This window comes from Mustelus asterias, chromosome 2, assembly GCF_964213995.1.
Source record: "Mustelus asterias chromosome 2, sMusAst1.hap1.1, whole genome shotgun sequence".
In the NCBI taxonomy this organism is placed as follows: domain Eukaryota; kingdom Metazoa; phylum Chordata; class Chondrichthyes; order Carcharhiniformes; family Triakidae; genus Mustelus; species Mustelus asterias.
In genome coordinates this window covers 101,874,489-102,162,846 of record NC_135802.1, presented here as the reverse complement: position 1 = coordinate 102,162,846, position 288,358 = coordinate 101,874,489, and the positions used below count along the sequence as shown (strand labels likewise).

At 42.1% G+C, this 288,358-nt stretch overlaps 1 protein-coding gene across 5 annotated transcripts; it reads left to right on the top strand.

The window, feature by feature from the left end:
• The first annotated feature begins 115,568 nt into the window (after window positions 1-115,568).
• On the top strand, window positions 115,569-288,045 carry LOC144510123 (sodium bicarbonate cotransporter 3-like). Of its 5 annotated transcripts, none has more exons than XM_078239486.1 (26): window positions 115,569-115,697; window positions 175,107-175,188; window positions 182,401-182,550; window positions 195,280-195,418; window positions 205,834-205,994; window positions 206,694-206,843; window positions 209,645-209,989; window positions 216,711-216,817; window positions 222,404-222,561; window positions 224,564-224,651; window positions 225,199-225,345; window positions 227,077-227,180; window positions 232,655-232,829; window positions 235,321-235,454; window positions 243,717-243,962; window positions 252,943-253,048; window positions 255,400-255,561; window positions 261,953-262,066; window positions 263,980-264,141; window positions 264,889-265,140; window positions 265,607-265,675; window positions 265,780-265,953; window positions 273,275-273,412; window positions 280,976-281,076; window positions 283,710-283,820; window positions 285,993-288,045. In XM_078239486.1, exons 1-26 carry the CDS (start codon window positions 115,653-115,655, stop codon window positions 286,072-286,074), a joined length of 3,702 nt encoding a protein of 1,233 aa, XP_078095612.1. In that variant the 5' UTR covers window positions 115,569-115,652; the 3' UTR covers window positions 286,075-288,045. The 5 variants fall into 5 exon arrangements, with proteins under 5 accessions (XP_078095612.1, XP_078095595.1, XP_078095628.1 ...); XM_078239469.1 differs by having other exon boundaries at window positions 206,694-206,882; XM_078239478.1 differs by lacking the exon at window positions 115,569-115,697 and adding an exon at window positions 155,264-155,399 and having other exon boundaries at window positions 206,694-206,882.
• Window positions 288,046-288,358: the final 313 nt, after the last annotated feature.

The window sequence follows — 288,358 nt, the reverse complement described above, 5'->3', positions numbered from 1 at the left end:
TTGTGATTCAGAATCACAAATCCTGAGAGTTGAGCCTGACAAGCAGATCCTGTTAAGATTTCCTAAATGAATAATCCTCTTTGAATAGCCCAAAATGGTCAGGAAGCAGGAAACGCTTTAAATAAAATTTTTAGAACCAGTTTACACATCATTGGTTATGACCTTTTTTAGACTTGCTCTCTGTATGAGGTTAAAGAAAAATCACTTTTATTAGGTTGTTAATATAAGGCAATAACTCTTTTTTTCTGTATTAGGCTTGGCTCACACCAAATGATTTTGGTAGGTTCAAGTGAAAGTACGGGTGATGTGGAGAGGCTGGCGTTGTACTGGGGAGCCCACCCCCAAGTCCACCCCATCCAACGCCGACATCTCCACATCATGGCTACCACCGACACCGCAAGAAGATCGCGCATATCGACACAGACATTAAAGTTTCTACAATGATGCAAGAAAACAGACAGGAAAAAAAACACCTCAGTATAAATGGAAGTATGTAGCTCCCACCCAACTTTTATAAATCGTCCTATTGGGTTTGATAGAGTACGTGAGTAAAGAGGTAATGATAATTTTATATAAAACTCACTGGTTAAGCTACAGTTGAAATGCTGCCTGCAGTCTCTGGAATCTCATGGTAAAAAGGACAACAAAGTCACAGAAAGCAGATATCATAGATTCTCCAGGATGGGAGAGGAAACTTTATATGAGCAGATTAAAGAGGTTTTCAAAATGATGAGCTTTCTGATTGGGTAAATAGGGAAAGGATGTTTCCTCTATCGTAGGTCACAGCAGAGTGGAACACCTAGTTGCAGCGGATGACGGAATCAGAGAGTTGTCCTAGCAAAGAAGAACAGACACAATTACAGAACCCACCATCTTTTTCTTCCATTAAAGGTTCTGTTAAAAGGATACCATCTTCTCCACTAGATGTTCCTTTTGGAGTCCATTGGCACTAAAAACAAAAAATCTACCCAAATCAAATTTTCCCTCTTAAATCTTATTGCACTGAGGCTTCTCCTCAATAACGACTTCACAAGCAGACACCAGGGAACACAACTCTTTATTATGTCTACTCGTTCCACATTCCAAATGCAGACTGCCCACTCCCGACAGCTCACCCCCACACCTGAGGTCACATGACTTATTCCCTTAAAGGGGCTATGCCCCAACATACATAACACTCCCAAAGTGTTATTAATTCTTTGCTTCTATGGGCATATTTTCAGTTGCTCCTTTAAACTGGTCCAGGGAGTACATCATGATGGGAGCAGAAAATTGCATCAAACTTGGTGGAATGTGGCCAATTAGAGGTGACTGTCACAACAGGAGATAGATACTTGAAATCCCTTGAAGACTTTAAAATGCATCTGAGCCCATGAGCAGCTATTGCCAAAGGTGAAGGGACAAGGGATTAAAAATAGGCAAAATGAAAAGAAGGGAAATATTGGGTGCATACATCAATATGCAACTCATCACCTGAATCCCTTTGCCACATGAAGATGTAAGAATCATTGCTGTTTAATTGTGCCACTCCACAATCCATATAGGTCAGCACTGTAGCATGTCTGCAAGGAAGCCAAGTTTCAAGCCACATATATTTTATGACTTTTAAAATGATTTTACTATTGTCACTGCATGTGCCAGCTTTACACTGCATCTGCTGATAAAATGTTGTTCATACCTTCTGGAGAGAGGTGTTAATGGGATAGAGAGAAAACCTCTCACTTCTAGGACGGCAGAACAGTGCCAAAAGAAGTTCCATGATTTCACCAGTGCAGACATGGTAAGACACCAGACATTCCACCTCTTCTTCCTTCCCCACCCTCAGCACTAGTTTATTAATCACTCTCTTGATGCATCAAGTGGTTTAACAACTAACCCTTAACAATTTGCAAATTCTGGTCTTGCACAACGGCTACCTGACGAACCTTTAAATTATTAATATACAATCCTAAAATTTCTTTCTCTACTTTTAAAGGCTTAAACCCTCACATTTCTTACTGTCGCTCTCCCATTCACTAGGAACACACACAATTGGTAGTCTCCCCCGCAATAAGTCAAAGGTCGGGGTTCTCCCAAAAAAATTCCAAGTGCCGAATTTGCGTAAAGACTGGAGTGAATCCCGTTGGTTTCTGGTTGGTGAATCACGATAAAAATCAGTGGTTGGGGCCTATTCCCGCTGGAGAGGCCGGCAGCACAGCGCTGAGCTGGCCACTGCGCATGCGCTGATCTGTCACAGTGGAGATTGGCACATGCGCAGTAGCCCCACACTGCCGGCCTCCCGATGACTGGACAGCTCAATCGCTAGCCTTCTGGACATGTCTGGGCCAGCCCCGACTCACCCTCCCATCCCCGAAACCTGCCTCGATCTCCCCCCCACCCCCGCAGTCCCAATCTCCTGATATCCCCCCCTCACCAGCAGCCCCCCTCCCCCTCCCCCTCCCACAGCCCCAACCTCCACCCCCAATTCCGATGGCCAGCCCCGATCACCATCCACCCTCCCTCTGTCACCAGTCACGACTGCAGAGTGGCAGCGGGAACCCCCCACCCCCACCGATCTTCCCACCACAGGCCCTGCCAATAGGTCCTGCTCCCTGGCTCCACCCCCTTGGCACTGCCTGATGTCCTGTGGGCAGTGCCAATTGCCTCTGCCCCTTGGCCAGTGCCAGGGGGTCGGGCTGGTACTGTCAAGCTGACAATGCCCGGGGAGGGGGGGGGGGCACCCCTCTTACCCCCGACCTCCGGGGGGGCTTCCAAGGCCTCCCTTCACTCCAGTGGGGATGGGCCACTAGCTCCCCGCAAGTGGGGAGCTATTGTAAACCTCACTGGAGTGGAACACTCCTGGCCGGTGGGGGAGGGGGTGGGTGAGAGGCTAGCGGGCCCAGAAAATTCAAACCCGGGCTCGCTAATAAGATTTAAATGTTTATTTAAATATTTTAATCAGCTCCACGCCGATTTCTGATGCGGAGTTGATGAGATGTGAAGGCATAGGACCCTTAAAAGGTGAAGGGGGAAAAGTTTGTGCGGAACCGTTAGAAATGGCGGAGGTGCTTAATGAATACTTTACCTCGGTATTCACGGTGGAAAGGGATCTGGGTGGTTGTACTGCTGGTTTGCGGTGGACAGAAAGGATCGAGCATGTGGACATAAAGAAAGAGGATGTGTTGGAACTATTGAATGGCATCAAGGTTGGTAAGTCGCCGGGACCGGATGGGATGTACCCCAGGTTACTGTGGGAGGCGAGGGAGGAGATTGCGGAGCCTTTGGCGATGATCTTTGCATCGTCGATGGAGACGGGAGAGGTTCCGGAGGATTGGAGGATTGCAGATGTGGTCCCTATATTCAAGAAAGGGAACAGGGACAGCCCGGGAAATTACCGACCGGTGAGTCTAACCTCAGTGGTTGGTAAGTTGATGGAGAGGATCCTGAGAGACAGGATTTATGATCATCTAGAGAAGTTTAGTATGATCAAAAGTAGTCAGCACGGCTTTGTCAAGGGCAGGTCGTGCCTTACGAGCCTGGTTGAGTTCTTTGAAAATGTGACCAAACACATTGACGAAGGAAGAGCGGTGGATGTGGTCTATATGGACTTCAGCAAGGCATTCGATAAGGTCCCCCATGCAAGACTTCTTGAGAAAGTGAGAGGGCATGGGATCCAAGGGGCTGTTGCCTTGTGGATCCAGAACTGGCTTGCCTGCAGAAGGCAGAGAGTGGCTGTGGAGGGGTCTTTCTCTGAATGGAGGTCAGTGACCAGTGGAGTGCCCCAGGGATCTGTTCTGGGACCCTTGCTGTTTGTCATTTTCATAAATGACCTGGATGAGGAAGTGGAGGGATGGGTTGGTAAGTTTGCTGACGACACCAAGGTAGGTGGTGTTGTGGATAGTTTGGAGGGATGTCAGAAGTTGCAGCGAGACATAGATAGAATGCAAGACTGGGCGGAGAAGTGGCAGATGGACTTCAACCCGGATAAGTGTGTAGTGATCCATTTTGGCAGATCCAATGGGATGAAGCAGCAGTATAATATGAAGGGTACCATTCTTAGCAGTGTAGAGGATCAGAAGGACCTTGGGGTCCGGGTCCATAGGACTCTTAAATCGGCCTCGCAGGTGGAGGATGCGGTCAAGAAGGCGTACGGCGTACTAGCCTTCATTAATCGAGGGATTGAGTTTAGGAGTCGGGAGATAATGCTGCAGCTTTATAGGACCCTGGTTAGACCCCACTTGGAGTACTGCGCGCAGTTCTGGTCACCTCATTACAGGAAAGATGTTGAAGCCATTGAAAGGGTGCAGAGGAGATTTACAAGGATGTTGCCTGGATTGGGGGGCATGCCTTATGAGGATAGGTTGAGGGAGCTTGGTCTCTTCTCCCTGGAGAGACGAAGGATGAGAGGTGACCTGATAGAGGTTTACAAGATGTTGAGAGGTCTGGATAGGGTAGACTCTCAGAGGCTATTTCCAAGGGCTGAAATGGTTGCTACGAGAGGACACAGGTTTAAGGTGCTGGGGGGTAGGTACAGAGGAGATGTCAGGGGTAAGTTTTTCACTCAGAGGGTGGTGGGTGAGTGGAATCGGCTGACGTCGGTGGTGGTGGAGGCAAACTCGTTGGGGTCTTTTAAGAGACTTCTGGATGAGTACATGGGATTTAATGGGATTGAGGGCTATAGATAGGCCTAGAGGTAGGGATATGATCAGCGCAACGTGTGGGCCGAAGGGCCTGTTTGTGCTGTGGCTTTCTATGTTCTATGTTCTATGGTGGATAGTGATAGCCTTTTTCCTCTGATGGAGAAATCCAGCACGAGGGGGCATGGCTTTAAATTGAGGGGGGGTAGTTATAGAACCGATGTCAGGGGTAGGTTCTTTACCCAGAGGGTGGTGAGGGATTGGAATGCCCTGCCAGCATCAGTTGTAAATGCGCCTAGTTTGGGGGCGTTTAAGAGATCCGTAGATAGGTTCATGGACGAAAAGAAATTGGTTTAGGTTGGAGGGTCACAGTTTTTTTTTATCTGGTCGGTGCAACATCGTGGGCCGAAGGGCCTGTTCTGCGCTGTAATGTTCTATGTTCTATGTTCTATGTTCTATGCCGGAAATCCGGCGGCCGGAGATGCGTGGAGGCCGTGGCACCCAGCGGGAAGCCCGCTATACGGCCTCCGCTTACATCTCCCCAAAACCGGGCTGGGACAATCGCCCTCCTAAACTTCACAGTTGAAAATGGCACACAATATCCAACAGAGACAGGCCCATCACCATCTTTCAGTTCTTGTGCAAAGAAGACCATGGAGCTAATGAGGAGTCATCTCGTTTTGCTGAGGGAAATAGTGAGGTTGGCAGCATACTGCCCACACGGAGTTAGTGACTGAACACCCACCCCTGTTGCTTTTACAATCCTGTGAATCATCACAGTTCAGAGCTGTGGGTTCTTGCCTGAAAAAATGAATGTTCTTGAAATATTACACCAAAATGCTTGCTGAGAATATGCAGCAACTAACAGATGTGAATCTTGAACCTACAGCTCTCCTTTGTGGCAACATTTTCTTTGTTGCAGGTAACAATGAAAGCCTTATGAGAATCGATAGCAGACCCCACCTAAGAAATGGCCAGGGACCAGCTCACAGAGGCACAGACTGCAGTTCTGGGAAGAATAAAAGGGGAGAATAGTAGGCAGTCCACATGGCAGTTTCCAGCCATCTCCTCCAGCCCCACAACCCTGCACCCTAATCCTGTCCTCGTGATCATCCCATGTTTAATTGCTCCACCATTTGTGACCGTGTTTTCAGCTGCCTAGGCCATAAGCTCCAGAATTCCCTCCCTAAACCTCTCTACACCTCCATCTTTCTTTTGTCCTGCAGGACACACCTCAAAATCTACCAACCCAACTTTCAGTCATCTGCCCCAAAATTGCCTTAAGTGACCCCTGTGAAACTAGTACATTGAAGGCGCTATATGAATGCACCTTATTGTTGGTGCTGATAGCTGCCATTGGACTAGCTGTTTCTCAGGGCTGCAACATATGCCAGATTCTGTCATTCCTCCTCAGAGCACCACACTGGGAGAACATAAAGGCAAATTACTGCGGATGCTGGAATCTGAAACTAAAACCAAAAATGCTGGAAAATCTCAGCAGGTGTGGCAGCATCTGTGGAGAGAGAACAAAGCTAATGTTTCATGTCTGGATGACCCTTCGTCAGAGCCCAGAGCGTCAGCTCTGACGATGGGTCATCCAGACTCGAAACGTTTATTCTGTTCTCTCTCCACTGGTACAGCACGGTAGGTGACTGCACGCTGCCGATAAATAAGCTTCAAAGATGCAGCCTGCAGTTGCTCCCTGCCAGGAAATGAGGGCCACCTCAGGCCTGTACCTTGATGTAGAGCAAGAGCAACCAAGCAGCTGTTCTGATGCTGGCCTTCAGGCTGCACCAAATAGAAGCGCTGTAACAGCTGAAAGAAAGCCACAGAAACGTGTCCAGGTGAAGCACAATATTAGAAAAGAATAAGTGGGCATGTGTTTGTTTTGGATTCCATTGTACTGGGATACAATGTGCACCATCATTTCACCCGGTTACTGTGGAGGGTCGGAAAGGGTGCACGTATCTGCTGCTGAATTATTAACTCAAATGATGATTATTGGAAGACTTATGTAGAAAGAAAGAAAGAAAGAAACCCTACAGTACAGAAAGAGGCCATTCGGCCCATCGAGTCTGCACCGACCACAATCCCACCCAGGCCCTACCCCCACATCCCTACATATTTACCCACTAACCCCTCTAGCCTATGCATCTCAGGACACTAAGGGCAATTTTTATCATGGCCAATCAACCTAACCGGCACATCTTTGGACTGTGGGAGGAAACCGGAGCACCCGGAGGAAACCCACGCAGACACAAGGAGAATGGTGCAAACTCCACACAGACAGTGACCCAAGCCGGGAATCGAACCTAAGTCCATGGAGCTGTGAAGCAGCAGTGCTAACCACTGTGTTACTGTGCCGCCCTAAACATATACAAGGACAGAGGTAAGGTAAGGACAGAGACCCTAATCTTCCTGTTTTCAGTGATTCCTGCTACAGTAGAGATTTATATCCTGACTGATGTGGCTGTGATTTAGGTGAATCGCTATTTTACGTGCAGCTTGCATGCACGCAGTACTCCAACTTTCGGGGCCTAAAGACAGTCCATTTCGTCTGGATACTGTTGTTCACAGCATAGTGTTTCCTTATCAGGATGATAGCATAGGGGCCAATAAATCAATTTTAAAATTCATGAGTCCTGAGGGAGCAACACAAACTGGGGAAGGGAGGAAGGGGCAGACGGGAGACTTATGGCTTGGAAGGGGCTGGGGGGGTGTGGTGGGAGAGTTGGAGAAGGGAATGAAAGGGAGCGGTTGAAAGGGAGGGGAGGGCATGGAAGGTGGAGAAAGTGGGCAGGGAGGATGGAGAGAGGATGGTGAGGGATATGGAGAAGGGAGGGGTAGGGAGAGTAGACGGAGAGAAGGTTGGGACTGCAACAATTAGGGAGGGGAGAGAGGAGGTGAAGTGAGAGAGAAAAGGGGTGGGGAGGGAAGGGAAAGAGTAGGGTTGGAGGAGGGAATGTTGTTGATGGGGAGAGAAGAGGTGAGGCAGGTAGGTGAGTTAGAGCAAGAGAAGGAGAGAGACAGGAAAAGAGGGAAGAAGAAATGGGAAAAGAGGGAGAGAGGGAGAAGGAAGCAGATATACCAAAAGCTCAGAACCCAATGATTGAAGAAATTTCTCTTCATTTCTGAAATATTTGACCCCATATCCTGAGACTGTGGCTGGAATTTTACCGGCCCGCCTGCCACGGGAATTGGAGCAGGCGAGGGGCAGGCCATGGAAACCTCTGTTGACCTCAGATGCGATTTTACGATTTTGGATGAGCAAGGCAGTAAAATTCCACCCACAGTCTCTGTAGTCAAGGTTACCCAGCCAAGGGAAACAACCTCTTAGTGTACATCCTGTCAAGCTCCTGCTGAACCTTGTATGTTTCAGTTAGATCACTTCACATTCTTCTAAGCTGCAAAGAGTATGGACTCAATTTATTCAGCATCTCAGCAAGGCCAATCTTTCATCCCAGGAGTCAAGCTAGTGCACTCCAAGGCAACTAAGTATATACTTCCTTAGATATGGAAACCAAAACTGAGCGAGTGGTTAGCCTTCCTGCCCTTCGGCCAATTGGGGCCTTTAAGTAGCCAATTAAGAACCACTTAATTGCCTTTTTCCAACACCATCGTTGTTTTGCAAGGGCTGTCCCCACTGAAAGGACACTGTCTGCCCTCACAAATGTTCATGCTTGGCTGATTGGTCCCGGTAAGCCTGACCCTACTTATCACCCACTCCATCCTGCTGGTCCTACCTATTCACCTCCCAGCAGTGTCTGCAGCTCCCAGTGGTATTGACGGGACTGGGGAGCTGGCAGCCCTCTGGTTGCCTTACAGCTCCTGAGGGCTAAACCTCAGCTCTTAATGAGTCAAAAGTTCTGACTGCAGACCGTTAAATGCCTTCTGCATTAAAACTGCCATTAGGGGTCCCATGGCCAGGTGTGGTTGCCCCCTGACTTTCCAACCAGTCGACCAATAAAATTCCAGCTGGCACAGTGGCTAGCGTTGCTGCCTCACAGCGCCAGGGACCAGGGTTCGATTCCCGGCTTGGATCACTGTCGGTGTGGAGTTTGCACATTCTCCCCGTGTTTGCACATTCTCCCCGTGTTCTTCCTCTGGGTGCTCCAGTTTCCTCCTACAGTCCAATGATGTGCGGGTTAGGTGGATTGGCCATGCTAAATTTCCCCTTAGTGTCAGGGGGACTAGCTAAGGTAAGTGCATGGGGTTATGGGGATAGAGCCTGGGTGGGATTGTAGTCGGTGCAGACTCGATGGGCCGAATGGCCAGCTTCTGCAATGTAGGATTCTCTCTTCTATGAAGACCTCTGTCCTTCAACCAATGATAACATCAAACAGTATCAAGGCAGGTATTGCATGAGTGAAAAGCAATGCACAGCTCCTTGACACTGTCCCTGAACTCCAACTGAACCAATATAACATTTCCATTTGCTATATGCCTTACGTATATGGCCATTCTGAGTTCGCCCATTGAACTAGTGCCAATTAATACCAAACAGCTGTCAGAAAGTGGAGACGGCTATTCAATCTGCCTTCCCTGGATTTGCAACTTTGGTTTCAAGAAATAAATGATCAGTGGTCTAACCAATTCACACATCACAGCAAAATAACTTTCTGCAATGGCCGAATGATTATTATTCATAACTGAATAAAATAACATGCAAAGAGAAAGACAGTGGATAGAGTTCCTGCTCCTTTAATCAGTGACGCCAGTGAAATCCAGGTAGATTCAACCAAGCCAACACAGAAGATGCAGAGCTGTAAATGTGTGTACATCAAAAGCCATTCGCACTTGAGATTCTGTGATTTTATTATGCTCGTCGAAAGAACTGGCCATGACCTCAGGTCAATTACATTTGGGAAGGCTTTATAATTGCATAATTTTCTCAGGCACTAATAGGTACATTGTTAAAGTTTAACATTAAAAAATATTGAACTTACAAAGAAACTGATGAGTGTCTGCAAATGAAATAAATGGTTCGGTATAGGATTTTTAAAAACCATTTCCAGTGACTTTAAATCAGATTACTCCGAGATTATGATGGATTGGACTCACATTATAAATGCTAATTTTTTGAGATAAGCCTATTTTCTGCTAACCAGATTATCCCTCTTAAATCTTTCGATGAACATCTGTCAGGTGCTCAATTGTCCTGGTTCAGGGAAGCTTTTATCTTTGTCATCATGTTAATGGTTAGCACGTTCTCCTGTGTCTATGTGAGTTTCCTCCGGGTGCTCTGGTTTCCTCCCACAATCCGAAAGACGTGCTGGTTAGGTGAATTGGCCACGCTAACTTGCAGTGTTAATGGTTTCCTCCCACAGTCCGAAAAACATGCTGGTTAGATGGATTGGCCGTGCTAAAATCTCCCTCAGTGTACCTGAACAGGCGCCGGAGTGTAGCGACTGGGGGATTTTCACAGTATCTTAATTGCAGCCTACTTGTAACACTAATAAATGAACTTTAAACTTTATATCGAAAACTTTTAAGTGTAACCTAACCTGCACAGAATTTGAGCTCATTTTGGGTGGGTTTTCCCACACAGTTTCCCAAAGCAAAAGTTCTAACCCTATACCTTGAAATGTTAAGAGGATGAAATGTGGTACTCATAAGGAAAGTGTCAGTGTTTTAGTTGGAGGTCAATAAGTTCAGTCCCAGGACATCACTGATTAGTGTCCTAGGCCCAACCATTTTCAACTGCTTCCCTCCATCATAAAGCCAGAAGTGGAGTTGTTCACAACTCCTCAGATACTGAAGCTGTCTGTGTTTGTATGCAGCAAGACTGGACAACATTAAGGCTTAGGCTGATATGCAGCAAGTTACATTTGCGCCACACAAGTGACCATCTTCAACAAGAGAGAATTCAACCATTTCCCCCTGACATTTTGAGACTAATTACAGTGGCATATGGCTCCAGCAGCGCCTGTCCTGCCAAAAAGAATAGTAGGATCCGATACCAAGTTCAGCATTTGGAACCTCATTAATTATGCACAGACCAATTCCCCTCCAATCCTCTTGGCAGGCGGACAGCTGATTCGTCTGCCTGCCCTCAACTGGCGAGTTTGAAGGTCCCAGCACCATGTTTCAATACCAGTCCAGAGCACGCTCATATCACTCTCTCCAGCCCAGTTGTTTTCATCGGAGCCTCCAACATGTCAGGAACCCAGAGGGAAACCTCAAGACGAAGGCAGCTCTGGCTTTCAGTGCCAGAGCCATTGAGGCCCATATTTGGGGAGTGTGGGCCAACTGGTATGCCCTCTAACCCAGGGATGGCTGAAGGAAGCACACAAAGCTTACCTCTCCGGCCTGGAGGTCAGCGCAGCTGTTACCCGCCCACGAAGTGCCATCCAGTGCAGGAAGTGGGTGAATTATCTCATCCACTCCTCCAGTTTCTCAGCACCCACCCACCACAGTGGGTTGGCAGAATTCTGCCTATTATCTTTGCTAAATCCCCCAATATTAACATCCTGGAGGTTACCATTGATGAGAAACAGAACTGGATCAGCCGTATAAATACTGTGGCTACAAGAAACTGGTTAGAAACTGAGAATTCTGTGGTGAATAACTCGCCCCCAGACTCCCCAAAGCCTGTCCACCATCTACAAGGCACAAGTCAGGAGTATGATGGAATACTCTCCACTTGCCGAGATGAATGCAGCTCCAACAACACTCAAAGACTTGACAACATCCAGGACTTGATTGGCATACCATCCACCACCTTCAACATTCATTTCCTCCACCACAATCAGACAGTAGCAGCAGAGTGTATCATCTCCAAGATATGATGTGGAGTTGCTGGCATTGGACTGGGGTAGGCACAGTAAGTAGTCTCACAACACCAGGTTAAAGTCCAACAGGTTTATTTGGTAGCACGAGCTTTCGGAGCGCCGCTCCTTCATCCAATGCAGGATTTGTTTCACAAATGGCATACGTAGACACGTATGGTTGGAATGCGAGTCTGAGCAGGTAATCAAGTCTTTATAGGTGCAGACAATGTGAGTGGAGTGAGGGTTAAGCACATGTTAAAGAGGTGTGAATTGTCTCAAGCCAAGACAGTTAGTGAGATTTTGCAAGCCCAGGCTAGTCGTGCAGGTTACAGATAGTGTGACATGAACCCAAGATCCCGGTTGAGGCCATCCTCATGTGTGTGGAACTTGGTTATCAATTTCTGCTCGGCAATTCTGCATTGTTGTGTTCCTGAAGGCCGCCTTGGAGAACACTTACCCGAAGATCGGAGGCTGAATGCCCTTGACTGCTGAAGTGTTCCCCGACAGGAAGGGCATACTCCTGCCTGGTGATTGTCGAGCGGTGTCCATTCATCCATTGTCATAACATCTGCATGGTCTCGCCAATGTACCATACCATGTACCAAGATACACTGCAGCAATTCACCAAGGCTCCTTCAACAGCATCCTCCAAAACTGTGACCTCTACCCCAAGATGGACAAGTGCAGCAGATGCACGGTACATCACCACCTGCAAGTTTCCCTCCAAGTCACTCACTATCCTGACTTGGAAAAATATCACCATCCCTTCACTGTCACTGGGTCAAAATCCTGGAATTTCCTCCCTAACAGCACAGTGGGTGTACCTACACCACATGGACTGCAGCGTTTCAAGAAGACAGCTCACCACCACCTTCTCAAGGGCAATTAGGGATGGACAATAAATGCTGGCCTAGCCAGCGCTACCCACATCATGTGAATTTTTTTGTGAATTCTCAGTGACAAAATAAATACATACAAAGCAAGTCAGTGACGGAGTGGATCAAGTGAAGATACTATGATCTGAAAGGGAACAGCCGATATTTTTGTTTTAAATATTGTCAAATAAAAAGTAATATAATCTAAAGACCTTCAAATTACTTACAGAAATGTTTGATTGATAAAACCAGTTGATAGGAAATGGGAAAACTGGTAAAAGTGAGGTGGCGGAAAAGCAAAAAATGTCGGAAAGACTCAGCAAGTCTGGCAGCATCTGTGAACAGAGAAACAGAGTTAACATTTTGAGTCTAAAATGACTCCAGCTGCTGCCAAACCTGCTACATTTTTCCAGCATCTACTGTGGTATTTTGCTTATATTTTAGAGGACAAAGGTATCTCTAGATATCACTAAGCAATAACAAGAAGACATATAAGCCGGGAGTTTCCAGTTCCACCAGTGACAGGCATCAATTGACTTTTTCCCAGTTCTCTAAGATTTCCTCTCCAGCCCACGACGATTCCCATCTGCTGGTGGTACCGGAAAATCCCGGCTACAACAAACAGAATATATGTATGACTTAGTTCCAGCATAAGTGCGATGGGCCAAATGACCACCTTCTGCGCTGCAAGGGATTTATGATTCAACGAATATTGTGCGTATACCCACTGAGCCGTCAGGGAGACGTACAGCTTTTTTCATATCATGGCAATTCAGTTTGATGTAGGGAGTTATTTTCTTTGTTAAACTTAACTTTTCTTCCTGTTACTGCCAGCAAATTCCTCCCCATTCTATTACTCAAAGTTTAACATGATGCTACATCACAACCCATATGAGTGCATCTAAGTACAGGATACTCCACCTATCGAGTTATAATTATCTATATTTCCCCATTCTTTTAATTATGATGGCAGCTTCCTCTTGTGGTTCTTTCCAGCCCTGTATCATTCCAATCAGCTCTGTCCAGTGCAATTTGCATTTCCCAGTCTTCCTACAAACTGAGCTGTCACTCGCTCAATTTCACAAGAGGCCATTCTTGTGCTGTTTTCTGCTCTGTTTTTTTTCACCAATTCTAAAAGATAGTTCATTTAATAGTAACAGACCATCAGTACTCAGATCCACGGGCCTTCTATTTCCATCCAGGTCCAAGCTCAGCTCATGGGGTTGTTTTCATTCTTCAGATTTAAAATATGCCTTACATAATGCTGAGAACTATCTTAATACAACAATCCAAGGATCGGCGGCATTTCTTGTTGGTTGTTCCAATTCATAGAGGCTGAAATTCGGTATTAAGCAGCATTGCGCTATGTCAGCAAGGTCACTCATAGGAATGCTTTAGCAATAATGGTAGCATGTCTGCACTTTGAGACAGATGGGGACTGAGCAAGCATGTAACAAATGTGGGCGAATCTTTAACTCAATGTGAGAGACAATTTGTTCTCTCAAGGATGTGGTGTGCTATCAGAAAGATCATGTGAATAGTGAATCGTGCTCCAACATATGGGAGTAAATCTGCATTTTCACCACGTGGGCCGCAATCCGTTGCAGCAGGTCACCCGCACGTTATACAACCCACCTGACTTTCATCCCATTGATCTTGAGTAGGTTCCCTGCCGACAGGCAATCTGCTCTGCAAGATTAACACCCACGTGACGAAGGCAAAGAAATTACTATCCTTTGCAGTTAAAAATGTCTTAAAGTGCGACAGCCGTTTTTTGATTCTCTTAAAAGGCTATTGTCCATTTTTAATGATTTTTCATCCGAGTGTCCTGATCCCCAAGAGTTTGCAGGGTCCCTGGAGTGAAGAACAACTGTTCTTTACTGACAGCCTAGTTATCTTCTTTCAATGTTCATTTTAATTACAACCCAGGTTCTGCTAAAGAAAATTTTAAAAAGTTGCGTCTTCTGATTCTAGTTGAACTTGACTGGTTATTGTTATTTGTACACTTTCAATATTTAGCATCCTAGAGGGGTGATGTTAACTCTCAGGCAATCAGTTGCCTGGTCACCAGAATATGTACTAAATCACATTGGATTGCTTTGCATGTCATAGGAGTCTGATATGCATTCAGTAATGTGGTTCTCGCTTGATGTATGTACTTGGGTCTTCTAGCATGGCAGTAGAGCGAGAACAGACCACTCAGTCGACTGTCTCGAGTTTAATTTGATGTGGAGATGCCGGCGTTGGACTGGGGTAAACACAATAAGGAGTCTCGCAACACCAGGTTAAAGTCCAACAGGTTTATTCGGTAGCAAAAGCCACGAGCTTTCGGAGCTCCGAAAGCTCGTGGCTTTTGCTACCAAATAAATCTGTTGGACTTTAACCTGGTGTTGTGAGACTTCTTATTGAGTTTAATTTCACAGGAAGCACATTTCTGCTGGGCAGGCTAAGTTAAAAATACCCCTGGGAAAGTTAGCGTGAAGGAATCATATTCAGCACCCTCCCACACCCCTCTCCAGCTCACTCCAATAGCCGTGAAACGTGAATCAAATTTTGAGTATTCCTTCTTGCATTCATTGACGAGATATAAATGTCAACAACCTCATGTTACTGACACCTTTACTCACAGCCTGAATATATTTGACAGCTTTCATTTCCCCCTTGACATTGCCACTGAATTATTTAGAAAAAAACTTCCTCATAATTTCCCCAAAGATCTCCAGTGTTCCATACACAGTTAGAGATGGAATCTGACTATTGCAGAGCCAACCACAGGTTATGCCTGATTCCGAATGTAAGGAATGTCATGTCAAATTGTTGGTGATATCCCAGTTTATTGTGGATGATTTTGCATGCAGTGGGATTGGAGCCACCCAAAGCTGTTCGGTGTGAGAAATATCAAACTGTCAGCTTAAGTCAATCAAATGCTATTTTTAAATTGTGCATTTATAACCAACAACTATTAAATGTCATTTACACTGTTACACTGTTAGTGCGTGCAAGCAATTCCTCCGAAAAGGCAGGTTGCTATGTTGTTAATCATTCAATTGGAATGATATTGACACATGAGATTTAATTTCAACTTTAGCTCCACAGGTTTCCGGGTTACCTATGGAACTCGTCAGTGAAAGAAAGTATGGGTACATAATGTCAATTGAAGGAGCCTGAAGATGTGACGAGGTACCTGAGAGGAACATTCCTGCTGCACAACGTGCGTTAAAAGAACAATTTACCTTGGCAAACTCACAGTCTTGCCTTGGATCAGATAGCTTTCCCACAGGTCATCAGGCATATCACATTAATTATGTTCTCGCCCTGGAGGAGCTTTTGTCCACAGTCAAAGAATCATAGAATTCTGCAGTGCAGAAGGAAGCCATTTGGCCCATTGAGTCTGCACTGACCACAATCTCACCCAGACCCTATTCCCGTAACCCCTCATATTTACCCTGCTAGTCCCCTGACACTAGGGTCAATTTAACATGGCCAATCAACCTAACCCACACATCTTTGGACTGTGGGAGGAAACTGGAGGAAACCCATGGAGACACGGGGAGAATGTGCAAACTCCACAAAGTCCATTTGTGCAGTAAATGTAAATGCATCCTGATTAATCTATGGAAATCAGGCTTCACTAGTAATTTAGGAACAGAAGGAAACAGTTCAGTTCTTTAAGCCTTTCCACAATTGATCTGTAACCGCACCCCATCCAACAGTCTTGGCTCCATAATCTTTTAATATCCTTGTCTAGAAAAAAAATCTATTAATCTCCGAATTAAAATTGTGAATTGAGCTAGTATCTACTGATGAGAGATTGCCATATCCCCACCATCCCTTTTGCATGAAGAAATGGTTTCTAACTTCATGTTTTCTGGTTCTGATTTCAAGGTAATGTCTCCTGGTCCTAATCTTCCCATTTTCTACCTTCCCCCACCTAGGCCTGAATTTTTTGCCCATTAGGCAGCAAGCCCAGAAAAGGGCACAAACCACACTTCCCACTGTGATTGGCCCTGGAATGTGATTTCACCCCGGTTGGCCAAACCAGGCAGCCAGTGTGAAAAGCATGCTGGGAAAGGCTCAGCACAGGTGGGGCTCTCTGGATAATCGGTCCACCCGCCAACCATAAAAGCAGACAGGTCATCTAAAATTGTATTCAATCAGCTCCTTAATGGGCTACATTGCCCCCAAGGGCCGGCTCCAATCCCTGATGGTTGCCCCTGATCTCCAATGTTAGGACCCTACCTCCAATGGCCGGCTCCAACTCTCAATGGCTGACTCATACCCCCAATTTCAGGCCCTGACCTCTGATGGCCAGCCCCAGGCCCCGATGGCAGGCCCTTACCTTTGATGGCCAGCCCCGAGCCCTGATGGCAGGCCGGGACACCCAATGGCCAGTCCTGAACTCCAATGGCCAGCCATGACCTGTGATAGCTGGCCTCACCACTAGCCCCCATCCCCCTCCTCTCCCGATGCAGAGTGCCCCTTTCCGTTCCTACCTCCTATCTGGCCCTGCCCCTGTGAGGCCCTGCCCCTTGGTACTGCCCATGCCCTGTGGACACTGTCAGTGTGCCAGGTTAAGTGCCAGTGTGCCAGCCTGGCACTGCCTAAGAGGCACTGGCGCCCCCCCCTCAAAACCAACTTCCCGGGGGGCCTCAATGGCCTCCAGTCCCACCAGTGAGGCCATCATGCCTGGTCCCCTTTGCTGGGGACCCACTGTGATCCCCGCTGGTGTGAAACCTCAGTGAGCTTAGACAATTGCATCCTGGGCTCACTAAACAGATTTAAATCAGCCACTGAATATTAAAAATATTTCATCAATAAAAGTGGCCTGGGAAGATCACAACTGGTCGGACGTCAGGCGCGGTCCCCATTTTTTGCCTCCCGCTTACATTTCCTTTCCCACTACGCTACTCAATGAGCATAACAGGGCGGGAAAATTGCACCCATATATAAACCACAGGTACCTGGTGACCTGCATTTCATCCCTGACTTAGAGGTTTGTTTGCCTACCTTATCATGCAGCGCTTGCAGCACCTTGGACTCCATTCCAGGCCTCACACGTAGCACCGCATCATTTTCAGGGGCCTTTCAGAGGTCTGAGCATGACGTGATCCTCCTATTAAGGTGCCTTACACAAGAGCGCTTAACACTAAAGGTGAGGCATCATTGTTGTCAGAAATGATTTGAGAATGGACACACGTTGTGGTAAGATGGATGCAGACAGCATCGAGCAGTGCCACATGATAGTGCTATAAGTGGAGGGAGGGACCATTGTCTTACACTAGATTGAATACAGCACAGCATAAAGAGGAGGCATACACAAGAGGAGATATGAAATGGGTGCCTTTCTATTGCTTGTGGTGAGAATTATATACACGTGTGAATACCTGTACAACCATTATGCTCCTGATATTAATCCATTTTCCTAACCCTACTGCTACACCTTGGTCCTTCCCAACAGCAGAGGTGGAAGCAGACTGCTGACTGCTTTGTCCTGTTGCCCATGATGACTTTGGCGGATGTCCTTTGGAGGGCTGAAATCTTGAGGGCCCCGGCCTGCTTTGGGTCTCCAGGTACACCACCTGCAGCCTGAAGGTGATTGCGTCACAGGAAAAGGGGATTGGGATCAACTCGACACTCCTGATGTCATCTGGGTGTACAGCCCTGGGGTGTCCTCCTCCCTGTGGATTCCCCCCTAAGGGCCTGTGGATGACTCCTGGAGGGGAATGGACAGCTAGAGTGAGATCTCACATAGCCACTGCTCAATGCCACCAATGCCTACAGCAATGGAGTGCAACTCCTGCAGCAGCAGAGGACCAAGATCTCCTGCAGCAGCAGAGGACCATGACAGCCACCATCATACCAGCGTTGACCTTGGTGTGCTGGTATGCTGGCACTATGACTTCAGACTGAATGTGGATGGACTCCTCCAACGTACATTGCAATCTGTGCAAAGCAGCCAACAAGCCTTGCTAATACCTCTCTGTGGCTACAGATTCAGCAATTGAGTTAGGACCGAGTCCAGAGGCTTGTCATCTGACTCAGACTTAGCCGAATCCTGACATCCAGCAGTCCTCCGATGTCTCTGCCTTGGCCCACTGTGAACCAAATTCTGCACTGTTCTAATCACACTGTGACCCCCGAGGCAGCTCTAGAACCAGATCCCACTGAGGTGTGGTCTCGGCACTGGTGGAGGGTATGGGTGAGCACTGTGACAGGCGTTCCAGATGTGTTTCTACAGCAACTTCATTCGAGCTGAGTTCAGAGCTAGAGATGAGGGCCTAGCTCCTGATGTTGCTGGGGATCTTTGCAGAGGTGCCCATGAAAGAGAGCAAAGAAACTAGGTGCAACTCAAAAACAGGAAAAATTCATTGTTTGAGCATCAGCTGGTGCAAGATTCACACATGGGCCTGCGCCACTGACCTGACCATCAGCACATGAGCAATCCTGATTCTCTCTGGCCAGCTCGATAGCCCGCTCCTCAAAGGAAGTGAAGGCTTTTATCGCTGCCATGCCTCCACCAGTCTGGGACCTCTCCCTTCTATTGAGAATGAGCTTGTCCTGCATAAAGACAGATGTAGAGTTTGTGAGTACAGCGCATGCCAATGTAGATGAGGGTGTCTGCCTTATGTGGGTGAAGAGTCAAGCCGTGCACGGGATGAGGACGTGAACAACACAGTATATGATCCCAGATTGAGATGTCAGGGTGTGTGAGAGAGAGTGAATGGTGATGTTCCGTGAGATGGCAATGTGTGAGATCCTTGTGGAGTGTCATCGTGCAAATGTCTGATGGGCTCATGAATGTGTGCATTGAGTGTGATGAACTAGTTGACTTACCCTGGCAGAACGATGAGAGCATTCATCCTCTTTCAGCACCAGGTCGCCAACCACTTTTGTGCAGCATCGGCACTCACCGCTGTGGACACCGCCTCCCAGGCTGCAGCTGAAAGGTTTGTGGGTCTCCTCCAGCCATCACTGGGGCAGAGCACCTGCCAGCAGGTCTCCACAGTGTCCAGAAGGCAGCCTAGCGAGACATCACTAAACGTGGGTCTGGCAGAGTTCTTTGCTTTGGAGGCCATCTCTCTTCTGGAGCAGTCCTGGGCTGCAGACATTGCGAAATGGTGTGGTTTAAATATGGCACTTAAAGCAATGATCCACTGAGGTCATGAGGGGCGGGCAAAACAGAGGTTTCCCACCGATGTGCTGATGCATATTTACTGACGCGGGAAGTGGAGAATACGGTGCAAAAGCTTACAATTGTGGCCAGTGGGAGAAACACCTTTTTGCTGCCTGCCACTGCACTTAGCGGAAAATCCCATAACATAGTCTCCTCTTTAAAGTTCTCTGTTGCTCTGTTTTGAGGCACTGATTAATATTGGGGTATGATTCCACAGTCACTATCTTTCTTCGAGAATACTATGTAAATGGCCCTTTATACACTGTAAGACCAGGCAGTCACCGTCAATGGATACTTCTGGGTGGAATTCCCCTCACAGCTGAGTATAATTCTGGAGTTAAAGGACCTTTCCTGTAGCAAGTTTGATCACAGAGTTGGGGTCACAATTAATTGGGTGGGGGGATGGGGCCGATGGTGGGAATCTCTGAGCCTGATTGTGGGATCATTGGGAAGGGGGAGGCCTCTGAGAGGTATCCCCCAGCCCTTGCTTCTGATTCATATCCTTCTATCCCCACGACCTCAACCCCGTGATCCTCCTCCCACCATTACTCACCTGTGGACAATCCTGGGCCTCAAGTGGGTGCATTACTGGCAGCAACCACCATGCCTCCAGTGGTGCTGCCAAACAAAGAAGTGGTGCTGGCCTCTGTTCAACGGGCAGTTCTTGGTGTGTAGGACCTCTGCCCTCAGGGTCTTTGATCCTGGAGCAGGCCTGCTACTGTGCAGTTAGCACTTAATGTGACAGGCCTTCCTGAAAAGGCTGTCAGCCCACTAGCCAGTGGGAGAGATCACCATTGTCTACACTGAATTCCATTCTGTATTTGTTCAACGCCCACAATGGAATGCTTAGTATTTCCTCAGGATTTCTGCTTCGGAATGGAGATTTGATGGGAATCTGACTTACCTGAATAAACATCGCTCCCATTGAGGTTCCACAGATATTCTTCTTCTTCCTGAGTTCATTGCCTGAAGCAATTCTGACCACAATTCTCCACAATCTCTGCCAGGGTTAGGGCAAGGTGGCAGGTCCCACATCCACTCCAGCCAGAATGCGGATTGAATCTCATGCTGTTATCACCAATCTGATACACACTGGTCACCCAGCTGAGCCAACTATACCAATTTACATATATAATGTGGCCTGGAGTTATGGATAGTGAGGTTAGAGGCTCCAATTCCTTTCAATCACATGGCTGACCCGAAGTCTCTACCGCTCTTACCGCTGCCATTGACATATTGGAAGGATTTTGGAAGTTGACACTCAACCTGTTTGGCCATGTTATGAACACACCTTCCTTGGCCATCAAGTCCTGGGATGGGACTTGAACCCACAGCTTCTGGCTCAGAGACAGGGACACTTCCCATTGTGCCACAGGACCTTGACTCCATAAAAATTCCAGAAGAGAATTGGGAGAAGGTCAGAGGGAAATTCGCAGAAACTCACTTTCCAGCAGAAATCATCAGATAGTTCCTGAAAGTGAAAATGCCCATTGATTTTCCCTCCTGAGTGCCAGATGGTGAGAGATCAAACCAGGATATTGCTGGAACCAAAAGAGAAAATGCTGAAAAATCTCAGCACGTCTGGCAGCATCTGTGAGGAGAGAAAAGAGTTGATGTTTCAAGTCCAGATGATCCTTTGTCAAAGCTAAAAGGCATAGAAAGTGGAAGATATTTATACTGTAGGGTGAGAGAATGAAGCTTTTGTCCAGGATATTGCTGGTGCATATGAGTCAGTGTCAAACAGGGAAGAGCTTTCACTTGTTAAGCCATCCAGATAACTAGCACAAAATCTATCTTAGCAGAAATGGCGTTGGTTCTTTATCGCCTGAGGTGGAAATCAGCTATGTGTTTAAGTTGAGTAAGAGGAGAGGATAAGATTATGCACCCTATTAATTTGCATCACGCACTTCTTAACATGGAGGGCCTGTGATGCAGTGGGTAACATCCCTGCCTCAGAGCCAGAAGCTCTGGGTTCAAGTCCCATCTCAGGACTTGTGGTCAAGGAAGGTGTGTTTATAATGTGGGGAGGAAAAGGCCTAATGGTGAAGTAGGCCATTTTCCAAAAGCCATATTTTTATTATCTCATCAATATTCACCTCATTAAACATATTCATTTATTGGACTGATTGGCACCATTCATAACGTGCCCACAATGCAGAGGGGAACACCCGAATGGACATTCATTTAAATCCCCCTCTGCACAGCTGAGAGACCTTTAATTTCAAAGCCGACAAAAGATCCTTATTCTGCTCAGCAACAGCACGAAGCTGCATTTTAAACCGGCCTTTGGCCAGAAGATCGGGATATCTGCGAGTCAAGACCTGGAGTGGGTTATATGGCATAACCGGACTGTCAATAAAATATTACAGGAATAAAATGGCCAAGGCAGGCAAAGAAACTTAATAAACTAGGATAAAAAGAATAAAAGATTAGATTAAATCCCCCTACACACAGCAGGACAAAATGACATTAACACCTAATCTCGCAAGCATAGAATACAGACACAAAACAGTAGAGGTCGATTTAGATAAGGGGACACATCGAGAGGATAATGGGAAACACATTAAAACACCGGGACAAGAACAGGCAGTCCCATTAACACGGACACACACCATACAGATGCAAATTGACAAGTCTCTCAGGGAACTTCTTGACCAGACAGGCCACTTTATAAGTATTGTAAAAATGTATGAGCAAATGTTCCCGCTCGAATTTGGATTCCTATAAATATCCAGAGCAAATGTATAACTATTGAGATCAACGTGGCCAAGCACTGTTTCTAAGCTGGCTACAGGGGTCTCCCTGGGTTCCCAGTAATTGTACAATAAAGAAAAACACTTTGAACCTTGCCTTGCAACTCGACTTCCTTGAATGCACTGGTACAAGGGACTTTTCCCTACAACAATGGTATTACCGCTACACTATTAATCCAGAAACTCAGCTAATGTTCTGGGGACCCAAGTTCGAATTTCGCCATGGTAGATGATGGAATTTGAATTCAATAAAAATTATCTGGAATTAAGAATCTACTGACGCCATGAAACCATTATCGATTGTCAGAAAAACCCATTTGGTTCACTAATGTCCTTTAGGAAAGGAAATCTGCCATCCTTATCTGGTCTGGCCTTCATGTGACTCCAGAACCACAGCAATGTGATTGGCTTTCAACTGCCCTCCAAGGGCAACTAAGGATGGGCAATAGAGGCTGGCCATCCAGCGATGCCCATGTCCCATGAAAAAAAGAGGCTGAGTATCAATCTGCAAAATCTCTCCAGCATACGACAAGAGTGGGTGGTAAGAGGAGGAGAGACTCCTGGTCAGTGGAGTGGCGCGCCCTCAAGCTATAATCCTCTGGAGCAATCCAATCCAGGAAAATATTTGCAGGAAGAGAAATAACAACTCCTTAACATAGATGAGACCACTTTGTATGAAATTTCTTCACTGGTAACGACTTCACGTCAGAAAATCTTAGTTTATTTTGTATAAAACGCCCTGGGATTTTGCTGCCTACGAATTTGTAATGTCTGCTCTGGATAGCTACCAAAAATTATTTTTAAAAACCTGTTACACTATAGTGGTATTTATTTACCACATTGGTATGGAAGTTCAAAAATATGAAGAAAATACTTTCATTGTGTATTCATCATAGAAAGATACATAGGTGTGTGCTTATACCTGGCACGCCATCTTGCCAATGAATTCAAATCCCTGGCATAAACAATGTTCCAATGTTATTTTAGGTTTTTTTAATGCATATTATAAAAAAGTGAAAAGAGCCCTGAACCCCAGCAGGATCTAGATGTGTTCTCTTGACGTATGCAGCAGAAATTGTTTGAACTGGTTAGGCCTCATGCTCCGAATGCAACATCATTATAAAAATTCTATTTTGTCAATTTTCCAAAACTTGGGTTGCAGGAACATTTGTGCCTCCAAAATCTAAATAAAAACTTTAGATTGTCAGCTGGAGATTGATTTACCTTCCATGACTCAGCCACGCACAATGTTTTCAATTGCTTTAAAAACAACAGCAAGGCTGTGCCAAGGTCTTAGTCCATAGTTGCTCAGAAAAAAACAACATGTTCTCATTGCCAAAGGGCAAAAGACCCCACAGTTATTTATGTACATAGATGCTGGGATACACATAAATCAATCTCTTGCCAAGTGAACTGGCACCTAAATCTCTGTACCAAGGTATAAGCACTCTTTTGTTAAATTAACTAATTTAGGTTCAGTTACTGGAAGTATCATTGCTGAATGGGGTGTGCCTTGATGTTATTGAAGTACATCTTAAATAGCATCACTTTGTCAAATGCATTGTCAGGGGACATAGGTACAGGGCTGAAAATTTCCCATACTATGGGTGGAATTTATTGCCACCCCCCCAAGACAGGTTTGGAGATGGAGGGGCATTTAATTGGGCTAGAGGGTGCAGGATGGGGACCCCACTGCCTTCCTGTCTCAGTCCCGATTGAGTCCAAGGTGGGAAGCGTGGTGAGTGGTCTTCCCACTTCACTAACAATTGAGACCCTTAAGAGGCCAATTAATGCCCATTTAAGGGCCTAAAAAGTTAAAGTTTATTTGTTAGTCACAAGTAGGCTTACATTCACATTGTAATGAAGTTACTGTGTAAATCTCCTAGTCGCCACACTCCAGTGCCTGTTCAGGTATACTGAGGGAGAATTTAGCATGGACAAGTCACCTAATCTGCACATCTTTGGACTGTGGGAGGAAACTGGAGCACCCAGAGGAAACCCATGCAGATACACGGAGAACAGATGGGAAGGCAGTGGGGTATCAAACCCGGGTCCCTGGCTCTGTGAAGCAACAATACCAACCATTGTGCCACCGTGCCATGAAGCATGGTGGGTGGTCTTCCCACTTCATTAACAATTGAGACCCTTAAGAGGACAATTAATGCCCACTTACGGGCCTTAAGCTGCTGCCAGTGGTATGCACCACAGGGGGATCCTGGAAAGCAAAAGCCTATCAAGTTTGCTTGCAGGTTCCCAGGGAGATCCCTCCCTACCAGGGACTCAGTGCCTGAATGATGAAACCCGGCATCTGGAAGGCGGGGTGGGGGAAGCCCTGATAGCCAGCCCCTTGCTATTTCCTCTCAACACCCGACCAGCCAGCAACTGCTTCCACGTGACTCACCTGTGGCCTGGGTCTCTTGTTGATTCTGTGCCTCCGCTGGCATTGCCAGCAGCTACCACGGCTCCTGGTGGTGCCGCCTACAAAGGAGAGCTGCCAGCTTCTGAATGACCGGCTGTTCCCTGGTGAGGAGTGGGCACCACTTTTGCCCCTCTGCAGTCCTTGATTCTGGGGAAAGCCAACACTAACCACTTAAATGCCTGAAGACACTTAATACGGCAGGCCTTCCCCAAAGGAAGCGATGTGGGATTTTAGCCAGCTCTCCAGTCAGCAGACGATTCCCCTGTCACCGGGATTAAATTCCACTCTACGAGTTCTTAATCTTATCTGTGTTGTCAGAAGGAGTATTGAGTGAAGGCTAGATGCTTCTCAATGGGGAAACTTTTGTGGATCACACGGTCACTAGTTTCATCTATCAGCTGATGGAAACCAAAGAGAAGGTAATCTCCCCATCTCGTAAACAAACTGCGTGGGCATAAAGTGAGTGAGCCCAAAGGAGGAAGATAGAGAGAAAGGAAGACAATGGTACATTTGTCTAAAAGTATTTCAAAAACATATCCAAATATTTTTGTCTTTCAGGATATCGATTGCTTCTTCTCAGTGCCTACTTGCCCGTTTGCCTTTGGCTGGGAAGAGAGTGTGACTGGTGCCTTTGTCTTACAGTTTCCCTCAGTGTCTTCTGCATATACAGCCAGCACAAGCTGTGCCTCAAACACTTAATTACTCTCACTTCTCAAACTGAGACACAGCGTATCACTGCATAGCACTCACTCCAACAGTTCACCCAACAGCTGTGGAAATTCTCTCAGTGAGCCCAGGTTACGCTTGATGGGTTTGTGGTCCCTGGACTGGCAGTCGATAAACAGCAAAATGGTGAATTCGGTGAATGAAAAATTGCTTTTTGTATATGGTGTAAATTTCACAGCAAAGACAGCAAAGTAATGTGCAAACAGTTATAAAAGTGGGCTGCTTTGTAAGAGCTGAAATCACATAATCCTCCTTTGGCCTCATGAGCTGGAGCCAAAGTCAACTAATATATTGAAGCAACTGAAAGGAGGTCACAGCACTGCCTGCTACTTAAAGGGACAGGTTAAAGTGAAGCCCAATTAACAACTCAAAGTTTTACAATTTTAGGGGCAGAGGGGCATGATTTTTTTAAATCAGTGCCATTTTCTGATGAATTCTAATCTGTTTGTTAATTAACACACGGTGAACATTGTAATATATCTGCTCGGTAGAGGTCAGTACACCAGACGATACAGCACCCCTTTTGTCGGCAGGTTTGATGACAATTGTCCCGGCGGCTGTGTCCAATTGGAGGCAGAATGCTGGAGGCACGTGAAAGGATCTGTGGAATGGGGGGGAGGACTCTTGCCCAAAGAAGTGGGCCCAGAGACAAAGGCGACGGAAGAAGAGTTCAACATCATGTCGAGCCCAGAATTCATTGAGGTGGGACATAAGGGTACAAAGCTGAGTCCTTTGCTGAGGACAGCACGCTCAGCCTCAGAGAGGGGAAGGTCGGAGGGTATGGTGAAGACACAGCAAGGGCTGGGACTAGAAGAGATGGAGTTCGAGGGATTGGGACTGGTGGAGGGCCTGGGATGGGCAGTGGTGTTGATAAGTTGTTGAAGCTTGCATTCCTTTACATCTACAAGAAACAGGAAAAGTTTTTTATCCAGACATCAAATGATTATTTTGGTGCTGCTTCATGCTCTCGTCCAGGCCTCGAAAAATTCATCAACTTCGCTTCCAGTTTCCACCCCTCCATCGCCTTTACCTGGTCCACCTCAGACACTTCCCTTCCCTTCCTTGATCCTTCTGTCTCCATTTCTGGCAATAGACTATCTACGAATATCCATTACAAGCTCACTGACTCCCACAGCTATCTGGACTACAGCTCTTCGCACCCTACATCCTGGAAGGACTTCATCCCTTTCTCTCAGCTCCTTCACCTCCATTGCATTTGTTCTGATGATGCCACTTTCCAACGCGGTGCTTCTGATATGTGCTCCTTTTTCCTCAACCGTGGATTCCCATCTACAGTTGTCGGCAGGTCCTTCAGTAGCGTGCGGTCCATCTCCTGTGCCAGGATCCTCACCCCCTCCCCTCCCTCCCAGAACATGGATAGAGTCCCCCTTGTTCTCACATTTCACCCCACCAGCCTCCGCACACAAAGCATAATCCTCTGCCATTTTTGCCAACTCCAGCGTGATGCCACATCTTCCCTTCACTCCCTCTGTCAGCATTCCACAGAGACCGTTCCCTCTGGGATAACCTAGTCCACTCCTCCACTATACCCAACACCTCTCCCGTCATTCATGGCACCTTCCCATGCAATTGTAGAAGGGGTAACACCTGCCCTTTACCTCTTCTATGCTCACCATCCAAGATCCAAAACATTCATTCCAGGTTAAGCAAGGTTTCACTTGCACCTCTTTCAATTTGGTCTGTTGCATTCGCTGCTCCCAATATGGTCTCCTCTATATCAGAGAGACCAAGCGTAGACTGAGTGATCGCTTTGCTGAGCACCTTCGGTCTGAGCGCAATCGGGACCCTGAGCTTCCTGTTGCTTGCCATTTTAACACACAATCCTGCTCCCATGCCCACGTGTCTGTCCTTGGCTTGCTGCAATGTTCCAGTGAAGCTCAACACAAACTGGAGGAACAGCATCTCATCTTCTGGCTAGGCATGTTACAGCCTTCCGGTCTCAACACCGAATTCAATAACTTCAGATGATTTGCTCGACCCCTTTGTTTTCATTTTATTTTATTTTTTACTGCTCTCTACTTTTTATTTCTTCATTGTCTTTCTTCATTTTTCTTCCCCGCCCCCCTCCCCACTCTTTCTCCCTACTTTATTCCCCTTCCCTTCCCTTTTCTCCCCCTTTCCCCCTTTTTCTAAATTTTACCTCGCTCTGATTAATTCCCACCACCCCCCCCTCCCCCCACATCTTCATCTGTCACAGCTTAGCCTCTGATTTCAGCTTCTCTGCCGTTTGGCCATTCACACCTTCTATTCTCACTATGGACAGTCATTTGCAGCCTTTTTCCCTGGTTTTTGTGGCTATAACTCATCTTTCATTCCCTCACCCTGCAGTGTAAATATCTCCCACTTTCTATGCCTTTTAGCTTTGACAAAGGGTCATCTGGACTCGAAACGTCAGCTCTTTTCTCTCCTTACAGATGCTGCCAGACCGGCTGAGATTTTCCAGCATTTTCTCTTTTGGTTAGCAGGAAGAAGAGTGATTGTGGACAATTAGGAGAAGGGCGCTGATTTGATTTAAACTTCTTTTTTTATTTCAGACAGCACTGAGTAACTCCAATGTTAGCAGGAGAGTGGGTGGTGAGAGGCTCAGGAGATTTTTATTCTGGAAAGGAAACAGGATTTGAGTCTCAGGAGAAGTCCAGGAAAATGACCCCAGCCGTTGTCATGGAGACTTGTGGGGGTTCCTCTTGCCTGTATCTACATAATTCAGATCTCACAAAGGAGGAAGTAATACAGTGAGTTGATAGCACGCTGGCCTCTGATTTGAATGGGTTGTAATCAAATGTGGAGATGCCGGCGTTGGACTGGGGTGAACACAGTAAGAAGTTTAACAACACCAGGTTAAAGTCCAACAGGTTTATTTGGTAGCAAAAGCCACACAAGCTTTCGGAGCTCTAAGCCCCTTCTTCAGGTGAGTGGGAATTCTGTTCACAAACAGAGCTTATAAAGACACAAACTCAATTTACATGAATAATGGTTGGAATGCGAATACTTACAACTAATCAAGTCTTTAAGAAACCAAAACAATGTGAGTGGAGAGAGCATCTAGGTTTGTAATCAAATGCCAGAAATGAAGAATGGTATTTTGAGCTCCTTTTGGAAGAGGGTGGACATGGAATTTCATATCACTGGCCGACATGCTTTATTCCCCTTCCCTTACCTCAGCTCCATCCTGCCTTTGAGCCAATCTCCACATTTTGAGCCAGTTTCCCAGAGGTGGGAAGAGATGACAGTAGGGTTACACACCCCAGGTGGCAGATAGTTAACTGACACAACTGAAGAATATTAAGGCATGTTAACGGAGGTCAACTGGGATTTTTCAATTGGTCTCCAGGTTTCCCCAGACAGTATCAGAGGCCAATGTTGTGGCCCCCCAGCAGCTGACCTAGTAGGTGGCCTTAGAGGCATATACCTGTCTGGGTGCAGCAGTAGCTGCAAGCTGCCATGTAGAGTATCTCTTCCAGGAATTCTTCCTCCCCAGCAACCAACCTCCCCCCCCACACATACAATGCTCCCCCCTCTCCCCCCCACTCCAATCACTGCCCTCAAGAGTGGTGACCTGATTGCAAAGGTCATTTTTAATTTACAGTTTGAAAAAGTTGGAGAGAGGACACCTCCATTTTGGGGCATCCTCTCCCTCACTTGGTGGGGGGCAATGTTGTCAATGAGTGGAAGGATTCTCTTTGTTCTTAGCTCTGACAAAGGGTCATCTAGACTTGAAATGTAGGTTCTATTCTCTCCCCACAGATGCTGTCAGACCTGCTGAGATTTCCCAGCATTTTCTGTTTTAGTTCACTCCCTCACTTACCTGCCTTCACATCCTGCTGCTGCTTTCAAGCTCTCCAGCCCTCCAGCTTCAAAAGCCCACCCACCAACCTCTTTAATTGGATAGCGAGCCCAGTTACTAGCCATTAATTGGTTCTGGAGTTCTCCACCTAGAATGACAAAGGCAGCAGATGCATGGGATAACTGTCAGCTACGAGTTCACCTTCAATCCACACATCAACCTGACTTGGAAGTAAATCACTGTCACTGGGTCATTACCTGGAACTCCTTCCCTAACAGCACTGTGGGTGTACCTACAGCACATGAATTGCAACGGTTCAAGAAGGCGGCTCACCATCACCCTTGGTCAATTAATGATGGGGAATCATGGAAACCCCACAGTACAGAAAGAGGCCATTCGGCCCATCGAGTCTGCACCGACCACAATCCCACCCAGGCCCTACCCCCATATCCCTACATATTTTACCCACTAATCCCTCTAACCTACGCATCTCAGGATACTATGGGGCAATTTTAGCATGGCCAATCAACCTAACCCGCACATCTTTGGACTGTGGGAGGAAACTGGAGCACCCGCAGGAAACCCACGCAGACACGAGGAGAATGTGCAAATTGCACACAGACAGTGACACAAGCTGGGAATCGAACCCAGGTCCCTGGAGCTGTGAAGCAGCAGTGCTAACCACTGTGCTACCGTGCCGCCCTGGCCTAGCCACCGACCCTCACATCCCATGGATACAGTGGTTAGCACTGCTGCCTTACAGCGCCAGGGACTTGGGTTCAATTCACAGCTTGGGTCACTGTCTGTGTGGAATCTGCACATTCTCCCCATGTCTGTGTGGGTTTCCTCCAGGTGCTACTGTTTCCTCCCACAGTCCAAAGATCGTGCTGATTTAGGTGCATTGGCCATGCTAAATTGACCCTCAGTATACCGGAGTGTAGCGACAATGGGATTTTCACAGTAACTTCATTGCCGTGTTAATGTAAGCCTACTTGTGACAATAATAATAAATAAATAAAAATCACATTGACTATGTTTCCCACTCAGTACATGCTTCTGATGCCAACTTGAGCCTGAGTTAGGATTCAGGAGCGTACAAGGAAAATCCTGCCCTTGAACAGAAAATCTAGGCTGTGATCAGATGCTTCACTCTTGGTCTTACTGATGAGATGTTAAACCAAGATCTTATCTGCCGTCTCAGGTGGACATAAAAGATTCAAGATACTACTTTAAAGAAAAGCAGGGGGAAAGTGCTGTCAGGCAGCCTGGCCAATATTTATCCCTCAGTTCACATCATTGTCACAGACTATACAGTCATTACCACAGTGGCGTTTGAGAGTTTGCTGGATGCAAATCGACTGCCCCATGTTTCTGACACCACAACAGTCATTACACTTCAAAAGAATTTCATTGGCTGTGAAGCACTTTGGGATGTCCTGATGTTGTGCCTGAAAAATGTTATAAAAATGCAAGACTTTCTTTTTTTTTCATTCTTGACAGCCTTCAAAGGTTAACAGAAGTTTACAGTAAGAAGTTGCCACACCCACTCGATAGTAATTGCGTACTCTGCCTGGAATTTTGATATCTACTAAGCAGCTCGCTGGTAATGTTGAGTTGATAGATGGTATCACGGTCCATTGTGCCAAATCCTGTTAAAGAATGCGTTCTGATATTCCATAACAAGTGTCAGTGAATCGAAGTTCAGCACAGTACTTGGCAACACAAAGGCAATTGAAATGTTCTTTGGTGCATATAATTTTTCCCTTTGTTTTCAGATGTTGTGTTCAGAATAGTTGGAACTGTTCTGATTGTGCGCAGCCATAGGCCCAGATTTTTCACTCCTGAGTTGGGTGCACAGAGAAGGGAGAATTCCTGATTCCACAAACACGATCTTTAAAAATTGCTGCTCGGATTTTGGATTTTCAGTCCGGTCGTGGGGGTGTGCTGGATTAGAAATCATGGGTTGGGGGTGGCACCCAAGTGGAACTGAGGGCAATGCTGGGTGTGGAGCTGGGCTGGGCGGTTGGTCTGCCTTGGGATTCTGGCGCCATTTCCAAAGTTTGAAAATGAAGATTAAAACTGGAAACATCCCTCCAGCCCTCACTCCCCCTGCCCCCCACATTCCCCATGTCCCATCTATGCCAATCCATGCCACCTTTCTCCCCACCCATCCCCATAACCTATCACACCCTCGATGCCGACCTACACCCCCATCCTCCATTACCCCTCATACCCTCCATGCCAACCTTTGCACTTCCACCCACTCCATGCCGTTTATCTCTCCTATGGTGACTTAGTGTTAACTCAAAGCAACCCATGCACCACCCACCCCTGTGATTTTCAGTCAGATCTTGACACTTGTTTTGGTAAGATTCCACCCAGTGTGTGAGAGGGTTGAGGGTAGAGAGAGTGTGCAAGTGGTGGGGAGGAAGAGAGAGAGTGTATGTGAGGGATGAGGGTAGAGAGAGAATGCAAATGGTGGGGGCAAGCGGGAGTGTGTGCGAAGGATGGGGGGAGAGCCACCCTTTTCCCAAATACTTACCATACCAACTCATCTATTATTCACCATGGGCCAGGGGTGGCTTTACAGTCTGTGGAGCCGTGTGCTCAGCTTCATTTTAGAACAGTACTGCACAGTACAGGCCCTTTGGCCCTCGATGTTGTGCCGAGCTTTGTCCGAAACCAAGATCAAGCTATCCCACTCCCTATCATTCTAGTGTGCTCCATGTACCTATCCAATAACCGCTTGAAAGTTCCTAAAGTGTCCGACTCCACTATCACAGCAGGCAGTCCATTCCACACCCCAACCACTCTCTGAGTAAAGAACCTACCTCGGACATCCCTCCTATATCTCCCACCATGAACCTTAATATAGTTATGCCCCCTAGTAACAGCTACATCCACCTGAGGAAATAGTCTCTGAACGTCCACTCTATCTATCTCCCTCATCATCTTATAAACCTCTTATAAACCTCTTATTTTCAGCCCCCCAAACCCAACCCCCTACCCTGGGATCTGAAAGCTAAAGCCCACCCCTTGCATACACTTTCTCACCCCCCCTTCACACACTCTCGCTTTCCCCCATTCCTCGTGCACACTCTCGCCTGCCCCCACCACTTGCACACTCTCTCTACCCTCACCCCTCACACAGTCCCCCTTCCCCCCACCTCTCACACACACTGGGTGGAATCTTACCAAAGGAAAGTGTCAGGATCTGACTGAAAAGCAGCTTGCTTCTCTCCAGAGATACAGACAGGTTTTCTGTCTGGACCTTACAGCACATAGTTTAAAAAAATCAGGGGTGTGTTTCATACCACCATTTTGAGGGACGGGGCCTAGAAATGCCAGCAAAGCTGGCTCCACAGAGATCACGGCACCATTTTTAAGGGGCGTCCCGCTCAAAGCAAAAAACAACCTTTCCTCGCCCCACAACGGAGGTATCAGGGGCTCCCTCCAACTCCAAATAATCATTGCCGGCATCCCCCTCTCAACCCCCCGCCTCCCGACCCCTGATCTTCCTCAACATCTTCCTCTAACCCCACCCCCGAACATCACCAGCATTTCCTCCCTCTTTCCGTGCACGCTCTCTGCCCCCGACTACACATACATGATCCCCCATGAGGCTCCCACTAGGGTCCACCCCTGATTTTGGTCCCGGCACAGGTTGGCATTGTTCCAATCTGGCAGTGCCAAGCTGTGCCGAGGCAGTGCCAAGAGGCAATGCCGGGGCAGTGTCCGGGCATGTCCCTCTCCCTAGGGGATAATACTCACCTTTACACCCGTAGAGGGATCCCTACACCACATCTGGGTGAACCTATTGTAAACATCGATGCAAACATGATGTCACATAGGCAAGGTTTGAAAATAGGGCGAGGGGCCTGAAAATATTAAAATAAATAATTTTAATAATTAATTTGACGGGGGTGGGGGGGTGGGGGGGTGGTGGGGGGGCATGTCAAGGGTCCGCTAAGAGACTCACCGGGAGGGCCCTGCTGCCCCCATGCCGGTGACCTGTGTTGGTGTGGGGGGTTGCGAATGTCATTGATGATGATGGGGGGGGGGGGGGAGACAGTGGGTGAGGGGGAGGGGGGCAGTGGGGTGTGTTGGGAGGAGGTTTCCTGGTTTCACTAGGAGATTGGGGTGCCCTGTGCGATGGTGCCCAAGCACTCTGAGGCCGGCTTCCTCAGTGTACGTAGGCTCTGCCCCTGCCCACCAACGCAAAGCTCTCAGCTGTCAGAAAACTGACAGAGTGCCAGAAGACTGCAGTGCCAAGCTCACCCAAAAGACCGGCGTGGAGGACTCCCACTTTCACACTGTTACAACACTTAGAAACGTTTTGGGAAAATTCCACCCTCAAAAAACGATTAATCAGTTAAATTAATGGCTTACATAGAAGCTCTCTGACTTTCCACAGTAATCGAGGTTAAACGTTATCATGTCCAGCAACCTAATCAACCTTCAGTAACTCAAAACAAGCCAAGGCTATTTTTGCATTTACATTCAAGCAGTATCTAAAGAGTTTGTACCTACTGCTGTATCAACTTCAATAGTGAAAATGAATTCAAACAATGTATATTTACATTTTGGCCATTTCCCACTCCTTAATCTTATCTACCATGCTAAATCTTTCAAAGGACCTGTATGGTTTTTCTGACCACTAACAGAACTTATAAAGCTGTACCATGACAATGCCACCTGATAAGTTGTTCTTTTCCAATACAATTTTGGCTTTCAGTTGTGGCTTGTGGGGGCAGGTGGCACAGTGGTTAGCACTTCTGCCTCACAGTGCCAGGGACCCAGGTCGATTCCAGCCTTTCAGGTGACTGTGTGGAATGGAGTTTACATGTTCTCCCCGTGGCTGCATGGGTTTCCTCTGGGTGCTCTGGTTTCTTCCCACAGTCCCAAGACATGCAGATTAGGTGGGTTGACCATGCTAAATTGCCCCTTAGTATCCAAAGATGCAGATTAGGTGGATTAGCCATGGTAAATTCACGGGGGTTATAGAGATAAGGCAGGGGAGTGGGCCTGTGTAAGATGCTCTTTCAGAGAGTTGGTGCAGAGTTGATGGGCTGAATTACCTCTTTCTGCACTGTAGGCATTCTATTGTTTTGTTAATGTCAGCTGTATCTGTCACCAATAGACGCAATCGTGCCAATGTTTTATATTTTGGGAAATATTTATTTTTGAAGCTACTTTCTGACTATTTATGTAAATAATTTTATTTTTCTTTTCTATAACTTATTTTCATCAATCAGCACACTCCTATCTTCATTTTTGAAACCTGAACATTGAACCCTTTCTTACAGCAGGCACAGCAAGTTGTCTGCAGCAACAATTTTCTCAACCAAATGAAATATGATGACGCACTGAATAATAAAATGAATTCAGGATGATTCAGATAGGAAATGTTCCCACCAGAAACAATGGCAGGAATACGTTTCATATCTGATTTTTTTTTAAATCAATGGAAAAGTATGGGAAATAGAATGATGTGGATAGTTCTTGCGGAAAACTGTGTGGGGCCAAATAGCTTGCATCTGTGCTCTCAAACGTCTATGGCTCCCACATGGAAATTGGATATTACCTCAGGAGTACTGCAGCTGATTAAATCCATGACTTCCCAACATGTCAAACAAGGAAGAAATTCTTGCCTGCACCCTCAACTATCTTATACGATCGATTTGGATGAGGTAACACACCCTAATTTCTGACCAATTATTATAATTTCATAATATACATAGCTAATTTTAGATATTGTGATGATGTGGAGAAGCCGGCACAGTAAGATGGAGATGTGCAGATGGTAGGCACAGTAAGAAGTCTCAGAACACCAGGTTAAGTCTCAGAACACCAGGTTAAAGTCCAACAGGTTTATTTGGTAGCACGAGCTTTTGGAGCACTGGTCCTTCAGAGCGCTGCTCATCTGATGAAGGAGCAGCGCTCCCAAAGCTCGTGCTACCAGATAAACCAGTTGGACTTTAATCTGGTGTTGTGAGACTTCTTACTGTTGTGGTTATGCTTCAAGTAGGATAACTTAAGTGATTGACAAAACATCTGAGATCTAAAGAAAACACTATATTCTTAGAGAATTTGGTTTTACATACCCAAAGTCTTGATCCTTATGAAATAATTATTAGGTTGGGAAACCTTAAGAGATCAAAGCCCTGATGTTGACATTCCATAATAGAGGTCATTGCCTGATTCACTCTTGCCTGCGATAACACAAATAAAAAAAAACACTAAATGAAAAGCAGAGAAAATGCAAACTTAAAATGGACTGACTTGGCCTTGTCTTGGTGGGGGGGGGGATTTACCTGCAGAATGTGCTTCTCATTCCCAGTGATCTGGTGGTGCACTCCTGTACACCACATTCTACGGTGATGGCAGCTGCCCATTGTGCACTTACAGTAGCCAACAGCATCACAGTGCCAGGTGGCATCTCCCCACCTCCCCAGGTGGAAGCTTCTGTCAGGATCAGCTGGCTGTTGAAGGAGCCTTGATATAAACTGGTCTCACACACACACATGTGTGCATGCACACACACAAAAATACACTCGTTCAGCGTTTTCCTACTGGGGTATGGGAGGGTGAGGGATGGAGTTTGAAGGGGGGCTGGAGCTGTGAAGGAGGAGGATGGGATGAGGGGTGGAGGTGTGAAAGGGGAATGGGGTGAAGGCTGGGTTGAGGGATGAGGTTGAAGAAGGGGTGAGAGAAGCTCCCATCCTGGTTCCTGCCACCTGTGGCTGGGATTAACAGGTGTGCATCTCCAATTTCAGCCCCGTTACTTATCAGCCCCTTTCTCAGAATCAAAATCCCAGACGCTGAGCACCAACCGCTGCTGTGCACAGCAGATCTATAGTTCCCCTCAGGGCCCTTACGCTGGGTCTCACCTTGATTGCATACTGCTGCTCCTCACTGCAGAGCTGCACCTCATCACAAGCTGTATGGGTTATGTAGTTCTGATCGGTGATTGTGTTTGGAAAGAACTGCCTCCTCCTCTATGATTAGCTCAGCAGTGATTGTCATTGAAATTCTGGAAGGGACTTCAAAGTAGTTCTGTCCCTGATTGACTGCGAGAGACTAAGTTATCATTTCAGGGCCCCTGTTGTTTGGAGGCCCCATGTGTTGAATGCACGGTGTGTTTCATTGTAAATTCACCCCTCCCATGGGCAGACCTCAGGAACCATGCAGAGATGAGACAAAATAAAGCTCTATAAAATAAAGTTCTGAGTTCTAAGACTTCAGTATATTGAAAAAACACTTATTTATAAACTTCATTTATTACATTTACATTCCTTCAACTAAATAAAGCCCTGTAACAACAAACATTTTATTCAAGTGCACAATCTCTCATAATAACAAGCATTGGAATTCATAGTCCCGCACTAAACAGGCAGTGGCACAGTGGTATTGTCACTGGACGGGTAATCCAGAGAGCGAGAATAACTTGGGTTCAAATTCTGCCATGCATTAGGGGTGGCACAGTGGCACAATGGTTAGCACTGCTGCCTCACAGCGGTTAGCACTGCTGCCTCACAGCACCAGGGACCCGGGTTCAATTCTGGCCTCAGGTGACTGCCTGTGTGGAGTTTGCATATTTCCCCATCTGCATGGGTTTCCTCCAGTTTCCTTCTACAGTCCAAAAAACATGCTGGTAAGGTGCATTGGCCATGTTAAATTCTCCCTCAGTGTACCCAAACAGGCACTGGAGTGTGGCGACTGGGGGATTTTCACAGTAACTTCATTGCAGTGTTAATATAAGCCTACTTGTGACAATAATAAATAAACATTAAAACTTAAAACAGCGGAAGCAGCTGATGATATAAACGGCCAGTTCTCTCCATAAACCGCGCATGAGCAAAACACACCTGTCCCCATTCCCATCCCTACGAAAATGAGAAGTGGCATGTTCGGGAGCAGGACTTAAGATTTTTTAGCAAATTACACCTAAAATATCGAGAATAATGTCCCACTTCTTCCTTCCATCTGCTGCCAAATTCCTTGTGATTTGCTCTGGTGTGTAAAGTGCAGAAATAATCATTGAAGACTGTTTTGGCGAGACCATCACAGCACTGCAGCTCAGAAATGATAGCATTGTATGTTTCTGTATTGGCATAGAGTCATAGAGTCATAGAGGTTTACAGCATGGAAACAGGCTCTTCGGCCCAATTTGTCCATGCCGCCCTTTTTTTTAAAACCCCTAAGCTAACCCCAATTGCCCACATTTGGCCCATATCTCTCTATACTCATCTTACCCATGTAACTATCTAAATGCTTTTTAAAAAACAACATTGTACCCGCCTCTACTACTACCTCTGGCAGCTTGTTCCAGACACTCACCACCCTCTGTGTGAAAAAATTGCCCCTCTGGACACTTTTGTATCTCTCCCCTCTCACCTTAAACCTGAGCCCTCTAGTTTTAGACTCCCCTACTTTTGGGAAAAGGCATTGCCCTGTATCCCTGAAGATCTGATTCCAGAATCCTTAGAACATAAGAGCAAAAGAACCAGCAGCAGGAGTAGACCATGTGGAGACATATGGTCTGGGGGCACAGGTTCAAATCCCACAACGGCAGCTGTGGAATTTAAAATCGGTTAATAAATCTGGAATGTAAAGCTGGTCTCTGTAATGGTGACCATGACAACTATCATCAATCATTGTAAAAACCCATTTGGTTCACTAATGTCTATTGGTCTGGTTCACTAATGTCTGGAAGTCTGCCATTCTCACTTGGTCTTGTCTACGTGCGACTCCAGACCCACAAAAATGTGGTTGACTCTTAACTGTCCTCTGAAATGGCCTAGCAAGTCACTCAGTTCAAGGGCAGTTAGGGATGGGAAATGAATACATAGAACATAGAACAGTACAGCACAGTACAGGCCCTTCGGCCCTCGATGTTGTGCTGAGCTTTGCCAGCGATGCCCGCATCATATGAGAGAATAAGGGGGAATAAAATGTCACCTTCAGTCTGTTCTGCAATTCAATAAGACCATGGTTGATCTCCTATCTCAACTTCACTTCTCTGCTCTATCGCCACACCCCTTAATTCTCTTAAGAATCATTTGAGGATTTGCTCTTGTTCAACATTTCTGCTGAAAAGCTTCTGCTTCTCAGTTGTTGGCTATTAGTCTTTTGTCTCTGTAAATCATGTGTTAGTGCAGTCCCCCTGAGCCTATTTTTCAACTGAATCAGTCTCGTAAAGTGTTGGATATCTCTGCAGTCATACACTTCTTTAACAGTATTGCTGTTTTTGCTGCACCCACCAACACATCAGTTAACAGCTTATAAAGCTGCTTTCATTCATCAGGCGTTACTTAGTCAGCCAGATGGCCGATTCTCTCTCCCACATGTGCAACCGGGTCAGCTTTGTCCCAGCTTATTTTTCAGGGTGGTTGGAGTCTGGTAGACAACTTTGTTGTAAATACGGCTGGCATATGGTCACTCCCCACATCTTCCCTGACTTTTACGTGACCATAGCTGATTTTACAATGGCCAGGTCAAGGACATCATGGGATTCAAAGGTATAGCTTGTGATCGGTGGAGTCCAGGCTATCATGATGCTGAAACCTAGTTCCGCAGCTATGTCCAATGGGTCTTTGTCTTAAGATACCTTATCCTGTGCCTTAAGTCTTCCAGGATCAGTGTTATTTCCAAAGTGGAGAGTTGTCCTGACAGGTTCCATGGTGAAGAAATCCTTGATGGACAGTAGATAGGCACAGCACTTCATAGTACTTTTCACTGTTGCTCCTGACTAAAATGTTTTAAATTTATTTATTAGTTTCACAAGTAGGCTTACATTAACACTGCAACGAAGTTACTGTGAAAATCCCCTAGTTGCCACACTAAGGCGCCTGTTCAGCTACACTGAAGGAGAATTTACCATGGACAATGCACCTAACCAGCATGTCTTTTGGACTGTGGGAGAAAACTGGAGCACCCAGAGAAAACCCATAGACATGGGGAGACCTGCAGACCCCGCACAGTGACCCAAGTCAGGAATCAAACCCGGGTCCCTGGCGCTGTGGGGCAGCAGTGCTGACTGTGCCCGAAGGGAAGTAAATTGCATGAAAATAACTAGCAACGTCCTGTGCACTCAAATTTGCTGCTCTGGAACTGGATGTCTGTCAAGGCCACACTGCCCTCCAAAAGCCTGATGCTATTGTTTCCAGAGCTATAACTCAATTCTATCTATCTCAAATGAACAGGCTCCTCTTGTGAAGAAAATGTATTTTCAGGATCAAAAATTGTTACAGAATTCAGTGTTTTTCAGTCACTGATGGATGCCAAATGAAAGCTTTGTGTTCTTTTGCAGGGTGCCTTATTTGGAAGTTGAGGCGAAACAATAACTACAAGTCCCCTCGGCAGCTGTTGAAAATATCCTCCCGGCTCTCTGCAGAGTAACTGCTTCATTACCAAATGGCAGCAATCCTTCTTCTACTTTTCCATAAAACAGTTTCAACCTACAATCAATATAAAGAGAATTCTCCCACTCAAACTTTCACTCTGCTCCAATTCCCAAACCTTCCGTGCACAGTTGTTTTTATTGTTGATCGATGGCAAACTGACACAAATAGAGCAACGGCCAAGTTACAATAGTGATTTCTTAATATATGGTATATGGGTTTGTCTATTCTTCATTTCTACTCATTCTTTTCCAGCTGTGTTCCAGGTGAAAAGCTTCCAGTTTTGCTTTCCATGGGAGATATCACTCATATGAGACTAGGAGAGGGATCTAAACAGTATCTCTTGAACATGGTGCTAGGAACAAGAGGGTCCCTAATCTGCTTGAGCAAAGACATCCATTTGTCCCACGACACACTGTGAACATTTTACAGATGTGGAATCAGCTTGGTCCAGCCTGCCTCCTGGCTCTTGAATAGTTTTCGGTGATGGGATGAAGAGTGTGGAAGTGCTGTTATCTCAAGAGTGAGAAACATCTTCCATCCCACATCAAACCTTGGCCCAAATATCAACCTGTCTTCTAATCTGTGGCTGCATACACACAATCACTTCAATTATATCACAGAATCCTCTTTAAATTTCCCATTTTATTCATAGAAATTCATCTGTGGTTGTGTCTTGTGATGAGGAATCAGCGAAGCTCAAAATCCTAAAGTGTCATCACAGCTTCTGTGCCAGAGGGTGTCACGACATATGGCTCTGGCCACATTACCCGTCTGGTGTTGATTGTTGACTTACCTGCTGGTTCAGCAAGTCAGCTTTCAGCACCGCACTCAGGCAATTCTTTGACTCCTGTTTGATTAGTTGTTACTTGTTTGAAGATTTTGAGCAGCTGTCAATGAGGCCCACATCATGTTATGCCCAGAAAGCATTAATCTCTTAATAGTTATTCTACTGCCGTGACTGCTGGACGACCTCATTACCCCGATGTACTGCACAAATTCCCACTTCCTTTTATATGGTGATGGATTTCATGACATACAGCTACCCCACTGTGGATCATTGGGACACTTAATTAACCTATTTAAATCAGGCTTCATCAGTGCAACTGGAGGTTGAATTTACATTCACTGCTGCTATAAGGATTTCACAGGGGTCAGGAAACACTGCAGCCAGATTCAGGGCAGTTGGAGCAGGAGTATTTTATCCCCCCACCCGCCAGAAGATTTCAGCCTCCCTTCTGCCAATTTTGGCCTTTTTCTTTCCCCTGCTGATTGCCACCTCTCTCATCTCTGTTGAAATCATCATGTTTCCTCCCATCTTGATGATTGAAGACTGTCCCAAAGACTCCTTGGCTGTAGCCAGGATGCCAGTTTGGTCTTTGACTAGGCAGAGGTTTGAAATGACCTCTACATTCTCAGCCTTTCTGGATTCTTTGGCTATTCTCAGCATCCCCCACACTCTCTGGCCTCGCCATAAATACAGCAGTCATTGAGTCAGAACATAGTATGGTCAACACAGAAATCATCTGCTACTGGGGGAGAAATCAGTGACCTGCATTTTCCATGCTGCCAAGATTATGCACTTTTTCAAGCATTGCATTCATGTGGCCAATAGGTGACTCCAGTTCCACAGCAACATGGTTGACTCTTACCGTCTTGTGAAGTGGGTCAGCAAGTAATCAGTTGTTTGAAGCCACTAGAGTGGTTCACAAAGGGCCATCACCATCTTGTCAAGGCCATCTTTGGCTGGGCAATAAATTCCAGACTTAATAGATATATGCATATATCTGAGAACCACTTAAAAAAAACTGATTTCCCAATGTGAAGAATTCAGAAAAGGCGGTGCGCTGAAAATTGAAACACATTAAACAATTTTTGATGAAAGCTATGTCAAAGCTTAAAACCCTGTCCAAGAGGGAAACCCTATTGCAAACACCAGGGTGGGGAGATGATCGATAGAGTTATCTCTTCCATGATGCTGTCAAGCTAACAGCATGACAACAACATTCTGGCATGACTTGACTGCGGACTTTAGGAACCTGACATTGGGATGAAAAGCAAGTCTCAAACCCTCATTGTCAGCAGAAGGATTGACTTGGCGATTTTGGTGGTTGCTGCCTCCTAAGTGACTGCCTCCGAGCCTACCATCCAATTAAGGATGGATGGTCAGCTCCTGTTGCTTCTGCCTAATTAAATGGACGGCAGCTTAAAAGCCTCAGCAGCACTGCCGGGTAAAGTGAGGGCTGTGGAGGCAAATCAGACACTTCAAGGTAAGTAAATTAAAATTAAAACAATTTCGGAGAGTATTGCTGAATAAAAAACTTTCTGTCTTGCAACCATCAGGACAGATGCAAGAATGACAAATTTCAAAGCAAGCAAGTTTTACTGATGAGAAAAGGGGCATTGTTTGATTGGCAAGTTGTCTCTGATTGGGCAAACCGACTCAAGAACATCTTCTTCCCTGCTGCCATCAGACTTTTGGATGGACCTACTTTGCATTAAGTTGATCTTTCTCTACACCCTAGCTATGACTGTAACACTACATTCTCACCTCTCTCCTTTCCTTCTCTATGAACGGTATGCTTTGTCTGTATAGCGCGCAAGAAATAATACTCTTCACTGTATACTAATACATGTGGCAATAATAAATCAAATCAAATCACAAAGTGTCGAATTCACGTAAAAACTGGAGTAAATCACGCTGTTTCTTTCAGCGGGAGTTTCAAAATAAGTCTCCCGCACTCCGTGCACTGCAGAGTGCACTAGCATGAATCACTCCAGAACCCCATGGGTGGGGCCTATCCCCGCTGGAGAAGCTGGCAGCACAGCGCTGAGCGGGCCACTGCGCATGCGCCAATCTGTCAGTGTTGAGATCGGTGCATGCACAGTGGCTCCTATCTGCCGGCCTCCCAATTACTGGCCAGTACAATGCTGGCCAGCCCCACGAAACCCGCATCGCTGGCCCTCTGAGCCCCCCATGGCCCGATCACTGGTCTCCCAGACATGCCCGGGCCAACCTCGAGCAAGCCCCCCCACTCCTGACCTGCGTTGATCTGCACCCCCCATCCCCCAGCAGTCCCAAAACCCTCCCACCACAGTGCTGACCCCCCCTCCCCCCACAGCCTCGATCCCCCTGCAGACTGTCCCCCCCATCCGAATGGCCAGCCCAATCAGTGGTCTCCTTCACTCCCCACCAATCCTGACTGCAGAGTGGCAGCGGGACGCTCCACCCACACACATTACCCCCAGAGGCCCTGCCCCCTTGGAACTACTCCATGCCCGGTGGGCAGTGCAAGGTGCCCCTGGACATTGGCACTTTGCCCCTTGGGCAGTGCCAGGGCGCCTAGGCTGACACTGCCAGGGTGACAATGCCCAGGGGTTATCCCCCAGCACCTCAGCGGCCTCGATTGCCCCACTTTCACTTCAGCGGGGTCAGGCCACCAGTTTCCCGCAAATGGGGAGCTATAGTAAACCCCACTGGGGTGGTGGTGGGGGGGGGGGGGGGGGGGGGGTGGCAGAGAGGCTAGTGGGCCCGGAGACTTCAATCCTGGGCTCATTAATGCTATTTAAATTATATTACAATCAGCTGCTGTATATATTAGGCAGCTCCGCACCGATTTCCAATGTGGAGCTGACAGCGCTGGAAATCCGGTGCTGGCAGGCGCACGGGCGTCCGGAGACCCAGGCAAATCAGCCACCATGAGAAACTCCTGACCCACTACTAAAAAAGCAGTGCAGCGGGATTGGAGAATTGACCCCAACATTTCTCTTCAGTGATCTTTCAACATTATGGAAAATCATGAACTTGAAATGTTAACTCTGTCCCCTCCATAGATGCTGCCTGACCTGCTTAGCATTTCCATCACTTTCTGTTTTTATTTAACATACCTTTCTATTCCTTTCTCTCTCATGTGTTTGTAGCTTCCCCTTAACTGCACCTTTGCTGTTCACCTCAACTACTTCTTGTTAAAGTACATTCTCACCACACTCTGCATTATCCAGAACTCCATGTTGGATGCATAGGGGATTAATTAGTGACTTTATGTCATTTTACACAAGTTGAATATAACTTTTTTTCTGTTCCAACTCGGCCTACCTGCTTAAAGTTGGCAAAATGCCAAAGGTTGTTTACACACTGTGTTTTGTACTAACACTATTACCTAGCCACCGTGTGTTTCCATACCCTGTTTCAGGTCATGTTGGAGTTTGTCAAACCTCCATGTAACCCCAGGGCTGCACAGTCCCAGTTAAGTCAGCATCTGACATCATACATTTTTACAGCAGATTACGCCAGGAACAAATAAAGCAAAAAAATGTATGACTTGGCAGGGATGCCAGACGTTCGCGACGTGTTCAGCTGCACACTCATTTATATCCACTGTTCCTGTGGAGACAAACTGTTTCTCAAAATAGGAAGCAAATCTATTCGATTAATGGCCAGATGGTTCACGGTGGCCAATTGGCATTTAACAGTTTTGGTGGTCAAATGTACAGGAGGCTGTATTAACTGCTGAGATTATTCTTTCGTTTTTCATGATGCAGAAATTGAATCAATATGCGAGGCACAGTCAGGATTATAGATTATATAGGCTGTTTAAATGGTAGCTGTTACACTATCTAGTATGGACCTGACTAAGACAGGATAAAGTAAAATCAATGTTAAGATTGTGTTCTCCATTGCTGCAGGGGAAATGCTATGAGTTTAAACTGAACAGCTTGATGATCTCTAGAGCGTTGTAATGCACAAAATGTAACACCCTGTGTGTCGGTGGAAGAATCAAAATGCATTTCAAATTGCAGGTGAGTATAAGGTACAAAAAGATAGACAATTAGCACAGTAAATTTACTGGAATTCTTTAGAGCTTTGAGACGGATATTCAAAATGGAGAAGAATATTGACTTTCTGCAAAGTTTTAATGGATGCATCTGTCTCACAGATCAGGGCACGGGTTCCACTTAGATCTCATTGAATTTCCAGTGTTGTGCAAACTAATTCGAAATGAATTAGAATTTAGCCTGTAACTCCTTTTTCTCCGTGAGTCTACTCTGTAATTTTTGCCCTCCTGTTTCATTGTCCTATAGTCACATCCACGGTTGTCTCAGAAGCAAGGTTTCCACTGGGATCCTCCTCCATTTGAAGGATCCGAGAACTTCCACAAACAAACTGCAGAGAAACCCAAAGTATGTGGTTTGAGCTTCACCAGATCTTCCTGTCTTGGGGCTGTCCAACTGGTGTTTGGTAGCCGCTGTGCTCCTATGGACCTATATAATGGACTTGTGCTCTAAACACCTTTGTGCAAACTCTCCTAGCTCACACCTATTACTGACCTTCCACTTTGCTCCACCTGCTCCATCCCATCATACGGTATAAAATCCATCACACTTCTCCCTCTCTTTAGTTCTAAAGAAGAGTCATACAGACTTGAGACTCTGTCTCTCTCCACAGATGCTTTGATTTGATTTATTATTGTCACATGTATTAACATAGAGTAAAAAGTATTGTTTCTTGTGCGCTATACAAATGAAACATACCGTTCATAGAGAAGGAAACGAGAGAGTGCAGAATGTAGTGTTACAGTCATAGCTAGGGTGTAGAGAAAGATCAACTTAATGCAAGGTAAATCCATTCAAAAGTCTGACAGCAGCAGGGAAGAAGCTGCTCTTGAGTTGGTTGGTACGTGACCTCAGACTTTTGTATCTTTTTCCCGAAGGAAGAAGATAGAAGAGAGAATGTCCGGGGTGCATGGGGTCCTTAATTATGCTGGCTGCTTTGCTGAGGCAGTGGGAAGTGTAGACCGAGTCAATGGATGGGAGGCTGCTGAGTTTTTCCAACATTTTCTTTTTCTATACCTATGGATCTACACTGGAATCCATCCAGGCCATGCCAATAGCTTGGAACATCAAAATTGGCCTTGGCAATTGTAGGGCACATCAGGTACACTGTGGCTGGATTGTGTCCAACGTATATTAGGAGTGAGGAATAAGCCATCAGATAACAACTCAAATATAAACTAAGATATTGGAAGTAACATAGTAACCTCTAATATATATTTCAGATCAAAGATTCCTAAGAACAATCAACCAAGATAAAGGAGACAACAAAAGGAAAAAGAAAGGCTCACATTTAGATTTATATTTCAGGTGAAAAAGCGTTTCACATGCATCTCCTTCAATCTGGTCTATTGCATTCCCTGCTCCCAATATAGTCTACATCAGAGAGACCAAACACAGACTGGGTGTCCGCTTTGCTGAACACCTTTGGTCCGTCTGCAAGCAGGACCCTGACCTTCCTATTGCTTGCCACTTCAACACACCACCCTGCTCTCCTGTCCACGTGTCCGTCGTTGGCCTTTTGCAATGTTCCAACGAACCCCAACACAAACTGGAGGAACAGCACCTCATCTTTCAATTGGGCACTTTACCGCTTTCTGGACTGAACATTGAGCTCAACAACTTCAGAGCATGAACTCTCCCCTCCCCCCATTTCCATTTATTTTATTTCATTTTGTTTCTATCTCATTCATCCATTTTATCATCCTTCTTTCTCACTTCCGTTCTCCCACTTTCCATTCCAGCTCCCCTTCTTGTCCCCTTCCCGCCCTCCTTTCAGTGCAACTGCCACATTCCTCAGGCAGTTCTTTAACAATCTGTATCTCTGTTCTGCCATTCACACATTCTGATCACTTAATGGACACTCTTAGCACCTTCTCAGCCTTCTGAATCCTTATTTACATTCCCTTTGTCCAATTCCACAACCCCTTCTCTCCCCCAACTCCGATAGTATAAATCTCTACTGATTCTCTTTGCTCTCAGCTCTGACAAAGGGTCATCCAGACTCGAAACGTTGGCTCTATTCTCTCCTCACAGATGCTGTCAGACCTGCTGAGATTTTCCAGCATTTTCTGTTTTTTGTTACATTTATATAGCACCTTTCATGACTTCAGGATATAATGTGCTTTACAACCCATGAAGTATTTTTGAGGTGTTGTTCCTATTTTAATGTAGGAATGAGGCAGTTAATTTGCACATGGCAAGTTCCACAAACAGCAATGTGATAATGAATAGCTAATCTAGTTTAAGTTATGTTGAGTGATAAAGATTGACAAGGGTACAAGCTTTAACTCCCCAGCTCATCTTTGAAATAGTGTCATGGAATTTTTAACATCCATCTGAAAGATCAGCTGAGGCCCTGACTTAAGATCTCCCCGATCTCTGACCGTGCAACAACTCCCTCAGGGCTGCACTGGAGTGTTAAAAGTTTTTGTGTTCAAATCTCTGGAGGGAGGCTTGAACCCAAAATCTTCTCACTCAGATGTGAGAGTAACACGCCCTCTTTATTTTTTGTTGCATGTGGCCTATTCATTTAATTGTGCGTGATCTTTAAATATTTTGCACAGCTGCGCATTCACGATAACTTAAGGGGCTGATTTGCATTTGGACTGAATGGGAACATCTGCGTCGTGGCAGCCAAGCAACAGCATGGCTGCAGAGTTTAGAAGGAGCATTGGACAAGAATGCTACCAACTGAACCACAGCTGAAACTATACAGTGTGCAAAAGGTGACAGATGAGCAGCTGTACACACACCAACTGTTCACCAAAATCTGTGAGTGCTTTAAATAAAGTATATTTTGAACCTCTTAAAAAAAAAAGACCCGTTGTCAGTGTAGTTATCAGTTCAATCAATCTGGCCTCTTTTCCTGTAGTGAGCTGATTACAGACTCCATCGTCGAATCTGATAAAGAAAGACATCATCCACTTCAACACTAATTAATTCAAAACTGTGCTACAGTGTCTTATTCACCGTGTTTGTAATATTTAGCCGATAACTTGGACTCTGTCTTTAAGATAATCAAATAAGCAACTGCAGATAATTGTAGTCTCCGGTGCTTATGTCAAATGCCAATTAGAATTGATTATAAAATTCTAACTCTAGATCAGTGAGAGACTGGCCAGGAACCTCTTCATTGTTCCTGCTGCACATCATAGATACATTGTGAAAACCTCACATCCTCAGCCTTCAATATTCTGAACATCCAGTTTAAATATTGAAAAATTGAGGTCTGGAAGTGCACCATTTCCCAATCAGTGCAGTAGGAAACTCAAACGCTTAACGTTTTTAAAAAAATGTTTTGTATCTATAACAAGGGGTTCTGTATGCAGTGTGTTGAAATGAATAATTTTCCAGAACTTGTATGAAACCTGGTCCTGCATATTTTTGTGAAAAATAAAAGACCAAGGCCAGAATTGTTTGCTCCCAATCGCGTTGTGCAGGTTCATCGATGGAAGCGGAAAATATCACGAGAACAGGCAGTAGGGGCGGCATGGTGGCTTCACACCAGTGCCTCACAGTGCCAGGGACCGGGTTCGATTCTCGCTCTGGGTTAATGTCTGTGTGGAGTTTGCACATCCTCATGGTGTCTTCGTGTGTTTCCTCTGGGTGCTCCCACAATCCAAAGATGTTCAGGTTAGGAGGAATGGCCATGGTAAATGTGCAGGGTAAAGGGGACAGGGATGGGGGGTGGGCCTGGGAAAGATGTTCTTATGGAGAGTCGGTGCAGACTCAATGGATCAAATGACTGCCTTTGCGAGGTAGGGATTCTACGATTCTAATAGCCAAATTGTGATTTATGTTGATGTAAAGACATGGCATGATTGTCCCCTTCTCCCCATCAGTAACGGGATGGATTTCCCAACATTCAATGTCAGGAACATAATTTATATTCATTCATATATCCTTATTAGGCTCCTACGCCTGAATCATCCCTTGCCCACCTGCCCCTCACCCATCAGAAAATCCATCCATGTCAGCATGACGGCAGAACATGAAATCCAACTAGTCTCCCAAAGCGTGCATCTGGTGAGCAGACCTCCCAGGTGGGCTTAGGTGAATGTATCACTCAGAGGGGAGAGGATCATGCCCTAGTACTGGCCCCTGGCACTGCCGCTGGGGCGGTGTGGGGAAGGGTTCCGGGAGGGTTTCCAGGGTGAACTCCTTTGCATTGAGCAGCCTTTAAAAGTGGCGGCCAGATCCTCAAGAGATTAAGTTTCTGGTGGCGTGCGTGTGGGCGAATCAGAGGCTGCCCCATCAATGATACGTCGCCACTTCTAAAGGCTGTCCAGTTGATGCGCATCAATTGGACACGAGGCACAAAGCTTCGGTAAAAGAAGGCTTTTATTAACTAACAATGGAACTAACAGAACTTTAACACACTATCCCAGACTGAAGAGGTCCCGCCCGAGCAGGGGATCTTATACCTCTCCCAGGAGGCGGAGCCCGACTGGGATGTGCCACAACAGTAACAACCACAGGTGTATCAATTCCACCCTAGCCCAACAACAACATTAGAACAATCCCACAGTGGGAACCAACGATGGTTCACCACATTCACCCCTCCTTTGAGAACAAAGGCCGGCGGGGTACGAAAACAGACTAAAATGTCAACAGATTATAAGTTCAGACCATCTGGAGGACCGCACCGTTGTTGTGACCTCCTCAATACCGGCGGTGACACCGGAGTAGGTGCTTGCGGTGGCGTTCTCCCCAAAACAGCGTCCAGCTGTTCTCCCACGGACTCACAGGCCGGTTGACCCTGATGAAGCGGTAGTGCAGGGGATCCCGATACATTCTGCGATGGCGCCGATCTCCGGGGCTCAGGCAAGCTGTGCATTGGAGTAAAACTGTTAAGCACTGGTCCCGGTGCTGTCCGCGCCACGTCCAGGGGAGAAATAAGGGATAAAGGATTCATCACTGGGGGTATGGGAGCGACAGGAGTTGCTACGTCCCCTGCGGGCGCCAGGTCTCGGATCGAGACTGTGTCCTCTCGCCCGTCAGGATATGCCACATAGGCATACTGAGGGTTGGCGTGGAGGAGGTGGACCTGTTCGACCAAGGGGTCGGACTTGCGGGCCCTTACATGTCGCCGCAGAAGGACGGGTCCTGGGTACGTCAACCAGGCTGGTAAAGATATCCCCGAGGACGACTTCCGAGGGAATGAGAACATCCTCTCGTGGGGAGTAGCATTGGTTGCCGTACACAGGAGGGAGCGAATGGAGTGAAGCGCATTAGGGAGGACCTCCTGCCAACGGGAGACTGGAAGGCCTTTGGACTTCAGCGCCAATAGGACAGCCTTCCAGACTGTAGCATTCTCTCTTTCCACCTGTCCATTACCCCTAGGGTTGTAACTCGTGGTCCTACTAGAGGCAATCCCATATGAGAGCAGGAATTGCCTCAAGTCATTACTCATGAACGACGAGCCCCTGTCGCTATGGATATAGCTGGGGTACCCGAACAGGGTAAAAAGATCACGGAATGCCTTGATCACCGTGGCAGTCGACGTGTCCGCGCAGGGGACAACAAACGGGAACCGGGAGTACTCATCTATTATGTTCAGAAAGTACACGTTCCGATCTGTTGAGGGAAGGGGGCCCTTAAAATCCACACTCAGCCTCTCGAAGGGACGAGTGGCCTTGACCAAATGTGCCCGGTCAGGTCGGTAAAAGTGCGGTTTGCATTCCGCGCAAATCTGACAGCTCCTTGTCACCGACCTGACGTCCTCCACCGAGTAAGGCAGGTTGCGGGCTTTGACAAAGTGGTAGAGCCGAGTGACCCCAGGATGGCACAGGTCATTATGGAGGGCGTTCAAGTGATCCTCCTGCATGTTCCGCACGAGAGGGCATCCGAGGGCTCATTGAGTTTCCCGTTCTGAAGGGTCACAGGCCGGACTGCCATTCTTGGGCTTCGATCTGCACACCTTCGCATAATGCCCCTTTTTACCGCATAGGTTACAGACTACCGCTTTAGCGGGACACTTTTGTCGTGGATGCTTGGCTCCTCCGCAGAAGTAGCACCGCGGGCCGCATGGGGCTGCAGCCGTCGTCTGGTCCACATGGGAGCACGCCATAACACTGCACTTCGAGCCCGTGGGGCGAGGAGGGATTTGTGACTGCTCCTGCCACGTTGTCTCCACGTGGTCCTCCGGATACAGGACCAAGCTCTTCGAAGCCGCCTCAAGCATTTCAGCTAATTCCATAGCTTGGGTCAGGTTGAGATTTCCCTTTTCTAGCAGCTTGAGACGGATGTATGAAGACCCGACCCCGGCCACAAACGCATCTCGGTCATACATGTACTGCTCAGCCGACACAGCTTTGCAGTCACAGCCCCTGGCTAGCTGCAAGAGCTCATTGGCGTAATCCTCCATGGTTTCGCCCGACTGCCGACGTCGTGTAGCGAGGAGGTAACGAGCGTGGATCTCGTTGGGAGGTTTCGTATAGCACTTTTTTAAAAGCTCGAGGGCCCTCGGGTAAGTGGTGGCCGCACGGATCGCGAGGTAGACTGTGTCGCTTACCCTCGCATGGAGGACCCGGAGTCTGTCATCATCTGTGGTGACCGCTGCGGAGGCTGCCAGGTCATCTTCAAAACACTTCAGCCAGTGGTCGAAGGTGTTAGAAGCGCCCACCGCACGTGGATCTAGCGTCAGACGTTCTGGCTTTAGGATTTGCTCCATACTCTCCTTTCTTTTTTCTTCCGTCGAGAGCTTAATGTTAGTTAATAAAATTGATGCGCATCAATTGGACACGAGGCACAAAGCTTCGGTAAAAGAAGGCTTTTATTAACTAACAATGGAACTAACAGAACTTTAACACACTATCCCAGACTGAAGAGGTCCCGCCCGAGCAGGGGATCTTATACCTCTCCCAGGAGGCGGAGCCCGACTGGGATGTGCCACAACAGTAACAACCACAGGTGTATCAATCCCACCCTAGCCCAACAACAACATTAGAACAATCCCACAGTGGGAACCAACGATGGTTCACCACACCAGTTCATCCTGGAATCCCCACCAGAACCCCTCTACCCTCTGAGCAAGGGGAGGCACCAGCTTCTTGATTTTATTTCTTCCCAGATGCTGGGCTTTAGAGTGGAAAAAATACCACCTTTCCCACATACTTAGAACCTTTGCAGATTTCCGGGGAAATCTTGCCCATAATACAGGTTCGATTGAGGGCATAATATGATGGGAAGCCCAGAAATTGGTTTGACACTGCTGTGAATTTACAGGTGGATCTTCTGCTGGTGCCCGCCATTGTTAGGGGCTGGCGGGTACCTCAGTTGGATCCAGATAATGAGATGCAGATGAAGGCCTGACCCCCACGCCAGAATCTCAACAATGCTGGCGGGAAACACATTCAGAACAATATGGTGTGCAGATGTCAGGACTTACCTGACCAATGCCTAAGGCTGTCTCCAGAGTTTAGCCACATCTCTGGACCCTGGAACACCACAGTAGTGGGTTGGGGGTACATCTGCAGATGGACCTTCCAGATTAGGTGTCCTGGAGGCGGTCCATCTTCCAGCCTCAGGATGTTCCTGGAGATCCATCTTTGTTTTCAGGATGTGCATCTTCTTTCTTCAATAGTGGGTCAGTGATGTTGGCTGCCTCTTCAGTATGGCACCTGAACACAATGGCGGACTGTGCACCAGCCAGGTCTGCACCACCGCTGAAATCAGTGTGAAATACCAGGTTGCATAATAATCAGGTGGATGCCAGAAAATTTAAATGCATTTAAATGCAGTTGCATGCATTTAAATTGACTTAATGGGCTGCACGTCCAACTTTACTGGCACTTCCATCTTTACCACCACGTTCGCCCATCCTGAATTGGCGCAAAACAGATATGCTCCACAGAAGTCCGATTTGGGTGCTCCAGTTAGTGAGGAGGTAGGTGCCAAGCGTTCAATGGCTCTCTGCTGGAGATCGGTGGGGGGGAAGGCGGGGTCCGCTGCCACCCTGCTTGTGATCAGTGAGGGGGAAGGGGGGGTCCGCTGCCACCCTGCTTGTGATCAGTGAGGGGGAAGGCGGGTTCATTGCCACTCTGCCTGAGATCAGTGAGGGGGAAGGGGGGTCCGCTGCCACCCTGCCTGAGATCAGTGGTGGAGAAGGAAGGTCCGCTGCCACTCTGCCTAGAGGAAGGAGGGCAGGGGCCCTCGATTGGTTTGGGTGGCGGCGGGGATGGGGGATAAGGGAGTCAGTAATGTTTAGGGGGGGTGGGGCAATGTTTGTGGGGGCCGGGGGGGGCATTATCCGGCCCGGGAGGGATGTGGCAGGGGAGCTGCGTTCTATCATTATTTTTCTGCGCATGTGCAGTTGGAGGCGCCGATCGGAGCTGCAGGATTTTGCGTGCGTTAAGCCCCGCCCACAGGCTTCTGCAGCGCGATTCAGAATCGCTGATATTTTTCAGGCAGTGTCCGTATGGGGGCGCCTGAGAACGGGTCTAAAAGTCAGATCCAAAACACTCCCAGTTTCAAGTCCGCCCAGCACTTGGAATCCAAATGGTAAAATCGGGCCCCACATTTCCACCCTTGCAATGGCACTTCATCTCAAATTGGGAGTATTCTACTCATATTGTGGCATGATCATATTATATACACAATGAAAATCTAGACCTGCTCCAATTTTTTCCCACTCAAATCTTTCCCCAGGTATTAGTTTCCCCTTAGTTATACATAACAATTGAAGTTGCAGGAGGTCTACTAGCATTGAGTGATGATCGACCTGAACAAAGCTGGTGTATTTGCTGACCACTTTCATGCTTTTGGAGATGGTATGTTTGGCCAGTTCCACTGGCAGCATGAGGCAGATAGGCTCTGGATCTCCCTGGCTGAGATGGTTTGCCATTTACATAGAAACATAGAAGATAGGAGCAGGAGGAGGCCATTCCGCCCTTCGAGCCTGCTCCGCCACTCATCATGATCATGGCTAATCGTCCAACTCAATAGTCTAATCCTACCTTCTCCCCATAATCTTTGATCCTGTTCGCCTCAAGTGCTATATCTAGCCTCTTGAATACATTCAATGTTTTGGTATCAACTACTTCCTGTGGTAATGAATTCCACAGGCTCACCACTCTTTAGGTGAAGAAATGTCTCCTCATCTCTGCCCTAAATGGTCTACCCTGTATCCGCAGACTGTGACCCCTGGTTCTGTTGTAGTGAATGAGGTGTGATGCACTTGAAAATGTCGATGATGAAGGAGTCATTAACACTCATGGCCTTGGATGATACCCTGGTGGGAGGGTGGGCCTGGGTCAGCACCCAGTCCATGTAAGTGGGGTAGCTCTGCCAGAGAGATTTCCTCTACTTCTTGGTGGCTTTAGACGGCAACTGCTTGGATGTCCTGTCGGATGCCCCACCCTTGCCGCAACTGCCATGTCAGGCATTCTGCTCCACTTTGATGTAAGGGTGAAAATAGGAAGCAAATGTGCTAAAAGGTCACATCTGCTTAAAAGTCCAGTTTATCACACAAAGGGACCTTGGCATGTTTGTCCACACATCTCTGGAGGCGGATGGGCAGGTTAGTAGGGTGGTGAAAAAGATATATGGGACACCTGCCTTTATCAATTGAGGCATAGATTACAAAAGCAGGGAAGTCATGTTGGAGTTGTATGGAACTTTGGTGAGGCCACAGCTGAAATACTGTGTACAGTTCTGGTTGCCATATTATAGGAAGATTGTGAATGCACTGGAGTAGGTGTAGAGGAGATTCACCAGGATGCTGCTTGGGATGGAACATTAAAGTTATGAAGAGAGGCTGGATAGGCTTGGGTTGTTTTCGTTGGAGCAGAGAAGACTGAGGGGCGACCTGATTGAGATGTACAAGATTATGAGGGCCATGGATTATGAGTGGATAAGCAGCAGCTGTTCCCCTTAGTTGAAGGATCAGTCATGAGGGGACATAGGTTCAAAGTGAGGGGCAGGAGGTTTGAGGGGGATGTAAGGAAAGTCTTTTTTATCCAGAGGGTGGTGACGGTCTGGAATGCGCTGCCTGGGAGGGTGATGGAGGCTGGGTGCCTCACATCCTTTAAAAAGTACCTGGATGAACACTTGGCACATCATAACATTCAGGGCTATGGGCCAAGTGCTGGTAGGTGGGATTAGGTGGAGTTCAGGTGTTTCTAGTGTGTCGGTGCGGACTGGATGCGCTGAAGGCCCACCTATCCTCCCACACCAACCTGCCTCCCAGTGAAGACTCTGACAAACCCCAGGAACTCCATTTCAGCTGCCCCCTAGATCACTACCCCACCCTCCAGTGGCCCATGTTAAGATGGTCTACCCTAACGCTGCCCCTACCATTTCACCAACAATCATCCTTTCTAATCCATCCCCATTGACCTTCCGTGTGCTCCCTGTAATTAATCCCTCTTCCCCTCAGATTGTCTCCTCCCCACACCAGACCAATAGTCTTCAATTTTCCCCCAGGATCACTATCACGTCCCTCCCCCTGTCACACCCCACCCTTCACGACTCAACAAACCCTCCCCCTGACTGACCCATTTTTCCCTCAGGATCAAACTCTCCATTCCACTACAGAATTAACACTTGGCACAGTTTCAGGATAATGGGACAAACATTTGGGACAGAGAAGAGAAAAAACTACTTTGCTCAAAGGATTGTGAATCTTCAGACTTCTCTACCCCAGAAGGTTGTGGATGCTCCATCGCTGAATATCTATAAGGCTGAGAATAAAGAGATTTTTTTGCTTTCTTAGGGAATCAAGGGGAGCGAGCGGGGAAGTGGAGTTGAAGCCCAAGATCAGCCATGATTGTCCTGAATGGCAGAGCAGGCTCAAAGGGCTGTATGATCAATTGCTAATTGATGTCCCCACCCACCAAGATCAAACTCCCATGCTTCCCTGGTGTGACCCATCTTATCGAGCAGCTTAGGCCTAATGGCTCCCAACAGCCCCTCACCCCACCCCACCCCACCGGGAATCCAAAGCTCAGTGAGGCTGGCTTCCGAGCAGAATATTAATTGGTATTGTCGCGCACAATCCATGGATTTAAAACCCCACTGTGTGCAGAGAAGCCTGACTTCCAGAATCCCCAATCCTTACTCCTGCTGGGTCAGGTGATTAAAATCCAAACCGTGACGGGAGGAGCGGCAAAGCTGGAGGGACAATTCATTCTCCAGAACAGTAAATAAGCACAGTGTTTTGATGAACATATATACACACGGCCTCACACAAAGTTATTCAGATTGCTTAACTTGGATGAGCTCCCAAAGTTAATGATTTATATTGTCCGAATACTTTTAAACAAAAAAATGTCAACTCTGATGTTTGCCATTGCTGTACATACATGGAAGAGATAAAGTTTACAAATATGAAGTCCTGGCACTACTGCAGCCCAATTAGCGATTAAAGGGTCAGCGATTGTGGCATTACAAAATTGGGACCGAAAGCCGAGAGTAGTGGTGAACAATTGTTTTTGATACTGGAGGAAAATATATAATGGTGTCCACCAGTGCCAGCGTCAGAACCCCTGCTCCTTTTAATACATCATAATGTCCTGGACTTGGGTGTAGAGGGAATAATTTCAAAGTTTGCAAGATGACTTCAGGAGGACATAGGTATGGTGAAATGGGCAGACACTTGGCAGAGGATATTTAACAGAGAAGTGTGAAGCGATACATGTTTGGTAAGAGAAATGGGGAGAAGCAATATCAACTAAATAGTGTAATTTGCAATTTTAAAAAGGTAAAAGGAACAGCGAGAGATGTGGGTGTTGCAAATCATTGAAGACAGCAGGACAAGTTGAGAAAAATATTAAAAAAGCAAATTGGATCATTGACTTTGAAATAACTTCAGAGATGCAGTGTCCCTTCACCAAAATTTATTTATTTACAATGGTTTGCAATACTCAGGCAAGTACTTCCCAGTACAAGTTTTTCACCCCGAGTGCTGGTGACCCGGACACTCCACATTATATGTAATTGCCATGATTTTTCAATAACACCCTATCGCCTGCGTTTAGGTGTCTCTCCTGGCCGGTATTGTTGTGGCCTCAGCACTGGGCTCCTTGGTGCCTTTTGACCCTCTCTCCCAGGTTCGGGAAGCTCGGGCTCAACCTGTTGCGGAGTCATCTCCCCATGAGTAACTCGGCTGGAGCTATTCTGATAGTTGCATGGGGAGGTTGTCCTGTAATCGAAAGGGAATATGGACAATTTGGTGTTCAAGGATGGGCGGGCTAAATAGGGACAGAATCAGACTTTCACCACTCTCTGGGGAGGAGGTCTCACCCTCAGAGCTGCCAGCCAATCTGAATGTCCAGCAACTCCATCAGTCCTGGCAATGCCAAGAACACATTAGTGGACTGCAATGAGGAAGAAGAAGGCCCATGGATTCCAGGAAATGCATAAGTCTGGGATCTTGTGCAGAGGGGTTTCAGCAGGTCCGGGACATATGGGCAGGGTGCGGGGTGGTGGGTATAAGGTTACAGGTGGGTAGGAAGTAAAGGAATGTTCTATCTTAGGGGACCACCCCTACCCCCATCTGCAAAGAGAATAGAACCCCACACCCATTTTATGGTGAATGCAGTGTATTAACAGAGTCAATTGGCTTGTTAACAAGCCTAGTTGACCCTTGATTATCTATTTAAATATGGCAGGTGGACTACCAATTTAGATAGCCATCCATCCCTGTATTGTGGGGTGAGCTCAGGGTGGTTAGGGAAGGTCGTGGGGCCACACTTTATTTTTTTAAATTCTAAGATCTTCACACCATCATGGTCCCACACCTGCAGTTGCAGCATCCGCAGCAATGGGTGGCACAGTGGTTAGCACTGCTGCCTCACAGCTCCTGGGATCTGGGTTCAATTTCCCGTCTTGGGTGACTGTCTGTGTGGAATTTGTACATTCTCCTGCGTCTGCGTGGGTTTCCTCCGGGTGCTCGGGTTTCCTCCCACAGTCCAAAGGTGTGCGGGTTAGGTGCATTGGCCATGCTAAGTTCTCCCTTAGTGTCCTGGGATGCAAGGATTAGTGGGGTAAATATGTGGAGTTACGGGGACAAGGCCGAGGTGGGATTGTTTTCGGTGCAGATTCGATGGGTTGAATGGCCTCCTGGTTGCAGGGTGACCGGGACTGGGAACTGAATATACAGGGTTATCAGGCATTTAGGAAGGATAGACAGGTAGAAAAAGGAGGTGGGGTAGTTTTGTTAATAAAGGATAATATCAGGACGGTAGTGAGAGACGACATAGGCTCTAAGGAGCAAAACGTGGAATTGTTGTGGGTGGAGATAAGGAATAGTAGGGGGAGAAAGTCACTGGTAGGCATGGTCTATAGGCCCCCAAATAATAACTTAGAGGTGGGGAGGGCTATAAACAAGCAAATAATGGATGCGTGCAAAAGTGGAACGGCAATTATCATGGGGGATTTTAACCTACATATTGATTGGTCGACTCAAATTGGACGTGGAGGGCTTGAGGAAGAGCTCTTGGAATGCTGTCGGGATTGTTTCATTGAACAGTATGTTACAGAACCTACGAGAGAGCGAGCTATCTTGGATCTGGTTCTGTGCAATGAGACAGGTAGGATTAAGGATCTTCTTGTAAAGGATCCTCTTGGGATGAGTGATCATAATATGGTGGAATTTCTGATACAGATGGAGGGTGAGAAAGTAGGGTCCCAAACCAGTGTCCTCTGCTTGAACAGAGGGGAGTACGATAGGATGAGGGTGGAATTGGCTAATGTAGACTGGGCGAGCAGACTGGTAGGTAGGACAGCTGAGGAACAGTGGAGGATTTTTAAGGAGATTTTTTTAAGTACTCAGCAAAATATATTCCGGTGATAAAGAAGGACTGTAAGAAAAAGGATAACCGGACGTGGATAACGAAGGAAATAAAGGAGAGTCTTAAAATAAAATCAGATGCGTACAGAGTGGCCAAAAATAGTGGAGAATTAGTGGATTGGGAAAGCTTTAAAGAAAAACAAAGAACGACTAAGAAAGCGATTAAGAAAGGAAAGATAGATTATGAAACTAAACTAGCTCAAAATATAAAAAATGATAGTAAAAGTTTTTACAAGTATATAAAAAGGAATAGAGTGGCTAGAGTGAATGTTGGACCCTTGGAAGATGAGAGGGGGGATTTAATAGTGGAAAACGAGGAAATGGCTGAGACTTTAAATAAGTTCTTTGTGTCGGTCTTCACGGTGGAAGACACAAGTAGTTTGCCGAATATTAGAGATCGAGAGTTGGTGGGAGGGGAGGTCCTTAATACAATTACTGTTACTAAGCAGGTGGTGCTTGGTAGACTAATAGGACTGAAGGTAGACAAGTCCCCGGGCCCGGATGGAATGCATCCCAGGGTACTGAAAGAAATGGCTGAGGTAATAGCAGATGCGTTAGTAGTAATTTATCAAAATTCGCTGGACTCTGGGGTAGTGCCGGCTGACTGGAAAACAGCTACTGTTACGCCGCTGTTTAAAAAAGGAAGTAGACAAAAGGCGGGTAACTACAGGCCGGTTAGCTTAACGTCCGTAGTTGGGAAGATGCTAGAGTCCATTATTAAAGAGGAAATAACAGAGCACCTGAATAAGAATGGTTCGATCAAGCAGCATGGATTCATGAAGGGAAAGTCGTGTTTGACGAATCTACTGGACTTTTATGAAGATATCACTAGTGCGATTGACAGAGGGGAACCGGTGGATGTGGTGTTTTTAGATTTCCAGAAGGCGTTCGATAAGGTGCCTCACAAAAGGTTGCTGCAGAAGATTGGGGTACACGGAGTTAGGGGTAAGGTGTTGGCGTGGATTGGGGATTGGCTATCTAATTGGAAGCAGAGAGTTGGGATAAATGGGTGCTTTTCTGGTTGGCAGTTGGTGACCAGTGGCGTGCCGCAGGGATCGGTGCTAGGGCCTCAATTGTTTACCATTTACATAGATGATCTGGAGGAGGGGACTGAATGTAGGGTATTCAAGTTTGCTGATGACACGAAGGTGAGTGGGAAAGCGAATTGCGTGGAGGACGCGGAAAGTCTGCAGAGAGGTTTGGATAGGCTGAGGGAGTGGGCGAGGATCTGGCAGATGGAATATAACGTTAGCAAATGTGAGGTTATCCACTTTGGAAGAAATAATAGTAAATTGGAATATTATTTAAATGGAGAAAAATTACATCGTGCGACTGTGCAGAGGGACCTGGGGGTCCTTGTGCACGAATCGCAAAAACTCAGTCTGCAGGTGCAGCAGGTGATCAAGAAGGCGAATGGAATGTTGGCCTTTATCGCGAGGGGGATAGAATATAAAAGCAGGGAGGTCTTGCTGCAACTGTACAAGGCACTGGTGAGGCCGCAACTAGAGTACTGTGTGCAGTTTTGGTCCCCTTATTTGCGAAAGGATATATTGGCCTTGGAGGGAGTGCAGAGAAGGTTCACCAGGTTGGTACCGGAGATGATGGGTGTGGCTTATGAGGAGAGATTAAACAGATTGGGTCTGTACTCGTTGGAGTTTAGAAGGATGAGGGGTGATCTTATAGAGACATATAAGATAATGAAGGGGCTGGATAGGGTAGAGGTGGAGAGATTCTTTCCACTTAGAAGGGAAACCAGAACTAGAGGGCACAGCCTCAAAATAAGGGGGGGCCGGTTCAGAACAGAGTTGAGGGGGAACTTCTTCTCTCAGAGGGTAGTGAATCTCTGGAATTCTCTGCCCATTGAAGTGGTGGAGGCTTCCTCGTTGAATATGTTTAAATCACGGGTAGATAGTTTTCTGATCGATAAGGGAATTAGGGGTTATGGGGAGCAGGCGGGTAAGTGGAACTGATTCGCTTCAGATCAGCCATGATCTTGTTGAATGGCGGGGCAGGCTCGAAGGGCCAGATGGCCTACTCCTGCTCCTATTTCTTATGTTCTTATGTTCTTATGTTCTTCTGCACTGCAGGGTTTCTATTATTTCTATGATCCACCTTTCCAGAGGGTGCAGCTGGCCATCCATAGCCTTGGGAGTTTGTATTGGCTTTCCAACCTGCACAGCCCACCCCCGGCATTCTTAATAGGACAAGGCTTTCGTAGGCAGCCTTCTGAATCAATCACACAGGTGGGCCTGACACCATCAGGGGTGGAACCCATAAATGGTCTCGACAGATGAATAAAATCTGTGTCAGTAAGATTTCTCCTTATGTCACCTTTACTTCCAGTTTCCCACAGATGGTCCACCTGCATAAATAAACTTTTATAGGGACAAATTTATTCGCTTTGTAGGAATGAACTGTACCTTGTTTCCTTACAACATTTACATAAACTTGATGTTTTGGAACATGTTGTATCATTTCAGTTTCTTCCATGCAATAGACTTTCCAACAGCTGTTGGTTTCTGTACGAGACAAATTGTTCAAAGATATTTGCAGAATTCAATGGCTGTTTTATATGTGTAGCAACAATAACGTTCAATCTTTGCCGCTATAATAAACCATTCCCATGACCAGCAGATATGGATAATGTTCTGAGTTGATGTTCATTATATTGGGTTGTGTGGTTATATCTTTTTAATTACTTCCCTCTCTAAGTTTGCTTCAGTGGATTGGCATTTACAATCTCACCCTGGTGGGTTTGAAAGCAATTCAGAGGCACATAAAATCCAGCAGGTGGTCTTCCTGCTGTCTACCCGCCATGCCCAGTATGAAATTTTACAGGATGCGGAAGGTATTGGGTTGCTTAGCCACCCTTGCGCCTATTGAGGCCCTTAACAGGCCAATTCATGGCCCTTAAGGACGTCATCCAATCCCTGCCAGTATTTTATCTGTGTTGGGGGAGGCACACACCATACAGGAAACCCGGCAGCTTTATCTGCACAGAGTGGTGTGTGGCAAGGGGGTGGGCTTACTTTGTGGCTCCCTGGGCCCAAGAAACACAACCCAGAACCTACCTGGGCTCTTCAGTGTAGTGGTGCTGTCATTCCCATTGGTACTGGTGGGACTACAGAGCTACCAGCCAATCAGATTGGCTGTCAGCACTTTAAAGCAGGGCTTCCTGAAGAAAGGGGCAGAAGTCTCACCTTAAAACAAGTAACGCTAGTGCTAGTGTTTAACTACTTCAGGACTGCCACTGGGGTTGTGGGCATGTCCCACTGACTTTTTATCTGGGGCAGAGGGGACCGCGATACTATTGTACGTTAATTCTCCTGTGTCATGCTTTGGAGTGGAAGGACATGTTTCTAATTCCCCACAGGAGGAATTTCTAATCTGAGCCATTCCATTGGGACAGATGCTGAGTGGAAGACGGACACTTTGCCACAGAGAGGAAGGTTGAACCAGAGGACGAATGTTCATACACCATGCCATGATGATGAATGCAGTTGCAGAAGTCTGGGAGAAGGCCACTAATGCCTAAAGATAGCATTGAGGTGGAGGAAAGTCATATAAAATACTTACCTTGCCATAATAGGTTAACATAATCAGGCTGATCACGAATGCCATCGGACCTAGCTTCCTTTTTTCTGTGCCAGCTTCACATCTTTCTGGCTGCTATCATCCATTCAGATCTTCCCAGGTACAGTGCCCTATTTTAGTTTTAGGCTCTCCTACAGATTCAAATGGACACATTCCAAAACAGAGGATTAACTTTTCAAGGTCCGATTCTGCCAGTCAGGCCAGGCTTTGTGAGCTCAGAAATTTGTTGTGGGCCAGATTTTGCAAAGTATTATTTCTCCCATCAACAGGCATCTCCCATAAAACAGTATGAGAACAGGGACAACAACTGAAACTAAGTGCAACAATAAACAATTATTTTAGTATCACAAGAACATAAAGGAAATCTCAGTTGGAGTAAAAAATTCGTAGAGGGTCAAAACTGAGAATGAATATGAATTTGCTCCAAGCATTCATAATGAAGGTCATGAACAATTTGCCCTCCCCAAAACAAATGAAATGGATTAATTACAAATAAGATGGAAACCCCAAACAGCCTAAATGATCTAAAAACAAATAAATCCCTAAGATTCAAACAAATAAATCTTCGGGGATAGATGTTCATTATCCCCAAGTTCCAAGATAGGTGAAGGAGAAGATGTGAATTATTCTGAAGGAGAAAGTGGAAAGGAGAGGAGGTATTCGCTAGATTAAAACACATAATGTGACACATACGTTCAAAATGTCATGCTCACATCACATGCTGTGAATGTATTCGGATGATGAACATTTTTCACTTAAAAAGGTAAAATATGGCATGTGGACAATTTACCTTGACTAAAGATGGCTGCCAAGAGTCAGGTGACATTCTATAATTTCTGCTCAAATGATTAACTTTACTGTAGAAGCTTCTGATAAACTGGTCCTTCTGCAATTTTGATGAAACAAGGTAGAAACCACAGCTACACAATGGGATTTTAACTCAGTCTACCTTCAAAGCAATTATGTAGACAATTGAGGTACTGGTAACGAGGGAGTGTGGGGGGGGGGGGGGGGGGGGGGGGGGGGCGGTTGGTCACATAACTAAAATTAACTTGCGATCAGAAATTCTTTTACTTCCAGAACCAGGCAAGGACACTTTAATTGCAAACCAACAGGATAAGAGGAGCCATTCTCCCACAAGAACAGTCCAAAGATGTGCGGGTTAGGTTGATTGGCCAGGTTAAAAATTGTCCCTTAGAGTCCTGGGATGCGTAGGTTAGAGGGATTAGCAGGTAAAATATGTGGGGGTAGGGCCTGGGTGGGATTGTGGTCGGTGCAGACTCGATGGGCCGAATGGCCTCCTTCTGCACTGTAGGGTTTCTATGTTTCTTTCTATGTTTCTAACCATACTTAACAAATAACCCAGATAGTGCGCGAGCAAGACACATTTATTTTCACCTATGGAGAGTCACCTCTACAAACGTAGCTACAATTTCTTTTGGAGACCCAAAGGCTTCCAACTTCCATTCATCCAAAGAACCACGAAAGACAACCCATCCAAGCCTGCTACACGTGACACCCCACTGTCGCCACCAAGCTAACGTTTCAATTCTGGATAGCTCTGCTGAAGGGTCATCCAGACTTGAAATGTTAGCTCTGTTCTCTCTCCACAGATACTGTCAGACCTGCTGAGATTTTACAGTATTTTCTATTTTCGTACCTTTTCTGATATTGCCTCACTTGTGGATAGGTCCAGGAATAAACTAAACACCACTGACACCTTCATTGTAGCAATGCAAAGTTGACTCGTCAAATCTTTGGCCACCTAAAAAAAGACTGGACTGTTAATTAAATTGCCACAAACTCTTAATTGGCACTGTGACTCAACACGAATGTGCAATCACATGATACAACAGCTATCTTGACCCCCTGTTTACAATATAGTAGTAAATTCAAACTGCTTTTCAGAGACATCTTCAGAAAAGCAGACAGAATTCTGTCAGAGAAAGAGAGTGGGAATGGTGGAAGGGGCCCGAGATCCGGCAAAACCAGAAGTCACGAATCTCGCCAGCGAGATCACAATCTTCAATTTTTGCCGCCCCTCGCCGACGACACAATCAGATTCACGGCTGATCTTAATATATTTAAATAAATTTAAATATTATTAGACTCCCACCTCCCCCCCACCACCTCATCATATATCCTCCCCAGCGTATTTTCAAATGGATTACAACAGGTTTACTCAGACATTAACCTGTCATGGGGATCTTCCGGGGGACAATGCTCGCCTGTGCCAACCTGGCAGTGCCAACCTGTGCTAGGGTAGTGCCTGAGGTGGACGATAGTCGGTGCTTCATGGGGGATGACTCATTTATTTGTGGTGGTGGGGGGAAGCGTACATGGGAGCTGCGGTGCTGGTGTTGTTCGGGAGAAGGAGGGGGTGCCTGCATTTACTGTTTGCAGGGGTGGGATGGGGAATGCCAGCTCTGATTGGAGGGGGGATGGGGGAATGCCAACCTTGATCACGTAGGGGCGGGGGAGGGGGGGGAGAGGTGTCAGCTCTGCTTGCCACAGTGGGGTAGGGGTGGATGGAGCCCCTGATACCTCCGTGGTTGGGTGGTAGGGGGAGGCGGGGGAGGTATCTTTTCCTCTGATCGGGGCACTCATTAAACATGGTACCCCAATCTCATTGCAGTTGGCTTTACCAGTGTGTTTAGGCCCCGCCCTCCTCCCTGGCAGCGTGAAACACGCCCCCCCTGTTTTTTTTGACAAAGTGACAGAAGATCTGGAGAGAAAACTGTCAGTTCTCAGTCAGACCCTGACACATTGCCATTTTTTGGTAAGATTCCACCAAGAGTCCAAGAGGCAAAGCCACAACCAGTAAAGCAGCAAAGTAATCCTCTAAAAATGGCCGGAATTCTCTGGTCTCGCATCCCAACTGCCACTGCCAGCAAGAACAGAGTATTTAGCGCTCAGCCAAATCTCCCTTCACAGCAGCAGGACTGGAGAATCCCAGCTTTTTTAAATTCATTCACAGGATGTGGGTGTCACTAGCCGGGCCAGCATTTATTGCCCTCCCCTAATTGCCCTCCATTGCAGAGGGCATTTGAGAGTCAACCACATTGCTGTAGGTCTGGAGTCACACGTAGGCAAGATTGGACTGCAGATTTCCTTCCTGAAAGGACATTAGTGAACAGATGGGTTTTTACAATAATGGTTTCATGGTCATCATTAGACTTTTAATTCCAGATTTTCATTGAATTCAAATTTCAGCATCTGTCATAGTGCGGTTTGAATCCTGGTCCCCAGAGCATTATCCTAGGTCTCTGGATTACTAACTCAGTGACACTACCACTAGGCCACTGCCTCCCCCACTGCAGGCGATGTCATAGGATTCAGGCCAATATCTTGAAAGATTCTAAGCCTTTCTCCCTCCTCTAACCTGTTCCATCTTCAAGCGTATGAAAACAACCTTTGAGCAAATCAACTCTAGGAGTCTTCACAACTACAGTAAAATCTCTGCATTTTTAAGACCTTTATTTTAATGAAAGTAATTGCTCAACGACGGAACATCAGGACGGCACCGAAATAGAGTTAAATTCCATTTTCATAACCACTATTTTACCTTCAACTGTATCTAATTTTGTGTGTGTGAGATAGTGTAGGTGAGTCATGCGAGTGAGATGTTATGTTTTCGTTAATTTCAGGGCAACAGTATGAGAACTAAACCTTCATTTTAAAAATATACAAAATTACTGTTGGGTTATTTAAAATGACTCAATTACTCAGAGTAGGAAAATACACTCACCCACATATAAACAAATCATGAGAAATAAAAGGTAACATATTAAAATTGTCCATGACAGTTGGGGACTGTCATCCAGCATTGAAGCTATTGCAAATGAGCTAAATCTGAACTTTACAGGAATTTAAAGTTTATTTATTATTGTCATAAGTAGGCTTACACTAACACTGCAATGAAGTTACTGTGAAAGTCCCCTAGTCGCACATTCTGGCCCCTGTTTGGGTACACTGAGGGAGAATTTAGCATGGTCAATGCACCTAACCAGCACGTCTTTCCGACTGTGGGAGGAAACTGGAGCACTCGGAGGAAACTCACGCAGGCATGGGGAGAACGTGCAGATTCCACACAGGCAGTGACCCATGCCGGGAATTGAATCCAGGTCCCTGGCGCTGTGAGGCAGCAGTGCTAACCACTGTGCCGCCCCTATTAGAAATGGAATTGGACGTGAAAGGGAAAAATAATGTAAAGCTAAACTTGTTGAAACCAAATAAGAAATTGCAGCTTTGTGAGTGCTAACAATAAAAAGAAAGATGGTTGTTTTCGATGAAAATGGATTCCTACAAGAGGTGGATTTAAGTGTCGCTAAACATTGAACGGCTAAAAGCTGCAACTATCTGGCAGAGTTTAAAATAGACAATGAAGAAAGGAGTCTCTGGTCTCTGCTAAACAATGATAGGCTTTCAGCAGGTCATCATCCTCAATGATTCCAGCTTCGCTGGTCACAGCATCAGCCATGGCCATTGCAATGATAGTGATCACTGTTTTCTCCTTCAGGATATGGACATTCAGCCCTTCCGGTTCCCCTTTGGTTACATGCTGCTGCCTCTGCTTGTGTATCACCCTGACCTGCAAGGAAACGGGAAGTATGTTAGTGAATACGTTGCAATGTGCTTGGATGACGTGGCTTTCATGGTTGAAAGATTGTGTAAGCTATGACACATGTGACACCTGCAGAACTACATGAAAGACAGTTAAAGCAATGAATTTTTGGTATGAATGACAGAGATTGTTGGCAGGTGCTGATGTGGTTAGTGGTGCCGTTGGTGGGATTTAGCATTTGATGGTGCATTCACTGATCTTGACCACTTTTGTGAGGTCTTTGAATTTCTTGTAACACGTGTCCAGGTTATCAGGTTTAGATGTGGCCATTGACTGTCACAGTGTCAGCCTCCAGTTTTGTTTATTCATTCATTAAATGTTGGCATTACTGGCAAGTCAAGCATTTATTGGCATCCATAATGGCCCTTTAGTCACCACCATGAACTGTTGTATTGCATGTGGTGTAGGTGCAAGTACAGTTCTATTAGGAAGGGATTTCCAAACCTTTGGCCCAACAACAGGGAAGGAAGGCCCCCAACACCTCTGTGTGATGTTCCCCTTCCTCTTGTTGTCTCGCCACCATTAGTTGGAAGACCATTTCCAGAGACGCATTATCAGACTCAGCATCACAGAGGCCTCTTCCCCAGCACACCTCCAAATGCCAGTGAGCTCAGCTGACCCTACTTCCTCCTGCTGCAGACATGTGCTCGTGCGGTGACCACCAGAGTGCGAGGGACGTCCTCCACTAGAGCTAAGACACACCAAGGTGTCTGTCTCTGGGCTGCTGGAGGGTGCTGTGATGGCTCTACAGTTGTACTTCACTCCTCTGTAATGTCCTCACTGCTTTCCAGGTTTGGACTTGTGTTGGAGCAGGACAGGGCTTCTTGTGGCTTGAACCATGCCTTCTTTCTGGTGGCACCTGTAAGCAACAGAGGAGAAAGCGAGTGATAGCGTGAGTTGTCTCCAACATGGAGGCTCCCTTGGCCCTTAGGTTTCTATGGCATGCCTGGATGCTTACTGGTTGGAGGCCAAATGTCAATCTTGCCATCTGTAAGTGCTCCAGTCCCACACCACCCTTGCCAGCTGGACCACCTATTCCTCAAACTCTGTCACTTCCTTCATGTGTGGCCGACCTCCTCCTGTCTTCTACCTCTCTTGCAGGTTATGGCTTAACTTCTCCTGCTCAAAGAGAATAGAGAAGATGGGGTTGACAGGAATTGTACTTGCCATCCATTTTTACACAGCAATGTCATTTCTCTCATCCTTCCAGTCTTAGAGCGAACCCACTGGATTTTGTGGCATGTTATTGAGGCACTGCAGATTGAAAAAAGGATTCAGGGCCACCACCCTCAGTAGGCTTAGCCCATCCTGATATAGGGATAAAGCTCAAAGAGGCATGTCATTTGCTGCACCCCTCAACACCTGAACCTCTTACTCCCCCACCCTATCATCCTTCCAGACAGTACGTGAGTGTTTTCTGTGAGGAAGGGTAGGAAGGTACAATGTTGATGGAATGCAGTGGCACTATGAGGCATGACTTTATGACATTGCCACTGAGGACTATTTCCCCTGTATCATTCATTGTGGTTAGTGTAAGGAGCTGAGGGTACACTTACCTAGGTGGCACAGATGAGATTATTCATTCTCCCCCAGCATTGGAGGACTGGTCTGCATTGGAGGCCCCAGACACTTACTGTGGTGGTGATGTGCTCTTATGCAGAGATGGTTTCACTGCTTGGCTTCCTTCCCCAGCAGCTGGGTACAGGACGTCCATCTTGGCCTCCACCTGATTGAGGGGGATACTTGTATGAGTAACTAAATTTTGGCACCAGATGTCCCTGTCCCCTTCTTGTCATATTGATTGGCCTTGTTAGTATGTTGCTGCCTAGGCTCCTTTTAAATATGGCATACAACAGCTGAGCGCACACCATCTAGTCCGCCCAGCCACATGATACTTTGGGGAACCCCCAACTACATAATAAATAATGCTGGGATTATGTCCCGGCCTCTGTGTCAGGCAACGCTCTCTGTCTCCACCTCCACCACATGACTAAGTCCAAGAAGGGAAAATCATGCCCTCAGACCGGCAAAGTGACCCACAAGACCACAGGAAGGAAATGTTCAAGTATGAGTAGATGAGATTTGTATAGAATATTGGATATTTTGTTGCGTAAAGTTGATGAAAAATGGTTGGCTTTGTGGTGGCTTTTATTTCAGGATTTGGCCAAGTGGACATTGTGATGTTTCATAAAAGAGGGATGTTAGTGTGAGTCAATTGTCAAATGGGAATCTGGGGTTGTATGCTCAGGAACCAGCTTTGAAAGATGCACTCACAGGCAGCTCATTTGGAACATTGACTTAATGGCTGTCTCCTCTATTCCTTCTCCTCCTCTTCCCCCACCTAATCTTCCTTTCTTCCTCCTCCTGAGATTCTTGCCAAATCCTGGTATCGGGGTTGTGCCTTCATATGATAAAACAAAATACTGCAGATGCTGGAGATCTGATGTGAAAACAGAAAATGCTAGAAGAATTCAGCAGATCTGGCAGCATCTATGGAGAGAGAAACATAGATAACCTTGAGTCCAATATGACCATTCTTCAGAACTCCTCATGATGTTCCCTCATGAAGGCCAAGGAGAAAGCAATGGTCCACCATGAATTGCTCCAGGGAGTAGTGTAGGGCTCCTCTAAAGTGCCCCAATGGTCTATTTGATGATGTTCGTTGTGACAGCATCATGCTTATTTTGTGAATGTCACCTATTGGATCGCAGAGATGGATCATAAGACAGATGTTGAGTGGATAACCTTTGTCACCCAGCCACCACCCTCTGGTTTGACATGGTGGCTGAAAGATTGTCGACTGACGCAAAATGGACACATAATGACTGCTGCCAAGATAGCAGGCATTCACCAGCATGACATGTTGGGCAATGTCGCACATCAACTGCCTCTTCTGTTTGGCTTTGGTAAATCACCGTATTGACATGCAGCACCTGTAAAGCCAGTCAATGGCTCCCAACAGAATGTGGGAGATAACCATCCTGGCAAAGCCATATGCCTGGTTTATATGCTGCCTTCTGTTCAAAGACACTATAAGACCACAATATGTAGGAGCAGAAGTAGGCCATTTGGCCAATCAAGTCTGCTCTGCTATTCAATGAGATCATGAATGACCAGATAAAATAATCCTCAGCTCCACTTTCCCACCTATCCACATAACCCTTGATTCCCTTAGTGATTAAAAATCTGTCTATCTCAGCCTTGAACATACTTAATGATCTATATCCCTCTGCGGTAAAGAATTCCACAGATTCACTACCCTCTGAGAGAAGAAATTCCTCCTCATCTCTGTCTTAAATGGGCGACCCCTAACTCTGAGATTATGCTCTCTGGTCCAAGGCTCTCCCACAAGGAAAAACAACTGCTCAGTATCAACCCTGTCAAGCCTCCTGAGAATCCTATATGTCTCAATAAGGTCGCCTCTCATTCTACTAAACTTCAGTGAGCACAGGCCCAACCTATTCAATCTCTCCTCATCAGAAAATACCTCCATACCGGGATCAACCTAGTGAACCTTCTCTGGACTGCCTCCAATGCCAGTATATCTTTCCTTAAATAAGGGGACCAAGGCTATTTACAGTACTCCAAGTGTAGTCTCGATTGATAAGGTCTCCTGTGAGAAGCCCTTCTCTCTCTCTCTCCTCCTCTCCATATAAGAAATTGCCTCCTTGTTTGCTGCCTCTGCATGATTTTCCCCTCATCAGCAGCCCAAGGAGGACCGCTATTAAAGTCCCATGACTGGAGTAAATGGTATGCCCACAGCCTTTGCAGTTACAAGTAACACTTTCCCCATTTGCAACACAGCTTCCTTTTCCTGCCGACTTCACCAAGTGCAAGCATCTCCTCAAAACAAGCAGCGTTTCCACAAACTCCAACAGAGCTAATCAAAAGTAATCAGCAACTAAGCTATAATTATTGATAATCCATGAAAATAGCATTTGTGGATGGGAAGGTTGTGCTGGTCCCTCACGCTGCTGCTGCTCTTCAGGTGTGCCTGTTTATGAGAAGGCATTAACTAGAGTGACTAGTTCCAAATTTCCCTCTAAATTCTTTACTACCTAGTCCTTGATAATTGTTTGTGAATTTTTATTTGATGTTGATGTCAGATTATAGTTCCCTGGATCTTACTTTGTTTTATTTTTAACAATGAATACTGCCTTTCCTATCCTCTAGTTTGGTTCCCTTTATCTCGCAAATCCCTACAATTCTCTGCATTAGTGTTGCTAGTTGTGAGTTCTGAAAAATTATTGAGTCTACTCAATCTGACCCATTGTCATATTTACTTGATCTAATTCAGCTATGCAGGTACCAGCTTAGTAGCAATGTTAAATATATTATACACCCTGGATCAATTTTGCTTCTGCCCTTATACCATCATATTCACTGAACTGAAAAACTTGTTTCAGTTTTGCCTATGCCCATATCTTCATGAATCTTGATTCCCGTTTCTGTTACCAGTAATTTTACACTCATGTGTATTCATTTATTTTTTCTTCTAATACACTTAAACAATATTTGGCATTTGTTTTAATTTCTCCAGTAATTCAAATTTAATTTGCCTGCTTTGCCCTTTTAACGGTGCTTTTACATTCTCTGAGGCTGACCTTATGCTGATCATTCACCCCAGGCAGCTTACAAGATTAGAATCTCTTTCCTTTATCTCTCATAACTTTATTTCCCCCTTTACTATCATTTTAGATGGCCTCGTTTGTCCCCTATTACTCCGACATCATCTCATTCTGCATTTATCACTAATCTCTCAATCATATTTTCACCCATTTTTATTTAGCTCATACTCAGCCCTTCTTTAACGTTGCTCCAAATTCCACTTGTGTGCATGAATTGCTTTGATATTTGCCTTTCTAAAGGTTAATGATCTCATTGTTTTCTATTCCTTATCCCAACTGTTATAACCTTATAAAAACTGTTCCCTAGCTATTGCCTCACCTCAGCTCTTGTGATAATAATCTTGTCTACCTGTAGAGCTCCAGTGGCCTAAAGGATAAGGCACTGGCCTCTAGAAACAGGGATTGTGGATTCAAGTCCCGTGTGGGGTGATGGATTATTTGGGCTTGAAACAAACATAAAAATCATAGTTTAAATATATATCCAGTAGTATTGGGTGGCATGGTGGTTAGCACTGCTGCCTCACAGTGCCAGGGACCTGAGTTCAAATCTGGCCTCAGGTCACTGTTTATGTGGAGTTTGCACATTCTCCTCTTGTCTGTGTGGGTTTCCTCCCACAGTCCAAAGATGTGCGGGTTAGGTGGATTGGCCATGCTAAATTGACCCTAGTGTCAGGGGGATTAGCAGGGTAAATATGGGGAGTTACGCGAATAGGTTCTGGGTGGGATTGTGGTTGGTGCAGACTCGATGGGCCAAATGCCCTCCTTCGGCACTGTAAGGATTCTATTCTATTCTTATTAAAACTTGACTGATGCTTTTCTTACTTTAAAACTTTGAACATTGCCAGCGGATTGGTCTGGTGTTTCTACCAGTAGTTTGCCCTTTCTTTCTTCAACTAAAAATATCCATGTATTCAGCTTTGATGCCTTCCCTTTCCTGTACCTTTATGTTCTCCATTTATCTTCAATGTCCCTCCTTCCATCATGTGCCTTCTAGAAAGTTCCTATCTTTCACATCAAATCCCACATCTGGTCCTCCCCAGGCCAGGGCCTCGATATTCAAGGAGTTTGAAGGGATTATGCTATTTGCGACAGGGGAGAGAGAGGCTGTGTTTGACAAAGGGCAGACTTAAAGATGGAGCGATTCTTACTGGCCCACAAGGAGTGCTGTAAAAAGCATTTACCATCTTGAGCCGGTAGTTTCCTCCTCCCCTTCACTAAACAGGGTTTTCCAAAAGCTGGGAAGCCCATGTAGCAATATTAATTTTAATTCAAGCCTCCAGTGGCACTGTGGGAACTTGATTTAAATAGGTTAATGAGTTTCTGCCTATCAACAGCTGAATGTTCCCAAGACTGCTGGTAGATTTTGCACTTGCAGCAGATTCAAGATACGTTTCCCATTTCATTTTCTTTCTCCCACCCATCATAGAGGGTAAATATTGAGACCTAGGTTTCCATTTTAACTTTACAGTCAATTTTAACCTATTAGAAGTAAATCATTTCTTAATGATTAACCCTACCTGTTTTACAGAAGTTGAATATTGTGCTTGTCGGGTATGCAAATTCAGCAGGCCCAGAGGGGAATCTGCTCCTGGCGAGATTGCACTGTCAATATGATTTCACACTGGGTGGCCAATTAAAACCTGCCTAGCATGTGACATGTCCATAGGTAGGCTGGATGAAGTGGATGGGGGTGGAAACGAGCAGGGCGCCGGGTCCAATGGAAACCCGGCAAGGATTTTAAAATCTCTGCAAGCAGCATCCTGAAGGCTGCCAGGGATTGTCAGGGAAGGCTGCAGGAGCATTCTTCACAGGATCAAAGAAGAAATATCCACAGTGTTAATAGCTTCAGCACTTAGCGGGCAAGGAAGTTGGGAGGATATGTCTGGTGGGCACTGCCCCATTTCACGGATGAGTACCTTGGCATCCTCATAGAGGAGGTCAATGCCAGGGATGACAGCTTCATGCTTAGGGATGGGAAAAGGAGGCCACTAGGCTGGGAGAGGGAACACTTATGATGAAATCTGTTCTTCCCTTTCAAGAGAAGAGAAACCAAAATATGGTGGAGTGCCGAAGAACAAGTGGTGGGGAGCCCAATTGCCTGGTACTCAGCTGCAAAAAGATGTACGCCTGAGAGTTAGAATGCCACTGCAGAGTTCATTCCACCAGACACGGTGAGGCAGGTGTCCCTGAGGAAGGTAAGAATGCAGTGTGCAGATAGGGTCTTTTCAGCTGAAATGGAGGTGTCAAGCATCAGTGCCCTATGATCCTCCAATAAAGATGGCATAATGCTGCTGTTCTCCATTGTCTCATCAACCTGCCTAGCATGTACATTGACTATGTGATAACTGACATTTTCTCTTCCTCCCACAGATGCTCCATTTGCAAGAGGTTCCTGGGACCCTGGGAAACTCCTTTTACCCCAGAGGAGGACACTTACACCCGCACCTACATCACAACCTCTCTCTGAACCATGTATCAGCGCAGAGACTAGCACGTCAGTGGGCTTAAGTTTGTTGACTCCCATCGTAGTGGTTAGGGCACAGTGGGAAGGGCACAGTATACTCGCATTAGGAGCTGGCAGAGGCAGAGAGTGCCCCATGCACCAGCGGTTAGATGGCTGCTGGAAACCAGGATCATGCTGAGCCCGAGGGAGATGATGAGCCTTTGAAGTTGTCCATCAGGCGGCAGATGCTGGATGTCCAGTGGGATACACAGGGAGACCGGGTGGAGTTCTCTGAGGGTTTGTGTGCCATGATTTCTGTCAGGGGGGAGTCCATTCAGAGCTTGAACAGTGAGTTGACCCTGAGCACTGAGCAAGCAGCCGCTTCCATTGAGAGAGTGGTGACTGTCAGGGACAGGCAGTACCAGGAACAGAATCAGTCTCCCTGCCATGTGATCATTGATTAACAATGAGCAGGGTGATTCAAATGGACCTCATGCTGGCACACAAGCTGAATGTCACCTCTGAGTGCTCCTTTCAAGGCACTCTGGAGGAGGACAGCAACTGCTTCATCTCTCTGCCAGTGATGAGGCCACATTGAGGAGTGTCCAGCCATGGCATTGTCCACCCTAAGAAGTTTCACAACATCAGGTTAAAGTCCAACAGGTTTATTTGGCAGCACAAGCTTTCGGAGCGCTGCTCCTTCATCAGGTGAGTCCACCCTCCCAGGTCCAGTCCATTCAGGTCCCATTGGCCAGAGAACAATCACCCCATGGTCAACAGGACTGACATGGCAGCAGAGTCAGCAGTCTGTCTCCAATGCCACTGTCAGCAGGGAGGGAGGCCACCAAGAGGCAGCACCCGTAAGCGTACGTTTAAGACACCTTGAGCACAACAGGGGATTCTCACGGGTGACTTTATTTCTGTTCATGTTTCAAAACTCTCTTAATGGTGTGATCATCAGCACCTGAAAATGTTAATTGTGTGTCTTGTTTCTTTAAGTATTACATAAACATTGATTTAGTTGGCCTGAGTATTGTGATGGTTCTTATAGGTGGGGTGGCAGGGGCTTTGAATTTTATTGCATCAGCTGCGGTTGGTATTTGGGGTCCTGGGGTTTGTGCATCACAAATTTCTTGTATGGAGGCAGTTCTCTTGGTATAAGCAGGAACCAAAGCCATGGCAGCCCAGCTGAAGGTGCACATTGTCAAAGCCTCTCTGGTGTCACAGCTTCTCTGAATGTTCCTGACATCTGCCTCCACATTTTCACCCTGTGCCTCCCTGGGCTCCTCAGCAGACCCATCATTGGATTCATCCTCCACAGTATCTGGAGTTACCGTGAAATCAGCAGCATCCAGTGGGCTCCCATTTGCCAAAGCCAGATTGTGCAGAGCACAGCAGGCAATGACTATTATCGACCTGTGCTCTGGCAGATACTGCAGTACTCCCCCTGATCAGTCCAGCCTGTGACCTTCAGATCTACTGGCCTAGGATGGTCACCCACACAGGTGGAGGCAATCTCTGGCTGAATCATATGATATATGATGGTGACAGTGTCCCTAAAGAGGTGGAGCCTCCTTTGGCACTGGACCATGAACCCGTTGAGGCAGGCAGAGCGCTGCCAGTCCATTTTAGCTGAGATGATAGCATCTTCTGAGGATCTTCCCGCCTTCTACTCCCTGCTGGCTCTGCACCACCTGTGCCTGCACCACTCCTCCTCCTCCTTTGTTGGGTGCTGCCTGGGGTCACCTAGCCACCTCTCCCTCCTACTGCTCTCTTCCTCCTCAGAGGCGGCCCCACCAGCTGACTATACAATACCCATGATCAGAAATGCACAAGGCACTGTCACATGCACCTAAGAGTGTTATAATCTTCAAACAAAGATGATAAGAGAATGTATTCCAAAAGAAAAATATCTACACATGGAATGCAGCAGAAATGAGAGAGAAACATTTTAAACCATATAAATTTCAAAGCAAAAAATTCAAACCTGAAGAGACAGCCTTTGTTCCAGGGGTCTTTTTCCCCACTCTTGGATGAGAACTCAAGGAAAACATGTTGGCTGCCTGCCCATGTTGCCCATGCAACCACTGCAACATCGCATGGACAATGTAAAACTCCTTTCAATTGATAAATCAATGGCTTTAAAGTGTCAGCGGGTGCACTTCCAACTCCCGTATGCACCCGCTCATTGTAATATTGCTCACATATGCAATGATGTTGGGACGCTCATCTAACATCTTCTCATGCAAGTTAGGGTCAGGTGTGCACATAAAATTCTGGCCATAGTTGTGATGCCTTATGCAACAGCTAGTATGCATACACTCCCTCCCACCTGGAGTTGTTTTATCTCCTGGGGCAGGGTAACAATTTGATAAATCCCAAAGCCAATTAGGGAACAAAATCTGGAAAATTCAAAAGTACTCCAGGCAATCACACCTCCTCTAATAGGATACGTAGCAAGGCTGATAGAACAGGTTTGAAGATGTGTAAGGCAAAAGTAAGGGAAAGGAAATGCAAGCTTCAGGCAAAGATCTGTTTGATGGCTGCTGAATTGGAGATCAATCACCTGATGAAGGAGCGACGCTCCGAAAGCTCGTGCTACCAAATAAACCTGTTGGACTTTAACCTTGTGTTGTGAGACTTCTTACTGAATTGGAGAAGGTGCTTTATAGCAAGGACAATGCTAGCAAGTGGCACTAAAGTTGTATGCCAACTCCTTGAAATTTGATTCTACCTCCTTGCAGAATGCTACAAGGATGTGGAATCATGCTTCAGGCCACAGTGAGCATTCCAGTTACTCAGTGTGTGACAGCCTCCTTGATGCGCAGTCACTGAAAGCTATGTACCTGACTTTATAATGATCCTATCTCTGTCAGATTGTACCTCATAGCCATTGACATTTAGATATGCCATACTGTACCGTGTCTTGAGAATATGTTTGATAACATCTTGGACAGGTTTAGCCAGCAAGTTGGTTGTTGCTCATAGTTTACGCAGACCCACTGACAGTAAGTTATATGACGAGGAGCTTCCAAGAAAGCGGCCAACATTATGGTTCAATACTTATCTTAGTGATATTATCTGAGCTCTAATCGTTGACAAAATCAAAGCATGTTTACTTCTCATAGTGGATGTGAGTGTGCAGGTAATGCTGGGCCAACACAAAGCATCTTGTGAGCAATCAGAAATCCCTTCACTTGAGACATTTTTCTGAAACAATTCAAATAAAGAGATTCTCAGTGGGAAACCCATCAGTATAATAAACAGTGCAGAAAAGCAAACAAATAAATAAAACAAATGGCACAAAAGACGTAATCTTCCGGTTCCACCTGCAGCGGGAAGTGTGGTGAACAGCGGAACTTAATCTGGCATAAGGCCAAAAATCGGTTTTCCGATGGCAGGATGAACTTTAGCAATTAAGTGCTGGAAAATCTCAGCAGATTTTTGTCAAAGGGTCATCTGGACTTGAAACATCAGCTCTTTTCTCTCCTTACGGATGCTGCCAGACCTGCTGAGATTTTCCAGCATTTTCCCTTTTGGTTTCAGATTCCAGCATCTGCAGTAATCCGCTTTTATTTTCGCAGTTAAGTTCCTTGGTGGGTTAAAGGTGGGTCAAACTTTCCGATCAGCAATGTTGGGAAGCTCTTTTGCCTGTTTGCGCAAGTCATGAATGGATTAAAAAAACCGTCTCATCGGAATTAAGTTGCTCCTCCAAATTAAGTTCCCCACCAGTGAGAAGTTAGGAAGTTCACTTTTACAAATGCACAGAAGTGGCCTGCACCTGGTGAAAGTGATTAACAATGAGTTGCTGCTGCATTTTCCTCTTGATAAATGCCATCCTATGCTTGACACTGGGTGATGACAGTGAAAGTTATAGAAAGGATGACCAAAGAATGGAGGAAGGGTTAGCGGGGAAGGATGGAGCAGTGGCCGGAAAATGGTGGAAGTGGTTATGCAGGCTTTCCAGCTGCCCTTTAAAAATATGCCATCCGGACCTTCGACCCCCTATGGTACCGCAGGGATGGCAACTTGCTGACTTGAGAATCCATAAGCTCCTGATGGCAGTATATCTGATAAGCTGAACAGTGCAAGTTCGCAACCCCCAGCAGAAATCAATCCCACTTCAGCAGCCGAGTCCAGAAAGGAAGATCCCTGGCCATCAGTTCATGCAAAGCTAATTTTAGTAATGAAATAGAGGTCTCACTTTAGAAAGCAGCTACCTGCAACTGCCCTCTGGTCCACCAAAATAATACAATCCAACAAAACAGAAACTTACATTTATATAATAAAATGTGCCAGATCCTTCTCTGGTGCATTATTAGATGCAAATGGGATAGAAATACAGCATTAATAGTCTGTTACAACCCTGAAGTTGTGCACATGGGGCACTGCGAACTTGGATATGGGTCATGATGTCCATATCTTTGTGTGCTGTAGCCCCACTTATTCTGCCATTTTTGCTATCTGGACTTTAGGGGCTAGAGATCAGCTTATCCCAATTTTGAGACTCTGGGATATTGATTAGCGACCTGTCCATACCAGTTCCATTGAAGATGAGCAGCACATGAATTTGCCACCTCAGTACCATGATTAAAATGTGGGGCTGAAGTATCCGCTGTGCTGTTGGCTGCCACTGTGCTCTGCAGGGAGCTAAGCAGCATTATGCTGATAGCATGTGGTGCTGTCAGCCTGCTCCTCTAAAAGGCAGTTGCTCCTCTTAAAGGAAAGCTGCACTGAAAAATAATTCTGCAATTTAATGCACGAAAAATTGAACACCAGGGCAGAGAAAGGGTTCCAGGGTCACAAATGCAGGCATTAGAAATAGAATTCAGCAGGCAAAGAGGTGCTATGATTCTGTAGGGGCCAGGAGACCTTCAAGAACCACCCTGAGAACGGAATGGGAACGGTGGTCAGGGAGGTCAACTCAAGAAGTTTGAACCCAAGGACACAGTAGTAATGCCACAAGTCTAATGACCTCATGTAAGTAGTCAAGGTCAGTGAATGCATCTTCACATGGCATTTCCCAACCCACCACACCACCGTTCATTCACACTGCTCAATATATCGCACTCTCATCACTCAGCCTTAACTAATCTCTGGAACTCAGGACTCACGCTAAACATCCAGATACTGCACCTCACCCTTGCACACCCACCAATGCCACCAGCCTCACACCCAGCTTCCACATACCTCCATCTATCAACTATGGCACGCATCTTATCCAAATACAGTGCAACGCAATTACCAACATTCTTCCCTCCTTTTTCTGCGGGCAAGGTAACACACTATCGAATGGAACAGAGTCGAGCCGGTGGGGGACAAGGTTACCTCCTCCTGAGCCTATGGAGGACAGGGTTCTCAGCATCAATGGGGCTGGCTCTGGCTCAACCCTTTTCACCTGACATCACTGAGAACATTGTACATTGCTGCTTTATGCCCCTTCCCAAATCCGAGCTCACCCTTATCCTGCTATTTCTCATCATTAACAAGCTGCAGATGGTGTGATGATGAACCTCCTGCTTCCTCCTCCCCATGCCCTCCTTCCCTCACACAAAACTTCCTCTTTATGAGTTTCTGCTTTCAGATACCCAAGATCTCTTGACTGGCCTGCCACACAACCCAAGGAGGAGGAAAGAGAGAGAGAGCAATAGCATAAAACTGATTAATAGATCCCAATACTTGATCTGACACTCACAGCCACCAGTTCAGATATTGGCACTGCATGTACCCTGGAGGCTAGCCTAGAATTAGTATCAGCAAGTGATGAATTACTGGGCATGAGTGAACTGCAGCCTGGCCAGAAATAAAGGATGGTTTGTTTGTGAACTCCCAGGGAGTGAGTTTGCAGATGAGTTCTGTTGCAGAGCACTCAGAGGGTCTCAATGAGACAGCATACAGAAAGCATGAGCATACGCATCAATGGGTGCATTGGCTGACTAACCTGACAGTCTGTTATCACTGTCAAGGGACATAGAGGAGTCTGGTAACAAGTTGGCTGAGGGGAGGGCACAGCTCTTTTCTTCCCTGTAGCCACTTCTCCTCATTGTGTGGCAGACACAGAGGCACTGCCTTTGCTGCTCTCATACATGTTGCAGCCTTCAGGTCATCTAAATCTCTGCCATCCCTGTGAAACTGTACCATCACTGCATGGCAAATCCAAGAATTCCACATGACACACCACAAAATGTTCCAGAGCACTTCCAGACACCTTGCAATAGCAGAAACTATCCATAATCACCTTCCTGACAATTTGGATGCTTAGTCTTTAAAATAACACTGGTCAGGGGCCAGTTTGCTACTCAGCACTTTGGAACATTTGGAAGTTAACAAAGGTCCTGGCTTATAAGGCTGTTGTGTTGACCACCCTCCTCTACTGGACTGTTTATTGATGTCACATTAAGATCCTTAAGAGCTTCCATCGGCAGTGCTTGCATCAAATCCTGGGGATTAAATGGGAGGACTGCCAGACCAATGCTAGAATCCTCCGTGAAGCTGCATCTACCAGCAGCGAAGGAAGCCCTGCTCCTGCACAACCAACTCCGATGGATTGCATTCAGATGCCCAGAAACTGCCTCCTCTGGCAGGTTCTCTTCTCTCGGCTCTCTTTTGGCCAAAGCTCAAAGGGTAGACAAAAGAAAAGTGTAAGAATACGCTCAAAGCCACTCTAAAGCATGGAGGCATTAAGGGCATTGACTGGGAAGAGAAGACTGTGGACTGCTCGACATGACTCCACCTGGACCATCAAAATGCAAGCCACTTCAAGGCTCAGCAACTTCACAGTGAGGCAGAGAAAGGAGAGGGAATCCCCTGTGCAATAATATGCCCCCACAACGGAACAACTTGTGGATCCAGAATTGGCTCCTGAGTCATCTGAAGACTCACCAAGCCTGATGGACATCATTGTCGATTTCGAGGCTGTTTGGGGACCAAAATGGCATATGTACAATCATGCAAACTTCTGCAGCTAATCACAGTGTTTGCATCTTGGTGAGGGCTGTTAAGATTTGAATCCTATACTAAACCAGAGTAAGAAAATTCTTGTTGGGGATAATCTTATTGGCAATTTCTGTGGATCCCATGACTTCTGTGGCCTTCCCTTCTTGGTCCATAGCCTCATGACTCACAAGGTTTTGAAGATTCCACTTTAGTCAACTTAATCATAATGCACATACATCCTTTGCAGCTTTAAGAAATCAACTCCGATTTCCTAGTCTATTTCACACTAATTTGCTGAATGCTTTTTCTCTTTCTGTCTGGTTCTCTGTCTATAGCTGCTGAGTTCCGAAGGCAGATTTCACTTTCAATTTCTTCTGAAAACAACTACCTCTAGTCCTAATAATAAAATTGAATAGTAATCTAAGACTGACACCTTGGACTTTCAAACCAATAGTTATTTCTTGATTTTTACGCAATCTCTCGCCTCACTCCTGGATTCTTAATACAATCGCTAGCCTTACTAATGGATTTTCACGGTAATGCCTGGCCAAGACTCTGGGTTTCTTGCGAAAAACCCCAAATCTTATTTATCAACTAACTCTCCTAACTCTCTTATGGCAAGAGCCACCTTTAGTCTCTTCAGGCCAATGTTACCCCTTGGCAAATGCAAAGACCCCAGTGCTGCTCACCTATTTTATCCCTTTTTTAAGAAACTTTTTGCAACATTCACAGTAACTTCATTGCAGTGTTAATGTAAGCTTTACTTGTGACTAATAAATAAACTTTACTTTAAAAACATTCAGCCTAATTCTGAGCACCTGTATAAATACAATTAACAGCATTTCCCAAATATTTGTAACTTCTGACCAATGGGGAGTGAGCTTATGGCTTCCCTACAACAACCTAACTTCAACTTACACCTTATCTTTATAATTCGTGACCAATGGAAGAAGTACTTATGGCTTCCCTACAACAAACTAACCTTGACTCGGACCCTTTTCTTACAATTCTAGCCCTCAGGCCATCATTTTGGCCAATCAGTGTCAATGTTTTGGCTTCTGTTTACTGCTTATGCTGGATTCGCTGGAGCACAAATGCAACGTGTTCCAACGAGAACCTCAGTTCATTTCTGTGCTTTTTTCCTTCTTAAAGCCTCATTAAAGCGTCTGACACTTGAATGCCAAATTAGAGATTTCTTAACAACATTCCAATAATACATACAAACTTAAGACTTTTCATCACTAAACTTAGATACAGTACAATTTGATAAGTTGTGTTTTTAATTACACGTATGTGTCAATGTGATGAAGTCAACTGGGCTATTTGTGCGTGTGCAACTAACATTCATTGAAAGAATGCAGAGCAGATATATTATGATGTCAGTGAGCTGATTTGACAACAGCACTGCCATGATGGAGATTAATGCTCCAGTCTATCCCCTCTTGTACAGCTGAAAATGCATTCAGCAGCAGTGAGGATCCCTCACCAGAAATATTAAAGAGATCATCAATTACTTCTAGATTAGTGGCAGGTTGATTTTTTTCCTGCCTGTTACTATGATTCTACAGGTATTTTGATGTCTTCCAGAGTTATTTCTGGTTACAAGTGTCTACAGGGAGTGGTGTGATAAGTGCTGACATACTTTTTACTGGCTTGGAGAATGTCGATGCCACGCAGAGCAGAATAAACTGCTTGAAGATGGAGGTGGGTCTTGAGCCAGGGGTCATATCCATCCAGAGTGATCAGGGAACAATTTTCCTCCTGCACGTCTGTGAGGAACAATAGGCTGAGTTTTAGGGGGGAAATGTGGGATGGCAATTACTTGTGGAGGGTGCCCAACCAATAGCCACCCCTCAGCCTGGCCACAAGGCCATCAGGCTTCTCCAGGTGACCTGGATGCTTGATGTCAGCCTCCCGTGCCATGTGTAAAATACCAGCAGTGACAGGAGAATACCTATAAATGGTTCTTAATTGGCCCACAGATGGACGGACTACCTAACGCCTCCCCCTGCCATGGGTTTAATACCCACGGGTATGGGACAGGAATGCATGTGTCAAGCACAGGTCCACTGCAATTTTAGGCATTTGCCCACCTATCATCCCGCCCCTGAGGAGCGTAAACTTCAGCTCAATGTAAGGACATCCTCATTGAAATCTGTCATTTTCTGCACCCACAAATGCTACTTCAAAGCAGGGCAATGAACATATTACCAATAAACTTGAAGGTGATCATAGCAATGGACTTAATGCTTAATGTCTCTGGTTCCTTTCAGGTTGGAGCTGGAGATATTTGCAACATCTTGCAGTTTGCCATCAGCTGTTACATTAGGGAAGTCACTGAGAATCTCTATTTCAACAGAGGGGACGATCTTTCATTCTCTCTTCCAAAAGCCAGGCAGATTGGGCAAGCAAGCAGCTTCAAAAGGATGACATTTAGCCCATGGTGCAGGATGTTATTGACTGCATAAACATCAATTGGCAGATGCCATGTGTCAACTCTGCCATATGTTGGTGTGCAACCATAGACAGTGAATCATCCAGGTCAGTGGCTAATATCTTGGCAGGAATCGTGATGCTTTCATCTTGTGGTAATTCAGAAAGAAGTTACTGCCAGGGTTGTTGTCCTACTCAGGGCGGCCACTCTGCCCCCTCAGAGTTTCGGCTGCAATCAGGGGACGAGCAGATCAGCAGTCTCAACAGCACCAGCAGAAATAGTGATCACTACTAAGGCAGGCAAGGGCCCTGCAGCCTACACCTGATAGGCCAATTGATGTTTGTGCAGTCAGTAGCACCTAGTAGGACAACAACCCTGGCAGTAACTTCTTTCTGAATTACCACAGAATGAAAGCATTACGATTCCTGCCAAGATATTAGCCACTGACCTGGATGATTCACTGTCTATGGTTGCACACCAACATATGGCAGAGTTGACACATTGCATCTGCCAATTGATGTTTGTGCAGTCAGTAACATCCTGCACCATGGGGTAAATGTCATCCTTTTGAAGCTGCTTGCTTGCTCAATCTGCCATTTAAAACACATAAAAATGATATTGATGGAGGGAAAACCCCTGCAGGCAAAATAAATTCAAAAATATCTCCCTCCTGTCGACTGCTGTGAGATCACCTGCATTCAAGTGGTCAGTGTTCTCCTGAAGGCTGGGTAGTTTGCTGTGGACAATGGTCTGTTTGAGGTTTTGCGGCTGTTTGAAGGTGAGAAGGAGTCTTCAACATGTCATTGATGAAGATGAACATCTCGCCAAGGCCATCCCCACACCCCCACTTCTTGCCTTCAAACAACCGCACAACCTCAAACAGACCATTGTCCGCAGCAAACTACCGAGCCTTCAGGAGAACAGTGACCACGACACCACACAACCCTGCCACAGCAACCTCTGCAAGACGTGCCGGATCATCGACACAGATGCCATCATCTCACGTGAGAACATCATCCACCAGGTACACGGTACATACACTTGCAACTCGGCTAACGTTGTCTACCTGATACGCTGCAGGAAAGGATGTCCCCAGGCATGGTACATTGGGGAAACCATGCAGACGCTACGACAACGGATGAATGAACACCGCTCGACAATCACCAGGCAAGACTGTTCTCTTCCTGTTGGGGAGCACTTCAGCGGTCACGGGCATTCAGCCTCTGATCTTCGGGTAAGCGTTCTCCAAGGCGGCCTTCACGACACACGACACCGCAGGGTCGCTGAGCAGAAACTGATAGCCAAGTTCCGCACACATGAGGACGGCCTCAACCGGGATCTTGGGTTCATGTCACACTATCTGTAACCCCCACAACTTGCCTGGGCTTGCAAAATCTCACTAGCTGTCCTGTCTGGGGACAATACACATCTCTTTAACCTGTGCTTAATACTCTCTCCACTCACATTGTCTGTACCTTTAAGACTTGATTAGCTGTATTAGCATTGATTAGTTTGATTAGCATTCCAATAATTATTCTGTAAATTGAGTTTGTGTCTCTGTATGCCCTGTTTGTGAGCACATCTCCCACTCCACCTGATGAAGGAACAGCACGCTCCGAAAGCTAGTGGCATTTGCTACCAAATAAACCTGTTGGACTTTAACCTGGTGTTGTTAGACTTCTTACTGTGTTTACCCCAGTCCAACGCCGGCATCTCCACATTATGACCTCTCTACCTGTCAGAGAGTCGATCTGCTATTGGCAAAATGGTGACCACCTGGTAAAATAGCCCTTAATGGGACATGTGAATATTTAACTTTGCTTCCCCCCTGTTTGTAGTAAAGCTTGTCCAAATTTAGTCCTGCCGTTGATGAAATTCCGTGATTATAGGATATGGTTGGGATGCTGATTTGACCCGGCTCTCGATGATTTTCCACCCTTTGTTGTTGTGATCTCAACTCATGCAGATCAGTAAAATTCTCCCTCATGCTTCTGTGGTCTCAGCTGCTCAGGAGTCATTTAGTGCTTGGCAGAGTGTCAGTCAAGGATCATTGTGGTCTGCTGCATGCTTCACAACCTCACCATCATGAGGGAACAGCCCTTGTAATAGACTATTTGGTGAGCAATTAAGGAGCAAGAATGTGAGGAGGAGCAGAAAGAAAAGGAGGAGGAAGGGAGGAAGCATCTTAGACAGGCCTTTTCTTCCTGGAGCTTTCCAGGAAGGATTGATTCAAGGACAATACCAGCAACTACAACCAGAAATCTCCATTCACTAACAATTCCAAACCTTACATTTGCGTTGTCACTGACCATAAGAGTGTCCAATTGGTCACAATGCAAACATAAAAGCCACAAAAAATAAGCATTACAATCCAATTTTTTTAACAAAACCATGTCACATTGCATACAAATTTAAACTAATCACCATTCTCTTCGCTTACAAGCCTAGCTGTGAGCTGCACCATCTCAGTGTAGGTGGCAGCAATCTTCACTGGCTAAATGATGGTGATGCAGTAAGAAGGATATGGCATTTGAAGTTGCATTCACTGACTGTAATGTCCTAACTATGTTAGGGGTTGTGGGTTTTCACAGAAAAAGAAAAGATGTGGTTTGCACACATTGATTCAAACCAACACACAACAGGTTTATTGAAGAGCTGTTTTCTGCACTGCAAAGATATAAAACTAAAAGTAAAACAACAGCGTGCAACACCCTAATGACATCACACTCAAATCAGCTTTTAAAGTATTCCAAGGCTTGGGGCCAAGGCAACTTAAAGCTCCACCATCAATGGCGGAAAAATAAATTAAAATTGGGAATACTCAAAGGGGCTTATGTGTCAAACAAGGAGTGAGCTGGACACGGTGACTAGTATTTTCTACATTCCCGAAGCAGTGGCAGCAGTAACATGGTGAGTTGAACACTACCGAGAATGTTTTTATCTGGGGGTTCTGTGGTATTTTTATAGCATTGAGAGTAGAATCACCTCTTACTTTCTAAACTGCAGCAGATACAAGTCTAACCTGTCCAATTTTTCCTGATAAGACAACCCACCAAATCCAGCTATTAGTTTAGTAAACCTTCTCTGAACTGCCTCCAACGCATTTACATCCTTCCTTAAATAAGGAGACCAATACGGCATACAGTACTCCAGATGTGGTCTCACCATTGCCAGGTATAACTGAAGCTTTACTTTTGTTTTCAATCCCCCGCACAATAAACAATACAATTTTACTCGCTTTCCTAATTACTTCCGGTACCTGTATACTAGCCTTTGGCAATTCACGCTGTAGGACCCCTAGACTCCTCTGCATCTCAGAGTTCTTCAATCTCCCGCCATATAGATGATATGCTTTTATTTATTCTTCCTTCCGATAAGGACAATTTCACACTTTCTCACATTGTACTCTGTTTGCCAGGTCTTTGCCCACTCAATTAACCTACCTATATGTCTTTGTAGCCTCCTTGTGTCCGCCTCACATCTTACTATTCAATCTATCTTTGTGTCATCAGCAAATTTAGCAACCATTTCTTTGATCTTTTCATACAAGTAATTTATATAAATTGTAAGAGGTTGAGACCCCAGTACTGTGGCACACCACTCATCACATCTTGTCACCAGAAAAAGACCCATTTAATCCTACCCTGTTTCCTGTTTGCTAGCTAATCTTCTACCCACGCCAATATGTTCCTCCTCACCTGCAGCTTATTATATATACACATGATGACATAGATATGGATGGCATCATCTTGTTTGCTGGGCCAGCACCTCCATCCTTTACCTTCCCACGCACTCATTCCAACTGCATCCTGTCTCATCCTCTGCAATTTTGGCTTCTCTGCATTCTGCAAGCCATAAATGCACTTTATTACTCTTACTACAAGCATATAATTAACATGTATCATTTTGAGGTTGCCTGCCAGTAAGGAGTGAAAGAAAACAATTCTGCTCCATTCACCCCAGTTCTACATCTGGGCATTTTTGAAGATATTTATACCCTGTTTTAATTAATATTCCTAACAGTTTCCTGCACTGAGTAATTTCTCTATCAATAGAAAGTTACTTTTGATTTGTCAAATGCTACAGATTTCACGGGGGCGATTCTCCTATCTCGCTGCACTGCTTCTTTATCACAGCGGGCTGGGAGACTCTAGCGGGAGCCCATTCATGCTGGGTGTCCGGTCCTCCGCATGTCTCCCAGCGCTGGATTATCCAGTGCCTTCAGCTCCATGGCGGAAATTGGCAAGCTGCACAAATTAGGCAGCCCCTTATTTAAATACTATTTAAATCCCAGTTGCAGACCTGGGACTGAAATCTTTGGGTCCACTAGCCTCTCCCCCGCTGCCAGGAGTGTTTCACTCCAGCAGGGTTTACAATAGCTCCCCACTTGCTGGGAGCTGGCGGCCCGACCTAGCTGGAGTGAAGCGGGGGGCAACTGAGGGCCCCCAGAGGGTCGGGTGCCAGGGGTGTGGTGCCCCCTGGGCATTGCCACCTTAGCAGTGCCAGCCTGGGCCTTCCAGCACTGCCCAAGGGGCAAAGTGCCAATGCCTGGGGGCACGTTGGCACAGCCCAGGCATCAGGGCATCAGGCTGTGCCAAGGGAGTGAGGCCTAATGGCAGGTGAGGCCTGATGGGGGGGCGATTGGTGGAGGTGGGGGTTCCGCTGCCACTCTGCAATTGGGCTGAGTGACAGAGGGAGGGAGGCTGGCGGTCAGGCTGGCCATCGGGGTGGGGGGTGGGCTCGGCCTGCCAGTGCCGGTGGGAGTGGGGGGGGCATGGGGGAGGAGATCCGGACTGCGAGTGGACCGGGGCTCAGGGGGTTGATCAGGAGATCGGGGCTGTGGGAGGTGGGGAGGGGGGGGGAAATTGATTGATGCGGGCTGAGGGCGAGGGGGGGCGGCGAGGCTGGACCGGGCATTCTTGGGTGGTCAGCGATTGGGCCATGAGGGGGGGGCGGGGGAGGGTGTGTCACAGGGCCGGTGATCCGGGGGTCATGGGGCTGGCCAACGATCAAGCTGGCCAGCAATTGGGAGACCGGCAGACGGGCTACTGCCCATGTGCCAATCTCGGCGCTGACAGATCGCTGCATGCGCAGTGGCCTGTTCAGTACTATGCTGCTCATCTCTTCCACAGGGATAGGCCCTGCCCTCAGCTTTTCAACAGGATTCTGAGGCATTCTGCAGTGCACAGGGTGCGGGAGATCCTTTTTTAAACTCCCACTGAAAAACCAGCATGATTTACTCTAATTTTTACGCAAATTCGACACTTAGAATTTTTTTGGGGAGAATCAACCCCCACATATTTCACAGTTTGTATTGTTACATCATCAGAAAATGGTTATCAGCATTCATTCTGTTTCAAATCAAAACTGTCTCCCCAAATTTCAGACATACCTTCTCCTGGCCATTGGATTCACATTATCACTGATAGCCTTCTGAGCTCTGGCCGTCATTAACTGGTTTTCCAATAATGTGACCTCAATGCTGCATTGCCAAGGCTATCAATGCCTGCTGGAGTTCACCCGTTAATCACATTTGTGCATTGTTGCCTAGCTGTTGCCATTGCCAACATGTAATGCTCCCTTTGGACTTTCGGCACTTAAGCATTGAGGTTTAACAAATGCTTCAATAGATGCTTCATTTGAATACTGGCTGCAGGAAATATGAACGGATCATACAGAAAATGTTACACACAAATTTAAAGCAGGTATAAGTTTGTGACAACAATTATAATTTTATGTAATAATTGCACCAGTATTGTTTCCTTATGTTAAGGGAAAATTCAGATCTGATTGACAGCAGCAATTAATGGCAAACTAAAAGCACTTTGTGCTGTGAGCCTGCACCTATTGGGAATTAGGTAGAAACTGGCGGAACTCATTTTGCATAGGATTGTTCCAGCCAGCAGTGTGAAGAACTTTTACTCATCAGTCTAGGCTAGATGCAGATTCAAAAGCTGGAAGGATATGGTAACCCACTACAACATTCACTCACTTTTGAATTTTTTTTAATGACACTATATAAATGCAAGTATATTATTTTTATTTGGATGAAAATAAGCTCATGGATGTTGAATAGATCTGCAAACTAGTGAAATGGTTAATATACATTAGAACCTTCTGGCAGTTAATTGCCGAGTTGCTTTGTTATGGAGGGTGAATCGAGATGAATCAGATAATTATTATGTTGGCTAAATACTAGCTGGGCCAACAATTCATCCTGTTTTGTACCAATTTTCTTGGACTGCATTTATATTCGAAGATTAATGTCACTGTGAAATGATTTCCACTTCATATCAATGCTGAACTTGCAGTATAATTCCAGTCATGACACCAGCTGGCAAAATAGAATAAAACTGGCTGAAAGAGTTTAGCTATGTGACCGTGTGGGATGTGGAGCCAGCATGATGCTATACAAAGTACTCAGAGAAGTATGCTGGACTCACCAGGCATCTTCCATCTATTGCCATAAATATAGGGAGACCAGAGGAGTTTTTCCTGGTGTCCTCACCAATAACTATCCCTCAACCAACATCAATAAATGAGATGATCTGGTCATTTCTTTCATGATTATTCGTGGGAGTTACTGTGCGTAAATCGAACCATTTTCCTACATTGCAACAGTGACTACACTTCAGGAGTACTTCATTGGTGTTTTGCAGCTTTGTGAAAGGCACTATAAAAATGAAGGGCTGTATTTGTTTTAATTTAAATACTTAAGGTAAATACGCAAATGGGAATAGCCCTTCCCATTCTCTACACAGTTAAATGTTAAACAGTTAAGAGAAAGCTCTGCTCAGGCATGTATCCATATTTAAGCAGAGCTCCTGGCAGGATGATTAGTGCTTTCGTCAGGTAGGAGCCAAGCAATGAAAACAGTCCTCAGGGCAGTAGCTGCAATGCATATGAATCCCTGGAAAAGCTTAATTCTAAAAATGACAAACTAGCTGAAGGTCCCACAATAATATTTCAATCTGGTGATGTGTCCTTTGGTAGAGGTCTGGTTATAAAAGTGAATAGGGAAATGCTGAACATGTACACGACAAAAAGGCAAGCTTATCTCAAGTGATTAAAACTAAAGAGACAGAGAAAGTAAGCAATGTTAAATAAAGACAAAAAATACTGGAAATACTCAGCAGGTTATGGCAACATCTCTGGAGGAAAACGGAGTGTTTCAGGACTGTAACCTTTCATCAGAACTGGGAAAAGTTAGAACTGTAAAAGGTTTTGAGCAAGGAGTGGGTGGAGCAAGGGCAAAAAGAAGGATTGTGGTGGGGGTGAAAGGTCACAGACCTGAAACGTTGGGTAGAATGTTCTGGTCATGCCAGCAGCGAGAAGCTTGGCCAGTGGGGAAATTTAATTTGGCGAGAAGTGAAAAATCAGTTTTCTGACATTGGGTGAACTTCAGGATTTCTGTCCCAGGGGCTTTAATGGCGGGTTGAGCTACCTGCCAAACAATGTTGGGAAGCCCTTTTCCATGAATTAGCATGTCATCCACACTCATTAAAAGGCCACCTCACTGGAATTACATTCAAATTAACTTGCCTGCCAGCAAGAGATTAGAACATTCTCTCTAATGACTGTATAGAAATGGCATGCACCTGACTTTGAGGTGAATGGCTATTGCTTTGGCCTTCCTGGGGACTGCTGACAACTTGACTCATATTGGGTGCTGGTAGGGCAAGCTGCATGAAGGACCAGGCCGAATCACCTGCCCCAAATTTTAAAACTTGTTCAAAAATACACCTTTGACCACAAGGCGATCAAGCAGTGGTCTGCACGTAATGCCCTCGAGACCCTGAGGGAAAAGAAGATAGTGGAATAGTGGATATTGTCGGATGGTTCCCTGAGTAGACTGTCAGTGACATTTGATAGAACACCTTGTGGTGAACCATAGTTGGTTACCACTATGAGTACTGAACCATAGATGTTCAGCACTATGGGTACTTGTAGATATGTTACTGTTGTCACTGTTGGGGTTAGGGTTGGGGCTGTTCTACCTGTTGATATTGTTCTGTGGTACACTCCAGTTGGCTCCGCCTACCTGGAGGAGTATAAAGGTCACTGCACTGCCTGGTGACCCTTTAGTCTGGGATTGTATTGTATATAGTGTGCTCCATTCTTGTTAGTAATAAAAGCCTTTATTTCCCGGGTACAATCCAGCCTCCCGAGTGATTTAATCGCGCATCACACCTCATCACCAGAAATTTCAAACAATCACCAAGATCTAGCTTGGCTGGTGGCGAGAAGGGCACTCTCTGTCAGACCCCTTATGCATGCCCAAGTTGTCTGCACCACCACATGCTGCCTTCGAAGTGGCTGCGTGGGGGAAGAGACGGTTGCACACCTCCTTGTGGAATGGAGCTTTGAAAGAAGGTCTAGAGAGAGATGCCGTGGTGTTTGGCAAGGTTCATGCCAAGCAGCTCTGTGATGAGGACTCTGTGCTCGAAGGGCTGTTCCCAGGGATGGACACCGAGACAAACATTAATTGTTGTTGGAGGATCATCAACTCAGTGAAAGACATTCTTTGGTCTGCCATAAACTTGTTAATTTTCAATTGCAAAGAATTGTCCTTGACTGAGTGTTGCAGACTGGCACATTCCAAGGTCCTATGTGCTGAGGGAAACACAAACCCAAGCAGCCGCCGCCGCCAAAGGCAAAATGGAGAAAAGCCACTGTTTAAGGCCTTTCAGCCAAAGTACACCGAAGGGCTGGTAACCGGGTAAAACCCCTTGGATTGTGTGTTTAATTCTAACTGCACGTAATGCTATTGAAGCGCCAGAATGCAACATGGCCGATGTGAAAAGAATTGTACTCCCTGTAATGAAAATACTGAAATATATGTAATGTTCTCATTACTGAACTAAAGCACCTCAGAGTGCATCTTGATCTTTGGAGAAAATGTAAAGTATCATTGCACTTTAGTGTTATAACAAATTGAAATATTTTGTCATGTGTTCTTCAGATTTTATATGAATAAAGCATATTTTTGCAAATACAAAGGTAAGACATGCATCTTGGGCTTTTGGCTGAGATGAAAAGTAGGATCAAGCCCAGGATCAGGTGCAATACCTGTTCTTGTTAGCTTGGATCTTGTGTGGATCTTGGATCTTGTGTGTCTCTCTTGTGGGGACCAGGAATTAGATTCAATTTGAAATTAGATTGATTTTTGGAGCAGGCAAGGAGATAGATATGCTCTCTCTGCTGTGCCTATGTAACTTTGAGAAAGGAATAATATTTTTTATAAAAGGTTGGATACAAAAGGCAAAAATATATTTTATTTGTTAAATATCTGAAGAACATTACAAAAATTTCAAAGTGGCAATCACACAAAGTACAATAATATTCAGGTTCTCTGCATACATCATGTTGCACTCTGAGGTGCTTCAATACATTCAAAGAAACATTACTGACATTTCAAAATGGTCATTACAAATGGTACAAAGGTATTTAAGTTGTTTGTGTAGATAAGTTGCATGTGTGTCATCTGCTGGTGGGTACTGCAGTCCAAATTCCTATCTGATATCCCTGTGCACTCACATACTTAGTTTGCCTGATGCCCTTATGAGTGTCACTTTGCAGGGAGTAGATTTTGCAATTTAGCTTGGAGGAACACAGATCATTTATCCTCTTGTGACACTGCTGGACATTTTTCTGCTGGGCCACACAGGCACTAAACTCCACTGTCACCTCCAATCAGGCTGCTGTGGTCAGACAGGAAGGTCTGCTTTTATCATCCTGGGGAAAGAGCACCTCCTGACTTTCCTGGACAGCACGAGGGGCTTTGCTCAACCTTGGGGCTGCAAAATGTTTACTTCTCTGCGACATTAAAGGCTTGCCATGAGTGAACGGTTGTCTGGGTGCACTGTGAATGTGGCAGCTGGACCTTCAAACCCACAAGGTAATGGTGGAAACTTGCTGCCCGTCCCTGCATGAGATTTGCTATGCTCTGCATGAATGCATAGGTAATGAGCTGACCAGCATAAGATCAGGCATGGTCAACCATCCTATCCTTCCGTTGGAATCACTCCAAATTATGATGTGGAGATGCCGGCGTTGGACTGGGGTAAACACAGTAAGAAGTTTAACAACACCAGGTTAAAGTCCAACAGGTTTATTTGGTAGCAAAAGCCACACAAGCTTTCGAAGCTCTAAGCCCCTTCTTCAGGTGAGTGGGAATTCTGTTTGTGAACAGAATTCCCACTCACCTGAAGAAGGGGCTTAGAGCTTCGAAAGCTTGTGTGGCTTTTGCTACCAAATAAACCTGTTGGACTTTAACCTGGTGTTGTTAAACTTCTTACTGTATTCCAAATTATGAACCAGGTACCAAACGTAAATATGGAAGATTTGGCCCGTCAACTCCGTTTCTCTCCATAGATGATGCCAAAACCTGTTGACTATTTCCAGCATTTTCTGCATCTATTTCAGATTCCAGCATCTGTGGTATTCTGCTTTTTGACTAAGTGGTGTTGTTTTGTGTCATGATATATATTTAAGTCGTGACATTTTTGTAACAGGAACACACAAGTATATTTTGTTTGTTAATATGGTCAACAATAGTAAATTATAATTTCAGGTTACATGCCACTAACAACCACATTGTTCAAAATAAATGTCAAAAGAAACTAAAGTTGGGAGTTTAATAATATCTTATCCGAGTATACCTAATCTAGGGGAACTAGGGCAACATAGCATTATCTTTGCAGCAGTGAACAATCTTGAGGAGGTAACTATCTGTTGAATCACTGCCTGGTTACTGATTTTGGCAGATATATTGTGCAGATTTGTGACTCAATGCTCATAGATGATGGTAATGTAAAATGTAGCTGAGCCACATCTCTCATTGAAATACAAAAACAAGATGCTGCAGATGCAGAGAATCTGAATCCAAAGGAGAAAATGCTGGAAATACACAGTAGATCTGACAGTATCTATGTAGCGAGAAACAAAGGGCTCGATTTTGCCATCTCAACACAGGGGCTGAATTGCATTGGACAGGCTTTAAAAAAAGTAGTCCTGACCCAATATTGATCTTTTTCTCCCATTTCCTTTCCAGAAATTTTCAGTGGCATAGGAAAGAGCATGGGTTATGAGCTTGCACCCAATTGTCCCTGGGTCCTTTGTAAAAGTAGACATTTCCCAATTTTCAAGGAGTTGAGCCAGTTGTGGAAGGAGATGTGGTTCACACTAACTTAGAGGTGTAGTGAAACATGCAGAGCCATTGTTTGGAGTTGGGAACTGTATGAAAGGTATGCACAAAATGTGTTGCCAACTTATGAAATGCTGTATCATAGGTTATAAATGTTTTGAATATAGGAGTTTATGACAGGGCTTTATTTTGAAATGGTAAGTGACCATTAAATTGAACAGCATTGTGAAAGTGGAAATGTCTTCCAATTCATTCGATTATCCACTCGATAAAGTATTATTTTGCATTGCACAATAGTGAAAATCAGGTTTGATTGTGTGAGATATCCCTTTGCATTCATGTGCTCCTTGAATTTCAGCTCAGCCTTCCGTTTGACTGTTTCATTTGGCCTGTTGTATCGGCAGTTGTCTTGACAGTTGTATTATATTGGCATCTGTTGGCTCTCTGCAAGAGCAACTTTTTCTAATCAGATAATAATCAATTTTAATTTTGGAAGCCACCATTAAATCTACCTCCACCACATTGTCAAGCAGCTCATTCCAGATGCAAACCACATTGATGGAATTTTCTTTTCCTCATGCTCTGGAATTTTCCCATCCTGCCTGCTGTGGGAATTATAGTGGGCGAGGAGTGGGCCATGCAAAGGTCCGATGACTACGGGTGAGATTTTCTAGTTTTGGGGCGAGTGCGGCCGGAAGATCTTGCCCATGGTGTCTCTGGTTCTTTTGCCAATCACCTTAAATCAGTACTCCCTGATTCTCCACTCTTCCAACAATGGGAACATTTTCCCCCTACCTACTTTGTCCAAATTTCATGATTTGAAACACCTACATCAAATCTCCGCTAAACCTTCTTTAAGGAAGACATCGTGGTGTTGTACAGTATTGTGTTATCTGTAAAGTGCTGGAAACTAATTAGCTAGGAACTAGTTGTTATGTGTAAGTGTTCTAGGGGACCACCTTTCACAGCCACACTAGCGTGCCATGTGTATGTAATAAAACCAGTTCAAAACAGTCCTTTTTTACAAGGCAGTTGGATAGTTTTGAACATTAAAGTTCTAATCTTTCCAAACTTAAACTGTGATTATTATAATATCTGGGAAACAAAAGACAATAAGAATATATAGTACGGTGTCAATGAATGGCTGTGACTAAACTTAAAGCATTAAATTAATTTAGTGCTCATTTAGAAAATGGACTGACATTAATGCCAGAAAAAAAATCTGAGTGAATCATATGGAAATGAAATGTTGACCTGTATAACAATGAATGCACAACTATAGCCCATAACGAGCTGGGAAGTTTATGATGGCGCAGAGGCATTTGTGAAGTTTAAACAAAAGAGCAGCCTGACATTCAGTAGTTTCCTAAAAGGCACTAGCAATGAAGAGAGAGTCGGCTACACACTTCTGTTGGCAGGGGATATAGGATTAAATTTATTTAACAGCTGGGGGTTTACTTAAGAGGACAGCAAAATACAGATCATGAAAAATTCAGCATCCACCTCCAGCTAAAAGCAAATCATTGGATCTACCAGTATGAATTTCAAGGCCTCAGACAGGAATTAGGCGAGTCTATTGATAACTGTAACAAGATTTTAAAAATGCAGCCAGAAAATGTAAGTTTAAGAACCCAGATAGAAGACTGATATGTCAATCAATTAGGGATTCTGCACACTCTGAAGTACAAAAAGTGCTAATGGGGAAAGCTGAACTCACAGTATCATGGGCCAGGGCACACAAAACCATGAGCTGGCAGATGAAGACACTAACTACCCAAATGGTTAACCTTCAGTTAAGCTAAAAGAATGGCTGATGCTATACAGCAGCAACAAAATAATGTACAACAGAGAGAAAGACATGCAGGAGCTGTGGACAACCACATGAATTTACAGACAGAAGGAAATGTTCCACATGTACATCCATCTGCAGAACTTGTGAAAAGGCCAAGCATTGGCAAAAGATGTGCAGAACCAAGGTGAAGATGATAGACGAGGCAATAGAGCCAGAGCAATAGGGCGAATGGACAGGAAAATAAATCAAAATATCCATACCCTAGAAGATGACGATGAATTTGAGAACACAATTGTCATAGAACCACATTACTGCATGAAATGGCTGGATGCCACAAATTTCAGAGCAAAGAAAATCACACTATTCAGATCAGGAAGAGAGTGAGGAAAAAGCCCACAACAATAAATCTGAAAGTGAAGATTAAAGATGAAGAGTAACATCTTCCCACTCAGATTATACCAGAAGATCTTTCCTGAAAATTTGGAAGCAAATGGTTATCCAAAGAATCTGTTCTAAAACTGCACACAGGAGAACTGTGAAACAACAGCTTGGAACAATTCAAATCAGAGGGGTATACAAAGACAAGGATGCGAACTCTATGTTCACTGAAATAGGTCATCCTGCTATCCTGGATTGAGCAGTTGTGAAGAGCTGCAGGTTATCTCAGTAAACCATGAGATGAAGGAAGTGACATTGAGGACTGAAGAGACTTCCCCATTGAAAGTGCTCTCCTATCTGATGCAAAGATCTGGCAAAAATGTACCAGAATATTTCAATGAGCTGGTTGGATGCTTTGAGTATCATATCATCATTGATCCAGTGATGAAACCAGTGATTTTTTCCCCCCACATAAAGTACTAACAAAACTAAAAAGAAAGCTTGAAAGAGAGCGCCAAGAAATGGAAGAAAAGGTGATCACCAGAGTCATATTCCATCGTGTGAGAGGAGATAAATAAATGGCTAAGAGTTTGCCTGGATCCTAAAAATCTTAATCAAGCTATCAGTAGGAATCATTACTGCATTCCAACATTAGAAGAGATCACATCAACAATGGCTGGAGCTAAAGTTTTCTGCAAGCTCGATGCCAGAAACAGCTACTGAAATGTGAAACTAGACATGGAAACTTCACTCATGATAACATTCAACACACGCTTTGGATGGTACAAATTCCTGTGTCTACCTTTTGGCCTTAACATGAACCAGCAGAATGTAGACAAGACCTACAGGGGATACAAAGGAGCAATCGGCATAGCAGATGAAATGCAGATACATGGTGTAGACGGAAAACATCATAACTACAATCTACATGAAGCCATGAAGAGAACTAGGAATGCTGGAATCAAATTAAACACAAATGCATTTTTAGTGCAAGGCAGCATGCTCAGTATTAAACATAACAAGCTCTCATCTTTCCAGGTTTAAAATGTGATTATTACAAACTTCTGTGATAAGCTCACATAGCATCCAGTTTTGCCAATCTATGTAACTGATGTCTTGGATCCTCAGAACTGAAGTCTCACATCCCCAGTGCTTTCACATCCTTCCCTTAGTGCTGGGCCTCATGCCACTATCATGGAAATAAGTAGGCAGTACAAAGTTTCCAGGCTGCCTCCAATATTGCAATGGGCATATGTTGATGATCACACATGCAATCGCTTTGCCCATTATAGGGTTTTCCAAATTTTTAACCTCTGTATATAATAATTTTAGCTGATAGTTTTTAGTTCAAATTATTGATAAATTAAATATTTACCCATAAGACAAACTACACATATATGAGACAAAAAAGCAGTACTTCTTTCTTCTCCACACCTCTTTTTTCGACTGCACTGAATCCCGACTCATTAAAGGTCCAACTTTTACACTTAGCATTGTTTGTGATCCCCATGCCAGTTTCCAGGAACTATCTAATTTAGCTACCAACGTTTAATCAGTTGTTTATGTATTTGCTTTTGCTGAAATTGAAACTGTTTAATGTACAAGGCTGCAATAAAATTGTCGGCTGTTAAAATCTAAATCCAGTATACGAAAGGTTAAAATAGTGTACTATATATTATCTTTGTTTAAATTACAGAAATGTCAGAACAATACAGCTGATTACAATGTGCACCAAGTAAACAGATGCATACAGAAAAAAAACTATTTGATCCTTGACTTTTTATTGAAAGCACATATTACACAATATTAAATGGCGCTATTTGTGTTTTAGTGCATTTAAAGCACAATGCTTTCTCCTCAGGAAAGGTTTCATTTGCACAGATTTAATTAATAGTAACAGCAAGTTTAAGTTGACTGAGAGCACCAGGGTACCAAATTTGAATTTTAACCAGCAGTTCATAAGTATAGAGACATTACAAAATTAAAATTCATGAACACCTTTTGTGTATTACTGTTTCAAGCTGTGACTGAAAAAGGATGTGAGTTCACATAATTTCCTCCCTTGCCACATGATGAAACAATAGAAAACTTGCAACGAGTGTTAACATTGTGAGTATGTGAGTAAGAATATTTTGAAGTATCTGTTTTTATATACTTAACAGGGCAGAGCTACTGTGAACCACATCTTGGGATGTCAGTATTAGAATATTTCATTACAAATTCAGTAAAATTAATTTGGCAGATTTCCCTGCATCAAATTAATGGGCAATCATCTCCTTTGTAGTAATGCATTAACAAAATCCTTTCTGTTAATGGATTGGAAGATCACCTTGTCTTTGCCTAAAGAGAGCTGCAAAGATGGTAATTTTAAATACATTTTCTGAGAGTGTCTAAGTTTTGTTTAAATTCTGATTTGCTTTTCTTTATTAAAATAAATTCTCAGACTAATCGAGTGAGCTGGCAGTCTTTGTGCTTTTCCAGCGCTGTTCTGATTAAATAACCTTTAGCAAAGTTAGTATCTGTGCAGGGTCCATCTAATGCAAAACACTTTTAAAAACTGGAGTAAGGCTTGTAAACAACTTTCAATAAGAAATATTGCTGCTTGGACCCCACTTATGAAACAGCTGCCAATTCATAAGAGGCCTGCTCTGATTCTTCTTCTTCAGGACTTTGACACTAAACAGAGAAATAACTTTATTTTCCATTTTATAAATCATTAAAAGGATATCGCTGGAAACAATAGTGCTGCAAAGTAAAATGTCAAGGCCTTTCAAGAAATTCAAACCAACCTATTTAAGGGGATATTACCCGTAGATTTATAATAGCCTGTGCTCAAGTGGAGAGGCCCGAGGGCCACAGAATGTAGATGAAGCTGTGGAAAGAATCTGCTGGTTAGTGTAGTGTAAGGGTTAATAGAATGGATATGCTAGTATATGATGTAGATGATGATGTTTCACTGATATCAGTCAGTCATGTGTTAGACTTTTGAGAGAAAAATGTTGAAACGCACCATGCCCTGGAGTAGCATGTCTATGAGGTAACCTGTTTAGATGTAGTAAGATTCAGCAAGTATCAGATACAATTACAATCTGTCTAAGGGGAGATACGTCACACGTACCAATAACCATGCAAAGAGTTCACAGATCAGAGACACCATCCAAAACATGATGGCAGCACTGGAGACAATGTAAAAAATACACTGGTGCCATTGATGGAATCATAGCCAAGTGAAGAAAAACCTTATAGCAAGCAGCTCATACTTACAATTCGACAGAAGGAAGAGGCAAACTGGAGAGAGGTAATGATAATTGTACCCAGTGAGCAATCTCTGTCCCTATCCGGCCCGTTTGCCTGTCTCAAGGGTAAAAAAGGGCGGTCAAAAGTAGGAGAAGTGGAAACAGCATTTCCTTTGATGTCAATCAACATCAGATCTTCATGCAAAAGAGCAAAGGCTAGTTCCTTTCATTATGCTGCAGGTCCAATACCAGATAACGTTCTCCTGAGGCAGTGGGTGGAGTAGTTCACCATGGACTTCGGGATTGTTCTCAAGGCCTCCCACATCAATTTTAGCTCTAAGTGAAACTTTGTAATAGAGCAAGCACGTTTTAACCAAACATCCCACCGATCTAGGGAAGCAGTTGAACTATTTCTCGCCAACCTATGTGCCTAGCTAGTTCTTGTGGAGACGGGGCACTGAAGGGTGAGCTAGTCACGGGTGTCCAAGATGAAAAACTGTCTTTGTGCAAACCAAAGACAACTTTACTCCGAGTGGTCCAGTATGCGAGGAAGCAAGCTGAACTGATAGAAATAAAGCAAGTTATAATTTGGCACAACTCAAAGACTAACATGACCTCATTGACTAGGTAGTTCCATGAGCTTTCCATAAGAAAGCTTGCCAAGTCAGGTGACAGGGCAAAAAACTTCACAGCAGCAGCTGGTTGTAGTATGAAAAACCAACATAAATCCCAGGACTGCCCAACTGGGGACGTGGATTTCTTTCAGTCAGGGAAGACTGGACATTTCAAATGCTTCTGCAAATCCAACAATTTCAATCAAGGAAGAAAACAAGAAAATATTTATGAAATGCACTCTATCCGAACAATTGGAAATTAAGAAAAATATGTCCTTACAGAGTTTCTAGTGGAAGTTATTAGTCTTATTCAAGACTTTTGGTCAGTTACAGTGCAAACTTTGATACCACTGTTCAAATTGATACTGGAGATGGCGTTAACCTCAGAGCAGATGATCTAAACTGGCTTCAATCAATACCCCTTCATCGATCAGACATCAAATTGCAAGGTCGAGGGAGCAAAAACCTTCCAAACAAAGGCAAAATATCTGCTCCTCTTTGTTACAAGGGGTGCAGATCATTGATTCTCTTTATGTTGTCCACAATCAACACAATCCTTATTGAGTGGCATTCTTCTAGAAATTTTGGAAAAATCAAATGATGATCAGGACTTAAGTGTGTTTCCCAAAATAATCTTCAATCATTTACTTAGAACAAGTAGAACTTCAATCTTAAGCAGCTAAGGAATGTTAATTCAAATCAGGAGTACGTTCCTTTCCATCAGAGATGCCATCTGCTAGACCCCGGGCTGAGACTGAAACTATGAATCTCTGTGCTCTTTATGAAGCTAGACCAGAGATGGTGGGGACAAAAGGCACTACAGCAGATGGTGGCCATTCACATAAAGACCTGCTGAACCTGGTAGGTTCAGCAGGTCTTTCCAGAAGGAAATAATGGGATAGGGTCAGTCCAGCACCGAGGAAGATGAGGTCCTTGAAGTTGGTCCACCTTTCCTATTGATAGATGCATTCTATGAAATCTCTGATGCTTTTTTTGAAGAGACAGCTGTGTTTCTGGAGACTGAGCAGCATTCATCTTCATTCTACTGATTCTACCAATGTAATACCTATTCTTTCATGGTTGCCCTTGAAGAGTCTTCCAGAGAGAATGCCTTGCTTCATTCCATGTAGCAACCTATGGAGGATTACACTATGAAAGAGATGGTAGTACCTATTTTGAGCTTTGAAAGGCAACTGAGGCCCATATTTTGGTCCCAGCTGAAAATCTTTTCTTTAGAGCTACCTCAGAAGCTGAGGCAGAATCTTCAGAACTTCTAAAGCTTTACAATCCTGTACAGCAAACTTGTCTCTTGAGTTATTCATCTACAGGAATTATCATTTTGTTGTTTTCATTTGTTCCACTGTAGAAAATGGTGCTGTACTGCCTCTATGTTTTCATAAATTCTTCCCATTATCCAACATGGAGCAGCTTCATAGCTCTGTTACCACTCTCTATATAAAGTAGACATTCCTTCCGAAATACCATTGGGAAATAATTTATTCTTCTTTTCCTGAAAGGGTTATTGGAATTTTGTTGTTTTTTTCCTTTGTCATCCAGATTCATTGTAATCTCAGATCATCAGAATCTTTTCTGTCTTTGATGCAGTAGTGAATGATACCCTGTGAGAATCTTTATTTGAGTTGAAGATCATCCATCTTCTGAAGGTTGTTCAAGTGATCCTGAAACCTGCACTCTGCTGCCAAGCAACGCTGAAAGGTTGTTGTCCTATTGTGCCAACATTGATGCCCTCCATGGGAAAGAAGAAAGATCGCATATCTCCAAACCAACTTCCTTAACGTGAAAAAATACTGTGGGAGACAGTATCTCCCGGGACCGGGACTTGTGGAGAGAGGAGATTGGGAGTTGGAATTGAGTAGAATGTGTAGTTTTAAAAAGAGAGTTACAGAAATGCAATGTAAATAGTTAAAGACTTACACCGATCTTTCCTGCCCCATTGTGGTGGGTTTTCCCGCGGGGTTGCAGTGATCCATTTAAATCCCTGTTGGACTCTGGTGCGACCTGAAGGTCCTGCCAGTGGGAGGGGCCAGAAAATCCCACACATTGTTTTATATTGTGTTAAAAAGCAGATAGCACTTTGGAGAGGAGGTATAGTGTCAGAGTTATCAGGATGCATATGCTAATACATAACGTGGATAATGATGTATCACTGACATAAGTCAGTCACGTGTTTGACTTGAGAGAGAGCGAGAGAGAGAGGTTGGAACACACCATGATCAGGAGCAACTTGCCTACTTTGTAACCTGATGTAGTACTAATAAACAAGTGTTAAGCAAGTACCAGAGTGTGACTACAGTCTGTCTAAAGGAAGATGTGTCACACCTACCAATAGCTAAGAACTATGTCAAGAGTCCACAGATCATAGAGACCATTCAAAACAGTTGGTGCTCCAAGTTACAAGTAATTGGTTTGGATCATGAGGTCTGGAGGACCAACAGGTGAGCCTCCGACTCCTAGCTTAGTGTTAGTTGGGCTTTTATCAGAAAGACCATTAAGGAGTCTGTGGCCAGCGTTGAGGGAAGATCAAGAAGAAAGTGATGATGAAGACACACCAGCAATGGTTTTCACACTCATGGCCACCAGTTCGGATACTAACATTGTGCATTCTACAAAACTAGGATAAAGGTGAGACCTTAACATGGTGAGACAGCAGGTACAAATATGCCGCATCTGGGGCAGGGAGAAAGGATTTGATTTATTGTCACATGTATTAGTATACAGTGAAAAATATTGTTTCTTGTGCCTATACAGACAAAGCATACCATACATAGGGAAGGAAAGGAATGCCGAATATATTGTTACAGTCATAGCTAGGGTGTAGAGAAAGATCAACTTAATGCGAGGTACATCCATTCAAACGTCTGATGGAAACTATAGGTACTAGCTTTCAGAGGATGAGGTAGCACATTAATTCTGTTGCAGTGTACTCAGAAGAGAACTCTGAAGGGCCAGGTGACTGAAGAAGGCTGATAGATGTGCAAATGTATGGTGTGGTACCAGCTTGGCACAGGGCTTTGCATGAACCTTGGAGCCCATCCATTCTTGCTTGGAAGTTGTGGTCCACTCCATCGGCACACATATGGGCACAACCATGATGCAGCGTCCAATGCCTCAGCTTCCATTGCAGCATAAGCAACTTCCACCAAAGCTCTGAGGGCTGTCATGGAAGCTTGGACTGAAGTCCTGCAAACTTAGCTTGCTGCCTTCATGGCTGATATAAGTGTTCAAAGGGGCATGCAGAGTGTCACAGCAGTCCACCCATTTGGCCTCCAACAGATTACTAGGATTACTGAGGCACTGCCCCAGAGGAGTGACAGTGGCACCATAAAGTACAACATGCTGCTCTCTATCACGATGACAGCATTCATCTTTCCACCATTGCTGTTCCACAAATGCACTTGCTGTTGCCTTTCAGCCAACCAGCCCTGACAGTTGCTGCTCGTGCCAAGATAGTGAAGTCTGAATCCAGGACTTCTTAGCCCAGAGCTGCTTGAGGTCATCCTCCAAGACCATTTGCAGTCTTCTCCACTGCAAGTCAGTAGATTTCTACCAACTATGGTGCTGCTTTTAAGTTCATTCAATATGGCATTATTTTGTTTTAGAATGTTTATTTGGTGGCCAAGAGGATGATGTGATTGATGGTCAGTGGTAAGGGGAAGGTAAGTATTGTGAAAGTATTGTAAAATGTTTTGCACTTGATTAAGTTTTTCATGGACATCCCAGGGAAAATAGGGTTAAGGTTTTGCCTCTCTTCCTCTTTCACATCTTTCCCTTCTCCTCCTCTTGCTCCTGCTCCTTAGCTTCTTGTCAGGTAGGTGATGCAAGGGTTATTTTCACATAATGGCCAGGTTGTGCAGCACATAGAAGGTCAACACAAATCATGAGACTCAAATATTGCAGGACATCTCCAGTGCAGTATCATTGTTTCAGTACACTCATAATTTGCCTTAAAATTTCTTGTGGCAACATTGCTTTCATTGCGTGCAATATTTGTTCATAGGTTGTGAACTGCAGTCATGAACCATGTCATTGGTGGGTAGCCATTGTTACCCAGTAGCCACCCTTTGGTTTGCTGTAGTGGCTGAAAGACTGCTCGAAGAGTGAACTGCTGCAGAATGAAGGCATTCAGACATTAATGACACACTGCCTATGGTCACACACCAAAAGGATGCTGAAGGAAATGGAATCCACTTTGGTTTCACACAAGAACACAAGGATTAGGAACAAGATTGTACTATTTGGCCTTCAAGCCTGCTTTGCATTCAATATGATCATGGTTGATCTGATTCTGGCCTCAACCCCATCTCTCTGTCTGCCCCCCATAACCTTTGATTCCCTAATCATCAAAAATCTACCCAGCTCAGTTTACTTAGATCTTAATAACAACTTTGTGTATGAAATGTTTGTTATATCATACAATATTTTTGACAAAACAGAGTTAAATAAAACCACTTTGAAAAATGGTGTGCAAGTGCAGCATTTCAAATCACTCAATTTAGATGTCTGCTATTCATTTGAAATGAGATTCTCACTTACAGTTTTATGTTTTATCTTAATAAGTGTTTAGAACTACAGAAATAATGAAGAATTGATATGTTTTATAGAATACCATATTCAGCTGAGTCTGAAGATGGGATCTGCTTTTTGCCAGTGCACTCTGCTGTATATTACCAGGGCCTTGGTGATAGTTTCCAATAAGGCATTAGGCAAAAGTCAATTCACTGCAGTAAGCTTCATCACACAAATGAAACCTCATTGGCTGGTTACCTTGAAAGGAGGTACATTGCGCACAAGCTACTGGATATAACACAAAGATAAAATCATCAACTTTGTAGGAATTTTACTGCAGTAGATCACACAGACTGTGATGGAGAAATCTATAGTGATTTTGGTCACTATTAAAAAATATTCAATGAGAATAGAGACAATTGTCTAAATAGTCTGTAAGATACAAACCAATTTACTTTGAACAGAGTTAATGCAGTAAAAAATCAGAATTTTGATGCAGTTCAACTGTCTCAATTGGAATGGACTTGTACAATTCATAACAAAAAAATAAAAAAAAGCAAATGAATGTAATTGCATAATTGCATTGATTAGGTTGTACTGTTGTGTAGTTACCATGTGGCCAGACACCGACAGATTCTGATTACTCCATAAACCTATTAGTTTTTCTCTCATGGGTTATGTTGTCATCTGATCCCAATATTTGTTATTTTAAACTAGAAACATAGAACACAGGAAAAGGAGTAGCTCCTCAAGTGTGTGTTGTCATTCAATAAGATCACGGCTGATATGAGACTTAACTCTCTATGCACATCTCAGTATCGAGCAGAGTTGATATGCAGTGTCCGCAAAGTATGCAGTCAATAATACCCTGCATCATGAGAAATTCTGCTGTCCTAAATGAAGCCACAAGCTTGCTCCTCCTGCTAGTCTTTGGCAAAAGTCAATGGAATGTAGTTATCTTGGAATAGACAGCATGTTGGCAACATGCACAGCAGGATGTCCCCCTTGATTTTATAGGCAGCAGCTCATGATTAAGTTGCTGGAGGGGTTGCTGCCCCGATTGACAGTGAAGGAATAGTGATTTGCTTACAAGTCAGGATGGTGTGTGACTTTGAGGTGAGTACATCTGTTATTGTTGAGATTCCAGGTGGTAGGGGTCGGGGGGTTTGCAAATGCTGTCAGAGAAGGCTTGGCAAGTTTCTACAGAATATCTTGTAGATACTACACACACTGCTGCCATTCTGCGTTGGTGGTGGAGGGAATGTATGTTTAAGGCGGTGAAAGGGGTGCCGATCAAGTGAGCCACTTTGTCTTGGGTGGTGCTGAGCTTCGAGTGTTTTTGGAGCTGCACTCATTCCAGCAATTGGAGCGTATTACATCAGACTCCTGACTTGTTTCTTCTAGATGTTGGACAGACTTTGGGGAAACAGAAGGTGAGTTACAAGCTGCAGAATTCCAAGTCTTTGACCTGCCCTTGTAGCCATAGTATTTAGATGACTAGTCCAGCTCAGTTTAACAAAAGTAGAGATGTAAATAAATGGATGAGAAAATCAGTGGAAAGCACTAACAGTGTTCTCCATTTCACCTCTTTGGTCTTGGTCCAAAGCTAAAATGTGTTTGTGAAAGTGAGTCCACAAATAAAAATGATGCGTGTTTATGCCAGTTAAGATGTTAGGAAAGGAGTACAGTATTAATATAAATTTGTTCATTTTTGCTCAGGATAGGTAAAATGGAAAACAGAATCAATTTCTTAAACTTGACTTTGTCAGATTGGATATCTAGCAGAACTAAAATTTCGATGAGCTTGTTTAAACCATTAAAATGTTGTTCATATAACAAAATTCCTTTTTGCTGTATAACCAAAACATTTCTGAGAAGTTAAAAATTCAAAATTTAAACAGAGTAGATGGAGGTATCAAATGGATAGTTAATAAATCAGGCCTCTTGTCATCTGATTTACTGGATAGTTATTTCCAGTTGACTTCAAGACCATTTTGGTGGGGAAGCTGGTAGAGAAGATGCTGATGTGGTCCAGCCATTAATACCAATTGAGGTTGTCTCCTGCCACTCCGAGACTGGCATACAGTTCAGATTGTTGTGTTGCCACCCAGGGGTTAAAAATCAATGCTACTTAATACAAACAGTTTAACCTTCCTTAATGTATGGATAACTTGCAGATTCTTTTGTACCTTCAAACTATTTCATAAATACAAGAAAATGATATGGAAACTTCCCTCATCATTATAGCTCAGGTCAGTCATGGATGCCAATCAACTCATCAATCTGACCTTAACTAATGTAATATAATGACACAAAATAATGCAGACATCACAATTCCAAATGACCTAGGAACAATTTGCTTGGTTTTAGAAAAACAACATAACTCCTATTTTATGCATTGCTACCTTGTCACAGCCTTTGCTGTGTTTGGCAGTCTTTGGTATTTCATTTAAAAAACTTGAATGAATACCTTCATCTCTATCTTGGTGATTTTATTTCCCTCTGCACACAGTCAAATGAGGCAATAACTTGCAAACATAACAGATGTGAAGTGTTTATCTATTATTCAGGCAGGTTATAAATTACAGTCTATGACACAATAGGATCAAAGTTTGACTCATTGGCATATTCACCATCTATCATTCTAGTTATACCCTTTCTTAATAACTTGCATGGGTATATTGTGCTTTAAAACATATCTAAAGATAACCTTTTACCAAATTTTGTAGATAAATAATGGCATGTACTGTTAAAGAAAATTTTGTTCCTGGGATATGAGAAACACTGACAATAATCAATCACATAGTACATGATTGGAGTCACAAGACTGAATAGGGGTGTCAGATTTACTTCTCTGAAGGATGTTAGTGAACCATTTAGGCTTCTATGATAATCTGGCAGGTTTTATAGTAATTTTCTGGTGCTAACCAGTTACTGGACTTTAGGTTGCTGGCCTGGTATCGTAACCATTAGCTTTCTGTATCTCTTAGGTGCCCTTTTGAAGCCTTGTTGATGTAATAAAAGCACATAATATTAAAAGAAAGTGACCATAAGGACAGCAAATTAGTTCAAGGTCAGGTTCATGAATGTTTTTCAGACTGGGGGTTTTAACAGCAGAATCCCCAGGGATTGATTCTCCAGGGAGGAACTATTGTTCCTCTCAATACATACACATACAAGAGTTGGACAAGGGGATTGGTGGCACAATATGTTGCCACATATTAATCAATTGATTCAGCCGGAAGCGAGTGTGTCACCCAATCAGAGGGCTCGGGACTGGCGAGGAGGTGGAAGGAGTCTTCTGACTGCAATGATGAAAGGCAGATGAATCTTGCAGAATAGAACAGAAAGGCAGCGGCATCATGGAGCTAATGTATGGTCAAACAACCAATAAGGAGGCAGATGAAGAGCTCTGTTTCAATCACTCTATTTTTCTATTACTTTGAATCATTATTCACCCAAAACAATGTCCAACTGCATTGTTCCCATCAGTTAATCACTAAGCTCCGGCTCGTTTGGACCTCAAGATGTCTTGCTTGGAAAATTCCCTTCTCACCCTCCCTGGACGGTTAACAAGCTGCTCGAGGAGCTTAATGGGCAGTTAGCTGGAGGCAAGAGAGCTCCTGGCTCCTTTGCACCCTCCACTTTGGAAATAGCGTCAGAGAGCATAGTTTTCAATGTGTGCCAACACTCATTCTCGCCCCAGGGAAATTAAATATTTAGCCCAAAATTTCTAGAAGGGGACCTTGTACAAAAGAAAATAAGTAATGCTAAATCTATATTAATCATTGATTATGTCATATTTAGAAGATTGAGTCCTGTTTTTGGTGCTTTACTTAGAAAGGATATCAATGCCATGAAGAGAGGCAGAGAGATTGATACAAAGTTAATTATACCAAACATGACAAGCATTAGCTTATGAGTAGAGGTTAGAGATGTTGCTTGTTTCACTGATGTTCACATAGTTGAGGAATTTTACTAGAGGGCATAAATTTGAGACTATTACCAGATAAAATGAAGGAATAATTTTTATTAAATGAATCTCAAAGCAGCACATGGGTACAGCAAGCAGTTAGGAAGGCAAATAGAATAAATACAGAAAATGCTGGAAAAACTCAGCAGATCTGGCAGCACGAAGTGGAAAGTGAAACTGAATTAATGCTTACTCCAATATGACACTTCTTCAGAACTTGAGAGGTAGAACATGATGGGTTTCATGCTGCTGAAAAAGGAGGAAGGATCAGGTGGAACATGAATGTCAGGGATGGGTTTGAGAGCAGGGTGGGGCACATTAAATACCAAAGATGTAATGAAATAAAAGGCAAACGGAGTGGTAACGGTTATAGTAAAGAAACAAAGCAAAAATCCAAAGTAGGAGTTAATAGCAGAATAAAGGTCAACTTTAGCTGAAGGCAAAAACACGATACAAACTGACAATTAGCAAAATAAAAATAAAAATGGAGGACAGGGTTAATGATCTGAAGTTGTTGAACTCAATGATGAGTCCAGAAAGTGGTAAAGTTCCCACTCAGAAATTTGAGGTGCTGACCCTCTAGCTCGCTTTGGGCTTCACTGGAAAGTTGTAGCAGGCAGACAACAGAAATGTGAGCATAAAAGCAAAATGGTGAATTGAGGTGGGAAGTGACTGGAAGGTTGGGGTCATGCTTGTGGACTGAGCATAAGTGTTCCACAAAATGGTCAACTAGTCTACGTTTGGTCTCCCCAGTGTGGAGGAGAATGCATAGAGAGCAGTGAATGCAGGAGACTAAATTGAAAGAAGTAGAATTAAATCATCTGAAAGGAGCATTTAGGTCCTTGGACAGGGAGGAGAGTGGAGTTAAAGGGACAGTGTTACATTTTCTGTGATTGTATTGCAAAGTACCATGGGAAGGGAATGAAGCATTCGGGGTGATAGAGGAGTGTGCCATGGAGGGAATGGACCCTTCAGAATTGTGATAGGGAGGGTGAGGAAGATGTGTTTGGTGGTGGCATCATACCGGTGATGGAAATGAAGGAGGCTGATTTTGAATACAGAGGCTGGTGCACACTTTCTCACATCCTGTTTCCTCTAAGGACTCCATCCCATTCTCCTGTTGCATCTGGTCTGATGATACTACTTTCCATAATGGCGCTTCTGACACGCCTTCCTCTTTCCTTAACTGAGGATTCCCCCACTGTGGTTGACAGGGCCCTCAACCATGTCTGACCCATTTCCCACAGTTCTGCCCTCACCCTTTCCCCTTCCTCCCAGAATCAAAAAAGGACTCCCACTCCTGATATTGATTGGGAGTGGCACAGTGGTTAGCACTGCTGCCTCACAGTACCAGGGACCCGAGTTCAATTCTGGCCTCGGGTCACTGTGTGGAGTTTGCACATTTTCCCTGTGTCTGTGTGGGTTTCCTCCCACAGTCCAAAGATGTGCTGGTTAGGTTGATTGGCCGTGCTAAATTGACCCTAGTGTCTGAGGGATTAGGAGGGTAAATGTGTGGGGTTACGGGAATAGAGCCTGGGTGGGATTGTAGTCAGTGCAGACTTGATGGGCCGAATGACCTCCTTCTGCACTGTAGGGATTCTATGACTCTGTGCACCATTGCCAAGGTATGGTATTCCCCAACAATACCACTGATAGCGTCCTTTGGACTGAAGGAAGCATTAAGTTATCATCAAATGCAATTGCATAAGCAAGAACACAACTGCATGAAGGCTGGAACTCTGTTAATAGAGTATGTACCATAGATAGAAAGCTTTAATTAATTCACTTAATGAATAAAGTAACATCCACCCTGAATTGCCTAGATAACCATGAGGCATCAAGGAGATTGGAGACTGGGCAGAATTCTTAAAAAGGTAAAACTTTTGGGAAATTTTGGAAACAAGAGATGGAATTTAATGTAGCCAATGAGGCGCTGGACAGTCAATGAGAGTCCTCGGCTCTTTTTGGGAAAGCTTGCCACATTAAGTGCCAATCAGACATTTAACTGGCCAGTGGTCAGCTCTCCTGGAATCAGGGACCCTGTGGCAGGTCCCACTCACTGACAGCCACCAGACAATCGTAGGCCATCAGCTTTTCACTGCCCTGCAGTACCACTGGAGAGGTGGTGCCCACTGACAGCAATACATCTACCCAAGGCTCAGGATCACCAAGGGCCCCAGGCCGTATGTAAGTGATGGCAGGTTGGGGGGTGCATGGTGGGGGTTGCGAGCATGAGGGGACTTGACAATAAGAGTGGAGGAAGGGGGGTTGGCTCTCAGCAGGCCCCACCTCTTCATGACAGGTCCCTCAATAACAATTGGATGACGGACCACTGCCCTAGAAGCCAACAGACTACACCAACAAGATTTTCTTTTTGAGCTTCCCACATGACGAGTCCCTGCCCACTGTGGGATAAATATCAGTGATGGTGGGATGAGGCCTTAAGTGGGTCCTCAATTGGTGGCATGGCAGAGGTGAGAAGATGGTGGGGCTCTTATGTGCTTAAATGCACCTGTCACCAAACCTACCATGGAGAATGGCAATAAATTGCGCTCAAGGAATCAAGGAAATTTAATGAAACTGTCCTGCCAGGAAACCTTTGAGACTGGGGTGAGACAATTGAATTTACTGTTAAGGATACAGATACTTGGATCCATGTCAGAAATCGAAGGAAAGGGAGGACTTCAAGGGTAGATGATTTCTGAGGCCTGCAGCAGGCAGGAATCCAAATCTCAGGAAGATGAATGCCAGCTGACCTGTCAGTCCACAACACTTTCAAAATTGTGAAAATTAATTTGCAGCTTCCTAAAAGCAGTTGATCACTTTTCCTATTTCATCTGTGTAATGCAGTCACACTTACACAGTGTAAAATATGGTGTGCGGTCTTCTCAGATTAAGAATAACTACTTAGATATTATAAGTAGCAGCAATGATTAACTCCTCATCCAAATATCCTGCAACATATGTAGTAAACAAAAAACTATGGTCAAATCTCAAATGAATTACTATATAGATATGCATGAGAGAAAACCAATCCTTATTATTCAACCATGGTTGGTATTATTTCTTAGTAGTAATGCTGTTATCAGACTCTGCTTCTGCCCAAAGTCAGTAGACTGCTCATTGGACCAAAGTCAACTCCTAAATTGAGAGCACTTTGTATTAAGCCATAATTAAGACTTGTTTCTTGTTGTTTGGATTTGTGGGAAATGAGAGATTTGAGCTTTTGAAACTGGACATAGTATTGTAAGTATAGTATAGTAAGACTTGGTTTTCCCAAATGTTGTTAGTACAAAGTTGATTTTAGCAGATCAGGAGAAATTTGGGAGTGGATGTTAGGGAGTTGGCGGTCACGAACATAACTCCTTGTGAGCCCTCAGACCAAGGCAATCCTTACTTTACATACTTGAAAAATAAGGGATGTACAAATGTCATTCTCTGCAGAACACAGAAGAAGCTATAAAATTGAAGTGCTGGAGATTAAATGAGAGGCGATAGCTTCTGGGATTATAAACGCTAAAAGGATTGCAGCAGTTCTTGTTTCCATGCATCCAGCTCACATTCTTTTTGTGCTCAGAAGTATAGTTGATGATGGGTGGGAGAAGACAGGAAAGAAGCATAAGAATGAGAACAGGATTAAAGGAGAAACTAAAACAACCTCAGCAGAGGAGACTCTCTTATCACATTCACAAAGATACCATTTGGGGGAAGCAATGTAAACACTTTCCCCAGGATAAAGGAGGTCTTTAAGGCTCTATGTGAAAAAGACTGAATGTGTTTCATTCTTTCTTTCCAGACAGAAACAGGCAGAGTAAACACACAACTTTGTCTGGACTATAGTCTTTCCCATGACAGCATACAGATAGTTTCGCATGTCATCTTTTGAGATGTACTGAAACTGGAAGAGGTTCTGTTCCCTCAATATACAGCACATCTTGCTGGTCAATGACCAATATCCTGGAAGCAGTTATGATGCCTTCCTTCTGTGGCAGAACGTGCCATCTGCATTTGAACAATCACTACAAACTAGGGGTTAACTACAGGGCAACAAGGTCTATCTGCTGCCCACTTGACTCATGACTAGGGTGTGCAACAAAAGCCGTGCTACCAAACTAACTGTAATTGAGGAGACCATAGGGGTGCATAAGCAACACTTCCATTGCCTGGGCAGCTCCGGAGGAGCCCTGCAGTCCCCGCCAGGTCAATTTACTGTGATCTGCTGCACATTAAAACCAGTAGGTATAAAGATATTAAATATATAGGAACAATGAGCATATACAATGTTGAAATTTGAGCTTAACAGCAACAAGAGGAGGAAGTTCAGGTAGACCGAACCTATGTGTAATTGGTTAAATGGAAAAAGGCGAGAAAAAGTGAAGTTGGCAGTTCAAAGAGGGACAACTCCCATTGACTGAGAAGTTTTTCCTTGTAGTGAGATATATGTCTGGAATGTGTTTTTTTGTTTCCTTGTATCATTAATAACGTCAGTAGATTCAAACAATTATGAAAGAGGCTATGAAGACACAAGGTGGAAAAACGGAACAATTTTTTTACATGAAACAACAAGAAATGCAGATCAGACAGTATCCGTGTTGAGAGTAGACAAGTTAGTGCTTCAAATGTGAGAGCTTCATCAGAACTGGACGATAGGCAGGTAGAAAGGGAAGCATCAAAAACTAGCAAAATGGAGGAGGTTTGAAAAAAAATTAATCCATTCTTAAAGTCACAAAGCCAATGCTCAGAGTGGACTGGGCAGACCCAAATCCATCTATCCCCCTGCTTGCTTTAAAAATCAGATTCAAATGTCAACTGAATCCAATTCAGGATCTCCACAAGAGACACGCAAGGTCCAAGCTGACAAGATAAGGCATTGCACCCGACCTTGGGCTTGATCTAATGCTTGATCTTAGCCAAAAGGCCAAGAAGCAGATTACAGTGGTCCTCGTAGAAGGAAATATCAGGTTAATATCAAAGCTGCAGCTCACCTTGCCAGCATAGTGTTCTGACAAAAACTGCCCACCTTAAGCACCATATCCATCCATCTTATTGCCCTAATAATTGTCAACAAACCCACCCCACATTGCCAGTATTTACTGCTAGAAACAAAATGGGAACTACAGTTAAGATCTCAAGTTATTAAAATCAATATTACAGCCAGAAAGCTACAAGGTGGAGAAAATATTGTGCCGTATTCCCTTGAGTTTTAATAGATTGTTGTGGAAGACCAAAGATGCAGGGACTGAGGTGGGATGGAGAACTTAGCTGGCAAATCACAGGGAGCTTGGAGTCACTTTTGTAGACAAAATGAAGATATACAGCAAAGCTGTCATCTAGTCTGTTTGATCTTGCAGATAAGTGCATACCATGAGCAATGAATACTGATATATAAGATTGCAGGAAGTACATTGAACATTCTTTACTTATGAATCTTTAATGTCTAAACTATATCAGGAAGTGTGGTGATAAACAACTGAACCCAAATATTTAGATTATGAAGTGGGATAAAGTTAGTGCCTAGTTTGTATTTGAATACTTGAGTGCAATTGTGGTCAAATAAGGTTGAATCATAATATGATTTGACCTTTTGTTCTGTGTAATGCAGTGTGAGAATAAATATATATTTTTTGTCTATGATGGATGATGTTATTGATTTACCTTACTGATCACGGTACACACAGTCTTGTAATTACAATAAATGACCCAGATAGGTTATAACATACATCAGAACTTGGCAGAGATGCAATATAGTTCAAAAAGTCCTTGATATGTGAATACTTAATAGTCTCTTTGTTTTTGCAGAGTACACATTTGACGTGCTCTCTGAAATGTTCTGGAGTAATCTGTTCCTGAAATGGGGCTAAAGCCATTTAATTTCTTTTATGATATCCATGGGGGATCATCAATAGATCTCCTCATGGGCCTTATTAGGCGAGTGGAGGCGCATCCAATAATGAAGGAGCAGCGGGGCATTTAAAACCAGCCAGTTCTACTCAGGCCAGTGTCGAAAGACTTTGAGGCTGAACTGTACACTGTAGGCCCTGAGCACATTGTAAATAAAGGGTGATGGAAGACTGGCTGTGGTAAGAGTTGGGGACATTACAGGATCAAACAAATTGGCACTACAAGGGTTATGATTATTTTCATTTTTAGAGTGATAAGGAGACATCTCCATCACTGATATAATAATTTACACATGTCTAATTAAGAGAAAGTTATAATCTTACATCATGTTATCCATGTAAATTAAACAATTTGACCAGGGTGCCAGAACATCCTGCTGATAATCATTACAACAACTGTGGGAAAAATGAGTTAACGTTGCAAAATCAGAGCAGTCAGACAGCGCACGAGGCGGCCATTCGGCCCATCGAGTCTGCACTGACTCGCCAAGAGCATCCCACCCTAGTCCCGTAACCCCACGTATTTACCCCACAAATCCCCCTAACCTACACATCATGGCCAATCCACCTAACCGGCACATCTTTGAATTTTGGGAACAAATCGAAGCACCCCCGTAGGAAACCCACGCCGACACTGGAGGCCGGAATTGAACCCGGGTCCCTGGCGCTGAGAGGCAGCAGTGCTAAACCACTGTGCCACCATGGTCAGAATCCATGGGATCACTGAGTCAGTGATTTCCAGAAATTGTACAAAAATTACAGATTTCACAAACTTTTAAAGTAAGAATAAAGGGAACTGAGTTCAAAGATGTTCACGTGGAACTGACTGGACATCTGACAGACAGTAAGAAGCACTCAGTTTGAGCGGTCGCCTCCAATCATCACCAACTCCCGCCCTACCTGCCTGCCATGACATCACCAAACCAAAGCCCGCCTTCCTGAAGATTAGAAACATGATAGGTCGATTCCACTGTCAATCAGGGAGCTCCGTATGTGATTGGTGATTTAGTACGTCACTCACAACGCTGCTGCTCATGATTGGTGAATCCGCACCGTCAATCACAGCGCGGAATGGGCGGTCTAAGGCGGTACCCGCCTGAAGGGGATGGTGTCTGATTTGCTGTCTCAGCCGTCAATTAGAGCAGCACGCGGTTGATTGGACAGTCGGCCTGTCAATCAGGGTGACGGCCTGTGCCGGTGACGGTGGAGCGGAGTGACATCAGTGGCTCGGTCTAACCGACCGGAGGAGCGCGAGGCGATCATGGAGGAGGATCGGGGAGAGCAGATGAGACCTTTGCTGACCATGGTGAGGCCGCCGGGCGAGGGCGAGTGTGGGCAGTGACTGTGGCAGCGGGGAGTGAGTGAGGATGGCCGTTTCCATGGTGCCGGCGGTAGCTGGGTTTGGAGCCCGAGGACCGGCTCCATCCCTGCCGCTTTCCCGGTATCCGCTCGGCAACGGCCGTTGTGATTGAAGCGGGTCGGGGGCTCGCATCGATGGCGGCTCCCCGCTCCTTTGTCTGTTACACGGGGAGTGGTTGCAGCCGACCGGCGCCTTTCCTCTCTCAGTTCCGTTTTCAGTTCGACTCGGGTCGATGGCGACCCTGCGGTCCGGGGCCCTTCTCCACTCAGCTTCGCTTGTCTCTCACTCCTGCTGCCGATCTGTTTGAATATAAACACAGCGTGTTCCCCGAAACGGAACAACGAGGTTGGCTCTGAGGGTTGGATGGAACTCCCCCGCCCCGCCTTACCCATCTCGCTGAGGGTCTCTTCTCCCCTCGTGTGTGTGTGTGTGTGTGTGTGGGGCGCCGCTCCCCAGACACCTCCATCCATCCTGTCAAAGTGATGGGGAGTCCGACAGCCACCTCCCGGAGTCAACTCACAAGTTTATTCTATACATGTAGTGGTTTTCAACCCGTTATTTTTGTCACCGCTTGAGAAGACAGTTCAGCTGGTGAATTGCCCTTATCGCTTGCAGTTCTGATGTGTAGGCCAGATGGTAAAATTCCTGCCTGTCTGTGCCCAGGGTCAGGTGGGCTGGATTCATTTCCTATTGGAGGTGATGCTGTGTTGGTCCTTGTTTATACAACTGAGCTGGAAGTGCACAAGAGGTCACTGAACCAGTGCACAACATGTGCCTAATGTCCAAGTTTCTCTGTTTTTAAGTCGTATTTCTCAAATCAGTTACAGTAATGAATTCCTATAAAAGTCTGATTTGTATGAATTTCTAGACTTTGGAGATAGCCAATAAATACCTTTCTAATATTTGTGCTGTACTTAAGTTATCAGCATGAGTTGTGACATTGAACTTTCAGCATTTGGTTCCTTTAGGACTGCTGAACCTGCGGAGTAGTTATTTTCTTATTTTCAGACTTTTAAATTTACAGTTTACCCAAAATTCTATCCCATCATGTTCTGTTTTATCCATGACTAATTCTATTCATATACTTGCACTTAAGTACTCATTACTCAAAAGTTTTAGTGGATTGGCTGAAGCATTAAAATTTGATCTATTCCATAAGAGATTTTCATTTTCAAAATCAGCTTTTTGTTCCTGTGACATCTGATCAGCAGCTATAATCTCTTTCATGCCTTGCTCTAAGCTCTAGTTTCTCCCTTCCAACACCAAGCGGAAATCCCACATTGTTGCTTTTGAGGATGTTGACAAGGAACTTGAGTTTTTTTTAATGCCTTTACTTTTTCTCATGGTAATTTTCAATTTCTTTTAAAGCAAGTTATTGCAAGTCCTTGATTTACAACTGGCAAGTTCTGCTACCTGTTGTGTACTCCTGATAGGATACAAGAAAACGTTTCAGATGAATTTACTGCCTCCGTGCACTTGCCTCCATTAATTTCTTCTCGAGCATTTTTGCTGCTATTACCGTACACTTTTCAGAAAGCTTTTAAGTTGCTTTAGCCCAAGTTTTGGAAATCCCTCCCTCTGTCTCTGCCTCGCTTTCCTCTTTCAAGGCATTCCTTAAAATTGACCTCTTTGATCAAGCTTTTGTTTAAAGTTTATTTACTAGTTTCACAAGGAGGCTTACATTAACAACGCAATTAAGTTACTGTGAAATTCCCCTAGTTGCTACACTCTGGCGCCTGTTCAGGTACACTGAGGGAGAATTGAGCATGGCCAATGCACCCAGAGGAGACCCACGCAGACACGGGGAGAACATGCAGACTCCGCACAGCCACTCAAGCTGGGAAGCAAACCCAGGTCCCTGGCACTGAGGCAGCAGTGCTGCCCTGTCACCTTCTCTAATATCTCCTTGCATTCCTTTGTGTCATACTTTGTTTTATAAATCTCCTGTGAAGTACATTGAGATGTTTAATTACCTTAAAGGTGCTTTATAAATACAAGTTGTTCCTTCTGATCTCAGAAAAAATTGTCTTGTGTGCTCTTCCGACAGTCTTGTTTTATTGAAAATGCAACCTCAGAGTCTTGAGGTTCTTAGAAAAAAATAAAATTTTGGACTTCCCTTCAGTCATAATTACCACTTGTGAGATTTACTTAATTTTGTTTCTCTCATAAGGATTGAACTAGGTTAGTACTTCTAGGTCTTTTTCAGCACTGTAAATAGTCTCACAATACCAGGTTAAAGTCCGACAGTTTTATTTGTAGCATGAGCTTTCGGAGTGCTGCTCCTTCATCAGGTGAGTGCAGGATTCGTTTCACAAACGGCTATATAAACACAAACTCAATTACAAGATAATGGTTGGAATGCGAGTCTTTACAGGTAATCAAGTCTTTACAGACGCAGACAATGTGAGTGGAGAGAGGGTTAAGCACAGGTTAAAGAGGGTGTGAATTGTCTCAAGCCAGGACTGTTAGTGAGATTTTGCAAGCTCAGGCAAGTCGTGGGGGTTACAGATAGTGTGACATGAACCCAAGATCCTGGTTGAGGCTGTCCTTGTGTGCGGAACTTGGCTATCAGTTTCTGTTTGGCGATTCAGCGTTGCCGTGTGTCTTGAAGGCCACCTTGGAGAACACTTGCCCAAAGATCAGAGGCTAAATGCCCTTGACTGCTGAAGTGTTCCCTGATAGGAAGGGAACACTCCTGCCTGATGATTGTCGAGCGGTGTCCATTCATCCGTTATTGTAGCGTTTGCATGGTCTCGCCAATGTACCATACCTCGGGACATCCTTTCCTGTAGCATATCAGGTAGACCATGTTGGCCGAGTCGCAAGATATGTACCGTGTACCTGGTGGATGGTGTTCTCACGTGAGATGGTGGTGTTGATAATCCGGCACGTCTTGCAGAGGTTGCTGTGGCAGGGTTGTGTGATGTCGTGGTCACTGTTCTCCTGAAGGCTGGATAGTTTGCTGCGGACAATGGTCTGTTTGAGGTTGTGCGGTTGTTTGAAGGCAAGTGGTGGGGGTGTGGGGATGGCCTTGGCGAGATGTTCTTCTCCATCGATGACATATTGAAGGCTCCGGAGAAGATGTCGTAGCTTCTCCGTTCTGGGGAAGTACTGGATGACGAAGGGTACTCTGTTCGCTGTGTTCCATGTTTGTCTCCTGAGGAGGTCTGTGCGGTTTTTCACTGTGGCGTATCGGAACTGTCGATCGATGAGTTGAGCGCCATGTCCTGTTCTTACGAGGTTGGCTGGTGAGTGCTAGTCTTGGAAAAGAAGGAAATTTTTGTGTGTGTATCTGCAACTCCAAATTTAGGTGGTTCTCTAATCTCTCAGATGCATCCAAAACTATGCTTGTGTGGAATGCTAGTGGTGCATTTTGCGATTTCTTTTTTTGCCGGCTAAGTCTTTTCACTTGGAGAAAGTAAATGAACGAAAAGGCCAAGTGCCTGAAATGTGACAGACTTCCATAGGGAATATTTTTGCTGGCAGGATTTCAAAAACAACTGTAGAAATGAACGTAATGATTGTTGTAGTGAATGAATTGTTTATTGTGTTAGAAGCTTGATCGCTTTTACTGCATCCACAAGTTAATGACAAAACAAGCTGAGGCTTTTTTGAAGTTATTTGCTGTTTGAAGTGCAGTAAACTTGTATATTGAAATGATGAGAGATCCTGTATGAACGAATTAAGAACCTGTATGCCCAAATCAGAATAAATATTCTATTTTAATAGGCCTAGTTTTTTAATGTATAGTCTTTCCCAACCCAGCATTTAATCAAAGATTTGCTTGTTACCGTCAGCCCCAGTCTTTGAAAACAGATTAAACCTGTGTGTTGTGAACAGTATCTGTGAATAGCACTGAGTCTGTCACTTACAGTTTAATTGTTCTTTGATTTTTATTTTGGATACAGTTTTAGATGGTTTGAGGCATGGATATTTGACCAGCAATTACTGGGCAGTGGTGAGGTGGTAACTGGCATAATTATTATCTCTGCAGTGTTTGGTAGAGCACAGCTAATTGAGCTTGATCAGATCTGACATTAATATGACATTATGGCTTGCTTGGTGACAAGTTAGGTCAGTTTCTTTGGTTTCACCAATTTGTGGCTCTGTGGGCATCATGCATCTTTGGAGAATTTTTTCTACTGTTGGTATACTGTTCCAATGTTCCAGTAGCTTAGAATGGCTTTAGAGTTGCGTGACAATCTTTAGAATCCAGTCGAGTATGGATGTACACAATATTAATGCAACTGTTGATGTAGTGAATTCAGTCATGCAATGTTTTTAAAACCTTTTTGCTGTATGGCCATTTGGAATCAACTGAAGGTAAATAAAGCTTTCATTTCAGCTCTAATTTTGTTACAGTGCCTGATGTTTTACAGTTATCGTAATAGCTGCATGTTGCCCTTCTGTAATTAAGTCTAGTTTGAGGAGAAAATAAAAAAAACAGGCATCTATTTCTAGTGTGTTCAGTTCATGGGTGTCTTTGTTTTTTGTAAATAGTTTAATTGGCAACACACTTGCCTCTGAGCAGAAGGTTGTGGGTTCAATTTCCACTTCAAGACTTGAACACAAACTCTCAGTTGATGCTGCAGTGCAGTACTGAGGGACTGCTACACTTGGGTGCTTTCTTTCAAGTATTTAAACCAAGGTCCTGTATGTCCCCTCCGGTGGACGTAAAAGATCTTATGGCACTCTTTCAGTGAAAAGTTAGGAAGTTATCCCAGGTGTTCAGGTCAGTATTTATCTTCCAATCAGCATCACATAAGCAGATTATCTGATCATTATCTTCTTGTTGTTTCTGGAAGTTTGCTGTACTCAAATTGGCTGACCCATTTTCAATGCTAGGACAGTGACTATGTTTCCGAGAAGTACTTCATTGGCTGTTTTGCGCTTGGATATAAGGTGGTCATGAAAGACGATATGTAATTGCAACCAAAAGAGAAAATGCTGGAAAATCGAAGCAGGCCTGGCAGCATCTGTAAGGAGAGAAAAGAGCTGATGTTTCGAGTCCAGATGACCCTTTGTCAAAGCTTTGTCAGACCTGCTGAGATTTTCCAGCATTTTCTCTTTTGGTTTCAGACTCCAGCATCCGCAAAAATTCGCTTTTATCCCTATGCAATTGCAAGTCTTTTTTTTTTACTTGAAGAAACCGTTCTATTCTACTTCCTTGGGTCCCTGAAAATCTCCTTTACATTGCACAATGAATTCCACAACACTGGAATATGCATGTTGTTTGGAAGACAATTTATTGTTATAGCTGTCATACCTTGCCTACCCTGCAAAGAAAGTGTGTTAGCCAAGTAAAAACACATTTTAACTTTATAGCTGATGCATGATGTATTTTCTATACGTGTTGTAATATTTTGTGTTTAAAATTGAAAGCCAAACTATTGCTCAGGATTAGAATTATTCACTTTAATATGCATATATTGACATAATTTTATGAAATGTTGCTTTTGCCCCGTCAGGTGGTGATGCATGTTTATAAATATTTACTGATGTTTTGACCTGAAGTATGGAAGCTAGGAAGAAACCAGGCCACTACCTGACTTTCAAGATAAAAGTCAGTAGAGTCAGAGTAGAGATGCATGAACTGTGTAAGCTACGATACACACAGATTTATGTTGTGGATGTTTGTTGGGTATCTTCTCCATTGAACACAACACTTCAATTCAACAGAAATTGAATCATGAATTGGCTTCTAAAATAGAAACCCGCAACAAAGTTATTTACATAAAAATAAAAACATGGTACTGACATATATTTAACATTGATACAATTATTGTTAAACTGAGAGCATCATTGAGCATTTGCAAGCATGGAGAAGAGGATCATTATGTTATTTCCCTCAATCATTCTGCCACATGAATAGTGTTGTCACCTATGTGAAATAACGTACATTTTAGTCCATTAAAAGCAAAAGAGAATTTTTAATTCCATTTGTGGTTAAACAGAAGTCATCCTGAATTACCAATTGGAACAATGTCGGGGATTTGTGGTGAGAGTGGTTAATAAAACTGTTTTAAAGATTCCTACCTGTGTGGAAAGCAGCATGTGTAGATAACCTGCCTGAGCTGACCAACTAATAGAATTACCTGGGAGATTAATCAAGACATTTAATTTTAAATGTCCTTGGGCTGTTTAGTTAGAGTTGAGATGCTTCGTTATGTAAAGTCAAATTTTGCTGCTTTTCAGGCTATATAAATTTTGAAATGTATAGGCTAATTTTGACCGATTTTGAAAATTGAGTAATAGAAGGTTGATTTGCAAATCAAACTCAATCTGTTCTGACCATTATATTCGGTACCATTCTGAATAATACCAAGTTCATTTCATGCTGTGGTGTAAAACCAGCATCGCTCTTTCATGAAGAAAGGTATCTTTTTATATATTGAATATATTTTGATGAATTCTTCTTTGGTTTGCTTTAATTTGAGCAATTTATTCCTTTTGTGCAGCAGCTTTAGATCATGGGGACAAAGTAAGTTCGTTTAAATAGCTAAAAAATTATTTTGTTCCTGGCAGAAGCTAAATATTCTATTCCCCTTGTTCTTTTCTCGAAGTATATGCAAAGTGGAAAGTTTTCAGGATGCACGTTACTTTAACATTTATTAGTGCTAAATAAAGCAACATAGAGTTAAAAGTTCTTTGCTTGTCTTGGAGGCACAGATTGTTGAATGTTGCGGCTTTTAGGTGAGCTGGTTTCTTTATAATCCCAGAGTTGAATTGAAGTCCGTATAATTGTATTTGCTGGAGACAATTTCCCGATGAGTTTCTCCTGAGGTGAAGGACTTTCTCTAGCTGGATATTTGGACTGTAGCTTTTTGGATGTGTGGAATGGGGCTTAATTTAAGAGAGAGAGATTTCTTACTGCTCTATTAGCAGCTTCTCCAAATTCCTCTGCTTCCTCTTGGCAAACTTAGTTCCTAAAGTCCATATATTCCAAAGGAATTTGACCATGCCTGCTGTATTCATTGCTGTAGGACACGTAATTATACTTAGACGTTTCATCTCAAACCTTTGACACATTTCAGGATAGTAGAAACCAGCAGGGGGATGGGGCTCTTTCGTCCCCCACACGGGTTTGACTGTTGGTTGTATATCCTAGCTGCCTAGCAGTTTCCATTGTCTGATTGCCAGGTTGTGATGAGTGGAATTCCGCAGGGGTCTGTGCTGGGGCCACAACCGTTTGCAATTTACATCAATGACAGATGAGGTAGCTAAATTTGCAGTTGACAAGTAGGAAAGTATGTTGTGAAGAGGACATGAGATTGCAGATGGATGTAGATAGCATATTTGGTCACTTCATCCAAGTCATGATATAGATTGTAAATAATAAATAGTACATGAAAATGGGTTTGATTAGAAAGTTCCAGTTAAGAAGATGCTACTAAGAGATTTAAACAAAATAAATTATTCCGGATTTGTAATCTGTCTGAAAGTTACAGCTTTTTATAAAGACCTCTAATATTTTCTGATGGAAACATTTTATATGATATTACGCAGTGCATGCAAACATCTTGTGGCCCACAGGCCAAGATGAAAAATGTGTAGTCTGCTTTAGTTGGAAAACTATTTTGTTGCTGATCTTGAGCAATTAATAAATGTAAGTAATGAACTGCAGGGGACATGGAACCTCGGTTTGAAGAATGTAAGCTGTTTGGATTGCAGCTGCATGTATTTTGTGACCAAGAAAAATGCCCATCTTTGAAGGCTGCACTGGTTACCAGCATAAGTTCACTAAAAGTTTTATTTGAATTTGTTCAGTGGTAGATTTATTAGCTTTGTTGTCACTTCTGCTCATAGCCTGTTCACCAGTTTGAAAGTGACACTGCAATCAGTGTATGACTCACATAGCACCTTCAGAGTTGGCTTTAATTACAGATTGGAAATCAGATTTTTTTGCTTTTATTTAAATGTATTATCTGCAATCATTGATAAATTTTTATTTCGCTGGCTAAAAATTTAGGCCTTCTGCATTTTACTAAAATATTACAACTAACCCAGTTTCTTAAAGCAACATTGTTTCTATTTCCAACAACAAAACTGGGTTGGATGGCAATACATTGGGATCTCAATGATGCTCTTCCATATTATAGAAGATGGATAGCAGTGTTTGAGGGGACAAGAAATGTGACTGCAGCTTAGAATGAATGGACATGACCTTGTTTCAAGGGACCATTTTTTTGGCCCAAAGAGCTGTCTTGGGCACAGAAGAAATATGGTTTTGGCGTCTCAGCATTACAAAAGAGACTGCTGCATAGCTAGCTAGGTCAACAATTTCTGGAGCTCACCTGTTGTATTAATTTACCATGTACATCTTCCCATGGGTGTAAAGCTCAAATTTCTGTGCCATATGGAACTAGCATGCGGTTTCTCCTGTGGAAAGGCAAATGCCTTGTGCCTGGTGACATTGTTTCCACAAGTGCCAACTACTGTAAATAGCACTCTATGGATTCCTGAGCCTGACTGACCTCCTAATTGACAAGGTACACTATTGTTCCCTGAGGAAAGCAGCTGACCTCATGTAGCATAGTGCGTATTTTGCCACCCATCAAACATGAGTTTAGGTTCTGTGCTGCTCCATCACATTGCACATTCAATTAATTTATTTTGGCTTGTCACTACTCTTCTCCATGTAGCATCCTAACCAAGCAATGGCTGACCATATGTATGTATGATGGTATGTACAATCTATTTGGAACGGAGACGGAAGCAATAATTGCACCGTGTGCAATGACTCTGTCCACACATTGATTCTGTCTACACTTCCCGCTACTCGGCAAAGCAGCCAGAATAATTAAGGACCCCACGCACCCCAGACATTCTCTCTTCCACCTCCTTCCGTCGGGAAAAATATACAAAAGCCTGAGGTCACCTACCACTCGAATCAAGAACAGCTTCTTCCCTGCTGCTGTCAGACTTTTGAATGGACTTGCATTAAGTTGATCTTTCTCTACACCCTAGCTATGACTGTAACACCACATTCTGCACTCTCTCGTTTTCCTTCTCTATGAACGGTATGTTTTGTTTGTACAGCGTGCAAGAAACAATACTTTTCACTGTATGTTAATACATGTGACAAGTCAAATCAAAGTGACTTACTTTTAAGAAGGTGTCCATCTTTAAATTTTAGCTGCTAGGTGGATTTTCTGTTTGCTGTGTTCAACCAGCTGCTCACACAATAGCAAAAGTATGATGGGAGATGGTGCCAATTATCTAAATGCCCTGATCCACTGAATTCCACTTAGTTAACTTACTGCATATAGACCAGAGAAGGCAAAAGTTAGATATTAATGAAGCTCTAATGTGGCAAGGATTCACAAGGAGCGTGCTAGCAGGGAAAAAGAATGAATCCAAGCTTCCAAATTGCAATGGAACTGGTGGACAAAAGGGCGACCAAACTAATGCTCGAAGCAACAGCAATGAGAGAAGACAAACGGCCTGGGATTGCTTACTCTTGAGAAGGCTTGGAAGATTTTCATGACCCTGAAGAGAATTGAAAAATTGAATCACGCTGGATTCAAGATAACTGTTGAACGATGACCATGGGATGTAGACTTAAGAGGGAAAACACATGGACAGTTAAGATATAACTGCATTATACTGATAGTAGTGGGCATGTGCGACAGATGGCTTTTACTGCTTGAAAATTGTAGCTACGAAGAGAGATTGGATAGGCAAGGGTTGTTTTCCTTAGAACGGAAAATGCTAAAGGGTGACCTAACTGAGGTGTACAAAATTGAAGGGCCTAGATGGGATAGACAGGAAAGACTTGCTTCCCTAGCAGAATGGTCAGTTACCAGGGGCATAGTTTTAAGGTGATTGGTAGAAGGTTTAGAGGAGTCATGAGAAAAAGCCTTTTCACCCAGAGGGTGGTGAGTGTCTGGAATTCACTGCCTAAGTTGGTGGTCAAGCTTGGGGGGGGGGGACTGGTGATCCAGGCTTCTCTTGAAAAGGTTCATAAATTATTCAAGTTTGCTTTCTGTTAGTGAAATGCATTCTGCATATAGTTTGGGCATGTGTACTAAAGTTCTTTTTCAAATGTATCCCCAATAACCAGAAATTTAATTAGTGTATAACAAATTAAATATGCAATTTGATTGTTGTGACTTTGATCACAAGGGGAAAAATAAAATTTGCCTTTTACCTCATTGATTTTTTTAATGTAAGTATTTTGACCTGTTTGAATTTAGCTCTCCATGCTTCCTCTTTTTCTTTTTCACTTATTTCCCTATCACCGATTAGTTTGTGCAAAACAAGGTCCCACAAACAGGAAAAACCTGTTAGTGATAAAAGTTGACCAGGCCAGTGGAAGAAATCCTCTGCTTTTTGTAATAGTGCCATGTGATCATTTACCATCACCTGAGCAGGAAGACAGGACTTTGGCTTAACATTTAATCTAAAAGACGGCTCCTCTGACCATGCAGCAGTCCCTCTGTGCCTGTTAGATTGTGTCCCCAAGGCTCTAGAGTGAAATTTGAACCAACAATTTTCTGATGCACGTGTGTTATTGCTCAGCAAAGGTTTTGATTTTTAATGTTTTTCCCTTTTTTTTCTTTTTAGCTGTTGCCTTGGCCATGACTTTAAATAGTTTTAAATCATAGAATCCCTACAGTACAGAAGGAGGCCATTTGGCCCATCGAGTCTGCACCGACCACAATCCCACCCAGGCCCTGTTCCTGTAACTCTATACATTTACCCTGCTAATCCCCCTGACACAAGGGTCAATTTCGCATGGTCAATCCACCTAACCCACACAACTTTGGACTGTAGGAGGAAACTCACGCAGACACTGGGAGAAAATGCAAACTCCACACTGTCAGTGATCCAAGGCTGGAATTGAACCTGGAACCCTGGCACTGTGAGGCAGCAGTGCTAGCCACTAAGCCACCGTGCGGCCCCATTTTTGTTTTTCCCTTCAATATTTTATCATCTCTCTCCTGGTTTATCTTGTATAACAAATGCAAATTGACATTGGAACCCCATTTGAAAGTGTCCAAATGATAAGACACTAACTATGCGAAAGCATTATTTTAAATCAAAGAAAGCTAACAGAAATGAAGAATAGAGTTCTAGATTGTGGTCGTGACAGGCTGTAAAGCAAAGATTGATTAAAGCCAAAGTGAAGAAGTAAAGCTGCAAACAAGGAGAAAAAGTTATAAGAACGGGAGACATGGATGGGAACCTAGAAGCAAACAGTAATGGAGGAATGTGAAATATTGTACATCTTGTGGATAGTTTCTTGATATATAGCTACATATTCAGTGAGGACAGAAATAAATTTTATGTCTGGAGGAGCTGAAGGTAGGTTCTATATATGTACCTATCGACTTATGAGGTAGGTGTGGTAACTCGAACACTGGGAGCTCTTTATTGTAGGTGTGCACTGTTCCACAGTTAGATCTAAGATTGCACAATCAGGTCCCACACTGGGAGGAACTAAATCCCCAGGGGGTCAGTAGACCCATACTCCAGGGGCAGTACGCACCCCAAAATGCATTTATATACATATATTGCAGTAGTAAAATGTACTTTTTTGTGGGATTATTCTGTACTTCAGTGTATAGACCTGGTTCTGTTGCTTATTTAACCTTTTTTTAAGTTGAGTTAATGTGTCACCTTAATGATTTACTATACACCATATTCAAGATGACTATCTATATAGACACTGAGTTCTGTTTAAAATGTTAAAATTGTTCACTTTGTTTGCTTCACTGTTCATTACCATATTGGACAATTGTCTGCTTAATCTGGACAGTGGTTTCCTCATACCTGCTGTTAATGTTCATTGTTTGGCTGTAGAATGGTTGAGTGCATATAGAGTAGGATGTTCCTTGCCAGTATTGGTGTCCTAACCGAATGCTCTACCATTTCATTTATATTGGTAAGCTTGTTTCAAAATTTGTTAAACTTTCCTAATGGTGTAGTCTGTTTGAGATGCTGCCTAAAGTGAGAATTAACCCTAAAATGTTTCATTCATTGCAGAGCTTCATGCTTCTAGGGCTTTGTAGGCTTTGCTTTTATTGTGTTCTGTTTCTCTGGGCAGACTTGTTTATTGTTGACTCTTCAGTTCCTATTTTGCAATTTGTGGTAAGATGATCAGTAAGTGATTGAACATAGTTTTTTGAATGAAACTTTTCTCTAATAGTGTGCAGGAGCGAATTGAATGTTTTTAGTTTATGAATATACTGCTTGTAACTTGACCGTTGACCAATTTTTTTGTTTTAAATGGCAGCTTGTGATCTAGTTGTAGTTTCATATCTATTAATATAAAAAGTGTGCGGGTACCCACGTGCATGCATAGCGCTGAAGTCTCTTTGCAGACAAAATTCAGTTCTGCTGGATCTGATGCAAGCCAAACTCATTATGTGGATCAATCAACCCAAGGCATGGTGTGATGATGAGAGGATTTTCTTTCAAATAATGTAGTTTGGTGTCTAATTCCACAATTTTCTAATGCCACTTTGTTGCCCTCAAACTCGGGTCAATTGATGCCATGGACAAAGTACAATTAAATTCTCATTATTGCACAACAACTCTCCTTTATCGTACTGTACCAAGTTACCTCAAAATTACACCAGGCATCAAACTTTGTTACACACAATGTATTTAACCTCTGACAAGTATTCAAAAGATATCAAAACTTCATAAAATATCCAAACTCAAGACTTAAACTTAGAGATACTATCCATGGTGAAGCAAACTGAGTTTTGTTCCGATGTCTGAACCTCAGACCAGGTTTGCTGCTTGTACAGTGGTTGATCCCGAATTACTGCTGCCATTGTCTCTTTTTCTCTCCTTTATAGAGGTCCTGCTGACATTGACTTGATTTGTTATTGTCACGTTTTTAAAACGTTATTCATTAGTCACAAGTAAGGCTTATATAAACACTGCAACAAAGTTACTGTGAAATTCTCCTAGTCGCCACAGTCTGGCCCCTGTTCGTGTCAATGCACCTAACCAGCACGTCTTTCAGACTGTGGGAGGAAACCAGAACACCCAGAAGAAACACGGGGAGACTGAGTGGAGTCTGCACAGATAGTGTATTGGTATACAGTGAAAAGTGTTGTTTCTTGCGCATTATACAGACAAATCATATCATTCATAGAGAAGGAAAGGAGAGAGTGCAGAATGTAGTATTACAGTCATAGCTAGGATATAGAGAAAGATCAATTAAATGCGAGGTAGGTTCATTTAAAAGTCTGGCAGCAGGGAAGAAGTTGTTCTTGAGTCGGTTGGTACGTGTCCTCAGACTTGCTTGAAACCTTAAAAACTAACTGAAAATACTGAATAAAAGCATTTTGATTTGTTACTAGTTTCCACAACCTCCTAGTACTTGTACACTCCTTGCCTGACCCACATGGCTGTACCGCTAGCCCCCTTGGATTCCTGGAATGCCATTTGCCCTGTATTTCTCAGGACAGGGTCTAAATATTTGCTGGGGATCTCCTTTTTCTGCCGCCCAAGTTTTATTGCTCATGAAAGTGCACAGTCCACTGACTCAGCCACAAGGAGTAGGAGGACAATAATCTAGATGGTTGTTTCTAATTCCAAAGTCACAGCGTATGGAAGGTGGTTGTGGGTGGATGGAGTCTTTGATTGTGGTCCGGCTGGGTTTCTGCAAGCCTGGGGGACAGGGGTGTTGGGGAATGTGGAATGCCCAAGTCTTAGGATCTGGTTGCAGCCCTGGGGATTGGGCAGAGGTCCAGCTGGTGGGGGTAGTTGGGATGAAGGCAGTTATGAGTGAGTTGCATGGAGGGGCTGGTTCAAACCCAGTTCATTCATGGGATATGGGGGTTGCTGGCTGGACCAGCGTTTATTGCTCATCACTAGTTACTCTTGAGAAGGTGATGGTGAGCTGCCTCCTTGATCTGCTGCAGTCCTTGAGGTATAGGTACATGCACAATGCTGTTATGGAGAGAGTTCTAGGATTTTGACCCAGCGACAGTGAAGAACAGCTTATATTTCCAATTCAGTGTGGTAAGCGACTCGGTGTTGGGTGGGTGGGGGGTGGGTGGGGGGTGGAGAGAGAGACTTGCTCTCTCGGGTATCTGCTGCTCTCGGGTATCTGCTGCTCTTCTTGATGGTAGTGGTTATGGCTTTGAAAGTTGCTGCCTCATAAACCTTGGTGAGTTCTTGCAATGCATCTTGTGGGTGGTACGCACTGTTGCCACTGTTTGTCGGTGGTGGAAGGATTGAATGTTTGTAGAAAGGGTAGCAGTCGAGCGAGCCTCTTTGTCCTGGATGGTGTCAAGCTTTTTGAGTGTTGTTGGAGTTGCACTTATCCAGGCATGTGGAAATATTCCATTACACTCCTGACTTGTGCCTTTGTAGGCAGACTTTGGGGATTCAGAGACTGAGTTACTCATGCAGGATTTTTTGCCTTCAACCTTCAGTCCAAAGATGTGCGGGTTGGGTTGATTGGCCATGCTAAAAAATTGCCCCCTAGTGTCCTGAGATGTGTAGATTAGAGGGATTAGCGGGTAAAATATATAGGGATATGGGGGTAGGGCCTGGGTGGGATTGTGGTCGGTGCAGACTCGATGGGCAAAATGGCCTCTTTCTGCACTGTAGGGTTTCTATGGAACCTGCTATGTTAGCCACAGTATCTATATGACCAACTGGTTCAATCCAATCCCCTCCCCAGTCAGTGTGACTCTAATTTTAATTCCTGGGGTATCCTCATTTGGCAATATAGAACTTGAGTATTGCTGAAAAAAGATAACAGGTGAGCAATAGATGAAGCCAGCTGTTTCATGCTGCTATTATGCAGTAGCAAACACAAATGGCATTTGCCACTAACAGGATGCTGCAGTCAAGCCAAAAAACATTCTGCCTCTCACATAAATGAGTAATGCAGCATATGAACTTCAGTGCCAGTATGATGCTAGTTATGTAGGCCATACATCCCTAAAATTGGCGGATCATATCAAATAGCATGATCTAACCGCTGTTCAGTGTGCAAGGTACAGATCGTACCTAACCCGCCCATGCATGCAAAACACAGCATCCAACGTTAGCTGTGATTTCACAATTGAGAATAGTCTTCAATGTGCTAAGAATTACGCCGACAACCGATTGGTTGGGCACGCAGTGTGGTGCGTTTGCATGTACTGGAAGCTATGTATATTAATACACAGCTCCCTATTCCTTTCCAGACAGAACATGTACACACCTTGTTCCTGCTTTAGCTAAACAAATAAGGGACAGCCATTTGTTGATTCATTCTCCAAGGGAATTCCTTGGCCAATGAGATCAGGCTGCCTGGCATAACTGTCATTATTTAAAATGTATCTATCAGTCACCATCAACTGGTGCATTCTGTATGGCAACACTTCTACCAATTAGAGTTGGCTTGCCAACCAATCAGCATTCTCTTCTCATAATGTATAAATTGCCATTTTCCCTTTGTATTGGTGTTGTTGTGAAGTGTCCTGATGAGTACAATACACTTCGGCATGTCTTTTATTTTCAGCAGTTCCCCAGAGTTGGTCACCCTGGTAAATCCCATGTTTTAGGTTTGGAGAGAGAGGAGAATGAAGTTGTTTTTAATCACCTGAATCAAAATGTTCAACTACACTTGGCCAGTCTGGTGTTTCTGCACCTCCCAATCAATTAATCCTTGATTTCCTTTGCGTTGGCATTCTGCTCCTTCCTATGTAATTCACCAAGGGCATGATACCATTTGCTTCCACGCATTTGGAAAATGTATTTTCTTTGCTGCTTCTCCCCAGATATTCATCAGGCACATGTGTTTTCATTTCATTTTGGTTCCGTTACTCAAATCTTCAACCCAGGCTTGACTTCGCTGTTTTTATTTCTGCCGCAGGTTCAGGCTAAACATGAAACGTTAATTTTTTTAAAAGAATATCATGAAAACTGCTTTTGGGTCACATTTTAATTGTGGAATTATTTTACATTTCTTTCAAATTTAAACTCTAGGTCTGTCTCTGGCCAGGTCAAAAGATAGCATTAGGATTGGCAGGTTGAAGTTAAATACTTTTTAAATATATGCATCTATATCTGGGTTTAGACTGGATGTAATGCAGTTTTACTCTGAAGCCAAGGTTGGAAAACCAAAGAGGAAAAGGTTGCCTTGCAAAAGATTATTAAATATTCTCCCTCTCTGTACATTTCACTCTGTTTGTAGTTACAGTATAGAGGCTGTTGCAAACTGAAGTGCTGGAATTTGAACTCCATGTAATGTAAATTTCAAATAAGGAATATTTCAAAGCCATCTTCATTTTATTTAAACAGTGACTAACTTTATGTAAAATGTGTTAACATCTTAACTCTGTTGTCTATGATCTGCATTAGAAATTCCTTTAAACCTGCCAATGAATATTCAGTCATGATTTTAAAGATAATAGATATTTAAATAATAGATTTTGAAAACTGAAACGGGACAATCCATCAAAGAAAGTTGTGTAATGTCGCCCTGAGGAATCGGATGATCTCCTAAAGGATGGCTTAGAGTCAGTAGACTGATCAGTATTTGAAAACTCTGCAACCAGCCTGAACGACTACGCCATCATAGTAACTGACTTCATTAGTAAGTGTGTAGAAGACTGTGTGCCAAAAAAGCAAATCCGTGTGTTTCCCAACCGGAAACCATGGATGAACAGGGATATCACTGCCTGCTGAAGTCCAGGGCTGAGGCGTTCAAGTCAGTCGACCCTAACCTACACAAGACAGCCAGATATGATCGTTGGAGATCCATCAAAGATGCCAAAAGACCGTACTGGACCAAGCTGGAATCCCAGGCTAGCCACATGGACTCCTGCCGACTTGGCAAGGTCTGCAACATATAAAAACAGGCAGGTAGGGTGAAGGTAACAGGCAGATGAAGGCAGGTAAAATCGCCGACTCCAATGCACCCCTCCGTGATGAGCTCAACACAATCTATGCCTGTTTTGAACAAGAGGTCAGCATGGGCACACCCTCCATCCCAAAAGCCTCGAGCAAACCTGTATCTGAGGTCACCATTGCCGACGTCAAAGCAACCTTCTCAAAAGTCAATCTACGGAAAGCAACTGGCCCAGGTGGGGTAGCAGGATGAGCACTCAGATCCTGTGCAGACCAGCTGGCGGGGGTATTCGCAGACATCTTCAACCTCTCTTTTCACCAATCTGAAATCCCTACCTGCTTCAAGAAGACGACCATCATCCCGGTACCAAAGAAAAGCCAGGCAGTGCGCCTTAATGACTATCGTCCGGTGGCTCTAACATCCATCATTATGAAGTGCTTCGAAAGTTAATCATGGTACAAATCAATTCCTGCCTATCAGACTGCCTGGACCCACTACTGTTTGCCTATCGCCACAACAAGTCCATAGCAGACGCCATCTCCCTGGCCCTGCACTCAACCCTGGAACACCGAGAAGACAAAGACTTCTGTCAGAGTCGCATTCATAGACTACAGCTCAGCCTTTAACACTATTATTCCTACAAGACTTATCTCCAAACTTCGTGGCCTGGGGTTCGGCTCCTCTCTCTGCAACTGGATCCTAGACAGACCATAGTCAGTAGGGATATGTAATAACAACAACACCTCCACGTTCATCCTCAACACTGGTGCCCCACAAGGCTGTGCCCTCAGCCCCTTACTATAAGAACATAAGAAACATAAGAAATGAGAGCAGGAGTAGGCCATCTAACCCCTCGAGCCTGCCCTGCCATTCAATAAGATCATGGCTGATCTGAAGTGAATCAGTTCCACTTACCCGCCTGCTCCCCATAACCCTTAATTCCCTTACCGATCAGAAATCCATCTATCCGTGACTTAAACATATTCAACGAGGTAGCCTCCACCACTTCAGTGGGCAGAGAATTCCAGAGATTCACCACCCTCTGAGAGAAGAAGTTCCTCCTCAACTCTGTCCTAAACTGACCCCCCTTTATTTTGAGGCTGTGCCCTCTAGTTCTGGTTTCCTTTCTAAGTGGAAAGAATCTCTCCACTTCTACCCTATCCAGCCCCTTCATTATCTTACATGCCTCTATAAGATCACCCCTCAGCCTTCTAAACTCCAACGAGTACAAACCTAATCTGCTCAATCTCTCCTCATAATCTACACCCCTCATCTCCGGTATCAACCTGGTGAACCTTCTCTGCACTCCCTCCAAGGCCAATATAGCCTTTCGCTAGTAAGGGGACCAAAGCTGCACACAGAATTCCAGCTGCGGCCTCACCAATGCCTTGTACAGATGCAGCAAGACTTCTCTGCTTTTATATTCTATCCCCCTTGCGATATAGGCCAACATCCCATTTGCCTTCTTGATCACCTGTTGTACTTGCAGACTGAGTTTTTGCGACTCATGCACAAGGACCCCCAGGTCCCTTTGCACAGTAGCATGTTGTAATTGTTTTCCATTTAAATAATAATCCAATTTGCTATTATTTCTTCCAAAGTGAATAACCTCGCATTTGCCAACGTTATACTCCATCTGCCAGATCCTCGCCCACTCAGCCTGTTCAAATCTCTCTGCAGACCTTCCGCTATACTTCTTATTCACCTATGACTGTGTGGCCAAATTCCCTTCCACCTCGATTTTCAAGTTTGCTGATGATACCACCGTTGTGGGTTGGATCTCAAACAATTATGTGACACAGTACAGGAAAGAGATAGAGAATCTGGTGAATTGGTGCAATGACAATCTTCCTCAATGTCAACAAAATGAAGAAGATAGTCATCGACTTCAGGAAGCGTAGTGGAGGACTGTCCCCGTTGATGTTGACGGGGGCATAAGTAGAAATAGCCAAGAGCTTCAAGTTTTTTAGGTGTCCAGATCATCAACAACCTGTCCTGGTTCTTCTATTGGACACTATAGTTAAGAAAGCCCACCAACGTCTCTCCTTTCTCAGGAGACTAAAGAAATTTGGCATGTCTGCTACAACTCTAACCAGCTCCTACAGATGCATTGTAGAAAGCATTTTTTCTAATTGTATCACAGTTTGGTATGGCACCTGCTCTGTCCAAGACCGCAAGAAACTACAAAGGGCCGTGAATGAAGCCCAGTCCGTCACTCAAACCAGCCTCTCATCCACTGACATTGTCTACGCTTCCCGCTGCCTCGGAAAAACAGCCAGCATAATCAAGGACACTGTGCACCCCCGACGTACTCTCTTCCATTGGGAAAAAGATACAAAAGTCTGAGATCATATACCAACCAACTCAAGAACAGCTTCTTCCCTGCTGCCATCAGACTTTTGATTGGACCTATCTCGTATTAAGTTGACCTTTCTCTACACCCTAGCTATGACTGTAACACTACATTCTGCACTCTCACCTTTCCTTCTCTATGAACGGTATGTTTTGTATAATGCGCAAGAAACAATACTTTGTCACATGTATTAGTATACAGTGAAATCAAATTTTGACTTGGCTTTGAACCACCATTTTGAGAATTTGGCATAGTGTATACAAAATCACAGATGGTTGAGACAAGTGTACAATTTTTAAAAATGGATTGAATGGACTGCCAAACTGTGTCTAAAATGCCCATGACAAGTTGCTGCAATATTGCTGTTTGCAATACTGTTACTCAAATTATTTCTTGAATTAATTTCTCAAATTAATTTTCTTGCAAAATAGGCAATTTAGTGGAAAAGTGATCTAAATATGGCTTTAAGTTATTTTATTGCAGGACAACTCTCAATATGATCTAAAGTCAAATTTACTGGCCTTTATTTGGTACCAGTGATATTTTTGTATTGTAAGTTATTTTTCCTGCGGAATAAAATTAGTCTGAAATTTATATGTAACTGTCAAAGTGCAAACAGATATACGAATACTTTGGAGGTGGGTGGAGGAAATGGACCTTGAAAGTACTTTTGATAATCTCGCTGACTGCTGTATAAACTACACCTGTTCTAGTGTATCATGCAATAGGTCAGGACACACCAAGTTCCTTGCTGTTGAACTAGAGTCTTGAGCATTTAAAGCAAGCCTGCCAATATTTTCCACTGCTAGGTACAAAGGTTTTACCATGAATTTAAGTTGACACATCTGAATTTGTGCAAGATTAGGTATTGGAGGCTGATGAGAAGGAAGTACATAGAACACTGACCCATGAATGAGTGCAGCATGCAGGTTTTGTGAAAGAAAAAGGATTACATTTTTGTATGCTTTGCTGTAAAGTTCAGTGATTGGAAGAGAAAGTGATAGAATCTATTCCAGCAGCCCTTTTCAAATTCAAATGCACAGTAGGAAGAGAAGTCAGCAGTCTCTAATTCTGACTGCAGGCCATGTGGCATGCTGCAGAGATCAACCCTGTTATAAAAAGCAACTGAATTTAGTGTTTAAGTGTAAGGACGGAAAGACGAGTGTACACCTGGATGCAAGTAGATAAAACGAATTACCCTTTGGTTTAGTGCAATTTTAGAAGTGCATCATACATGAAGGTAGGTGTAGTGCATGGACTTCCAATTTTTTTTGGTGTATTTTGGAGTATACGATTTGTGTGTATGTAAATTTTCTGTACACTCCTGTGTGGTGGGAGGGGGGCTGGGAACGAGGAAGAGATATACAATTTAAACACAAAGCCAGCCTGACAGCTATTGAGATTATCTAGTCTGTACGTGAGCCATGTAGTCACGAAAGAGTTGAAGCCCATGGCCAGTCACTAGAAGCCAAACATTGTAAGAGTAGCTCCTCGACCACCATTAAATCGGGCCAGATAGCTGGCAATCAGCTGCAACTAAGTGAAATCCAATTGGGCAGCAGTTGCCACTATTAGCCAAACAATGTGCAACATCGTCAGAAGTGGGTGGGGGCTCCAGTTCATGGTTATGGGACTGAGAGAAGTTGGATTACAGCAAGCTAAGAGTTTTCAGTAAAAGTTGGACCATGTTGTTGCGTACCTCTCCCACTTTTAATCTTGACTCTTCTTCCCCTTCCACCTCTCTGATAATAGATTCACTACTTCCCCAAGGAGAGAAAGTGAATTGTGTGAGGTGCGAGAAGCACGCACCTCCCTTCAAAGATTTAAAATAAGAATATGCCATATATTTCCACTTCTAAAACATGATCTGTTCTCTTGCAGTTTGTCATCCGATATTGCTTTCATGTATTTCTTGGATCAAAGTCCTCAGCCTCTGTGTTGACATAGAAATCATAGAAACCCTACAGTGCAGAAGGAGGCCATTCGGCCCATCGAGTCTGCACCGACCACAATCCCACTCATTGTGTAGTAATTGGAGAAATATTAAATAGTTCCACTGGTTTTTTTTGTTATTGCAAAAAAGACTAAGTTAAGAGGTACTCGTGTAGATAGACAAAAATCGACCAAGACTATTTGGAATAGCTTAATAGGATGACTCTGGTACCATTGCCATCTGACCACTAACATTGCCACTTGTGTTTTGCGTAAGAAGAAGGTGCATTAATTTCTTTTCACAAAAGACCCATTCTAACTAAATGTAAGCTTAGAATCAAATTAAGAATTTCTCTCCACACCTATGATGCAGCTTACATCCTGTGGTGCTACCAATTACGAAAAGCCTTTAGTCAGCAAAAGAACATAAGAGCTAGGAGCAGGAGTAGGAAATTCAGCACCTTGAGCCTACTCTGCCATTCACTACAATCATGGCTGATCTTGTCTTGGCCTCAACTCCACTTTTCTGCCCGTTCTCCATAACCCTTCAACCCAATACTGAATAAAAACCTGTCTACCACCTCAAATTTACTCAATGTCCTGGCATCCACTGCACTCTGGGGTAGTGAATTCCACAGATTCACCACCCTTTGAGAGAAGTAGTTTTTCCTCATCTCTGTTTTAAATCTGCTACCCCTTATCCTAAAACTCTGGCCTCTTGTTCTAGATTGCCCTGCAACTCCGCATCTACTCTATGTCTACTTTCATTACCTTTTATCATCTTGTAGATCTCATTCTTTTAAACTTTAGAGAGTATAGGCTTAAATTGCTGAATCTCTCTTTGTAAGACAAACTGGAATCAATATAGTGAACCACCTCTGAATGCTTTCTAATGCCACTACATCCTTCCTCAAATAAGGGGACCAAAACTGTACACAGTACTCCAGGTGTGGTGTCACCAATGCCTTATGCAGTTGCAGCAGCACTTCCTTACTTTTATACTCTATCCCTTTAGCTATAAATGCCAAAATTCCATTTGTTTTCCTTATTACCTGCGTACCAGTTATCTGCGACTCATGCATGATGACACCCAGACCCCTCTGTACTGAAACACCCTGAAGTCACTCTCCATTTTTATAATAAGTTGCCTTTCCATTTTTCTGACCAAAATGTATAACCTCACACTTATCCAGGTTAATCTCCATCTGCCATATTTTGCCCCACCTAACCAATCTACATTGATTTGTAAATTACTTCATCCCTGATTACTGTCCCACCTGTTTTAGTGTCATCTACAAATTTCACCTGTATATATTTCCACAGGCACCCAGGTGTGTAGAAGACTTAAGCTAAAGCAGGCACTTGGAACATCGTTACACGGATGCTCACTCACGCAGGCACACTCGTACACTTCTGGTGCTGCTGATAGATTCACTGGTGTAGCAAACCAGGGGAAAAAGATGTTCTGTGATTGGAGGAGTAGCTCCTTTCATTGAACATGCCTGTATTTTGAACACTAGCTCCACAGGCTGGAAAGAGAGGATTGGCGGAACAAATTGTATGTTTGGCAAGTCTGGTCTTAAACAATTCAAGCAATCTCCTGACCTCTGTTCCTACATCTCTCCTTTCACCAGTGGTTTAGAATTCTCTATTCAAAGGATGAAGAGGGGGAAAGCAAAATAAGTGTACAGAGACCTGGGGGGGAATAGAAAAATATGAATAGAGGATGGATGGAGAAAAGTGGGGCTTGGATGGTTTGAAGTGAAGGGAAAGGTTGGAAGCTGGGTTAGTATAAAAGTTTGGGAGTGGAAGGCTGGTGAGAGTAAGATTGAAATTTTGGGTGGGTAGAGGAGGGAAGGCAAAAGGCTGAGGCCAAAGACAACAATCCTACATTGGAGATATTGATGCTCATTGATGAGTCTGACCTGTGGAGGAAACCAGGAAGACTGAAAAGAAAAAGGACTGTGATTGTTGCTGGAATTTGCAATCAGGAAGATGGGGAGCTGAAAAAATTGAGATTCTTTGCTAGAAGTTGGCTTCAGAATAGTCAGACTTAGTTTGGAACTGAAGCTCACTTGAACCATTGACTCCAAACCAGCACTAATTAGACCAATCCAGCCTATCCCATTGGCCTGTTCTATCTCCATAGCCCTGTGCTCAAGAATACAACACAAGAAATAAAAGCAGGAGTAGGCCACTAGGCTCTTCAAGCCTGCCCTGCCATTCAAAGCAATCATAGCTGATCTATGCCGGCCTCAACTCTTTTCTGTGCCATTTTCCCATTGCCCTCTGTTCGTTGTTCTGTCAAATATTTATCCACCTCCACTTTGAATACTTCAAATGATCCAGTCTCCACCACCCTTTGGGGCAGATAATTCCAGACATCCACCACCCTCTGAGAAGAAATTTCTACATACCTCCGTTTTAATTGACCAGCCCTTTATCTTGTAGCTATGTCCCCTTGTTCGAGACTAATCAAAACATCTCGTGTCTACCCTGTCAAGCCGCCTCGGGATCGTGCATGTTTGAATAAGGCCATCTCTTGCTCTTCTAAACCGTAAGGAATATAGACTCAGACTATTTGGTCTCCCTAGGTAGACAGCCCTCTCATTGCAGGAATTAACCTGGTGAATCTCCTTTGGACTGCCTTCAATGTTACTACATCCTTTTTGATGTAAGGACCAAAACTGTACACACTGTTCCAGGTGAGGCCTCACCAACACCCTGTACAATTGCAACAAAACCTCCCTGTTTTTAAACTCCCAACCCCTTTGCAATAAAGGCCATAATGCCATTTGCCTTGATAACTACTTGTTGGACCTGCTTGCTGACTTTTTGTGATTCATGCACTAGAACACACACATCCCTCTGTACTTCATTCACCTGCAGTCTCTCTCCATTTAGATAATCTACCTTTTTGATTCTCCTACTGAAGTGCTTGACCTCACACTTGCCACATTAAACTCCATTTGCCAGGTTTTCATCCAGTCACCCAATTTATCTATATCCAGAATAATAGTATCCTCGTCACAACATGCCCTTCCGCCTATCCTTGTATCATTGGCAAATTTGGAAATCTTACATTCTATTCCTTTTTCCAAGTCATTAATGGAAATAGTGAATAGTTGTAGGCCAGGAACTGATCCTTGTGGTTACTCCACTAGTTACATCTTTCCACTCTGACCCATTTATTCCAACTCTCTCTTTTCTGTGTGCCAGCCAGTTTTCAATCCATGCTAACATACTTCCTCCAATTACATGGGTTTTTACTTGATACACTAGCCTTTTATGTGGCACCTTGTCAAATCAGTTTTGGAACTCTAAATGCACTACATCTGCAGGTTCCCCTCTATCTACTTTCCTTGTTACATCCTCAAAGAATTCGAGCAAATTCGTCAAACATTATTTACCTTTCATAAAACCATGTTGACTTGTTTTGATTGCATTCAGCTTTTTAAATGATTAGCTATTTTCTCTTTGATTAATACTCAATAGTCAATACTCCTTTGTCTTGCCAATAAAAGATGTTAAACTAACTGGCCTATAGTTCTCCGTCTTCTGCCTTTCTCCCTTTTTGAACAAGGGAGTCACATTGGCTGTTTTCCAATCTTCTGGTATCCTGGAATTTAGTGAGTTACAAAAGCTTTTAACCAATGGGTCCATTATCTCTGCAGCCACTTCCATTAAAACCCTAGTGTGCAGTTCATTGGGTCCAGGTGACTTGCCCGCTTTCAGACCCTTGAGTTTTTCGAATACTTTATCCTTTAGTTCTACCATGTTATTTGAAATCAGCCAATCTGATGTTTTAGGGACATTTGCAATGTCTTCCATGGTGAAGACTGCTGCAAAAATTTTATTTCGCATATTCACCATTTCTTTGTTTGCTGTTATAAATTCACCAGTCTCATTCAGTAGAGGTCCCACATTCACCTTAGCCACTCGCTTCCTGTTTGTATATCCATAGAAACTCTTACTGTTTGTTTGTTATGCTGATTGCAAGTTTTCTCAAAATTCATTTTCTCCCTTATGAGCTTTTTAGACTTTGTTGCTGGATTCTAAAAACTTCCCAGTTCTTTGGTAGACCACCATCCCTTGCCAATTTGTATATCCTGCTTTTCAATTTAACATTATCCTTGACTTCCTTTGTTAACCATGGATTTTCTCTCTTTCTTGTGGAAGTCCTCTCTTTGATTGGGATAAACTTCTGCTGAGCATTTTGGTTCAGCTGTTTGATGAGCTGCCACTGAATATGGGACCTCTACTGAAAAGCAATTCCTGATGCACTCCACAAATTCTATCCAGTCAATATGCAGATTAAAATCTCCCATAATAATTGCAGTTCCCTTCAAACATGCCCTTGATATTTCCCCATTTGTGCTCTGACTTCTTGAGAGATACAGTAAGAAGTTTAACAACACCAGGTTAAAGTCCAACAGGTTTATTTGGTAGCAAAAGCCACACAAGCTTTCGAGGCTCTGAGCCCCTTCTTCAGGTGAGTGGGAATTCTGTTCACAAACAGAACTTATAAGACACAGACTCAATTTACATGAATAATGGTTGGAATGCGAATACTTACAACTAATCCAGTCTTTAAGAAACAAAACAATGGGAGTGGAGAGAGCATCAAGACAGGCTAAAAAGATGTGTATTGTCTCCAGACAAGACAGCCAGTGAAACTCTGCAGGTCCACGCAACTGTGGGAGTTACAAATAGTGTGACATAAATTCTGATTCTAGGATCGCATGATAAAGACTCAGGAGGAAAAAAGCAGAAATATTTATGTGAAATAGTGTGACATAAACCCAATATCCCGGTTGAGGCCGTCCTTGTGTGTGCGGAACCTGGCTATCAGTTTCTGCTCCGCGACTCTGCGCTGTCGTGTGTCGCGAAGGCCGCCTTGGAGAACGCTTACCCGAATATCAGAGGCCGAATGCCCGTGACCGCTGAAGTGCTCCCCAACAGGAAGAGAACAGTCTTGCCTGGTGATTGTCGAGCGGTGTTCATTCATCCGTTGTCGCAGCGTCTGCATAGTTTCCCCAATGTACCATGCCTCGGGACATCCTTTCTTGCAGCGTATCAGGTAGACAACGTTGGCCGAGTTGCAAGAGTATGTACCGTGTACCTGGTGGATGGTGTTCTCACGTGAGATGATGGCATCTGTGTCGATGATCCGGCACGTCTTGCAGAGGTTGCTGTGGCAGGGTTGTGTGGTGTCTTGGTCACTGTTCTCCTGAAGGCTGGGTAGTTTGCTGCGGACAAATTGCTGAGGTGCAAATTTGAGAGATCACATTCTGAGGGCCCACCTTTATCTTCCTTCCCCTGCTATTCATAATTTCAACTCAAACTGATTCTACATCACTACGCACTGCCTTTATATCACAATTGAGCACTGCTCTGGAAGCTTCCTTGATGAACAATGCTACCCCACCTCTTTTCCCCTTTGGCCTGTTCTTTTGGAGCATTGTATACCCTGGAATGTTGAGTGGCCAGTCCTGGTCACCAAGTTTCTGTAATAGCCAATACATCATACTCGTATGTTGCAATCTGTGCTATCAACTCGGCTATCTTGTTGCAAATACTTTGTGCATTCAGATGGAGAACATTTAGTTTGATTTTTGATTTAAAAAAAAATAATTGTTTTAAACTCTGGATTTGCTCTGTGTGGCATATTTTAGTTTGTTTCCTGCCCTTGCCTGCCACACTCTGATAGCCAAGTTTCCCCCTCACTATTCTGTGCCACTGCTCCCACATATAGCCCTGATTCTTTTTTAAACCTTCCGTTCTTGGGACCCTCCCCCTCTTAGTTAGAGCTCTTGTATGACTCCTTGGTATAATATAATGCTCATTTGATCTGTCCCTACCTGTAGTTTTCTGTTGACACTCAGACTAATCACCTGCACTCCTACCTTTAACTTTGACTTCCTAGTTTACCAAGCAACTGAACCCTCGCTCTTTAGTTTAAAGCTTTCTCCACTTCCCTAGTTACATAGTCCGCAGGAACTTGAACCATGGTAGGCCATCTCAACAGTACAGCCTCACTTTCCCCATGTTGTCTAATGATTCAAAGCTTTCTTGTATCTGTCGTAACTCATTGCTAATGTAAGCATGACTTAAAAGTTAACTTCAGCTTTTATTTTCCTATTTATAATCTGCTCTTGGTTAACTTTTCTACTTCTGCAATGTGTTCACCCAAGACTATTAAACTCTTTTTTTATTTGTTGGAAAATAACTGATAATTGTACACCAGCCTTTGCATCAACCATATGTTTTTGCTGCTAAGATAGCAGAATGGTTTGAAATAGCTTGCTAAAATGAAAGACAGATTATGTTGGAGTTGGAAGACTTTATAACTGATCACAACGCAGCCATTAAAATCATCATCCGGAGTTATAATTATTTCAGCTTCAGCAGTGACAAAAATTCTCTTGCGCTTACTCTATTTTAAAATCTTATTTTTTCAGTTTCACGAAACTAGGATTGTGTGAAGGTGAACATAAAAAAAAATGCATGACTAAAACATTGTAATACATTTAGAATGGAATTTGCAGTTACTAGTGATCTTGACACAATGCCATTTATGTGAGATTTAGACATTGCTCAAATCTTTGTTTCAGCTTTGTTTTAGCATTATGACCATTCTGTGATGCTCTTTAAAAGTTTTTTTTCTATCTAACTGACTGAAATTAAGCAATCTTAATTCTCCACGAACACAAAAAATCTTTGCATAGCACGACGTTGTTTCTGAACCTGTTTCCTGCTCTGACATAAAAGTCAAAATTGAAAATTCCAAGTTGCTATTCACTCAAAATGTCATCAACTCAGTTTTGTTTGCATCCATTAATAAATACTTCCTGACAATATAAAGCGAGCTGGCTAATGTAGGAGAATCATTCCATAAGACCAGAAGATATAGGAGCAGAATTAGGGCATTCAGCCCATTGAGTTCGCTCCGATTCCAAACCAAATCTTGAATGAAACTGCTAGTAGGTAGAATTGATACTGCAGAACTGTGGGTAGGAAGGCCTTCAAACTGAAACGCTTGAGCTGAAGGATCCCCAGTTGGTTAGACTCTTGACTCTTGAACTATTCTCTTTTTTTTCTTCCCCACTGTCTCTTGTCCTTGCACTTATTCATAATGTGCAGAGAAAGGATTTAGATTTACTCTTGTTTATTCTTTAGGCATGCTGTCAAACTAAACAGTAATTTCTGATGCATGTAATTCAAGAAATCCATAAACTACCATTTTATTAGCAACAGAATTACCGTAAAATATAAGTGAAGGTATAACAGTTGGGTGTTTTTAGGATTAAACCGTACATGCATGTATAAAGAATGGGGAAAATATGCAGCTTTTATGTTCCTTTTTGATGTTCTGAAGTCGTGGTGTAAAACCTTGAAGATGTTAGTATAACTTCAACTGAATACTGTCCTGCTGCACTATCTTGCAATGTAGTGGGCTGACTGCTGTCTTAAGTGAAGTTGGTAACAAGTGGCTTCTGATAAAACAGGCTGTGCTCAATGTTCCTGAGGGTAAAGATCTGCTTGTTTCATGATCATTCAACCTGAAAATCTCCCTCTTCTTCATGAACTGTTCTGTCTACTTCTGTTTTCAATCTGTTGAGGAGCACTATGCTGAGGACCTTGGCAAGTAGTGTTATACCCTTCCAGTTGTTAAAGGTTCCCCTCCTTTGGCAGCTTGATGATTACTCCACACTTGCAGTCATCAAAGACATCCTCTGCAGTCCAGACTTTGTTGAACACTGCTGTAATCGTGTTCTTTCAATGTTTCAACAGCTCTGCTGGTATCTCATCAATCTTGGGCACCCTGTTTTTTAAGGTTTTTGATGATTCCTTGGACCTTGAAATGTGGAAATTTCTTCCAGGGTAACATCCAGCTGCTTAGGTGTGATGTTGTCATTGAACTGTAATGTAGAATTGGGGTTGGGCTGGTTCAAGATCTCTGGAAAGTGCTCCACCTACCCTCCCTTTTTCCTGTTCTGTCAGTATTGTGCTGTCCTTGCCCTTGATTGGTACTGTGGTGTTGTTTCTTGCACTAGTCAACTCCCTTACAATACTGTACAGCATCTTGCATTAATTCTGATTTGCTGCTGCTTGTGCCTCCCTGCCTTTTAATCTTATACATCCCTGTTTGTCTCTCCCACAGCTTTTCATGGCCTTCTCCAGTCTTCTCTTCATTATCTTCTCATCTTTTTGCAGTGTCCTTTTCTTGCTCCCTTGTGACCTTTGCAAACTTCCTTTCATCAGATGACTTCCATGTTGAGTCAGTAATCCATACTTCTTTGGTTGTTCTTTTCTAGTTGATGCTGACTTCTGCACTCCCCTTAATCCCTCTTGAATATTTCCCACTATTCCTCAATGTTGCTTGACCCCGAGTCGTATTTCAGATCTGTTGGAGAGGGCCGTCTAAAACTGGCTAACGGTTTCTCCATTGCAAATTACCATTGTGACTTTGTGGTTGTTGCCACCATCAGCTTCAGGTGGATCTTGCCTCTAATGCAAGATGGTGATCCTATCCTACACCAGCATTTTGATAAGTTCAGATATCTTGTAGAATTATCTTCCATCTATTGCTGTGATTTGCTTATATAGTCAGTCAACTTCAGGGTGTTACTGTGGGGGTCTCTTTGTGGATGTTCTTTTTGTTAAAAGTATTCTCAATACTGAGCCTACTGCTGTTGCAGAAGACAAGCAGATGTTTGCTGCGCCCATTGAGCATGCTTGCTATCCCATGGTGTCGCTTTGTACTGCTCAGTCCTCACCAGTTGCCATTTAGCTTATCATTGAGGTCATCAATCAATAACTTCATGTCATAGCCTCCTCCTGTGTCTGCCTCTGTGGATACATAAACTTGCTTGTCAGTGACTTTAGCATGCCTTGTGTGGCATCTGGTGGTGGTGATGATGCAACGATTTACTTGCTTCCACCCAACAAATGTCTGTGCTGAGCATTGTTGAGTATGAGACCAACTCCATGTACTGTAGTGGTGTTCTTGCTTGGAGTATTGGACCATTGTATTCTCGTTGCTGATTTGTCCTTGATCTGTCCATTATATCTCACTGATGCCTAAGAGGTCAAGTCGATGTGTTCTTACCTCACAGCACATGGGGCTTCTTCCCACATTGGAGCATTCAGCCTTTACAAGTGCTGATCCTGATGATGATTTTGACATTAATGATTGGGCTTATCAGAAAATGGACTGCCTATCGGCTTTCATCCAGTTCTATCATGTGCAAACCCTCAGATGTGCCATCCTGTCTTTACTGGGGTTTACTGGCATGATAACAACTGTAGCAATGATGGATTTTGCAGAGTGACAGCCTAGCCCCATATCTAAGCCTTCTCCTTTTTCAAACAGGTTTGGGCCGGCTATGGTAGAATTTTGAATACCGCTGATCAAATTCCCCTTAAACTGAGGAGGATGGCGGCCTGGTGGCACAGTAGGCAGACTGTTGCCTCACAGCGCCAGGGACCTGGGTTTGATTCCCAGCTTGGGTCACTGCGGAGTCTGCACATTCTCCCCATGTCTGTGTGGGTTTCCTCCGGGTGCTCCGGTTTCCTCCCGCAGTCAGAAAGACGTGCTGGTTAGATGCATTGGCATGCTAAATTCTCCCTTGGTGTACCTGAACAAGCGCCAGAATGTGGCGGCAAGGGGATTTTTATAGTAACTTCATTGCAATGTTAGTGTAAGCCTACTTGTGACACTAATAAATAAACTTAAACTTGGGAGAATTCCAGTTTTTTCAGTCTCTGCACATAGCTGCAGTCCCCCATCCTAGGTAGCATTCTAGGAATCTCTACTGCACCCTCTTCAAAGTCTTGACATCTAACAATTGAGAGGGTACAGAGGTGGTTCACCAGGATGTTGCCTGAGAGGGAGCATTTGAGCTTTAAGGAGAGACCTAGATAGGCTTGGATTGTTTTCTTTAGAACAGAGAAAGCTGAGTGGTGACATGCTTCAGGGGTATGGACAGGGTGAGTAGGGGGCAGCTGTTCTCCTTGGTTGATGGATCAATCAAGAGGGGGGATGGTTTTAGGATAAATGGCAGGAGATTCGGAAGGGATTTGAGAAAAAAAAATTTCACTCACGGTGGTGGGAATCTAGAATACACTGCCTGGGAAACCTTTTAAAAAAATATGTGGGGTTGCACAAAAAATAATGGGCTTGAACGCTAGAAGAAAACAAAAAAAAAGGACATCCTGGAACAGCTAATTTTTTAAGGCCTTGTTGTCCTTCCTGCACCCCTTTTTAAGATCATGCAATCAATCAATTCATATTGAAATATCATAGCATTTAAGGATATCGGACAAGTGCAGGAAAATGGGATTAACACTCCTTTCGTAGCTATTGTTGGTGCAGACTCGATGGGCCGAAGAGCTTTTTCTGCGCTGTATGCCTCTGTGACTCTACCTTACTTTAAATTTATTTATTAGTGTCACAAGTAGGCTTACACTGCAATGAAGTTACTGTGAAAATCCCCTAGTCGTCACACTCCAGTGGCTGTTCGGGTACACGGAGGGAGAATTTAGCATGGCCAATGCATCTAACCAGCACATCTTTGTGACTGGGAGGAAACTGGAGCACCCGGAGAGAACATGCAGACTCCACAGACAGTGACGCAAGCCAAGAATTGAATCCGGTCCCTGGTGCTGTGAGGCAGCAGTGCTAACCACAGTGCCACCGTGCCACCCCAACTTAGCGCTTTGTCCAGAACTGGACACAGTACTTTCTGGTTGAGGCATAGCCTTGTAACGATTTGGAGTAACTTCATTGCTTTTGCCCTCTGTATTTATAAAACCAAGAATTCGTATACTTTTTCTAGCAGCTTTCTCAGCTGGTGCTGCCACCTTTGAAGATTTGTGTACAGGTATCTCAAATGTCTCAATTCCTGCATTAGTGTTCCTCTTGGGCTGCAAGGATGCATGACTGTGCAGCAACCTAAAAGATAACTGTTCTGTGATAAATAACGCATATGTGGGGTTACACAAAAAATAATGGGCTTGAACGCTAGAAGAAAACAAAAAAAAAGGACAACCTGGTACAGCTAATTTTTTTAAGGCCTTGTTGTCCTTCCTGCACCCCTTTTTAAGATCATGCAATCAATTCATATTGGCTTTTTATGTTTTTCCAAATTGTATTGGTTCATACTCCTTTTCACTAAATTACATCAGCCATATGTGCCTGTTATGATCTTGATTATTGATGCCTAATAAATATTTTTAGCTCCTCTTCACAGTTGAAAGTGACTGTCTGCTCCCCCACCCCACTCCCCTTATGTATGCATAAAGTTCTCTCTCTAGCAGTATGCTAGAGATCTGCCGTGTCAATTCAAAACAATCAGAACTGGTGTGACATTAGCAACTAACCTGTTGTGATCAAATTAATCAACACTTCAGTACTGCAATGAAAACAAAATGCTGGAAATACCCAGCAGGTCTAACCCCATCTTTGGAGAGAGAAAGAGTTAATTTTCAAGCCTGGGACTTAGTCTGATTGTCCTTCTGAGGCATCAGGCATATAAAAATTCAGTGCCAGTTGGGTATTGCAGTATTTTCCATTAATGTTAGATTTTTGCATAACTGACTTCTCTGGGTTGTAATTCAACAATGAGGTTTAAGTATTTGCTTATGGGAACTTAGTCATTCTCTGGCTGGACTCCAGTAAAGCTGGTGATGAAGATGATTTTTTTCCCTTGTCTTTTAATAGACCTACAGAAGTTTGACCTGAATCTACACTTTTATCTCCTTTCCAGAAAAACTGCTTTCACATTTACATAGCTTCCACGATGGTGTTGTGAATTCTTCCTAAAATATAATTCCATTTCTGGATGAAATATTCAATAGTGATACCGAAAATGAATTTTGAGATTGCTTTAAGATTCTGTTTTCATATTAGTTCTGTTAGATACTGCACTGGCTGTAGCTTTTACTGATTTTTTAAAAATTCATTCATTGGACATGGGTGTTGCTGGCTGGCCAGCACTTACTGCCCATCTCTGGTTGCTCTTGAACTGAGTGGCTTGCTACAGTTCAAAAGGCAGTTGAGAGTCAAACACATTGCTGTGGCTCTGGAGTTACATGTAGGCCAGACCAGGTAAGGATGGCAGATTTCCTTCCCGAAAGGACATTAGTGAACTAGATGGGTTTTTCCATTTGACAATGGTTTCATGGTCATCGGTAGATTCTTAATTCCAGATATTTTTTATTGAATTCAAATTTGAACCTGTGTCCCCAGAACTTTAGCTGAGTTTCTGGATTAATAGTCTAGCAATACCACCACGAGATCATCGCCTCCCCTGCTGTAATTGTACATAGTTCATATGTTTTTTTTCAATTGTTCATAATGAAGCCTGGTAATTTGTCAAGCCTTGTTTGTGTTATCAGCCAAAATTCCTTGCAAACTAAATATTTCTTTAGCATTTCATCTGTTGGGTTTTATTTTTTGAATTTAGGCTGGAAGAAATGAGTAACCAAAATAGTTCTAACTTTTGTTGGAGTTGGTAGGGTATAAATATATAGGATAAAGGGGATGGGAAACAACATAAAATTCACTATGGTGTGCTAAAGTGTCAGCAATGAATCATTAGATTTTGGGTTTGACTTTTGCTCCAAATATTTGAGCAAGTGATCGAGTCTACTTTAATACTGCATTTTTTTGGAAGTGTTTATTTTTCCAGATGAGGCATGGAAACTAAATTCAGTCTTTCTGAATAAGTGAGTGTATAAGATCCAGTGGCACTATTTAAAGAATAGTTCTTTTAGTGCCCCAGCCCACAAAAACCTCTCAACTGACACTACCAAAACGTATAATCTAGCCATTTATCATCTTGCTGTTGTGATCTCACAGTGTGCAATTTGACCATTATTATTATTATACTTATTAATAATGGTGACTGCATATCAAAAATGTAATACTTCAAAACTATTTAATTGGTTATGGGGTGTTATAATATATCATGAGATTAAATTGTCTATACCAAATTGTGTACATTCTTTCCATATTCACATTTCAGAATTGCTTTCACAGTATAATGTACCATGAAAGCAACCGCACCAAAAAAAATGCCTTTTGGCCTTGTCTAAATGACGCTAGCAGGGTTACTTTTGAAGATGGATCAGTCCCTGGAGACATTTTGATAAATATATAGTGTGAGAGATTTGCTAAATCCAGAAGAAATAGAAGTCTTCCTGGGCTGACTGTCATGGTTTTTCATTACACTGGCTCTGATTTCTACCAAACTATCCTACATTTTGTTTATTGCATATGCAATTTTTTTTTTGTTACTTAGACTGTCTTGTTCATTCAGTGCCCTGTTTCTTTTTTATCAAATATAGTGGTTACTTTTCATGCTTCTTGAGCACCACCAAGTGGCTGAATACCAAGTGGCTTATGTCCTGCACACCTAATTCTCCCATAAAATACCAAAAAGTAATTATAGATAAAGAAGGCTTGTTCGTCGGTCCATGTTTGTTTGTTCACTCATCCAGAAAATATGCTTCCAGGGAGACGATTTCAATCATTGATCACATTGTGTGGAGTTGTAAATCCTTCCTAAACTTATCTCTTACCAGCTTAAACCCTTTCCCTTGTCCGACAAATAACATTCCGGCATTTTCCTATTCCTTTAGCTATTACAAATCAATAAGATCACATCTCTGGCTCATAGAACATACAAATTAGCAGGCTCAGGCCACTCGCTCTCTCTATTCTGCTCTGCCATTCATAGTATCATAGGATCCCTACAATGCAGATGGAGGCCATTCGGCCTATCGAGCCTACACCGATGCTAATCCCCTGACACTAAAGGTCAATTTAGCATGGCCAATCAACCTAACCCGCACATCTTTGGAGTGTGGAAGGAAACTGGAGCACATGGAGGAAACCCATGGGGACAATGTGTAAACCCAAGTCCAGAATTGAAACCGGGTCCCTGGTGCTGTGAGGCAACAGTGCTAACCACTGTGCCACCCCTAATTAAAAAAAATCATGACTGATCTAATTGTAACCTTGCTCCACATTCTCACCTACCCCTGATAACCTCTCACCTCCTTGCTTATCAAAAAACTATCTATCTCTGCATTAAAAAATTAAAAAATTCTATTTCCACTGGCTCTTGAGGAAAAGAGTTCCAAAATCTCATGGCCTGCTGAGAGAAAAAAATTCTCCCCATCTCTGACTTAAATTGGCGACCCCTTATTTTTAAAAAGTGACTCCCTAGTTCTAGATTCTCTCTCAAGAGGAAACACCCTTTCACATTCACCTTGTCAAATATGTTTCAATCAAATCGTCTCTTATTCTTAACTGCAGCAGATACAAGCTTAGCCTGGCCAGCCTTTCCTCAAGACAACCCTCCCATTCCAGGTATTAGTCTAGTAAATGCATTTATATCCTCCCTTAAATCAGGTGACCAGTAGGGGAGGCGGTGGCATCGTGGTATTGTTCCTCGACTCGTGAAGATCTGGAATTGCCCTTCTGTACTTCCGTTGTTGCTTATCCTAGCATGCGCAGAGTATATTCTGCAATGACTTCCCTTCTAGAATCTGCAACATTATCTTAAGTCATCCAAAGATTTTTTTCTTGAAATTCTCCAAGCCCTCGTCTACAAGCTACCCCTTGACAATATCATCTGCAGGTGCTCTGCTACCATATCTACACAAATAGCACCAATCACCTGTTTGAATCCTTTAGCCCCTCTTATCAGAGTTTTTGTCTTTAATGAACTGTAATTACCTCTATCTAAATATTGTGAAGACTGAAGTAACCATCTTCAGACACTGCCACAAACTCTGTTCTTTTGGCAACCTTGAATCTTGTGAGATGATAGATTGCACTTGCTGATCAAATCTGAGTTGAACATTGCCTCATGTGGCTTGGGAGTCCTGTTCTGACAGTTTGTGTCGCACTTGCTGCAGATGATGACACTGGGATGAGAAGGTGAGGATTCACTGGTCTCTGTTTTCTTTAGCTTCTCCTCTTGGCCAGGGGAGTTTTTCATTTATCCTCATCTGTCCCATTGCTGTTGCAAGCAGTCAGCCTCCAGAGATCACAGTTGCTACTGACTGTTTTCCAGTTGTCTTAGTCAATGTCTGCTGCTTTCGTTTCCCACTCTCAGGTGCCCTTCTAGTGGAGGTATGGATGTTGAGCAAGTGAACCCAGTAACCACTTCACAGTACTGAAGGTCTCTGGGTATAAAGCTGTCATTCGTCTGACGAGTGTGGCTCAGCCAATGCAGTTAGCATAGTAATAATGTATGCAGATAGAATTGGCATGCTCCAGCATTCAGGTTGGTGATCTTGTTCTGCCAAGAGAAGATATATTTGAGACATCAAAGATAGAAACTGTTCCATTTTCTTCTCCTGCCCAGCACATATCGCCCAGGTCTCACTGTAGAGGAGTACACTGAAGACGCAGACTTGGTAGACTTGCAGTTTGGTGTTGTTGGCCAGGTTGCTGCTGTTCTACAATATCTATCTAAGCTTTGTAAGAAGTCTCACAACACCAGGTTAAAGCCCAACAGGTTTATTTGGTAGCACAAGCCACTAGCTTTCGGAGCGCTGCTCCTTCATCAGGTGAGTGATGGAAGGAGTGGAATTCACCTGATGAAGGAGCAGCGCTCCGAATGCTAGTGGCTTGTGCTACCAAATAAACTTGTTGGACTTTAACCTGGTGTTGTGAGACTTCATACTGTGTTTACCCCAGTCCAACGCCGGCATCTCCACATCATATCTAAGCTTTCACATAATGATTGCAGCTTTTGCAATGCGAGCATTCACTTCAGCATCAAGTGACAAATTGGTAATTGTCGAGCTTAGATATATGAAGCTGTCAACAACCTCAAGCGTCATGTCGTCAATGCTGATTGGTGGTATGGCAATGCTCTGGACCATGACATTAGTCTTCCTGATGCTCAAACCAAACTCTTCAAGTGTGACAAGAATTTGTCAATTTTCCGCTGAAGGTAAACTCTGTACACTTGTCACAACTCCAATTTCTGATCGTGAGGATGTGATTTGAAGCTCACCTTGGGATCAAACAGAACACCAAGTGTTTGAACAGTCTGCTTCAACCTAAGGCAAAGACCACTTACTTCCACCTTTTAATATTGCTCTATCTGCCATTGTACCACTGCTGAACTGAATGGCCTTCTGTTTTTCACACTCCCATAAAATCATTTAAACCATTCCGCCTGTATTCTGTCCTGCACCAAGATTAGTTAGCCCTTCCCCACAGTTCTGGCCTCCAAATTTAATTCTCATCTTTTCCTTGTGCTTAAATCTCTTCATGACTATTCAATCCTCTCCCACTACAGCTCTACAACTCTTCAGAACCCCTCCAGCAACTCTTGCTCTTTGCAAATCCCCTATTTCATTCACTCTACTATTGGTGACTATACATTTATGTTCTGGAGCTTCTGTAACTGGTCTATCTCTAACTCTCCTTACAATTTTCATTACAATCCACTTTGACAAAACTTTTAGGTAGATGTGTATGATTTCTTTTTCAGAAGTTATTCAATAAGGTGCTCTTGAGGGCCATGTTTGAAAGGTTCAGACATTTTCTCTAGTACAGTATGCAACAGCATGAATATAAAATTGGTTAAAGCCAGGAGTTGGAATAAATAAGTGTAACTTAGACTATAGAATGGTAGCAAATGGTGCACTTCAGGAGCCAATGCAAGATCTACTTTTGCCATCTGCATTTAGATGAATATGGGTGTAGGTTTAGGGAGTACAATCTCAATGTGCAAACAATACCCAAGTAGTAGGCTTGGCAGACAGTGTGATAAGTTATAAAATACATTAAAGGTATAAGTTAGAAGAACGGCCAAACAAAGTTTGGCTTAATCCTAATTCAGAGGTGCATTCTTAGCAAATACCCTGCAGCTGTTACCTCAGTATTGTAGCCGCTCAAAAGTTTCACTTATGTCCTGGAGGTGAAAATTTGTACAATCGTCTAATTTAAGATGACCAGTAACCATAGCTGTGTTAGCCACAAATCGGGAAAAATGCCAGCCAATAGTTCCTAATGTGCAAATAGATTTGTAGTACTAGCTAATATTCTAAAAGTTTGGTTAGCCATAACTTTAAATAGTGGCCTTCACCAGAATAATGTGCTTAAAATACAAGTGATGATGGAACTCGCCAATCTCCTCATGTTTGCAACTATGAATCGGCATAAAATGGGCTGGTTACAGGAGTTTCTAGATCTAGGTTTCTGAGGCATCGCTGCTGTTGAAGTTTTTGAGAGATATTTAAAGATGCTAAATTGAATGATCATTCCATGTCTTTTCCCTAATTTCAAATTATGCTGTAAACAAAAATACTATGCACCCTGTTTGCCGTAATGACCAAAATATTTCAGTTAAAAATGGAGCAGTTAAGTTCAGTTTTAAAAAGTGATTAAAACTGTACAACAGTGCATTTCATCCTTTTTATCCCACTGACTATCTAGATCAATATTATCTGAAAAGATAATGGCCTAGATTTTGCAGTGGTATTGACAACTAAACTGTTGACATTCACCTTTATTACAACTCTGAAACTGCCAGCAAGTTCTGGAGTTTGCACACGTGCAGTTGCATGTGGAAATCCAGAAATAGCTGTCAGTGACTCTGCACCAATTCATAGGGTGCGCTGATAACTTGATTAGGAATCACTCAATTGACGTGAATTCCATTTTTCATTAGTTTCATTTTAAAACTAATTAAAAATTACAGCTTGTTGAATGTAGCGTAACTGTGTTTTAAATGGTGTACTCACCATTTAGTTCTGTATTACTGCTGAGAAATCTCTGGCCCTGAAAAACTAATTTTATATTTGTGAAATGATAAATGCCATATTTTTAAAGTTTGTTTGATATTTTAACTTCTAACTTAATCCTGTGTGTGTGCGATGTTTTTGTCCTTCATTTTGGCAGAGTGATGTAACCAATGCTTTTAACTTTCTGGTTTGCTGCCTGAGAATTCTTCAATATGCTTTGCTGCTTTTCCTGCTTGATTACTGTTCTTGGACTTTTGGAGAGCCCTGGACTTGGTATCAAATACAAATTAACATCAAGAAGGGGAAACCAATGCCACAAAGATCACTCGTCTTTGTTCAAGGCCAATGGCTTTGCTGTTGATCGTAAAATCCAGGCCAATAATGTCTGAGTCAAAACTTTCGAACTTGAATAAATCTGTTTTGATAAAGTTGCCTTGAAGACTTTTATTTTGATAGAACACTGCACTAAAGACTTGTTCCAGATCCTTATTTGGTATTCTATTCTGATGGAATTGAAAATATGTGTTGCAGTTGAAATCCCCTCTTCTGTGATCCAGCCTATGGCAGTTACTGGCTTAAGATTAAATACTCATGATGTACTGTGTTTGGCTGTTAGAAGGAACAGGTTACTGCAGTGCAGTTGATTAAACAAGGACATTGTGCATTGAGGCATTGTGCATATATTACTGGAAGGCGAATTGGCCATTGTTACCATATTATTTCTATATTGAAAGCAAGCATGGAGAATTGTGTTTCTGAGGAGAATCTTGCATCTGTATGTATTACAAAGTTTATCTTGCTTGTAACTAGTGAATATTTAGTTGTTGCTATATCCTTCAGACCTAGCATGAAGCCTTTCTCTTTGCTGTGGTGATATGTGTGCACTAACATTGTCCTGCAAAAGCTGGATTTTGTTTATAAACTTGCATTAAAATTGATTGCTAAAATGATCGCCTGCACCTCATACTTGTGCTATTTTCAGAAGGCTGAGTTGCATTGTAAATTAATCTTTTTTGTTTAGTGCGGTGTAAATTAATGTAGCATGCTGAAGAATTGTTGATTGTAAAATTGCACTGGATTACTAAGGACTCCAATTGACATCTTAGTATGTCGCCTTATGATGTCTACAAGATTTTGAGAGGCATGGACAGAGTGGATAGTCGGAAGCTTTTTCCCAGGGTGGAAGAGTCAGTAGGGGGCACAGGTTTAAGGTGTGAGGGGCAAGGTTTAAAGGAGATGTACGAGGCAGATTTTTTACAGAGTAGTGGACGCCTGGAACTCGTTGCCGGGCGAGATAGTGGAAGCGGATACGGTAGTGACTTTTAAGGGGCATCTTGACAAATACATGAATAGGATGGGAATAGAGGGATATGGTTCCCGGAAGGGTAGGGGGTTTTAGTTAAGTCGGGCAGCATGGTCGATGCAGGCTTGGAGGGCCGAAGGGCCTGTTCCTGTGTTGTAATTTTCTTTGTTCTTTGATGTAGATGCATTTTTTTCAACAATGGATATTGGTTTCAAAATGAGTTCCGAGTTGAAGGAAATTTTAGGGATTGGAAAATGCTCATATGTTTATTGATACAGAATCAGAATCATAATTTATGATCTTTTTCATTTGTGATCACGGCACAGAGCAACTTGCATAGGCAAATCTATGTATCCAATAATTCAAAATGTACTGCTTTGTGTCAGTTGTGACTCGGATATGTTGCACTCTCGGGTTGTGAATCAAGTCCTATTCTAGGATTTTAGCACAAAAATCGAGACTGACTCTCTAGTGCAGGTCTGTGGAAGTGCTGTATTGGTGGAGGTGCCATCTTTCAGATGAGATCTTAACTTTAGCACCGTCTGCCCCTCAGGTGGATGCAAACTATCTTGCAGCACAATTTCAAAGAAGAGCTATTACCAGTGTCCTGGTAATATATTTGTGTAATATATTTAAATGGTTGCATGATTGCTTTAAGAGTCAGTCCCACGAATTGATGGTTATGCCATTGGGGTGTCTTAACAACTTTAATTTCATTTTTACTCTGCACAGGCAACAGCTCCTAGAATAAATCTGTTGTTGTTATTTTGAATCTGCATGTGTAAAGCACATCCTCTTCTTTTTGTCTAAAACCCACAACCCTTTACTGAGAAATAAGTTGTAATGTTGTGTGTTAAGAACAGAAAATCAGATTATCTGGTCATTAGCTCATTACTGTTTGTTGGTCTTTACATGTTGGCATATGCATATTGTCTGTCGGATTTCCTATGTGACAAAAATGACTAAACTTAAAGGCATTTAATTAACTGTAAAGCACTTTAGGACGTTCTGTATCCATGAAAGGTTCTATATTAACACGTTCTTTTAACCTCGGAGATGAGTTTGCATGCTGAATTAATGGTTGCCCTTTTCCTTCTGGGTTTTAGAGTCATAGAGTCATAAAGCATGGAAACAGGCCCTTCAACCCAACCAGTCCATGCTGACCGACAATGGCCCCTCCTAACTAATCCCAATTTTGACTGTCAGCTCCATGCTATATCCTTGTTTTTTCTTTTGAAGGATGGAATAAAATACCATCTTACCAGACTTATTTTGTGGCTAATATATATTTCTGAAGATTGAGTAGGCATAAGTAAAATGAATATAGTAGAATAATTTTAGATTTATGCACTGTTTATTCTTTGACTTGAAAACAAAACTGTAGACTGAGATCTTTTAAATAATCTTGACAGTGTATCCTCAGATTTCTGTCTCACTGCATACGGTCTGTGCAAGTGCATGCAAACTGTCTAAAAATGATTAGCAGAGTCTCTGGTTTAAAAAAAAACCTTTGATGCCAAGAGTTAATTTTATGAGATGGATTGCCTTTCAGCCACGATGAATCATTGCAACTTCTGTTGCAGTGACAAACATTCCCTTTGATATAAAAAGTGCATCTTTGACTTCAACTAATAGTTACATTAAAACATTGTAATGCATTCAAAGCCCTTTCAACAGGTACAAAATAAAAATATTTGGTGTTTGTCTCATTTACATAGCTGTAAACTATTATTGTACAATTGAAAAATTAAAATTCAAGCCAGTGGCATTAAGATGAATGATTATAGCACTCAATCGCACTATAAGACGGTACAGGTTCAGTAGCAGAGTTTGAAAATTTTGCTTGAGTTTTTGGAGATATTTGCAGCTATACAGGCTGCTGAAGTACTAGGATAAAAATGGTATCTGGTTTGTTGTTCAAGCAGGTCCCACAGTGATCTTTATCAGGCACTGGAGTGTGGCGACTAAGGGATTTCACAGTAACTTCATTGCATTGTTAATGCGGGCTACTTGTGACACTAATAAAAACTTATCTTCTATTACTGTCCAAACTTCTGAACCCTTTCCCCTTTTGCTGGTGTGCTCCGTGGACTCCTCTTTGTAAACTTAAGCAGATTTCTTTCCAGACAGCTTCAGGAAAGACAGCTTTAACCCACCACCTAAATACATGATTCACTTGTGATTTGGGAAGTAAAATTGAATCATAAAAAATTCTTGCAGAACATGCTGAGAAGCAGAAGGCTGCAAACTAAGATGCTACAAAAGTTTAAATAAGCACAATATGACTATTGGAATTTTTTGAGCGACACCAACTGTGTCAAAAACAAATCAACAGGAAATAAGGTGTTGGGGTGTGGGAGGTGAGTTGATCACAGAAAAAGATACTTAGAGAAGACAATTGTTTTTGTAATGTCACACTAGCTCAATTAATACTTATACTGTACAAAAATTGGAGGGGCAATCCTGAAAAATGCACACCTTTACTTCCAAGATAAACATGGTGCTAAGTATCTGAAGTTACTATGCCCAGAAATTCAATGGTGCTGCACCCATCCATCTTTCAGATGCTAAATGAATGCTTGAGTATCCATAAAGGAGGTAGGGCAATCATTAATAGAAGTGCTAATGGAAATGCTATATTGCTGAAGGTAGTAAATGAGCTGCCAATGTTTGCATTTAGTCTAAAGGCTAAGGCTATGTTGATTAGCTTAGCTCTCAGTCCACAATCCATATTAGATTATTACTAAACATATGTGGGAGAAATCTTCAGAGACCGAAGGTAATTATCTGGGTATCTTCAGTAGGCAGTGAGTCAAAGCATGATGCAACTGTTGGCCATGAATGTAGAATAGACCGTCTCTTCCCTCAAGTATGGTCCCTCGCAACTGCTGCTTTCCTTTAGCTTCGATATCCAGATGTATCTGTGGAATGACTGATATCTAGTGTTTTTAGAAAATTCTTACATTCTTACATCGTTCATAGAGGTCAACAATTTCTGCTGGAGTGTCACAATTTGAAAATTCTGCAAAACTTGGAAATACACCACAACAGTAGGATAGGGGCTAAAGAAATGGAGATAAACTGTAAATTAAGCAGTACGATTTCAAGAGTGCATGAACAGAGACCTGGAGCTTACCACATACAGAAATTTTTGAAGGTGGCAGGAAAAGCTGAAGCAGAAAAATATAAATTCTACCTCTTTATTAAATAAGAGGCATAGAGTGGAAGTTATACTAAATCTTTTAAAATCATTGATTAGGACTCAGTTGGAGTACTGAGTCCAGTTCTCTCATTTCTTCATGACAATGCCCTTCCCTGATCTCTTCCAGGCCGACAACCTTTTTAGACTCTCTTGCACTCCTCCAATTCTAGCCTCTTGTGCATCCCCAATTATTACTCCACCATCGGTAGCTGTGGCTTCAACTGCTTAGACCCTAATCTATGAATTTTTTTTCCCTAACTTTTCCCACTTTTCCACTTATTTTAAGGTGCTCCTTAAAATCTACCTCTTTAACCAAATTTTTAGTCAAGTGCCCTTGTATCTCCCTAAGTGACTCAGGATCAAATTTTCATGGAATCATAGGATCATAATATCCTACAGTGCAGAAGGAGGCCATTCAGCCCATTGAGTCTGCACCGATCACCATCCCACCCAGGCCCTATCCCCATAACCTCATGCATTTAACCTAGCTAGTCCCCCTGACACTAAGGGGCAATTTAGCATGGCCAATCCACCTAATCCACACATCTTTGGACTGTGGGAGGAAACCGGAGCACCCAGAGGAAATCTACGCAGACATGGGGAGAATGTGCAAACTCCACACAGACAGTGACCCAAGCTGGAAATCTAACTCGGGTCCCTGGCGCTGTGAGGCAGCAGTGCTAACCACTGTGCCACCGTTTTGTTTGAGAACAGACCAGTGCAGTGCCTGGGAATGTTTTACTATGTTTAAGTGGGATATAAAATGCAAGTTGTTACCATGTATTTCTGCTGAGACCTTTCAAAAAGTAACTTGACTGCTTCGTATCTGACCTTTCTAGGCTGCATTCCTTCTTGGTACCAAGCTCCCTTAGGAACAAAAACAAAATTATTCAGGTTCTGCTTCAGCAGAAACTGTAACTGATGCACATCTTCCAGTACATTTACATAAAGTGATATCTAGTTAGCAGAAGTAAGAAATGCATTAATCTGTGATAGAGACTAACCACTTCTACAGCTTAATTTATTCTGCATGAATGTCGAATAAAAATGATGACCTCAAATGCTAATATATCTATCCTTAGCCCTTGCATTTCTCTCATTTAACATGCTGTCACTTGTTAAAATTCTCCTCTGAAATTGGATCAACTTTCACACGTAAACTGCTATATCTGACACATTTTATTTGTTCTTGGGATGTGAGCATCATGGGCAAGGCAAAATTTACTGCCTACCCTTAATTAGCCTTGAGAAGGTGGTGGTGAGTACCTGTTTGGTTGTGCCACCGTGCCGCCTATAGATGCAGTGATTAGCACTGCTGCCTCACAGTGCCAGGACCTGGGTTAGATTCCGGCCGTGGGTGACTTTGTGGAGTTTGCATGTTCTCCCTGTGTCTGCGTGGATTTCCTCCGGGTGCTCCGACTTCCTCCTACAGTCCAAAGATGTACAGGTCAGATGGATTGGCCAAGCTAAATTGCCCCTTAGTGTCAGTGAGATTACCAAGGTGTAAATATGTGGAGTTACAGGGATACAGCCTGGGTGCGATTGTTGTCGTGCAGGCCAAATAGCCTCCTTCTGCACTGTAGGGACTCTATGATTCTATGTGGTGTAGGTAATTCACAGTTCTGTTAGTAGGGGAGTTCCAGCATTTTAACCTAGCAGCAATGAAGGAATAGCAATGTAGTTCCAAGTCAGAGTGGTGTGAATTGGAAGGAATGTTGCAGGTTTGTAATGGTCCCATGCATCTATTGTCTTTATCCTTCTAGGTAGTAATGATCTAGGTATTGGAAAATGCTGTCAAAGGAGTTCTGTTGAGTAACTCCAGTGCAGCTTGTAGACGGTGCACACTACAGCCACTTTGTACTACTCTGGTGGCGGAGTGAGCAACTGTTGTTTCATTTGTTTGATGGGGTGCTGGTCACAGCACCAGGGACCCAGGTTCGATTCCCGGCTTGGGTCACTGTCAAAGTGGAGCTTGCGTTGCACGTTCTCTCCGTGTCTGCGTGGGTTTCCTCTTGGTGCTCCGGTTTCCTCCCATATTCTGAAAGACGTGCTGGTTAGGTGCATTGACCCGAACAGGCACCGGACTGTGATGACTAGGGGAATTTCACAGTCACTTCATTGCAGTGTTAATGTAAGCCTTACTTGTGACTAATAAAAAAAACTTTAACTTTACTTTGTCTCAAATGGTTCAGTTACTTCAGTGTTGTTGCCGTTGAATTCAGCTAGGCAAGTGGAGAGTATTCCATTGCACTTCTGACTTGTGCCTTGTAGATATTGGACAAACTTTGGAAGAGCAGGAAATGAGTTAGTCACTCCAGAATTTCCAGCCTCTGATCTGCTTGTATAATCACAATATTTATATGGCTGATTCAATTTCTGGTCAATGGTAATCCCCAGGTTGTTATTGATGGACAGTTTAGCAATGGTAATGCTGTTGGATGGCAAGGGGAGATGGTCAGATTTTCTTGTTGGAGGTGGTTATTGCCTAGAATTTAAATGGCAAGTAACATTTGTACCACCCATTATGCTGAATGTTGAACCCAAAGAGAAAATGCTGGAAAATCTCAGCAGGTCTGGCAGCATCTGTAAGGAGAGAAAAGAGCTGACGTTTCAAATCCAGATGACCCTTTGTCAAACCAGCTTTGACAAAGGGTCATCTGGACTCAACGTTAGCCTTTTTCTCTCCTTACGGATGCTGCCAAACCTCCTGAGATTTTCCAGCATTTTCTCTTTTGGTTTCAGATTCCAGCATCTGCAGTAATTTGCTTTTATTAAATTTTTTTTTACACCGGGTGGTGGGTGTCTGGAACTCGCTGCCGGGGAAGGTAGCAGATACGATAGTGACTTTTAAGGGGCGTTTGGACAAATACATGAATAGGATGGGAATAAAGGGATACGGTCCCTGGAAGGGTAGGGTTTTAGTTCGTTTGGGCAGCATGATCGCTGCAGGCTTGGAGGGCCGAAGGGCCTGTTCCTGTGCTGTAATTTTCTTTGTTCTTGAGCTGAATGTTGATGTGGTCTTGCTGCATATGGATGTGGATATCTGAATTTGGTATCTGAATTGCAAATGGTACTAAATACTGGGCAATTGTCAGTGAACATCCCACTTTAGATGGGGAGCAGGTCACTGATGAAGCAGCTGTAAATGGTTGGGCCTAGGTAATTACCCTGAAGAACTCCTGCAGTGATTTCCGTGTCAAAGATGATTGGCCTCCAACAACCACAAAGTCTTCATTTGTGTAGATTGTGATTCTAATCAATGGAATGTTTTCCTCCTCATTCCCGTTAACATCAATTTTGCTGGGATTCTGAATTTGCACTCAGTAAAATGCTGCCTTGATGTCGAGGACAATCACTCTTGGCTCACCTTTGGACCAAGGCTGTAACGAGGATCGTGGCTGATTAACCTTGACAGAACCCAAACTGAGCATCAGTGAGTTCATTGCTGAGCATGTGTTGCTTGATAGCACTGTCGACGACACCTTCCAACACTTTGCTCAAGAATAGACTGGTGGTGCAGTAATTGGCCGGATGGATTTATATTTTTTTTTGTGGACAGGCCTGTATCCGGGCACTTTTCCACATTTTTGGGTAGGTGCCAGTGTTGTAGCTGCACTGGAACAGCTTATTAAGGGAGTGACTAGTTCTAGTACACAGGACTTCATTGCTACAGTTGGGATATTGTTAGGGCATGTAGCCTTTGTTGTATGCTTTGTGTCCAATGTTTTATATCACGTGGAATTAATTCAGTTGTCTGAAGGCTGGCATTTCTGATGGTGGGAACCTCATCAGAGGCTGGAATGCATCTTCTTGGTGCCCCTGGCTGAAGATGGTTGAAAATGCTTCAGCCTTGTCTTTTACAGTGATGTGCTGGACTTTCCCATTGAGGATGGGGATGATTTCCTACAGTCTGCCTCCAGTTCGTTACTCGATGTGGCAGGGCTTCAGAGCTTTGAACTGATCCATTGATTGGAGGATTGCTTAGCTCTGCCTATCGCATGCTGCTTCTGCTATTTAGCATGCAAGTAGTCCTGCATTGTAGCTTCATCAGGTTGGCATCGAATTTTTAGGTATACCTGGTACTGTTCCTTGCATGCTCTCCTGCACTTCTCATTGACCAATAGTTGGTATCCTGACATGATGGTAATGACAGATTGAGGGATATGCCAGGGACAGATTGAGGGGTATGCCAGGTCACAAGGTTATAGATTGTGGTTGAATATAACTCTGCTGCTGATGGCCCACGGTAATTGCTACGATGCCTAGTTTTGAGCTGCTAGAGCTGTTCTGCTTCTATCTCGATTAGCACGGTGATGGTGGTGCCACACAACACTATAGAAGACATCCTTGGTATGAAGGTGGGACTTTGTCTTCACAAGGACTATGTGTTGGTTGCTCCTACCAATTCTGCCATTTACCGATATATCTGTGGCTGGTAGATTTGAGAGGGCAAAGTAGGCTTTTTCCCCTAGTTGGTTCTGTTGCCATCTACTGCAGGCCTAGTCTGGCAACTCTTCTTCTGGACTCGGCCAGCTCAAATAGTAGACGTGCTATTGTTCTACTTGTGATTAATGATGTTGAACTCTTTCCTCCAAACACCCCCCACTCCCCTGTTGAGAACTTCCTGAGTCATGCCCTCCCAGTTGTGTACCACTGTGCTGTTACCTCTAGTGTGTTTGTCCTATTGGTGGAATAGGACGTAACCAAGGATGGCGAGCAAAGAATCTGAGATGTTGGCTATTTGGCATGGTCATACTCAATAAATCATACCTAACTATTGGTTGACCAGCTTGTGGGATAGTTCTCCCAATTTTGGCATACATTCCCAGATGTTAGTGAAGAGGAATTTGCAGGGTTGATAGGGCAGGATGTGTCTTTGTTTCTCGTGCCTAGGTCGATGCCAGGTGATCCGTCCCATTTTATTATTCTTTGACATTTCTATAGCTGCTGGGTAGCACTGATAGGCTAGCTAGGCCATTTCAGAGGGCTGTCGGTCTAGAGTCGCATGTGGGCCAGACCGGAGAATTAAGGTAAATATCTCCTGAAGGATATTGATGAACCAACTGGGTTTTTAGTTTATTATAAAAAGTTTGTTTATTTATTAGTCAAAAGTAAGGCTTACATTAACATTGCAATGAAGTTGCTGTGAAATTCCCCTAGTTGCCACAGTCCGCCACTTGTTCGGGTCAATGCACCTAACCAGCACGTCTTTCAGAATGTGGGAGGAAACCGGAGCACCCGGAGGAAATCCATGCAGACACGGGGAGAACCTGCAAACCCCACACAATGACCCAAGCCGGGAATCAAACTCGGGTCCCTGGCATTGACAGGCAGCAGTGCTAACCACTGTGCCACCGTGCCGGGTTTTTAAGGTATACTGGTAGGTTTATGGTCGTCAATGAGTCACGTTTTTATCTCCCCCAGATTAATTGAATTTAAATTCCACCAGCTGTGTTAACCCAGCTACCTGAATTACATGTGCAGTAACAGTACCTGTATGCTACCATCACTTGTAATCTGCTTCTTCATCTATCATAACTCCTGCACTATTTCTCTGCTGTTATTGTCCAACATTGCCTGGATGAGCTCTAGATTTCCCATGCTAAGCATTGGGAGGGACCATCACACACTGAGTCTTTGCATTGTCTGACTGTTTATCTCTCCCTTCGACTGCTTCCATAAAGTTGCCTGCTTCATTAGTCTACCACTGAAACCTTCATCCCTATCTTTGTCACCTCTAGACTTAAATACTCTGTTGCTTTTCCAGTTGGCCTCATTGTCATTAAACTTCAACTTATCAAATTTTTGGCTGTCTTTTCTCCTGAACAAAGTTCTGCTTAAAAATTGCACCCATCCTGATTGACTTACGTTGGCTAATGGTCTCTCAACCCCTTAAACTTTATAATTCTACCCTTGTTTCTAAATCCCTCCTTGCCTTGTTTTTTCGCTTTCTCTGTATTACAAACCACCTCTTCAACTCCAAATACTCCCTTTAAAATTGTACCTCTTGTCTCGCCATTGGCGACACAGCTCGAGTTCCTCTTGCCCCTTCCTGTGCAATTCTTCCAAAAGTCACTATGTCTTCACTTCCCCGTTCTTTTTAAGAACCTTCTTAATGTTCATCTCTTTGACTAAGCTTTTGGTCACTTCCAAATTTTGGGGTGTATTGCTTATAGCTAATCTTAACATGTAAAGTACAGTTTCAATATTAAAGGGATATTCATTAGTCCTATCACGAGGATTTCATCAGCGTTTTGCAGTGCATAGAAACCTAATTGACAAGACTCAGATACTTTTATCACTGGGTGTATTCTGTGGAGTTGTCTTAAGATTGAAAAGAAGCAAATGCGGTTGGAATTTCAGATTCAGTTGCTGTGCAATATAAACCCCTGTCCTTCATCATAACCTTTATGTACTCGTTTGGAGAGCAGATTGCACGGTTGCTTGCATCTATTTCTAATCAAGACGGCATTCACTCAGCCACTGAAGAAGTCTTGTGAACATGCAGTCCACGCATTATTTCTTGCTGCCGCCAAAACGCCAAGTACTATGTTATTTTTGTTGATATGTTCAATTCTTTGTGAAGTTTTATAGTATCCATACTATGAGAAAATTTACTTTGTAATCTGCATTGGTTGGCTACTGACCAGTCAGTCCTTTCTTTGGTCAATAACTGTTAGTGTATCCTTGACTGGAACCTAGCCTATTACAGTTTATAAGTTCTAGTAGTATATCTTCAAGCTTATTTCAGATTATGTACTTTTAAGTTAATTTTGCTGTTTAATTGACAAGGTTGTTTCAGATTTTGCCAGCCATAAATATTGCAGAATTTATAAAGTAATAACTTCAAATCAATAGTATTTGGTGTGAAAATTTACATGACTATAACTTAAATATAAATTATTGTGTCGCAAAAAGTGATGCAAGATCAACAAAGTTGCCAGACATTTTCTCAAATGTTCCCAGTGCATTTGGCTATAATATTCCTATAATTTTACAATTGTCAGGTTATTTGTTAACTTTACTTTGGTTATATATACATGTTATGTGAGTTGGACTTATTTTCAGAAACAATTGCCATCTCAAATATATATTAAAATTGTGTTGGAATAATAGTGCAATCAATACATCTATCAGTGTATGGATTTTCTGAATTTCACAAAATCAGTATCGTACATGTATCGACAATTGTCTAGGTTTGGACAGATCAGTTACAGAGATGAGATTTTTCAAACATTGTTGAGCTGAAATTATTGTTGGTTCAAAAATCATAGTTCAACATGAATTTGATTGTCTGATGGCTCTATTGTTTGATATGGCATAACAATGTCCAGGTCAATTTTAGTTGGATTTAAATTTGAAAATTTTGTCTGGCAAAATTGCACCTGACCCAACCTGTTAATTCAGTCTTCAAAAATGTTGTCTTCAATTTTGAATCTGCTGATTTAACCTTGACTAGGTACTTCAGGTATGAAGACCTTAGTTTATGTTATGCCGAGAGCAAATCTTTGGTCCTAGTATTGTTTTGACAGTTTGTTTAACATGTGAAAGCTTTCCCCAATGCGTGATGTTGAACCTATTTTGGTTCCCTGTACAAAGAGAAGGCAAAATGGTAGGCAGTCGTAATTTTTTGCTGCCACTTCAACTCCAGCTAGAATTAAAACTAATGGGTGGCTGCTATTTGTATTATTCATGAATCATAGAATAGAATCCCCACAGTGCAGAAGGAGGTCATTCAGCCCATCAAGTCAAAACTGACTCTTCAACAGAGAATCCTACCCAGGCCCTATCCCCGTAGCCCCACATATTTACCCTACTCATCTCCCTAACCTAAACAACCTGGGGCCAACTTAGCATGGCTAATCCACCTCACCTGCACATCCTTGGACTGTGGAAGGAAACCTGAGCACCCAGAGGAAACCAACACAGGCATGGAGAGAACGTCCAAACTCCGCACAGACAGGACCCAAGGCCAAAAATGAACTCGGGTCTCTGACGCTGTGAGGCAGCTGTGCTAACCACTGTGCCATCAGGTGCTTTTCGATGCTTTATTGCTTGATGCTGTTCTTGTCTCAACTGCTGAATCTCTCATCATGCCTTTGATACCTCCAGGCTTGATTGTTCCAGTATCCTCTTAGTTGGGCTCCCGCCCGCTATCCTGCATAAATTTGTCATTATCTAAAACTTTGCTGTCTTTATTCTAACTTGTACCAAATCTTGTTCACCCATCAACAGCCAAATGGCCTACTTTTGCTTCTAATTTGTATGTTCTGACGTCAGTTCTGTGCTCACTAAATTCCAGATACAATGTGCCTCAATTCTGAAATTCGTTCACATAGTTCCATGGCTTGCCCTTCCTATCTCTAACTTCATCCAACCCTACAAATCTTGGAGATCTCTCTGCTTCTCCAATTCTGGCCCCTTACACTTGCCGGATATTAATTGCTCCACTGTTGATGGTTGTACTTTTAGCTACCTTGTTCCTAAACCCTAAGATGGCTCTGTGTCAAAATATTTATTGATGACATTGCTGCTAAATGCCATGAGATGTTTTGGTATGTGGTAGGTGCTATATAAATAAATGCTGATTTAAAAATAGACAAGGGTATAAGTAAGCAATTTGATATTGGGATGGTTAGGGAAGGATAAAGTAACAATCTCTGATTAAAGATTAACCTAAGTGGAGAGCATCTTTGGCATTAAAGTGCATACTAATGATGAGTGCTGCGGGAATTGAGCACTATGATAACTCAAAACCAATACCACGAAAATTCTATTTTTGGTCTGCATTTTATCACATGTTCAATATTTCCAAATCCATTAAGCATCTATCCGTGCAAGGGTATGATGAAGGTTGATTAGTTTAGTCATCATGGTATTGGACTAGCAACCCAAAGGTTTAAGTTCAGTTGCAACTATGACAAATTGTGAAATTAAGTTAAACAAATCTACTGGTTTGTGGTTATATACCATGAAAACCGATGTTTAATAGGAAAAATTCAGCCAATTCATTAATGTCTTTTGGGCAAGGAACCATCTTGTCCCTATGGGCTCTGGTTTAACTGAGTCATGATTTTAGGTTACCAACTGAACATATGGAGAAGAGAAAGCTCTTGGGTGAACATTGCCTTGAATCAAAATGCAAGGAATGTATTTCATAGAATCCTAGAGTGGCTACAGTGCAGGAAAAAGCTGTACAGTCCATGTCCATGCCAGCTCTCTGGCAGAGCAACTCATCTAGTCCAGCTTCCCTGTGAATGCTTCCTCTCCAGTTCAGTTTTGAAAGCCCTGATTGTATCTGTCTCCACCATGCTCTCTGGTAGTGCATTCCAGATCCTGACCACTCATTCAATAAAGATGCTTTTCTTCATGTTAAGAAGTTTAACAACACCAGGTTAAAGTCCAACAGGTTTATTTGGTAGCAAAAGCCACACAAGCTTTCGGAGCTGCAAGCCCCTTCTTCAGGTGAGTGGGAATTCTGTTCACAAACAGAGCATATAAAGACACAAACTCAATTTACATGAATTTACATGAATTATTCATGTAAATTGAGTTTGTGTCTTTATATGCTCTGTTTGTGAACAGAATTCCCACTCACCTGAAGAAGGGGCTTGCAGCTCCGAAAGCTTGTGTGGCTTTTGCTACCAAATAAACCTGTTGGACTTTAACCTGGTGTTGTTAAACCTCTTACTGTGTTTACCCCAGTCCAACGCCGGCATCTCCACATCATGACTTTCTTCATGTTGCCATGGGTTCTTTTGCTATCACTTTATAATCAATGTCCTCTGGTTTTTAACAATTCTATCATAGGGGGAACATTTCTCTCTCTCATCTGTCTAGATCCCTCATAATTTTAAACACTTGCATCAAATTTCTTCTCAACCTTCTCTTTTTGAGGAGATCAATGTCTACATGCCTGCACCCCTTTTAGAATAATAGGAGAAATGTTTTTCTCCGAGGGTTGGAGGCAGTGGAAGCAGAGTCATTAAATATCATTAAGGCAGAGGGAGATCGATTCTTAATCAACAAAGGGAGGAGAAGAGGGAGATGGCGGTGGTGGTGAAAATCCAATTAACCATGATCTTGTTGAATTACTGAACTGGCTTAAGGGGCTGAGTGGTCCACTCCTGCATCTAGTTTGTATGTAATTTCCTTCATTTTATATTACCTCGTCGCATGAGGAGAGGTAATATAAAATAAAGAAAATTACAAAGGAATCGCTTCACAATTCTCTGCATTAAATGTCCTTTGCCAAGTGTATGCCTGTTCCACTAACCTGTCTCTGCCCCCTTGAAGTCTAGCATTTGTCCTCGCAGTTTACAATCATTCCAAGTTTCTGTTTATTAGTAAATTTTGAATTTGTGCCCAGCACAATCACTTCTAGGTCATTAATGTACATCAAGAAAAGCTGTGGTCCTGCACTCAGTAAGAGTTTTAACAACACCAGGTTAAAGTCCAACAGGTTTATTTGGTAGCAAATACCATTAGCTTTCGGAGCACAGCTCCTTCGTCAGATGGAGTGGAAATGTGCTCTCAAACAGGGCACAGAGACACAAAAATCAAGTTACAGAATACTGATTAGAATGCGAATCCCTACAGCCAGCCAGATCTTAAAAGATGCAGTCCTGCACTCACCCATTTGAAATCCCACTGTATATCTGCCTCCAGATCAAAAAACAACCATTAACTACTACTTTAATTTCAAATCTAGTTCGTTTTTTCTTGTCTCTAAAACATTTATTTTGAGGCATTCTTTAAGCCAAAGACCACTTATCTCCAGTGTTGTGCATGTGTTAACATTGTATTTTGAAAAAAACAGAAAATGTTGGAAATGCACATTTGGACCTGGCAGCTTCTGTGAGGAGACAAGCAAAGTTCAAGTTTCTGGTCAATGACTTTTCATTTAGCTGGAAAAAGCTGCATCTCTAACAGGTTTAAAGCAAGTATAGGAGCAGAAGTTGAACAAAAGGAATGGTTTCTGATGGGGTGGAAGTCAGGAGAGATTTATTGATAATAGGAATGAAGGCATAAAGCAAAAGGCTGTGATAACGTGATGAATGTGTAATTGGGAAGTTAAATCATTGACAGTTTCCATCCAAAAGCAAACGCAAAAAATGGAAACAAGGTTATGATCTCAAATTGTTTAATTCAGTGTTGCGCCCGAAAGGCTGGAAAGTACCTAACTGAAAGATAAGGTGTTGTTCCTCAAGTTTGCATTTCACATTGCATTGCATTGTGGATAGTACAGTGGTTGGCACTGCTGCCTCACAGTGCCAGGGACCCAGGTTCGATTCCTGGCTCCGGTCACTGTGTGGAATCTGCATGTTCTCCCTGTGTCTGCGTGGGTTTCCTCTGGGTGCTCTGATTTCCTCCCACAGTCCAAAAGATGTGCTGGTTAGGTGCATAGGCCTTGCTAAATTCTCCATTAATGTACCCAAACAGGTGCTGGAATGTGGCAGCTAGGGGATTTTCACAATAACTTCATTGCAGTGTTAATGTAAGCCTATTTGTGACACTAGTAAATAAACTTAAAAAAAACGTTTTTGGCATTTTCAACTGTTCCAGAGGCCAAAGGTGGAGGGGAGAATTAAAATGCCAGCTAAGATGAGATACTATCTTTAACTTTCTTAGTTAGCTACGGATTGTATGTCCTTTCCCTAGAGTCTTTCTTTCCCACTGAAATATATATTTTGAATATTCTGAAATATCTCCTTGAATGTCTCCCACTGCATCTCTACTGACCTATCCCTTAACCTAATTTTCCACTTCACTTTAGGCTGCTCTGTCTTAATGTCCTTATAACTGCCCTTATTTAAATTTAAAACACTTGTCTTAAATCCACTTCTCTTGCCCACAAACTGAAAGAGAAATTGAGTTATATTATGGTCACTGTTGCCTCAGGCCGCCTTCACTGAGGTCATTGATCAGTCCTGTCTCATTGCACATTGTGTGGAGATGCCGGCATTGGACTGGGGTAAGCACAGTAAGAAGTCTCACAACACCAGGTTAAAGTCCAACAGGTTTATTTGGTAGCAAATACCATAAGCTTTCGGAGTGCTGTCCCCTCGTCAGATGGAGTGGATATCTGTTCTCCAACAGTGCACAGACACAGAAATCAAGTTACAGAATACTAATTAGAATGCAAATCTCTACAGCCAGCCAGGTCTTAAAGGTACCGACAATGTGGGTGGAGGGAGCATTCAACACAGGTTAAAGAGATGTGTATTGTCTCCAGACAGAACAGCTAGTGAGATTCTGCAAGATCAGGGGGAAAGCTGTGGGGGTTACTGATAATGTGACATAAATCCAACATCCCGGTTTAGGCCGTCCTCATGTGTGCGGAACTTGGCTATCAGTTTCTGCTCAGCGACTCTGCGCTGTCATGTGTCGTGAAGGCCGCCTTGGAGAATGCTTACCTGAAGATCCAAGGCTGAATGCCCGTGACTGCTGAAGTGCTCCCCCACAGGAAGAGAATAGTCTTGCCTGGTGATTGTCGAGCGGTGTTCATTCATCCGTTGTCGCAGCGTCTGCATGGTTTCCCCAATGTACCATGCCTCGGGACATCCTTTTCTGCAGCGTATCAGGTAGACAACGTTGGCCGAGTTGCAAGAGTAGGTACCGTGTACCTGGTAGATGGTGTTCTCACGTGAGATGATGGCATCCGTGTCGATGATCCGGCACGTCTTGCAGAGGTTGCTGTGGCAGGGCCGTGTGGTGTCGTGGTCACTGCTCTCCTGAAGGCTGGGTAGTTTGCTGCGGACAATGGTCTGTTTGAGGTTGCGTGGTTGTTTGAAGGCAAGATGTGGGGGTGTGGGGATGGCCCCGGCGAGATGTTCGTCCTCATCAATGACATGTTGAAGACTCCGGAGGAGATGCCGTAGCGTCTCCGCTCCGGGGAAGTACTGGACGACGAAGGGTACTCTGTCCACCGTGTCCCGTGTTTGTCCTCCGACTCACCATGGACTACTCTCCGGAATCGGTTGCATTCTTGGACACACGGATCTCCATTAAGGACGGTCACCTCAGCACCTCACTGTACCGCAAGCCCACGGATAACCTCACGATGCTCCACTTCTCCAGCTTCCACCCTAAACACGTAAAAGAAGCCATCCCCTACGGACAAGCCCTCCAAATACACAGGATCTGCTCTGATGAGGAGGATCGCAACAGACACCTCAAGACACTGAAAAATGCTCTCATAAGAACAGGATATGGCGCTCGACTCATCGATCAACAGTTCCGACGCGCCACAGCGAAAAACCGCACCGACCTCCTCGGAGGACAAACACGGGACACAGTGGACAGCGTACCCTTCGTCGTCCAGTACTTCCCCGGAGCGGAGAAGCTACGGCATCTCCCCCGGAGCCTTCAACATGTCATTGATGAGGACGAACATTTCGCCGGGGCCATCCCCATGCCCCCACTTCTTGCCTTCAAACAACCGCACAACTTCAAACAGACCATTGTCCGCAGCAAACTACCCAGCCTTCAGGAGAACAGTGACCATGACACCACACGGCCCTGCCACAGCAACCTCTGCAAGACGTGCCGGATCATCGACACGGATGCCATCATCTCACGTGAGAACACCATCTACCAGGTACACGGTACCTACTCTTGCAACTCGGCCAACGTTGTCTACCTGATACGCTGCAGGAAAGGATGTCCCGAGGCATGGTACATTGGGGAAACCATGCAGACGCTGCGACAACGGATGAATGAACACCGCTCGACAATCACCAGGCAAGACTGTTCTCTTCCTGTGGGGGAGCACTTCAGCAGTCACGGGCATTCAGCCTTGGATCTTCAGGTAAGCGTTCTCCAAGGCAGCCTTCACGACACACGACAGCGCAGAGTCGCTGAGCAGAAACTGATAGCCAAGTTCCGCACACATGAGGACGGCCTAAACCGGGATGTTGGATTTATGTCACATTATCAGTAACCCCCACAGCTTTCCCCCTGATCTTGCAGAATCTCACTAGCTGTTCTGTCTGGAGACAATACACATCTCTTTAACCTGTGTTGAATGCTCCCTCCACCCACATTGTCTGTACCTTTAAGACCTGGCTGGCTGTAGAGATTTGCATTCTAATTAGTATTCTGTAACTTGATTTCTGTGTCTGTGCACTGTTGGAGAACAGATATCCACTCCATCTGACGAAGGGGCAGCGCTCCGAAAGCTTATGGTATTTGCTACCAAATAAACCTGTTGGACTTTAACCTGGTGTTGTGAGACTTCTTACTGTCATTGCACATTGCCAGATCTAGTATAGCCTGCTCTCTGGTTGGCTCTAGAATGTACTGATCTCCCCACTCTATAAATTCATCATCCATGCTACCTTTGCCAATGGGGTTTGTCCAATCTATGTATAGATTTAAATCACCCATGATGGTCACCACACCCTTCTCATAAGCTGACTGGAAGCTTGGCATCATGCTTGTGAACTTAATGGAAATATTCTGCAAACATTTACTCAAATTAATGTTTCTGTATATGTTTATCTAGTACTTTAACTTAGATTCTTTATTAGAGTCTGTTTTCCAAACTAAATATTAAGTTAGAATATCATATAAATAATCCAGATTCAGTTTTCCCAGCGGAGAGGTGATTGCATAGGTGTTGTGAATACTGTATACTAACTGGGAAGAAGTACAAGTAAATTGTTGTTTTACTTGGAAGGAGTGGTTAGAGCCTTGGACAGGGGGAAGGAAAGAGGTAAAATGTGTTGAATATTTTATTGTTGCATGTGAATGTACAGCAGGAAAGGGGAAAGGAGTGAAGTTATAGGTAATGAGTGATGGAGTGGAGTGTTGTGGAGGAAAATGTCTAATCAGAATGCTGGGAGGGAAGGGAAGAAGGCAGGAATGGCGAAGGATGATGCATTGAATGTGGCAGCTAGAGTGGAAAATGAGGACCAGGGAGAACCTGTTGTAGTTATAGGAGGCTTGGGGAAGGGATGAGAGTACAAGTGCAGGAAATGGGGTGGACACCGTTGAGGGCTCTGTCAACCACATCTACAGTTTGAGAATTGCACAATGTTCACTGTTCCGTGGTCTCAGAGATTCCTTTCAGATGGCACCAAAATGAAATTGACATAGTAAAAGGGGAAATGAAAGCCTGCTAAATCTTATTGGATAGCTTTCCTTGAGGTCAGTGGCCGGTGGTATTCCTTCATCACTGACTGCAGTATCAGGGCTATTACTGTTGTACATTGTCCAGAAGTAAAGTTAAAGTTTATTTATTATAAGTCACAAGTAAGGCTTATATTAACACTGCAGTGAAGTTACTGTGAAATTCCCCTAGTCGCCACAGTCCAGCACCTGTTCGGGTCAATGCACCTAACCAGCACATCTTTCAGAATGTGGGAGCACCCGAAGGAAGCCCATGCAGACACGGGGAGAACGTGCAAACTCCACACAGACAGTGACCCAACCGGGTCCCTGATGCTGTGAAGCAGCAGTGCTAACCACTGTGCCATCGTGACAATCCTTTCATTCTTGACTTTTGGAATAGGTGTGTGGGTATTTTATATTGCTTTAAAAGCATGTAGCTGCAAAAAAAACACCTTTTCTCAGAACTGAACTTGCGCTTGTACTCAACAGGAATAGGCTCTGACCACTGTTTTTAAATTTGTGTTCAAATCAATTTGCAAATATCTTCAGTTTCCAATGCTAACAGCTTTGTGTTCTGATTTTTGATTTGGTGCTTAAGAATACACTTTTTTTCAAATATCCAGACTCTCAAAATTCTTGTGAAGGAAAGCGAGAAGTGCAAGTAAGATAGTTTCTGTGACTTCAAGGACTGGGTACCATGGCTTGTGAGCTGCAGCTTGGACACACTTGAAGTTGAGCAATGCATAAGAGTACTTAAAGCAATATTACATTGTATGCATCCAGTCATCAAACAATGTACTCTTTGAAGTTATTACAGATTTGTAATAGATACTGATGGATACTGATCTCTCTATTTTTTGTAGAGACACGATGAAGAAGCTATCGTGGATTTGGGTAAAACAAGCACAATTGTCAATACAAACTTTGAGAAAGAAGAACTGGAGAGTAAGTTTGCACATAATTTTATCTTTCAAAATTCTTGATGTTCTAAAGTTTACATGTTGCAATTTCAAGATGACAATATTGCAAATTGATTTTTGTTTTTAAACACGTAGCCTGTTTCAACGAAACAAAATTTCTTGGAGCGACCTTCGGATCTGAATATTAGTAATAATTCTGTGCCCACTACCTTTAGCATAATTCTATTTTTATAAAATGTCTGTCTCTCGGTGCTTTAAATCCAAGTGCCTTCCATGGAACGGTTTTTCCAAGTATCTGTCCACTGTGTCAAAACCATTTTACAGACTTTCCTACGATAAATGTTAAACATACAGGCCTGTAGTTTCACGGTATGCTACTTGACCCCTTTCTTTGACGTCTTTCCTGAATTACCAGATGTACAAAGAAAAGTCAATTAATAAGCTAATTTTAGTCCCACCACTTGAGACTCATTGGTGTAATTCTCTGGAACAGACATTTAGGTTCAAAGCATGTTGAAGTCTTTTATCATAACCATGTTTTAATTGCTAATTGTCTTAATTCTACCTTTGCCTTTGTGCAAAATAGATGTCAGATTTTTAACAATTTTCACCATTGTGGGTGGAGACAGAAATGAAGTGACTAATAATTTTGTTTTTTTTCCATGAATCCCACTTTACCACCATTCCTTTTGTCATTTCAAATATTCCCTGCAATTTGCATTCAGTGTTGTTGGCCTTTTCCTCACTTTCAGCTGAAATAATTTCGATCCGCTTGGGATTTCATGAAAATTTTAATTCTTCCTTTTTTTTTAACTCCAATCTTATTAATTTTATGACCCAATTTATCTAATTTAACCGGTGCTGTCTTTTAAAAGAAAATTTGGTCAGAAATGATGTTGGTTGCAATCTAGAAGCTTATTATTGATTTATAATTTTGAGTGCTTGCGCTACTGCCACTAACACTAGGTGTTCCCTGACTTCATGGCATTTTCTTGCTGTTCAGTGAGGGATTGTAAGAAACCGTACAAAGCCAGAATTTGTAGAGCATTAAGCACAAGTTTTGCTAAATCAGAGTTGGCAGGCCTGAAACACTAATACCTGCACTTGAGTATAGGGGCAAAATTTCAAAGTTTACAAATGATAAACCTTGGAAATGTGTTGAGCAGTGAGGAAGATATTAGCAGAATTTAGGAGGACAAAGACTAATGAAATGGGTATTCACATGCAGATGAAATTTAAATGCAGAGAAGTGTGAAATAAACATTTCAAAGATAAATTATGGGAAGCCGGATAATCAAATGGTATCATTTTAGCAGGGGTGCAAGAACATACCTTTTCATACATAGCTATCTTTGAAATTGGCAGAACATGTTAATACAGCTCTTAAAAATCTTTATAAATTGAAGCCTAGAGCATAAAAACAATGTAGTTACAGTAAATCTTTGGGTAGACCACAGCTAGATTATTATTTGCAATCTGGGCACCATAATTTTGAAAGGATTTCGAGGCCAGGAAGTTAAAAAAAAATACAAGAATGATTCCAGGCATGAGAAGTTTTAGTTACATGGATAAATGAGAAAAGCTAGGATTGTTCTTGGAGAAATAAGGTTTATGCAAGATTTAATAGGTGTTCAAAATTATGGAGTTTTTGAGTACACATGGAGAAATTACTTCTAATAGTCATGAGGTGGAGATGCCGGCGTTGGACTGGGGTGGGCACAGTAAGAAGTCTCTCAACACCATGTTAAAGTCCAACAAGCTTATTTGGAATCATGAGCTTTCAGAGTGCTGCTTCACTCACCTGATGATGGAGCAGCGCTCCGGAGGCTTGTGATTTCAAATAAACCTGTTGGACTTTAACCTGGTGTTGTGAGACTTCTTACTTCTAATAGTATAAGTAACCAATTAACCCAGTTTTAAGATGTTTGCTAAAATAACCAGAGATGAAACAATGAATTTTGTTTTATGCAACAAGTTATGATCTGAAATGCATTGTGTGACCTGGGATGGTAGAAGCAGATTCATTAATTACTTTCAAAAGGGGTTTGGATCTTTACTTGAAAATTTTGCAGCATCGTGGGGAAAGAACAAGGGGTGTGGGGACTAGAGTTTTGGCATTAATACAATGGGCTGAATACATTCTGCAATATATTTTTTATAATTCAAATTCTTGTTTGGAGTTCATGTGCATGAATTTACTCTAGAAATCCCAACATGCAACTAATATACATCAATGTGTCACTAACGTAAGTTGCTGATGGCTGTGTAAATGGGCTTGGTCTCACACACTGTTATTTTAAAATGAAGCTTTGCATTCGGCCTCTCCATGGAACATAGCAGTTACAGTCTAAATATCTTGTCCCTAGGTAATAGTTTTGTTTTACTTGGAGGAAAAAATGTTTCTGAATTATGTTCTAGAAATATCAGCATATGACTGGGGAATCTATTCCGTTATTATTGATGTAAGATGGGCCCTCGTAATACTGTAAAGAATTTTTCCTATGGCATGCTTAGTCCTATTTTTGTGGATTTTTATTTCTGCCAGTTTCAGCAATGTAAATGTGGGAAAAACAAACATGGATGTCACCCTTTGTTGACCTCCATGATTGAAGTGCCAAATGTGAAAGTGTATTTGTATCAGTACGTGCAATGTGTTGAGTAGGAAGATTGCAGTTTGTTTTCTTAGTTTTCATGTTCCTTTTGTTTTCACAGTTTTTGGTTAGTTTAGAATCGGCATACCACAAAGCTGTTCTTTTCAGGATTAGTCGCTTCCTTTGCAAGCTGCTATTGTGCTCCAAAGTTCACTGGTTCATTTTTTTTTCTAAAATGCATCACAAACATGCCCAACTTCTTTTAAAAATACTTATTCCTGCAATTGTGTAACTTTTTTGGTGAGGGATAATGGTGGGTTCATGGTCGCCTTCCTTAGTTCTTCAGTTATTTGCATTGCTGAAACGGGCAGAATCAGTAAGTGCCTCATATGCCCTTTGGATAATGCTTCGCAGTATTATGAGAACTATATCAAAGATTCCAATGAAACCCTGGTTTTGAACTGTGACTTTGAATGTTTTTAAATATTCTATTTATACAATTTGTTTTCGTACATTGCCACACCATTTGAATTCAATGTCCTTTGAAATCTAGCATGTTAGACATGTCAATAGTGTCATAAGCCAAATTCTTGTGACTGCTGTTTTAGAAGCTAAATTGTGATTTATAAATAATATCAAGATATTTTGGGGTAGAAATTGCAGAGTGCCAATCTGCTGGCATAAAGAGGGTATAGGAATGATTCATGTGGGTCCAGAACCAATAGGAAGGAAGGGAGGAAATAAATTGTATCGGCATTGGTTTTTGAGACTACATCAGGTCGTAATTTGGATCAAAAGACTTAATTTGTTTGGCCCTTGCTGTACAAATAATTTCTGACATTTTCTGTTTAGTAAGGAGCATTGCCTTGTTTTCTGTCAATTGCTGCTGAATAATAAATGAGCATCCCCATGAACAGCAAAGTTCCCCATCAACCAGAGTTTCAGCCAATACAAAAACAAAATGCTGGAAAATCTCAGCAGGTCTCAACTGGGGCTCTGACAAAGGGTCATTCCCTTTGTCCCATTCCACTCTCTCTCTTTCCTCCTCCTCCCTCCCTCCTCCTCCTCCTCCTCCTCCTCTCGCTCTCTCCCTCTCGCTCTCTCTCTCTCTCCCCCCATCACCACCACGATGGTATAAATCTCTGCTTATTCTCTCAGCTCTGACAAAGGGTGATCTAGATTTGAAATGTTGGCTCTATTCTCTCCCCACAGATGTTGTCAGACCTGCTGAGATTTGCCTGCATTTTCTGTTTTTGTCACACACCAATACAAATGGCAGAGTGAAAGGATTAGCTTATAGGATTTTTACAGTACATGTAAAATAAAATGGAGGACTGTGTGGTTAGTTGTTCCTTGGCTGGTCTTGACATGGTGATTCCACATTACAGTTTTCATTTGTCATCCTGGGTGCAGTTGCATAGTGAGGATTTCCATGCTTTATTTCAAAAGGTCTCCATTCACAGTAGATCAATCTCAGAATAGTTACTTATCAAAAACGGGGCACAATACTTCTCAGAGAGAGAGAGGCAGAGACACAGCTTCAAAACTTGTGCTCAGTACAACATTATGTTGTTCTTTCTCTCCTGCTTGGTGAGAGTCCTTAAAAGTACCTGCTTTGTTGTGTACATGTTTGCTGCAGTTATTATTTCAGGACCGATAATTGCATTTTGATGTCTTATTTCAGAACCCATTTGAAAAGTTTAAGGGTAGTGTGACGCCAACAGGGGATGGGTCTTTCATGTTCTCCAATGGCTGTGTTTTTTTTTAAGTTCGACTTGGAATGTGAGATTATGTGCATTGTGACAGTTTCGATGGGTTCACAGGGTTTTGTTTAAATCCAGCCAGAAAAAGGAAAATTAGAAACTGTACCTTTTTTAAAAGCTCATCCTCATAACAACATGCCCTTCAAGATCTTTATCATTTTGTTTAGATAGCAGGAACAACAGACTGATTAGAAAGCCTGGATTATGGGAGTACTACAGGAAATTTAGACCCCTTGTGGACAACAGTTGTCGGTTGTCAGAGTCCAGGACATCGTTTGTCAGTTAGTTAATCATTATATATGGGCTTTGCATCTTGTGCAACTTCTGATGGACCTCATGAAGTTGCCATTTGTTCCACGATACTCTGCATTGTGATGAAGCTGTCTCTGATGGCGAAGAATGGCACTGGAATCTGTGGCTTTCAGTCACATATTTTCAGTATTGTTCCAATACCTACTGATGCTCTTCAAGTCTTTTTGTGGCAGGACCCTGAAAATCAACAAATGCTCAGCAGCGAGTGTCTTGCCATCCTCTTAAACCGTTGTCCTGATATGTTGTTCCTTATTTCCAATGCTTCAACCCCTGACTTCCTTGTGAGTTGTGAATCACTCTTGATTCTAGACTATCTCCCACATCACCTCAAGTTGACACAGCTGGGTGAGTAATTGCAAATGGTAGGTTTCATGATTGAGTTTGCTAATTTCTGTTCCCAGTGCCAGTTATTGAAGATTATTTTGTTAATTCTTTCCACTTCTCCCGCTCTCTGGATAAAAAATTAATTAGGTTCAAGCAGTCCATTATTTTTCCTTCATGTTTGGCTCACGAAATGTTTGTGTATGATTCCCAAAATAGAAAGTAGTTCTGATTTTTGATTTAGCAGCAAGTAGCATTAGGTAATTGGCCCTTGAACATATCCATCCATTACAGTATTAAGTGGGGTGAGTTCTCAGGATTTCCTTCACTTTCTCCTCCTGTTCTATCTCCTATAGTCCTGCTGTTCTTAGGAATTGTGTGTAACTGTTGCTCTCATGACAGAGGCTTATTATTCTTAGTCGTTGCTGGGAATTAGATAATAATTTGAGAATTCTCAAAATTTCTCCCTATGGAATTCCCAAAGGTAGTAAGTGAGGTTTTTTAAACATACTTGCATTTCAGGATGGTTTAACCATATGTAGGTGGCGCTACAGACCATCCAGTGCATGGGCTATGCTTTTGATTAATGAATGCGCGAAAGTATAGACATAGAAAATGCTGGAAAAACTTGACCTGCTGTGTTTTTCCAACATTTTCTGTTCTTTCAGATTTCCAGCATCCATATTAATTTTGCTTTTAATTTAGCACAGAAGTATAGGTTCACTGACTGAAATGTACAAAATATGCACTAATGGTAGCTTACAGCCATTATACTTGCCTTCGCTTGTGGGGTCCTCAAACCTTGCCCTACATTTATGAGTTCCTGGGTGTCAGGGAATTGTCAGTCTGAGTACTTGTGTTACTTCCTTCCACTTGGCTCTGAATGTTGTTTTGATAGATTCCCTTGTCACCACTTCCACTATCTAGCCTCTTCCATCCATGACTATTTTAGCCAGAAACATATTGGCACTGCACAAAAATTTTGGGTGCTCTAGCAGGTATGTTTTTGTTCCATGTCTTTGTAATTGTTGTATCCTTGGGCATTTTAAGAGTAGTTCAGCTTTAAGAGCAGCACTTTCATCTTTACCAGAGATTCTTCTCTTTGGGCCCGATTTTACCATTTACATGTATTTAACTTGACTTAATGGGTTGCATGCCCAACTTTACCGGCACTTCCCCCTTTGCCACCGCATCCGCCCATCCGAATCAGCGCGAAACAGACGTGATCCATTTAAGTCTGATTTGGGCACTCCAGTTAGTGAAGAGGTAAGTGCTTAGTGTCCGACGGCTCTGCCTGAGATCGGTGGGGAGATGGGGGGTCCGCTGCCATTCTGCCTGAGATTGGTGGGGGGAAGGAGGGATGGTGGGTCAGTAATGTTGTGAGAGTGGGGTAATGTCTGTGGGGGCCAGGGGGTGATATTATCCGGCTCGGTGAGTCGCATTCTATCTATCTTTTTCTGCGCATGCGCAGTTGGAGGCACCAATCAGAGCTACAGGGTTTTGGGCACGTTAAGCCCCGCTCACAGGCTTGTGCAGTGCGATTTGGAATTGCTGATATTTTCGCAGGCAGAGTGCGTATGGGGGCGCCTGAGAACGGGTCTAAAAGTCGGATCTGAAACACTCCCAGTTTCAAGTCCGCCTAGCTCTTAGAATCAAAGTGGTAAAATAGGGCCCTTTGTCTTTTCACTTTGATAATGTTTTTAACTTTGCAATCAGTGACATCTGTTTTGCTATACTACTTGGACCATATTATGGGGGCTTGGAATTTTGGTGTCATGTTATCTTCTGGTGTATTATGGTCTGTATCTCGGTTAGAATTTTTAATAAAATTTTAAAAATACTCCCTTACCCATTGGGCAAAAATAATGACGGTGCTGTGAAATAGTTGTCAGAGTACCAGTAAAGATTACATAATGCACCTTAAGTAATTCTCTGCCATAAATGGCCTTGATATTATGGTCTACAATGAATGAGCATCCTATTATAAAGCTACATCACTATGAGCCACTTCATGGAAGATTGAATAATTATATATCTCCTGAACACTGTCAGTTCAAGGGTAGTTTTATTGCAGATGTTTGCCCACATGGAGTCCTCTTAGAAGTACATGTTCTTCTAACACTTCTGGTTTTAGGGAAAATAATATATTGTTGTTCCCTCACTTTGTAAATTCCCATTTTTTCAAAATCAGTATTGGCTTCTGTAGGTTTCATCAGAAGTTTTATGACTGTATTTGTTTTTGCTTTCCAGGTCATAGGGCTGTATACATTGGGGTTCATGTTCCTCTCGGTAGACAAAGTCGAAGGCGTCATAGGCATCGTGGTCATAAGCATCATCATAGGAAAAAGGGAAAAGAAAAGGACTCTGATAAAGATGATGGAAGAGAGTCTCCCTCATATGGTAAGAATTGATCGTAGTTCTATAGTCCTGGGTCAAAATCCTGGAACTCCCTTCCTAACCACATTGTTGGTGTTCCTACATCACATGGACTTCAAGTTCAAGGAGGAGGTTCACTACCACCACCCAAGGGCAATTAGGGATGGGCAATAAATTCTGGTCTGGCCAGTGATGCCCATATCCCATGAATGGCTATTTGGGGGAAAAAAATGCCAAATTAATGGTATTAAATGAATGGAAACTAAAATGTGTTTGACTTCTTGTTTATTTCTTGCATTCATTTCCTTCCTGTTACTTGTCTTTATATCTCCTTTCTTCTATTCGTTTTTCCTTTTTTCCAAACTCTGTCTGATTTATTTTCCCCACGTCCCTCAGATTGCACTTGTGGAGCCCCCTGACATACCCATCTTTTGTGTTGTGCTCAAGGAACTCTTCTCTGTTTGTACTCATGGGCTCCCTCCCTGGATTTTTCTTTCTCTCTTTATGTTTGTGACTTTCTTCCACGCTCTCATTTCTTGATACTTGCAGTGCACCCCCTACCTGCCATGGTCTCCTTTCTCTTTTTGTGCTTGTGGATTTCCCCGCTTTTGCTGCTTCCTAATCTTTTTCACTCTCACCTTTTTCATTCCCTTTTCATTTTTTCTATTATGTTTTTCTTAACTGCATTTATTATTTTATTTGCCCCTTTTAGCTTCTGGGGAGCTGAAAAGTGCCACCTAGTGAGCCATTGATCAGTAAAAGTTGAATTTATTAAATTGTAAATTGCCAGGGGTCATTGTAATACTGCAAAATTTGACTTCTGTGTCTCTTGGCTGAAATAAAGCTATCAGAGAAGGTATTCTCTTCGAATGGAAATCAAATCATCCCTGTTGAAAAGTTTGTTCATTGGTAGAAGATAGGATCAGACTAGCTGCAGTGTCTTGCATGATGTAATAACCTATTCATGTTTGGAACTAATCTTTAAAGGAACAATAACCATTTGAGGTTATATCAGAGCATTGGCACTTGTAGAAATGCATCAAAACATGAATTAGTGTTGGTACCTTCTGAAGAGGCTGGGCAAGGAAGACTTGTTTTTTTTCCCCTCTGACTTCAACTCTGTCGTTGGTGTTGAATGCAGTTGGATTCTATTTCAGATCCATGTCAGGAAAGTGACATGTCAATCTTCAAATGTTTTCTGACATTTTATAGATTGACTTCAAGATGTGCAAGTCACAGGTAAAGTAACTAGTTAGCAAACTAGAAAGAGATTTCCTTACAAAACTGAAGTGGAGCGGGAAGCATTAAATTTCAGATATCAATAGAAAACCAATAATTATGCTTCAAGGATTGTATTATAGCATTGTTTTATTATAAACTAACTTTTATTCTCATTCATGTACAAAAATGAAAAATTAACCTGTCTCAGCTACGACTCCTGTTGGCTGTAGACTTGCGATGCCTTACAGTGATGTTTCTATGCCGTCTCAGTCTCATTGTGCTCATCTTCCATACTATTTTAAAGGAAGTTATTATCTAATAAATTATTTCTTCCGTATGAGTGTGTTTATTTTTCAGGGACAATAATCCATTGAGGTTTTTTCAAGGGAAAATAATCCATTGAGGTTATTTAAAAAGGAAATTAGAAAGCCATGATTCGATGTGCCACAATAAGAAACCACTGTCTCCCCACTTCCATTTATTTTATTTCATTTCTTCTTTTCATCTTGTTCATCCATTTTTATCACTTTATTTTTATTTTCCACTTCTGAATTCTCGCTCTTCATCTTGTCTTACTTGCACATACGCATTACACTCGCATCCCACGCACGCACATACACCAACTGTCACATTCCTCCAGTTGCTTTTTGACAACTTAATGGACACTTAGCACCTTTCTCAGCTGTTAGCATCACCATTTACATTCCCTTTGTCCAATCACAGCACCTCCACCACATAGTACAAATCTTGTCCGATTTTCTTTGTCTTTAGCTCCAACAAAGGGTCGTCCTGTTCGAAATTTTAGCTCTATTGTCTCTCCACAGATGCTGTCAGACCTGAGTTTTTCCAGCATTTTCTATTTTGTTTCAGATTCCAAGATCCTCATTATTTTGCCTTTATTTAACTGTTTGTACTTGTGATGATGTACCATATCTTTAGTTTACATATGAACATGTGAATTAGGAGCAGGAGTAAGCCATTCATTCAATCCCTTGAGTTGCATTGCAATTTGTTACAGTGGACTGCTTTGTTATTTCTTGAATTGTGAATGGAACGGAACACTTTTCATCAGCCAACAAACTTACTTGTGGTCTTACATGGGAGGGAAGGCGGTTGATAAAGTATTGAAATTTGGGCCTAGGACATTGCTCGCGACTTTTGCTGAAATGTCCTGGGGCTGAGATAATTGACATCTTACAATTACAGCTATCTTTTTATATTAGGAATGACTCCAGGTAATAGATTATTTTCCCCCTTATGGTCATGACTTTCATTTTATTGGGGTGTCTTGAGGTCAAATCTTACCTTGATGTCAAACCTTTGATCTTATTTCTGTAATTTAACTCTTCTACCCATGTTTAGGTAAATGCTGTAGAGAGATAGGGTGCTGAGAGATCTTGGTCAATTGGATCATTTGGCAAATATTGGAAAGTGCTCTTAATAGCACTGTCAATGTCACCTTCTGTCACTTTGTTGATTCAGAATAAGCTGATGGGGTGGTGATAAAGGCAGGATAGGATTTGTACTGCTTTTTATGGACAAAACATAATCTGGTAATTTTCTACATTGTTCAACTGGAGCAGCTTGGCTACAGGCGCAGCTGGTTTTGGAGCACAAGTTTGCAATGCCACAGCTGGGATGTTGTCTGGACCTGATAGCCTTTGCAGTATCCAGTGTGTTCAGCTGGGGTGAATCAAATTGACTCCATATTGGTATCTCTGATGGGGTAAGGGCCATGGGAGGAGGCCGAAATGGATCATTCGGCACATCTAGCTAAATGCAGTTGCAAATGTTTTGCTTTTGCACGAATATGCTGGGCTCTGCTATTATTAAGGATTGGATGTTCCTGGAGTACTCTTTCCTACATGTTGTCTTGTAGCTTTACCAGGTTGGCAGTTCATTTTTAAATTTTCTGTTGAACCAGAATTGGTTGGCTAGTTTGGTAATGGTAGGGTGAGGGATACACTGAGCCATGAGGCTGCGGAATTTAGTAGAATACAATTCTGCTGTTGATGGGCAACAGTAGCTCCTCCATGTCCAGTTTTGAGCCCCTAGATCAGTCGTGAATCTATCCTGTTCAGCATGGTGGCAGTGCCATGCTGTATACTGGAGGGTGTCCTCAGAATGAAGCTGGTCCTTTGTGTAGACATAGACTGTGTAGTGGTCATTGTTAATAAATACTCACGGATGGATGCTTTTGCATTTGTAGATTGGTGAGAATTAGCTTAAATTATTTTCCCCCTCCTGTTGATGTTCTCATCTGCCAATCTGGCCAGTATGTCCTTCAGGACTTGGTCAATATTGCTCTACCAAGCCATGCTTGGTAATGATCATTTGAAGTCTCGGAGAACATTCTCACTGTTGTTGCCCTCAGTGCTTCCTCCAAGTGGAAGAACTGATTCAACTTTGAAGTACTGATTCACCAGCTGAGTGAGGGTAATAGATTCCTATCAACAGGAGGCTTCCTTGCCTAATATCTTGAGAATTTTGGAATTTAGAGTTAATGCTGAGGATTCGCAGGTTCTATTCTCAACTGACTGTATATCACTGTGCCACCAGGTCTTGTGGTCTATCCTGCCTGTGGGTCATGATGTATCCAGGGGGTGGGCTCTGGGATATTGATGAAATATATGATTCTGTCAGGCTGTTGCTTGATTATTCTGTGACAAACTCCCAGATGTTAGTGTCAAGGCTTTTGCAGGGACAGATGGGCTGCATGTGGCTTAGACCTGTTCAGATCTGGTGCATTGGTTGAAATACAAGATACAACTGTGTTGTTTTGGGCCAGTTCAGAGGACTCAGCCTGGAGTCACTTTGTAGATCAGACCAGGTAGAAATGGCAAGTTTCCATTGGAAAAGACATAAACTAAAGTAGGTAGACTTTTACAACAATCTGGTAGTTTCGTAGACCCCATTACTGACTGGTATTAACTCTTTATTCTGTGTTTATTTTGTTAACCAAGTTGAAATTTTTGCGCTTCCATGGTTGGATTTCAACTTGCGTTGTTATCATTAATCCAGACCGCTGGATTGCTCATGCTCGGTGTAGTGGAATGGGTGTTATGTAACTGGGCTAGTAATTCAGATTTTGGTGTACTATATAACTTTATCTTCCATAAGGCCATTTCAGAAATTTTCAACTTGGTGACTGATTTTTCCATTGGAACCATCTCCTTCATGTCATTTCTGAGTGGGACGAAGATTTCATTATATTTAGCTTCGAGTTCCAGATGAAGCTTGTCTTAAACTCCCAAGCATCATCTTGATTACATACCTGTTATCGTCTGCTTCATCCCATGTGCTGACCAGGGAAAAAGTAGCAAAATGTAATATTTCAGCTCCAAATGTGCCCATTGTGGTGATTGTACTCAGTTGAGGGATCAACCCTAAAGAATTTTTAGTTGAAAAGGAATATTAATTTACTATTTTCCTGTTGTATGTTCAACGACAAAAACTAAGGATGCTGGGAAACTCAGCAGGTCTAGCAGCACCTGTTAGGAGAGAAATTGAACTGTATGTTCACTCTACAGGGTGTAAATGTTATTTGGCAGAGTCGATAAGCCTAGAATAACTTTCACCCAGTTTGTTGACCCCCACCTTTTATTCATGATATTTCTTAGTAACTGATGAGGATCAAGTTTCTGATGTTTGATAATTCACCTTCAAAATCTAGAGCAGGCTAAATACAGGACAGGGTATATGTTTCCATTTGTGCACAGCTAGATGCCAGTAATATTACCTTATTTTAGAATAGATCTGTTGATATTGTCCACAGAATAAACTTCCTAGCTGATGCTTAGTATAAATTTTACTTTCCTTTGAGTGCAATTTTAATTGTTCCTGCTTTGACTTTTTTAATGAAGGTATTTTTTAAATGAAAACCTCTTACATTTGTGTTTTAGAATAAAAACTTTTTATGTCTAAATTCTGTTAAGATTGCTAATTCATTTTAGGTATCAGTCTTTGTTCAGTGTATAATTGCATCATATGTGGCTGTTGTTGGAGAAGAGCTTAAGAGGAAGTTTAATCTAAGAGGTATTCAAAATTAAGAACAGTTTTGGTGAAATGTTGCCAATGAAATGACTCCCTTGGCCTCATCCATGCATGTCTGCTTTATTTAATAACAGAAACATAGAAACTAATAGCAGGAGTAGGCCATTTGGCCCCTTCGAGCCTGCTTCGCCATTCATTTTGATCATGGCTGATCATCAAATTCAATATCCTGATCACACACCACCCCCCGCCCCTCCCCAAAACATCCCTTGATTCCTTTAGCCCCAAGAACTACATCTAATTTCTTCTTGAAATCAGACATTTTGGCCTCAACTACCTTCTATGGTAGTGAATTCCACACATTCACCATTCTTTGGGTGAAGAAATTTCTCCTCACCTCAGTTCTAAAAGGTTTACCCCTTACCCTCAAACTACTTCTGGACTCCCCAGCCATTGGGAACATTCTTTTTGAATCTACCTCGTCTAACCCTGTTAGAATTTTATAAGTTTCTATTAGATTCCTTCTCACTGTTCTAAACTCCAGTGATTATAATCCTAACCAATTTAGTCTTTCCTCATATGAGAGACCTGCCATCCCACGAATCAGCCTGGTAAACCTTCGCTGTACTCCCTCTATAGCCAAGGACATCCTTCTTTTGATAAGGGCACCAAAACTGCACATAATTCTCCAGGTGTGGCCTCACCAATGCCACAATTGCAGCAAAACATCCCTATCCCTATATTCAAATCCTCTTGCTATGAAGGCCAACATACTAGTTGCCTTCTTTACTGCCTGCTGTACCAGCATGCTTAGTTTCAGCGACTGATGCATGAGGACACGAAGCTCTCACTGATTTTACACCTGTTCAAGTAATAATCTGTCTTCCTAATATTGCTGCCAAAGTGGAAAAGCTCACATTTATCCACATGATACTGCATCTGCCGTGCATATGCCTACACGCTCAGCCAGTCCAAATCATGCTGAAGCATCTTTGCATCTTCCTTACAGCTCACCCTCACACCCAACTTTGTACCTCCTGCAAATTTGGAGATAATACATTCAGTTCCCTCTTCCAACTCATTAATATATAATGTGAACAGTTGGGTTCTAAGATCCCTGCAGAACTGCACTAGTTACTGACTGCTAATCAGAAAAAGACCCATTTATGTCAACTCTTTGCTTCCTATCTGCTAACCATCTTTCTCTCCATCTCAAGACGAGATGGTACTGGACAGACTGGATGTAGTCGGAGGATGTTGGATATCTGTCTCTGGGGAGTGGTCTAGAACAAGAGGTCACAGTCTTGGGATACAGGGTAGGCTATTTAGGGCTAAGATAAGGAGAAATTTCTTCACTCAGTGGGTGATGAACCAGTGGAACTCTGTACCACAGAAGGCTATGGAGGCCAAATCTGAATATAATTAGAAGGGAATGGATAGATTTCTGGATTCTAAAGGTGTCGAAGGGTATGGGGAGGCACTGGTGTATGTTGCTGAGATAGAGGATCAGCCATGATCTTGTTGAATGGCGGAGCAGGATTGAATGATCTGCTCCTATTTTCTATATTTCTAAGTTGACCTGTCCCTGCTGCTAAGAAATGCTGTACTTGCATTGGGAGTTGGCCTTGATGTTTCATCACAACGCGTGCATTACTCATCTTGTACGTGATTAAGCAGGTGACATGGACTGTAGTCAAGATGATGTGTGGGAGTTTAAGGTATGGTGAACAGAAATGGGTCCTCCAGCAAAAAGAATAAAGTATGAAGCTGGTTTCGAGCTAAAAGTTGTCATGTCTGCTAATTTGTCAAATAACTGTGCTGTAGCAAGTGTATTCAGTGTCACTGAAGTACTGGTGCCACTGGACTGATCTTGAGAAGCATATATCAGAATATGTCCTTAGAAATGTTCACATTCCACCAGAAATGTAATGCATATGCACTTCAGTGAGTCAAACCAAACCCTGAGTCCAGCAAAAATTCCAGAGCAACAGCTAGTTGGTGTAGCTGTTTTATTAAACAGAAACGTCTAGTGTTATGGAAGAAGATCAAGATTGCTCAGAACTCACCAAAGATACCAGTTTACAGTGATTCATCATTAGCAGCAAAAACATGAGTACCGTTTTGTTACAAGATGGATGAAAAGCCCAGGAATTTTGATATACCCAGCAGCCAAACTGTAGAGTGAAAACAGTTGTAGTTAAAACCACGGGACGTGAAAAGATGAGATTCATGGTGGAACTCGCGTGGTCAGCAGAACAAAATTAAAGTATTAAGCTAAGATGTTGAAAATCAAGTTTCCTGCAGTAATTGTTGTGCATGCCCATGATAATGGTTGGATGAAGGTGGACTGATATTGTGGATCAATAATGTGTAGAGCAGACACCTTATGCAAGGAACACAGCTTATGAGAGATGTGTTCTTCTCCCCTATAACTGATGAGATCGAGAGGTGCCTATGCAAATTGCAGTTATACCAGTTCAGCCTTTTGGATGTATGCCTCAACAAGCCATTCAAGGACCATGTTCATGCCAAATGGAAGAGGTTGTTAGGGAGAAACTCGAATGGAAATATGTATGCTGCCCCACTTGATTTTCTTTGTGGTTTTGTCATCAAATTGTGGAATACAAATAATGCACGAACTAACATCAGATTATTCGGAAAATATGGAATGTCTAATTCAGTGTATGGAGAGCAAAATATATTGTGGAGATTTGATTTTGAAATTGAAAGCACCAAATCTGATCCAGAGTGCATCCTTGCGATGAAGCCACAGCCAAAGTGACTCTGAATGAATTTATACTTTGTGGTGAATGCCGAAGACAATGAATTCCCCCGTTTTAAAAATGTTTTGATTGTGGTATGGTTGTAGAATTGATTCATTCAACAAAATATGTCACATTGATTTAATTTGAACTTGTTTTTATTTTCACATTCTAAAATGGTGGCTGCTTGTACAAACACTGGTTCATATTTTATGCTATTGTTGTATTGTGCCAGGTGGTATGTGCCCTGCCAACTCAGTCCAAAGGGAAACTTGGCAAGCTATCGCAATGATTTTCAATTCGTATTATTTTACAAAAAAGGTATGCGTGCTGAAGTAGTTTTAAAAACTCCAATAACACTTTGAGATTTTAAATATTTAAATATTAAATTAAAACAATTATTAAGAAAACTGAAACGCATACTGTTACATCTACACGGTTGCGATTAGTCTTACAAACTCTTCCCTAAAAGCTATTCACAGGCACCCCCTTTTAGGCAACAGTCTCTACATTCAATCCATTAAAATTCCAATAAATTTGTCAGAAGGCATCCATGGCTGCTCCAGTTAAGATGCTTTGTTGTGGTGCTCTTGGCACTTGCTCTCAGGCCCTTGCTTGCTGGCCATGCTCACTTGTGCTGTCGCTCACGCTCTTAAATGACAATGATGCATGGATGAAGTGAAACCAATGTAATGCGAATTATTTACAATGAAATAAAAAAAAACACACATACCATCTTTGTGCTCTTAATGTATCTTATGGTAATGGAGCTGGCCAATAAAGTTTTGACTGTGATACAGAGGGCGAGATTTCACGGCCTCGCTCAAGCAAGGTAGAATTCTGGCGAGAGCCTCCATGTTCGACCAGGAAACACTCTTGTAGCCATAGCTGCAACATTCCCAACTAACAGTGGGTTTCACCTCAGTAAAGCATCCTCTGCTGCAGAATTGCATGTGTTTTGCATGCATGCTACTGGTACTTGAAATTTTAATTACATTCCTGTAGGAAATGGGAGGGAAAAAGCAAGAGAGCTGAAATGGCATCCACCTCAGTTATACTGTTGGCATTGGCACACCGTTCACACAATTCTGCCCTCGGGGATCAAGAATGTTCTCCAGGATACATTTCAGAACTTCCCCCTCCTCTCCTTAACACCACCATTTATTGGTCTTCGATTCCCGGCTTGGGTCACTGTGTGGAGTCTGCACGTTCTCTCCATGTCTGCGGAGTTTCCTCCGGGTGCTCCGGTTTCCTCCCACAGGCCGAAAGACATGCTGATTAGGTTCATTGGCCATGCTAAATTCTGCCATGGTGTACCCAAATAGGCGCCATAGTGTGATGACTAGGGGATTTTTACAGTAACTTCATTGCAGTGTTAATGTAAACCTACTTGTGACACTAAAAAAAACTAAATATTGGCGTAGTTCAATTCTCCTATTATCACTCCTCTGCAGTTCATAACCTTCTTGTAATTTATTTCCAAATCTACAGCTCTGTCTCCTTCTGAGTATTTGGATTAGGGCCTTTATTGTTTCTCAGCTACATCCAAATAGGTTGTTGTACCTTTGAGTCCCTTTTAAAAAAAATTCTCTATTGCTGTAACTGCTTCCTTACTTAAAACGGTCTTTCTTCTCCCCTACCCCCTCCCACTCCATCTTTCCTGAATACCTTGTGCCCAGAAATTTTAAGCATCAAATCCTCCCATTTTTTGACCCAGATCTGTTATTGCCACTACATCATATTCTTATGTGACTGTTTTCACGTGTGTCTCATGGACCTTAGCCATCTCACTTCATACATTTGCACTCCAAGCCTACCTCTTTGTATTTTCTACAATACCACCTTTTATTTTGTATCATTCTAACCCTGTCTTTCCCAGTCTTTGTATTTTGTTTCAACTTGTTACGGTTACATTTTGGAGCCAACTCCTCGCTGACTTAGTACTCTGCTGGAGGGTTTAATTTAATTAACCTGCCCATAAGGATATTGATCATATTTCTGTTCACTTGCACCCTTTTCATCTTGAACAGGACCCTTCTGTTGCAGAGCTGGCCCCAGTGTCCCAGGAATCTGAAGTCCTGTCTTCTGTACCACATTTCTAATTGTACACCAGTCTGTCAGGTCTTCCAATTTCCCTTCACTGGGTGTAATCCAGAGTTTGCTATTGCTTCCTAACTGCCATTCTAGTTTCTTAAATTTGATTGGAGGAGCTTAATCCTCTTTCTCCATGCATTGATTCTCATGAAAACCAGAGCTTCTGGCTCTTCCTTTTCTCCTAAGCTCCTCCTCCATTGTGGGATATTCTACATCTCTTGATTATTTGATGGGAGGCAATGTACCATAGAAGCCTCAAGTTGACAGTAGTGGAACTGCTTATTGTACCCTGATTCTCAAATCTTCAATTATTACTGCAGTCCTACACTTCCTTGTAGCCCCTTATATGGTCCTTTGCCTCGTGATGCCAAGCACAGGGTTACACTCGTTTAGGTATATTGCCACTCTCACCGATAGTTGATGCTGAATATCAGTTTGAGAATACACCTGTAAGATTCTTGAAATACCTGCATTGTTCTGTGCTTTTAAGTGCATTCCTACTTGCTATGCAGCACTCTGTCTAGCTGTGGGGTGAGCACCACCTGGAACCAGTGATCCATGAAACATTCAGTCACCCAAATGTCCTCCAGTGAGTACAGCTGCCCCTCAAGGTTCAGAATCCCTGAACTTAAGTTTGAGCTGTATAACTCTGTCACAAATATGATGTGCTGATTGGCCGCCATATGTGCTGTATCTTCCTATGATTCCATAAATCATCATCCAATTGTGGCACAAATTATGGTAACAGCTGTATATGTTTACCACTGCTGTCCCATGATGGCATTTTCTTTTTCATTTTTTGGAAAAAAGCTGCATTATTTCAATCTATTTTTAATCTATTATTTTATATATATTATATATATTATAAAATATAGTAGATTGTGAACAGCACTTTTAAATTCAAAGTTTGAAATTTGTGATATAGCAGCTATTTACAAAAATTGTAGTTTTTTAAAAACAAAACATGCAAGGGATACACAGTAGGTCAGCCAGTTTGCATTGAGGAAATACTCCATCCACAGATGCTGCAAGAATATTCTAAATACATACCCTGGAAATGTTTATAAATAAATATATATGCTCAGGAGCTGAATGAAATGTATTGTACAATGGGTATTACCAACATTACATGTTGCCTCGATTGGATAATGGCAGGTCAACACAAACTACGCACACGCCCGCATGCAACTTGACACCAGTTGGTCATTGTTAAGGTGCTGGACCAGAGTCCCACGTTACCTTCGGACATCAGACTTGACCCCAACATTTTTTTCTATTTTGGCATAAATGTAAGGCCAGGATGCTTCGCTCCAAGAGTAATTCCACTGACAACTTGGGGATCTTTTATGGTAAAACAAACTTTATTTAATAACACAGTTTAAATATAGCTCTAACCAATGAAGCAGCTTAACAATGAAAAGTTGAACAATATTGGAAAATCAAAATGAAACAACTTTAATTTCTAACATCACTGTTTAAGTTTCAAATAAGTAACATTTCTCTTTTATGACTTAAATGCCACTTCAAATACAGTTAGTAACCATGAATATACTCACTATATTGAGTGTAGACAGTCTTGATGCTTTGAGAGAAAAATGAGTTCCAGAAGCCTGCAAAATCCTTCTAACTTAAACAGGCTTCAGTTGCAAACTAAACTGCTTTCTACAAAAGCTGTTTTCCCTCTGCTATAGACCCAAGACTATACCACCATATCATCACATGATCCTGTCAATCACTCTAATCAGAAATCCCAGGAGAACTTAAGTAAACAAAAGTCCATTAACTCTACTTAACATGACCACTTGCAAGCTAAAATGAGTAATTATCCTGCTCTCCCAGCATCTAAGTTGCATTCCCCCGACAAACCGACTGTAGTGTAATGCTGAATTTTTTTAACATTCACCATAAACACACAAAAATGTTATACCAATTGCACCACCATCACCACACCATCCACGTTTTAACATCCACAACGTTTTTATTTGCTCCAGTCTTGTTCGATATGGGAGTGTCAGAACACAGTCAGAACTCCAAATGTTTCTCCAATTATTGTGTAGAAGGGGGGGAAATGCATGTATCTCTCTTCTTCCCCCCCCCTCCCCTCCCCAAGAATATAACTTCTCCATATCATAGTAGGAAGAAAGGCAGTGTCAGCGTTGGACTGGGGTGGGTACAGTAAGAAATCTCATAACACCAGGTTGAAGTCCAACAGGTTTATTTGGAATCACGAGCTGCTCCTTCATCAGGTGAGTGGAAAGGTAGGTTAACAAACTTGGCATATATAGACAAAGGCACAATTGCAAGATAATGGTTGGAATGCGAGTCTTGCTTAGCAATGTGATCTTTAATGTATAAAGTTGATCTATCTTGTCTATTTCAATCCATGTTTGCAACAATGTTAGAGAATACAGAAAATACTGCACTGAAGAAATTAAGCTGTTCCAGGGTGTGTATTTAGAATGTTCTAGAAACTACTTTATGATGACAGCATCATTGTGTCAAGCTGCAATCTGTACATCCTAATTTTTTTCAGGAAGTTTATATCTGTGGAGCAAAATGTGAACCAGATGGGCACCACTAAAATTTAGCTGAGCATATTCAGCTTTAAAATAGTAACATACAAGTTTGTTGAATGAATGTAGTAGTTGAACCTGATTTTAATCTAATCTTTAAAAAAATGCAGATACCCCATCTCAACGTGTCCAGTTTATCCTGGGAATAGAGGATGATGATGAGGAGCACATGCCTCACGATCTATTTACAGAACTGGATGAACTTTGCTTCCGTGATGGAGAAGATTGTGAGTGGAAAGAAACAGCCCGGTAAATGCCAATATTGCAACAGCAGTGGTTTATTATTTTTATTTCATTTTAATTCCTGGTTACCTTGGAAGGAATCCCCAATCTACAGAGTAGTATTTCTTATAACCTTACATGGTATACAAAGGAAGGACTTTTATGTCACCAAAAGATGTTCATTTTGATTCTGAGAAAACTGCCACTAATAATTTTCTCCTGGTGATTGGCAGGCCTGATTTTACAATTCTTCGAACTTGGAAGTTTTATTAAATCTGCTCATATTATAACATGAAGTTTTCTTTTTGGGAAAAATAGCATTAATTTGGAAGACCTAGGAAGCAATTTTTGAAGTCTGTGTTTTCCTTTTGTCGGAAGTTAATTAGTTTAATCCTAGTAATTTTCTTGAGTAGCTTCAGCATTTTGGTTGATATAATTTAATTTTGGTGACCCATAAGCTGTTTTTCAGTTGGCATCCAAAAATATATGTTGCCTTTTGGGATGAATAGATTCACTTCACAGTTTTGCTGCTTTTTCTCCCCAAAGAACAATAAGAACTAAATGCAAGTTCTGATTTAAAGGGACTTTAAATTTAAAGATATTAATTAAGACAGAAATTAAAAGACTCCCTGCTACCCTCCAAAGACAGGCTTCTCCACTCATTAGAATTTTGGTTTGCAGGTAATCTAGAGCTCAGTGGAAAGATTCCTAGCTTCTTGCCCAATGCTGGGCATTAATCTGCATTAATGAACCAGACTAACCGATCAATCACGAGCCATGCCCTGGAATGCTATGGACTTTGGCTCAGTGCAGATTATCTAAGATGCTTCTGGATAAACTTTGTTTCAGTCTTGTATGACTAGATAGATGTCTCTTCCTGAAACGATTTTGACTTTTCTCTGCACAAGTACAAGATAAAAATATAGCAGATGCTGGAAATCAGTAATAAAAACAAAAAATGCTGGAAATATTTGTATTTAGCTGCATCTGAATAGAGAAAAAAAGAGTTGGCATTTCAGGCCTGTGGCCTTTCATCAGATCTCAGTGGAAGGGATTTTCTATTTTTGCTTTTCCCAATCTCTCTTGCACACCACCTCTCAAATCAGTGCCTACCTTTCCTGCAACTTCATGATTGAAACTCTTCAATCAGAATTCAGTCCTCCCCATGGCACTGAAATAACCCAAACTATAGTCGCAAATGGCATCCTCTGGGCACCATAATGCATTATATCTTCTCTCTCTTAGCCTTTCTGCAGCCTTTTATGTGGTCAACCATTCTCCTGTCATTTGTTCCCATTACAACCAGAGCATTTCCAGAAGTAGCTTTTCTTCCCACTTCAGTCATTATCCCTATAGCTCCCAAAGATCTATACTTCCTCCTGCCTCATCAATTTGCTGTCTTGTGGCGATAACATCCCCATATGTGGGGTCAGCTTTTACATGAATTCTGTTTGACACCCAGATCTACCTCTCCAGCACCTCTTTCAAGCCTACAGCCTTTGTTATCAGAATGCTTGCTGATATTCAAGCTTTGAAGAGCCACAGTTCCCTGCAGTTAAATATTAGGAAGTCTGAAGCTATCAACTTTCTCCTCCACCAATGGCATTTCATTATCACCTGATTCTTTCTTCTTTCCTGGCCTTTATCATTGATTAAACTAGACTATTCACAGTCTTGTTGTCCTATTCGCCCTGGTTTGAATTTCCATTTCCAAACCATGTTTTCTCCATCGTACTGTCTCTCTTTCTAACTTGGCAGTATCACTGGATCTGCCCTGCCACAGCCCATTTACTGGTGAAATGCGTATCTTTGTTTTTGTCATCTCTAGATTTGACGATTGCAGTGCTCACATAGATGCTGTCCTATTCTCCCACCCGTGATAAATTTTCAGTTCATCCAAAACTCCAAAGTTGAAAATCCTATCCCATCCTATGGCAGATCCCATTCGTTCATCATTCCCTGTCCTTGACCTACATTGGCTCTCAGACTCCAATGCCTCCAACTTATACTTATCATCCTTGTGTTGTCATTTTACCCGGCTCTATCTCTGAAACCTCCTCCAGCCTCGAACACCCCATCCTGAACACTCTTCCTCTGACTCTTATAATTTTTTATTCTATGGGTGGAATTTTACGAGCTAGCATGAAAATGGGAGAGTTTTTTGGGTAAGTTTTCATGTCCAGTCTTATGCACTCTGACTCTGAAAAAATGGACTAGTCAGTTTTTAGCCAGGGAGGTTGTGGGCAGGGCTTAAATTGCCAGCCAGCCTGCAAAGGGGAGGTATTGTGCATGTGCAGACCTCTAATGCTGCACATGCGCAGGGGCCTGACAAACAGAGAGCTGTTAGGCTCCTACTACTGCAGGCAGCTTCAACTAACCTCCCCTCCCCGGTGGTCGCAGGGGCCCATAGCCTGAGATGCAGACCGATCATGGCCCCGTTCCCTTCCCACCGATTGCAGGCAGAGTGGCGGGGGGGGGGGGGGGGGGGTTTCCCTGCCCTGGACACACCCCTATTGGCCTGACCCTGGCATTGCCTGGTGGATGGTGCAAAGGTGCCCAGTGGGTATTGCCCAGGTGCCAGGGTGGCATTGCCATTCTGGCACTGTCCAAGGGGCATCCCTGCCTTGCACTCTGCCTCCCAGGGGGCCTCAATGGCCTCCAATTCCATCGGCAAGGCCAACACGACTGTTCCCCGTTCGTGGGGAGCAGGTGTTTTCCTCCATCAGAGAGAACCTCTCCTGGCGAGGCCATAAAGGCAAGCGAGCCCGGACGATTGAGCGCTGGGATCGCTAAGCAGATGCAAAACAGTATTTGCATACATTTCGATAAATTAATCAGCCTCGCGCCCATTTCCGGCAAGATGCTGACTGCACCGGAAATCTGGGTGTCGTAAAATCACGACAGGCGCAGAAATGTGCACCATTCCTGCTAGCCGCTTTACGCCGATTTTGCAATATTTTCCCGCTGCAAAAAAGGCGCAAAGAGGTCGTAAAGTTTCATCCTATGTCTCTCTTTTCCTCCCTTCACCCAGCATTGGCTATCTGCCTTCAGTTGTCTTTCGGCCCCATGCTAACTATTCCCTGAATCTCTCCATTGTCTCCTGTAGGGTCCTCCTTAATATAACCTCATTGTCTAATTTTTTGATATTCCTTCTAAATATGCTTTGGTCTTGGCGCCAATTTGTATTTCATTACATCTCAAGTGCCTCAGGATGTATTTTTTTCTTTGAAAACAAATCAAAGAAAATTTGTGAGCATTCATAAATGTTTAGGAAACTAAGTAAGTGCATCATGGAAAATGAAACAAAATATATGGCTGGAATAAGATGGGGAGGGCTGGAAAGAAGCTTGTGCAGAGCTTAAATATTGGCACAGAATAGTTGGGCCAAATGGCCTCTACATTTTAGTATGCATGATGAATATATTTTGATCTGTGTAATTTAAGCAGTAGTAGCTGCTGTCCATTTGTAGAAACTATGAAACCTTGGATGTATAAGCACATGTCTCGACCTCCAAATGGTGCCTTCCATTGCCTGTCAATCTGAGCCCAAGTTTCTTTACCAGCTAAACAAATATCTTTCTGCTTTCAGTGCTTAATATAACCAAGGAATGTCAAGCAGTTACCACATCTGAAATCCTAATTTTTGGAAAAATAGTATTTGAAATTAGTTAATATTAGGGTAGTTGTACTCCATTATTGAAATATGTGCATCATTATTGAAATGGGCTGCATCAGTAGTAGGATTGAATATTTCAAAGTGGATTTTAACCCTGGTAGAATTAAATGTGTAACATTTTATTTGTGATGAGCAACAAAACTGTTGAATACTTTGTTTCATTAATTACCTTAAATTCTAGCTATCTTTACCTGTATTTGTTACTAATTAAATCATGGATTTCTGGCATAAAAATATTGCAAAAACTGGCATATAGAACTGTTTATAGAAATCTTATATGCTCAACATAAAGCTTAGTTTCAAATCTATTGCTATTCTTAAAGGAAAAGCAAAAAATATCTATTATCTTAGTTGGGGGCAGACTTAGCAATTAGCAGTTTTGACCTATTGAGCCTAATATATTTTTTCTTAGTTTAGACTGAAATATTTGTTAGAAAGCTTGATGTACAGTTTCCAACGTTGGCTCCTAAGTACAGCTGCAAATTTGCACCATCGGAGGTAGTACTCACAATGGAAAATTCCAAGTACATGGAATTTAAATGGAAAGAAGGGAGTTGATTATAGACAGGCAAATATATTTCAGACTGAAAAGTCTCAGAACACATTTCAACCCTTGGAAGAGAGTCGAAGCAATAACAGGCAAAAGTGAAGGAAAGGGAAATGTGAGGTGCAAACATGAGTTTGTAGGCAAGTAATGTAGCAACATAATCTCTTGTTCAGTGCTGCTGAAGTAGAGATGGTCTTGTATGTCTTGCTTGCAAATAGTGATGCAATCTGCCACTCTACGTCACGTCCTTAACTGTTTGCAGTTATGCAAAAATGTTGAGCTAAAGACAAATCTCATGAAGCAACTGAACAAGTAACTGTTGCTGGATTTTCCAAGACTATGCTGCACCTTAGTCATTTTTCAGTGCATGGCACAACTCTGCATTTGTCATGGACATTGTGAAGAGTGTATTTTCCATTCTTAGCAGATAGTTGTGCCTGTAGATAATGTTGGTTTGTTTGGTTGTAACAAATTCATATTTTGGCAAATTATTAAAGACTATTTGATGGTATCAGTGGCACTACATGAAAGATTGTGATTTTGGGATGCTTTCAAGGAAAAATACAGCACAATAGACAAACATTCACATACCTTAGTGATATTGTCAATCTGCTGCTTCTGCTTTCTTTAACAGTAGTCTCTGTATACATTAGTTGTCTGTCAGAGTGATGTAATGTTTGTGCCTCTCTGCAAATGTGGTATAGACTTCAGGTAGATAAAAATCTCTTGGCAGCCTGACCTAACCGTTATACATCTGTAGATCTTTTTATTCAAACCCTAATGGTTGTGCTAATAATTGTACTGGATCTCTGGTACACATCGGGGGAAACAATTCCCTTGCAATAATGGCCAAAATTCCATTTGCCATCCTAATTAATTGCTGCACCTGCATGCTAACGTTTTGTGATTCATGTACGAGGGCATGCTTTCCTACCTGGTTTTTGCATCATCAGCAAAATTGCCAAAATATAGTTTGTCCCTTCATCGAAGGCATTAATTTCGATAGTAAATAGACTCTTGTGGCACTCCTAGTTCCAATTTACCAAGTTGAAAATGACCCATATGTCTTGACTCTCTTGTTTCCTGTAAATTTGCCTATCCTCTATCAATGCTAATATATCACCCCAACAATGTAAACTCTTATGGGGCTGGTCTGACAGGAGCCAAGGTCATAAGAACAATGTTGTAGGACCAGACCCTTCCAATTATTTTTCCAAGTGTTTTAAAATACGTTGGGGAAACCCAGCAAGGCAGCTGGCATGCTGCTGTCTACTTTTTCTGCTTGAGACAACACTTAAGAAAAAAATTCTGCCCTCGATTTTAATCTGTCTAACATTGCCTGGCTAACTATTTAAGTAAGCACATTGGAACTGTCCAAATTCTCCAACTGTTACTCAAGAGTTACAGACGTTACATCGCGAAGGGACCTGTGGAACAGGGGAATTGCCCACCAGAACTTGAAATTTTGCAATTCCCAAGGAGACTAGCACCCTCCATAATACGGAGACTGGAATATCTGACCTATGAGACTTGCTTAATGATGGATTCTAGCATTTTTGCAATGATAGATGTTAATCCAATTGGTCTACATTTTCCTGCTTTGTCTTCCTCCTCTCTCAAAGAGCGATGTTGCATTTGCATTTTCCAATCTGCTGGAATCTTTACAGAATCTAGGGAATTTTTGTGTATTACAGCCTATGTCTCTGCAGCCACCTTTTGATGTTGGCTGTCAGGTCCACAGGACCTGTCAGTCTTTAGTCCTATTACTTTTCCCAGTACTTATTCTCTAGTGATCATGATTTTAAGTTTCTTCCTCCCTTTTGCCTCTTGATTATTCTTGGGATTTTTTGTCTCCTGATACAAAATATTTGTTCAATGTGTCTGGCATTTCCTTAAAATTATTAATTTTACAGGCTCATCCTCACAGGAAGCAATGCTTACTTTAGCTACCTCTTTTCCTTTACATCTATGAAGCTTTTACTATCTGTTTTTATATTTCTAGTGTTAGGTTCAAGAATTCGCTGACACCTCATGGTCTGGTACAAGCGTACAAGATTTTTAGGAATTCCTTCTCTGTCTTACATGTTACTCGTCTCCTATTATTTTCTCTCTTAGTCATTATTATACATTATTTCAGAGAACACCCATTCACATTCGTTGGTTAATTAAACACATTTGCAGAGGTGTCCGACACTAATTCGTTCTGACCTCTGATCATGCACTGTACACGAGTTAATGGCCTCTGCCAAGATTAGCTGATCACGAGCTGTGAATGTACATGCTGGTCTCAACATGTTGTAACATTGTAACATGTCCCAGTACATGTAAAACCTGAAACCTCAGCAGGATTTATCCCATGAGAAAATGCTTGTACAAATACTCTGTAGAAAATGTTATAAAAATTATAAAGAAAAAGTAAAAGTTAGCTTCCCACACTTGCTAGTTTTCTCTCATATTCCAGTTTCTCCCCTTACTTTTTAGTAATCCTTTGCTAGTGTTATAATCCAGGTTATAAACTCCAAGGTGTTTTATGAAGTCAGCCTAGATCATAAGCTTTGCACTTTAAATTTTTGGCACGGGTAAGCATAAGATGTTTCACTTCAGGTATGATTCAAACGACCCGCTAGGGAGCATTTATCAAACAAAGTTTAATTAAGAATGCAGTTAATGTACAATACAATTACCAATAACTTTTACCAATTACAAACAAAAAAAAAGATATTGTATGTACCTTAACAACTATGAATACTTTTCCAACACAAGCACCGCTACAAACATACACTCCCATTCTAGGCTTAGCACAGAAGTAAGTATGTTCACATGATGCTTGATCTTGCAGCTTTGCAACACCAACTGTGAATTAGTCCTTTGGATGGAGAATTGAAACTCTAACTTCCCCGTCCTAGAGCTCCCAGCACCCCTCAGTGTAAAGATGAAGCCACTATTTCCAGTCTGCAGTCCAAATGGCTTCTAACTAGCAAGCAGAATTTTCAATACTAGAGAGAGAGAGAGAGACAAACAGTTTTCAGGCTGGAGTTCAACAGCTTCTAACTAAACTGAAAGTGACTCTTGGATTTTCCCTGTGAGAAAAAAGAACTGTCCAAAGGCACCTGACCTGTCAATCAGTCACAAATCAACAATTCCCAAAGGGGTCATAAACCCCAGAACACTGCATTAGGCCCAGATTAAAAAATTATCAAAAGGCCTATTAAATGACTGTAGCAACAATAAAAGGACATCAGCTCAGACAGCTCGGGCCCATTTTTTTAAAAGTGTTGCTTACAAACTATAGAGAACATGATTAAAATACATTTCTTAAAGGCACAGTAGCATCACACTGGTTTGTATCACAAGAGATGTATGCATGCCCTTTTCAATTTGGTACCATTCGTAACTTAGTTAGCCACCAATGGTGCATACTTCCTCGAGAGTCTTTCTTAATGGCATATATCTTTCTGGAGAGTAATGAAATAGTCAGCCAACGTTTCTCTACTATATCACAATTTAACCTTTTTCTCCCTAGTCCACTTTAGCCAGCTCTTTTTCCTATCCCTGTGCAAGTACCTTTATTGAAGGCACTTTTTTTAGACCCACAAACCGAATGTGAAATTCAGCACATTATAATCATTCTTGCCTAGAGGATCCTGTCTTGTTGCGCAGGCCTAATATAGCTTGCTCCCTGTCCTAGAAAGCACTGTTGAAACTATCCCGAAGATCCTCTATGGACTTGCACTCCACACTACTTTTGCCAATTTTGTTTGTCCAGTCTATATGAAATTTAAAATAGCTCATGAGTCTTGCAGTTTCTTTCTTACAAACTGCCTTTATACCTTGACTTGTACTCTGTCCTACAGTGTAACTACTGTTAGGGGGCATGTGAGCTACTCCCATTAGTGATTTCCTTCCTTTGCTATTTCTTATCTCCGCCCAAACTGATTCCACATCTTGATCTTCTGACCAAGATCATTTCTCACTGTCATCGTGATCTCACCTTTTATTAACAGAGTTGCGACATTTCCTTTTCCTTTCTCCCTGTCCTTCTGAAATGTCAAATACTCTTGAATATTCAGATCCCCAGCCCTGGTAACCTTGTGACAATGGCAATCATATCATACTGATTTATTTCTATTATCAATTCACCCAACTGGTTGCAAATTTTATGAGCATTCAGATAGAACTTTTAATTTTGTATTTTTACCATTTTTTTCTTAACCTTGACACCGTTCTAGTGAGCTCTTTTATATTTGTATGTTCTGTCTTCTGTTTATCATTACTCCTATTGTCACCTTATTCTATTGCTATGTTCTTTCTCTAACTTTCCAAATGAGTGTGAACACTCCAATCCTTTTCTGGTTGGCAATCAGTGACTAGTGGCGTGCTGCAGGGATCGGTGCTGGGGCCTCAACTATTTACCATATACATAGACGATCTGGAGGAGGGGACCGAGTGTAGGGTAACAAAGTTTGCGGACGACACAAAGATGAGTGGGAAAGCAAATTGTGTGGAGGACACAGAGTCTGCAGAGAGATTTGGATAGGCTAAGTGAGTGGGCAAGGAACTGGCAGATGGAGTATAACGTTGGTAAGTGTGAGGTTATCCACTTTGGAAGGAATAATAGTAAAATGGACTATTATTTAAACGGTGAAAAATTACAACATGCTACTGTGCAGAGGGACCTGGGGGTCCTTGTGCATGAATCACAAAAACTCAGTTTGCAGGTGCAGCAGGTAATCAAGAAGGCAAATGGAATGTTGGCCTTTATCGCGAGGGGGATAGAATATAAAAGCAGGGAGGTCTTGCTGCAACTGTACAGGGTACTGGTGAGGCCGCGCCTAGAGTACTGTACAATTTTGGTCCCCTTATTTAAGAAAGGATATATTAGCTTTGGAGGGGGTACAGAGAAGGTTCACCAGGTTGATTCTGGAGATGAGGGGGTTAGCTTATGAGGAGAGATTGAGTAGACTGAGCCATTGGAGTTTAGAAGGTTGAGGGGAGATCTTATCGAGACATATAAGATAATGAAGGGGCTAGACAGGGTAGAAGCAGCGAGGTTATTTCCACTTACAATGGAAACAAGAACTAGGGGGCATAGCCTCAAAATACGGGGGAGTCAATTTAGAACAGAGTTGAGGAGAAACTTCTTCTCCCAGAGGGTAGTGAATCTTTGGAATTCTCTGCCCAATGAAGCAGTAGAGGCTACTTCGTTAAATGCGTTTAAGTCACAGATAGATTTTTAACCATTAAGGGACTTGAGGGTTATGGGGAGAGGGCGGGTAAGTGGAACTGAACCCACTATCAGATCAGCCATGATCTTATTGAATGGCGGAGCAGGCTTGAGGGGGCGAGATGGCCTACTCCTGCTCCTATTTCTTATGTTCTTAACCCTTGTATTTAGATTAAAATCTTCTATACAGACCTAGTTATATGATTTGCTAGTACATTGATTCCAACACATGGCTGAACACCACCTCAGTGGTATGGCTCCCTCTTTGCCCAGTACAGATGCCAGTGTCCCATGAATTGAAATGCAATTCTCCGACATCAAACTTGGAGCCATACATTCAACTTTCTGATCTTATTTACACTATACCAATTTGCTTGTGGCTCAGATAACAATGCAGAGATTTTTACTCTTGTGGCTCTGCCTTTTAATTTGGCTCCTAACTATTCATAATCCCACGGATAGAACCAAGAAAGAGGTTCTGCTATGTAATTGCATATGAACCATGACAAGCGGATCCTTCCCCTCCACGTTTGTCTACAGTCCTGAGGTGATATCTTTAACCCTGGCAAGCTGCATAGCCTTTGAGACTAATGCTCTTGGCTGCAGAGTACAGTATGTATTCTCCAAACTAACCTGCCCTCGACTGCAACAACATTCCCTTTTACTTCATTTCCCCCCCCTCCCACACACACACCCCCCAAATGCCCCCCTGCACTGCAATGTTGTGGTGAATTTGCTCATCCTCCCTGCAGTCCCTTCTCATCCACACAGGCTTCACAAACATAAAATTTATTGGGCAAGTGCAAGGATTGAGTTGCTCATTGAAATATATCTATTATACTTTGTATGACTGACAATTTTCAACCATTTTAATTATCATTTGATCTTTTAGTAAATACTCAAACCATCCAACAATTTCTTTAAGTGCCTCCTTTGTGTGGCTTATGACATCAAAGTATTTAAGTACTAAACGTTTAATCTGCTTCTCATTTCAGATGGCTGAAGTTTGAGGAGGATGTAGAAGATGGAGGGGAGCGATGGAGTAAACCATATGTGGCTACTCTCTCTTTACATAGTTTGTTTGAGTTGAGAAGCTGCATACTAAATGGAACAGTCATGTTGGATATGAGAGCTAACACCACAGAGGAAATAGCAGGTCTGTGCATAATTAGAGATGCTGTTTGATCACTTTTGCGGTTTTATAGATAGTATCACATCCTTTAGAAAACTACTTATAACTTGGTCTTTAATTTTTATAATATGAATAATAAAAATGCTATCTTGTACTATTTGTGAAAATTTGGAATTGAATATACCAGGGCTGCTAGTAAGGCTCGTATGACTGAAAGCATTATCATGAAGGAAGGTTAAACTACTTTATTATTGATGCATGTTATAGTGTATTAAATAGATTGCTTATGTTTCACCAATTTGGAACTTTCAAATTTAATAGTGTTTTTGATGTCAAAACATAATTATATTAAAGGCATTGTTATTTTATTTTCTCATTTTTCTTTATGTTCATTTCTTGATCAAACCTTTCACTCCACGTCAGGATTTCAACAATTACAAATTGCATGTGCCTGTTTAAAAAAAAAATAATGAACCATTAGAAGAATAGCAAATTTAAGTTGCTGATTTTAGAATTGTGGAGAATATTTTCCTGCCTTAAATAGGTCAAGGCAATTTTTAAAAAATAGTTTGGTAGTTGCAATTTAAAGTGAAACTTTCTCTCTTGCCTTCTTTCTTTTGCATGTTTTCTTTCTTTAATTTGTTGGTGCACCTGTGCTTACTGTTTTTTGTGCACATTTTGTCTTTCTGCTGTTCTCTGCTCACTTGCTTGATTGTATTACAGATATGGTACTGGACAACATGATAGCATCTGATCAGCTGGATAAGAGCATGCGAGACAAAGTGCGGGAAGCACTATTGAAAAAGCACCATCACCAGAGTGAGAAGAAACTGAGTAACCGCATCCCTATTGTCCGCTCCTTTGCAGATATAGGCAAGAAACATTCTGATCCTCACTTGCTTGAGCGAAATGGTGAGATGTTTTGTAGTATCCAATTTCTTATCGTATCCCGAATAATGGCATCAGAATAAACTGGTATTTTTAACTTATCATAGAGGCTGCTTTTGGCTTTGGCTCATTTTCCAGTTGCTCCTATAGTTTCCAATTTATTGTTAAATATAGCCAGAATTCCTTCTGTAGCAGCATGTTTGTCTGCTGTTCTGGGTTTAGTGCTCATTTTCCAATTATTGAGTGAACTGTGTGTCTAAATATCTTTATCCATTAACCATGTTCTTAGCCAGTTTGTCAAAAGTGACATCTGATAAAATAAGTTCCTGGCACTTGCATTTCTTCAAATATGCAGGGCGATTCTCCCAAAAATGCTGAATTGGTGGGAAAACTGTTCTAGATCACGACTGTTTTGTCAGTTCAACTTCACACTCAAATCTCCGCACTCTGTGCACTGCAGAGGTCACAATCGGGAGTCTCATTAAAAACCCAAGGGGGCGGGGCCTATTTGCACCAGAGTCTGACAGTTCTGGAACTCTGCGCATGCGCAGTGGCCCCGATCTGTCAGTCTCCCCATTTGCTGGCCAGCTCAATCGCTGGCCAGCCCGGGACCTCTGTAGCGCTGCCCCCCCGACAGCCTGATTGCGCTCCCCCCGCACCCCCCCACCCACCCACCCACCCACCCAGCCAATCACGATCGTTGGCCTCCCTCCAGCCCAGACCGGTCCCCATGCAGAGTGGCAGTGGGCCCCACTCCCTTGGCACTGCCTGATGGGCAATGCCAAGGTGCCCCTGGGCATGGACACCTTGCCCCTTGGGCAGTGCCAGGGGCACAGGCTGGCACTGCCAGGATACCCATGCCCATGGGGCCCCCCCCCACTGCCCAACCCCCTGGGGGGCCCCGATTGCCCCCCCCTTCATTCCGGCGGGGTCTCTTGCTAGTTCTCCGAATGTGGGGATCTATTCTAAACCCCGCCGGAATGAAGTACTCTTGGCGGGGTGGGAGATTCAATTAGGACTGGCAAGTTCCCGATAATGAAATGTTAAACATATTTAAACTACATTAAAAAGAAATTCAAATCACTTGCCTTTATTCCCGCTGGTTTCCAGTATGGCCTGGACTCCGACTGTTTTTGGTCTCTGGGAGATGCGCATGCGTTCCCGATGCATACGCCAATTCTGGAAAAAGGCCAACGATGCACATCTCCCAGCCCCACCCACCAGAAAAGTTGAGGGTCGTGATGGGAGAATCGCCCCATGGTTTCAGTGGTTGGAGTCTTAATACTTTATTTACTGCTGGCACTTGTTTATCTGCAAACTCTACTTATTTAGTAATTCAGAGAACTCCGTGACCAATTCATGTAAAATTCTTTTAGTTTGCATAGGCTGTATCTGTGTTACTAACTATGTACCTATACACAAACCACTGCTGAAAATACTTGATACAAATTCACAGAATAACAATAGAGTGAATTCTGTTTTCTTTTCCAGAATTTTATTTTTCAGTAGGCAATGTTACTTAACTGAAAAAATTAGGCAAATTATTTCAGAGAAAATATCTAGTGAATTGGCCTTGGTAATTTTACTGGAATTAAATGAAATTTGCTTGTCACTGTACAATTCTTTTTCTTATGCGTATAAACATTTTAAATCTAAATAGTGCACTAGCTTCATCTAATTGATATTAAGTATTTAAATTTAAAATTACTTGCAATGTCAGAATAACTGGTAACTAACATTAAAATTTAGGTAAGAGATATCAAGCACTGAGTTTGAATTTCCTATAAAAAGGATTACTTATTTCCATTTAATGGTTTCAAATGGCCAAAGGTTAAAAAAATAAATGGGTTGTATAGCACTGAGAGCATTAAGACCGATTGCAGTCATTAGATCATGTGGGGTGAGAACTACAGACCAGCCACAAGGGAGAATTTGCAAGTTAGAGGCCAGAGGGTGGGGAGAATTACACGGTGAGGCAGGGGGTGGAGGAATGTGATGTCATTCAATTTGCTTTTGGAAATCAATTAATTGTAGTGCACTATGGCAGTCAATCCTATAAAAGACCAGGGAAGGGCTGATGGAAAAGGTTGCAGGGTGAGAAAGGCTTGCCAATGAGAGAACCAAATTAATCGAGCGGGAGACTTGAGTGATCCAAAATTGTGGAAGCAAGAGGCTATTGAAAGGATCAAATAGAGGAGTGAGGGTCTATAGTGGGGGAAATCGAGAATCAGAGGTAAACATTTTTACCAAAGTGGATGACATGTTGAAAGTGAAGCAACCAGAAAACAAAATGGCCAGCCTGTGACCAGAACTTCAACAGACAAAATTGGAGCAGCCAGACTGCATTACAGATCATGTAATAACAATTGGGGAACCCTATGAAGCCAGTGTAGCTAATGGGGAAATGATTACAAAGGAATTCTCCATGGAATGTGCAGGGTGTACCAAATTCAATAATATTTATTTGTAAAAATGAAATCAAGGATTTTTAATTGCAAATTAAATGGCAACCTACAAAAACTTATTATTGATCAAACTTTGTGGGCTGGCACCTTTTCAAAAGACCAACCTAATACTTCATTCAGTGTTTTGCTTTGGTACATTTATGCATTTTATTTCATTGTTTGCTTCCTCACTTGTGCCTTTCCTCTTTTAAAAGCATAATTCAACCAGTCACAACAGATCTTCATCTGATTTAATAGATTTATTTCTACCAGCATGGATCTCTGTGGCTCCTTAAATCCTATTCATGTTATGTTTTCTGTTTTTTTTCATTTTGATGATAGGGGAAGGCCTTTCTGCCTCCCGCCTTTCACTCCGGGCTGGTCTCTCTGCTTCAAGTCTTTCGTTAAGAAGAGCTTCTCATTTTTCTCTTCCATTTGGCTCCTTTATGCCTGGTTCCAAGGGTGGATCACTAGCAGGTTCAAGGTGCGCAAGTCCCAGTCCCACCCCTCAAAATACACCACCCTGCAGTCCAAAGCTTGAGCATCACCGTCAGGGTCAAAGTCAGTTGCTGGTGTCTGGTGCTGGTGAGGATATTCCTGATGTGATAGTTCACCCCCCTGATGAAGAACTTGAGGTACAAGAAGGACAGGTGAAAGCACATGAAGAATGGGATGAACATAAAGCAGGCAAATATCAAATGGTTGTAATAAGTTTGTGCATGTGGAGCACTAGTAGTGGAGTATGATAATGCCACATAGCATGCCTTAGTAATAGTTTAAAAGCAGTTTATTGCAATCAACTGATATTCCACTGTAAAATTAAAAAAAATACTTTTGCACATATTTTCATGCCTTTTGCATGCAACAGCTACACCATTTTTCAGTATGGTAACTAAATTATGTACATTATGTGCCATTAATTACTTGAGTTAAGGTTATCAAATTTTGTATAACATTGGAAGTTGTATATGCATGTGGTGTTTTTTAAGCTGAGATATGGGCACTGTGCAGATTCCATTTTTGATATGATTATTGCAGCTTTTTTATCCAAAATAATCATCCAAAAATTATATTTTACTACATTAAGCATTTACATCGAGGCTGAATGTTTTTTGTCCATGTAGTATGATTTGTGATATTACAGTTATTTTCAGAAACCTGCTCAAGTTAGTTTAAAAGGATGTGTAAGTAAATACAATGCTCCTATAATGGAAGACCTTTGTATTGAGTGGCACGGTGGCACAGGTTCAATAATTTGGTGGACCCAGATTCAATTCCAGCCTCAGGTCACTGTCTGTGTGGAGTTTGCATGTTCTCCCCGTGTCTGCATGGGTTTCCTCTGGGTGCTCTGGTTTCCTCCCACAGTCCAAAGATGTGCAGGTTAGGTTGATTGGCCAGGCTAAATTCACCCTAGTGTCAGGGGGATTAGCAGGGTAAATGTGTAGGGTTATGGGAATAGGGCCTGGGTGGGATTGTGGTTGGTATAATCTCGGGCCGAATGGCCTCTTTCTGTACTGTATGGATTCTATACCTGCAGTGCCATTTTCTTCTCCCCTCCATCCTGCTCCTTCCCATTTCTCTTCTTCCTCTTCCTTCACTTGTTAACAGTTTTCTATTCTCAGGTACCATCTCTCTTTTCTTTCTTTCTTCAAGTCTGCAGTCACCACTCTTCAAAAATAACTCATCTTTGCAACTTATTCCCACTTCTTCAACCTTTCTTACTTCTCAGGTTGTTGAATGTATTGTTGTCTCCCAAATTATTCCAATGATTCTCAAGATTTCATGTTCAGATCCCCGCAGCCAAGTTTCCACTGCTGCCACAGTATGAAACTGATTCTCATCAAAGTCACAAATGACATCCTATATTACTTTAACTCTGGTTGTTGATCCCTCCAGGTGCTTCTCAACCTGTTTGCAATCTTTAACACAGTTGACTATACCATCTTGCCTCCACTTGTAGCCAGAAAATCACTTGCAATGGTCTCTCTTCAAATTGTTGAACACTTACCTTTGGTATCTTCAAATAATCTATCCTTGACCTTCGATTTCTCATCTGCATGCTATCCCTCAAAAGAACGATCCAAACGCAGTCAGGTTCCATGCCCAGTTCTACCTCATCATCACTTCTCTTGACTACTCCACTGTCTCTAAATTGTCAGTGCTGGATGAACAGATATTTGCTTCAACTAAATATTGAGAAGATTTAAATCATTGTCTTCTGCCCTGACACACACACACTGTTTTCCTTTGTTGCCTCTAGAGTTGTATATTCCAACACACTTGTGGTCAGCCTTCCATTTTCCACCTTCCATAAACTTGAGGTCATCCAATATTGTATGCAAGTAGCACCAAGTCCTTTAGGATTACCGCTAAGCAACAGCTTGATTTAAAATTTGCATCCTTGTTTTCAAATCTTTCCATGGCCTCTCATCCCTCCCCTATCTCTGTAACCTCCTTCAGTACTGAAACTCTTTGTATCTATGCTCCCCCAAATCAGGCCTCTTAAACATTCCCACGTCCCCAATTTTAATTACTGCATCATTGGTGGCCAAATTTTCAGCAGACTTGACTCTGACTACTGGAATTCTACCCCTTTCCTCCTCTTATGATTCTCCTTCAAACCTCTGGTAAAGCTTTTGGTCCTCCATCTTAATGTCTCTTTATGTGGCTCAGTGTCAAACAATGATAATGCTCTTGTGAAGTGCCTTGGGCATGTTAACTGCATTAAGGGTTCAGTGTATGTTAGTAGTGCTGCTGCTGCTGTTGGTCATTATAGCCTTCCTTCATCCCTACTGCCTGTCTGCCTGCCTTCCTCCCCTCCCAGTTTCCTTCAGTCCTATTCGTTCCTGCCAACATCCTTCCATTTGGAGAAAAACCTCTACTGCTGTCGTTTAAGTTTATCTTTAAATATCAATGATGGCAATGGTAAGAGTTTTCACAAGTATTGAGCCTTAACTGACCAAGCAGTTATTTAAATTGTTTTCTGCTTTTGCATGTTTTAAAATATATATTTTAGTAAAAGTTTATTTGTGTTATACTTTTCAGTCTTTAATTTTGCACAAATCACTTCATACTGACATTACACCAACACTAGGGAAGATATGCATCAGAAGGCAGACTGGACAAAAAAATAGCCCTTTTGAATAATTGAGTACTGTCAAATGAAGCAGCTTTAGTTAAAATTGTAAATGATTCACAAACATCAGAATTCTAGGGTTAGGTCACTGCCATCATTGTCAACGTTTTTTTAATAATAGAAGTCTTTATTTTTAATGAAAACTAGCAGAATTTTTTACTCAGCATGTCTTAAGAGCTATAGAAGCTGTGTTATTTAGATTAAATATTATTTATATTAAATATTAATGCAGAACTGAAATGTGTGGAATGGCACATGACATGGAAACTCGGTTATCAGTAATTGGATTATCAAAAGCCAAAGCAGTTTATAATCTTATTTTGTTCATGGAACACTTAAATCTCGTTCCTGCATCAATTACTAATTATCAAAATGGCATATTTAAGTCTGGATTCATGTTGAATGTTTCTACTTGCATGATTTCAACCTATGTTAACAATATTTTGGCAAAAAAGTGCATTGAGAACTTGCATTATGCTGATATTTGTGAATCATTTTACAATTTAAATTAGAGCTGTTTCATATTTAATTTGATTTATTATTGTCACATGATTAGTATACAGTGAAAATATTGTTTCTTGTGCGCTTATACAGACAAAGCATACCATTCAGAGAGAAGGAAATGGGACAGTGCAGAATGTAGTGTTATAGTCATAGCTAGGGTGTAGAGAAAGATCAACTTAATATAGGGTAGATCCATTCAAAAGTCTGATGGCAGCAGGGAAGAAGCTGTACAATACCCATATGGCCTTGTGAAGCTATACAGTATGGCTTTACAGTATCCAATTGTTGAAAAGGTATTTTCTTGTCCTGTTTGATTTAAGACACATATCTTTCTTCTTTATGATGTAATGTTACTATGCAGTGATTTGTTTGAAATAAATGTATGAAATTTGTGCTATAGTTTGGAAGCTGGGAAAACTCAGGACAATCAAGACTTAGTTCTCAATGTAGTAAAACCATCATGGCTTTGTTCTGAAGTAATCAGTACCAAAATAAAGAGAGCCAACTGATAGCATTGTCCTTTTCCATGTGTAATATGATGTTTCATCCATTTCTACTTGAGAGGACTGAACTCTGAGTATAATATGCAATTATTCAATGTTGCATTGCCTCCACTGCTTTGTTGCACAGTGCAGAGTGGAGTAATTCTTCTGAATTTATAAAATGTCTTTTGAACCATTGTGATGATTCCAGGCTTTTTAAAAAAACAAACTGAGCTACTTTTTTGTTGGCAGGACTGAAATAAAATCAACAAGTTCTTGGTAATGGAAATCACTATATCAATTGTCTTTTTTCCTCTTCAGCCAAGGGTACTGTTGTTTTTAACTGAAGAATGATTGATTGCTTCTTTTAAATGGAAGTACAGATGAAAAATGGAGGGAGCTTCGTGGAGATTGTTTTATGGCTGATCTGATTGTGGCCTTAACACTACTTTCTGTGTGCCTTCCATAACCTTTTACTCCCTTGACGATCGAAAATCTGCCTTAACTCAGCCTTAAATATGTTTTATGACCCATCCCCCATTGTTCTCTGGGGAACTCGGAAGGCTAAGGACCCTCTGAAGAAAAGAGCTGTGGAAGCTTTTTGTCTTCCATTCATCAGGACAAATTTGCTAGAATACGAGTTGTAAAGGGATTTGCATTGCAGGAGAAAAGAGTACTGATTGGTTGGCAAATGGACTGTGGTAGAGGCATTGCCACTGGCTGTTCGCAACAAAGTATTGACTGTATCCAACCAATCTATGCTAGCCAAACTCAAAATGTAGTGTTGTCCAACATTAGGTATGATTCTGCAATTGATAAGCACTTGCTAAACAATCCTAAATGTGCTGAGAATTACACTGACAACCAATTTAAGATTCAGTCAGGCTATATGCGCTAAAAACTATGTATGTAGCTGTCCTTTGCAGGAGCATAGAAAATAGGAGCAGGAGTAGACCACTCGGACCTTTGAGTCTGCTCAGCCATTCATTATGATCATGGCTGATCATCCAACTCAGCAACCTGTTCCCGCTTTGCCCCTATATCTTTTGTTCCCTTTAGCCACAAGAGTTAGATATAACTGCTTGAAAACATACACCATGTTTTGGCTGCAATTACTTTCCGTGGTACAGAATTCCACAGGCTCATCACTCTCTGGGTGAAGAAATTTCTCCTCATCTCAGTCTAAAATGACTCACCTGAGGAAGGGGCAGCGCTCCAAAATCTCGTGATTCCAAATAAACCTGTTGGACTTTAACTTGTGAGACTCCTTACCGTCTAAGATGATTTACCTCGTATCCTCAAGATGGTTACCCTGGTTCTGGACTCTCCCGACATCGGGAACATTATTCCTGCATCTACACTGTCTAGTCCTGTTCGAATTTTATGGGTTTCTGAGATCCCCCTCATTCTTCTAAACTTCTGCAAATATAATCTTAACCAACTTGATCTCTCTTCATACATCAGTCCTGCCATCCCAGTAATCAGTCCTGTAAACCTTCGCTACACTCCCTCCAGAACAAGAACGTCCTTCCTTAGATAAGGAGACCAAAACTGCACACACTATTCCAGGTGTGGCCTCACCAAGGCCCTGTATAACTGCAGCAAGACATCCCTGCTCCTGTACTCGAGTCCTTAACTATGGAGGCCAACACATCATTTGTCTTTCTCACCGCCTGCTGCACCTGCATGCTTATTTTCAGCAACTTGTTTATAAGAGCACTCATTTCTCATTGCACATTCTTCGCTCTCAATCTATAATCATTCAGATATGTCATCTTGTTTTTGCTACCAAAGTGGATAACCTCACATTTATCCATATTTTACTGCATCTGCCTTGCATTTGCCCACTCAACTTGTCCAAATCACACTGAAACATCTCTGCATCCTGCTCACAGATCACACTCCCAGCCTGCTTTGTGTTGGCTGCAAATTTGGAGATATTGCATTTAGTTCCCTCATCTAAATCATTAATGTGCATTGTGAATAGCTGGGATCCTAGCACTGATCCTGCAGTTCCCCCTAGTCACTGCCTGCCACTTGGAAAAAGATCTGTTTATTTGTACTCTTTGTTTCCTGTCTGCTAACCAGTTTTCTATCCATCTCAATACACTACCCCTAATTCAATGCACTTTAATTTTACACGCGAATCTCTTATGTGGAACCTTGTTGAAAGCCTTCTGAAAGTCCAAATAAATAACCTCCACTGGCTCCCCCTCATCAGCTCTACTAATTACATTCTGGAAGAATTTTAGTAGATTTGTTAAGCATTTCCCTTTTGTAAATCCATGCTAACTTTGTCTGGCCCTGCCACTGTTTTCTAAGCATGTCCACCCATTGTGCTTTTTACAACGAATCAGAAGCTTGGGGGTGGGGGACAGACATTCCCTGGTTCATTCCCCAGGGCAATGTATTGTCCAATCAGTTGACTTGCCTGGGTTAAATTTTAACAATAAGCTTGGCAATGACCTCTTCCCTAATGCATTCTCCCTGGCAATGTCTGTATCAATCAGAGCCTACTTGCCAACCAGTCAGCACTCTTCTCATGCAGAGTAAATTGTTCTTCCCTTTACAATTGGTATTCTTGTGAATCTGTTCTGATGAATATAAGGCAAAAAGCTTGGACAGCGTATCTCTCTTTCAACAATACTCAAGTTATGCCCATAATTACTGGGCAAAGTCTACCCACAGGATGTAGTATCCTTGAAATTGAAAAAAGTTCCATTTTGAGGCTTCTGAAGGTGATCAGGTCTTATGGAAATTAATTAATTAGCTGGATTGAAAACTGAGCTGGAAAAATAATGTTGAACCTCCCAATTTGGTGGTGCATTAGATGTGTGAATAGAGTATTCGCTTATTATCCAACATTTTCTCTGAACACAAATTGCCAATAACCCACTTAGTGCTTTATTCAGTTTGAACCTTGACTTGTTTTATATACAGGGCCCTGTATCTCAGCTTACTGTGTACTTTTCCTAAATTTTAAACATAATGGATGACACATAATGGAAGCAATGTTTTTGAATGGCTTAATACTTTGAGGTAATACAATACACTTGCAGCAAGCACCAAGCTTTATCTTTGTTGATTTAATATTAAGTGAACATGCCTCTTAATCACTTGTTAACATATGCTTATCTTCTACAGATTGCAACACTGTTTGCCACCATTTCTAACAATCAAATGGTTTGGTTTGTGATAGTTGCACTTCATGTATACATATGTAAATATTATATGTCTTTTTGCATACTTTGCTAAATGCTTTTTCCCATACGTCCAAAACAAACAGGACTTCTAGCATCTCCCCAGTCTGCACCAGGTATCTTGGAGACCAAAAGTATTGAAAAAACGTGTAATAGCGCAAGTAGAGAAAACAGCACAGTGGACTTCAGCAAGGTAACTATTTAGACATAGTGTCAAAATAGAGGTATTGAATGATTTTTCACATTTTTAAACATGTCCATATTATTCTATGAAGCTGTTTTAAACCAGAGTTTAATCTAATCAAAGATGATCTATTTCCTTATACGTAAGTATTTCAGTTCACTGTTGTGTTTTGAGATTTTTTCAAAAGTCTTGTAGTCATATAGGGTCAATTATCAGTTTATTGGTATTCTTGTGTATCTGTGTATCGTTCAATTCTGCCTGATTGCGTAATCACAGTAACATTATGCTTACTAACTCTCTCAACTTGCCCTTCCATTTTAAATGACTTATGCACATATGAACTCAGAGCCCTCTGCTCCTACACCCCCGTTATTTTAAATTGATTGGAATTCTACAGCAAACAGAGAATTTGGCACTCAGCCAAATCTCCGTTCCCAGCAGCAGAAAAGGAGAATCCCAGCTGGGAGCAAGGTCAGAGAATCCGGCCCATTATCTCTTTGCATTCTTTCTCTTAAAATCAATCACTTTACATTTCTCTGCATTAAAGTTCGTCTGTCACTTGTCCATACATTCCACCAACATTTCCTTTTGTCTTATATTATTCTGCTCACAGTTCACAATACTTCTAAGTTCCGTATCATCAGTAAACTTTAGAATTCTGCCCTGTGTATCAAGATCTAAGTAATCTACTGTGAAGAGCCCTGGGAACTCCATTACAAACCGTCCTCCAGTCTGAAAAACATCTATTAACTGCTGCTCTCTTTCCTGTCACTCAGCCAATTCTGTATCCATGCTTCTAATGTCCCTAGAAGGAGAGGCTCAGGATACGATGAGAAGGAAAAGAAAGGCTTTTAACAAGTACAAGGGGATCAAATCAGCAGAGGCATTATTGAAAAATAGAAAGTGCAGGGTGGAGCTTAAGAAAGCAATTGGGAAAGCAAAGAGGGGATATGAAAAAGCTCTGGCTGGTAAAAGTAGGGAAAATCCCAAGATATTCTCTAAGTATATCAGTGGGAAGAGGATAACCAGGGAAAGAGTAGGGACCAAGGGGGCAATTTGTGGGTGGAGCCAGAGGACATTGGTTGTGTGTTGAATGAATACTTCACATCCATTTTTACCCAAGAGAATGAGGATGAAAGTATGGAATTCAGGGAGAGATGCTCTGCAGCTCTGGGGTAAATTGACATAAGGAAGGACAAGGTATTGGGGGTGTGGGCAGCCTTAAATCTCCAGCTCTGGATGAATTGTGCCCTAGGCTGCTGTGGGAGGCAAGGGAGGAGATTGCGAGGGTTCTGACCCAAATTTTCAATTCTTTTCTGGCCACGGAAGAGGTGCCAGAGGACTGGAGAACAGCTAATGTTGTTCTGTTATTTAAGAAGGGTTGTTGAGATGAACCAGGGGACTACAGACCAGTGAATCTCACCTCAGTGGTAGGGAAACTATTGGAGAAACACTGAAGGAAAGCATCTATCTCCACTTGGAGAGGCAAGGCTTGATGAGGGATAGTCAGCATAGTTTTGTCAGAGGGAGGTCATGCCTCACAAATTTAAATTTTTTGAGGATATGACCAGATGAGTAGCTGAGGACAGTGCAATCGATATAGTTTATATGGATTTCAGCAAAGCCTTTGATAAGGTCCCACATGGGAGACTAAAGAAGGTAAATTCATATGGGATACAGGGTAATTTGATCAAGTGGATTCGAAATTAGCTCAGTTGTAGGAGACGGAGGGTGATGACAGAAGGCTGCTTTAGTGACTGGAAACCAGCGACCAGTGGAGTACCGCAGGGACCTGTTTTGGGTCCCCTGTAATTTGTCATTTATATAAACGACATAGATGACTATGTGGAGCGAGTAGGATTAGTAAGTTTGCGGATGACACAAAGATTGGCCGGATGGTTAACAGTGAGGCGGAATGTCTTGGGCTATCATAAGATATAGACGGAATAGTCAAATGGGCAGATAAGTGGTAGATGGAATTTTACCCTGAAGTGTGAGTTGATACACTTAGAAGGAGTAATTTGACAAGGAAGTATTCAGTGGACAGCAGGACACTAAGAAGTTTTGTGAAACAAAGGAGCCATGGCATGTTTGTCCACAGATCTCTGAAGGCGGAAGAACATGTTAGTAGGGTGGTGAAAAAGACATATGGGACACTTGCCTTCATCAATCGAGGCATAGATTACAAAAGCAGAGAAGTCAAGTTGGAGTTGTATAGAACTTTGAGGCCACAGCTAGAGTACTATGTGCAGTTCTGGTCGCCACATTATAGGAAGGATGTGATTGCACTGGAGGGGGTGCAGAGAAGATTCACCAGGATGCTGTCTAGGATGGAACATAAGTTATGAAGAGATGTTGGCTAAGCTTGGATTGTTTTTGGAGCAAAGAAGACTGAGGGGCGACCTGATCGAAGTGTACAAGATTGAGGACATGGGCAGAGTGGATAAGGAGCAGCTGTTTCCCTTAGTTGAGGGGTCAGTCACAAGGTGACATAGGTTCAAGGTGAGGGGCAGGCAGGTTAGGGGGTTTGTGAAGAAAAACATTTTTGCCCAGAGGGTGGTGACAGTCTGGAATGTGCTGCCTGGGAGAGTGGTGGAGGCGGGCTGCTTCACATCCTTTAAAAAGTATCTGGATGAGCACTTGACATATCATAACATTCAGGGCTATGGGGCAAGTGCCAGTAAATGGGATTAGATGGGAGTTCAGGTGTTTCTCGCATGTCAGTGCAGAATCGATGGAAGAGCCTCCTCAGCACTGTATGATTCGATGAAAGCCCTTTTAAGGAAAAAGAATGTGATCTAAGATGTGAAGAGGCACATAATGTGAGTGCTTGTGCATATTTTAGAAATAACAAGGCTCATCTTTGAAAACAGTTTGGAAATGTTCCTCAATTTACCTATCAAGCAAAACTAAACTGATATAATTGAACTGTAAATTTAACAAAGATAATTTAGCTTTTAATTAACCATTTGTTCTAAAGGGACTCTCAGTTACACAAAGACGCTCCACAGCAGCACAATAATACATTGTACATTACAGTGTATAATATGTGTAAATTCACAGCACCATGGGAAATATTGCTTGTGTCTTTTTTATTTCTTTGACTCCAGTTCTAGCACATTTGTTTGCAACTTGGGTCACGACCAAATAACGGCCGCAATTCTCCTATTCCGTTGCGCTAACATTTTAGCGAGCGGGCCGGGAGATTTTTGCGCCGGCTGATTCGCGGGGCTCGCAGCATCTCTTCTCTCCCCCCCCCCCCCCCCCCCCCCCCCCCATCAGAGTGGTTCACTCCAGCGAGGTTTAGAGTAGCTCCTCACTAATGGGGAACTAGCGACACCGCTAGAGTGAAGTGGCAGGGGGCATCAGAGCCCCCCTGAAGGTTGGGCGGTGGGGGGTGCCCCCTGGGCATTGACACTCTGGCAGTGCCAGCCTGTGCCTCCTGGCACTGCCCAAGGGGCAAAGTGCCAATGCCTAGGGAGTACCTTGGCATTGTCCATTGGGCATGGGACCCACTGGACAGTGCCCCATTGGGACACTTGCCTTCACCAATCGGCAAGTTGATGGCATATGGGGGGGTGGAGCCTGATGGGGGCAGAGCCTATGGGGTGATTGGTGGGGTGGGGGGCATCCCGCTGTCACTCTGCATCGGGATTGGTGGGGGAAGGAAGGAGGGTGGTTGGGGTGGGGTCAGGACTGTGGGGGGGGGGGGGGGTTAGGGCTGGCCCAGGAATAGTTGGGGGCCAGCGATGTGGGGGGAGCCAGCATTGAGCTGGCCAGCAATTGGGAGGCCATCAGTGCGGGGCCACTACACATGCGCTGATCTCGGCACTGACAGATTGCCACATGTGCAGTAGCCTGCTCAGCGCGCTGATTTCAGCCTCTCCAGCGGGGATAGCCCCCACCCCCTAATTTCCAACGATATTCACGCTGGTGGCCAGGGAGATTCTTCTCTGAACTCCCACTGAAAATACCAGCGTGAATTACTCCCATTTTCACGCAATGTTTTTGGGGAGAATTCCACCCAACAGGTGTCATAAATATTGGGAAATAAGACACGTCAGAGCACTTGGTAGTATCAAGGAACCTGCCCTCTTCTTTATTAATGATAGAAAAATTGGGAGGGTTCACTTTAACAGCATTTGCTGAGGTAAAAATGATGAAATTCTCTGTGAAATGCCATAGTTCATGTCGGTTTGGGATCATGCCAGTCAGGTTAGGATAATGCAAGTGAGATTTTAAAATTTATTCTCTCAATCACTTTGAGAGAGGGACAATTGAGAAAATTTTAGTTTCTGTCTTTCAAATGTTAACTGATTTTTGTGAGATTTTTTAAAAAGTGCATGTAAAATAACATGCAGCAACTTGTTGAGATACTTTCCATTAATTAGGTGAATAGAATTCATATAAATTTAAATGCATTCACAAAATGTAGGCTATGCAGATACTTTTTTTCTCTACTGTAGCACATTTGGAAGATTTGGACAATGTTACTTTGGGTCATTCTTAACGGTGAATAAAATTAATGGCTTAGGATTACAAGCCAAAAATATGTTGTGCCTTGAAGTAAAATTGTTAAGTTAATTGTGGGAATAATGTTTACTTCATCAGTATGTTATATTACTTTCCCCAGAGTTGGCTCAAAATTTCATATTTAATTTTAAAAACTTTTTAAAACTATAGTTAGTTCATGTGAATTATTTGGGTTGTAGTTTGAAAGCAGGTATATTTGTGCCTGCATCTCTATTATGACTTTTTTCTTGTTTCCCCCTTTTTTGCTTTTCCTCGTTGACCTCTTTTTTTAAAAATGTGCTTTCCTTGACTCCTGGTTGGACTGGAGTCTGAGTCCTGGCACTGTAGTTGTGTCACGCTTGGTATGAGACTCAAGAGGTCGACAGTAAGTTTTTAGTCCTTTTGGCTTCTGATGTACTCCTGTTGTGTACATTGTTTTATTTTGTGTGTGTGTTTTAATGGTATTGGCCAGTGTTGAATCTTCAGTTTTATGTGGTGATGGTTATACAGCAGCATGATTATATATGCCGCAGTTGTTAGTTTAACTGTGTTCAATTAACATGAATTTTATTGAAAATTGGATTTGTAGCAGTTAACAAGCAATATTTGTTGACTTGGATATTTGGAAGTTAAATGTCATGTAATACTAATTTCTTTAAATATATTTCCCCTCCATATAAAATTGTATCTTAAACTGGATTAAGGCAAATGTTAAATTTTGCCTGTTCAAATTTCAAAAACGGATTTTATCTTTAAATAATGTATCACAGTCTTGAGACCCTAACATGTCCAGTGTTAGGGTCAGACTCCCAATTTTCACACCAAGATTTTATATTGAATTAATAAATCGGCACTTTGCTCCTATATATCGTATCAATTGCAATGAAAATTCATTTCCAGAAGGCAAAGGTTTAGTATACCTGTCTGAATTGCTATGTGCACAACAAAAGCATACAAATTCAAATTAACTTAGAGTTATTACTGATCCCTTTCTCATGTTGGAGGAAGTAATTAGTTTTTCATTGTGTTGCTAAATTATTTTTGAGCTGCTTACATTCTTGTCCTATCCCATCTTCATTGTAGGTGGACATGAACTTCATGAGGAAGATTCCACCTGGTGCTGAGGCTTCCAACGTCTTAGTGGGAGAGGTGAACTTCCTTGAGAGACCCATCATAGCCTTTATTCGTCTCTCTCCTGCTATTCTTCTTACAGGACTTACCGAAGTTCCTATTCCAACCAGGTGAAACTGACATTAAAGACTATTTTTATTTATCAGAAGTATACTATAGCTGTGATTTACTCCTGGTAATATTGCATCTTTTTTGCAATATAAAATATTTCTGCAGTTGTTCACTCTCTAGAAATGAAACACTAATTGTGCATGCTTTTTTGTTATTCATGGATTGCAAGTGTTGCTGTCAAGGTAAATATTCGTTGTCCATCTCTAACGAAGAGAATGGTGGTGATGAACCTGCTTCTGGGATTATTCCATGAAATGCCTTTTTGGTACCATGACAATTATGCAGTCTGCTGAACTCAATTCTCTGTTCTTGCCAGTAGAGATGATGCCAAGGAAAATTGATAAAATTAGAAAGCTAAATATCTAGTCCAGATGGAAAACTAATTGAAGATATGGAAGGAGATTTGTACATGGCAGCTGAATTGCTTTTGAAGAACATGATTACTTCTAAATGGAATAAATTCAGTCTAGTTCTTTAAATGGGCATTTTGGAATATGCAGGCAGTATATTAATATAGGCAGTATATTAATGGTACCTTCGAGCACATGTATCTTTGAGCCTTAAACTTGCACCTTTCAGCGCAGCACTCCTGTGATGCAAATTATGTTTCCAGAAGGCCAACATCAATCAATGCCTTGAATCACGTAGATTGGGACTGTAATCCTGCCACAAATGTATTGTAATAGTCATTAACATGCTGCTGTTTGCTTAGTGTCAGCTTACACAGTACACTAATGACATCGAACTTTCTGCACCAGCTCCCTTGACCCCTCCACTGTCTCTGTTGTCTGGCAGCTTTCCCAATATTAAGCCTTAGATAAGCTGCATATTTCCATTGTTGGGAAGATTGAAGCCATTGTCTCTGGATTGTGCAATTGACCGTGTAGTCTCACCATGAATTGCAACACTCATCCAGTCCATCGGCAAAGGCTGAAATAGACTTTCTGCAGTCTCTGTGTCCTATTTAACTGCAAACTGAACTTCAACCGCAAGTCATTCATGTTGAATAACAACATGAATAACTTTGTCATAATTCTGCTTCCTGTCATCCCTGATGTTGTCTATCTCTAGCTCTGCCACAATCTGACTGCTGAAGTTCTTTTCCATGTTTTTGCCACCTCCAGATTTGACTATTGCAATGCTCTATGGCCAAGCATTCCAAGCTCCACCCTCTGTAAACTTCAGCTCATCCAAACCTTGGCCGCCAATATCTTATCCTACTCACCTATTGCAACTGTTATTAATGTAAAGTCAGTAGTTTTGTTCTAAAGTAATTGGCTGGGCTTTTATTTGCTCAAAACAGTCATTATGCACTACTTATGTGACCCAAATGTTAGCTACGACTTGTTAATCAAGGCTGGATATTATTTACGTATCCACGTAGGCTGACATGGGCTGTTTGGTTATTAGAAGAGCTGTGAATGGAGTTGAACACTGGAATTATCAGCCCCAATTTCCACTTTAAGAGGGCAAGATCATTGGAACAACTAAAGTTGGCTTGGTGGAGGACCCTTTTTTGTGAAGTTCCTGCTATAATGACTGACCTCTTAAAAATCACAACCATCTTCATTTGTGTCAGGAATGTCTCTAGAAATGATAGGAATTCCACCTTCCCAAATCCAACAACAACACTGCTTCATCATTTACATATATTTTTGGAATTTATGTTTTTCATTTGCTGCATATCAGTTGTTCTGTTCACTCAATTAGTACTTTTGCCACAGTTTGCAAAATGTGTTATGCATAAAATAGATATTGTGGGTGATTCTGAGCTCCCAGTTTTGGCCTGAAAGTGCAGTAGCAGTTCTATTGATCCAAAAAGGTACATCTTGCGACATATCTGCATTGTGGTATTAGTGTATACATGAAGAATGATTCTATTCTTGGTGTTGGATACTAATTGCCAACTGCTACAATGAGAAACAAATTATTTGATAACATTTAGGGTGATGCTTAGAAAAGTAATGTTTTATTTTCTAATGTACATTTCCTTCTGTTTAGATTTTTGTTTCTTATGTTGGGACCATCTGGTAAAGCACAGCAATACCATGAAATTGGTAGATCAATTGCTACCCTAATGACAGATGAGGTAAGTTGATTTTTTTTCTCGATGTGATCTAATAGAGAATGACATCTGAGTCCTGTGAGAAGTCTCACAACACCAGGTTAACGTCCAACAGGTTTATTTGGCAGCACTATGTTTGGCAGTATTTATTTATTTGGCAGTACTGTGCTTACCCCAGTCCAACGCCAACATCTCCACATCTGAGTCCTGTACAGGGCTGTAATTGATTTTGGGTCAAAAATTGTGAAGCTGAGTTCTCTCACTTGATTACTCTTGATCTAAATTAGCCTTCAATCTATGAAATATTTGTAGAAACTCTCACTTATTAGATCTGTTAATTTAGAGAATTTTAGTAAATTTTATTGGAAATAATCTGATTTATAGTTACTGTATATCACTATTCTAGAGCCAAGTGAAGTCTTACGAAACACAAGTTAACTTTCAAAAACTTTAATTGTTGTAAATCACTGGGACTGACTTTTAAACTGCAGTTGTTGTAAGAATGCACTTCTTTGCTGGATTCTTTCTTAAAACAGGAGTGGCTAATAAATATGTTTGTGTGTACATTAAGATTTTCCATGACGTTGCTTACAAAGCAAAAGATCGTACAGACCTGCTGGCAGGAATAGATGAATTTTTAGATCAAGTTACTGTTCTCCCACCAGGAGAGTGGGATCCTTCGATACGAATTGAACCGCCAAAAAATGTTCCTTCACAGGTAAGAATTTGCTTTGCAACCTAATAGAATTTCATTTTTAACACACTACTTTTGAAAACTTTAAATTTAAACTAAAATGTGTTCTTGTTACTTTTAAGAAGTGTGTAAATGCAATAGTCAGATGTTAGAACTTCAGTTGTGTTCTCTGTTATACAATGATTTGTTTACGAGTTAATGTAAAGATAACCCTAGGTGTTCCCTGTATGCAGGGTTGGACAACAGACTAGACAGATGCTAAGTAAAATAAAATGCAAATGCTCAATTCAGAATGAGAGCAGAGAATGCTAGAAGTACTCAGTAGGTCAGTCAGCATCTGTGAAGTGGAAAGGCCTGTTGTACTGTTTTGGATATATACGCTTTAATCAGGGTGCTGTTGTATTAGAGGTACTTAACAAAAACTTGTTAGTGCCGACAGACGTGTTATTTTCAGGAAGTTTGAAATCTTGATCAATTCTGAATTAGATGAATTTGATTAGAATGGTGTTGGTAGCACTGCAATTTGCCTCAATGTGCTCCCGAGCAAAAGGTTTAATCGGTACTCTTAGTTTCTGATAGCAATCAGTGACTCCTGCAGGAAAGGCTATCTGGCGAGTAAGAGACTGGGCTTAGTTGTGATCTCCCCGATCATAAAATGTCTTGCTATTCTTCATCTTCACACCTGAAGAACAAACATTTGGTCATGGGTGTGTAAGAAGTGAATTTAACATTTTATATATTCCAAAAGTGTGTGTATGTAAGTTTGAGGTGTGGTCCCTCTACTTTTTCCATCTAAAATGGTGCATTCTAGTTAATTTTTCCACAGTTGATAATTTATAAGAAGACAAATTAATTTAGATTCATCCATATTGAATAAGAACAACAGTTTCGAAAGTAACATAAGCAGCCTGTGTCCCCATCAAAAATACTTCTATTTTATTTTTATTGTCACTATTTTCCTTGGTCTCTCTCAACCATCTGTTGAGGGGCTATTCTTACGATATTGTTGGGGACTGTTAACATTTAAAGAAGAAATCTAAACACGTAGCAATTAACAGAACTAAACTGCAAAATTTCCCGTTTTGAAACAAAAACAAACTTTATATCAAAAAGCATTGAAGAAGGTATGCGCTGTTAACTCAACACTATAACTTAAAAAAACCGTGTGCTATAAACTCAGTTTGACTTTATGCTCCCCCCCCCCACTCCTCCATTAGCTTCTGGCTCCAATTTTCCTTTGAAGACGTCACCATTGTGGACTCTTCAGCTTCTTGTCCTGCCTTTGGACATACATAAACTGATTTTTGCCAGTCTTTTCCCACAGCTTCTGTACAACTTTTTTCCAAGCTAACTCTTCAAGCTGATTGCTTTCTGCCTCAAGGGTAATCATGTGTAATTGTTGAATACTGTCATTTAATTGTGATATTTTAATTAGTCCACTTTCTTCAGTTCATTGCATTTGGTCACTAGAAAGTACCCAATCACAGTGCAAGTTAACCTCCTTCTAGTTCATGACCCCGTGGACAGTTACAAACACTAGATTGTAGATTTTTTTCTACTAGTTCTAAGCTAGAGAAAATCATCCAGCAACTTTTCCCTCACAAAACCCAAACTGAGCTGGTTGCTTTTGTGACTGGCAAATTTATTTTAGTAAATGAATCTTGGGTTTTTAATTACCAGACTAGAAGATATTCAATGACTCTTTGAGTGAGGATTATTTGTGAAATAATCGTTTTTTTCATCTATCTGGTAAAGGAAAAACGGAAGTGTCCTCCTCTTCCAAATGGTCCAACAATTACAAATGGAACCACAAATCATGAAGAGCACCACACTGGGCCAGAACTTGAGCGCACTGGAAGGTTTGTTTTACATATTGCTACAGAGGTATTTTTTCTTGTGAAATTAATCAACATGATTGCACAATGTCTGCTGGAGGGCAGAATTGAAAATCAGTTCTTGCAACTTTGAAGCCTGTTTTATGTGCTAACGTCTTGAACATCTGTGGCACATGTAAACTTTTTTGAGTTTTGGGAAAGGAGAAAATATGGTAAGATCTTGTAAATTTAGTCTAAGAGGAAGAACAATTATATTCGTGTTTCTTGTTCCATGCGCTTCCTAGTCCAGTTACTGCTTTCCAGCTGTCCTTTCAAAAGTATTAAGTTGAAGGTTAGAAAGTGTTTGTTATACAGGCAATCCTCGGATCCACAACACAGTTGGTTCCTGGAAACTGCATCTTAAGTTGGAACACATTTCCCTACAGGAACAAAGTTAAAAATGGGGGATTGGTTCCATCAGCAGGGCAAGGAAGCATTTTTACCAACAAATTGTACCCTTATTTCCTGAGGGTTTTAGACATTCATCCTGATTAAATCAGATCTCTGCCAGCGGGCCACAGAAACCATTTTCCATGGCTGACAGAACAAAAGCTTCAGATGGTAGGTGTGAAAGTTCCCATTGTAATGAATGGGAGATCGGCCAGCAGAGCAAGGCAGAATTTTTACTGTCAAATTGCGACCTAATTTCCTTGTTCTCAAAAACAGTTTTCCAGTTTCTGGGCTCTAGCTCGGCCAGGCAGCACACTGTCAGCGGACCACACCTTCCATTCTCTATAGTGACCTTCTGCCAGGAGTAAAGACCTAGTGAGTGAAGCGTGCAGGGGGGGCCAGTGGTTTGGCAGGAGATGTCACGACTTCCTGGGCTCGTTCAAAACATCAGATTTATAAATCATATTTATAAAAATGGGCTGGCGTGGCATCGGAAAGTCAAAACTGATGTAAATTCAAAATGGTGTCAATTTTTAAATGTCGTAAGTGCCGTTTGTCGTAATTCAAATGTCGTAAAGTCAATCACTATATATAAATTAGTTTAACTGGCACTAACGTTCAACTTCTGGGCATAAAACTATTGGTATCAGATCAGCTTCTCATTATACACATGGCCTGATTTTGATGGAGGTGACTGGAAAGGAAAGTTAGGTGGGTGTATAACAGGTGGCCAATTCAACATTGCCCAATTTATGATTCACTACATATATCTTGTGTAATTGTCGAATAATGTCACTTAATTAAGATGTTTTAATTGGCTCACTTTCTTCAGTTCATTGCATTTGGTCAGTAGAACATACATAAGCATAGTGCATGATAATCTCCTTTTTCTAATTTCCAGTTTATGACCTCCTGCGCAGTTACAGACAGTAGCCTAGGTCGTTACTACTTTACAATTTGAGGCATTTTGTTACACTGGTGGGTCACCCAGATGATATTTGACTGGTGGGTCACCCAAATGATATTTGACTGGTGGGTCACCCAAATGATATTTGACTGGTGGGTCACCCAAATGATATTAGGAGGAGGAAAGAAAATACAGCAGAATGGCGAGAAAAGTGTGGCAAGAGTGAAATTGAAAATAACTCCTTGTGTAACACTTTTAGGAATACATAGAGGAAAGATGGGTTTTATGACCTGGGAGGAGTTATCCTGATCAAGGTACATTTGACTCCGTGAACCAGACAAAATTCCAAAAGGGGGTCTAAAAAATTGGCGAGTTTTATTTCACTTACCATATTCATATGACTGCTTCAACATCCACTATTTCTATTCTATTTTAACCAACTTCCTTCAAATTGAATTCCGTTAGTGCTTACAAACTCCAAGTGCTTCAGTGGCTCAATTATTGCTCTATACTTCAAGCCTTTCAGTGAGGCTTTGGCTATCTTTTTCCTTCATTAAATAATCGTAGAATTATTATGCACAGAAAGGCATTTGACCCATTGTGTCAGTGCCAGCTCTCTGCCAGAGCACTTCAGTTAGTCCCACAATCCTTTTTCTCTGTAGTCTTGAAAATCTTTCCTCTTCAGATAATTTTCCAATTCTTTTTTTGAAAATCACAATTAAATCTGCCGCTACTACACTTTCAGGCAGTGTATTCCAGATCCAAACCACACATTGCATTATAAAATATTTTACTCCTGTTGTCATTGCTTCTTTTGACAATCACTTTAAATTGTAATGGTTCTTGCCTGGTTCCTGACCTTTCTGCCAATGGAAAAGGTTTTTCCCTATCCAGTCTGCCAAGACCTGTCATGATTTTTAACACCGCTATCAAATGTCCTGACAACCTTTTCTCAGCCTCAGATTCTCCATTTTACATAACCCTTGTCTCTGGAATCATTCTCACAAATCTTCTCTGTGCTCTCTACAATGCCTTCACATCCTTCCTCCAGTGTGGTGCATAGAATTGGATAGTATTCCAGTTGAGGCCAGACTAGTGTTTTATAATGCAAGAGCAGCTTGAAGTCTGAGGGATAATCTCTTAACTTCACTCGATATCGACGTTGTCTGTTTTAACATTGAAGGTAAATAGTCTTCTAAATGCCCCTGCCTTGTTATACCTAATTCCCAAATATGCTGTCCACAATACCCTCGGTGACGGTTCATTAATTTTTCTTGAAAAGCTAAACCAGCAAACACCATTTCATTTAACCTGTGGTCTTTGTAGGATGTTCTTGGCATTGCCATTTCTTCTGATTTTTTAACTATACGCAATCTGAATCCATTCAAGCTTCAATGTTATTCCTACGTTTGTGCTGGGTCTTTCAGTACCTTTCTTGCACTTCTATACAGGATGTCAGAAAAGCTAGCGGTCTGAGAGCTAATCTGTCTCTCAACTTCACTCCATAACAACATTTCTTGTCTATTCTAAAATTAAGGTAAGGATTCTTGTAAATGTTCCTTACTTTGTCTATGATCCAAATATGCTGTCCACAAGCTCTGTTTTCCTCCACCTGTGTCGAAAATGAGAATCATTGCATGGTCTCCTTGTGCTTTTTTTCCAAATCTATGGAACTCCTTATTTCTTTCACTCCTACAAACCTAATGTGCTTGAAAGCCAAGTTTCCAGCATTTAACCATTACTTCATGATTTATTGCATGCCATCTATTTTGTTCTCTGCTGGTGGTGATATCATCTTCTAGGCACCCTGTTATCTTGGTTTGTGAATTTAAAACCAAAAGTTAGTGTTGATTTTGTGGTGTATCAGAACGCACACATTTTGTGACTTCAATTTCAAAGAAACCTTTGTGTCAGTAGTACTATGACAGAGTTTATGCAAGAAAATGCAGCTTTCTGTATGTGCGGACTTTATGATCAAAGGGGGAAAGTTTAAACACGTTTGGCAAATCATAAAATTTGCTGTTAAGTTGGCAATGCTGCTAATATGCATAGTAATGACATGATGTGGGCAATTCTCCCAAAAAAATTCTAAGTGCCGAATTTGCGTAAAAACTGGAATAAATCCCACTGTTCATTTCAAAGGGAGTTTCAAAATGAATCTCCCACACTTTGTGCACTGCAGAGTACACTGGCGTGAATTAGTCCGAAAAGCTGGGGATGGAGGGTGCTGGAGAGTGGACCACTGCGCACGCGCCAATCTGTCAGTGTTGAGACCGGCACATGCATAGTGGCCCCTGTCTGCCAGCCTCCCGATGATCAGCCCTGATCACTGGCCTCCCTCACTTTGTCATTCAGCCCAAAGTGCAGAGTGGCAATGGGACCCCCACTCCCCACAGATCACACCCCTATCAGGCCCTGCCCCCTTGGCAATGCCCGATGGGCAGTGCCAAGAAGTCCCCTGGGCATTGGCACTTTGTGTCTTGGGCAGTGCCGAGGACCCAGGCTGGCACTGCCAAGGTGGCAATGCCCAGGGGCACCTCCCACCCACCCCACGCCCAACCCTCTGGGGGGGCCTCATTTGCCCCCCCCTTCACTCCTGTGAGGTCGGGCCACCAGCTCTCCACGTGGGGAGTTGTACTAAACCCTGCTGGAGTGAAATACTCTTGGCAAGGGTGGGGGAGAGGCTAGCAGGTCCAGAGATTTCAGGCCCGGTAATGGCATTTAAATTATATTAAAATGAAGCCCTGCATACATTATGCAGCTCTGCGCTGATTTCCGGCTGCCGAAGCTGACGGCGCTGGAAATCCGGCTGCCGGAGCTGTGAGAGGCTGTGGTGTGCAGCGGGGAGCGCGCAAAACAGCCTCCGCTAGAGTGTCCCGGCCCGCTGCACTATAAAAGCAGCGCAGCGGGCTGGAGAATTGCCACCGATGTTTTTAAAGAACTACAAAGATGATAAATTTTCTACCAAAAGAAAGTAGATTTTTATGTGCCCACTTCAAAAGTTAATTTTCAATCATTTTATGTTCATCTTTGTCATCTTTGAAAAGACTGGTAGCTGATGGTTCCTTTTGCTGTGTTTGAATTTAGTGAAGAACATCAGAGGTTGGATTACTTATTCATTTTCCTTCCCTAGTTTTCTGTATTTCACCCCGCCCTACAGTGGTTAAAATACTTACCTTCAAAACATTTTTATTTTTAAAAAATCAGGTAAATTGAGCTGCAGTTCAGGATTCATTGTGCATTCATGTTTTCTAAACTAAAAATATGTAAATGTTGGTAACACTTGAGATTAACTTACAAAACAATTTGGAAATAATAGTAAAGTTTCAAATATTTGTGCAACATATAATGCTATGTGATTTAAATGTATCCTCTGATCTACTACCCAAAAATATGGCACTTTGTTCCTCTGTCTGTACGGCAGGCAGATGATTTTTTTTCTTTCATGGGATGTGGGGATCTGGCAAGGCCAGTATTTGTTGTCCATACCTAATTGCCCTTGAACTGAGATGACTTGCTAGCCATTTCAGAGGGCAGTTAAGAGTCAACCACATTGCTGTGGATCTAGAGGTCAGACCAGGTAAGGATGGCAGATTTCCTGCCCAAAAGACGAGACAGATGTTTTTTTTTTACAACAATCAACAATGGTTTCATGGTCATCTTGAGGCTATTGATTTCAAATTTTTATTGAATTCAAATTTCACCATCTGCCATGGTAGGATTTGAGCCTGGGTCCTCAGAGCATTACCTTGGGCCTCTGGACGACTAGTCCAGCGACAATACCTCTGTGTGTCACCACCTCCTTGAAGTACATGCAGCATCTCTGTTGTTCATGGTGGAAATGAAATGCTTACCAAATGAGAAAGTTGCTTATCTGTTACACCACAGCTGTCGTATGTTAACAGTGACATTTGAATTTTATTATATTTGTCTATAATTTTGGAATTTGTTATTCAGAAAGTGATTGCGTATAATCTGATTTAACCTTAAAACCAGATTATTCGCTAACTTTCCATAAAAGGAGGTATGACTGTTTATATAATCCTATAATTTTTGACCCAGCTGGGTGGAATTGAACATGTTGTACTTCTGTTTTCCGTTCACATTTAAGATAAAATGCTGGATTTCGAAGTTTTGTGAAAACTGTTAAATTACCCCACAGGATATTTGGTGGCTTAATCCGTGACATCAAAAGAAAATCACTGTTCTACTTGAGTGACTTCAAAGATGCATTTAGTCTGCAGTGCTTGGCATCCATTCTTTTCCTTTATTGTGCCTGCATGTCTCCTGTCATCACATTTGGAGGGTTATTGGGTGAAGCTACAGAAAACAATATAGTAAGTATCCAAGACATTATACTTGTGATTTTTACAATGTTTCATACAGTGTTTGCTCTGCAAAACTGAATTCCAAGAGAGGTACCATTTTCTCAATAGTTTATTCATTTATTAATGATTGCCTGGAATATAGAATACAAGGAATGATTTGATTGAGCTTTTTAGGAATTTGAAAGAAGTTAGTTAATGAGCAGCTTCTGGTGGTGGAGTCTGAGATATGAGAACATAACTAAAAGCCAGACCATTTAGCGGAGAAGTTTGGAGATACTTGTTCAGGCAAAGGCCAGTGGAAGTGTGGAATGCTCTTCCACTAAAAGCCATGGTACTAACTCAATTTTTGTTAGTCAAAGCTACTCAGAGACGTGGAGCCAATCTCTATGTCAATTCTACTCTTCTACTTTGGATTAGTAATTTCCTTCACCACAGGACCCAATAGGTGTTAGTTTCTGGGAATTATCAGAAACCAATATTAAGTTAAGTTTAAGTAAAGTTTATTTATTAGTTACAAGTAGGTTTACATTAACATTGCAATTAAGTTACTGTGAAAATCCCCTAGTCGCCACGCTCTGGCGTCTGTTCAGATACACTGAGGGAGAATTTACCATATCCAATGCACCTAACCAGCACGCCTTTGGACTGTGGGAGGAAACCGGAGCACCCGGAGGAAACCCACGCAGACACGGGGAGAATGTGCAGACTCCACACAGTGACCCAAGCCAGGAATCGAACCCAGGTCCCTGGCGCTGTGAGGCAACAGTGCTACAATCACGAAACTCTTCCACATGGCTGTATTTGAGAATGCATTTCTTGCCTGGTGTTGTCTTAGGAAAGCAAACTATGATTGTCGAACGATAGGCAGATCTTTCTTGACAAAATCTGCTCTTGAAGAATTTCGACAAAACTAAAGAGTGTTATCAACAGTGAGAATCATCCCTTGTTTCAGCATTATCGCTGGTTACATTCAGGCAGAAGGCTGCAACCTCTTAGGTACAAGACAAGATGGTTCCTGAAAGTATTGGTGCCATTCTCAATAGGAACTTTCAGTGGAAGTTTGTATTGTGTGGATGAGAGCGTGCACTTGGGAGATTCACTGACTCTGTTAATTTATTGGGATAATTTTTTATATATATTTTAATTAGAGTTGGATCTTTACGATAGCATAGTTTTCTTTCTTTTAAGGGTAATTTTCATTTTTTATTCTTGCCATTCATTTCTCTGTAATTCTTTAATGAGCATACAATATGCTGAAATGAATTCCCATATGAACAATCGTGAATTGAAAAAGAAATTGGAAATAACAGACCTTTCCTCTGAATTTCCTGTTGGATTCCTTGATAACTACTTTATATTGATAGCCTCTAATTACCCTCTCATCCACAAGTGGAAACATTCTCGTTGTATCCACTATATCACAATGTTTCATAATTTTAAAGACCTCTATTAGGGCTCTTCTCAGCTTCCTTTTTTCAGCAGAATGGAGACCTAGCTTGCCAATCCTTTCCTGATGAGTACACCCGTATCATGCTTCGAAATCTTCTATGCATCCTCCCCGGTTCCTATATATTCCTTTTATAATATGGCGGCAAGAACTATGCGTAGTAATGCATGTTTGGTCTAACGTCTCTACGTTTCAGTTATTCTTTTTTAAAAAAAATTACAAGATCTAGTGCTTTTCTTTTTAATGATCTTGGTACTTCTGGCAACTCTGTGATTGGTATATTTTTATTCCAAAATTCCTTTGTTCCTCTACCTCACCAAGACTTGGACCTTCAATGAATAAATGACCTCCCTATTATTCCTATCAAAAATATACCACTTCACATTTGGCTGTGTTGAGCTTCATTGGCTAATTATTTGCCCATTCTGCAAGCTTATTAATGACCTCCTTTAATTTGTTGCAGTCCTCCTCAGTTAACTATTGGCCCCACCACAAATTTGGTGTCACCCACAAACTTAGAAATTGTTTTCGATTCCAAAGTCCAAATTGTTAATATAAATTGTGAACAGCATGTATCCCAGCACTGATCATTGTAGAACACCACTCCCCACGTTCTGCTACTCTAGATAACTACCATATACCCCCATTTTGAGTTTCCCTGACCATAACTCCTCCCCGCTGTTTCAGACACTTGCCATGGTGAATATCAGAGCCAGTCACTCTGATCTATCTGGTTTATCATCTCGCATTGAAAATTCCATGTGCTATGGTATAGAAGAGCATCAATGTCTGTGAGTAATATTGAGGAAAATACAAATTGAAGTGAGCATCTTGATTATATGGAAGGCTTGGATTACAATATATGGTATCTTAGAATTTTAAGCGTGAAAACTCCATATTAATTTGTAATATTTTTGAAACTGGTTGCAGGTTACATCATAATTCATAAAACAATTAGGATGTTATTGAAGCAATCCTTAAAATAACTTCTCCCTTTCCAGTGCAAAGCTAGGAATGTGTAAAAAAATAACTTTCATTTGTTTTTTCCTATAGAGTGCAATAGAATCTCTCTTTGGAGCCTCAATGACAGGAATTGTCTACTCCTTATTTGCTGGACAGCCACTTACAATTTTGGGAAGTACAGGACCTGTATTGGTGTTTGAAAAAATATTATTCAAATTATGCAAGTAAGAATTTTTCCCTTTTTTTGTTGCTACTTCCGAGGAGAAAGTTGTACTATTCTGTAAAGTGCATTGCATCCTGCAACTAGGAGGATAAAATTCAACTTCAAGAAAAGCAATGTGTGCAGTAGCAGATCAGCTGTATGTCAATGGGAAGATAAAATCAACATGTAAACAATCCACCCTTGCTGGTTTGTGTAGAAACCAGCTGTCACAGTTGACAATTTCAGCTGTCACAGTTGAATTTACCCTGTAATCTATTAGCACAGTGAGGGATAAGCATGAGATATAAATGAGCTCTCTTGAAATGGGGGAAAAAGAGGACGAAGAGCTGAGATTACTCAGCCCTCCTTTGAATGTACTGTGTGAAATTGCAAATCCCAAGCTAAAACTACTTCATTAACTTGGTCTTGTCAGTGTAGTGAGTTTTAGTATTAACATTAAAAAAAAATTCATTTACCACATCCACTTTGAATGAGTTGGTGATTTTTCTCCTCTCCTCTCCTTTTTAAAAAAAAAACTGGTCCTGAAATAGGTAAAGTGCTAGTTCCCTTCAATGCATAAACAGGCATCACCTGTGTGATTTTCCCTCTTGTGTATATAGATGCCCATTCTTCTCTCTCCTTTCCCTATTGTTTGATCCAGTGACATGGAAGAATGGCAATATAGCTGCAAGTTAGGCTGATATATGACTTGAAGGGGGCTTGCAGATGTAGCTTCAAGCATGACCTATCCAGTATTGCAGCAATCACAAGCAAGAGATCTTCAAAACAGTCTTTTACCCCTCTTTTCTGCTATGAATCCTTAGGTAGTAAAAGTATTGATCCTCTTATGGGCTATACATTCCATTTTGCAGCAAGATTCTCAACATTTAAGAATGACACCAGAAAAGGGTTGGAATGCAGGCTTTAAGTGGTGGTAACTGTTTTGGAAGTTTCAGTCATTTATTATCAGAGTGAATTTTACATATGTGACTTGAAATTTTGGAGATTGGGAGAGAAAAGGGTAGACCTTGGAATTATTTTTTTCAGAAAGTTGCTTAGCAGGCCAAGATGGTCATTATGCCTTGCGTTATTCAGTCTGTTGACCCAAACTGCTAATAAACTCACTATCTTTGCTTTGGTCATGCCACAAATGTTCAGTTTTGTAGTTGTATTTTGGGACATTCCAAAGGTGCCTACAAAATGTATGACTGTTTCTGGAGCCAGTTTTCACTTACATCAATAGTGGGCAACCTGGGGTCCAGGGGCCACATGTGGCCCACAAGACATTTTGTTGACCGTTACCCATGTGCAGAGTTGCCACATTCTGCAGGTTCCTGATTGCATATTTTTTTCCTACTGGTATGACTAAAGTGATAAATATATAATTCAACAGTAAGTGAAGTGAGGTGCATGCTGATGGCAAGCAACATCGACTGTGTGAGCCGTGTGCTCTCTGTGTCCAAAGTGTAAATATTTCTTTTGTTTTTACCATTTAAATTTGATAGTTTTGTTAGGATATAAATGATTAAACATTCGCTATAACTCATTATGAAATATTCGGCATGTATTAATTGACTTTGTGAACAAGCCTGATTTCAATCTGGAATGAAGGAGGGTCACTCATGTAGTCCAATCACTAGCTTAGGTTGCCCATCACTGACACAAATGTCTATGAATTAATTTTTTGCACATTAAAGCCCTTAGTGAGAGATAGATAAAGCATTTGTTCGGATTTATCAGCAGTTCAAAGAAATGTTTATTATATTCAAAGCAGAACTGGACTTAGTTTTGTTCCTCAGATTTTTTCTGTTCAGTTATAATTGCTGCATTTCTGTGGCTGCTCAAAACATATTTCAAGCATTGTCCTGACAAAGAGCACTCTGTTTGTTGTCTCAGTTACAAGACCATACCACTAGGTCTCTTCAGTTTAACATCTTACAGAATAAAAGTCATTGAATAGTTACAGCACAGTGATGCATTTCGTGGAAATGTCTGGCTGCTTTGTTATGATGTGGAGATGTCGGTGTTAGACTGGGGTGGGCACAGTAAGAAGTCTCACAACATTAGGTTAAAGTCCAACAGATTTATTTGGTATTACAAGCTTTTGGAGTGCTGCTCCTTCATCAGGTGACTCTCAATGTCAGGGCAGTTTTTTATGCTAAGCTGTTTGAGGCTGGGTGATAGGGTGCCATGCGCACATGATGTATTCAGTTATTTTGTATAAAGTACAGTACCTCAATCCTGTAAAAGCAGGTGGTTACCTGAGATCAAACCTTCTGGCAGGCAGTGCTTGGCAAAGGTATGCTTTAGTTTCTCAACATTGTTGTTCTTATTTCGTGACTATCAAGCCACTTGGAATGGGCATCAACAAAATTGACATAGTGGCCATAAAAGGTCTGTCGAAATCCACATGTAACGGTGTTCAAGGTCAGCCAGGCCACTCCCATGGGTGCAACGAGCTGAAGGAGGCAATGTTTGTTGTGATTGGTGCTGATTACAACACCTGATCAAATTATTAATGCATGGCCACCAAATATAACATCTGGTGAGCATCTTCATTTTGGTCTGCCCTAGGTAAGCATTGTGTATTTCTTGCAGCAACATTCCTCTTGCTGGCCTGGAACCACTACTCTAGATCCCATAATAGCACTCTGTCCTCACAGCTCAGTTTGGCTTTGTGGATCCTGAGTGGCTTGAATTGGTCCAACTTGTCAAAGTTCCATCCATGTAGGATCATATACTTGACTTTGGACAGGACTGGGTCTTTCTCAGTCCAGTTCCGAATTTGCTTTGACGATACCAACAGTGTATCCAAAATGGTACTGTGGATGGTGGTATGATTCGAGGCAGTGGAAGGCAACTCGGGGCATGTTATAAGCTGGTCAAAACTCTGAAGCTTCTGGGGATGTAAATTTCTAATGAGATTATGTCTGTGATCCACATACTGTAAACAGATTGACCTTTTTGCTTGTCCTTCCTGCAATTTCATTAGCAGTGAAGAAATAGCAAAGTCGCCTCTGAGTCAAATGGAGCAATTTTCCCAGAAAGGGGCTTTTTTTAAAACTTAAGTTTGCTGCTGAGTTTTTAAAACTTTGGAGGCAAGATTCTCTTCCCCCCCCCCCCCCAACTCCAAAACACACACACACACACACACCTGGAGCCGGCAACTTTACCAAAATGATAGCCGCAAGACACAACAATTCGGCAAGTGAAAGTCAACAAAATCGTTTTGTTAGGATAAAACTATATACAGGGGAGGATGATCAATTCCACCTCACTCCTTCACTAGACTGATTGACTGAGTCACCCTCTCTCAACTGTCACTGCATGCGCTTGGACCCACACTCAACCACTGCTTCATGTGCTGTGCTGCACTGCTCTATCCCGGCACCCAAATTTGGAAATTTTGGATCAAGGCCAGTGGATCTAACAGGAACTCCATTAGTATGCAATCTGGTTTGACCTTCAAGCAGCAAGATTATTTGGGCTCAAGTTAAGGTTCCAGTTCAAATTTAATCTGCATCTTAATATATTCTCTTGACAAACAGGCTGTTGTTCGCTGCAATGTCAGCCTACAATAAATTGACATTGATGTAGCATCTTTGAATAAACATTTGACATCTCTTTTAGTATAACTTTGGCCGGAATAAATTACATGCTGACATGTTATTTAATGGTTCATTATCGGGAATAAAAGTTCTCATTAAGAGGCTTTCTGTTTGCAGATCTGTTTGCTCTGGCAGAAAATCAACAGTTCTCGGTTTTGCACAAAGACTAGGGAAGTTCTGATTGGACAGGCAGAAGTGGCAGAAGTTTCTGTGCACCTTTCTCCATTCTCATTAATTTCTGGAGTCTTCAAGATGATCCAGAAAAAAGGGCAATTATTATGATATGGCAGGATAGATATCATGATGGGGCCATAGTGATTTCATGGGGATTAATCTCCCACCTCAGTAGATCTCTAGTCTCAGATATCAGGTGAAGAACTCAATCTAGATCTCTCAGGTTTATTTCTGACAACCTGGCTATTGAAAAGTTTGTTATTGAAGCTTATGCCTGTGTCATGATGCATTAAAAAGCACTTTAATCTCTTCCCCTGTTATGTTTCTTTGATTCTGGAATTGACTCAGTATCTTGCAATTCTATCTGAAACCAGAGCAAAGGAGTGGCACGGTAGCATAGTGGTTAGCACTGCTGTTTCACAGCGCCAGGGACTTGGGTTCGATTCCCAGTTTGGGTCACTGTCTGTGTGGAGTTTGCATGTTCTCCCCGTGTCTGTGTGGGTTTCCTCGGGGTGCTCCAGCTTCCTCCCACGTTCTGAAAGACGTGCTGGTTAGGTGCATTGACCCGAACAGGTGGGCGGACTGTGGTGACTAGGGGAATTTCACAGTAACTTCATTGCAATGTTAATGTAAGCCTTACCTGTAACTAATAAATAAACTTTAATAACAAAACTTTGTTAGGATTCAACTGGCATCATACAGTTATCTCCTTCACTGAAGATGTACTTAGGTATTTTATGAATAGTATTCAGTGATTAATTTCTAGTTATTCTAGTAGTTATTTCTGGGATTAAAAGCCATCTATTGGATAGCCCGACTTAATTATTTCTCAATTTCATTTTGGAGACTTGTATGCTATTCCTCGCTGTGGTAGTTTTAGATGTAGTGATACCGGGATTCCTGAAGCCTGAACTTGCTGAATTTGGGTTGCTTGTAAGATTGTTGGCTTCCTCAGGTTTTACAGGGTAATAATGGGTGGCTCAATGTGACCACTGATTCATGGTCACCCCCACATATGGAAGGAGATTACAACAAGAAAGCTCAGAATCACAGAATACTACAGTGCAGCAGAGGCCCTTCGGGCCGTTGAGTCAGCACCGACGCATGAAAGACCCTGACCTAATCCCACCTACTCCCACTTGCCAGCACTTGGCCCAGAGCCTTGAATGTTATGGCGTGCCAAATACTCATCCAGGTACTTTTTGAAGGATGTGAGGCATCCTGCCTCCACCACTCTCCCAGGCAGTGCATTCCAGATCGTCGCCACCCTCTGGGTAAAACGATTTTTCTTCAAATCCCCCTAAACCTCCCACCCCTTACTTTTAACTTGTGTCTCTTTGTAACTGAACCTCCTGCTAAGGAGAATAGCTGCTCTCTATCCAACGTGTCCATACACCTCATAATTTTGAAAACCTCAATCAGGTCATTCCTCGGTTTCTCTGATCCAGAGAAAACAATCGAAGCCTATCCAACCTCTCTTTATAACTTAAATGTTCCATCCCAGGCAACATTCTGGTGAATCTCCTCTGCACCCCTCCCAGTGTGTTCACATCCTTCCTAAAATTTGGCGACCAGAACTGCACACACTACTCCAGCTGTGGCCTCACCAAAGTTCTATACAACTCCATCATAACCTCTCTGTTTTTGTAATTTATACCCCGATTAATAAAGGCAAGTGTGCCATATGTCTTTTTCACCACCCTATTAACCTGCCTTTCCATCTTCAGAGATCTATGGGACAAACACGCCAAGGTCCCTTTGTTCCATAGAACTTCCTAGTGTCAGACCTTTCATGGTATACTTCCTTGTCAAATTACTCCTTCCAAAATATATCATCTCACACTTTTCAGGATTAAATTCCATCTCACACTTATCCACCCATTTGACCATCTCGTCTATATCTTCCTGTAACCCAAGACACTCAACCTCACTGTTAACCACCCGGCCAGTCTTTGTGTCATCGGCAAACTTACTGATCCTACCCCCCACATAGTCAGCTATGTCATTTATATAAATGACAAACAATAGGGGGCCTGGCATGGATCCCTGTAGTACGCCACTGGTCTCTGGCCTCCAGTCACTAAAGCAGCCGTCTGTCATCACCCTCTGTCTCCTACTGCTAAGTCAACTATGCATCCACGTTATCAGATCACCCTGTGTCCCATGTGTATTTGCCTTCTTAATAAATCTCCCATGTGGCACTTTGTCAAAGGCTTTGCTAAAATCCATGTAAACTACATCAACCAGACTACTCTCATCCACACACTTGGTTACATACACAAAAAATTCAATCAAATTTGTTAGGCATGACCTCCCTCTGACAAAATCATGCTGACTCTCCCTGATCAAACCTTTCCTCTCCAAATGGAGATAGATTCTCTCCTTCAGAATCTTCTCCAATAGTTTCTCAACCACAGACATGAGACTCACCGGTCTGTAGTTCCCTGGCTTGTCTCTACAACCTTTCTGAAATAGTGGGACCACATTATCTGTTCTCCAGTCCTCTGACACCTCCCCGGTAAGAGTTTTAACTACACCAGGTTAACCTGGTGTTGTTAAAACTCTTACTGTGTTTACCTCAGTCCAACGCCGGCATCTCCACATCATGACCTCCCCGGTGGCCAGGGAGGAATTAAAAATTTGGGTCACAGCCCCTGCAATTTCCTCCCTTGCCTCCTACAACAGCCTGGGACACAATTCATTCAGGCGTGGAGATTTGTCCACTTTTAAGCCCACCGATGCTTCTAATATCTTGTCACTCCCTATGATTTTTTCTAGGCCCTCTCAGTCTCTCTGAGTTCCATAACTACCTCCTCATTCTCATGGGTAAAGACAGATGTGAAATATTTGTTTAACAGCCTACCAATGCCCTCTGCCTCCACCTGCAGATTTCCCCCTTGATTCTTAATAGGCTCTACTCTTTCCCTGATTATCCTTTTCCCATTGATATACTTATAAAATATCTTATTTTCCCTACGTTTACCAGCCAGACCTTTCTCATATCCCCTCTTTGCTCTCCTAGTTGATTTCTTAAGCTCCATCCTGCACTTTCTGTACTCCACTAATGCCTCTCCAACTTACTCTCCTTATACTTGTTAAAAGCCTCTTTTTTTCCTTCTCATTCTATCCTGAATGTCTCTGGTCATCCATGGTTCCCTGGGATTGTTACACCTTCCTATTACCCAAGAGGGAACATGTTGGGCCTGTACCCTCTCCATTTCATCTTTGAATGCCCCCCCCTCCCATTGCTCTTCTGTAGATTTCTCCACAAGTAATTCGTTCCAGTCTACCTTGGCCAGATCCTGGAGAAGGTTTGCACCAAACCAAGTCTGCCACTACGCAAGGACTTTATCAATCTTTACCACCTGCTGCTCAACTCCATCACTCCAGCACGTATGGCCAAGGCCACCATGCCAAGGAATGGCAGCAGGAATGGAACCAACAGGCCACTACTACAAACTACTTAATCACAAATCCCACAACCCGCCCACCTGGTTTCAATCTGCCGTGCCAACATTGGGTGCTCCTCAACTGTTTCCGCATTGGCCAAGGCCTTTTTGCAGCAAATCGACCCAAGTGGGACCTTCCTTGGAATCTGGACTGCAGCTGTGGTGCACCCCAATCAATGACTCTCATCATTGAAGACTGTACCCTGACAAAATTCAGTGGTGGGTTCAGAGAACTCCATTTAGCCACTGGAGAAACAGATTACTGCACACACTACAAAAGTAAGTTCACCTCACTGACATGGTTGCACATGTTTTTCACCTTCAGGTTGTCCTGTCAAGCTTTGCTTTTTATGCAAATTATTCTAAATCCCTGTGTATTTCTTGTCAACTATTTATGGCTGCCAGGTACTAGATTCAAGTTGTCCCTAACCAGAAAATTGTTAAATGAATGATAGGGTACATCCTTTATTCATGTTCAGGAAGGTCGGAAATCCTCCAGCTCTCTCGGGAAATTTAACGTCTGTACCAACCTTTTGGATATATCTCAAGCAAATCATGGTAGATGTTCTTTCGAAAGCAAAAAAATCATAATAGACTGTCGTTCTAAAATAGTTTATCTTTTATTTTATGAAACCATCTCTCCCTGGTTCATTCACCTGAGCTTGTATTATTTAATGTCTAGAGAAAAAAAATCCAAGAAATCCATCAAAAATAAACTGATTTGGATATGGACAAAACATAAGCAGAACAAACATTTTTTCCTGCACCATTTAAGCCTATGTGAACGTTTTGTAAGGGCTTCACTTCTTAGCCAGCTGAATATCAAAAAAATAGAAATCCTCAGTAATGAAGAAAACTGCTGCTATCTATTGTAGTGGTCGAGAAGCAGGTCATTGACTGCCAAGGTGGCAAGTAAATTGCAGGTGGAGGCAATCAGTCCAGTACTTTGAGCTGTATGTTCCCATGAAGGCATCTGCAATTTCATTTATTTGTTTGTAATATACAGTTTACTCTTGAAAAGGTGACTTAAATTAATATTCTTTCCATCAACAGGGAATATGAACTTTCATATCTCTCACTTCGGGCCAGCATTGGACTGTGGACTGCATTGTTATGCCTAACATTGGTTGCCACTGATGCGAGTAGCCTGGTTTGCTACATAACCCGCTTCACGGAAGAGGCTTTTGCTGCACTTATTTGCATTATTTTCATTTATGAAGCATTGGAAAAGCTCTTCGCCTTGGGAGAGAAATTTCCATTTAATATGCAGAATAATCCGGAGACACTTACCCAATACTCGTAAGCAGAAGCAGTTAACAAACATTTCTTTGGTTAATTTTGGTAATATAAATTGAATTATTTTCTATGACTCAACTATATGATATTAACCATTAAACTTTTACTGTCATTTTCATTAAACATTGCAATTAATTCTACATTAAGGATACGTTGCGTATCTAACCAAGAATGTATCACCTGATACCTGTTATTTTTATGAACCTCTTAAGTTTCACTTTTGCAATGTGACCTAATTTGTATTTCCTCCATTTACTTCCTGGTACCCTTTACATTCAATATCATTTCATTGTTGAAAATCCGTATGGATTAGTCATTAGGTAAGATTAACCATGTAAAACTTTGCATCCCAGGAACATGTAATCAGATATTGCTGTATGGATAAGGGTAATTTGGCACAATGATTACACAATGTTTTCATATTCACTGCCAAATTTAATTCCTTGTCCTGCATGATTCCCATACCCTTTGAAATATCTTTTGCAAGAATTTATGAAATAATTTATAAGACTTGTGCATTCTACCCTCTTGTGATTAGATTTTTTTGAGCTCCATTTAATTCTTGCAATCATAAATTTTTTTTTCTGTTTTGCTGGCCAATTACATTTTTTTTAAAAAGTCATAACCCTTTGTAATCTTAATGTTTTAGTTCAACCCCCATCACTCCGTCAACTCTGGCAAGATTCCCAATATCTCTCCTCTTAACTATTGTTTCTTAATGCTGCTAACATTTTAATGAATTTATTGTGCAATGCTTTTTATAATGTTTTGTTATCCAACATGGGTGTCCAAAATTTTACAGAACTCCAATTGTGGTTGTGTACAGATTCAGCATTGTCTCTTTCGTTTTGTGTCTCCAGATACAAAATTAAGGGCTCTTTATGGGTGCATTTTATGGGTTTATCTACTTAAGCTGTCACCTTTTTAACTATAGTTTTGTTTTCATAGCAATGGTTATCTGTTCCTTTACTTGATTTAAAGTGCATTTTCTTTCCTAATTTTTGTTCCAAATCATATGAATTCCCTTTTTTAATATATGGAACTGCATCTGTCACCTTCCTGCCCGACCTGCTACCCCACCTTGACATGCAATAGTATTCACTACACTTTTATGGCCTGGGAACCTCTCTTTACCTCTTCCTTTTCTGTCTTCTGCTCGCCAATCATTTATCTCTCGGTGTGATCGTGTTCATTTTAATTTCATGTCGCAGCGCCAGGGACCCGGGTTCGATTCCTGGTTTGGGTCACTGTCTGTGCGGAGTCTGCACATTTTCCCCATGTCTGCGTGGGTTTCGTCCGGGTGCTCCAGTTTCCTCCCACAGTTTGAAAGACGTGCTAGTTAGGTACATTAGCCATGCTAAATTCTCCCGCAGTGTACCCAAACAGGCGCTGGAGTGTGGCAACTAGGGGATTTTCACAGTAACTTCATTGCAGTGTTAATGTAAGCCTACTGGTGACAATAAATAAGCTCAACTGACTAAACATTATCTTTGTCTTAATCATCTTGTATGCTGTAAAATGCTTTTGTAAGTGCATAAATGCTACACTTACTGCTTTGCTTAGTTTACTTTGTTGCTTCAAACAATTCTATAATGTTCAAACACAAGCTACATTACCTTTAAATCAATGCAGATTGGTACTGATGAGTTCACATCTCTTAAAATATTTAGTCATTACATCAGGACTCCAAACTTGCCCGATTACCAATCATTAGATTTGGCTTTGTCATATTTATCTCTCAAAAGATGTCCAGCTATTTGTTCCCTGCACTACCACAGTGTCTCTTACTGTTTCTCAAGCTCGGAGATAGTTTCAATTGTGCACACACTTCCCGTTTAATTTGAGTGGGTAATTATGAATATTTATAAAACTACTTTGTCCATTACGTTAATGACTTTTAATTTTTGGAGTTTGTCTTCTTTCTCCCTGTTGTGGATATTAATGTTTATTTGTTAACACCAAGACAATGTCGATGAACAGATCGGCACACTGCATTCCCTGCTGGGGTGGTCTAGACTGATGAAAAGAAAGTGGAAAATGTTTTATCTGATGGCATAACAAGTTCTAAGTGAAATTTTGCCTCTTCAACCCAATTCATGTTAGTCATGAAATCACAGCACAGGATTGCCCATGATTTACTATTCCGATTCATTTAAAATGTAGAAAACACATGTTGGAGCAGAAATAGACTATTAATATAACACAAGGGTTTTATTTTGGGTTAGGAGTAAAATACATTTTTGACTTTAAGCAGAAGAGAATGCCTCTGTATCCCTTCTGTCAGTCATGTTCTGCTTGGTACTGATTACGTATGACAAAAGGTGGAAGCATTTCATAACATTAACTTTCCTCACTATGATTTGTACAGAATATTTACATAAAAGAGAGTGGGGAAAATCAAACTGGTTTAAATAATATAACTTGGAACTGTTACAATTGATTTAAGATACAAAGTTTGCAGTTAAAGTTGCTTGTTATTAATTCCTAATTTCCTAGTAAGTATCTGAATTCTGACAAATGGCAGAAATAATAATAGTACTAATAATTTCAGGATAGAGTGACAGGATAGAGATTTTTATTTCACTGAAAGGTTCAAGTTCTGTCTTTTGCTTTGAGACACGCTCAGGTCGTGATCCCAAATCCTGCTTGCATATTTTTGTTTTGCAGTACATTGCCTGCTGCTACTCTGGTCAGTTGGCTCATGGAGGTTAATTCATTCCACACCTGATTTCCACATGTTTACCAGCGGAAGTCACTGATTATAGATCTGCAATATTGGCTACTGTCCCTTTTTCAGGAAAAATGAGGAATTGAAACCAGTCCCTTCCCTAGTCTGTGTAGCACAAGAATGTATGTTTACTCATGGAGATAATGTATGTTTAGTGAATTTAATGCTTTTTTTAAAAAGAAACTCTTCCCTTATGTAAGAGTTAGACTGGAATGTCTGCTGTGCTTGAAATGGACAGTGCACAAAGAAAGTGTTCTTGTTGTTTTGGAGAGTTTCAAATTTGACTTCTGTTAAAGGAGTATGTGAAGCAGCGGTATAATAGTTTAACTGTATTCCCCTGAACTATCTAGGGCCTGCCTTTGTCTTAAGACATATTGGAGTTCTTTACTTAACTTTTATCGAATAAAATAATTACAAAATTGATGCTATATTCATAGTGAAGATCTTGGCATCAATCTGTGTAAACGATTTGCTTTTGTGTGTTGGGGAGGGATGACAGAATGTTGGTTTTACCAACATAAATGTGAGATTTTCAGCAATGTGTATGCATTGTGTTTGCCATGTAATTAAGTTTAAGATCAAGTTTCACTCCTTATTCCAGTGGATGTTATATATATGCTGGTACTGAAAGAGCAGAAGAACAATAGAAACAGGAGCAGGAGGAGACTTTTTGGCCCACCAAGCCTGCTCTGCTACTTAGTAAGATCATGGCTGACTGACCATGGTATCAGCTTGCCTGCCTGTCCTCCATAATTCTTGACTCCCTTGTTGATCAATCTGCCTTGGCCTTGAATATATTCCGTGACTCTGCATAGAGTGCCCTCTGGGTAGAGTTCCAAACATTAACAATCCTCAGAGAAGAACTTTTGCCTCATCTCCAGCATAAATTCAGAAGCAATGCCCCCGGTTCAACATTACTTCATGAGGGGCAACATCTTTTCAGCATTTATCCCGTCAAGCTCCCTCAGAATTTCATTGGTTTTGATAAGGTCAATGTTTTCTACTTTTATTGCCTTCTAGCATGAAGACAAATAAAAAATACTTGTTCAAAGTCTCTTTTCCTTCCTTCGCATTATTAGTCCCCCAAATCTCATCTTCTAAGGAGCCTAACATTTACTTGAGGAACATCGGAATAGGCCATTCAGCTGCTCAAGCTTGCTCTGCCATTCAGATAGAACATGGATAACCTTCTAACTCAGTGCCATCTTCCTTCACTATTCCCATACAGCTTGATAACAGTATCTAGAAATTTATTTATCTCTATATTGAACATGCTCAGTGACTGAACCTCCACATCCCAGTGGGGTAGAGAATTCCAAAGATTCACCACCTTCTCAGTGAAGAAATTTCATCTTGTCTCAGTCCTACATGACTTATTTCTTCCGAGAATAACTTCTCTTCCTTTTTATAACGGCCAAGGGAAGTAAAATGATGGACAAGATTTCACTCAGACTTTTACTGTGACAAACTAAAATTAGCACAGATCAAACATTAATTAACAGATAACTGATGCATTCAACTAAAGAAAAAATACATTTGCATCAACTAATACAGCCAAAATATGTCTCCAAAGCCTTTCAGGGTGCTCCATGCTTCAGGCAGGTATGTGACATTACAGAAACAGTCTCAAAATCGTTCACAGCTTTCTAGCGACGGTTCACTTTTCCCCACCACGCCAGATTGAAACTTCCAGTGTCTTTCAACAATTGCTCCATTCGGTTTCCTGGATATGATCAACACCAACAAGGCACACCTACGCAATTCTCCATTCTTTAAATCTTCAAGTGCTCAGTCTGTTTTATTTCCTTTTGAACAGAAACTGAACTCAAATATTCTGGTTGGTTATTAACAATAAAAGTTCACCTATCTTTCTCACAGCAGTAGCTCCTTTGTTCTCATCTCCGAACCAGCAGCTGCCTTTTTTTCTCCTGAGGTACTGTGAAAAGGTATTAAAACTGCCATCCCATGGTACTGAATTTCTATTTGTATTTCTCTCTCTCCATGGCAACCAGATCACACAGTCATGTTTCTGAGCTGTGGGTTAAAGGTATGTTCCAAAACACAACCGTTTTGTAATGTTCAGTATTGCTCTCTGTCCCATAAAAGAAGTTAACTTGGTAATTATCTATTCTATAACATTATCAAAGTACAACAGATTACAACTTTGTAAATGTTTTACAGCTGACTCATTACACACAGTATAGGTAACATTCTTTCCCGTTTATGACATTTCTTCATTAACCATTCATTGTTGATAATATAAAGCTTAACCTGTAACAGCCAACCACTTTTGACATTAGGATTTAAAGTCCAGCTTGCTTGAGTCCCAACTTTCTTGCAAAGAGGATTTTTTTTTACGACTGGTTCACTTGCTTTCAATCTGTCTATAAGATTTTCTCCTTCACATTGCATTATCCGTATGGCTTTTCCAGATCTTTGGTTAAATGATTCTATCTTGGTTTTGCATTCTTCACATTGCCGCTTAAAATTTGTTTTGGATTATGCACAGATTGGACCCTGGGGAAGTACTTGTGATGAGTCCAAGTGTTTTACGACTTGTTTGGTTGGGTTAACTTTGTCATGGGCAACATTGCTGGTGAACCATCTGGCTTCTGAGTAACAAGCAGCTGTGAACTGAAATCCAGGGAAAAATCCTCTGTCAAATCACTTCTTAATCTCTGGATTCAGCAATTTCTTTCTTTCCAATTATGTTCATACCACTCAATATTTCACACTTCTCCGTGATCGTAATATCTGAATCATCGTCCTCTTTTTGAAGACTGAGCAAAGTATTCTTAAGAAGTATGTCCATGTCTTATTCCTCCTCATACCATTACCATTTTGATCTTTAATAAACTCTATTCTTAGTAGTTCTCTTGCTATTTTTGTATTTTTTTATATTTTTGCATTTTTCTTGCTAATATTTTTTCAAAAAAAAAAGCCCTCTCTTTGCTTTCCTAATTTCCTTTTTAATTTTTGGCCTGCATTTTGTAATACTCTGGATTTTTGGCAGTATTGAGCTCTCAGTATTTGAGATAAATTTCTATTTACTGTGATATCATACTCTGTGTGCTTTTTGACATCCGTGGGGACTTGCTTGGAAGTACCGCCCTTTTTCTTTATGGAAACCACCTCACTGTCTCCCTCTTGAATAGCTCCATCTTTTCTGACACTGATTTACCTGTAAGTGGCTATTTCCAGTCTACTTTTGCCAACAACATCATAGCTTAATAAAATTGGCCTTTATCCCATTTACAACTTTTAATTTGGTCAGTTTAGGTCCATTTCTATAGCTACACTAAACCTAAATGCATTATGACCCCCAACAGCAAAATACTCTTCTGCCAATTTCATTTTCTAAAACCCAGTCCAGGACTGTCCTTTCTTTTGGTAAGCTTGCTACGTACTGACTAAAAAGATTATTGAAATACATTTTAAACATTCTGCACCCTCTACCCTTTACCCTAAGCTATTATTAGGATAGTAGAAGTGCCCTACTACTACTACCCTATTGTTTTTGCAATTCTCAGCAAATTGTCTACATTTCCTTTCATCTATTTCCCACTACTGTTGGAGATGTATAGTGTTTTCTGAAGAAAACGTTCTGGGACCAGGAATGTTTAGCTGCCATTGTTGTCCTTAAGCCAGTTTCAGCAATAGCTATGATATACTTTCAAATATCTGATCTGCTCTCACTTTTCATCTGCCTTATTTACTGATCTTGCATTTAAATACAGACTAGTAATTATTAATCAGTGCTTTTCCGGCCTTCCATAGGGGATAACTTGTTTTCTGTGTTCTATTTCCGACTTTGTTCCTCTCCCTCCTGAACCCATGCTCGGGTTCCTATCCTCCTGCCAAGCTTATTTAAACACTCCCCACCTTAATATTGGTTTCTGCCCTGTTGATTTGAGGTGAAATTTGTCTAGCTTGCACAAGCCCAGGAGTCTAAAGTTACCTCTCATGAACCAACTCTCCAGACATACCTTCATCTTCACTATCCTCCTATTTTTGTACTCACCAGAGCACAGGCAGTAATAGATTGTACACTGAGGGCCTGATTTCTAATGTCTTTTGTAAGTTCGTAAAATCTGCCTGTATGACCTCATCTCTCTTTCTACCTATGTCATTGGTTCCAATATGGACCATTACTTCTGGGTGTTCACCAACACCACTCCAATCTCCACTTGCTCAGTGATATCCTTGACCCTGACACCAAGGAGAAAACGTACCACCCAGGAGTCATGAGTGCAGCGATGATAATGCCTGTCTATTCCCCTAACTTGAATATTCTATTACTAGTCCTTGCATAAATCACCCCCTCCCCCACCAGGACCAGTGGCACAGTGGTTAGCACTGCTGCCTCATAGTGCCAGGGACCTAGGCTTGATTCCGGCCTTGGATGACTGTACAGAGTTTGCACCTTCTCCCAGTGTCTGCATGAGTGTGCTCTGGGTGCCTCGATTGCCTCCCACAATCCAAAGCTGTATAGGTTAGGCAGACTAGCTGTGGGAAAGCATGGGGTTACGGGGATAGGGCAAGGGGTGGGCCTGGGTAGACACCCTGTTGGAGGGTTGGTGCAGACTTGATAGGCCAAATAGCCTCCTCCTGCATTGTAGGGATTCTATGGTTCTATGGACAACCTGCTGTACGTCTGTGGTACTGTAGCCTTGTCTTGGGTTGTGTTCTTCAGAGGGACCATTCCCTTCATCAGTATTCAGAACTGAATTTTGGCTAGAGAGATATTCACCTGGGACTCCTGCACCCAGTGCTTGGACTTTCTTGACTGTCAGGCATTCACCTGATTCCTCTCGGATAGCTTTCTTAAAATCCATATGGAGAACAGGCATTACATTTCTTTCAACAACCTTCTCTATTACTTCATCAGAAAAATTCAATTAGTCAAGCATGGTCTGCTTTTTTAAATCCGTGCTGGCTTTTCCTTAATTAACTCAAAGGGTTAATTCATTGTTTTTCCCTGATCGTTGTTTCTAAAACCTTGCCCACTACGAATGTTAAACTGATTTGTCTGTAGTTACCAGGGATGTCCTTGTATCCTTTCTTGAACAAGGATGCCTCATTTGTTTTGGTGATATTTTGTTACTATCAGCTTTAAAAAAAGAGCAAATTCATTATGACTTGTACCCCTAGGTGAAAAATTATGTATGAGTTATATCTTTCTTTCTTGGCCTTTTGTTTATTTTTTGGAGGATGATGCTGTTCGTTGTACACATTTGCCACAAGTCCTATTTGTGGCCCTTTTAAACTCATTTAGTAGCTACAAGCTGGAAGTGTAGATTGTTGGTGCTTTGGTTGTTTCTTTTACAGTTTGCATAATGTAATAATGATGGTAATGTTAGTGAGCATTACAACTTGGAATTCACCCAGTGAACGACTCTAGTGAGTTCTGTTTATCTGCTCTCTTGTAGACCAAAAATACACGATAACCTTATTTGAAGAAAAGGGGATGTCTCCCTGTGTCCTGGCTAATATTTATCCCAAACAACATCACTAAAGCTGATTATCTGGCTGTTAAACTCATTGCTATTTTGTGAAGTCTTGCTTTGTGCAATTTGTTTGTTTTAGTGCACTGGTTGTGAAGCTTTTGAGAAGGCATGAGCTTTTGAGAGGGCTTTAAAATACCAATGTGTGTTAAGCAGACTACCTTGATTCATATTTATGCCTGTACAAGTGGAGACTACTGTCCCACACTTCTCTGAAATTTGTAATTATGTAACCCAACTAGTATCGATGAACAAATCTAAAAAGAGACACCATATCAAATTATGGTGTTATGTCCCTGTATACAGGATATAATTTTACTGTTCAAACTTAAGACATTGCACTGCAAATGGATAAATAGATGCTTTGGACAGATTGTAAACTTAAAAAAAGTTTAAAACAAAGATTAAACTTTAAAAAATCTTTTGGGTAGATTTTGGTTAATCTGTCAGTTCACTTTTAACACAATGTTCATGTATAATAGATTCTGCAAAATTATATTTGCATTGATAATGGATAACAAATCTATTGAAGTACTGAACAGGCAAAGTGGAAACATTTTTTCCTTTGCATACCCAAGACATAAATAATTGCTAATAATGGGTTTACTGAGATTTGTTTACCTTTTGCTTTACAATTATGGATACAATTAGTTCACAGTAGGAAATAAGCAATTTGTGATTTCCATTTACTTGTAGCCATGTTTACGAAAATATGTATGATGTTTTTCATTGGGTAAAACTATTTTCTTAGGTGTGCCTGTGTTGAGCCATCTAACCCTTCCAATAAAACTCTTGATATCTGGTATCGAGAAAATAAATCTGCAGATAATATTTCATGGAGGAATCTCACAGTTTCAGTGAGTATTTTGTTTCTACAAGGTAAACCTCAACGTGTACGTTATGAAATTATACTTTTGGATTTGAACTTAAGACAATGCTAGATGTTCCAATTATTCACAAATCGGTAAATAGAGCCTATTAACCATTTTGCACAAAATAAGGAAAGTTAAATCTATATTTGAATATGATTCACTAACAATCTTTATGATATAAAATATGGTGTCAGTTTTGTTAAGCACATGAAAGGAGTGAGCAGTTTGTAGTTCAATACTTTTCTGCTGTTTTTCAAGTTAATTTTAATCCTAACTGTGATACCTTTGAAATTTCAGATATGTTATTACTGTAGTTTTGCTTGTAATTTCTCGAAGTATACATTTAGATCGCAGGAAAAAAGAATTTCACTGCTGTGAGATTGTTTGCTTTTATTCTATTTTAGACATTCATCATCTGGTTATGTAATCCTTGGTGAGGTATAGAACAGGTAGAGTAAAGATCAATTTTTTTCTGCCCACATAGTGCAGGTGAATTCCTATCTCAGAGTATGATGGATGTTTCTATTTTTTTTCAACCTTCTCATAATTTGAACGTCGCTCAGTTCAATTGGAACAGGTACAAACTGTGGAAATCACCTTTGGACATTGTCCCTTTAAGAAAATATTGATCTTGGTCTGGTCCTAAATTTTAACAATGCTTAATGCTCCGGAGGGTTTGTTATGGCTCTTGGGGTAATTTATGTCATCATTTCTTGCTTTTCTTTCTATATTTGTGATTGTTATTTAATGGGGGAAAAAAACACTTAGTGCCATGGTACTGTTCTGGTTATGGCTTACAGGGGTTATTCATGGAAAGTCAATTTACCGAAGGATGTGCAGCAGTACTTAGGAGTGTTTTACCAAGTATCTCTTGATAGATGCACCCAGTTGATTCCTATTCTATAGTGGCTTGTTTAAAGGAAGGTTTGTGAGTCTGTGGAGTCAAATGACTATCTTCGGCATCCATAACAGTTCACAGTTCAGAACTGCATCTCTGGACTCGCTTCAAACAAAACTGGTAATGGAAAGGTGACTGAGGACGCCTTTACTTCATGCTGGCATAGTCCTAGACTTTGGCCAAGGCAAGTACCTTAACCAGATTCGCCAGATTAATTGCTTCATTTCATGGGTGTGCAATTTGGTGCTGGCAATAGCGTCAGGCTTTTCAATTGCGTTTACCTGAACAAAAAATACGCTAAGAAGCAATTTGTCAAATTAGGGTCGCGATGCCAGCAGTTACCAATGTTTTGTGGCACTGTGTTGCAGTAGTACACTGGTCGCATTGACAAGACAGTTGAGCCAATTTAGGCAAGGCTATCTACAATCTTACTGGTGTGTATTTCTCGCCCTCCCTCCCCTTTGTTGGCCTTGTCAGCTTGGATTAGACATTTTGTATCCAATCCTTTCTTCAGTGACATGATGTCTAGATAGTTGTTGAAGAGGCAATTCCGCATAAAATGGCTGTCCTAACCTGCATTTGATTCAGTTTCATGAGTGAGGAATGAGGAAGGCTGACATATATATACGCACTTCATGCGTATTAGGATTAAGCAGTGATTAGATGTCAGATCAAACCACTAAAATATCATCTATGCCTGTGTAAAAGTTGAATATTTGAGACCAGTTTATTCGGGAAAAATTTAAGGGTTGACTTTTGCATGGGTAATATTTGAGAAGTTGACATGGGTGCTTGTTTTGGGCCCACCAGCAAGGATTGGCTGGTTTATCTAGATGATCCACTGAATGGCCAGCTGCACCTAACCTGTCGCTATGACATGGATGGGTATACCCTGGTGAGATCTGGTCTGCAGCAATCGGGCAGTTGGTGTTATTTAGTTCTGAGTTCCGAAGCAGCAGGTTGAGATTGACAGATTGTTTATTTGTGATTGTCCTTCCTCGGGAAGGACTACGCAGCATTGTTTCAAGCAGCTCCCAGCGGACAAGCGGATTAACGCCAGGGCTTTCCTGGACAACATCTACCTGCTGTCTTTTTTAGTGTGTAAAGGAGTGCCAGGGAGGAACTGATTGCTTTAATCCCTGAAAACTAAGATCGACTTTTACATGAGGTATATGAGCAACCACGAACTTTTTAAGCCAAGAATCATAGGTCAAATTTTACATGAGGTTGAATTTTACACTGGTATATTTAGTATATCAATCTGATATTATCTGGCTTAGCTTTTATTCATTCTTAATATGTCTTTGTATGTGTTAAAGTGTACTATGTAGAAATTCCAGTGTTTTGTTTGAATGTTATGGAAATGTTTTTTCATCCATCTCTCTCAATGAATGGCATATATATTAATACATATTTAATTTGTGTGCTTTTTTTTTAGAATTGTCAAAGATATGGTGGGATCTTTGTTGGACCAGCCTGTGGACAACATGGGCCCTATGTTCCTGATGTTCTCTTCTGGTCAATCATTTTATTCTTTGCAACATTTTTTCTCTGCTCCTTCCTGAAACAATTCAAAACCAAACGTTATTTCCCAACAAAGGTAAAGTAAGAAGTAATACATTCTGTGTTTCAATGTAGAAGAAATTATCAGTTGGAATCTCTCTCTTTCAGACACTTTTGTATTTAGATATGCTGTTGCTGTTCTAATCTTTGGCCATCTTTCTTGCAGCTACACAATTCAATTTCTCCAATAAAATTTCCATCCCTGTCAAAGCATGAAATGGATCTAATGTCGCAAATGATGACCTCTGTGACTGATTGAAGCATTATCCTTCCTCACACTCTGCAAATGTTGTAGACAGCATGCCATTTTCCCCCAATTATTTGTCCTTCTTACCCATCTTAGTTTGGTTTCACTCTGACCTAACTAGTTGAAGCAAGAGCTTCTCTACCAATTGGATCTTTTCCTGGTCTTCAAGTACCTGAAGTTTTTTTTTTGGTTCCCTCCTCTTCCTTGATGATGCTTTGCTCCTTGGTTCAAGATCCACAGACATGGAGTTTGGTTCCTCATGTATGCTGATGACACACAGCTGCCCTATATAACCCTTTCATTACCTCTGTGCACTTGGGCTGCTTATCTGATATCCAGTATTTGATGAGCGACTGATATCCAATTAAACAATGGGAAGGCCTTTGTCTTCACTTCTGCTGCTTACTCTGCTGTCTCATAATTACTATCTCAGATTCAAGCAGATTGTTCGCAATCCTGATTCCTACTTGAGCACAAATTAAGTTTCCAATTCCCTATACTTTCTATGGCAAAAGCTGTCAACCTACACCCCCAGAACATTGCTGGTCTTCTCCACTGCCCAAGTCCACTGCCCCATGATTTTCTTGTTGATTTTCTTTGGTTCCTAGAGCAACAAATTTTAAAATTCTCAACCAAGTATTTAAATATCTGTGATTAATCAATGCCTATAAATTCTAATGCAGACAACTCCCAAGCTTCGTACTGCCTGTCAAATGAAATGAATAGCATGCAAGCTGAACTAAACAAACTGTTGAATAGCTGAGCAGCAGATGAAGAAAATATGAGAGACTAATATGACTTCCAGGTTAACCCATGTTACTTAAAAGGCAGGGGCACTTTGAAAGGCGTAGGTGCTTCAAGTCATTCTCACAATATGTTTCCCCTGAGTAAAAAGCAAGAATGAAACAGCCCAGCAGACATCATGTTGCAAAGTTCTCTGGAACATTTGAATGCCTTAGTTTAGGAAATGGACTATTCCCACAGGGGACCAGGAGGCCCTCCTGACAAATACTTGAAAGCATTGTGAAGAGATAGCCATTGTGGTTATGGCAGCAACTCAGTCTAAGTATCTGGATGCAGTACAACAAGATGTTCAGTCAACTCATGCAATTGGTCGTGGTGGGAGAATGCATCTTCAAATGCCATATGCTTACAAATGAACTGCTAATCTCATACACTGATTAATGCCAGATCCCCATTCACTTGACTATCAACAGTCTCTACCACAATGCTTCACACTGTCCTCGTGCACTTAGCCCTTCCATGCCTCGCACTCACATCTTGGAGTTCATACACACTGCCTACTATTCAACCGTTTCCAAAGACACTGCACCTCATTCATACTTCCTTGTCTCTCAGGGTAAGGCGGCACAAAGCTGGCAGTGGGGTAGCCATAGCTGCATTTCCTAATGCTTCTGGAAGAGATAGTTCTCATCATTATTGGGGTGACCGTGACTGAGTGTGTGGCCAGCATCAGGACGAAAAGCATCAAAGTTGAGCTTATGCCTAATCCTCTCCTCACATTCCACTTCCCCTTACCTTATTTATGAGGTGATGTAAGCATGAACCTTTTTGGTTTCTTTTTTCCTCCCTCAGTAACCATACCCTCGTGTCTTTCCCCTTTTATGTACTCTATAACTGGCACCTGATCGGGCATTGGTGGGAGAGCAGGAAGAACATGATGAAGATGAAACCCTATCATTCGCTTTCATACGTGCAGCCACCAGTTCAGATATTGACAGAGTGGACCAGATTTTTGCAGATTTGGACCAGCTCTAGAGTCCTTTTAAAATGGCGAGTGTGACCTGCATGTGGAAGTCCCATCTTAGGAAGCAAGGCATAACTCTCTCAAGCGGGAAACCCAAACTCAGCAGTGCCCAGTTCAAATAAACCCGATTTTTGCTCTTCCAAAGACCTTGATCCACAGTGTGCAAGGTCATCTGCAGTCTTCGCCATTAAAAGTTTTCTAACAGCCATGCTGCTGCCACAGGCTAGCACTACATAGGAGCATCAGGACGGACAAAACTACTGGAATGCAGACATTAAGGCAATTCACTGAATTTATTTTTGTGCAGACTGTTGGATGATTTGATATAATTATTTAGTGATAGCTTTTATTTTATGTTATGGCCAAGAGAATGCTGTGATCGTCCGTAACAGCAAAGGTAAGATGTGGAACTGTTGAATGGGAAATTGGGGTTGCGTTTGTCAGTACTGCAGTTGGATTAATTGATCATGAACAGTCTGATTTTAATACAGTTTTTTACTTCCCTTCCTACTTTGCCTCTATCTGAATATTTTGTCTCTGCTTCACTAAGGAGAGGGGTGATGCAGCTATTCTAGTTAAAGAAAAGGAGTGTGAAATATTATATACAATAGGCATAGTAAGAGAGGAAGTACTGGAGGGACTGACATCCTTGAAGGAAAATGCATTGTATCCCAGGCTGTCAAAAGGAAACCAGGGGGGAAGTAGTGGATGTTCAGAGGATCATAGGTGTAAGCGAGATACCAGAGGATTGGAGGTCTGCAGGCGTTGTACCACTATTTGAAAGGGGTGCAAGAGGTAGACTAAATAATTACAGGCCAATCAGCCTGACTTTGGTGATGGGAAAATGATCAGAATCAATTTTGAGAGATTAATCATGGATAGTTGGCATGATGTTTTGGGGGGGGGGAATGGTGGTGTCTTGCTAGTTTCCTCAAATTTTCTGAGCCAATAATGAGGGTAATGCAGTGGATGTTGTCTACATGGATTTTAGCAATGCATTTGACAAGGCCCCACAAGGCAGACTGGCCGGAAAAGCAAAAGCCCGTGGGATACAGGGGAATGTGGCAACTTGGATCCAAAATTGGCTCAGCAATGGGAAAGAAACGGCAATGATTGATGGATATTTTTATGAAAAGAAAATGGTTTCCACTGGTGTTCTACAGGGCTGTGTTGGGTCCCTTGCTGTTTGTTGTTTATATTGATGATTTAAGAACATAAGAAATAGGAGCAGGAGTAGGCCATCTAGCCCCTCGAGCCTGCCCCGCCATTCAGTAAGATCATGGCTGATCTGAAGTGGATCAGTTCCACTTACCGCCTGATCCCTATAACCCCTAATTCCCTTACCGATCAGGAATCCATCTATCCGTGATTTAAACATATTCAACGAGGTAGTCGCCACCACTTCAGTGGGCAGAGAATTCCAGAGATTCACCACCCTCTGAGAGAAGAAGTTCCTCCTCAACTCTGTCCTAAACTGACTCCCCTTTATTTTGAGGCTGTGCCCTCTAGTTCTAGTTTCCTTTCTAAGTGGAAAGAATCTCTCCACCTCTACCCTATCCAGCCCCTTCATTATCTTATAGGTCTCTATAAGATCCCCCCCCAGCCTTCTAAATTCCAATGAGTACAAACCCAATCTGCTCAGTCTCTCCTCATAATCAACACCCCTCATCTCTGGTATCAACCTGGTGAACCTCCCAAGTCAGTTTCAAATGGAAATTATTGATCTCCAATCAGATGACATGCTGAAAGACAAGTATAAATTTGGATTTGATTGGAAATTTGCAGATGACACAAGAAGTGAAAAGGATGGCTGTCCAGAATGATATCAATGGTTTGGTTGAGTAAGTGGAAAAATGGTAGATGGAATTCAATCCAAAAAATGAGGTCATGCATTTGGAGGTGGCAAACAAAGCTAGGGAATACACAATAAATGGGAAGATATTGGGAGGGTAGAGGAAATGAGAGACCTTGGAGTGCATGTCCACAGATCCCTGAAGGCTGCCAGGCAGGTGGATAAGGTAGTAAAGAAAGCTAATTGAATTATTTCCTTTACTGAATGAGGGATAGAATACAAAAGCAGGGATGCAATGATGAAACTGCATAAAATGCTGGTTAGGCCATAGCTGGAATTTTGTGTACAATGTGGTCGCCACATTACAGGACGGGCATAATTGCTGTGGAGAGAGTATAGAGGGGATTTACAAGAATGTTGCCAGGGCTTGAAAATTGCAGTTATGAGGAAAGGTTAGATCGGTTGAGGTTCTTTTCCTTGGAACTGAGGAGGCTGAGGTGTAGAGGATTACAAAGGGCCTTTCCGTTTGAGTTACATTTCTGATTTTACATGTAGTGCCCTTAAACTGATGTCATGGGGAAGTCTACTGTCCTATGATAGCAACTGCTACTCTTTGCATGCAGGGTATTCTTCATAAAGCAATGGATAGCAAATTGTGAAATGTTGGAGATGTCATCAGCATCAGAATGGAAGGAGACCAGTGTGACTCAGTTAAATGGCCTGGGTCACTTTTGCAGCCATTGACAATGGTACTTGCACCTTGCTGAGGTTTGACTGCAAACGTGGCATATTTCTGTGAACATCTCCTTCGTGAAACACTGATGGTGCTCACGTTGTTCCTCAGTGAGTTTGAGTTAATAGAAATACTCCCCTCTCTTTGAGACACCTTCTCCCTACCTCCCTCTTAGAATAGCTTTTCCTCTCCTGTGTTGCCTCTACTCATTCTCCCTCATGCTGCAGGCCAAGGGGCATAGAATCTGCAATGATGACTGGGAGCAAGTGTTATGAGCCGAATTCTTGAAGTGAGAGCTAAAGCCTTCATCAATTGCAACGTCATTTCCTGTATAGTTCACCGCCTTAGTGTTAACTACCAAACATTTCTAACTCCATCGAGGCTAGTAGAAATCAACCAGCCTGTAAGTTTTATTGACCCTTTAAATATCACTGCTGGGGTGGTCCTTCCTGTTTCTGAATGCATGTTCAGCTGTACAAGATTACAAGGGCACTAGCTGGCGTGTTGGTGTCAAAAAAGGCACCACTGATGTCAGATCATTTTGCGCTGCCATGGTTTTCATACTGATGACAATGCTCCTAACCTTTGTGCTAATGACCTGTCCAAAATGATATCTATCATAGCCAGTACCATTAATGTGTGGCATGGTTCACACTTTAGTACCAAAACAGCATCAGTAACACTGGAAAATGGGTGCTATCAAATTTTGCGGTACTTTGTATAACTTCCTCCTTCGTTCCTCAACTTATCACCATTTTCTTTTTAAAATACATAGGCAAGAATTGATTGTATTTTCTTAGTTTTCACTTTTTGAAAAGTGGCCATATAACTTCAAATGCCAAGTGGAAGCTAGGATCTTCCCTGCAGCATGGAGGGGAGGGGGAGGGAATAAACATTTCTACGTGCTATTTGAGGGACAGCAGCCAATTAAACAATTGCAAACAACTGGGATCATGCGACCTTCTTTTGGTTTTGTTCATAAATAGTTTTCTGGTTTATAATTGGCAGAGCTGATGAAAAGGACATTAGGAAGAGATGAGCTTTCTTTCTTGACTAGGACTGTGGGATAGTGGGGAATTTGCAACCAAATACATGGGCAAAGGGAATAAGGACAGATCAAGTTGCTGCTTTGTTGCAGCTGGCTTTTAAGTAAGCCCTCTTAAATGGTGACTGGGAGAAGAATCCAACTGCACAGGGATTAATAGTAGCCAGATTCATGGATGGGATGAAACCATGGTTGGGAAGGAGTGCAAGTGGTTGTGGTGCTGGGAGGAGCACCAGGGCTCAACATTTGGTGCTGGCTGCCACAGGTAAATCAATATTGTAGAAGGAATTTGGAGTAAGTGTTAGATTTTGTGCATACACAAAGCAAAAGCATTAAATATCTGGGCATTTTTTTTCATCCATCAGTATGGCAGACAGTGCACTTTTGGCTTGTAGTTATTGTTTCCTTCCTGTCCATCATATTAGATGCTTGATTTGCCATTTACCATTGGAGATCTGGTGCAGCAGCATTGAATTTGTAGGTCAGGGTTTTTTAATCTTTTGAGCATGAGGTTTTATTCAATAATGTGTCATGTTGCTGACTCTAATAAAGGAAATATACACTATAGATCTGACTTCTATTACTGCTCAGTAAGAAGTTTAACAACACCAGGTTAAAGTCCAACAGGTTTATTTGGTAGCAAAAGCCACACAAGCTTTCGGAGCTCTAAGCCCCTTCTTCAGGTGAGTGGGATAGACACTTCTATTACTGCTGCCAGTCCCCTCAGTGGGAAGTAATTAATAGTTATGCAGATATGTGCAGCTCTTATTAAGTTAGGTTGGTTAAGTAAAAATTCAATAGACTTGCAATGTATTAAATACATTTTGTTTGTTGAAATTATAGGTGAGAGCTATTATCAGTGATTTTGCTGTCTTTCTTACCATACTTATTATGGTATTGATTGATTTCCTTGTTGGAGTCCCTTCACCAAAGCTTAAAGTACCTGACACATTTGAGGTAAGAGTTTTGTGTTTCTTCACTATTAAGCAACTCTCATAATATGTTAGTTTGGTTAAACCATACTTTATTTAAGAAATTTATTATACATTGGCCGGAATTCTCCGAAGTCGTGTTCCCTGCCACCGCTACCAGCAAGAATGGAGAATTTGGCACTCAGTCAAATCACCATTCATGGCAGAGGGAACGGAGAATCCCAGCTGTGGACGAGGTCAGAGAAACCTAGCCACTGATTCGAAAAATAGATGACTTGAATTATTGAGCATTGTACTTTCAATGTCTGTATCTTAAATACTCTTAATTTCATGCAGTCAGGATCTTGTTGGGAGTAGGAAGGAAGTGCTACTTTGTTTTAAATCTCCAATAATGATTTCGATTCATGTAAGTTTCAGGGAGTAAGTGCTTAAAATGTTTGTGCAGTGTTTATTGCAAATTAGTGTGAAGAAAACAAAACTTGTAACAAATTAAAAAGTAGATATGAATAATATAAATAATTTGGACTAAGGTACTGCAGAGCAAGTTGTGTACCTGTACTGTGGTATTTTAAAGTTTGTGGACGGTGAGACTGTTTTGAACCAATAGATCTGCACTGGACGTCTCCAGCTCCAGTACTTCAGCTCAGAGTCATTGAGTAGATTGTGAGATGGAGTCAATGAGACACACAAAGGAGGGGGAACATGATCTGGGCAGTTTATTCTAGTGCTGGTGTAGAAAGAGAGCAAGTGTAAAGAGAAACCAGGTGACCTAGAGAATGAAAATCTGAGCAAATTTATCCTATCCTACAGCACAGCCTACTTGCCAGTTGTTGGGATAAACAAAAACTTGGGATAGCCAGAATGTACAGCTTTGGCACCTTAGAGCAGGAGGCTGTCCAAAAGAGTTCTGGGTGGATGTCCCTCATGTTTGCTCCACCTGTCAGCTAGATCATGGCTGATCTTCTACCTCAATGCCATTAGCCCACACGACCTACATATTCCTTGATATTTTTACTATCTAGAAATTTATCAATCTCTCTGTCTGGAATATACTCGATGATTGAGCAACCACAACCCTTTTGGGTGGAGAATTTCAAAGAATTCCACCTCCTGGGTGAAGAAACTCTGCCTCACCTCCATCCTAAATGGCCTACATCATATTCTGAGACTGTCCCCCCTGCTTCTAGACCCTCAAGGCAGGGACAATATCCTTCCTGGATCTACCCTGTAGGAATTCTATGTGCGTCAATGAGATTAACTTTCATTCTTTGGAACTAAAGAGCAAGCTTGCCCAACCTTTTGCTCAGAGGAGTGGGGGCTACATTTCCAATTTTGTCTCACTCAAGGGGCCAATTAACAAATTTTGGAAGGCTAAGGTTTGGCACAACATTAAACTGATATATTTATGCTTAATAAGTGGTTTCTTAAGACCTCAACTTTTTTTGGAAATGCAATGTTGTAGCAATGAATTAAGTTAAAGGGTAATTAATAAAAATTCACAGTTAGTGTGTATGTCAGGCTCATTCCCTGTCTCAGGACCCTCATTCCCTGTGTAAGTGGGTGCACACTGATCCTCTCCAACCTCCGCATGCATATTCTCTTTACCTTTCACTCATGTACATGCTCACCCCCACCAACACCCGCATTCTCTCTCTACTACTCCCATCGTCTCCCTTACTCCCACACATTTCTCTTACCTCTCTCTCACTCACTAAAGATGCACACTATGCTGGTTGTAAAGTTTGCTGCTTGTTTTAAACAGTCAGGAAACAAACTGTTAATGCATAGGTGCAAAAATAAATTTGTGGATTATCTGAGTCTAGTGCATTCAGAACAGTTTTGTGTGCAGCTAAATTAACTGGAGTATTTCCATGTTTTTTTGTACTTTTCTGCTATTCAAGGATTAGTAACTATTGTTTGTTTTACCCTTGCACATAGCCTACTGGAAAGCACAGAGGTTGGTTTATAGACCCACTTGGAGGTAACCCTTGGTGGACAATGCTTGCTGCTTTTGTACCAGCATTGCTGTGCACTATCCTCATTTTCATGGATCAACAAATCACAGCAGTTATTATTAATAGAAAGGAGCACAAGCTGAAGGTATTTAAATGTCTACAAAAGTCAAAATATAGCTAATGTAAATTTGGTATATTACTAGAGAACTTTGGAATCTAGTTCTCCCTTATTTGTATTTAAATTTCTACTTGGTATATTTGTGGATATTTTTCTGTAAGCTAATATAACTCTTATTGTCAATGATTTCTATAAAAAAATAAAAAGATGATTGTTTTTCTAATCCAATTACATTGGCCCATGTTGTAATAAGGAATGATGCTGTTATGAGTTGCATTGAATGTTTGACATTGAGCCATTGGTCCTGAGCTTTCTGTTACAATGCAGACTTACCTTGGGTGGAGTAGGTCTTACTGTACTGAGAGCTGTAGACACTATTGTTTTCTCTCATTTTTAAAAAAGTTTTAAAAAAAAGTTTATTTATTTGTCACAAGTAAGGACTATGAAATTACCCTAGTCGCCACATTCCGGCGCCTGTTCAGGTCAATGCACTTCTTTTAGACTGTGGGGGGAAACCGGAGCACCCGAAGGAAACCCACGTGGGGAGAATAGTTATTACTTTAATTTAGTTTTCTTCTTGAGAAACATGTGTTTTTTTTCTTAACTGAGTAGTAAATACTAATGGGCCATTTCAGGACATTTCACATTTTTGATTTTAAAAAAATAGTAGTTCTCACCTGGCCCTGTTATAAACTTAGAGGCACCATCATTATTTACTTTGGCCTGGTGTACACAAAATTGGCATGCTGACATTCTCTGATTGGTGTTTTGCAGAAAGGTTGTGGTTATCACCTTGATTTGTTAATGGTATCTATCATGCTGGGCATATGTTCAATTATGGGCCTCCCCTGGTTTGTGGCTGCCACCGTCCTCTCTATCAGCCACGTCAATAGCCTGAAGGTGGAATCAGAATGCTCAGCACCTGGTGAACAGCCGAAATTCCTGGGAATTCGAGAACAGAGAGTTACAGGCTTACTGATATTTATCCTAATGGGATTGTCTGTTTTTATGACTTCAGTTCTAAAGGTAAGATGAAAGTACTGAAAGGCGGTTGGTATCTTGTTTTCGAAGTTGTTACAACAACCTAACTGTATTACACGGATTTGGGTTTTTTAAAAAAAAGTCATGTCATGTTCCATGAGTGGAAGAATTTGAATGCCGATGATGCATAGTTATTCTATTATTTCTGGAATATTGGATGAATTTTAGCCAAATGTACTGTGCTAATCCAAAACTTGTGCAGTGTTGTTTTTCTATCTACAATAATTTCATTTCGTGGAACTTTGACAAATATAAGCAACAGCTCTTTTTGACATGCAACATGAGACTTTCACATGAGCACTGCGAGTTTGTGTAATGTGGTTCCATTGCTACAGTCAGTAAACCCATAGCTACTTGCAGCTGTTCAGGGGAGGTATACAGTATTTGCAAAATATATAACTTGGCCTGTTAAAGCAAATGTTAATTGATAACTAACCATTCTTATTTACAGTTTATCCCAATGCCAGTACTTTATGGTGTCTTTCTCTACATGGGTGCTTCTTCCTTGAAAGGAATTCAGGTATTTGTTACCATGCATAATATAGTTTCAATAATCTTTCATTTTTTTTATTCTTTCTGGTAAATGGATAATGGTCCTAACGGCCAACAATTTCTTTTCATCAGTTTTTTGATCGCATCAAGCTATTTGGAATGCCTGCTAAACACCAGCCTGACTTAATCTACCTACGCTACGTGCCACTGTGGAAAGTCCATATCTTCACGGTTATTCAGCTTAGTTGTCTTGTTATTCTTTGGGTCATCAAAACTACAGCTGCTGCAGTTGTCTTTCCCATGATGGTGAGATTATTGGTCACTCCCATTGTTATTTTTATAAAGCAGCTCTCTAGACTTAGATTTATAGATGAATGAATGGCTTTGTAGTAATTTGATGTTGCTTTATTCTGTCAAAAACAGCAATCTGTGATGTGGAAATATATGTTCACACGGTCAGCTTTTCACCTAATCTGAACGAGTTGATAATTTGAAAATGAGTTTATTAGAATAGAAACCAATAATAGTAGGTTCATTTTTACAAAATAAGGGAAATTTTGAATGCCGAGTCCTAGCCAACAATAAAAACTCAGCTATATTCAAGTCGATGGATCAGGCAGCAAAGGACCTTTCAGCCCCTCGAGTTTATTAAGCTTTTCAGTCAGATTATGGCTGCTCTGCACCTCAATTCTATTTACTCACTTTTGATATAAATCCTTGATATCATTGCCTCACAAAAATAAATTGAGTCAGCCTTATATTTTCAACAAACCCATTCTTTTGGGTGAGAGGGGAGAGTGTTTCATATTTCCAATACTGCGGGGCGGGGAGGGGGTGCTTCCTAATTTCTTAAATGGCCTAGTTTTAATAAGATTAAAGTACCTTGCTCCAAATTTTGCCCATGAATAATAGTTTCTAAGTATCTAGTCTACCAACTCCAACTCTCTTCATAAACACCTCACTGTAACATCTCAACCTTCTCAGTTCATGGAAGTACAAAGTTTATGCAGTCAGTGTTGTATTTAACCTTTGTGTGTCTGTATCATTCTGGTCTTATCTATGCTGCACCGAATCCAAGGCCAGTATAATCTATAAAGTTGTGCAGTGTCTAAAACTGTTCCCTGTACTGCAGCTGGAACCTGACAACTGAAACATTAATTGCCCTTTTTTTTAATCCCAGCACTTCTGAAATGCAAGCGAATATTTTATCAGCCTTTTCGATTACTTTTGCCAGTGATGCGCTGGGCAATCCCTACATAAGTTCCCACATAAGGATTTACCTGGCAATTGTCCTGAAGGGCTAATTTTCCCTGGAAAATTGTGCTGAAATATAAACCATCTAACAAATAAGAACAAACACTAACTTAGGATGGTTCTGCCAGTTCTACCCTCATGTTTCCTCTGAAAGATTTAAAAGGAAAAAAAGCACTTCTAACCAAGCACCGCATAGGACGTCGTCACCCACCCCTCACCCCAATACATGCACACCACACACACACACTATCCCCAAGTCAATTCCCCAGAGATACCCCACCTCACACCTGACCCAACACGTGCCCCCCTCCCCCCCCAAGTTGCCAGCTGATGTCAGAAACCCCACATCTCAGTTTGTTTCAAATAGACAAAGTTTGAAATCCCAGTTACCTACGAAGAGAATAAAGCCACGAGATTCCGTGGTTTTAAATAAACAAAATAAATTTTACTATGTAGAGTCAGAAAAGCAAAATGACTTACAATATCTACTTAATATTCTAACATTCAGAATTAATATGAATTCAGATGTCAGTGAATACTGAATCACAAAATCTAGGTAAAATTTAGGATTTAACTCTTCACTTTCAAAAATCTAACCTCTGAATTCTCTTAAAGGGAAGCTCTAACTTGGATTACCTCAACAACTGCTCAACTCCCGATGGTTCAATCTATTCTCCTGAGACTAGGTTCACAATACTACACTCCTGCCTCCAACTAGCAAACTTCCAAGACTTTAGTAGACCACTAGCTTCATTAAGCTGGCACTTTTCCTAGGTTTCTCCAAACACCAGTCTCCCAGTTGCACCAAGCTCTAAATGGCTCTTTGGCTTCTCCTGAGCCTTCATTGCCTACAGTGACCTTGCACTACCTTCTCAGCTCCCCAGGACTTTTCTGAGCCCTAAATGCCTGGAGACTGCTTACTGCAGTACCTTGTCAGTATTCAATTTCTCCCCTGCTGAGAACACTTTCTCTCCCAGCAAACACGGATAAATTGAAACCAGAGAAGCTTCTTAAGCTCCACCCATCTCCATGTTGATGTAGGCTGCACTGGTCTATCTTCAAACTGACCTCCAAATCAATTATCCCTCTTTTACAATTTCTCCAGCAACATACGCCCACCTGCTGTTTTATGGCACTTGCCTGTCTAGTTGTTAACTCTCAAGTCAACATGGTCCCAACCTTTGAAGTGTAATAGATCCCAAGTTGCAATTATCTTAATTTCTACAGTTAAACTTTAATCTTCCCAGAACTAAATATTGCCTCTAAAAAATCAACATGAGCCATGAACTAGATATTTGTCACAGCACTGAATTCAATCTGTTAGTTTTGCTCATTCATTTAATCTTTCTACATCCATTATAACTTTCTATTCCCATCTGTTCAATGTACTGTACCTAAAATAATGTGATCTGCAAACCTGGGTATATAAATCAATCCCTTATAATATTGAAGCCATTGCTAAATATGGTGAAAAGCTGAGACCCCACCCATACTATTGTCTCCTGTCTTCCAACCCAAACTACTGTGTTTTCAAATTCTGAGTTTTCATTGCTAGCATATTTGCGTGGAACCTTAATTTCTCGAGATTGATCTAAACAACATCCATTGACAGACATATCTTTGTTTCTTTAATACTCTGGGTTGGGAATCACCATGTTTGGAGATTTTGTCTATCTTAAATTGGATTTTTTTAACCACTACCTATTTTTAAAATTTGCATTAAATCAACAAAGTTGATTCCTTTTTAGGTTTCCTGATTTTGCCGGTGGTTTGTATTTTGGCCTTTTCCTCCACTATAAGAACTGATGCAAAGTGATAATTTAACAAGTCTGCCATTTTCCTATTGCCCATTATGGTCTCTCCTTCATCTATTATTGGATCTGCATTCCTCCTTACCGGTATGTTTCTCTAATACATAGAAAACATTTATTGTTAACTTTAATATCCCTTATGTTTTGTAGCTCCACTCTGCCCCTTAGCATTCCACAAGCAGTTGCCAGCCTTTATCTGGTCTCCTCTCCACCTTCCTGATATCATCTTCCCTTTGTCCAATCAATTATAGCCAGTTCTCAATTGTCCAACCCTTCCCAAAGCCAGCCTGCACCATTGGCAACTGCCTGAAATTTAGCTCTACTTTCCAGCTCATTGGCTGAATTGAAATGAGGCTCAATATTACATATTAACATACAAACAAGGAGCAGGGAAGGCCAGTCAGCCCCTCGAGTCTGCTCTGCCATTCAATAAGAGTATGATTTATCTGATAATCTCAAATCTACATTCCGTCTACTCCCTATTTCCCCCACACTCTTGCTTACTAAAAATCTATCCACTTCTGCCTTAAACATATTCAAAGACTCTTCTCCCACAATCATTTCAGGAAAAAAGTTACAAAGACTCAATGATCCCCTGAGTGAAAGAATTTTGCCTCATCTCTGTTTTAAATGGACAACACCTTAATTATTAAACAGTGACCCTGTTCTAGATTCTCCCACAAGAGGAAACATCCTACCACATCTGCCCTGTCAAGACGCCTCAAGATCTTCTATGTTTCAGTCAAGATGCTCTTACTCTTCTAAGCTCCCAACAGATACATCCTAGCCAGTCTGATCTTTCCTCATAGGGCAACCCACCTATTCCAAGTATTAGTCTGGTAAACCTTTTCCAACGTTTTTGTATCTTTCCTTAAATAAGGTGACCAACACTGTGCAGAGTGCTCCAAATGTGGTCTCACGAAGAGCCCTGCTTGACTGAAGCATAACCTTCTGACTTTTGTATTCAATTCCCCTCACAATAAATAATAACATTCTATTAGCTTTCCCAATTACTTGCTGTACTGCATAATAACTATTTGTGATTCGTGCACTAGGATGTCCAGGTCCCTCTGCATTAGAGTTTTGCAATCTCTCAATGTTTAAATAAAATGCTTTTCTTCCTGCCAGATGGACAATTTCAAATTTTCCCACATTATACTCCATTTGCCAGATCTTTGCCCGCCCACTTAACTTCTCTGTATCTTTTTGTCCCCTCATGTCCCCTTCACCACTTACTTTCCTATCTATCTTTGTATCACCAGCAAATTTGGCAACTATTTCTTCAATCTCTTCATTTGTGATTTACATAAATTGTAAAAAGTTGAGGTTGCAGCACTGATCCCTGTGGTACACCGCTAGTTACTTCTTGCCAACTTGAAAAAGACCAATTTATGTCTACTCTCTACTGTTAGTGAGTCAATCTTCTATCCCTGCTAGATATGTCACCCCCATGACATGAGCTTTTACTTTACACAATCTTTGATGTGATACTTTTATCAAATGTCTCCTGGAAATCTAAATATAGTACAACCACTGGTTCCCCTTTAGCCACAACACGGGTTACTTCCTCAAAGAACAAAAATATTGAATGTGTCTTGGGTCTACCTATTCCATTGCAGCAATCCATTCTGTGCACCCAGTTTATGCTGGTAAGCCAGCACAATACAATTTTTACCTCCATTGTTGCAGAAAAATGTCTTGAATATATTCTTATTTTACTTTTATTGCTTATTCTCCAGCTTGCGTGAGAATTAAGTTCTATTCCAAGCACATTTTCTGCTGTCCTTATCAATGTATTTATATAGAAACATAGAAAATAGGAGCAAGAGGAGACCATTCAACTCTTCAAGCCTGCTCCGCCGTGTATTATGATCATGGCTGATGGCGTGATCCCACATTCCCCCCCCCCCCATATCCTTTGATCACCTTCGCTCCAAGTAGTATATCTAATTGCTTCTTGGAAACATACAATGTTTTGGCCTCAACTACTTTCTGTGTTCATGGATGCCACAGGCTGACCACTCTCTGGGTGAAGAAACTTCTTTTCATATCTGTCGTGAGCGGTTTACACTATATCCTCAGACTGTGACCCCTGGTTCTGGACACCCCACCATTGAAAACATAATTCTAGCATCTGCCCTGTCTAGTCCTGTTAGAATTTTATAGATTTCTATGGGACCCCCCTCGTACTTCTGAACTCTAGCGAATACAATCCTAACTGACTCCATGTCGCCTCATATGTCAGTCCTGCTATCCCAGGAATCAGTCTGGTAAACCTTCTCTGCACTCCCTCCTTTCCTCAGATAAGGAGACTAAAACTGCACACAGTACTCCAGATGTGGCCTCACAAAGGCCCTGTATAATTGCAGCATGACATCCCTGCTCCTGCACTCTAATCCTCCTTGCAATGAAGGTCAACCTATCATTTCCCTTTTTTACTGCCTGCTGCACCTGCTTACCTTCAGTGACTGGTGTACGAGGACACCCAGGTCTCGTAGCCCCTCCTAACTTACAGCCATTCGGATAGCAATCTCCCTTCCTGTTTTTGCTACCAAAGTGGATAACCTCACTTTTATCCAAAATATACTGCATCTGCTCTTCATTTGCCCCTCACTCACTTGTCCAAATCTCACTGAAGGATCTCTGCATCCTCCTCTCAGCTCACCCTCCCACCCAGCTTGGTGTTATCTCCAAATTTGAAGATATTACATATAGGTCCCTCATCGCGGGGGTCCCAACACTGATCCCTGCGGTACCCCACTAGTCATTGCCTGTCATTTGGAAAATGACCTGTTTATTCCTACTCTGTTTCCTGTTTGCCAACAAGTTTCTATCCATCTCAATACATTACCCGTAAGCTCATGTGCTTTAATTCTGCACACTGATTTCTTATGTGGGACTTTGCTAAAAGCCTTCTGAAATTCCAAATCAATCACATCTGCTGGCTCCCCTTAATCAACTGTACTGGTTACATCCTTGAAGAATTCTATTAGATTTGTCAAACAGAATTTCCTTTTCATAAATCATAGATTCTTAGAAGTTTACAGCATGGAAACAGGTCCTTCGGCCCAACTTGTCCATGCCGCCTCTTTTTTAACCCCTAAGCTAGTCCCAATTGCCTGTATTTGGCCCATATCCCTCTATACTCATCTTACTCATGTCTAAATGCTTTTTAAAAGACAAAATTGTACCGGCCTCTACTACTACCTCTGGCAGCTTGTTCGAGACACTCATCACCCTCTGTGTGGAAAAAATTGCCCCTCTGGATCCTTTTGTATCTCTCCCCTCTCACCTTAAATCTGTGCCCTCTAGTTTTAAACTCCCTTACCTTTGGGAAAAGATATTGACTGTCTAGCTGATCTATGCCCCTCATTATTTTATAGACCTCCATAAGATCACCCCGAAGTCTCCTGTGTTCCAGAGAAAAAAGTCCCAGTCTATCCAGCCTCTCCTTATAACTCAAACCATCAAGTCCCGGTGGCATCCTAGTAAATCTTTTCTGCACTCTTTCTAGTTTAATATCCTTTTTATAATAGGGTGACCAGAACTGTACACAGTATTCCAAGTGTGGCCTTACCAATGTCTTGTACAACTTCAACAAGACGTTCCAACTCCTGTATTCAATGTTCTGACCAATGAAATTCATGCTGTCTCTGTGATAATTACTCTTTCATATCAGTAGTGTTAGGAAATGTGTGGATAATTGCGACCAGCTTCTTGCATTCTTTTCTGATCCTTGATTCTGGCTGTAATCATTGTGTTTCCACTGCCTACTCATTTTTGTTGAAATCCTTTCAGCAGTATTTGGATTTAGAAGGAAAGAAGAGGAAAAAACACTGCTCTCACTGGAGAAGTAGTCAACCTGTGACGAAAGCAACATTTGAGGGTAGCTGATGATACATGTGCTGTCCAGATTGCAAATCCTGTGGCTGAAACTGTTAGAAATATGGGTAGGAAACAGGAAACCTCTTTTACGGAGGGTATTTTTAAAAATCAACTTGCAATGTAAGCCTGTAAGCTTATGGAATGGTCTTTGGAACAATTTAACAGAGTCATAGAGCAATACAGCACAGAACAGTGTTGTAGCTGATTTTTTTGAGATGGGTAGGAGAGAAGGCAAACCAAGAAAATACTAAAATAAGTTCATTATTTTGATAAGATGGTTACTTATAAGCTGAGAAAAAAACTAAAGGAAGATGATACAGTACCAGTTCCACATGAGGGGAAATTGTTACAATATTGGTGCCACCTTTGGAGAATCTGTTAACATTTGTTGACTGTTGTGACAGGATGGGAAAAAAAGTTAACACCACCAACCTTTAAACAAGAGCCTAGGGATGACCCACTATTTAAATGCCAGTGAGCCTAACCTCCTTTGTGCAAAGACTAAAAAGCATCCTGAAAGGCGGTACAGCAAGACACAAAGCAATCAAGAGTGCCGATGATGTCAAATTAAGAGGGATTGGGGAAGAGGTTCAAATAATAGGGGCTAAGAAAACCAATTGTGAAGTACTGAGGGGGGTGCAATGAACCAAACTGATCTTTTGCTGTATTGTTGGCAGGTTCTTGCTCTGGTGTTCATTCGCAAACTCTTGGATTTCTGCTTTACCAAACGAGAACTTAGCTGGTTGGATGATTTAATGCCTGAAAGCAAGAAGAAGAAATTGGAAGATATGCAGAAAAAGAAAAAGGAAACTGAGGTATGTGCACAGACCTTCTGAGATCTAAACAGGCTTTCAATCTGTTTCTAGTGAGTCCAAACATGAGCTTTACTGTTAATACAATGCATCAGTCTCTGCTTTTCCACCTTTTGCTACATTCCTTGCTGATCCTTGGATATCTATCATCATGGAATTAAGGATTTTATACAGAAATTTTGAGCAATATTCTTTGTTTTTCCCTCTAGTTTATATATTTTAGTTGAATTAGATTTTCTCGAGTGATTTATGTGCTGTATGTGAATCAGGGTAAAGTATACCTCTATTCAGATCTTTTGCATGAAATCTTTAACAATAATACTTGGCAGTTGCTTATTTCTCTCTTTCTCTTGGTCTCCCAAGAACAGTATGCAATGCAGAGTTTAAAACCATGCTGTGAATGTTATAGTAATTGGTGCCAATTTAATATTGAAAGTCAAAGCTGCAATAACATACAGGAGAGCAAAATATTAAATGTCACAAATACATTTTTAAACAGCTTACCAATGCGTAGTAAATTTGCATGTACTAAATCTTAAATGTTTAAAAATATGATTTTAAATCGGAAAGGATCCAGGATTACAAAACCACATTTTCAATATGATTAGGTAGTCATTGTAACTTTGCTGCTCTTTAGCACTGCTGGTAAGAAATTGGGCAATTTTTTGAGCCTTAATGTGATTTAATCAATTATTTGTGTGTTTTTTAAAAAAAAAAGAATTGCGACACAGAAGAATAAATGTGCCTACATTTAAATTGATATCAGAAATGATGAAACTAATCTCGTACAAACATGAGCCAAAATAATTTTTGAATTTTACTAATAAATTTTCCAGTCTTGAATATAATAACGTTCAGCCCCTAACTTGACACTTCTCTTTCACTACAGCTCTAAATAGGCAAACCCAAATAATTGTAGCTGAGTATAAACAGCTGGGATCATTTACAAAGTAAGTCTAATTGGTTGAAATTTTAGGCAGGTTAATAACTTAAAATTGTTTGGCATTTGTATTGGAAATATTACTTTGGAGGGCACTAGAGATGAGTTTATTTTTATAAAGACTGTTGCACCATCTAATCCATTGTGATCAGATATAAATTATGTGGGCGATTCTCCCCAAAAAATTCTAAGTGTCGAATTTGCATAAAACCTGGAGTAAATCCCAATGTTTCTTTCAGCGAGAGTTTCAAAATGAATCTCCCACACTCTGTGCATTGCAGAGTGCCTCAACGTGAGGCGGAGCCTATTTCCACTGGAGAGGCCAGCATTGTAGCGCTGAGCAGGCCACTGTGCATGCGTTGATCTATCAGCACTGAGATCGGCATGTGCACAGTGGCCCCACACTGCCGACCTCCCGATTTGTGGCCACAACCCCTCATTGCTGGCCTTCCGACTCCCCCAGGGTCCAATCACTGGCCCCCAAACCTGTCTGGGCCAGCCTTGACCCACCTGCTGCAACCCTGATCCCTGATGGGGGGCAGTGAGGGCAGATCGTTGTACGATCTGGCCTCACTCTCTCCCACCCGCCATTTCTGACCCCCTCCTCCTCCTCCCTCCCCACCAGACAACGATCAGCCCTCCCCCACCAGGCAACGATCGGCCCCCTGAGGGGGGGGAGGGGAGGAGGGTAAGATGTATCTCTGGTGGGTGAGGAGGGGGGAGGCCCGATCGCTCACTGGTTGGGGGGGGGGGTAGTAGATGGATCTCTACTGGGGTGGGAGGGAGCAGGGGGGTCCGTTGCCCCTCTGCGGGCGATCGGTGGGGGGGAGGGGGGCAGGGATGGTGATTGGTCTGGGTAGGGGGGGGGGGGTTGATAAGGGGGACAGTGATGTCTGGGTAGTGGGGGTGGTGGATAAGGGGGACAGTGATGTCTGTGGGTAGTGGGGAGGGGGATGGATAAGGGGGACAGTGATGTCTGGGGGCCATCGCTGCCGCTTTTTGATCCCGGGCTTTCTCCGCTTTCTGCGGCCCAGGAGCGATCTGGCATGGGCGCAAGAGCTCCGATCCTTTGGGGCGCGCTAAGCCCCGCCCACAGCACAAATGGAACCCGCGATATTTTTTTCAGGCTGAGTGCGTATGGGGGCGCCTGAAAGCAGATTTCTAAGTCGGATCTGCATTACACCCAGATTCAGCACTTAGAATGAAAATGGTAAAATCGGGCCCGCAGTCTTTCTTGAGGCTTGCCCAGCACCTGTAGCACTGAAATAGCTGTAGGTAACTAATTACTGTAGCCTGCTTGCAATTGAGTCTCCAATGAAAACAATTAAGCTGGACAAGTCTCTCTTTGTAACTGAGGGAACAATGTTTCAATTGTGTTTCCATTTTAAAATGTTTCTGGACATTGTTCTTTTACTAGATATAATCTAGTCATGACAAAGCTGTAAGCATTGCGGCATTATAGCAGATGAACAATATTCCTGTTAATAGATTAAACTGGATGATTAGGGGAAATAGACTATCAGAATGATAAATTCTGCAGGAATGCTTTTGTTTATGATATTGCAGCTTTATTTCACTTTACTGTCACCGCTGTTCTGTTTGGCAGTTTAAAAGGTTCACACATAGTTTGCCCTGCTTGCTTTATGTAATTTCTGAAGGGACTGACCTCTGTCTGCTTTTTCTCCTGCTCACTCAATTTGCGCTAGAAACCGAAGAATGGATCTAAACCACATTGGGTATGTTTTTGGTATTTTATAATGGGTTATTTCAGAAGTATGAAGAAAGACAAATGTATGGATTATATTCCATTTCTCTCCATTGTTTCCCACAAGCACAATTTTTTTTTAACTGACTTTCAATTGAAATTGAAGAAATAATGTAATAGGGGACAGTGATGCATTTTAAGGCCGATGTTTGAAACTTAGTTGGGTCCATGTTACTGCTGCACCCCAAATACTTGAAAATGTATTCTGGATTATCATTTAATTTGTGTTTTGAATCTAAATGCAGCAATTTCCTGGGATTACTTTTAAGTCATGAAGAATTTGCACATCTTTAACTTAATTTTAATTTCTATATATAAAATTCCTACCAGAGGCCTAAAATAAATCTGTGTTCTTCATTTATTAATGTTAACAAATCACTTGATTTGAACTGCAGCCCTTCAGTAGCTTTTTGCAGTAATCTGTGCAAAGTTGATATTATTTAAATTCAATGCTACAGAAAGCTGTACAGTGCCTTTTCTCTCTTTGAAAGGTAAGTAGCTTATCATTGTCTTGTTGACAGCTGGCTCATTTTTAACAGTTTTCTAAATTCTATTACAATTGTCTGTCAAATCTTTACATAGAACAAACCACTGATTTCTGTTTAATATATACTTGTAATTTTTTGAAAATTTGTGAAGCTTTGTGGTTTTCAATTTTGTTCAGCAGTTTGTTTACAATGACAATTTTTGTGCAAATACATTTTGGTTCATATAGGGTTATGATTATTTAATAGATATGGGTTCAATTATAGTACATACACTCGTGTCAAAGTTTTGTTCAGGCCCAACAGTGCAGCATACTGCATTATACAATGATGCGTCATTCAAATCTGACATTAAATTAACCCTGCCTGCTCGCACAAAAAGCACTATTCAAAAAAAGAACAATGCACTTTCCTTGATGCCCCAGTCAACATCTATCAGTTGATCAAATCCACCAAGGACTGATTAACTGATCACTCTCTTCCTGTGATGACATTTTGCTGTGTACAACTTGGCTGCTTTGTTTACCTGCCTAACACTGCTGAGGATGTGATTGATGCCATATGTATGAGAGTTGTTTTATTTCTTCTATTTCATTCTCCTACAGAAATTTTGATTTGATTTATTATTGTCACACGTATTAACATACAGTGAAAAGTATTGTTTCTTGCGCACTATAAGATATTCATAGAGAAGGAAACGAGAGAATGCAGAATGTAGTGTTACAGTCATAGCTAGGGTGTAGAGAAAGATCAACTTAATGCAAGGTAAGTCCATTCAAAAGTCAGCAGGAAAGAAGACGCTGTTCTGGGGTCAGTTGGTATGTGACCGTAGACTTTTATATCTTTTTCCTGATGGAAGAAGGTGGAAGGGAGAATGTTCGGGGTGCGTGGGGCCCTTAATTATGCTGGCTGCTTTGCCGAGGCAGCGGCAAGTGTAGACAGAGTCAATGGATGGAAGGCTGTTTGCGCGATGGATTGGGCTACATTCGCGACCTTTTATAGTTCCTTGCGGTCTTGGAGCGGGAGCCATACCAAGCTATGATACAACCAGAAATAATGCTTTCTTTGGTGCATCTGTAAAAGTTGGTGAGAGTCGTAGCTGACACGCCAAATTTCCTTAGTCTTCTGAGAAAGTAGAGGCGTTGGTGGGCTAATTTATTCCATGAGCAGGTGAAAAATAAAGCATTTTAAAAATGTTTTTATTTGGACAGACTGGTTGATAGAGCACCGTAATAAAATCTCATTCCAGACTGACAGTTTTATCCAGGTGTGCCTGTTGTTGTAGATGGATCTGTTCATTGGGGGAATTCTTAAGAGACAGACCATATAAATGCCAATAAAATAATTTTCCAGACTAAACTCTAAATGCAGCTGCATGTATTGAAACAAATATAATTTAATAGCCTGTAAAACTAACAGGTCAGCAACTATTCCAATACTTCACTTTTTACCTTCCTCTTAAACGCTACACCTCTTGGCTTTGTCTTTTCTACTAGCCTCACAGGGGTAAGAGAAGGAATACTTTGATTCTTAGAGGTGCATCCATTTGATTTATTTACAGAATGACATGTTTCAGCTAATCAAAAATAGCATTGAAAGGAAAAAAAACAGAAGGGGATACTTTATTCAATGGACATTCTAAAAATATTTGTGTAAACCCTCTCCTCACAAATGGGTTGACTATATTCATGGTACTCCTGATCGAGATTAACATTTTTGCTTTAGCGCAAGTGGCAATTCCTTTTATTAAGGAGAATAAGATGGTTTGGGCTGAAGATATTACATAGGAAATATGGCACAGACATGGATCATTTTGGCCCAACCAGTCCATGCTGGCGCTAATGCTCCACTTAAGCCTTTTTTTATTCATCTAAATCTATTGTTATAAAACTATTCCCTTCTCCCTTATATACTTGTCTAGCTTGAATGTATTTATGCTATTCACTTCATGCACTTACTATGGTAGCGAGTTCCACATTCTCACAACTCTGGGTAAAGAAGTGTCTCCTGAATTCTCTTGTAGAACTCTTGGTGACATTCTGATGTTTCCTTTGAGCTCTTCCCTACAAGTAGAATCATTCTGTATCCACTCTATAAAAAAAGTTTCATACTTTTAAACATCCCTATGAAGACTCGTCTACTGGGGTAGTTTGGGCTGAGGTTAGAAACAGGAAAGGAGAGGTCACCCTGTTGGGAGTTTTTTTATAGACCTCCGAAAGGTTCCAGAGACGTAGAGGAAAGGATTGCAAAGATGATTCTGGATAGGAGCGAAAGTAACAGGGTAGTTGTTATGGGGGACTTTAACTTTACAAATATTGACTGGAAAAGCTATAGTTTGAGTACTTTAGCGGGGTCAGTTTTTGTCCAATGTGTGCAGGAAGGCTTCCTGACACAGTATGTAGATAGACCAACAAGAGGTGAGGCCACATTGGATTTGGTACTGGGTAATGAACCAGGCCAGGTGTTAGATTTGGAGGTAGGTGAGCACTTTGGTGATAGTGACCACAATTTGATTACGTTTACCTTAGCAATGGAAAGGGATAGGTATATTCTAAAGGGCAAGAGTTATAGCTAGGGGAAAGGAAATTATGATGCGATTAGGCGAGATTCAGGTGGCATAGGTTGGGGAAGGAAACTGCAGGGAATGGGCACAATTGTAATGTGGAGCTTGTTCAAGGAACAGCTACTATGCGTCCTCGATAAATATGTACCTATCAGGCAGGGAGGAAGCAGTCGTGTGAGGGAACCGTGGTTTACTAAAGAGGTTGAATCTCGTGAAGAGGAAGAAGGAGACTTATGCTAAGATGAGACGTGAAGGCTCAGTTAGGGCGCTTGAGAGTTACAAATTAGCCAGGAAGGACCTAAAGAAAGAGTTAAGAAGAGCCAGGAGGGGACATGAGAAGTCTTTGGCAGGTAGGATCAAGGAAAACCCTAAAGCTTTCGATAGGTATGTCAGGAGTAAAAGAATGACTAGGGTAAGATTAGGGCCAGTCAAGGACAGTAGGGGGAAGTTGTGCGTGGAGTCTGAAGAGATAGGAGAGGCACTAATTGAATATTTTTCGTCGGTATTCACACAGGAGAGGGACAGTGTTGTCGAGGGGAGTACTGAGATGCAGGCTGTTGGACTGGACGGGATTGAGGTTCATAAGGAGGAGATGTTAGCAATTCTGGAAAGGGTAAAAATAGATAAGTCCCCTGGGCCGGATGGGATTTATCCTAGGATTCTCTGGGAGGCTAGAGAGGAGATTGCAGAGCCTTTGGCTTTGATCTTTGTGTCGTCATTGTCTATAGGAACAGTGCCAGAAGACTGGAGGATGGCAAATGTTGTCCCCTTGTTCAAGAAGGGGAGTAGGGACAACCCTGGTAATTATAGACTGGTGAGCCTGCCTTCTGTTGTGGGCAAAGTTTTGGAAAGGATTATAAGAGATAGGATTTATAATCATCTAGAAAGGAATAATTTGATTAGGGATAGTCAGCACGGTTTTGAGAAGGTGACCAAAGAGGTGGAAGATGGTAAAGCGGTTGATGTGGTGTATATGGATTTCAGCAAAGCGTTTGATAAGGTTCCTCATGGTAAGCTATTGCAGAAAATACGGACACATAGGATTGAAGGTGATTTAGTGGTTAGGATCAGGAAAAGGCTAGCTGTAAGAAAACAGAGGGTGGTGGTTGTTGGGAAATGTTCGTCCTGGAGTTCAGTTACTAGTGGCACCTTGAGTCAGTATCACTTTATGGAACTGCATTTTTAATTTATCCCAGTTTGTTGATTTAGTTTATTTGGTTGACACACACACACACACACACACACACACACACCTCATTAAAGAAAATTTGCTGCTTCATATTCTCAGCATTCTAAAGTTCTTTACAGATATATTATTTTTGAGGTACAGTTATCTAGGCAAACACAACAGCCAACTTGTGCACTGCAGTGTGTTAATAATTGTAGTTATATAGTGTTGAGTTTCCAATAGCATTTATGCATTCATTTATTGAACTATTTTTGGGGTGTTACATTCTCTTTAAGAATTTTTAGACTGTTCAATAATCATTTCAGCTCTGGCACCTAAAATTTAACTGTTTTAGGAATAACAAAAGTGACACAGTTCTTCCTTCCTTAATGTTTTCCATTTTGAGCTCCCTTCCTGATTAGTGCAGCTTCAGCAAATCCAGGTATTTGCCTTTTGAATACGTCTTCAATAAAATATGACTGTGTATTGATATTTGCAAGAATAAGAGATCAGAACTACAAAAGTTTAAAAAATGGTACATTTTCAAAAAATGCTTTGCTTTTGCATCCTATAATGTCATTTTGCAATGACCCCTTGCAAATGTCGCATCCAATATATAACGTTGTCCTTTATAATCCTTTGTAGGAAGCACAAAGAATGCTTGAAGTCGCAGAAAGCGGGACAGTGCAGCTTCCCTTAGAGGGTGGCAACATTCTGAAGATTCCTGTAAAAAGTATTAAGTACAGGTACAGTATGGTATTCATGGAGTGGATGGAAATGAAAAGAGTTCTAAATTAATGCTCATACTGAGAAGAAACAGAAGCTTGCTCATTGCATTCACATGGTTAAATGTGAAAAATATTTTCCACCTTCTTGCATTGCTAATCTGCCCCTCAAAATTGTTGTAAAATCATAGCTATAAATGTGCAACTTTTTCATTTTTTTGGGAAATAGTAATTTTTTAAAAATCCCCATGGTCATAAAACCTGATAATTCTAAAAAATTGTGCGTTACTTCAGCTGAGAGTTCTTGTGATAAAATGGTTGATTCTAATGATTCATGGAAGCGATTTAAAAATTTGTTTCACCAAGAAAAGCAATTTTGAGTAACTGCCTTGGGTTATTATTGGGCGGGGATCCTGGATTCAGGATTCAATCCTGGACCGGGGAGCGGCGCGGGCTTGGAGGGCCGAAGGGCCTGTTCCTGTGCTGTATTGTTCTTTGTTCTTTGCCTGATTTGCATATTAATTATTTATTGGTTCAAATCTCTGCATAAACTGTCGACTGGGTCATGTGGATCTGTCTGCTTTGTTTCAAACTTACCATAGGGTTTTTTTCTTACATATGTCTGGGTTGGAGTATTCACTTTTCCACAATGGCGCTGATTTTATTCTTTAATTGATTCTGTTACATATTTTCAGCCCTACTTATTGTTCCTGTCCCGTTTCTTTTTGCTTGCATTGCCTAGTACAATCTATGATTAAATGTACTACTTTTACAGAAAAAAGCAACATAAATCTGATGAGTGGTGTAGTGTGCATAAAGTTAAATTAGTAATAATCTATGGTAATAAAAAACCTGGATCTATCACACTGTTGACACTTGAAATATCAAGCCACCAATTTTCTTCTTGGGGCAAAAATGGGACAGAAGATCAACAAACAACACAGATTTTGTCTTATTTTCCAATCAAAGCCAAATTCTGAGCAGTGTTGGGACAGTTATCTTTACTGCCTGTGTCCCCCTACGCCTTGTCCTCACCTTCTGGTACATCTGGAGATATTCCTGGACTACTCAAGAAATTCCACCAAATATGTCATTCTTAAGAAACATGGAGCATATAAAATAGGAGTAGAAGCAGGCCATTCATCCCATCGAACCTGCTCCGCCATTCAACATGATCATGAAATCTCAATGCCAGTGTCCTGCACTCTCCTCATACCCCTTGATATCTTTAGTGTTTAGAAATCTATTTCTTTCTTAAATACATTCAGTGATGTGGTCTCCATAGCTCTATGTGGTAGAGAATTCCACAGGTTCACCACCATCTGAATGAAGATATTTCTCCTTGCCTCAGTCCTAAATGGCCTACCTCTTATTCTGAGACAGTGACCCCTTGTTCTGAAATCCTATCCCCAGCCAGCAAAAACATTCCTGCATCCAGTCTGTCCAGCCCTGTCAGGACTTTGTTTCAATGAGAGCCCTCTCATTCTTCTAAACTCTAGTGGGTACAGGCCTAGTCAACTGAATCTCCCCTCATATGACAATTCTGTCATCCTAGGAATTAGTCTGCTGAACCATCGCTGCACTCCTTCTACTGCAAGTATATCTTTTCTTGGGTGAGGAGACCAAAACTGCTCATAATATCCATGTGGTCTGACCAAGGTGCTGTCCAGCTGCAGTAAGGCATCCTTGCTCCTGTACTTAAATCATTTTCAGTGAAGACGGACATACTATTTGCCTTTATAACTGCTTACTGCAAAAGGTCCTGCAGAAACCAAATACGTGGTATTTTACAGTGCCACAAAAGATTTGAATGGTGATTGATCCCAGTGGGGTAAATTGCTGTTTGATTCAAAGACTGCCAATGAAATAGCAAGACCTGTGCAGATCAGCGGTACTGAGTAGATGGATGCTGCACCCGATAGGATCCCTACCTTGAGATTTGGCAAGGCCAAAACAGTGGGTTGTTTTATTTAGAGCATTTTTAATTGTTTTAGAATATTGTGAATTGTCTTGGCTGCCCTATAGAAGTTGTCACAGCTGTCAAAATGTGAGCACGGTTTTCGGAGCAGGTTGTTGGACTTGGATTGCGTTGAAGCCCCTCTGCTCCTGGACTGCCTCCCCTCAGATGAATAGCATATTTGAAGCTACTTCATAGATGCATGTCTGATGAACTGAATTGGGTCATTTTTGAGAAAGCTACAGCAACTGTGCTCCAGCATGAAATTCTTTCAAGAAATTGGGGTGGATGGCACAAATATATTTTTTTTATTGTTTGTAGTATTGACCATGTTAGATATAAGTTTAGTATTGTTTAAATAACTGGTGGCAATAGCATAACAGTATTGCTTTTTGATGCAAAAAAGGTTCAGACTTGACATTTCTAAAAGATAAATGACAGCTAAATTAAACTAATCTTTTCATGGTACGTGCGCTGTGCATTAAGTGTAAAATCGTACAGCTTTATGTTGTTTTATTGGAACAATTCTGAGTGTACATGCAACAGTTATAAACCTTTGATAAACAGTATGCGTGCAGAATTATATAAATTGGGCAAGAGCTGAATGACAAGGTGAAGAGAAAAATGGGGCCTTAAGAATGACGTTTGTGGCCCTGCTTGTACAAAGTACTAACATATAGATATGTTTGTCCTCTAGCCCAGATGATCCTTCGGTCGTAAACATATCTGATGAAATGGCCAAAACTGCTGTGTGGAAGGCTCTTGCTGTAAATGCTGAGAATGCAAAAGTTGTAAAACTTGAAGCAAGGTAGCTTTTGTTTGAGCTTAATTACTGGCCTGATGTCTAACATAGCATTCTGACACCAATACATGCATGACAGTGGTTGCTTTTTAGAGAACTGAGCACTTGTAGTAAAAGTTAAGTGTGTTACATTAATCACTATTAAAACTGCATTCTGTATTTTAATATGCTCCACTTCCTTTCTGCATGGCACTCAAGTTAAAAGTCCAGCTCTATTATTAGGTCACTATTCTTAACTTACTAACTTTTCATGTTAAGAATTGAGCAAAGTTATGAAATATTCAATCAATTATAACAGCTTTTTAACTGGCAAGAATTATAAGATATACTGTTTTCAGCAAACACCATTTTTAGACAAGTTGTCATTTTCTTGGATCATCTCCATGCAACAGAATGGCATCTCCCACAATATCTCTGGCATTAATTTTAGAGAACATATTTTACTAATACTGTTTGGTAAGCACTATATTTAATACTATCACGTGATTAAGAATTGCTTCATGCATACCAGAGAAAAATATTGTTTATGGGTAACATATATGTCCAACTTAAAGTTCTAAAAACTGTACTTTGTAATGATACGGATATGACATTGTGACTTAAATATTTCATGTACAGTTGATGTACTGAAGCACACGGCAATTTTTGTTTTGAGTATCTGATACTGCACAAGGATTGAGGGGGGCAAATAATGGAAAAGTTAATATTTAAATGAAAGCAAATCAATTAATTTTTGCTAAATTGCTACTGTGATCATAAAGAATTCTAAATTATTAGGTACAAAAATCCCTGTCCATATTTCCTACTTCAAATTTGATAACCACTGAAGATATATTTTCAGTATTTAGAAGTATATGACCCGTAGCAATTTCTGAGCTCAAAACAGGTGATCCATTTATAAACAAGAACATATTTGCAGAGCAGACAACATGCAAAATAAATTAGGGTATCTAGGCCTATGAGTTAATGTGGGAAAAAAATGGGGTGTGTGTAATACACACCACCAACTCATTACTGTCAGAATTAGGAGCCAGGAGTAGGCAATTCCGCACCTCGAGCCTACTCCACCGCTCAAAAATATCATGGCTGATCTCATCGCAGCATCATCTCTACCTTCATACCCACCCCTCATAACCCTTCATCCCACTACTAATTAAAAACCTATCTACTTGAATTTGTTTAGTATTCTGGCATCCTCTGCACTCAGGTAGAAAATTCCACAAATTCACGAACCTTTGAGTGAAGTAATTCCATGTTATTTCTGTTTTAAATCTACCACTCCTTCACCTAAAACTATGGCCTCTTGTTCTAGAATGCCCAACAAGGGGAAATATCCCCTCTGTCTACCCTGTCAATCCGTTTTAGATTTTTACATACATCGATTAGATCTCCTCTCTCCTAAACTCTGCGAGTATAGATCTAAACATCTTAATTTCTCTTCGTAAGGCAAGTCCTTCATCTCTGGAATCAATCTCGTGACCCTTCTCTGAACCACCTCTAATGCATTTATATCCTTCAAGTAAGGGGACCAAAACTGTGCACAGTACTTCAGATGTGGTCTCACCAATGTCCTATATCATTGCAGTAGCACTTCTCTACTTTTATACTCTGTCCCTTCTCCCTGCTTGATATGTGTTTCAAGCGGAATGTTTTTAAGGAAACTGGATGTTAAGTGTTTAGAAGTATAGTTACTGGAAAAACATAAAAAGAACCTGTGAAACAATACACCAATTTATTTAATGTTCAGTCTTATGATAGTTGCTTTTAAAAGTGAAATTTCTAGAGTTGGTATTTGATTATTTTCAATACACCTTTCTTTGGCTCAATATTACAGATGGACAGTCATGCTTATAGTTGTGAAAGAGAAAGGTGAATAACCAGATGAAACTTGATCTGTATATCAAAAATAATTATCTTTATTGACTTAAATTGTACATGAATTATTGATGAAATTTAAATTAGAAAAATAGAACCATAAGTCTCAAAATTAAATACAACTTGTGCATTAAAAGGTGTGCAATGTTTAAATTTAGAGAGGTTGAGCTGATTATTGAGTTCCTGCCTTTTTTTTCTGTTATGTTTACTAGTTGACAGTGTTTGGCTGTTCACACAATATTTAGATTACCAAAGCAGAAATGCAGCAACGCATTTTCCTTTCTCCTTGTTTCAAATTTGCAGTCCTGAAAGTACAACGGATATCAAAATGAACATTGAAGAGGTGCCCCCAAGAAATGTCCTTGATGCTGAAACCTCTGTGTGAAACATACTACATCCTTATCAATCAAGAAAGACTTCTCTTTATGAAATTTACTACTTGAACCGCAATTGAACCTATGGATCCTTTGCAGGAAATGGAGACCTGTTGCTGGGTCTAATCAGTATCTCAGTCAGATTGAAACTTTTCTGACCAAGGTTGTTTCATCCTTGTACTATTTTACATTAATTGCAATGCCAGTTACGGTTTCAATCTTCTCATCTACAGGCTCAATAATTTTCAATCTGTAATTTTGGCATAGGGTTATGAAGAGTAACAAAGCAATAATCTTGTACGCAAGTTTTAAGAAAATCTGCTTCCCAGCATTTGATTTGCTTGGTGGTAAATGTCAGAAAATGATGTACTCATTGAAAACTGAAAAGTAGTACACAGTGAACATAGGTACATTGTCTATACAAAAAAGTAAAAATATGTTGCTTATTGATATTCATTATAATCCCATTGAAATGCGTAACAGTGAATAAGATTTTCAACCAAATCCTCATAAATCTATCTCCTGATTTGTTGATCCCAAAATTTTGATGCTACTGTGTAACAATGAGGTAGCGTGTGGTAACAAGTGTTTTGAAAGGATGTGATGCAAGAGCAGGTATGTAAATTAGTATTATGTACCTGAGAGGTGCGCATTTCTTGATTACACTGGTCTGTTGCTGTTACTTTATTTACAAAACGGTGTATCAGTTTTGCAATACTGATTTGAGACGATCTGCATCTGAACTGTTTACATTTAACTTTATTCAACATGATATACTGTAGGCTTTATTTAGCATTGCAGTGTGTTATATGTTTTATTTATTTATATTTACTCAAATTTACTCAAATTGCCATGCTATATGGAATATAAAAAAAAGATTTGGCTAATTTTATAAAGATTGTTGTAGTATTTTTGTCTTTGTACTTTAGATACGTAGAGTAACCACTTTCTATGGGCACTTCTGTAGTTCTAGTATTAGGTCAGTAACTCTAGAGCCATCTCAGGAATCAGGATCTTCCCACTGATCCACATTGCCATTCGTTAACACAGTTTGCGAAGTTGTTTTGTCTTCTAGATGAGATGAAACTTAAAATTTCGTTTGACCAGCCATGTTACTTTTAAGTGGGACAAGTTCATTTATCTTTAATCTAAAACACAATGCCAATGCAACACAGAATTGCATTCATCATTTGCATTCAATCATTGCAAAATAATCACCAAACAGATAGCCAAAACACAAATGGTAATATTGTGAAATGTTTGGTTTGTATCCTAATACTGGTTATATAGTTACACATATAGCAAGTTCTGCGGATACATTCAGCAGTAAATCCATTTTCTGCTATTTTATTAAATGTACAGATTGTAATCACTGTAATTGAATAATGGCGTTTGCATAATATAACAAGGGATGTGAATTATAGAAACTTATTTTAATCGAGTGTCAGTTGGTGAACTGAAGTTTTCTATTTAATTTTTTAGGTTACGCTAAAGAATAGTATTGTGTTGATACTGTTGACCGTTAGATGCTAAATACAGTATGAGATTTTAACAGTTTGAGAAACTGGTTTCTGGCAGGGACAGTTTAGTCCCATTTGTTTTTTTCTTTTAAATCTGCAGTTGATGGTAATTTTATGTCTTCCTATGTTCTGCTTATTTAATCACAGAACAAATAAAATCCCTAGTATTCATCAATTTTCATAAAATTGTCTAAGTTGAGATAATTATGGTTAAAGTTTTTATGACTATTTCTAAAGTACAGTAGTGATTTCATTTATTTTTGTAAAGAGACCCAAAACAATGTAAAAATGTTATAGCAATCCATTGTCTTAGTTTAAATGATGATATATGTGCATAACCCAGATTTTGTTTTGTTTTCTTTAAGGACAATGTCCTGTTTTCAGTTGAATATTAGAGGAAAATAACTATTTTTTGTAATGTCATAATCTGTTAATGAAAGCAATAAAGTCTCTTATTGTATTAAATATGATGATGTATGTTATTTATAAACATTTACTCAGAGACAGAATAAGGACCTAAAAGCAGTGACCTGCAACACTGTAATGACGACTTTATGAACAACGTTGCTCTTGAATTTTCAGTATTTTTATTATACCTATTTTGACATCCCAAACTAAAATTTTAAACACAAGCCTGGATTTTCACTGCCAGGGTTTCAGAGGGGGAAACCATACCAGTATATTAATTCTTCACCTGGTAACTTGATATCAGATAAGCTTAAATAAAGGGCTTCCTGTAAATCCCACTGACTGACTTCCCACTCAGAAGAGGTGG

Bases quoted from the DNA above. Each gene is read 5' to 3' on its own strand.
- LOC144510123 (XM_078239469.1), top strand. From the start codon at position 115,653: ATGGAGGAGGATCGGGGAGAGCAGATGAGACCTTTGCTGACCATG. The intron at 205,995-206,693 runs GTCTGTGCATAA...ATTGTATTACAG, and splicing joins CACCACAGAGGAAATAGCAG to ATATGGTACTGGACAACATG. The intron at 222,562-224,563 runs GTGAAACTGACA...CCTTCTGTTTAG, and splicing joins GAAGTTCCTATTCCAACCAG to ATTTTTGTTTCTTATGTTGG.